Source organism: Takifugu rubripes, chromosome 13, assembly GCF_901000725.2.
Source record: "Takifugu rubripes chromosome 13, fTakRub1.2, whole genome shotgun sequence".
Lineage (NCBI taxonomy): Eukaryota > Metazoa > Chordata > Actinopteri > Tetraodontiformes > Tetraodontidae > Takifugu > Takifugu rubripes.
In genome coordinates, this window is record NC_042297.1 from 16,780,051 (window position 1) to 17,063,446 (window position 283,396).

At 45.4% G+C, this 283,396-nt stretch overlaps 14 protein-coding genes and 6 non-coding genes across 32 annotated transcripts in view; 12 read left to right on the plus strand and 8 right to left on the minus strand.

Moving 5' to 3' along the window:
* The window catches only part of rasa3 (RAS p21 protein activator 3), a 25,542-nt gene extending 16,431 nt beyond the window's left edge, over positions 1–9,111 (minus strand). For both annotated transcript variants that reach the window (XM_003969665.3, XM_029846751.1), the window contains exon 1: positions 8,857–9,111. In XM_003969665.3, the coding sequence (XP_003969714.1) occupies positions 8,857–8,911 (55 nt within the window). In that variant the 5' untranslated portion in view covers positions 8,912–9,111. The remainder of the gene's footprint in view (positions 1–8,856) is intronic.
* Positions 9,112–13,240: 4,129 nt separating this feature from the next.
* On the plus strand, positions 13,241–24,888 carry tpp2 (tripeptidyl peptidase 2). 2 transcript variants are annotated; one of them, XM_003969898.3, is made up of 30 exons: positions 13,241–13,545; positions 14,300–14,428; positions 14,939–15,034; positions 15,168–15,272; positions 15,375–15,499; positions 15,584–15,747; positions 15,936–16,090; positions 16,173–16,249; positions 16,322–16,449; positions 16,565–16,813; positions 16,939–17,054; positions 17,150–17,321; positions 17,418–17,575; positions 17,654–17,730; positions 17,826–17,932; positions 18,042–18,196; positions 18,279–18,395; positions 18,468–18,568; positions 18,675–18,771; positions 18,844–18,981; positions 19,063–19,307; positions 19,617–19,695; positions 20,548–20,586; positions 21,185–21,336; positions 21,418–21,514; positions 21,618–21,748; positions 21,856–22,108; positions 22,628–22,747; positions 22,845–22,934; positions 24,434–24,888. In XM_003969898.3, exons 1-29 carry the CDS (start codon positions 13,381–13,383, stop codon positions 22,932–22,934), a joined length of 3,837 nt encoding a protein of 1,278 aa, XP_003969947.2. In that variant the 5' UTR covers positions 13,241–13,380; the 3' UTR covers positions 24,434–24,888. The 2 variants fall into 2 exon arrangements, with proteins under 2 accessions (XP_003969947.2, XP_011608407.2); XM_011610105.2 differs by lacking the exon at positions 20,548–20,586 and having other exon boundaries at positions 22,845–24,888.
* On the minus strand, positions 24,873–28,457 carry mettl21ca (methyltransferase 21C, AARS1 lysine a). Of its 2 annotated transcripts, none has more exons than XM_029846190.1 (8): positions 28,059–28,457; positions 27,716–27,857; positions 27,495–27,643; positions 27,249–27,366; positions 26,393–27,004; positions 26,078–26,238; positions 25,883–26,000; positions 24,873–25,545 (listed from the first exon to the last, which is right to left on the minus strand). In XM_029846190.1, exons 2-8 carry the CDS (start codon positions 27,840–27,842, stop codon positions 25,160–25,162), a joined length of 1,671 nt encoding a protein of 556 aa, XP_029702050.1. In that variant the 5' UTR covers positions 27,843–27,857; positions 28,059–28,457; the 3' UTR covers positions 24,873–25,159. The 2 variants fall into 2 exon arrangements, with proteins under 2 accessions (XP_029702050.1, XP_029702049.1); XM_029846189.1 differs by having other exon boundaries at positions 28,102–28,456.
* Positions 28,458–30,121: 1,664 nt separating this feature from the next.
* mettl21e (methyltransferase like 21e) lies at positions 30,122–32,109 on the minus strand. Of its 3 annotated transcripts, none has more exons than XM_029846384.1 (5): positions 31,785–32,109; positions 31,041–31,210; positions 30,847–30,964; positions 30,667–30,764; positions 30,122–30,552 (listed from the first exon to the last, which is right to left on the minus strand). In XM_029846384.1, the coding sequence occupies exons 1-5, from the start codon at positions 31,837–31,839 to the stop codon at positions 30,226–30,228; spliced, it is 768 nt and encodes a 255-aa protein (XP_029702244.1). In that variant the 5' UTR covers positions 31,840–32,109; the 3' UTR covers positions 30,122–30,225. The 3 variants fall into 3 exon arrangements, with proteins under 3 accessions (XP_029702244.1, XP_011608408.2, XP_029702246.1); XM_011610106.2 differs by having other exon boundaries at positions 31,041–31,198; positions 31,785–32,108; XM_029846386.1 differs by having other exon boundaries at positions 31,041–31,201; positions 31,785–32,103.
* Positions 32,110–32,208: 99 nt separating this feature from the next.
* Positions 32,209–38,041, minus strand: ercc5 (excision repair cross-complementation group 5). Of its 2 annotated transcripts, XM_029846382.1 has the most exons (15): positions 37,788–38,041; positions 37,395–37,570; positions 37,203–37,318; positions 37,026–37,127; positions 36,840–36,897; positions 36,555–36,698; positions 36,257–36,467; positions 35,362–36,150; positions 34,979–35,235; positions 34,664–34,783; positions 34,189–34,402; positions 33,734–33,878; positions 33,461–33,661; positions 33,296–33,380; positions 32,209–33,103 (listed from the first exon to the last, which is right to left on the minus strand). In XM_029846382.1, the coding sequence occupies exons 1-15, from the start codon at positions 37,873–37,875 to the stop codon at positions 32,558–32,560; spliced, it is 3,252 nt and encodes a 1,083-aa protein (XP_029702242.1). In that variant the 5' UTR covers positions 37,876–38,041; the 3' UTR covers positions 32,209–32,557. The 2 variants fall into 2 exon arrangements, with proteins under 2 accessions (XP_029702242.1, XP_029702243.1); XM_029846383.1 differs by lacking the exons at positions 37,203–37,318; positions 37,395–37,570; positions 37,788–38,041 and having other exon boundaries at positions 37,013–37,127.
* Positions 38,042–38,410: 369 nt separating this feature from the next.
* blzf1 (basic leucine zipper nuclear factor 1) lies at positions 38,411–41,794 on the plus strand. Its single transcript, XM_003969902.3, has 6 exons — positions 38,411–38,890; positions 39,242–39,702; positions 39,824–40,023; positions 40,150–40,278; positions 40,607–40,829; positions 40,918–41,794. The coding sequence occupies exons 1-6, from the start codon at positions 38,872–38,874 to the stop codon at positions 41,101–41,103; spliced, it is 1,218 nt and encodes a 405-aa protein (XP_003969951.1). The 5' UTR covers positions 38,411–38,871; the 3' UTR covers positions 41,104–41,794.
* A 166-nt stretch (positions 41,795–41,960) lies between these two features.
* On the minus strand, positions 41,961–43,763 carry trmt10c (tRNA methyltransferase 10C, mitochondrial RNase P subunit). The gene has a single exon (XM_011610107.2). It carries the CDS (start codon positions 43,515–43,517, stop codon positions 42,018–42,020), a length of 1,500 nt encoding a protein of 499 aa, XP_011608409.2. The 5' UTR covers positions 43,518–43,763; the 3' UTR covers positions 41,961–42,017.
* Positions 43,764–43,913: 150 nt separating this feature from the next.
* On the plus strand, positions 43,914–45,099 carry txnl4b (thioredoxin-like 4B). The gene is made up of 3 exons (XM_003969666.3): positions 43,914–44,182; positions 44,269–44,420; positions 44,555–45,099. Exons 1-3 carry the CDS (start codon positions 44,051–44,053, stop codon positions 44,718–44,720), a joined length of 450 nt encoding a protein of 149 aa, XP_003969715.1. The 5' UTR covers positions 43,914–44,050; the 3' UTR covers positions 44,721–45,099.
* A 330-nt stretch (positions 45,100–45,429) lies between these two features.
* mrpl16 (mitochondrial ribosomal protein L16) lies at positions 45,430–47,071 on the plus strand. Its single transcript, XM_003969667.3, has 5 exons — positions 45,430–45,656; positions 45,735–45,806; positions 46,024–46,172; positions 46,347–46,640; positions 46,751–47,071. Exons 1-5 carry the CDS (start codon positions 45,590–45,592, stop codon positions 46,940–46,942), a joined length of 774 nt encoding a protein of 257 aa, XP_003969716.1. The 5' UTR covers positions 45,430–45,589; the 3' UTR covers positions 46,943–47,071.
* An 880-nt stretch (positions 47,072–47,951) lies between these two features.
* cenpq (centromere protein Q) lies at positions 47,952–50,687 on the plus strand. Its single transcript, XM_011610108.2, has 8 exons — positions 47,952–48,296; positions 48,370–48,430; positions 48,504–48,585; positions 48,671–48,739; positions 48,876–49,005; positions 49,234–49,353; positions 50,058–50,132; positions 50,428–50,687. The coding sequence occupies exons 1-8, from the start codon at positions 48,192–48,194 to the stop codon at positions 50,617–50,619; spliced, it is 834 nt and encodes a 277-aa protein (XP_011608410.2). The 5' UTR covers positions 47,952–48,191; the 3' UTR covers positions 50,620–50,687.
* Positions 50,688–50,742: 55 nt separating this feature from the next.
* LOC101078546 (C3a anaphylatoxin chemotactic receptor) lies at positions 50,743–54,834 on the minus strand. 4 transcript variants are annotated; one of them, XM_029846573.1, is made up of 4 exons: positions 53,676–53,813; positions 53,435–53,483; positions 52,290–52,444; positions 50,743–52,176 (listed from the first exon to the last, which is right to left on the minus strand). In XM_029846573.1, the coding sequence occupies exons 3-4, from the start codon at positions 52,407–52,409 to the stop codon at positions 51,223–51,225; spliced, it is 1,074 nt and encodes a 357-aa protein (XP_029702433.1). In that variant the 5' UTR covers positions 52,410–52,444; positions 53,435–53,483; positions 53,676–53,813; the 3' UTR covers positions 50,743–51,222. The 4 variants fall into 4 exon arrangements, with proteins under 4 accessions (XP_029702433.1, XP_029702432.1, XP_003969953.1 ...); XM_029846572.1 differs by lacking the exons at positions 53,435–53,483; positions 53,676–53,813 and adding an exon at positions 54,678–54,834; XM_003969904.3 differs by lacking the exon at positions 53,435–53,483.
* Positions 54,835–64,053: 9,219 nt separating this feature from the next.
* On the plus strand, positions 64,054–69,322 carry LOC101078775 (ephrin-B2a-like). 2 transcript variants are annotated; one of them, XM_003969905.3, is made up of 5 exons: positions 64,054–64,186; positions 64,749–65,032; positions 66,280–66,372; positions 67,887–67,988; positions 68,685–69,322. In XM_003969905.3, the coding sequence occupies exons 1-5, from the start codon at positions 64,080–64,082 to the stop codon at positions 69,068–69,070; spliced, it is 972 nt and encodes a 323-aa protein (XP_003969954.2). In that variant the 5' UTR covers positions 64,054–64,079; the 3' UTR covers positions 69,071–69,322. The 2 variants fall into 2 exon arrangements, with proteins under 2 accessions (XP_003969954.2, XP_029702643.1); XM_029846783.1 differs by lacking the exon at positions 66,280–66,372.
* Positions 69,323–75,294: 5,972 nt separating this feature from the next.
* Positions 75,295–75,380, plus strand: mir17-1 (microRNA mir-17-1). The gene has a single exon (NR_105290.1). It is a non-coding gene; the product is annotated as a microRNA mir-17-1 (primary transcript).
* Positions 75,381–75,428: 48 nt separating this feature from the next.
* mir18 (microRNA mir-18) lies at positions 75,429–75,504 on the plus strand. The gene has a single exon (NR_105291.1). It is a non-coding gene; the product is annotated as a microRNA mir-18 (primary transcript).
* Positions 75,505–75,566: 62 nt separating this feature from the next.
* On the plus strand, positions 75,567–75,647 carry mir19a (microRNA mir-19a). Its single transcript, NR_105292.1, has one exon. It is a non-coding gene; the product is annotated as a microRNA mir-19a (primary transcript).
* A 272-nt stretch (positions 75,648–75,919) lies between these two features.
* On the plus strand, positions 75,920–75,982 carry mir19b (microRNA mir-19b). The gene has a single exon (NR_105293.1). It is a non-coding gene; the product is annotated as a microRNA mir-19b (primary transcript).
* Positions 75,983–76,073: 91 nt separating this feature from the next.
* mir92-2 (microRNA mir-92-2) lies at positions 76,074–76,136 on the plus strand. The gene has a single exon (NR_105294.1). It is a non-coding gene; the product is annotated as a microRNA mir-92-2 (primary transcript).
* Positions 76,137–76,723: 587 nt separating this feature from the next.
* On the plus strand, positions 76,724–146,625 carry gpc5a (glypican 5a). Of its 2 annotated transcripts, none has more exons than XM_029846180.1 (9): positions 76,724–77,089; positions 78,763–78,924; positions 92,599–93,059; positions 93,161–93,394; positions 94,005–94,138; positions 94,288–94,413; positions 114,538–114,658; positions 121,111–121,273; positions 131,503–134,031. In XM_029846180.1, exons 1-9 carry the CDS (start codon positions 76,939–76,941, stop codon positions 131,868–131,870), a joined length of 1,920 nt encoding a protein of 639 aa, XP_029702040.1. In that variant the 5' UTR covers positions 76,724–76,938; the 3' UTR covers positions 131,871–134,031. The 2 variants fall into 2 exon arrangements, with proteins under 2 accessions (XP_029702040.1, XP_003969955.2); XM_003969906.3 differs by lacking the exon at positions 131,503–134,031 and adding an exon at positions 144,745–146,625 and having other exon boundaries at positions 76,731–77,089.
* Positions 146,626–151,709: 5,084 nt separating this feature from the next.
* On the minus strand, positions 151,710–236,330 carry gpc6a (glypican 6a). 2 transcript variants are annotated; one of them, XM_003969907.3, is made up of 10 exons: positions 235,757–236,330; positions 217,104–217,262; positions 191,654–192,045; positions 181,469–181,634; positions 172,826–172,956; positions 171,074–171,217; positions 170,067–170,096; positions 156,228–156,358; positions 155,242–155,417; positions 151,710–155,095 (listed from the first exon to the last, which is right to left on the minus strand). In XM_003969907.3, the coding sequence occupies exons 1-10, from the start codon at positions 235,917–235,919 to the stop codon at positions 154,875–154,877; spliced, it is 1,713 nt and encodes a 570-aa protein (XP_003969956.2). In that variant the 5' UTR covers positions 235,920–236,330; the 3' UTR covers positions 151,710–154,874. The 2 variants fall into 2 exon arrangements, with proteins under 2 accessions (XP_003969956.2, XP_029702136.1); XM_029846276.1 differs by lacking the exon at positions 170,067–170,096.
* Positions 211,389–211,474, minus strand: trnay-gua (transfer RNA tyrosine (anticodon GUA)). The gene is given in 2 exon segments: positions 211,389–211,424; positions 211,438–211,474. It is a non-coding gene; the product is annotated as a tRNA-Tyr (tRNA).
* Positions 236,331–283,396: the final 47,066 nt, after the last annotated feature.

Genomic DNA, 283,396 nt, shown 5'->3' on the forward strand with positions numbered 1-283,396 from the left:
TTACGGTAATGGTGCGCTTGTGACTTGCGCTCACATCGCCACCAATTTCCTTCAATGGCAGATGTGGTATGCACGTCTGGAGGCTGCAGCAGGCTGTGCGTGCACCGAGTTAGCGCATGCAGGAAACCAAATTAAGTTGAGCGAAGAAGATCAAACAGAAAAAGAAGTTCCTTCTTTAATGATACAGTAAAGGTAAATTTTAATGCCAAGGCCCCCTTCTGGAGCCTTCTAAAAAAGGAAACACGTGCTAACTTAGAACACGACATCGTATGATTGGACAGAATCATCTCCATCTTAACGTCTTGTCTGTAGCTCAGCATGGGGGATTAATATGAGACTGAGACACTGAGGTGAATAAGAGCCATCCGTGGGCGGCCTGTCTGCACCTCTGATGGCTCATTCATTCATTCATTCCCACACTAGCTGCACAACTCATGTTTTAGCCTCATGGCAATGAGGCCCGATCTCCTGTCTATCTCCATACTCTCACTTTTCTATCATTTATTCCTCTTGCTGTGCTGTACGGGCCCTGAATCGCCACAGATATCTCTTTTATCCTCATGTTCCCAATAAGGACCTGTTAGGCCAATTGATTGGATTCCATCACCCAGGTTGGCCCAGTAAGCACAACCTCAAGAGATTACTACAGCTTTTACACTTCAGCACAAGTGCCAGTTCTTTTAAAGACTTGAAGTGGATCCTAAAACCAAAAATAGATCTGAATACAGCAGAAAACACAAAAGATGTGTCTCACTGTTGCGTCTGATGTATAAAAAGTAAATGTTCTAAAACAATAATGATGTACTAATAGCTAAATACATTAAATACATTAAATACAGGAACCTTTAGACTATTTATTTGAATATTGTAATCAATACCACAAAGAAATGATTTTAGTGATGCAGAGTGAATAAATATATGTGTCTGTGTGCTGGATTTGGTCTCACAATTAAGGTGGTTTCCAATGGTGGTAATTGAGGAAAACTGGAAATTTTGTGAAGATACCTACCATTTAAAATGGTGTAAAAAAAAAAAACCCACTACATTTTCATCAGTCTGAAGCAGACAGATCCGTGAATGCAGAAGCTAAGCTGAATCCTCCATTCATTGCTGGTGAGATGACTTAAAGCATGGTTATATAATGTATTTTCAAATCTTTATACTGTCATCTCCATACTAACCAATCACAGTGTCCTCACAGATCCAGCACAACAACCAAAGCTCGACAGAAATCATAAATGGCCCCAAAAAGGTAGAAAAAAAATACCGTCAGCCTGATGAGAGCATCCTTCATTTCCTGAGATTTTGTTGCCAGTCACTGACAGAATTGTGTGCTGAGGCTGAACTCTACACAGGAAATAAACAGGGCAGTTACCTACCAGTATTAGTCATCTAAGGATGCTTTCACATCCCCCGCCAGACCAAAACAACCGACAGCATCACAAAGCATCTGATACTCTCTGGCTTTGGTTGAAAGCATCTGTTGGTATTTCAAATAATTTTGTATATTTCATTAGTGATTCATTAAAAGTCATATAAGGCCTCATCCTGTGACACTTTAATCCTTTTAGCTTCACGTGACCAAGAGATGAGAGGCATTCTGTCTGAGGACAGGCACCAGCAAGGAGTGTGTCACTATAAAAATGCACCTAATAGGCGAAGCAATGCATTCTATTATACATTAGGCAACAAACCAACCGAAACGTCCTAGTAAACCAAATGAATTTGATCAAAATCCAGGCTGAAAAACAAGAAAAAAAAATTCCAAAGTTATCTAATGCATCAAGTTTTGGAATATGTTGGTAGTTTGCAATCTTTACCCGATGAGCAAGAGCAAACGTACGCACACATAAAACAAAAACAAGGCGCGAAACATCAACATCAGTTTCAGATGTGGAAACACCCAAAAACTCCTCCACAAACCACATGCAAGTGCAATGATACACAGCATAAATGTCATTAACAGCGCGACGTGTTTAGATGCACAGTCAGGCTCAGTGGTTTTGAGATGTTGTTGCCTCTGTGTATTCACAATGTTTGGGTTGTGGACACGTGTAAGTACGTGCATTGGATGGGTGTTACGGAGGAAGCCTTTTCAGAGGGCCACTGCTCAGCTCCTTAGATTAAAATCTTCATAAAACCACACAGTAATCCTTATTGTCAGCCCTTCTGGCTTACATTCTTCTTTATCCCGCTGTCTTCGCCGCTGTTTCCTCCTCTGAGTCCCTACTTTCTCTTTTTTTTCCCTCCATCTGTGTGTTGGGCTGTCTTACATATTTGCTTCCAGAATTAGATTTAACATAATTCAATTTCATTCTATTTCTGGTGACTCGCCTATTTTGCATCTCGCTCTGGTTTGTTTCCTCCATGGGGATGCATTTTATCTCTTAAAGTAAGCAGAAAATAAAATAAATGACGACAACAACCACCGGAGAAACAACAACGGCAGCCACAACAGCAGCCTTCTCTTTTCATCATGCAGCTGCCCTTGGAGAATATCTCGTCCTAGTATCTGAGCGGAACACACAGCTGAAAGACACGCTTCTTGGCACGTGTGTGTGTGTGTGTGAGTGTATGCGTGTGCACAAACATGGGGACAATGAACAGATCTGCTGAGAAATAATGATGACAAAACACCCAAACGCCAGCGAGAACCAACAAAAGCGGATAAACCCATGAGAAAGGCACATGAGAAGAACAGAGCAGAAGGGAGCGAGGCAAAGTAAATTACACAGCCAATGGGCTGCTTTTGTTCCTCTTCCTTCTCTGCCGACGACTCCACAATGACCGCACTCACACGTAAAGTTAGCACGGCGCAGTTAGCTCGGCGCCGCTCCACTTATTATTCCAATCTGCTCTGACGTGAGCGCAATCGGGGGGATAAACAGGGGTGAGTGGCTCTGTGCTCAAGCAGCTAGCCTACAAAACATAGATTTTGAAAAGAGAGAGGGAGAGAGGGGGGGGGGGGTTCTGAGAGAGAGAGAGAGTCACTCAGATAGAAAACTTGAACTACAGGAAATGAGATGAGGAGAAAGGAATTTCAGCTGGATCCAAAACGTGGTTTAAAAACAGCGAACTACCCAGTTATCCCCTGAGTGTGAGTGCCATCTGAAGTCTCAAACACATGCAGCATTCAGATTTTAGTCACAGAAAATATGTCACAGCGTCTGTCTACAACGACCGGGCGCTGGGGTTTATTCTAATATGAGAAAAGCAAATTTAATTGGGATCATAAGAACTCCATTCGAGGCCCCTTTCTCACGTGACTTGTCATCGTTTCCCATGGGGTCAGGCCAATTTTTTGAATTTTTGAATACCAGATCCTAGAACATAAGCTGTAACTGCTCACACCAAACAGTTGCGTTAATCTTTTCCATCAGAGGAAAAATAAAACAGGATAATACGATGTTTTGATGTGGCTTAAGCCAGCTCCATTAGCGTGGAGGTAGGTTTTACCTCCCCACCTCGAGCCACTGGAACTACTTGTCCTACTCGTCCTTTTGCTTTTTGTTGTTCAAGCGCTTTGATTCGACAGCTAACTGGTTAACTCAGTTAAGTAACTGCAATGACATCTGCCCCAAAAATCCCTTTCTTCCGGGCTCCTGAAGAAAAGACCTCAGTACAATGAGTCACCAGGAATCCATTTAGCTAACAACCATCCAAGAGAGTTTCATCAAGAGTTACGTCTATATGCAAAACCAGCAGTGAGATGTTTCAGTAACGTAACGCTCACTCCAGCAGCTGCAGCAACACATCCCATCAACCACCCCCCCACCACCCTTCCCCCTCCCCCCAACACAGTGAAACCAGCTGAGCTGCTCCGTGCTGACGTTTCCTCGCAACCACAACAGTTGTTGGAGGGGCGCGGGGAGGGACGGCGTAGAAAAACAAGCCAGTTCCCAGTTAAAGTCTGGTTTCTCTTCACACCGCCATCCGTAATAAACCAGCGCTCTGTTACTGAACTCCGCGTGGAGCTAATGTTCAATCACATCTGTCAGCCTCGATGGAAAACTTGGGTGCGACAATGATACACAATCACAAATCACACGCACGAAGGGCTGCGGAGTCTGCATTAATATTGCAGAACGTGTTTCTTATTAAATCTATCTAATTTTTAAATAAAGAGACTGTTTTCTGATGAAATCTTCAAGGTGGCGTTTCTCTTTTTACCTGCAGGTTTAGTTTTCTCACCGTGACATTGTCAGGAGTTAGAGGTCAACTTATAGGAACAGGATCAAGTCAGCCGCTCCCATGGGGCATCTGAAGGACATCCTGAAGGAGTGGCGCTCCGCGGCCCTTTATTTACCCCTGCTGGCCCTGCATGCTGGGCCTACGGCAATACATCCTCTTTATTCCTAGTACTGTTTTCTGTTAGAGGGCGCATTAATGAGTGCAGGGAGAGTGACAGCAGCCAACCGTGATCTTTGCACCAGCCTGGAACTCAACACGGTGCGTCTAAACAGTCAACACGCATGTTTACAGCAAACTACCCCCCCTCTGCCCCAAGAGCTGCCCTTTATGGTCAAAACTATGCAGCACCTCCAGCTGAATATCAGTGTTTTTGTTTTTATATACACACTTTCACCAAATGGAAGCGTAGGAGTCCTTTTTCACGGAGTGTTCTAAACATTCCTTCCCTCCCCTCTCCCCGTCACTCCGTGTCTCGTATTCAGTCTGGACAGGAGGAAGTTTGGGAACCTCTGTTGGCCAGCTGTCAGAGGAAGGGGGGGGGGGGGGGTGCTCAGGGGCTCTCAAGACTGGAATCAACCACCCACTCCTGTTTGAAAGACCTCCAACAATTTAACTCCTCCACACAATATGTAATCTAGTATTTCTTCTAGCTCCAGCTATAGCCAATGATTAAATCCTGAAAAACCCATTTAGGTTTTGTCAACTCACTTTTCGTGGAAACAATCAAGCAGTGGCTTTAAACAAGTACTGTAATTCATACTGGCAACCAGAGATACCGTCACATTAGTCGCACATTGTTGTCTCTCGCACATTGTTATTCACTGAAAAAGAAGAATCGAGATTTATGGAAACTGTTAACAATCTTCAGAGCCACAGCTCTGAAGACGAATCAGGGAGGGAAAAGGGGAAGTCGCCTGTATACGGTTCCCATGTTTGACAGCCGTTTGGGTTATATTTCAGGGGACCTCACCCTCTGCTTGTATTTTAAGTAGCTCCCAGACCTTGCATCATTTCTGCACATTGTTAGCCTGTTCCAGTAGAGGTTCCCAGACTTAGCGGTCAGCTGATGCATCATTTAGACTTCCTAATATTGGGTCATACTTACCAAAATAGTCACAGCAGCTTGCTCTTTCGCTCTTCTCCACTCTGTTACTGCCTACTTCTGATGCCGTCAGGCACCTGTGACCTTCTACGACACCTCTGTGATTGAATTCACTGCTCTATAATCACCCTGATGGTGCGACGTTGCTATGAAATCTCAGCTTTGTATACTGAACGACCCCTGATGAGATTTAATCAGAGACCTGTTTTCTCATCTGCTTGTGTGGTGACATCCATTATGCCTCCGCGTCCATTTGCGTAACGCAAACAAAACAGGAAGTCACATAAAAACTCCTGAATATGTGGTAAATTACCGGTATTCCGCTGTGTTTTTTCTGTACTCGCCGTGACATTTTTTTTTTTTGAACACACGTTTACTGTTAATCAGCACCAGTCCCCAAACTCCTGCTGCGCCACTGAGAGTTCCCACCCGCATATTTGCCCCGGTCCCGGTCACTGACTGACAAGGCGCATGCGAGACGCTACCTCTGTCCCTCCGCTCTGTCTCTCCCTACATCTGCTTTGCATTAGCCTGTTGCCACGCAGGAAACAACACAATCCTTTTGTAGTCTAGTCCAGCCATTCAGGAAGAGAAACGAGGGTAGCTTCCTGTTTCCTGCGTTTGAACACAGTAGCCCCGTCTGATTTTTACGAAAAAATCCGACGCGTTCCTTCAGGAAACCGAGCGGAGTCATCACCAGAACAATAAGTCATCTTCCTGTCTCTTGAACAAATGTGCGTTAGGATTTCAGCTGTGAGTCATCCTCCAGTCTACACTCTCCTGACAGCCACCCAACACCACCCACCCGCATGTACAACCTTGCACAGATGGAAGACTGCGCAGAGGTTTGCGAACATATTTCACCAAATCCTGCAACAGCATTTCATTTTCTGCCACCACATTGCCCCTATTACACTTTCACATCTGTTTTTACTGTTTCTAATACTATGTAGTCCCTTAGTGGCATTTGTAGTAGAGGAAATAAATTCCACTGTACAGCCGCGGAACTATCTATTGTGCATAAGACAATAAAGGCGTTGGATTGTTGAATCAGACTGTCACAGCCCCGTGCACATGTACAACACTATGATAACAACAAGGTGATGCAAGGATTACATAGAAATTACCTAGAGAGGAGCTCTGTGGGGAACAGACTGACACGGAGAGAGACCACTGCTAGGTAACGAAACATTATCATCGCGGCTGTCGTCAGGGAGCGACGTGAAGTTCAAAAGCCGAGTTGAAAATGACGTGCGGTACATGAGCCTTCTGACTGGGCATCAGAGGTGCTAGACTCACAAGTTAAGAAGTATTTATTGTGGCTTTCATGCAATTCACAAATGACTGCAGCGAGCATCGGAGCCAATGTCAGCTTTAAAAACGGAGCATCCCACTAAATACAAGTGAAGAGATTCACATTCACATTCACACCATTCCAGGAGACCCAGTGACTCACCACCATGTGACCCAGCAGACAAAGGGGAGACACCTCAACCGAAACTAGGTGAACGACCCGACCAACGACCCTGCTAACGACTCTCAGGTGACCACCCAGATCATTAGCATGCTAATGGTCCACAGGGGCTATATTTTCAAGCTCTCTCCCCAGCGATTTCAGAACTGAAGAAGCCTTCTTGATAGAAGGCGAAACGTCTTCAAGAGAAGAAACCCAGTCCAGTTGACAGAGAAAACTACCTTGGATACAATGACCTGGATGACTGAGAATTTACACAGACAAGTGAAGAGATGTTGAGTTTTGCTCTGGAAACACTGAAATCCCAATTATACTGGAAGCGCATTTGGCAAAAGACGGGGACAAATGATTAATTAGGGCTAAAGATGTGTGTGTGTGTGTGTGAGAGATAGCCCAACACTAGAGCATATGCACGTGGTGCACACCACAGCGCACAGGATGCACAACGGGCACGGGCATATATAGTGATACCTGACGTACAGGCTCTTATATCTGGTTAGAATAAGTGGAACCCCCAAAAGGTTTTTGACCTGTATATGTTTCACACATTATTAGAGCTGTAATAACTCTATTCATAAAGTAATATGCTTATATTGTTTTCACTGGTTGTAATTTTCCCTTCATTTGACACCACTCAGCTGAATTCCTGCTACGTTTCATCTCATTAGCGTACACTTAGGTTTTGTGTGTTTTACGGCGAATTTCAGTGTTCGGTGTTGATATTTCGTCACTGAATGAAAGTGTTGGTGAATCAGTCATTCAGCTTTCAGTCAACCGGCTGAACATTCATTCACAAAGTGCAACAATCTAACCAGATCTTTGATACCGGCGTGAGTCATCCCACAGGGAACAGAATATTTGAAAATTCAAATCAGCAGAGCTCTCTCCGACTGTTCGCCGAGGACGGTGCAGCCGCTTTGAATAGCAGGTAAAGAGATTAAAGTATGCACCCTACCGATCCACATTAGCTCCACCGAGACCAAAAAAGGCCCGCTGCAGCCTTGTTGTATGCTGTGCAGGTTGGCACTGTCCGCCGGCCCCCACGGCTTGTTGGTGTGTTTGTTGTCCCCCCCTGCACAGCCCTCCTATCACATGTTTGGAAACAAAACAAACCAGATAGCACCGCCCGGATGAATAAGGTGCCAGATGTCAAAGAGAATGAGAGGAGGACGTCTCAAACTGACAAGAGTTGGGGCACAAGAAGGTAATTGAGTGGGGTTTTTTTAAGGGCAAAAGTTCAAAAACAGCCAGACAGGTGAGATTGTGTGGACAAAAAGGGCTGATAAATCGCATTAAATGGCATTAAGTCAGCTCCCAGTTAGAGGCTTTGTAGCTTGAGCCATCCCTCATCACGTAATGATTGGCTTTTGGATGATTATTGATAGAATTGAAGGCTCTTGAATGGCAGCTACACTCTTCTTCTCTGTTGAAACCTGTAATGCAAATTGCTCTAAGCCTCCTCATGGCTCCATTCACAAGAGTGCTCCACATGCTTGATACAAACCAAGTGGCCACAAGAGACCAGCTACATATCTAAATATAGAAATCTGGGCTAGCAATCAATAGCTAGACAGTTGGCATAAAGCTATTTTTCAGGGGGGTGGGGCTGAGAGGGGGGGGGGGGTATTATATGAATGGGTAGCTGCGATTCCGGTGTAATAAAGGTTTAAGTAATTAAACTCGATCCTGAAAAAGGGAAGGAGTCATCTGGATCCGTGCAGCTGTGGAGGCGTTCATACGCTCAGCCTGTTCGGATTACCCCATAATTCAAATTCTGACACTGGTTTCTTAAGCCAGCTGCCAAATTCCCACAATTTCCCCACAAGACTACCGATGTGTCGACTTTGTCCGTTTTTGGCGTTCATAATTTTACAGCTTGCGGTTCGCCGGCTTTGCGCTGAAGGGAAGAAGGGAGGGTTAAAAAACGTGTGATTTGAATTATAAACAACAGCGGTGAGAAGACGGGACGCTCTCCAACCTCCAGCCCGCACCGCCAGCCTGCCTGCTCGGCCCGTTAACACGCAGCCGTCCGTCGAAGCGCTCAGACGAGAGGGGGTTTGGGGGGGGGGGGGGTTATTTTCCTTCTTACCTATTTTTATTTTAACGCTCTGGAAAATCCGCAGACCTTCCTCTTCTACCGCCATACTTTCCCCGCGGCGCTTTCCCTTTTGACGATCAGACAAAGACAGTCCTCCAGGGTGGTCGGTTCTGGCCTCTCCAGCGCACGGATATTCCAGGGGTTTTGCACATCTATGCTCTGTGGACAGCGATCATGCCTCCGTCCGCGCTCCTCTGGGGGCTGCTGCTGCTGCGCCTGGTTGAGAGTGGAGCGGATTGAAACAGCGTCAGTCCCGCAGCGGTAGTAGCGTCACGGTGGGCGGGGCCCGGGGACAGCCACGCCCCCGCGCGGGTCCAGACTGTTTACGGCACATGAGGAGAGGCTTTCCTTCAATTAACTTCGGGGAAATAAACGTCAAAAAAAGTGATACTTTAAAGGGAATAAAATGAATAACAGTGATAGTTTCTCTTTTTCAACCTCTTCATAAAAATATTGCCAACTATCAGCCTGAATCTTTTTTTAATTAGCATTTTTCACTTATTAATATGAAACCTTTTCAGCTAGATAAGAACACTAATTCTCTAATATACAACTCATATAGTCAACACGTTAACTATCAAAATGCAATGGGCAAAATGTTTTCAAAATGAAATGTGCGATTTACTTATTGCAACAGTTGCATTATTGTTTACAGTGTTTCCTGTATCTACTTCCTGTTGCATTAATCACATGCAAGTTCTGACACATGCACGGTTTCTGCATTGTAAATTGAGAAAAACCTGAACCCGATTCGAATGGTCAAAATAAATGAATAAACGCTGCTGCAGGCAAGGTTGACTATCCATGCTTTATAATCAGAAATTTCTTTTGCACCTTCCATCTCTAAGAACCGGCTCAGGGCACACTGAATGTGACACTACTGGCATTCTCATTTCTGTCTGGCCCCTATCCTGCTTGAAATTTGCTGCTCATCCCAGCCAAAAGGCCAGAAATTATCTCCTGGTCAGATTTGACCCCAAAACTTATTCTTCATAGGTTTTAGCTCAGCTCCTAACACAATCCTCCCATGCTGATTGGTCACCAAACTGTCAGATTTAAGACTTTCACTATCCATCTGTTCCTGGATTAAAGATTTATAACACTCTCCTCACCCCCCAGTCTAACATCAACAGTCCCCCCCACCACCACCATTCTGCACGCATGACAGCACCCACACCCATTGAAGAACCACTTTGTTCATAGATGATTAAACTGTGGACGGACTTTGATCAAAAGGATGTGGTCCAGGAGTTGTATGCTGCAACCTGGTCCTGCCCAAGGCTTCTTCCTGTTAAAAGAGAGTCTTTCCTCCCAGTCTAGCCTCCTATGGGTGGCTGGGGGGCTGGGTGACCAGAGGTGGTCTCAGGCTCTGGGTATACAGCCCCAAGAGACGATCTTGAGAGTGACAGATACTTTATAATGTTTAATTAAACTGACAATAATCTGCTCCTTAGTGACGCCAGGACCAAAGACCAGATCATCAGATGCCCCTTCCCTTCACTTATTCACACTCACAGGTCCCGTGGCTTCGGAAAACAGGTGTAAACCATGCTTTATTACCCTGACACCTTGGGATCTATAGTGAGGATACCTGCTATACATGTTTGTGCAAGGATGAAATTATATTTGTTCATCAGAGGATCAAAAGAAACAGAGATAAGCAGCTCAAGCAGTTGCTACTTCCTGTTCTTTGTGCTGCACTATTTGGTCAAAGCGCTGTCCTGCACAGATGGAAATCCATTCAGGTGAAAGACGGAGTGCCACCGCCAAGCCTATGGGGCCAAGACTCTGAAATCCCGATGACCACGTTCCTGGATATAGCCAGACTCTGGTCTGGAACACAGACCCAGCTGGCCAGGCCCAACCCTGCTGACATGTGGGACCAAAGAGCAGTTGGAAACGGTCTGATCCATGAACAGTTGTTTGCTGCAGTTCTCCTGCTGCAGAGCAAAGTGTTGGGATTAGCTGCACCTCATTTAGAAAAGCCTTAAATCTAATTAGGTTATTCACCTCATCGCCATACCTTAACCTGTTAGACCCTCCCAAAGGAGCAGCCCTGCCAGGCTATATTTTAGCCCAGGTCAATAAAGGTTTTTCTTCTTTTTTTGGCTTGTAAACACCACCAAAATAGCATTAAAACTATTTGAGGTTGGATTCGAACTAGTAGATACCCATGAGATCTGGAGCTGATTAAATTTTCAACATTTTGGGCAAACAGCTGGCATTTTTCTCCCGTGTGAGGCCAATATACACAGAACAAAACCAATGAGGGAGGCCACAGTGTGTCTCCTGCTGTGCTGCCATATTTTCTCCAGCTGACAGTTTTGTGCGTAGGCCAATAACGGATTTTTTTTAGGGAATATTCACCAATAATGGAGCTAACTGTTTAAAAGTACTGGGCACCCTAAACATAAAAGCATGAAAACTGATATTTACTCCTACTGCTGCGCACGATGACACTAAAAATGTATTTCTTGTGAGAGTTTTCTTATAAGAAGGGAGAACACAAAATGTATATTAGTGTAATATTTTCTTTAACAGTGACTCAATGTATATATGTCCTGATGCATAAGAGTAAGAGCTTTATTATCATGCTTTTTAAAAAAGAATATTTTCTCCAAAACTAATACAAAAAGCATATAAAGAGTAGTAGAGTTTGTATAAAAAATAAAATAAATCAGCTCTTTAATACTAAAGGTTGACAGTTACATTGTGGATGGCTCATGTTTGGCTCATGCTGTAAAGCTGCAAGCATCAAAAAACTGCCGTATTATTCTTCAGTGCATGAGATGCTACAAATCTATCATGAAACAAAAAGAACATGCCACAGACCAGCAGTAAAGTGTAGGCATCATATCACAAAAGGAAACAGTGCATAGAGGATTAAATGTCATTTCAGTTTTGTTTAAGAGGCACACCCTTGTGGTAAACCACAAGCCTGGAAATGTACAACTGTGTGTGTGTGTGTGAGAGTGTGCGCGCGTGCGTGCACACTCACACACTAATGGTACAAACACTACAGCATAAAGAGAAAAAGTCCTTTCTGAAGTTACGTACTGTAGCTGTGCATTGAGACACGCAGAGACATTGACAAAAAGAGGAAGAGCAGACAGATGACAATTCTAAGAAGTTGTCTATCACCCCAAAACAAGCGTTATGTTTGAGTGTTGCTATACTCATACATATAATTAAAATACCTGTCTACTTCCAAACAACAGTCTCTCCTATGGTTAGTGATTCGTATGGCTCAACAACACATCAGAATTTATTGTAAGTGTACATCTGGTTAAAGAATAGATGCAGAAATGGAGGGATGAACAGATGGGCATTGGTATATGCAGAGTTAATCCTGGAATTATAAAGGAAAGGGAGGGGGAAAATCAAAACATTCCATAGAAGCTCATGGATCAAACTGTGCACAAAGTGTACAATGAAAACAGCAGGGGGATTTTAGTATCACAAATTTTGATGTGTTCCAGTGGTTGTAAATGACACATTTGCATCAAATTTCATTTTTCCCCTCAGCATTTTAAAAAAAATTGACATTACAGCATTACAATTTCGAACCCCCACAAAATTCTGAAACAATGGCATCACTCAGGAACAATAGGCAACGTATGCTATTATTCTGTCACTGTTTTAGTTAAAGAGGTTAAAAAAAGACAGAAATAAACACACTTTGGGCATGTGCCAGTATTGCTGAGAAAAAATAGCCTTTTCGCTGAATCAAGGGTTACTTGTGAACAGTTTAGATATTATCAGAAAGGAGGAGAGAAGGAAGTGAATATAGAGCAATGCATGTGCACCAAGCAGAACTTGTTGTGAAACAGGGGCGTATTTATCTAAGGATTTGAGTTGCTTAAGGAATAAATATTAATCTAAATGGCACATTGACCCTCTCAAAAATAATGTTTAATTGTTCATTAGAATTTAATTTACGCTGCTTGTGGAAATATAGCAAACATTGATATTATATCGCCCTCTAGAGGAGGTTCATTGTCATGAAAAAATAATTCACGTCAAAAACGTTAAACAACCGTTAGCATAATCTCCGCATCTGGGTTGCATTAAAAATTATTGAAAGATACGTGATGTCAACATTCGACTGAAGCTCTGTTCGATTTGTTGTCTGTTCATTATAGTTGTTTAAATCACAGATGTTGATGCTCGAATGACTCTAAGTTCTACCCGATTTATTCGAATAAATAAACAATTTATCAGGTTGGGGACAAAACACGATAATATTTCATCAGCGCCGCAACGATAGCGTTTATTCACAAATCTTGCCACTAGATGGTGCACATCAGAATTTTATAGGCATAAGCGTAGAAGAAGTCTTTTTCCTGTGGGCGGGGCCAGTCGTTAGATCCGCCCACCCAGAAGGGCGCCCGTATCATCCGCCGTTACTTTGGAGAATGTGGCCTGTGAATCAGTAATAGCTGGACCCCTTTAAACAACTCTCCTCCCCGTCTTCCCCATTTCGCCGCTTTGTTTTCATTGTCGCTCTTTTTTACCATGGCTGCCCATTGTAACGAAGAACCCTTTCCTTTCCACGGGCTGCTTCCCAAAAAAGAAACAGGTGCCACGTCCTATCTTACGAGGTTTCCCGAGTATGACGGCCGGGGGGTGCTCATCGCTATCCTTGACACCGGCGTGGATCCCGGGGCACCCGGCATGCAGGTATAGCCGGCCGACTGTCTTTCGCTAGCTACCAGCTAGCTGAACTAGGCTAGCAAAGTTAAAGGCCCAACAGATTCAAATAAATAGTACCCAGTCACCTAAGGGGCAGAAAACTAGCTTACTAGCATTGACAACTTGCTAGATCCATCATCATTATTGTTATTATCACGTCTGTATGGATCTCTTGAGGCTGTATAACATTGTAATTTAAATTTAATGGTAACCGGAATGTTGTCATGTTGAGTTTAGGTGTTTAACGATCCTTGGGGTTACCGGCTGTTTGCTAGCGGTATTTGGAAGTTATGCTAAAATGTTATTCTGGGAACTATTTTCTTTGTTATTAAGGAAATCGAGCTCCTAACGAACCTTTCATTAATTCAGTTTTACAGTTAAATTGCGGATATGTAGCCAGGCAGGACAGCTGAGAGAGAAACAAGCCTTTTAATGGTCACCTCTCATAAACTATAAATGGTATTAATTGATTGTAGAATAGAATTAAATATACTTGATACATATAAATCTGCAAAGGAAGGATCCCAACATGTTTCCTCCAGGTAAAATTCTGGTTCTATGTTGACATATTCTTAGAAACTATCTGCATTAATAACATACATATTATATATATTTTTATATATATTTTATATATATTTTATATATATTTTATATATTTATATATATATGGTGTCAGGTGCTTTCACCAGGTAATTTTGAATCAGTTGTAGCGGTTTCCTTAACCGATTCTCTCGTATTTTAGGTCACGACTGAAGGGAAGCCAAAAATCATTGATATCATCGACACTACTGGAAGTGGCGATGTGAATATGACCACCATTGCAGAGCCCAAAGATGGGACAATTACTGGCCTCTCTGGGAGAACACTTAAGGTCTGTAGACATCCTAATAACAACTCTAGCAAAGTTATACAAAAAAAAAACCCACTCTGAGAGGATGCTACTCCCAAATTCACCAAATGTGTCTTACACCCATATAACTACTATAGGCAATAGTAATAGAAGGTTACATAACATGGTAGATTGCTTTATGATTAAAACCATTTAACATTAAATCCCCTTTTCTTAATCTTTGTAAGATCAAATGTCAGCGTCCCTCCAGAATCCAGAACAGTGCCCAAATTTAATCATCTTTCCTGGCCCATCATCAGCATTTCCTGAAGATTTAATTGAAATCTTGTCATGACTTTCTGAAATATTGTGTTGGTTTTGTTTACATACGCCGACTTCCACGTAACCTCTGGCTGCCACACAAGGAAAAAAGTCAAAGCCCATAAATACTTTATTTTACTAAATCTCTGGTCAAAGTAAAACACCGCTCATAGTGCAGTATGTGCATTTACTATTCATGTTCCTCACATGGTGTCTTTTTATGTCTATCAGATCCCTCCTGCTTGGGTCAATCCATCAGGGAAGTATCGCATTGGAGTTAAAAATGGATATGAATTTTTCCCCAAGGCTCTTAAAGAAAGAATTCAGGTGGGATGACCTGACCTTATTACTCCACTTAAGAATGTATATTAATCCAAGAGTTATTATCAGAAAACATTTTGCTTGTCAGCTTTTCAGTCCCTAAAGAGCTTTTGCTGTTGTGGCATTTTCGATCCTTCAGAAAGAGCGAAAAGAGAAGATGTGGGACCCTCAGCACAGAGCCGCCGTTGCTGAGGTCTCTCGTAAGGCAGAGGAATTGGACCTCTCTCACCCAACACCCTCACAGGTCCACTAACGTTTTAAGCCTCAGCTCTCATTTTCTGCATAATACCTTTAACTGTAATGCGGAATCATCACAATCTTCCTTGGCTCCTTTATTTCTCCGTAGATGGAGAAATTACAGAAAGAAGACATGCAGAGTCAATCGGAGTTGCTGGCATTGCTAGAAAAGAAATACAGCGATCCCGGACCTGTCTATGACTGTGTTCTTTGGCATGATGGTGACACCTGGAAGTGAGCTTAGCCTTTTCCATCTAATTGCTCTTTACTTTAACTTTTCTGGTGTGTTGACGATATACCTCCCTTTCTTTTCATTAGTGCTGTGGTGGACACTTCAGAATGCGGGGAGCTTTCCCAGTGTACTGTCCTGCACTCTTACAAAGAGAAGCAAGAATATGCCACACTAGGAAATTTTGAGATGCTCAACTACTCTGTAAATATTTATGATGAGGGAAACACGCTCTGCATCGTCACAAGCGGAGGTATGATCACCTAAATCGCACCTTGGGTTGCTTTAAGTCAGATATGTGCAGGGTACACTCCAAACTCTGGTGTTAATTCATCAGCACATCGGCAGAGTGGTGTGACGTCTTCCTCCTCTGCAGGAAACACGCACCCACACACTTATTCTGGTATTATATTCTGCTCTTTAACTTGCTTATTTTAAAAGGTGCCCATGGGACACATGTTGCAAGCATCGCTGCGGGTTACTTCCCAGAGGACCCTGAGCGCAACGGCGTGGCCCCCGGTGCCCAAATCTTGGCCCTTAAGATCGGAGACACTCGTCTGAGCACCATGGAGACGGGCACAGGACTCATCCGCGCGGTATTTCACCTGGAATTTCTGCAGTGTAAACACGTCTCTGTCCTGTCATCCTTTAATCTGTTGTCTCTCCCGTCGCTCAAAGATGATAGAAGTCATCGAATACAAGTGTGATCTGGTTAACTATAGCTACGGAGAAGCTACCCACTGGCCCAATTCAGGGTGAGCCTCGCACGTTTAGGTCCTCTCTGCGGTTTTACCTGTCTTCATGTATTTTGTCAACGCGTGTTTCAGGAGGATCTGTGAAGTGATCACGGAGGCTGTGCAAAAGCACAACGTGATGTTCGTCTCAAGCGCTGGGAACAACGGTCCATGTCTCTCCACAGTTGGCTGCCCAGGGGGAACAAGCATCAGTGTCATAGGTAATCAAGGACAAAAAAAATATATATATACATCCGTTTTACGACACGATAACTACATAGCAAGCTTTATCACAAGAAAGCTGTAAAAACATGCTTCCTGTTTTCTGTTTCTCAGGAGTCGGCGCATACGTGACTCCCGACATGATGGTTGCAGAGTACTCCCTCCGGGAGAAGCTTCCTCCCAACCAGTACACCTGGTCATCTAGGGGCCCCACTGCAGACGGGGCCCTAGGGGTCAGCATCAGTGCCCCTGGTGGTGCCATTGCCTCCGTACCAAACTGGACCCTCCGTGGTACCCAGCTCATGAACGGCACATCCATGTCATCCCCTAATGCATGTGGAGGCATCGCACTAATTCTCTCAGGTTTGTTTTGGAGTGTTGGGATGAACACACACACACACACATATATAGATGCATATATAAATAACATATACTGCTTCTAATGACACAAATCTATGGTTTCCGTGTATGTGTGCTTGTGATAAAAGGACTGAAGCAGAACGGGATCACTCCCTTTGTTCCTGCTGTGAGAAGAGCTTTGGAAAACACAGCCTTGAAAGTCGATGACATAGAAGTGTTTGCTCAAGGCAACGGAATTATCCAGGTAAGATTTTTTTTTTTTCACCCCCCCCCCCCTCTTCTTTTTGCACTTGTCTCGTCCTTTTCCCACCTTCTTTCCTTCTCTTCATCTTTGACAAGGTGGACAAGGCATTAGACTACCTCATTCAACACGCCTCTTCACCCATGCAACACCTTGGCTTCTCAATAAACGTGGGCACCCACAAGGGCATCTACCTCAGGGATCCATCCCAGATTCTGTCCCCCTCGGATCACGGAGTAGGGATTGAACCCATTTTCCCAGAGAATTCAGGTACTGTTAACGAAAGAACAATCAACCTGTCTTCAACGGTCCTGTAGAGCATATTTTTAAAACACCATCTGTTTTATTATTAACTTTTTTTGGCAGGAAATGCTGAGCGCATCTCCTTGCAGCTACATTTAGCACTCACGTGTTCCGCCCCGTGGGTTCAGTGCCCCTCGTATTTGGAGCTCATGAACCAGTGCCGCCATGTGAACATCCGCATCGATCCGGTCGGCTTGAAAGAGGGAGTGCACTACACGGAGGTAGGGACGGAAAAAAAGGAGTGAGGAAATAATGGAAGGTGTGAGATTGTGCTCAGTTTAACCAAAGTTGTCGTTTAGGTCTGTGGGTTTGACACCACGTCACCAACCGCTGGTCCTCTGTTCAGAGTCCCAATCACGGTTATCATCCCAACTAAGTAAATTTCCTTTAATTAATAGCGATTTTGACTGTAATTGGCTCGGTGTGTTTCATGTGTACGACGGCTCTTTTTCTCTTTCTTTGATTTGACAGAGTTACAGAGAGTCGCGATCCCGTGGTCTTTTACAAGGATGTTTGTTTCAGACCGGGGCAGATCAGACGTCACTTCTTCAGTGTTCCTCAGGGAGCCTCGTGGGCAGGTCAGAGATTTCTTTCAGGAGCAAACAAATTATAGTGCTAAAGAGTATAGCATGCGATTTAAAATATAGATACTTTATGTTCTTTATTTTCCTGCTTTTGCTCCCACAGAGGTCACACTGACGTCTCATTCTAAAGACGTGTCTTCGAAGTTTGTTCTCCATGCAGTACACCTGGTCAAGCAGAAAGCATACAGGGCCAATGAATTCTACAAGTTTTCCTCACTTCTGGAGAAAGGGTCCCTAACTGAGGCCTTCCCTGTGCTGGTGCGTATCTGCAGCCTCTGCCACCGTTCGAAAAATTGGAATACAACAATTTTAATTCCTTTTTAAAAAAAAAAAAATCCAGTCTGGACGGGTGGTGGAGCTGTGCATCGCACGCTGGTGGGCGAGCCTGGGCGAGGTCACCGTTGACTACAGCATCTCATTCCACGGACTCAGCACTAATCCTTCACCCCTTCACATAGTAAGGAACGCACAGGCGGAAAAAAGTGTTGCGTCATGTTTTTGTATTAACGGTCATTTGCCCCCCTCCCAGCATGCTTCAGAGGGAGTGACCAGCTTTGAAGTATCGTCACCACTGGGATACGAAGAAGTGTCTCCTACCATCACCCTCAAGTCTTGGATTCAGCCCCTCAGGTGTGCCCTGACCTCATTCTTTCTGACAGCATGTCCTTCCAAACATTATTCGTGGTCAAAAAAATAACAACATCGAAGTCTCTGAATTTGAACCTCCTTATTTTAGGCCCTCAAGTTCAAAAATCAAAGCTCTGGGATTAAGAGATGTTCTGCCAAATAACCGACAACTGTACGAAAATGTCCTCACGTACAGCTTTCATCAGGTAATGCGCCACACATCACCAAATCTTTTTCAGTGGTTTCCTGAAGCATTTTGGAATCTGTTTTATCTTCAGCCAAAGAGTGGGGAGGTCACCCCCAGCTGCCCCATGCTCTGTGAGCTGCTCTACGAGTCTGAATTTGACAGTCAGCTCTGGATGCTCTTTGATCAGAACAAGAGACTAATGGGCTCAGGCGACGCCTACCCTCACCAGGTGAGCCCAGCTACGCGGAGGTTTTCTCCCTCACGTTTGGTCGGTCCCTATTTCAGCTCTCTTCCTCTCGTCCGTCCACAGTATTCTCTGAAGCTGGAAAAGGGAGACTACACGGTGCGTCTGCAGGTTCGCCACGAGCAGTCCAGTGAGCTGGAGCGCCTTAAAGACCTGCCTTTTGTGATCACCCACCGCCTGTCCTCCACGCTCAGTTTAGATATCTATGAAACCCACCGCGCTGCACTCATGGCCAAGAAGAAGGTGAACCCTCTCACCTTGTGCCCCGGTGCCACACAACCCTTCTATGTTACCGCCTTGCCTGATGATAAGTGAGTCGATTTGGAGTTTCCTGTTGTAATAACATGCAGCAATGATACCATGCTACACTGTGTGAGTGCTGCACCAGAAAACCTTTCCTAGATGCAGCAACTGGCATTACACAACACAGGCACGTTTGTTTTGATGTTGATTTTCCTGTAGGAGTCAGAAATTTTTCGGCCCTGCTGTTTATAACCAGAAAATCCAATTTTTGTGGGTGTAAAGAGTATCTTGTGTGAAAAGACTTTATGTTTCCTTTTCTTCCTCGTTATGAATTTTTTCTTTATATATATATATATATATATTTGTCTTTATATAAGGATCCCAAAGGGGACAGGTCCCGGATGTTTCCTCTCTGGTTCTCTGCTGGTTTCCAAGAGCGAGTTTGGCAAGAAAGCAGTGAGTGTTATTTTCTGATATTTTATTCTCCAGATTAGAAACTTTGTCGAACTTTTTCAGTTTGGTTCACTTTGGTTCTGTCCCTCACATTTTTCTCCAAAACACAGCAGACTAAACCGTGTCAGATGTTATCGATGGCATGGCTTTAAAACGAGAACTCCACTAATTAAACCTGTTTCTGGGCCCTGGGAGTTATGAGTGGAATCTGGTTTTCATTATGTTGTTTCTCATCGATAATTTGCCATCAGAGTTGATGGTCTGTCCTCATTCTTTGGCATAATGCATCTTCTGCCTTTGACCACTTTACCCACATCCAAAACTCATCTGTGTGGTTCCTTTAACGCTGAATTATCAGATACTAATTATGTCGTGGTCACCAGAATTAGATATATATTCTCCAATATTGAGCAGCGCGACATATCAGAATATGTTTTCCTCCTAAAACCTTTGAGTTTATTAAATAGTCTTATGAACAATAAAGGTGGTTGTCGTTTTGATTCAGACTGACCTCTGACCTCGGTGAGCGCAACCAGGTAGTTTCTCACTGGGATCTCGTTACTGTGCTTGGTCTGTTTAGGACTTCACTTCAACATTCAGCATTAGTGTCTTATTGACATTTACACATTTCTATTTTTGACACTACATACACAACAATTTCAAATGATTTTACTCCTTTTTTTGGGTTCTGGGAGAAGGTTGGAAATTTAGAGCGGGTAGACGATTTACTACTGTTTTTTTTTTTAAGAGCAAGCATGAGTTCTTGAGCTTGGAACAATCTAAAATGAAGAAAGAAGCTCCTTTTTGGTGTCCTTGTGTTGTCTCTGCCTTACTGTGTGTTATTCTGACCACCAGGGGCAGACCTGTCCAAAACGTCAAGGAAAGTTTAAAAAGGTACTGGCTGAACTAGAAACACTACAACTGACCATCCACTGCCCTCCTGCATCAGGAAGTGGTTTATACCTTCTCCTCAGATGGGTTAAAACACCACTTAACTTGTGTAAAGGAAGTACGCTTTCAAATCATAAAGCAAAATTATGTGAGAAGTGGAGGATGCGACTGTAGCAGGAAGAGGGTCGAGGTTTGGGAGGTTGTTTTGTTGTCAGGATGCCACTGGGAGGGATAATTCATCAAAAAATCAATTCATTACGGACTTGCCACCAGGGTTGGAAGAATTTCTGGAGTTTGAGAATTGTGACCTAATTAATACAGTTGAAGTTAAATGTCACCAGTACACACACACACACACACAGACACACACACACAGACACACAATGCCCTAAGATTGCTTACGTTCAGGGGCTTTTGAACTGTTTTTGGACTGTGTGCCACAGAAAAAATAAAGATAGTTTAACTACAAAGTATTATCTGGTCACAATTCACTTCTGTTGGATTTGGTTGCAGTTGGGACGCCACAGTGTTTCGGTGCTGGGTTTACTTTTTTTCTTCCCCCCCGTTTTTGACCGTCAACTGTTTTGTGTGTTTTCTATAGGATATCGTTCCTGTTTTTTACCATTTGATTCCTCCTCCAAACAAAACAAAGAATGGAGGAAAAGACAAGGACAAGGACGGAGACAAAGACAAAGACGTGAAGGAGGAATTCGCCGAAGCTCTCAGAGACCTCAAGATTCAGTGGATGACAAAGTAGGCCGTCGTTCTCCAACAGTTGCCTCCTTCGCTGGTGTTTTGTGTTGGCTTCTGTCACGCCTTCTCTTCTCTGTTAAGGTTGGATTCTAACATCATCTATGATGAACTGAGGGAAACCTTCCCAGATTACCTTCCTCTGCACGTGCAACGACTTCACCAGCTGGACTCGGAGAAGGTACAGTCGAAGCGGGTCGGGGAAAATGTGAACAGGTTACTGTTATCGTCCAAAGTATGAAGAGAGCTCTTCTCACGCCTCCTTCTGCGTTACTCCTGCTTAGGAGCGCGCAAAGCGTCTTGCGGAGGTGATCTCAGCAGCGGACATCGTCCTCTCCCACATCGACCAAACGGCTCTGGCTGTTTATTTCACCATGAAGACGGATCCACGGCCCGACGCTGCTTCCATTAAGAAGTACGCCACCATCTCGGTGGTCCGCTGACCTGTTGAACAGCTGTGTGTGGATTTTCCGTAGTTTCCTGGGGAGATTAAATCCATATTGCTCTTTGTGTTTGTTGCAGCGACATGGAGAAGCAGAAGTCTTCGCTGCTGGACGCTCTGTGCAGGAAGGGCTGCGCTCTGGCTGACCAGGTTCTCTTGCCGGTCGTGCCACACGACGGCGCCAGCGCCATAGTCAACGCACGACCAGCAGCTGAAGCGGATGCCGTCAAACAGGAAGCCAGCAGCTCTGATGACACCTTGAACAATGTGGCCAAAGCCCTGATGGACACATTTTGGGAGGTGCAGAAGTGGGCGGAGCTAACAGACTCCAAGGTAAGCATTGCGCAATTTTTATTTCTTTTTTGCCAACTAATTTCCTAAAAATGCCTACGTACTTGTCTCTATTTCTTCTCTTTTTCTTCCTCCTGAAGATACAAGTTATATCAAGTCGTTTAATTACTTCTTGACAGAAACGGCTTCTGTAATTTGAAGCAGATGTTGCATACATGTTAGAGTAAAGAGTCCAATGTTCCCTCTGTTGCATACTGATTATCAGGGGTTACTACAGAGGACAGGTGCACATGTGTTTGCAACAAGCTCAAGTGCAGGGAGGAGTCAGCGAGAGCAGGGTTTTTGGTCATCTAAGAAGGTCTGTGACACAGGAGTACCAGAGTCAACAAAATGCTGTCATTTCCTGCCTTACGCTAGTGTTGATCCCACCATTCCTCTGAAAGCTGTTTTAACAATAGCAAGGGCTCTCGAAAAGGTGAAACCTGTGAACCTGGTCTTTGCAGCACGGGTCGGCATCGGTCTCGGCATCCGTTTGGTAATTCTGCTGTACCCCTTTTTCAGATGCTGCCCTTTTCATACAAACACGCTCTGGCAAACAAGATGTACGGCCGAGCCTTAAAATACGCTTCCAAGATACTAGAGGAGAAGCCCAGTAAAGAGAACATGAGGAACTGCATCCAGGTACGAGTGGTTTGATAACATCAATTAAAAATGTATAGATCTAAAATAATCGGTGTCTCACAATAACTTACCGGAATTAACTTTTTCTGTCTGCTAGCTTATGCGACACCTGGGATGGACGCACTGTGCGGCCTTCAGTGAGAACTGGCTTCCTGTCATGTACCCTACTGAGTACACACCATTTTAGGTCCGAGCACGCACACTCGGGCAGCATGGCCATACAGCGTCCATTACACGGCAACTCATATCATATCCCTCAGGATCACATGGTCTGGCTTCAAACCTCCTTGTAGTCAAACACCAAAATGGAAGCTACCGCCGGTGCGACAGTTTCATAGATGACGGTTGATGGTTTTTTTGGGTTTTTTTAATTTTATCTTGGTGTTGTCTATACATTTGGAGACTCACACACACATCCAACCTCAGCTGTCTGGACTCAAACGAGAGTCTACTAATGGAAAGAGCCAGATACAACTCATTTCTAACCCCATTTACTTTCAAAGATGTAAACCAGAGAGAGGACGGGACAACGTAGGACAGGCAGAAATCTCATCCAAGCTTCATCAAGCAGGATTGAACGGAGTTTTTTTTTTAAAAATGCTTTTGTAATCCAGCCGTGGTGGGTTGATTAAATTAACACGAAACACTGTTGAGGTGCCTTTCTACACATACCTTCTCTGATGGGGGGGTGGGGCAAAAACGGTTCTGACCGTACAAAGCTGCAGAATCGGCGGCATCACTCACCACTCGCCGCCACTCGGCCTTCGGCATCAAATGTCTTGGCTCATGTCAGCAGCAGTAATTGGGATCCATTAACCACGGAGCCGCCAGGCACCTGTTTCCCAACGCCGCCGCCGCCGGAGTGGCGCGTTTTTCAGCCCTCTCTCAGACCTCACTCATGTAACAGATGGAGCTGGAGGACGTTCAGATTTCAGTGTACAATTTAAGACATTTCAAACTGTTTTTTTTTCCTGCAGCATTCATGTTGCATTTATAAAGTGTCATAGATATTGTACATACACACCACAAAAAGTACTAAGATGCAATAGGTATATAATATAAGTGTTATTCTAATTGATGTGTTTTCCATATATGCATGTCTAGGATGTAAGAAAATGTTTTATTTAGTTTTTAGATTGTTTACTCCCAAATAATAACCTGATTATAACTTGTTATTTTAAGTGTTTAGGAGTATATTAAGTTGTTTATCTCCCGGGACATAATTGAAGCAGTTGGAGTGCTCTGATGTTTTGTCTCAAACTTTTGTATCGTTCATCGAATGTCCTAATTGTCATTTTGGGCAGTGCATTAATTTGCTTTAGTTTGTTTACATCCATGATGGACGCAACGTCTGTAACTTGCCCTAAACTGATAATCAGATTTCGCTCACCTTTAAACATCATTATAAATGAATTCTTGTGTTTTACTTGCTGTTTTGTGTTGAACAGCTACATAACACCGATGTTGACTAGCTGCCATTTAATGATCTTTTTTGTGCATGTCAGTGGAGAGGAGGTACGAAGTACTTCTGTAACTGTACTCTTTTACTGTCTAAAGTGTAATGCAATTGACAATTGCCAGAAATTCGGATCGTTCTCACCCTGCGGTCCTCATAACACTTTAAAAAAAATTCACTGACGCAAAATCTTGAAATGTGTTTTTTTTTTGTCCGTTTTTGGTCAACAGAGCAAACAGATTTTGAAGTTTTCTCCGAGGACGTATGAAGGATCAAAAAGGAGTGAAAACTGTGTGACAAGGTTTGCGACCCCCCCCACCCCCACCCCCTGTTCTTCACTTTGGTTCCCCAAGATTCACATTATGTTTGTTGGTGTGCGCATTTGCCAACGAGAGCCTCCCAAAATGGCCTTAACTTTCACCACACTGTACCGTCCATCACTGACACCACTCCACTCGGCGGCAGGAGGAACGCTTCTTCTCTGCGTTAGAAAGACCTGATTAACCAACTGTCTTCAATGCTGATCTTTTGCATCGTTTTGAGAAAAAGTTGTTTTTATTGGCGTTGTTTTATACCCATTATTTTCAAGTAATGTGGGATGGACCTGAGCTACTGTCACACTATAGTGTGGTCATGAAATCAAAAGGAAGGCGACACTGAATAAAATGATTTGGAAGAATGTAAATCTGCCCTAGTCATCATTTTAATGACAGCGGAAACATGTTAGGACTTTAATATGTACATTCATTTACATCAGTTGATCATGTATTTTGACTGATGGCTTTCCTTCGCCAAGTTACCGGTAATATAATAATGTGTTTGTACCTGTGAATATGCGTGAACTTTAACCCCAGGAAGTGTGTAGCTACAGTCACACAGGTTTGAGCACGATTCCGCCATTATTTAAAATGTCAGTCAGTCTGGAGTCATGTGACCCATTAGAAGGCCGGTAAGTGTCACTCTCTGCCGGTTGCCATGAAGATCCTCATGTCTCCGTCTTCAGCCAGCAGGCTCGTGTGAAAAGTCTTTTGGAAGTCCTCCATGAACTTCAGGTCGCCCTCAAACCTCACCTTGTTGGCCCAGATCAGAGTCGTTCCTGGTCTGCAGAAGTGCTTCATGGTGTCCAGGAGTTCATTCAGGAAGTCGTGGTGGTAGACCACGTCAGCGGCCAGGACGTAGTCGTAGCGATACACGGATGTGGGGTAGGTGGTCTCCAGGTCGTGACCCCAGATCAGAGCTGCTACCTGGGGTGTGTGTCTGCAGCGCCCCCTGGTGTTTCTCATCACGTTTGCTTTAAGGTTGCTCAACACTTCCGGTAAGTCAGTGGCGGTGACTGAAGCGCCTGAAAAATAAAAAAAAATACAAGACAGAAGATTATAATAACGCCTTCACCATCCCGAATAAAGAGGCAGGACCCGTTTCTGTATATGAAAAAAAGACTCCACCAGTTGCATTAACAGCATTGTAAGACTCGTTCATTAATATAAATCTATAATGTCTACTATACTATAAATGTCTCTTTAAAATTGATCTTAAATATCATTATGCTGGCTCTCAGTGGGTGTGAGCCTGCTTTATTTAATTGTGTTGTTCAGTTGGGCTGTTTATTTTTATTGTGGGTAACATAGAAAAAGGCAAGGATGGTTTCTGTTGTCAGTGATAAATTGAAGCGTACACACCCAGCAGGCTGGCCACAATGGTCACTAATCCCGTTCCTGCTCCCAGCTCCAGGACCTCCTTCCCCCGCACGTCCACCATCTGTCTGTTATTGTCCAGGAAGGAGCACAGCGCCAGCGCCTGCACAGCGAGCACACACTCGCTGAGCTCAGGTTGTTACTGTCTCCAACTTAGACAATGCACATAAAGGTACTCACTCCTGGCCACATTACTGCTCCAAAATAATCTATGGACTCCTGAATAACGATGTCGTGACCTGCGTAGTGGTAGATGTCCTTCCCAAAGCTGTTCCTGGTGCTGGGCACCCAGGCTGGATCTCCGCTCGGCTGCAGGGCTGTCGGCTGACAACCTGCCTGTTCTGAGATGAAACATTAAGTCAGATCACAGCTGTAGTGATTTTCCTATCAAATTAAAAACAATTAAGGCAATAATATACTCTGGGTACAGATCTGTGAACGTCTGAAACAGAGTTTTGTTTGATGAACTGTTCAACAACAGTGATAACAGCTCACCTGTAACTTCTGGGACTTCCTGCTCGTCTTCTTTACATTCATCACATTCAGTGGTGATCTCGTCAGGCTCATTTAACCCTTCATCACCTCCTCTTTGAGCTTCTGAGATCCGAGGTTCCTCCGCTGAGTCCAGCTCTTCTTCTGTATGCTGTTTTGTCTCCTCATCCTCAGACTCTTCCTTCACTTCCTCCTCTCTCCAGAGTTCCGATTCAACAACATCCTCTTCCTCATCTTTGCAGGTTGCTATAAAGATCTTCAGCTCTCCATCTTCAACCAGCAGGCTCGTGTGAAAAGTCTTTTGGAAGTCCTCCATGAACTTCAGGTCGCCCTCAAACCTCACCTTGTTGGCCCAGATCAGAGTCGTTCCTGGTCTGCAGAAGTGCTTCATGGTGTCCAGGAGTTCGTTCAGGAAGTCGTGGTGGTAGACCACGTCAGCGGCCAGGACGTAGTCGTAGCGATACACGGATGTGGGGTAGGTGGTCTCCAGGTCGTGACCCCAAACCAGAGCTGCTACCTGGGGTGTGTGTCTGCAGCGCCCCCTGGTGTTTCTTGACACATTGGCCGTCAGGTTGTTCAGGACCACTGGGAGGTCTGTGGCCGTCACCCAGGCGCCTGAAGGGAAACAGGAAGTTCACAGAGAGTCCGACTTCTAATCTCTAACCTGTCATACTACAAACGGACACATATAGACTACATCAAGGAGCTTTGGTTGAGGCAAACACGCTATAGTGGCCAACATCACCAATGTGATTCAGAGAAACAGACTCGAAACTGCAGAGTGAATCCACCTCGACCCCGACGCCCACGGTCAGCTCCTCCACCTGCAGGACACAGGATGAAGCGAGGAGCCTCTTACCCAGGAGCGCCGCAACGACAGACACGAGGCCCGTTCCTGCCCCGAGCTCCAGGACCGCCTTGTCCACCAGATTGATCTGCTGACGGTGCGAGTCCAGGTGGTGACAGAGAGCGAGAGCCTAGGAGGAGGAGCATTTGAGATAGCTCTAAAATGACTGGTTGATTCATCAGACAGCAGAAAATAAGACTTCAGGTTTGACCGCACGGCCAAACGTGGGTCGTGTGTCAGACCTCCACATTAACTCACAGCTGGCCATATCATCCCAGCGAAGGAGTCAAGCCCCTCTTCTATGACGATCTTCTCGTCGGCATAGTAGTACACCTCTCTCTGCAGACTATTGAAGAAACCGATGTGCGGAGAAAAGCCTGTTTCCTGCTTCTGTCCGGGTGATTCAACTGAGCGATGCACAAGTCAGAGGCTTAAATCCGAGTCTCCGATAAGAAACAGCTGTGCTTGGTTCATCATACCTTTTTCTTCTTCTCTCACTTCTCCATCCTCATTTTCATCTTCTCTTTCTTTCTTCTTCTCCAGCTCTTCCTCCACACCCTCTTTTCCTATAACATTTCCTTTGTCTTCAAAGGTCGGGATATCCATTCCGACTCTTGAACGCTGTCGGCCAGAGAGAAACTCTCATAGCCCTAATTACACTTAGTAACAATATTTATTCCTGCATGACTCCATCAGTCACAATTATTAATTACCGTCTCATTACAGTTACAGCTTTACCACAAATGTGACCAGAAAACTCAACATAACAAACTATTTAACTCTGAATACATATCAAACATCCACCTTTATCTCCACACTCACAAGCAATTGATGGAAATCCTCAGGTGAGTGACCTATGACCTACCTGCCGCCTCTTTATCCTCTCATGAAAGATCTCACTGGCGATCTCCGGCTGCAAGGTTATACAGACACAGCATCCTGCTGGACACACCCATCTTCATCACAAGGACATGGGCTTATTTTTAGATTTGTGCCCAGGAGGAATAAACACAGGCAGTATACAGGAGAAGCGAGCACGTAGATGCCAACGTGGACATCTGGGCGAGGGCCAGGATGAATAAAAGTGTTACTGGTTTCTGCTTCCGTACAGGCGTCCTAGCCGTGGGTCCCTGAGATCTCCAGCCTGCGACGGAAGAGCAGGAATAAAGGAAGAGACGCCTGCCTGTGTTTGGTTCTGGGGCATCTGAAGCTGAAGCTGAGGTGCTTGTGTGCTTTGCTGGGTGTTTGTCCTTTGGCTTTCTGTGACACCAAACCTGAAACCTAAAAGGTCGGTCCGAATGAAATCATGTTTTGGTTGGTTACTTCTCCAGACCTGCTTTGCCAGAAAGGGAAGGTAACACGATCAAGCTGGCAATCAACCCAAGAAAAGAAGGGGGCTCCTGCAGTGCACTTAAAAACCAGTACCCCTCCACCCCCACCCCCGCCGCGGTTTCGGGTATCACCACCCTAAATCCCCTACCATCCCAAAACTTAATATCCCTCCAGGTCAGCCATGTGGTTTGACACATTAACCTGTGGCCGTTGATCTTAGGTCATGGCCTAAACTAGCAGTCGATGCGGCTAAAAGCTGAGAGCCTTTAAGGGGCGGCAGCTGTCCCTCAGTGAAAGACCGTTTATTACCGAGACATTGTTGAAAGAAACTTTTAACGTACACCCTGATTGTTCAGCTGTTAAAGGTTCGTCCAAGCACTGAAAAGGCCCTCAAATATTCACAAATGGTACTTTGTTATCAGCTGATGGGAGGGAGTTGGACTATAAATCTTTTAGACCTATGACAGGAGGGATCGTGAGATCTTAATTGATCGTCTAGAGTTCTGAGCAGGCTCGCATCGTTTGCAGTCACCGTAGGTAAACGTCATCCTCGGCTCTCATTCATTCAGCTTTCTTTATGTTGCATCTGTTAGAATCAAGAGCCAGGCTTTTCACGATAATCCCAGAGCCTGATCCTAAACAACCAACAGTGGCAGCAAAACCTCCCTTTTAACAGGAAGAAACCTGGAGCAGGACCAGGGTGACCTCAGAACAAACTGTGAGTGAATCCAGTAATGTCAGTCTATATTAACAATTACTGTTCTTATTACTTATTATTATGCAGAAAGCATGCCTATATTTGTTGTATGTAACACAAGGGAAGAGAAAGGATGGCTAAAACCAAAGATTTAATAAAACAATAGTTACATTATTACACATTAGGCTAACTGAGCAGCATCCAAAATGTATAAAAGACAGTGATGATTAAAACAATTAGACCACGTGATGATTTAAGAGGTTTCAGTTGTTTTTGGCAAATCGCCTATTAAATACAAGATCTTCTAACATCTGCCTATTGCCAGAGCTGCCTGGAATCTGCAGGAACACAGAAAATGGACCTCCACCCCTTCCAGCATATCTGGGGCTGCGTTATATAAATAAACCAGACAGCTCTGTTGACCATTCAAATGAAAGTCATGAAGTCATGGGTGAGCACTAATGCTGAGGTTCTGAGGAAACAAACCGACACGCTGACGCCCTGTATCTGCAGCCAAACAACCCAAATATTCAACTTAAGGCTGGATAAAAAGAGCAGGAAGCACTTGATCTGATGTTTGTTGTGTTCAGAGCAACCCCCTGCGGATTTCATGACCATTATAAGGTGAAAACATGTTTTGGAGGCTTATAGATCTATATTTTTAGCTCAGCCAGGTGTTCTTAGAATAATTTTAGCCACCGCTGTAATGTGTTCTGTGGTTTCCATGTTGCTCAGAGCATTCCATGCCAGGTGTAATATGACCACCTTAAATGAAACTCAAAAAACTGTCTGGTGGTGGATGTTGGCCCATGTTTCTCTGGGTCAAGCCCAGAGACCTCACATGGACCCCAGACCGTGTTGTCTCTAGCAACACTTTGGGATCTTCTTATTTGGAACTTCTATCGCAATCGTGTAATATTAAACAGTTAAATATTGACATGGAGCTTGAGGACAGGGAGCTCAAGCGGCCGCCTCTCCGTGGTTCTTGGTCCCTTTGTCCTTCCTCCAGGCTCTGAACAGTTTGATGCTCAGACTGGGGAGGTCGTACAGCTGCTCCAGGTGGAAGCGTTGGCGAAAACGATCCACGAAGCTGTTCTCCGGGTCCAGGCGGAAGCGCATGGCCCACAGGATCTCCGTGGTTTCCTGGCACAGGTGATCAAACGTGGCCATCAGCTCCTCCAGGTAAGGATGAGAGTAGACCACGTCGGCGGCGAGAATGTAGTCAAAACAGTGCGTGTCACGTGGGAAACGCTGCTCCACCTCCTGACCCCAGGTCAGCTCTGTCACCTGGGAACACATGAGTGGCTGATAAACCTAAATAATGACTGGGAATTTAAGATGGAAACTATATAAGCAGATAAAGTGAAATATTCGAGTATTTACGCCCCGAGTTGGACGTACCAGGGGGATATACTTGCATCGGCCTTTGGTGTTGCGTGTTACGTTGTACTGGAGGTTCCCCAACACGTCTGGTAGATCTGTGGAGGTCACTTTAGCGCCTAAAGACAGAATATAGTCTTAAAAAATGAAGGACAAATTCCAAAACCTTTGAGAAAATGGTTGGATTGCTGGAATCCGTACCTAAGAGGCTGGATACGATGGTGACCAGGCCAGTTCCGGCACCCAGTTCAATAACATTTTTGTCCCTCAAGCTGAATTTGTCCTGGTTTGTCTCTAGGAAATGACACAACACCATTGCCTGTTGGAGGTTTAAGTTTAGGGTTTGCAACAAAGACAATAAAGGCTGTGGTGATGTTGTGAAGGTCTGTGAGTACCGAAGGCCAGAGGACAGCTCCATAAAGGTCTGTGGATTCTTTGATCCGGATCTCCATGTCAGAAAACTTGTATCCTTCCCAGGACTCTGGGCCAAGGACAGAGGGATGGAACTGGTGAGCCATTACGGCTTTGGCTAACTCCGTGTCCTCCGCGGCACCTGCTATGGCATCCGCAGGAAAAAAAAAAACACAACCCAATAACATTAAACCGCTGATCATTTGTTTCCTGCAGAATTTGATTTAAAAAAGAAGGAAATTGGTTCTAAGTGCTGCAACTTCATTAAAAAACAGAACATTTCTGTAAACACATTGCTGGACCGGCCAGTCTGGATGCTTCTAAGATGACTCATCACAAGGATTTTCCATCATATCGCATTGCAGCCGATGTTTGATTCCCATAGACCCGTAATTCCCTCTGATCCGTCTGTGTTTTCAGCTCTCGTCTTCTGCCAGGCAGCAACGCGCTGCCAGTCAGTAACAGAGCATCAGACAGGCACCTTTAATTATGTCAGGAGAGCCCTCTGAGCCAAGGTCAAATCGGGACGACCTTTGATTTATAGCTTCTATGTGTCTGTCAGAGGTGTTGTTATCGGGGAAATATTTTGATGCGGTTAAGCGTCTGAAGCCTTTGTGCTCAGCTGAGGATTTAAGCGTAGCTGAACATGCTTCATCGTGAATATGAGTCCATAGAGATTTTTTATATCTATAGTTTCTTCTTTAACCGGACTGTGTGAAAGTGCTTACCTTCTTCCTTTGAGGAGGAGTCTCCCACCGCTTTAGGACATGTCTGGGTGGTCATGGTTGGAGGAGTCCAAGACAAGAACAGAGAGCCAACCTGAAAATCTTCACCAGCTTGCTGCTTTTCTTGGTTTCTGGTCCTAAATTAGGTTTTCAAGAGCTGTGGTTTTATGTTACATATAAATACAGCATTTCCCAGCTCCACATGCGACCACCCTGACCCTGGCCCCCTGCACCACCACACATTAGTGGCTCTCTGCGGGCATGCTTGAACTCCGAAGTCATTCCAGCACAGACGGACAGCAACAGATGCTGGAGTTCCTCCCCCTCCCCCACCACTGAACCGGAGCAGGTCAGGAGGAATTTGATGCAAATCGTCATAATGAGTTTGCTGAATTAGAACTGACCTAAGAAGTGGCACAATGACAGATTCATGAATGACAGATTTATTTATTTTAGTCCAAAAGAAATGGCAGTACTGGCAAGGATGGAGCACAAAACATGGTAGCTGAAACACAACCTGAAGTAAATATGAGGAGTGGGACCCGCTGGAGGTCCACACTTGTCGAGGTCACTGAACTGTCATCAATGAGGAGCTACAAAAAGCTTTCATGCAAATACCATTCTGGAAAATTCCAAACATATATTTATCAATGCAAAAATAAATATTCTGCGATACAGAACAGTCTGTTTGACATAATTCACAGCTTAAATCCTCCTGTAATTAATGCTCGTGTTCATAATGTGACAAATCAGCACAAATTTCATAGTTGTGGTTTTCACGTCGAGAAAGTCCTGTCTTTTATTTCCGACTTCTTTCCCCTTCCTCGTGCGTTTCCCCTGCCCCTTGTGCTTTTTCCTCTGCAGCCTCTTCTGCTGCTTTCAAACACCGACCGGGCCGTTACCATAGCGACCTCTCGGCCGCCGCCGCCGTTGTCATCAGAGCTGCTGCTGTCGCTGTCCTTCCCGTCCCTTTGAGAGGGAGCCGCTGCCGAATGAGGCCCTTTATCTAACTGGGACACCTGGTTGGTGCAGCTCACCTCCTTCAGAGGTTCCAAAGTCACCTCCGAGCCCAAAAATCCTCCCCCCACCACCTCCCTCTCTCCCTCTGTTGCTCCCTTAGTGTTTGAACCTTTGCTGGCCACCTTCCCCCTTTTGGATTTGGACAGGGACGAGCTTTCCTCCTCACTGCCCTCCTCCCCGTCCTCCCCACCGTTCCTCTCCTTTCTCTTCATGCAGGTGACGGCCCGACGGAGACGCTGACTGCGGATTGCGTTCTTTTCCTGCTGCGCCATGTGGAAGAACGAGTCGATCCGCATCTGAGTCTAAACAAGATGGACAAAAAGGCAGCAGTGACGGGAAACACATTTATTAATTAGCAACTACTTTTTATCAAGTTTTATAAAAACGGACACCAATTCAATCTAACGTAGCTGTTTAAATGCTGACTGACTGAATAAAATATGACTATTTCAAGCTGAAATGACTGGAATGACTAAAGGGAAATTGTGTCCTACCTGTTGAGTGCTAAGCTGCTTCATCACAGGTTGAAGAGTCTCCTCTGTCCTCCGACTGTTCCAGCCAAAACGGTTCAGACAGAATGTAAACAACGGGTTTAGGAAAAGGTCAATCACGTGCAGCAGCACAGACACACGCATATGTGAGCACATGTGAGAGGATATTCTTTGAGCATGTCCACTTGTGGGCGCCCCCAGGAGAAGCTGCTCTCCGCCTGGTCCACACAGGGCTGCAGGTAAGCCTGGGCCACGGCGGGGTTGGGGAAGCCCGGGTGCAGTTTCAGCTCCCTCAGTTTCTTCTTCACTTTGGTGTCGCGAGGATCAGCCACCAGGCGCTTCTTCTCCTGAGCCTCTACCCACCACTTACTGGAGGGAAGAATCAAAATTAACGAGCATCCTAACAAGATTCTCCTATCAAAGCCTTCCAAACTTGCATACCTGAACTGTATGAGTGGCTCCAGGCCAGGTCCGGTAAACTCATTCAGCACCTCCATGCCTGTGACATATCCAACGCCAGCCACGCCCTCCGTGTAGTCGCTCCCGAGTAGGTACGCCAGGTTTATTAGTTTAGCTCTGTCCAGACCTGAGAGACGCGAGATGTAAGAGTGGGAAAGAGAAGCCAATTCTTGTGCAGGACAACCTGTTGCTGACATTTCCACTATGAACTCATCAGATCATCGCACTAATCACTCACCATATCCTTAATATTATATTTCAGTTCGCGTGCTAACATCAGTTGCTGACGCCGGTCTATACAGATTATTTGGAAGATTTACAGCTAGGAAAGTGAGCCAGCAAGCAGTAAGAAAGGTAAAATACTGCATGTTGAGTTGGGAGAAACATCAAATGGAAACTTGTGGGAAGGTGTAGACGAAGCACGTGAGGGCACTGACCCAGGACGTTTTGCAGGTCACTGTACTGGAAATATTCAACGTATTTGTTCTGGCTGAAGAAATTCTTGTAAACGTGTCTCCCGCCGAAGAGCCACACATCGGAGTCGTCGGTGATGGTCCCGTGCGTGTGGTCGTCCCGGTCCAAAGCTGCACACTGAGCCTCGGCCTCCATCGGCGCCACCAGAAAGGGCACGCCAAAGAGCTGCAGCAGCTCCTGGTAACAAAGGAACACAGTCATCCTGCCTCTTGTTGCCTCAAAATAACCACAAACAAGTGTAACTTTCTGGAATCATCAACTTTGCTCTGACATATTTTATTAGAATTTGAGTATCACTCTACACAGCAGCAATGGTTTAAAATCAGAACAACTAATAGTCTTTTAACTGTAAGAGCAAAACCGGATAGGGAGTCTAGGGAGGATAAGAAGAAAGAGGATTAAGGATGTTTTGAATGTCTCTGTGTTTAAATTGTGTACCTGGCTCTCCAGGTACATCTGCCCCGTCACAGTGTTGGCCATCCGCTCCTGTTGCTGCTTCAGCTCCCTCAGGCTGCTCTGCTCGGCCTGCAGGGAGCTCTCCAGAGCCTCCAGCTCTTCCTGCGCACATTATCATACATTTACAGTTAAGCGCAGAGCTTTGCGGTGTGTTTTACCATAAACAAGGCATGATGAGAATAAGCAGACTGAAAATTGATCACGCCAAATGAATTACAGCTGTTTTTTGTGCTTTTGTTGCTCTGTAATTTTAAGGTCTGTGCATCAGTATTCAGAAAACGTTCCCACTGGACTCACTGCATCAAACTGTTCCCATTCGTTGACGGCAGGAGAAGAGCTGCCTCCCCTCTCTGCTCCCTCTGTCAGCCCTTCATCTCCTGTCGGACTCTTTGTGTCTTCTTCCTCTATCAATACCAAACGAGTGGGGTCTTCTTCCCAATTGTCCTCAGGCTTTCTCTCTACTTTTCGGACATCATCTGGACTTCCTTTCTCTTCAGTTTGAGGTTCAACATCTTCCTGTTTAAATTCTTCCTCTGAGACCTCAATGAAGCTCTCTAGAAGAAAAACAAACCTTTGTTTGTGCTTGTTATTATAATTATTACTTTTCACAAAATATATTTTCAACATTAATACTTGGTTTACTGTATATCCTCCCCCCTGATATAAACTCAAATAACTACCTTTGGAGTCACTCTCCTCACTGGCCTCTGAATTTACTTCAGTTTTCTCTGGAGCTTCAGTGGACCTGGGTCTTCTCTGCTCATCCTGAGGCTGTGCACATATCGGAGCAGCGAAAGTGACCTTTTCCTCCATTTCTTGTCGTATTTCCATCTCTCCGCATCTCCCGTCCACTGACAACTGTGCTTTGTTTGATTCATCATTTGACTTTGTCCCCCTCTCATGTCTCGGTGGTAACAGGGCAAGGTTTCTCTGAACAACCACTTCCTCCCCATCCTCTTCAGAACTACTCTCCAACAAACTATCTTTTTCATGTAAATGTAGCTTTGTGTTGTTCCATTTTAAGTTTAAGTTCTCTTGAGGCGAAGACTTCACAGTATCATCCTGTGGTTCGTCGTCTGAGCTGCTTAGAACCACTCGGGGAGCTGGGTGACGAACGCTAATCTGCACGTTAGCCGCTTGTTCGACAAAGGGGTTTTCCTCTTCAGCCAGTGCTTGTTGGATCGCCAACAGGGTACGTGGGGAAGCACCACTGCCATTCCTGATCTGGTCGTCCTCTTTATCTGAGCTGTCCGTCATTGCAGCCTGGATGGCCTTGAGCGTACAAGGCGAGGGTGGCGACGGCTCTGGGACCTCTGAGGACGGACCTGGCTCATTGTCCTGTTCGTCACATGCAGGACGCCATAGGGGCTCCGGTCTACCTGCTGCTCTTCTTTTACCTCCCTGGAAGCCTCCGCACCAGCGTGCAGCTGCAGGCCGGCTCTCAGCAACAATCTCACTCTTTTTGGAACCTAATGTATTTCAGAAAAGTTTAATAAATAATTACTATGCTAAACAAAAAAAATCATTTTCTTCCAAATATTTCTTGTGTTTATTAATAATTATAGCTGCGATCACCTTTAATAAGAATATAGTGGGAATGGTCCTCTGAAACAAGTCGATTTGACTCTATGCTGTGACTCTTCTGCTCGCTGTCCTGTTCGTAAACCTGAGGAGCACTGCCAGCACTCCGCTCGCACATCTCCTTCTCCACCTTCCCCAGGCGCTGATTCAGCAGGTTTCTTTGCAGCAGACCGGTCAGCTGGTACTGAGAAAAATCTCCAGAATTCTAAAAAAAAAGTTATTCAAAAGGGTTGGTGTTGGAAGAAATGGAGGGAGAGGTGATAATCTGGGTGTGAACAAGAAGAGATTGTACCTGTGGAGGCTTTTGGTACATAGTCCGGCGTCTTTTGGAAAATTCCTTCATGTCTTTGAGTATTTCATGCTTCATTTCAGGAGGCAGGCTGGCAAACTCCTCCGAGTTGATGTCCACAGAGTTGGGGTTGTCATACAACTCCCCCTTCATTTGCATCAATTTTAAGTATTTTCAAAATAACAATAAGTGAATATATATTATCATGATGATAGTTCAACCTTTGCAACTATTAGTGTACTAGCTGATTCTACAGGACTGCATCTTTTCCAGTGGTTACCGTTTTACCTGATACGTGCTATAGTTGTCGACCATCTCCTCCCACTCCTTGTCTTCTTCACCTGAACTGGAAGAAAAAAACAACATCAAAATGAATGTGGCATCTCTGTGGTTTTTGTGGCCTGCAAGCATTTGGATCGAATACCTCACTGGTTTCGAGTGAACAGTGAATTGAAGCTTACACGCAATTCTAACCTGCTTTCATTCTTCTCTTCTGCCACTGGCAGAGCTGGGAGAACATACATGTCATCCACCTCATGTCTTGTCACAGAGGAGAGGCTGGGAATAGGTTCTTTACTGTGGCAGAGAAAACAGGGATAATTGTGACAGTAAGTCAGCTTTTCTTTGACAACTGTTCACTGTCTTACTTACCTCTGATCTCCAAGTGCAGCTTTGATAGCCTGCCTCTTTAGAAAGGTCCTCAGAAGTTTCTCATTGGTTTGCTTGGACTCCCTGCTCATCTCCTCTTTCCTCTGCCTCCTCAGAGCCTGTAAAAAAATAAGATGTGTCATACATTGGAATATGTGTTAGATTTAAACTGAATGTCTGGGAATCAGTGCATACCAGAGTCTGTTTCTTCAGCAACGGTGCTTCCCCGTCAAACACAAATACTGGCTTGATACGGAAGAAGAGGAGCTTACAGATACGGTGGAAGAGAGTGAGCAGGTGAGCATTCTGAACACTGTTGCCTTCACGGTCCCTCACTCCCTTCACTGCTTGGTTTAGCCATATGCTGATATCTGGAAGTGTGTGGTTAAGGTTGATGCACTGATGCAGGTCAGTCAATTATGAAAGAGGTGAAGAGAAGATGTGTGATGTGCCACCGTCTGTTCCTGCACAGTGACAAACAATTGTGTTTAAAATGTCTGGCAAAGAGATGTAAATAAGACATAATAGTATGCGCACGGTGACATACTGGGAACATTTACAGAGCAACCCCTATAGTCACAAGGATACCAACAGCAAGTATCTTTCCTTCAAGAGTCTCGGGGTTGATGGGTTTCCCTGTACTCTCCAGTAGCCTCCAGAGCCCGTGGACTCCCATGATCAGTGTTGTGTATTGCCTATTCAATTGATATTTAAAGAAATTAAGAGTCTCTAAACGATAGAGTAGTGTGTAAAGTTTCAAGTAGCAACACTAAAATCTCCGTAGCGTATAAAGAAAAGCACAACACTGGGAGTGTTGCTCTAAACATGTCCGTGTAGAAATTCAGGTCACGAAGGGTTCCGCCGAGTCATATTTTGCTGTTGTACACTACCATAAGAAAAATAACTTTCTGTGATTTTTAGTTTTAACCTATTTTTAATTTACGCAAAGTTTTAACAAGGAATTCTCAGCACCCAGACAACGGCAAAAAATGCAATACAATAACATATTTGTTGGCAGGTCATTTTGACCGAAAGGGCGGAGTCTAGTAAGGTTCTGTGCCCATTAAGCACTATCAGCAGGCAAGAGGAAACTAGCTATTTATTACCAAATAATAGATATTGTGTAAATAATACACAAGTCAATTACCCATAAAATTAAGGATAATTATCTGTGCATCATCTCAAACATTGTTCACAATACATTTGTATAGCAACTTTCCTTAACAGGAAATTTGCCTGAAAGTTAAATTGAGGGGAAATAATTCCCACACTTAACAGGGGCAACGCCGAACTGTTTCCGACGATAAACATTTGATGACAATTTAAAGATTGATAGGACCTCTAGATGTAATGTAGGCGACATGCGGAGTTTGATATCGGGCACCACAGAAAGAATCACTCATTAGTAATGTGGCGCTCAGGTGACTTTATTTTGGGTCTTAGCTGTTCTGTTCGGGTTGAACTGCATTAGCTCAACAGCTAGCATTAGCAACTGTCGCCGTGGAACCTCGTCAGTACTTCAGCTGTGTTGAGCTTTGTGTAGTGCTCTTCATTGATACATATTACAAACCGCGAATACAAATATATAGTTGGAAAGTAAGTTGGAGAGTACGTATAGTCTTCCGCATTTTATTTCCATTACAGATTACTATCAGCAAATAACACATCCAAGATGACCGCGATTATAAGAGGTACGTGTGCATTGTTGTCACGCTTCTTTTGCTTCTTTGCTAACTATTCTAATCCTTTTACGTAACAACAATGTATTCAATACATACATCAATTCCCTTTTGTTCCCCAAGTTTTTATGTGTAACTATATACTAAAGATTTTTTATAAGATTCCATTTAAGTTGGATCAAAACAGAAAAACTCTTAGGAATACTTGATAAACGTCTGTGTACTTCTGTTCCCTGCCTTTACACAGTTCTTTGTTATTGTCTGGCCTATAACTTTTGTAATATTTGAAATTCAAATGTATACGGCCGAGCAAAGGAAACATCCCTCGCTTCCTAAGTGGTTCACTTTTTCCATTTTATGCAGGCTCGGCCACGGTGCCAGTTCGAGTTGCTGGCGATGGGATGGAAACTAACAAAACTCCAATTGTTGTGGAGGCAAATACAGACTCCACACCAAACAGCCCAAATACGCCTCCACCCGTGAAGGTTCCGAGTCCAACACGTAGCCCAAAATGTAGTCCGTCAGCTCCAAGTGCTGCCCCACAACCCCTTGGAGTTCTGCATCTGGGCAAGGTGAGTCGAGAGTCCTGCACAGAGGTGGAAGCAATGAGGATTGTTGTTCCGCGGGCTGCTATTAGCCGTAGCAGTCGCACCACTCCTGTTGAGGGAAAAGGGGAAGCTGGGCAACAAAGTGAGGGTTGGGGCTCTTCCCTACTGCCTGTGGCTGAGGACTGGAAAGGACAAATGGAAAAGCTGCAAAACTCTGAACGCAGGCTTCTCCAGGACAAAGAAGGCCTTTCCAATCAGCTCCGGGTGCAGACAGAGGTAGGACTCAAACCAAACTGATAATTGTTGGATATGATTCTATATTTTTGGGGGGTTTTTTCATGTTTTGTGTCTTGCATGAGGTCAGCTAAAGTCAAATTTAATCGTTTCTTTGACCCAGGTGAACCGTGAACTAAAGAAGCTGCTGGTAGCGTCGGTCGGGGATGACCTGCAGTATCACTTTGAGCGTCTCTCGCGGGAGAAGAACCAGCTTATTCTGGAGAACGAGGCACTGGGCAGGAATCTGGCACACACCACCGAGCAGCTCGAGCGGATGAGTATCCAGTGTGACGTTTGGAGGAGCAAGTTTTTGGCCAGCAGGTAGGAAAGAGATGAAGAAAACACATGGTGGCGTTTCAGTGCCCGGCCACCTGACATCACCAGATTTAGAACGAAATGATTTTGTTGTGTTTAATAAAGAGTTTTATATTGATGTTTGATCTTCAGGGTCATGGCAGAGGAGTTGACAACTGCCAGAGCAGCTCTCCAAAGACAGACAAGAGAGGCACAGGGAGCCATTCAAGACCTGCTTTTAGAGAGAGAGGAGTTCTCCAGGAACATGTTACTCACTCACAGGTACATGTAACCTTCGATGTATCGTCACTGAATTTGACTTATAAAGACAATGCTCCTGTGGATGCAATGCCGACTCCGGCTCCTGGTACATAATCGATGAATGCTTGAACTCTGTTGCCTCAAAAGATCAATTTGAGCCACGTTCTCTTAAATATTCACGCACAGACTTCATGTCAGAGTAAAGAACAAGTTCTTCTTTGGTGGTTAGTTTTTCTGCTGCAGCTGTAGAGCTACTCTGGGGTTTATAATAACATTTATATATTCAGCATAAATTTTATCTAGTTTACGTTACACAGGCAGTCTTTATTTTAATGTTTGCCTTTTTCAGGTCCTTGGAGCAGCTGCTGGTGTCTCTGCAGTGGGGCAGACAGCAGACTTACTACCCCAGCGCACAGCCCCTCAGCACCGGAGATCTGGCCACATCCAACCATAAGCTGGCGGAGGCCATCAATTCGCACCTGCTGGGAAAGTTCACCAGCAACAGCCCGAAGAGCAGCGGCGCAACGGCTCAGCAGCGCTGCAACACGCCGGCCGAGATGATGGCAGAGAAGGTTACTGGCTCCATTTGCCTGCACTGGTCCAACCATTGTCCAATAATGAGTAATATTCATCATTGAAACTCCTTGTTTTCTGTCACAGGTCCTGAAGATTTTGGATCCAATTACCCCCCCGGAAAACAAGGCAGAGCCTCCATTCAGTGACTCCACCCCCTCAAATTTTCTCGGCAACAAAAAGAGCATCGGCAGGTTTCACCCTTACACCCGCTATGAGAACATCACTTTTAACTGCTGTGAGCGGTGCTCTGGAGACATCCTGGTGCTGTAGAGGTCAAACGCTGGTCACCTGGCTCTGATGATGTCAGCAGTCCACACGGGACTCTGGAACTTGACGCTGCTGTGGTTACTGATTCCGACAGATAACCAGAAGCTGGCGAAAAGCCCTGATGTTGGGTCACCATCTTCACCCTGTTCAGAATAATTATTTTAAGGAGTTTAAAAACTTCAAATCATTTCTGCAGTAAGGGAAACTGCCAGTTCTAACCGATATGTGAGGTCAACATGAATCAGTGTTAAATGATTAAAACATGCTGTTATGGTGCCTACTTTGTGACGCTTGAATGTTGCAGTATTTTATTTATTCTTAAATGCATTTTTAAATACGTAAACAGAATGAATAATAGATGAGAGGACACATCTTCTCCTAATACTTGTATGGCAGCCGTGTCGCTTTTAAACCTGCTTTTTTATTCGAAAGTTTGAACCGTTTACTTAAACTACACAATTTAATGAAAACTTTGTTCCTTTCATTGATTTAAGCAGTTTGCATTGAATTCATACTTTGTATTTAAAATTGATTCTAAAAATCAATGGTTTACATTTTTTCAAGGAACATTTTTCAAAAACAAGGTGATTTATTGTAACCGGATATCATTGTTATGGCTGATGTTTTTAAATAATTTTAGTTTTACCCTGTAAATGCCATTTTATCAAAACAAATAGTAAATTAGTTGTCTTTACCAAAACTGGAGGTGTTTTAATTAATCTGTTCTGAAAACTAATTTGTCATTCAAAGAACTGGGAGATATGTGGATTTTTTTGCTCTAATGCCAGACCAAATATGAAAGGCTGTTTATATATTTATAAAATAAAGCATCTTGTATTAAACCTGCACTGGAATCAGAATACACAACAGAAACACATTTTATTTATGTTTTGACATTCCCACAGACACTTCTGAGTTTAATCGTCATCCCACAACGTCTTTTTGCCTTTTCTTCCCTCCATTAAATATGTGCGTAATCTAGTCGTAGCTGGTTTTCCTCTGTCACCAGGATTCCCCGTTATCCTTTCTTTAGCTGTAAATCCAGGCTGACTTTGACCTTCATTTTTATGTGTCTGTTTTGTAGGCTTTAACCACAAGTCTCTTTCTTTTGTCACTCCCCTTGCCTGGTTATTTACCATCTTTTTCTGTGTCTGTTGATGGTAAAAGCCATCGTGCTTTCTCTGAGGAACAAACTTCAACGCCTCCTCCCATTTCCCCGTCTCCTTGAGAGCCAGCATGATGCGAATCATCTGATCCAGTGTTAGATTTTTAGCTCCCATCTCCCAGTTTAAGAAGTGATCTAGGGGTAAACGGGCTGTGGCCAGTTTGAGGCGCTTAGCATTGGCTAATGACAGGCCTGACTGGATCGACCGGTCCACGAGAGCCCCAATGATGTAGACTTTGGAATGGTCAAAAGTACGGAGAACGTTGGGGGAATCAGCAGTGAGATACACCAGCTGTTCTCGAGGGAACACTTGGCTATGCTGCCGATCAGTGCAGGTAACGAGGAGTCGGCTCCAGGTCTCTGTGCCGTAGCGTTTCAGGAACTCCTGCATGTAAGTCCCGTCAGGCTGCAGGTTGCAGAAGTGAAGATGGAATGGCTCAGCAGCACGTCTGTTCCAACCCTCCACCTCCATCAGCTGGGACACAGTATTGTCTATCTCACGCCTGGACATGTTGGACTCGTAGCTCATGTCAAACACCAGCGGCTGATCAAACATCATGGCCTGGGCGCACCTCCAGCCCAACAGTTTGTCCAGGGAGCGGCTCCAAAACTGTAATAAGAATGTGTTTTTAGCCGCTGCTCCACTCTGATCACCGCCTTCCTCTTCACAAATGCTCTGTTTGTTGCTCTGAATTGCTGCTTCCTTTTCTTCTTTTTTCCTCTGCTGCTTCTGTTTCCGGGACTGTTTGTGGCGCTCTTTTATAGCCAGGTATTTCAGGTACTTCTTCTTGGAAGATTTGGTGTCGAGTTCTGCAAGGGCCTTAATCTCTTCATCAGTTATCTCTTGAGGTACAAGTTTCCCTGCGTAGCGCCACATCACTACCAGATCCCGAGTTGCCTCCAACAATGTATTTCCCTTTGCATCGACTTGTGCTTGAAGGTTTTCTTCGTCATCACTGCCTTCATCTCCTTGGTGGACATCTTTAGCTTTTGTCACCATTTTAGCTCTCATAACAGTCTTCCATTTATCCACGTCAACTTTCTCCGCCTCGGCGGATTCATCACTTTTTGGTTGGAGCTCATCTTTCCACAGTTGACTACCAGTCTTGTAATGGCGAGCAACGTTCTTTGGTCGGGGGTGACTTGTGATGCCAATTGGGACAACGCTTTTCGTCTTGGTAACACAATATGCCACAGTCCTATTACATTTGCAAAGTTCAGAAAAGGCTTGGGACGAAAGAAGCCTCAACATCGTAAAAGTGCAGCTTAAATTAATGCAAAAAACGGGCGAATGAACCAGGAAGAAAAAAAAAAATCAGTGGACAACCGCTTCGTCTTGATCAAGCTGAACAAATTACCTAAACGATGCGTTGTTTTCCGTCTTTAACTGTCATAAACGCTTACAAGAGACCAACATTTTGTGATGTGTTGAGTCCTCTTTTAGCCACACTGTTTTGACTGCTAGAGGCGTCCATGCTCGTTAGGGAGGTCACGTTGTTACAGTGTTACACTTAAATGTGTCGTGGTAGAAAATAACAGCATCTTCCACATGGAACATTAGACCTGTCTGCCCTTGACTCTTTAATGTGAAATGTGTCACAGTAATAAAATATACAGGTGCAATTAATTTGTGTTTAATCACATTTATAATATCAAATGTTTGTATCAATTTTGAACAACTTATAGAAGAAATTTCTTCATGGTCGGATGTTTTAGTGTTTCGGACCCCAACAATGACGTATTTCCTCCTACTAGCGAAGAACGAAAAATAGATTATTCCTCAATATGAGTTTATTTTTGCCAAAATTATCGTCCAAAAAGGATATAGATGAAGTCATTAAAGGTGTCGCAGAAAAGGTCGTAGTTTTGAGGTTCGGAAGAGATGAAGATTCAGTCTGTCTCCAGCTGGACGAAATCGTGAGTAGCACTTAGACTGATATGACTCTGGTCGAATTGTCGTCATTTAAAACATATTCATTATCTTTCTCCTTTGCCAACTTTAGCTGTCAAAAACCGCCCATGACCTGAGTAATATGGCGTCCATCTACATCGTTGATGTAGATAAAGCGCCAATTTACACGCGATACTTCGACATTAGTTACATCCCTTCCACCGTTTTCTTTTTTAACGGGCAACACATGAAAGTGGACTATGGGTAAGTCGAAGGAATTCACAAAATAAAGATTAAATGTGCCACGTAACATTCATTTCTTTTTAAGTCAGTTAAAAAGACACCAATAGATTCTGTATCACAAGGAAACATTTCCAATAAAATCACTTCCCTCCCAGCTCTCCAGATCACACCAAGTTTGTGGGCAGCTTCAAGACCAAGCAAGATTTCATGGATCTGATTGAAGTTATATACAGAGGAGCCATGCGAGGGAAGATGATTGTCCAGAGTCCCATTGATCCGCAGAATATTCCCAAATATGATCTTCTCTACCATGGTATTTAAGATCCACTTTGGAGTGTTTTCTCCTATTAAAACATACAAAACAGCCATTTCTTCTTTACAACAACCTCACAACAAGCTGAAGAACTTTAAAAAATAGTTTATCTATTATTTGGGGGGTTTTGTGGAGTTTTTGGTCATTGGTAAAACATTGTATTAAGGTTTTTTGTTTATTTTCTCACAATGCATAAAACAAATACAATACAAACTCCAAAAGCAGCTAATTAACGTTGTGTTTTTCTTTTTAGCAACAGCAATTGTTCTAACAGCAGTTGTTTATTATATTGTTTGTGAAGGCAGTGTTATTGTGATGTTTCCCATGGAAAATTAACAGTTATGTACACCATGTATATGCATTTTTTGCAATAAAGAATAAAAAAAATCATATTGTTCTAACTGTGGGATTTCAATGAGTTCATGGGCGTTTAGGGTGGAGAATACTGAGATTACATGCAATAATTGATAAGTAAATGCTTAAAAGAAATTGGAGGTTCAATTCATTTTGGCGATTATCTGTTATCAACTTGGTTGGGAGAGTTGTAAAACTGAGAGCTACCATGCGTTTAACAGTCGTGGTCTTCCTTCGCAGTTGAAGCTCCGTTTTCACTGGATCATAGTTGTAGAAAGTCTGAAGACTTAAATTTCCATTGTGCAGTCAGTAAATTCTACACGACACTCAACACCAGAGGGCAGCAGTGCGCTTCCTGTCATAATACCCAACACCGGGGAACACGCTCAAAGAAGAAAAAGAAGAAGAAGAAGAAGGATCAACATGCCCCATGTTGCTGTTTCGTGCTTAAAATGACCCTTTTGACCGAAGAGTAAATGTGACCAGATTTACACGTCTAATATTTATTGATATTTGCGACGTCATGTTTCCCTTTATTAAATCGCTCGTCGGCGGAGTGACGGGTATCTGTAGAGCTCACGCTCATCCAGGTAAGCCAAACCAGCAAACTCAACCAATATGGTTTTCATGTTGGATTAATTCGTGTTTCCTACGTGCTTCTATGACAGGTCCTTTACAAAACCACCTGAAATTACTTGCTGCTGGACTGAAGACATATGAAGTGCCCCCAGATTACAGTGGTAATCAGTCATTTTCAGTTTGTTACGTGATTAATAACTCTGTTATGTGTCTAAAGTGCAATCATGTTATTTTTGCTGTATTTTATATACATAGAAGTGGGCGAAATTCCATATTTGGGTTTTTATTTTAAACACTCTTCACTGTGACACCACCTTATTTATTTATTTAGCTTTATTCTAATTCTGTACATGATTACTCTTTTTTTTCCCCCTGAAGATGTGATTTTGCCAGAAAAACCCAAACTGAAATTTATGAATAAGGTGCCTAACCTAAAGAAGGCCAAGAAAGAAAGGAAGAGGCTTTGGGATATTCAAGGACCAGCTAGGACAGCAAACACCTTCACCACTGGAAAGTATGCTATCGTGGTGAGTCCAGTAATTTTATGTAACGTGTTGCGTTAAAGAAAATCAGAAATTTCAGTGCCATTTCATGCATTCATCTATATATACCGGTTTAATTTAATACTAGGTCATCTATTTATCATAGAATGGAGAAGAAAATGCCTTAATCTGTACATTTGCTTTGTCTCTGATGTTCAGGCCATGGGAGGAGGCTACCTTCATTGGGGCCACTTAGAGATGATTCGTCTGACCGTCAATCGCAAGATGGATTCACAGACCACATTTGCACGCTGGCGTGTAAATAGCCCATATAAACCCATCACTCGCAAAGGGCTGGGACAGCGCATGGGTGGAGGAAAAGGAGCCATTGATCATTATGCGGTACCTGTTCGCTACGGTCGTTTAATTGTGGAGGTAGGAGGCAAGGTGGAGCTGGCGGAGGTCGAACCCATCTTGACTGAAGTAGCAAAGAAGTTGCCATTCCCTGCCAAGGTCAGTTGCCTTGTATGATGTACCCACATTGGTAATTGTGGTCTTGATGTCTCTCTTTATTTTTATTTTAGTAATTTGAATGTGGCAAAAAAAAATCTCATTTATTTCAGGTAATGAGCAGGGAGAGCCTCGCCGCCTTGCAGAAGGAACAGGCTGAAAGGGAAGAGAACAACCAGAATCCCTGGACTTTCAAGGAGATAATACAAGGCAACATGCTTGGTATCAGAAAGGTTCTCAGCCCTGTTGACCTGCACACTAATGGACGATTCACAGGAAAATTTATCCTCCCAAGGAGAGTGTGACCAGCATAATGGACAAAAATGATCTGTGTCAGTACGGATGCTAACCAAACATCAGTCATATGTTTGACAGACCTGTCAGTTTATTGTAAGATAACATCAATAAAATCATTTAATACAGTTCCACATAAATATGTTTTTTGTGTGATGAATGCCAACATGAGTATGTTCTATTTTAGGTATGTTAGGCATTTTGCCAATCGCATTTGGTATCAATCAATCAATCTTTATTTATCTAGTGTCTGTTATAATCAAAATTGTTTCTAGGAGCTTTACAGAATCCCAGGGCTTGACCCCCAACAAGCAACAACGGCAAGGAAAAACTCCCCTTTAACAGGAAGAAACCTTGAGCAGGACCAGGCTCATGTAGGGGGACCCTCCTGCTGATGGGGGGCTGGGTAGAGAGAGGGGGTGGGGGAGGACAGGTTGAAGAGAGACTAGGCATAGATCATAGAAATACATTAATAATACAAGCTGCTTGTGTAAGAGTTGGGTCAGAGGTCGGCAGGCCAGAATATAGCTATAAAGGTGGCTATACCACACAAGAAATAACATCACTGATCTACGAGGAGAGGTGAGGCGAGGCAGCCATGACCCAGTGTGGTGACAGAGGCCTGTCAAGTGATCATGTTTCTGGACCCCCTTCAACTAAGATATGAACCTAATAATTAGATTATTATGTCTTTTTATGCCCTGCTTGCGGCTTTTCTCAAAACTATAGTGTGGTCATACATCAAGCCCATATGTCAGTAACTCTGAGCCAGGGAAATGTCGCCATCTGTCGTCACTGTAGTGTCACTGCAAGTTGTAAGTGCTCGTTTCGAGTTCCCTCCTGATTGACTGTCAGGTGACAGATATGTGCTGTTATGATATAAATTATTCTTTACATAAATGCTGAAACAACCAAAATCCCTTTAGCTACTGTTATGAACGCTAGCCATGTGTCAGATGTGTGTACAGTATTGTAAAGAATTTCGTCTTGGTCAACAGTTGCCTGACAACCCAAATCCCGGTTTTAGAATTCCCACGTATTTAGCGAATTATTTTAACTACAGCCCCGCGAAACAGCAGCTACGGCCCTCAGTAGTTTAGATGAGATTATGAGAAATTCAGGTCTTGACTTTTTATTGCTCTTTAATGAGGGGTAAATGTTGTTTCTACAGCCTTTAGTGGCTTTATTTTAGTGGAGCTCGCATATTTCCACGGCGTCACATTAGCATTTGCTTCACTAGTAGCTAACTAGCTAGCAGAGATGAAGGCTGTGCGCGGTTCTAACCGAGCCGCCACCAAAGCACCAAGAAAACAAAACCAGAACAAATCAAAGAGAATTTCTCGAAAACGAGCAGCATCGGACCAGGTAAAATGTCCTAGCGTCATTTTTCTGAGGCGTTATAGCCATCCTAGTGACACTGACGCTTTTCCATGTCCAGGAGTCAGAACCCAGTCAGGATGAACGGGAAACCCAGCAGAACCCAGGAAAAAAGAGGACAGGCAAGATAAGTTCTACATATGTGTTCTCTCTGTTTAGGCACACTTTGCTGTAAGATTCACTGAAATGTTTTAGGTGCCGGAGCTCAGGAAGGCTGGCAGCCAATCTCAAGAAGCTCCATAGCTGAAATGGAGAACGTTATGGATCTGGCAATACTGCAAGTGTTAAAATACATCAGTATAAATACTTTTAGATTTACTGCCAACAGAATTCAGCCTGATTTGTGCTTTTCTGTTAAGCAGAGCAGCTGTTGCTTTGAAAAAGACAGAGAAGAAGGAGATCCGGGAGCATCTGAACACCATAAAAACCCGGTAAACAGCAACAATGGCTGGAATCTCTTGGACGTATTGAAAATCTACTGCGTGTTCTGTTGGCCTCTGTTTGTCCTGAAGGATGTGTCGTCGCTCAGCTTTTGTAATTGGGTTCTTTCTTCTGATTTCTCTCAAGGTTTCTCGCTGAGTGCGCAAAACTCAAAGTACCACCTCACAAACAGAAATATGGGGAATGTTCCTCTCTGCGCCTCCAGGAGGAAACCAAGAAGTTTAATGTTGGAAAGGAGACTCTGAGCACTCTTGAGGTGGGAATCAGACTGACAGTTTTTAACCATATTAACCCCGACCATTAAAAAACACACCCACCTAGTATAAATGAAGAATTTCTTCACTGTAACAAGGTTTCTGTGCATGTTCTTGGTGTTGTGGGGCCTCAGAGAATCTATCTCCAGTGTCAGAAATATTGTCTGTGGTGCTCTGTATGAAATGGGAATGTTTTAGATGGAGGTGGATGCATGTGTGTGTGTTTGCAGGAAGACTTGAAGGCTGTACTCATTGCTTTGGAGAAGACAGAGGAGCAGGTGACGTCCTTAGAGCAAGAATGTTCCCTGCTCAGAGATCAGGTGAAGGAAGAGGAGGAGAAGGCAGAACAGGTGAAAAAAGTCCCACATGCCACCATAAATGAGGAATGATTCTTTAACAAATCTGTCCTGATAGAAGAGTTGTCCATTATTACTTTAAATTGTTTTTTTCCCCCCCTCCGAGATGTTAAAGTTGAGGCGGGTTTTATGAAGAATTCTGATGGTTTCATGTTCTATTTGCGCCACCGAAGCCTGCGATTTTGTCAGAGGCGTTTCGAAATGGTTTTAAAGCCAATGCAAATCCGGTCAGGCTGCAGCATGTTGAGCTCAAATGCAAAATCTATGTCAAACAAGCAAGTTGCTGCTTGAGTCTTGACCCACGCTAATCTGCGGCGTTTCAATACATGTGTTTTCATGCAGATGTCTTAAAAGAGTGATGTTGCGATCCAAATATGGACTAAAACTCTAGTTTCTGATAATCAAACTGTGTTACACCTGAAAACTCACCTGACAGAAGATGTCACACATGCTAGTAATAAAAATGAGATGATGTGTCTCAGTCAGGTTTTTCCCACCCGAGTCACTGCAAGCGTCGTGGTGGCGTCCCTCACTTGTGTCCTTGCACAGTTACGTCATCGTTCCTATTAAAGCTACTTTTTTTTTTCGGTTTGTAAAAGCAATACAACAACCTTTGTTTGGAAAGAATCACTATTGCAGACAACTTTGTTTGCTCAAGGTTGTGAAACACCGTCGTTCCCCATTTGCCACTTCCACAGATGTTGCAGAGAAAGGAACGTTGCGTTCTGCACATCCATTTCCAGCCTCCAGAAAAGGATGAGCCGACGTTAGAGGTGAGCGGAGCGTGTTCAGCTCATTCACAGCATGCTGCATGTATTGCACAACAGTTTTTAACCATTGAAGGATTCGCTATTTCATAATTCTTCTTTTTCCTGAGGTAACCGTCCCTGATGTCTGAATCAGCAGTTTTTAAACACTATTGCAATACCACTATACTGCTGTTAAAAAAATACAATGTGTCTTGTGCCATACTGTGTTTCTTAAACATTCTTAATAATTACAGTCATCACTGTACGCAGCACATTTACTAGATTTAACATAATGGGATTGTTTTGGGGGGTTTTTTAGGCAGAGATGAGGAAAATGTTGCAGCACAGCGACGCCGAGGCCACAGCAAGGAAGCTGGGAGAAATCCTGCAGACTTCAGAGGCCAGCCGGAACGCTCAGGAGCTGCTCCTGCAGGCCCACAGACGGGCCGATCAGATCCGGGAGGTGAACCCTGAGCTGCCCCGGGTCGGTGGGACAGCATCAGAACTTTGATTAAAGTCTGCATGTCCCGTGCTGTTGAAACCAAATCTTAATAAACAAACCTTCCTTTTTCATTAGAACTTTTTGGATGTTTTTGTCGCTCTTTTGGACCAAATCAATCCAGCTCGAGGGGAAAAAGGGCGTTTAGAGGTTAGTTTTAATTTAGAGAGAAAACAAAACACAGGTATTTGTTTAAGTGCATAAACTAGATGTGTAGAATAAAATGATTTGAAGCAAAGGTTTTTATTTTTTTAAAAGAAGATTTTGGTGGGTCACATCGTAGGAGTATCTGGAAACAGTTGCCCTGCAGGACAGGATGCTCGGTATGTTGCGTTTGGCAACCCTTGAAGCAGATGATTCAGCGTTGCGGCGTGCCACAACAGAGGCAGGAACATTTTTGTAGTGCTCCATCACACAGGCGTTGTTGATTGGTCACGTCTCTAAATCTTAAACCCGACACAAGGTTCTCGGTTTGTGCAAGCAGAATGTACCTTTTTATAACCCCCCCAAAAGAGCTGAAATCCTCCTGAAGGATCAGGTTCTGGTCTCGGAAGTGGATCCTTAAAGAGTCACGAGTCACTTCTGCAAAGTGTTAAAAAAAAAAAATGCCGTAAATTACACCTGGGAATTCTTAAGTGAGTTTTTCAGCGACTTCCTGCGGATTGACTCCAAAGATTCGTCGCTGAAAAGTCGCTCGATGGTGGAGACGAGGGAAGCCTTGATAGCGCGGCTCAGTCCTCGGGCGGCGAACACGTACATCACCGGGTTGAGGGCGCTCTTGGTGTACACCAGGAACAAGGACACGTACATTCCCTTAAGTGCCCTCCCGGTGAGCGTACCCCATCCGGAGGAGCCTTTGGCCAAGGCCAGCAGGAACCGAAACACAAAATAGGGCACCCAGCAGGTGAGGAAGAGCAGCATGGTTAAGAAGAGGACCTGGTACATCCGGGCCATCCTGCGGGAGGTTGTAGGGGTGGATGTGGGCGTGTGGGCCACAGCTTTGTGAACTGTGATCACCACAGCCAGGTTGCTTCCCACAAACACCAGCAGGGGTAGAATGAATCCGGCAACTGTTTCTGTGACGAACAGTCCCATTTTAAACTCCCCGCTCTCCAGGCACTGGTAGGTCCCGTTTACGTCCTTCAGGAAGGCGCTGTAGATGTAGGGGACCGAAAGGATGGTGGCCATCAGCCACATGATGCTGCACGTGAGTGGTACCGCCCACGTGGGGCGCCGCAGTCGAGACCACACGGGCTTCAGGAGGCACAGGCATCGCTCCAGGGCCACGGCGCACAGGAGGAAAGCATTGGCGTACAGCCCCAGGCACCGCAGGAACATGATCACGCGGCAGAAGACGCGTCCGAAGGGCCAGCTGTAGTTGTCGGCAATGTAACCCAACATCATGGGGGTCCGCATCAGGAGCAGCAGGTCAGCAAGGGCCAGGTTCAGCACATAAACACGGAAACTGTTAGCGGCCCGCGTCTCCACGCCGCTGCCTCTGCGCGCCAGGTAACGGTGACTCCGACAACCAAGGGCCCAGACCACCAGACCGTTCAGAGGGACCCCCACCTGAGAGACACGACAACGGCAGCCATCGCCGCCATTTAGTAGGAAAGACTAACAAAAATAAGTCGACGTCTAAGACGGCTGGAAAGATTTCAGAAGCAGGAATGGTTGCTCACCAGAAAGATGAGCAGGGTTATCGTTATTTGGACTCCTCTGACTGCATCGTTTTGCCACCAGCTGTTGATGCCTGCTGCACTCTGGTTGACAGCACGGGCAGAAAGCAGTGTTCCATTCATGATGGCTATTTTGGTGATATCACCCAGGAAATGAACTGAAAGAGACAGGAGACACTTTAGGGAACCCAGAGAGCAAGGACTAAGGTAACAGTGGCAGAGGGGGTGACTCCCTTTTAACAGGAAGAAACCTTAAGCAGAACTGGGCTGGGTAGATGATCTTCTCTTGCTCATGTTGCTCATCTAAAGACCTGCACTTGATGGTCTTCAGTGCTCCTCTGAGGGTGAGCTGCAAGAGCAGCCGGGGGGGCACAATGGATCTGAACGGTAGTAACCCTTCAGTAACTGAGAACTGCGTGTATCATTATATAAAATTAAATATACTGTAATGATCACTATCATTATATCAAATCTAACACTATCAGGAATGACTGTAAATCATCAGAAATAATAATCAGATTTTTTTCCAGAGAATCAGAAGTCACTGACTGTCAATTTCAGCCCACGCTTCCTTCTTTTCTGTTCTGCAGAAGACTCCTGTGAAACACACTATAATACACTATACAAAAAATGAAGAAGCGATTTCTGAGCCTGAGTTTTGTTTTCTATAATATGCTTCAGCTTTCATGTATTGTTTGTGTTTGATTCTCAGAGAAACATTCCCTTCATTACATCTATACGGCGACCTCCCAACCTATCAGTCGTCAGGGTATACATGAGTTCACAGCCATGGGTGTACTGGACAGCCATGGGTGTACTGAGCCTATTATTTGTTATTAGCAGATTCTGTAGTATTTGTTTGCCTGTTTCTGGGCAGAAATTCATTTTATTTTATTTTTTACAAAAATAATGCACGCAAAACCTGCACAATAATAAAACTTCAGTCCTCCCTAAATCAATAATTTGCAAGGTTAATCAATAATTTAAGTTCTTATACTATAAGTAAAGAACAATTTCGAAAATAATATCAATAAATAACCTACATTAATTATTAATAAGGGTTATTAATATTAATTTAAAAAGTCCTGTTATTATTATTAGTAGAGGCTGTGTGAGGCAGAAACGGAAAATAGTTGAACATATATCACCCTCTCTTTCTTTCCGGTGTGGTTGCAACACACTTCCCTTGGATATTATCTGTGAATATCATAAACATTTACCAAATTAAACAATGATAAGGTTTCCTGTCTAAGTATGCTCGTTTTGAAAATGCAAACGCTCTTAATTCCCTCTGCAAATAATTAAAAACAGGTGAACGGAAGCCTTTATTTTGATAAACCCATGTTTACTTGGGTTATTTGAATATTTATCTGCCTCTCTTATACTTGCTTTAATTTGCCCCCGCTGCTCTGTCCCCGGATCCTTCCAGGAGATGTCCTCCCTCTCCCGTGGTACGGCGTTGATTGTAAGACCGGTCAGGTTGTTGGTTCCGACAGGTTCGGACTCTTCTGGATCCTATACCTTTTTGATGTCAAAAAGTTCTGCACCGGTGGAACCGCCCCCCTGTCTATGGCCCCGCCCCGGTCCACGCCCCACCCGCCCCGCCCCCCATCGAACCAGCTCTCTAAATGCATTACAGGTCTGTCACCGATAGATGGCAGCAGCGTTAGCAATTCATTCATTTGAATACGCTCCCTGTCCTGTGACAACTTTTGCAGCTTTAAAGGACCAATCTAAAGAAATAAAGTGATGTTACATGAATGAAGGAGAGTTTACAAGCCGGAGAAGTTGTGCACTCGGACAGTTTTGTTATTAGAGTTTAAAATAGATGTAACATTTGATTTTTTTATTTTTTAAAAACCGTTTCTATTAATTTTCTGTCCACCTCTTCCACCTGTCCACCTCTTAATTAAATAACTGATTTATGCTAGAGTCAGTGATGTGATTTTACTTTTGAATTGTAAACATTTGTTACATTATTAATCTTAGTCTAATATACGACTTTTTTATGTGAGAAAGTGTAAATCTAAAATATGAGGAGAAATTCCAGAAGATGTGTGTGCTTACATTTTAAGGACACTAATGAAAGAAACAATTACAAACACATATTTGGAATACACATTAAATGCTGAAGGTTTATGTAATTTTTCTGTAGATGGTCAACATATTTTGATGGTTGACTCCAAAAGGAAGAACTCTCGAGCTCTGCTTACAACAAATGTTTATAATGCAAATATCTGTCTTTTGTTTCTTGATATTGTTATTTTAGGTCTAAACATGATCTCAGGTAATATCATTGATAGGTAACATGTATATTGATTATTGATAATATGGATTTGAGACCCTAATTTTCTTCCTAATAATCAGCATGATTGTCACATTTTCTCTCACCTTTACATGTCTTATTCATGTCCTGTAACTCCTGCAAATTACACACTGTTTCAAGTCGTTTGGAGGCTTCTAAATGTCTGTGTAAATTCTCAGTCATCCAGGTCATTGTATCCAAGGTAGTTTTCTCTGTCAACTGGACTGGGTTTCTTCTCTTGAAGACGTTTCGCCTTCTATCCAGAAGGCTTCTTCAGTTCTGAAATCGCTGGGGAGAGAGCTTGAAAATATATAGCCCCTGTGGACCATTAGCATGCTAATGATCTGGGTGGTCACCTGAGAGTCGTTAGCAGGGTCGTTGGTCGGGTCGTTCACCTAGTTTCTGTTGAGATGTCTCCCCTTTGTCTGCTGGGTCACATGGTGCTGAGTCACTGGGTCTCTTGGAATGGTGTGAATGTTTGTTTTGCTGTTGGAAGGAGTGGAGGACTGCATTGTATGTGGGTGATAGGAAGTGCCTCAGGCCACCACCTCTGTTTAAGGATGGTTTCTCCAATTTAACATGGATAGCTTCCTTGACCCCCCTTTCGAACCAGCGGTCTTCTCTGGCCAGTATCCGTACTTGGCTGTCCTGGAAGGAGTGCCCACTCTCCTTTAAGTGTAAGTGGACTGCTGAATCCTGACCCGAAGAGGTGGCACGTCTGTGTTGTGCCATTCTTCTGTGGAGAGGTTGTTTGGTTTCCCCAATGTACAGTTCCTTGCATTTCTCCTGGCACTGTACAGCATAAACAACATTACTTTGTTTGGGTCTTGGTGTCTTGTCCTTTGGGTGTACTAACCTCTGTCTGAGAGTGTTGCTGGGTTTGAAATGAACCGGTATGTCGTGTTTCTGGAGGATCCTCCTAAACTTCTCCGAGACTCCAGACAGGTAGGGGATGGAAACGCTGTGGCGTTTGTTTCTCTCCTCCTCTCCTTTGCTGAGGTCTCGCTTTCTTGAGGTTTTGGTGAAGGCCCAGTCTGGGTAGCCACATGTTTTGAGAGCTGTCTTAATGTGGTCCTGTTCCTTCTTTCTGCCTTGGGATGTGGTGGGTATTTCTCTGGCCCGGTGTTGGAGAGTTCTGATCACTCCCAACTTGTGTTCCAGTGGGTGGTGAGAGTCAAACTGGAGGTACTGGTCGGTATGTGTAGGTTTTCTGTAGACTTCGATGGTGAGATTTCTGTCCTCAGTGATCTTGACTGCTTCTAAATGTTTGAAACTTTAGAACATATTTTTGCCATTAAACTTGTATTTTTAACATTTGATAATGTAGTAATTTATAACATAATAATCACTGATGGAAAGTGAAAGTTTGACATTTTAAGAAATTGACCACTTTCATTAATAGTCACTGTGGAATATTTAGAATAAGACAGATGAAACAGATGCATTTTTGCATTAATTAATAGCTGGCATTTTACCACGAAAATGATGTTTCATTTTGAACAATAACAATGAGCAAAAAAGTCCAAAGTAACTACAAATTTCGAAGTGTTTGTTTATTCCAAGTACTGTGGAATTGAATTATGGGCAACTTTGGGTTTTCACCTTTTAAACCCTCCCACACTTCGCTTAAATTATCTATTTTTAGCTAAGGGGTTTTGAGGGGAATTCGAGCTCTGGTATGCCAGTGAAAGAGCAGGAATAAATTAAAGAAGAAAACCAAACTCTGTCCTTGTCTCAGATCAAAAACAAAACACGAATTCATGACTAAAGAGCTTCGTTAAGCTTGAAACGGATGTTGCTGTAGCTGAAATTAATCAATGTGTAAGTCATCCTGTCTGCAGCGGTGTCTGTGAACGTCTTCCGGTGTGTGTGTGTGCGCGCGCGTGTGTGTGTGAAGCCATGTGCGGTCACATGTGGCGAGATGCACACCATGCTGATGGCACCGAGAGCTGGAAAACAACGGTGGATCAAACTGATCAAATCAGTCAGGCTGCGTGTCCCACATACAACAGGAAATCAGAACCTGGGCCCACGTGGAAACTGAGCGGTGCTGTGGAAACAGAAAGAAAGGCTTCTCTGGCCTCCTGAGGACACAGAAGCACAGGTCCTACAACAGCTTCATACTTAAACTAAAGTCCTTAATATGTGTGAAGGTGACTAATCCTCCTGTCACCTCAGCTGAACTTTAAAAAAAGATTTACATGTGCTTTTCCCCGACTGACACACACATGAAATCATTATCAAGCCAGCTTTCTCTCTTAATTTCTGACAAAATAGCGCTGTGAATTTCCCATATGTAAAGTGTGTTACGAGATCTGCGCTGCGACTTCTTCCCCCACCTCCACGTGTCCTTTCAACCTTTGCGACTGTAGCGTCAGCCCCGTCTTTGTCGCTGTTTGTTTGCTGTGCAACAGCCTCATGCAATCATCTCGACACTAGTTAATCAGAAAAGGGAACCAGACACACATTAACCATCTACTAGAGCTACTAAGTGAGGGTCTTGTTTTCAGCGTACGGCCATTTTGGCGGGTCCCCACAACCTCCAAGGATTGTTTAGAGTTAGGTTTAGGAGTTAAGACATTCTTTTAAGGTTGAGGATAGAACTGGGTTTAGTTTGAGGTGGCAGGGTTAATATGGAGGATTAAAGTGGGGCACTGGGGAACATACAATGTCTATATCCCCACGTGAGTCACCACAAAGGTGCAACAAGGAGGGGGGAGGGGTGGTGGTAATGGTGGTAGTGGTTAGTAGTTTAGTGTAATGAAAATGATTGGGGTTTACACCTTTTTCAGAAACTGCAAAAACCAGCTCACCTCACGCAAACAACAGGGGTACAGCCACCCGGACAGTCATTCAACAGGAAGGGGTCTCCCCACTTGAGGCACTCCTGTAACTGTCAAATAAGCTTCCACCTCATCTCAGGACTCTGCCAAGTCATAATGTGCAATGATGTCCCCGAACAGTTATGTATTTACAGGCATAAATGTACAATTACCAGGCTGCACTCCCAACGAGGGTAGGAACGTTACTGGCTGAAAAGTCCTCAGAAGTCTCCTTTATTCTGGCTCTTGTGTCCATTATAAAACATCTGACTTGAAGTTTTTGTTAAAACCGAAAGATTGAAATGATGCAACCCGTGTCGCGCGTTTCTTTACATCATGCGTGTCGTTCACCACCATCCCTGTCACCATCGTGGATGCATCACCTGAGGTGACCCCGGGGAGGGCGGTGCTGTCTTGCATCGTATAGATTTCACTGTGTGAATATTTGAAGTTCAGTTTGTATTTGACTGGGTCTGTGATCACGTTTCCAGCAGCTCATCTGACAGTAAACAGCATGTTTACCATAAACAGATGCATTTTGGATCAAGTGCCTCAAGTGCAGATCTCACAGTGTCGGTAATACTGAGGCTAAATGACGCTCTTTGCTTTCATATTTGTGCATCACGCACAGCAGATTCGGGATCAGCAGCGTCACGCACTGATGTGTGATGCTGATCAACCGATGTTCTCATCTTGTAAAATCTCACCCCCAGCCTGGGATGTTATGTTGCTGGCTGTGGGGAAGTAATGGAGCATTGGGGCATCTGAGGTGAAGAGCAGTGGTGACCCGAGGGTAATGGTCTACCCCAGCCCAGTGGCCATCCAGCTGGGAGGATCGACCCCTATCGGGTCTTGTGGGCAGCAACATCTAAACTGGACCCATACCCCAGGGTGTGGGCAGGTATTTGTGTTGTGGTGTGTGTGTGTGAGGGTGTGTGTGTGTGAGGGTGTGTGTGTGTGTGAATCTTGTAGTGCCGCTACTCCTCCCACAGCACAGCGCGGGCAGCATGCGGCATCTCAGGTCATACAGGGTTGCTCTTGAGATGGGTCCTTGGGTTCTCCATATGGCAGTGGTCTAAGGGGGCTGGGGCTTCTCTCGGGGGGGGGGGGGGGGGCAGGTTGCTGGACAGACGGCTGCCATCTTAAACCTAGATTATGCTCCATGCAGTTGCAATGTCACACCTCCCGAATTTCAAAACTTGTTGCAAGCCACACTCGTGTTGCTCCATTCAAAATGGTGGAACTTGAGGGTTGACGGCATGTGTTGACATATAGTAAGACAGAAAATGTTCTTTTGTGGGCCTTTTATTTGGTCAAAAGATATAACTGTCACAATTCATCCGCCTGCAATTTCTGTGCCAGCATCATTTAAGGAAGATGTCGTGACAGGCTGAGGTAATCCTGAATTACATCCCACACCAGCGGTAACCGCTTTAACAAGACACCTACTGATTATCACAATCTAAACCAAGAATACATCTTATTTAAGTGTTTTCTGTATGCTTCTTATACTGATTTTCATCAGCTTTGACGACTTCCTATCATGTTTTTTGCCCCGAATGTCACAGCTCCTTTCCCCCAGTTCCCTCCTGTCCCTCTGCCTCAGTACTTTTCCACTCCACCTGCCTCTGCTCCACTCTACCTGCCAGCCACTCCCACCCCGTCAGCTCAACTCCACTCACCTGCAAGCACAGCTGCAGCTTATTCCCAATCAGCCCTGCTTATTAGCCTCCCCTGCACCCTCACTCATCGCCAGATTGTTCTTCAGCATTTCCATGCAAGCCTCTCCAGCACTTCCTACCTTCCTACCTTCCTACCTTCCTACCTTCCTACCTTCCTACCTTCCTACCTTCCTACCTGCCTGACCTGTTTACCTCTGACCTGCCTGCACCGCCTGCCTCCCGGTAAACTCACCAGCCTTCCGTCCCTGACGACGACTTCTGCCTCAGCGTTTCTGGTTCCTGTCTGCTCACCTGGTCCTGACTTCTCCGCCTGGCCCGACTTCGCTGCTGCTCATCCCCATTCTGCTCTGCTGCATCATCGGCCTCATCTCCTGTAAGCCCCTCTCCGTCACCCCTGCCTACTCTACACGGAACTGTACGGTTCCGAGGGTTCTTTTCCTCCCCCTCGGTTCCGCATTCTGGCTCAGCTCAACTCAATCCCCGAGCCTGTAAACCATAGACTTTGTGTGGGCCCCGAGCCTGAAGAACAGACTGTTTCCTAGTCTACCTGAGTTCCTGTTTGCCCGTGTTCTAATAAAGGTCCTTACCAATGGTCCCAGCTCTCCAGAGTGCTGCTTTTGGTTCCTAATTACACCCATCACACTGACTGTGTCCTGTTGAGTGGGTAACCCATGAACGGAGCCAGGTGAAGGTGTAACCAGGTCTTTATGCTCTGCGTGGACCTGGGAGGCCCATCTTCCGATGGTGTCCTGTCCTTGATCTACAGGTGTGTTCACCTTTTACTCACAGCCACACACCAGCTCTTTATCTACCCAAAAAAACCCAAACAGAAAGACAAAGTTCAGATATCCAAGGTAGTTTTCTGTGTCTAGTAGTTCCTCTCCTTTCCTCTCCTCATCAAGCAGACTAGTTATGCTGATTCTTGTGTAGTTTTTCTGCTTCTCTTCCCCCCCCCCCCCCCCCCCCCCCCATTTATTTACAGGTATCGCCGCCCTCGGAGCTGTATAATGACCTCCGGCCCCGCTGAAGTGATTGTGCATCATATTTTTTGTGTGTGTTTCTGTGCTCTGTGCCTCTCCTCCTTTTCCTCTCCTCTTTCCCCTCCTTCTCCTCTCCTCTACCTCCCCTTCACTCTACTTCTCCTCTCCTCTACCCCTCTCCTCTCCTACCTATCCTATCCTCTACCTGTCCTCCCCCTTCTCCTCTCTCTTTACCCAGCCGGCCATCAGCAGGAGGGTCCCCCTACATGAGCCTGGTCCTGCTCAAGGTTTCTTCCTGTTAAAGGGGAGTTTTTCCTTGCCACTGTTGCTTGTCTGGGGTCAGGCCCTGGGATTCTGGAAAGCGCCTTGAAACAATTTTGATTGTATAAGACGCTATATAAATAAAGATTGATTGATTGTGTCTGCTGGACTGTTTTTCTTCTCTTTTGAAGACATTTCAGCTTCTATCCAGGAGGCTTCTTCAGTTCAGATGTTTCTGATATAACAAACAGGCTGCTAATTTTCATAAATGTGATCTCTTGTTTGCTGTTTCAGCTCTGCTGACATTGATTAAAAGTTTAAGTGATGCTCCCTTATTTCCATACTTTGCAACATACTGTTTAACCCATAAAAAGAGGTTACATGTTAAAGTTGTGAAAGTGTTAAATGTGTTTAAAGTAACATTTGTTTTTTTTATATATCTTGAAATTAGCGCCTTCATTTGTTTCTGATATGGTGATTGCGCTATTTGTGAGGTCATTTCTCCTCCACACTAAGATAACTGATAAATGTCCCTCATTTAATACGTTAATGTCAAACATTAACTTTGGAAAACCTGCTTTGAATGTTTGCCATCAAACAGAAGCGTTTCTAATTTTGAACATCGTAGCACTGGGACAGAGATATTTGCAACCACTTTCAATGCATGCTGGGGAAAAAAAGATCATGACTTCGGATGTTCTTGACTGGCACCTCTGAGTCCATTTATTTTAAATCAATGACCAAAAACAATGTTTCAATATCAACAAAGAGCACAGGTGGGGGAAAAAAGGAAAATATTGAAAACCTGGAGAACAGAACTGACAACCAGAAAAAAAAGTACATCTGATTGAATATGTATGAATGTGAACATGTGGGCTCAGACTACCAACATTTGTACACCTGTCATCGTTGCTATTGTCACAGTTGCTATACATGTAAACAACCTGAAGTGAATGGGGTTTTTTTTGTCTCTCGTCTGTAGGTAGCATTTGCAGTAAAGATTAATGACATCTTGCCAAATAATTTCTGATCTTTTTGATCGTCATTCTCAACAGTGAGGGGATTTCACATGAGTCACGAGGAAATGTATAAAAGAGAAATGCACCCAGATCTTGGTTTACTGTTCATTCGGTGGGAGCAGTGAAGGGGGAGGAGGGAGGACAGACGGACGGGGAGAGTAGCGGCAGTTGCTGAAAGAGGAAACGCTGGGGCTCCCAGGAACCAGGTCGGTAACTGCTCCACTCCAGCTGCAGACACACAGGCAAAGACTTCCTGATCTAACGCAGATTACTGTCATGATTTAAACCTGCACCAGCAGCCATTTCCTACTGTAGGACGGCACAATGTTGATGGAGCTGCTTCTACCACCTTTACACCCTCAGAAACTAGATTCCCTGAGATCGAGCCTGAATCCAAAGAGGGGAGATGCAGCACGTGTGAGAGACCAGCTGCTGTAATTGCCCTCAAACGTTAACCTGAAAAGTTCCTGTTCCAGGAGTTCCGTTGACTTTCATTTCACTCATCCAAAGCCTTCGGGTGAGCCGGCATCACTGGGGCGTGGAGTGTGAGTGTGTGTATGTGTGTGAGTGTGTGTGTGTGTGTCGCCCCCTGCAGGACGCTCTCAACACGCCAGTCCGGCGCCCATGTGGATCGTGGAGCCTCTTTAATCCCGGAATGGAGTTAATGCTAATCGTGATAGGGGTTGTTGGTTACAGGCACCTAGCATGTTAGCATTAGCTTCACTCAGGGAGATCTCGCCACAGAAAGCCGGCCACGGTTGCCATGGCTACCCACAGACTGCTGGCTGCTGGCACACTGAGCAATGCGGTGAAATGTGAACCACTACACGGGAGTGTTGATACATGTTTTCCAAAGGTTCTGCTGTGGTGTTTCCAGAAGGAAAACGGTGTTTCATTAGGATCTGTAAATGAATGATAATCATTTTACAATTATATGTCTATTCTAGGGTGTAAAAAAATTGGAACGCCTATCTCTTCTTAAATACGTAAAGAAATAATCTAGCTTTTGTGTTTTCATTTAATTTATATATTCACTGATTAACACTTTCCTCGGTCACAACAAAACTGTAAGTTTTTTTTAATAACAACTACTAATAAACTAATCTATCCAAGCGACTAAAAACCTCAGTTAAGCAAACTTGTTTATCTGTAAAGGGATGCTCAATAAAGAATGACATAAGTGCAACAGCCCATTTTACTTGTGTTATTATTCTCATAATTCTCTGTCTTCGCTCCTTCTTCTATGTTGCGTCCTCCTCCGTTGCTCTCTTCCTCCTCTCCTCCTCCCCTCGGTCCTGACTCCAGCATCCATCTCCTTCAAACACACACTGCACAGACAGAGCGGGCACCCGCAAAGCCGTTCATTGGTGTTACCATGGAAACGTATACTAACCCCGCGTTTCCGTGGTATCTCGCCAATTTTAACAGTGACCTCAGACGGGAGGAGCACCATAGGACTGAAAATACTCTATGAATATACTATATTTCAATGTCCACGTTTTGCAATAGGCTAAAGTGCTTAATAATGTTGGGAATATAACTACAACTATTGCAGCGGGAATTGTGGGAAGTGTAGTTTCTGTTATGTCGAGAGAGCCCAGTTCTGATTCCTGCATGCGAAATGACAGGATTACAGTTTCCAGAAAGTCTCCGTCTCTAGATACAAACATCTGTTTTAATTTTGGGGGATTTTTCCGAGGCCATTTGATGTCTGGTGGCTTTATTCACTGGTGAAATGACAACTTTATGAATTACGCTCACGGAGGAGAAAAAAGACCTTTGATGACTGAGAGTGAGCAGTCACAGCTTTCAATCCTTCTTTTCCCTCTCAGCTCTTGTTTTGCCTCTAACCCTAAACTTTTACTTCTTTCTTGGACGTCACAAATTGACCAGAAATTGTGTGCATATTATTGTTTTGATACACATCAAAATTATTCTTCAGATGTATTCGTACTCAACATTCAGAACTTGGATGATAAAATCAGGCACTTTTAACATGGATTTGGGAATTTGTCATCTTGCATTTGGTTGAATGTGTAAGAATAAAGGGTTGAGATGAATTAACTTTGGGCACGACGATAATGTTGAATTAAAGATTCCTCATTTCGCCTACTCAGTTTTCAGTTGTTGGTCAAGGTCCTTCTGTCAGATATTATTCCTTTTAAACCACTTACCACTTATACTCCTCAATTTTTACTTCTTTATTTAACCAACCAAATACATTTCACTCGGTTTTACGAGAAATTCTGGCAAATACAAATGAGTCCACTTCTTGACATTAGTTGTCTTTAGTAATTTATCAAAAACTGGGACTTTGTTTTTTTAAATCTGTCTTTATTGAGTTATTGAGAAATTTCCGAGTAATCTGATTTAAACGTGGCAGCAGCTTATCTTAAAGAGCAGCATCGGAAACGTGCCAAAACAGCCTCGGTCCATTTACGCATGAGCGTGTTGTTGTGGGCGGTCAGTTAGTCAGCTGATGACTGAAACTACTCCACAACACATCTCAATCCACACATTCGGTCATAGAAATGTATCTCTAGTCAGATACGCATAATGTGGAACATTTCCTGCAGCTGGAGAGAGAAGATCGTCCGTCCAGGAATGTGTCCGTTACGCGCACCTGGAGACACGCAGAGGCGACCGCGTCCCAGGCGTTTCCACTCGGTTTTATGATCCTGGAGCCGGAGGGGGAGCTGCGATCTTTGCTTTTTTTGCCTCGGGATGGGGAGAATGGCGTGGAGTTGCGGTGCCACGGTCCTGCTGGCCAGCATTGGCTCGTGTCTGGCCGCCACGCTGGAGTCCATCCACTGGAGCAGCTCCAACACCAAGTGAGTAGATCCGGTGGATCCAGACCAACTTACTGCTGCTGCTCTGTCCTTTTTAGGTGACATTGGTGATTGAACCGCAAATCGTAAATAATACATTTGGATATGAGGAAAATCAGAAAGCAAAGTGACATTTTTCCAGTTTAATAACGCATCTGGCAGGTGTTCTCAATGACTATCTGTGAAAATAACCAATCAAAAACCGAACCACAAAGTTGAGATAAGAAAAAAATAATTTCCTGTGACAAAAACTCAGAAAAGCCAACAAATTTCCCATATAAAATAATTACAATCCCAAAGTGATTAGAACAAATCAATCAAGTAGTCATTAAAATTGTGATTTTCCCCGTTTTGACCATTTCTCCAAACAAAACAAACATGCTCAAGTGCTCAGTTTATGGTCTGTCAATTCAATAATAGAATAATTCTCAGAATACATTATTAATTAGCTGATGTAAGCGGGAAGATTTAATGTAATTTCCTCTTTGCTTGTTCGTTGATTTCAAACAGGAAATGAAGTGAGTCCCGCTTCATTTTCACCCTCTCATCTTTCATTTAATTGCAGATTTAATCCAGACCAGGGTCTGGTACTGTACCCTCAGATTGGAGACAAGGTGGACATCGTGTGTCCCCGCTCGGACGGTTCCCCCGGGACTAAGGAGGAGTACCACCGAGTCTACATGGTCTCCAAGAGTCAGATGGAGAGCTGCACCGTGGACAAGACGGACATGCTCCTGCTGAACTGCAACAAACCCCACCAGGACGTGAAGTACACGCTCAAGTTCCAGGAGTTCAGTCCCAACCTGTGGGGTCTGGAGTTCCTCAGAGGGAGGGACTATTATATTACCTGTGAGTGCCAGTCTGTAAATCCCCCTCTCGTTCCCCGTGGTGGCCTCTGTGTGAAGGCGGAACCGCCGCCTGTCACAGTGCAGCATCACAGACAGGTGTTGCTGCTTCCTACAGGTGGACCCAGCGTCTGAATCGCCATGGCTCCTGATTTCTTTTGCCCTCTAGGGACGAAGAGGAAGCCGCCGTCGTCATCGAATCCTCCTGAATTTGTCAGTGTGCATGAGAGTCAAAAGAAAAAGGGGGGAATGTGGCCCAGTTTTGGGGCGGCTGTCACTTAGAAAAGCATCTTAGTGGCAAGTGATGCATGAGATAGAGACCAAGTCTGACCATGTAGCCTCATCCATGTCGGCGCGCTCTGACGGCACACTTGGCGTTAGCAGGCCAGTGTGACGCAAATGGCTTACACGCCCCAAATCACACAAGGCTTTTACAGCATCCGGCAGATTTGACGGGAGCTTTCACGGCGACATGACTTGTGGTCTGCGAGATGCTGTTATCTGACCTAAATGGTGCTCACAAGTGTGTGTGTGTGTATGTGTTTGTGTGTGTGCTCGAGTGTCAGTGCAATGCTTGTTTTTGATGTTAAATAATTGGTTGTTATTTGTGGCATATTAGGGTACGGGTCAGGTCCAGAGTTATGATGAGTTGTGATGGCTAAGGTTCAGATAAAGGACGGGAGGATGAACCATTTCAGTGAATGTTGTCAGTTAAGAGAGATGTTTTGTGTGTGTGCATGCGGCTGACTGGAAAGCGCCAGTGGCACTGAATGTGGGCACTGAGTTGATCCACCACCCATTTCTCCGTATTCACATTTAATTGTAATTTCCCAACATCATCTATTAACCACGTCTGAAAATTGCGTTTATAGAGGATATCCACTGTTGTGTGGTGAGTCCCTGATGTGACTCCTGGCAGGATGCATCATGGTTTAGACCCCCCCCTCCCCCTCCCTCCATACCCTACTGGGTCCTGGCAACTTCACGAGGATTTGCCGCTTTCGATTGTCTCCTATGGTTTCTGCTCTGGCACAAAACGAGCAACAAAAAGGCCTATTTTCGCGTTAAAACCGCGTTCGGCATTAGAGTCCACCCTATATGCGTTATCCTTCTCTTACATGTGATGCAACATTAGGCAAGTGGATACATTTTATGCAAAGGCTTCATAATAGAGCTGTGTGTGTGCGTGTGTGTGTGTGTGTGTGTATGACCTGTTTTGTGTGTGTGTGTGTGTGTGTGTGTGTGCATCAGCCACTTCCACAGGCTTCCTCCAAGGCCTGGACAACACTAAAGGAGGCGCGTGTAGGACCAAATCGATGAAGCTGGTGCTGAGAATCGGTCAGAGTGAGTGCTTTGTGTTTGCGTGCCGACCCGTTGAATGACGCGCAGCCTGCGGAACAGCACAGCCCGGTCACGTTCATTCAGATTGTTATCAGCACGGTGTAATAATCTCACCCTAGCTCTGGAATTAAGTGGTCAAACACTGTAATCCTAATCATATTCTGGCTCCGAATGATCACAAATCCCTAATTCTGCCCCGCCGGCAGCTTAAGAACATCTGCTTTATCTTGCATGCGATTTTCCAGCCTGGCTGCTGTCGATGCTCTTTCCTGCTGTGCTTCTATCAGAAAAATCTATCCTGCTTTGTTTATCATTTCTCTTCTAACGCGCTTTAAAATTTAATGAGGTCGATTTTCAAATATTTGCTGACTAAATACCCCAAGAGTAAATGACCCCGGCAACACAAACACATAAACATTTTTTTTTTGAAAAATTAAACTATGGATGTGATGTTAGGATGATGTTAACGTCCATTTTAATCGGGAAGCGTGCAAAACCTTCTTTATGCATGCGTTGGATCACATGTGCTGTAGAGCTGCAGAAAAATTAAAGAGATGCCGCATAAAACTTTAAAGTTAAATCAGCAAAAGCCCCCTAAATATAAATTTTTGACCTCAGAAATGTGAAGTGTTATTCCCATAAATTATTCAGGAAGTTTAGAGAGTTAGAGATGAAAAACTCAGCATCTTGTGTGTTCTATCCAGCCATCATGGCTGAAAGGATGCGGCTGATTTCTGCCGCACTCACAAACACAAACACCACAGAAGTAAACAAGCCCCGTGGACAGCATCAGAGAACAGCCACTACCCAGATTCAGCTGTAATGCTACGTGCTTTACGACGCACGTCAGTCAACCCCAGACTCGTTTCAGTTCTCAGGCTTGTGTTTGAATGTACATATGTGGAATTTAGTCCCTGGGATTAAATTAGCAGCTCTCAGAGATGATTTTTGAAAAGATAAGGGGGAATGAACAGTCTGCTGACGGGAAGGCTTGAAAATTGTCTTACAAATGTGTACATTCTTGTGTGTGTGGTGACAGAAAAAAAGGATTATTCTTATTTTATCTTTAGATTAGATAATAACAATATATTAAAAATGTCTGAACTTTATTGATAATGATAAATAATGCATATAATTTTATGAATTAGTGTTATACATAAGTGGATTGACAAAGCAGAGATGTGGGGCATTTAAGGATCCTGTACGTCAAGGAAAATTACAAATAAACTGCAGTGAAAGTAGGTGCAGTAAAAAACTTCACATAGAAGTTTGAAATATCAGATCAGGGTGTTTGTTTTCTTTTTTAAAAGGCTCTTGAACAATTTCTATAAAACGATTGTGTGCTACGCAACATTTTTTGCTAAAAAGTCAAAAAATGCTTCATTTCCATCCATCTCTCCCTCTGTGTTTTGTGTGTTAATCACACATCTTGTCCTCCCCTCCTCTTCAGGAATGATTGTAACACCACTACATGCTACACTGCTACAGCTAATAATTCATACTGCTCTAAATTTCAGGCCCTTCAGATCCACTTTCAACTCTGCAGGAGTCCCCCACCAGATTCCCACCCACAAGAACCAAGTCAAAGGACCCTTCTGCGAAAGAAAAGGATCTAAAAGGTAAAACTAGAGAAGAAAAATGTCTCACATGTAGACATAAAGGGTGCGCTATCCTTACACTGCTAAGTGAAGTATGTTTTTCTATTGAGAAATTATAGATTCTAAGTCTGGAGCATTTGTGTTAACAAAAAAGTGGTATATTGGAATTTCAGGGCTGGGAAGCAGTATACCAATGCAGCTTCTCAGAGTAACATTATAATTTGAAAATGTGCCTCCGTCTCATTCAGACTCGATTATCAACGCTGTGTTTACATTAAATGGCACCAGCGTTAGGCTGTAGTGGGACACCAGGGACCATGAGTGTTGGACAGCTGCAGACAGCTGTTTAAGATCTTTAACACTCGGTTCTTCAGTACGGTTCTTCCTCCAGAAATCTGCTCCGATGATGATGGAGTTAGGTGCTGTCATATTGAACTGCTTTTTCGTGTTAGATATATTATGGAAGTTTACGATTGACTTTAAGTGGTCAATGATTTATCTTTAATTTTGTGTTTGTGTAATTAGTTTTACTGCCACAAGGGGGAGATAAGTGTTCAACCTTGCAGGTTCGACTGGCTTGAGAAGTGGCCTGTGCAGGGCCACAGAAGGTCTTCTCCTAACTGAGGTTCTCCATGCACCAAAGGCTCAACTAAGCCAGAAACTCCATGTTCTTCACTCTATGGTTTTCTAACTTTGATCTTTTGTTTCCTGTGACAGATAGGGGCTTAGGAGCAGGACATCCGGGCGGCACCGAGGGCCCCGTGTCGGGCACGTTGGTGTGGGTCATCTCCGGCTGCGTGGTCCTGCTTTTGGTCATCGTAGTCGTGGCGGTGGCGCTCTGGAGGTACCACAGGCGTCACTGTGTCCCAGAAACCCAGCAGTCTGCTCCTATTTCCCTCAACACTCTGGCTGCGCCCAAGCGGGACAGCATCAGCAGCGACAACAACGGCTCAGACCGCAGCGATGTTGTCTTCCCTCTGCGGGCTTCCGACAGCATGATCTGCCGCCATTACGAGCGCGTCAGCTGTGACTACGGGCCCCCGGTTTACATAGTTCAAGAAATAGCACCGCAGAACCCCACCAACGTTTACTACAAAGTCTAATGTTTGCTGATCAAACGTCAGAAGACCTCGGGCTTCAGGTGGAGCGGAAGATCTCCGTCACAGTCAGATGCTTCCATTGTTTGTTTGTGGTTTATCTGAAGCCTCATGAGAATCACCCTTAGGGCACAAGATGGATCGGATCATCCCGCAAATGTGTGTGGCCATTTTATTTCATTGTAAGCTGCTACTTTGATTCTTTAGAGGAAATAAAAGTGATGTTTGATGTTTTCAGAAGCTAAATACGGATGTCAATTTGCAATTTGCAGAATCATTGGATTCTGTCACGGCTCTTTTCAGTGTATCAGTAAGATCGTTTCTCGAAAACGAAACCCCACATTTTGAATGGTGTCGAACATTCGGGGCCGTGTTGGACACATGGAGCAGCTCAGCAGGTATAATCTGATGTTTCCGGGCATCTCTCTTCCGACTCCTCTACAAGTGTCCAAGTCTGGGATGAAAGGGACGGACGGGCAACACCGGGAATCAATGAAATAAGTAAAGTTTGGAAGCAGATTTGCGTGTAGCCGGAGCTTTATAATAACATGTTTACTGACTCTTGTGCTGCAGAAACACCTGTTGGGACAGAAACTTTGTTGCATCGTGTTCAACCCCCCACCCCCCCAAACTAACCACATTTGTCTCGTCACAGAAGATCTCAGAAGTCTGAGCTTGATTTCGTTTTCTGGATCAGGATGTACTCTGCGCTTTTACAAATATTTGCAGATGTGCGGGGTTTTTTTTTTTTTGCATTTGGAGAACAAAAACTCTGACGTAGATCGGATTGATGTCAGTGTTTGAGTGTAAAGTGCACAACAACAAGCTGGGAGAGGCTGAGAGTAGATATTAAAGTTCAAAACTGGTGGATGAAATCTGGGCACTTTTAGCTTTACTTATAAAATTACAGATTTTTTTTTTTTGGGGGGGGGTTGATGCAGCTCAGAGAAGCGTGACTGTGCGTTACTTAATGGCGCTCATGGGATGCTGACTGTTGCTCTGCAGCGAACAGAATCGTGATGAACGTTTCACCATGTCTGCCGTGATGAGGACGGATGGACAAACGTGTGTTTTACAAGTCAAACCTCTGAAGCCTTGAATGTAAACCGACTAACCCTGACTGGGATTTAAAGAGAAAGGTGTTACTTGCCCTCACTAAAGTCCAACAACCTGCCTGGAACGATGACAGTAATGAAACTCTGTTGCTCCATGTCGTCATGTGACCGCTTCTCCCGTGGCGCCGTGCACTGCGTCCGTGAGGAGACATGTTTCATGCTCTTTCAGCCACATCATGCCGCACATTTTCAACCTGTCAGCTTCCGTGAGCTCCCTCTCCAAAGGGGACGGATCTGCCTATGGAAGCAAGGAGAGGAACCGGTGGGAGTCTTTGGTGAATGCACACAAGTAAAATGAAAATAGAACATGTTTGGGAAGGAAAGCGTGGCCTTGCGCAGCTTCCAATCTCCAAGAACCGACTTAGAAATGGGAAATACGCAACACTTCAAGATATTTTTGGTTTCTTCTGCTCATATCCATCTTGTTTTAATAGGCCTTTACAGCTGGGCTTGTTGGAACCACTCGCTGGGTTCCTTCTAGGATTGTTCTTCTCATCGTGCTGTTCTCGACCATCCATTCATGCTTTTTAGGGTACAAAACGCTGCAGCACAAATTAATTTGTAACTCTGAAACGCTGCTGAGAGCGGCTGCCGCCTGCGCGCATGTGCCCGGCTTTCCACCCCCTCGTTCAGAGTGAACCTTGTCCTTTCGAGATGTTTTCCGTACAATGTGGAGCTTCACAGATGAATGGGCCATGGTCAGGCGAGGTGAGTTCGGTTGACCCCTGGGTCACGCGGACACAATGGTGGCCAGGCTCCTATAGGAAGGACAAAAACAGAGACCCCAGGGCTCATGGCCCCAGTAGTGGGAGGGGCATGGACATGGCAGGCCATTTTAATGGAGATAAGAAAGAAAGAAAGAAAGAAAGAAAGAAAGAAAGAAAGAAAGTGGTTCTACATCTGAGGGGATGTTTTGGATTTAAAGTGCAGGCTTCTGTTTCACACGTGCAGCCTCTTTTATCTCTTATCTATCTCTCTTTTATCGCTTTTACCTGAGGACTCCTGAAATATAAACAGCATCCGCCCAGAGTCCACTTGGTTTTTATTTGCCTTTTCCCATCTCAAACATGGAGAACATGGCTCCCTGAGATGATGTTTGCACCTGTCCCGATAGCAGATCTTTGATCAGCGTTTGCGCTGAGAGCACAGAGCTTGTCCGAGAGAGGGAAGGGGGGGGGGGCTTCTAAATAAGAATCGCGGGCTTTTATCTGACCCCATGGGACGACGTGAAGTCCACACCCTCCCCTTATCCACTCACCCACCCCCCAGCAAGCTTCCATATGCAAGGGGAACTGGCCCAATCTTTTGGCTTTGTGTGGGGGGTTGGGGGTCATGACTGAGTGCTTCCACTCCCACAGTGAGCCCACAGGAGTGGAGAACAACAGATATTCTGGTACTGGTGGATAAAACCTTTGGGAGTCACTCGTCAGCTACAGGGGGAAACGCATCACGCCGCAAAATGGATGGAGAAATTAAAAACCAAACCCAAACAGGGAGCGAACGCCAGCATTCAAACACTGACTGATATCAGGGCGGCATAGTCCCCATCTGAAACTCGCAGGTTACATAAAGCTCTCTCTCTCTTTGTCTGTTTTAAGGAACAGAAACTGTGGTGATGAGGAAACTCCAGCCTTGCTTCCGCAAGAGGGGCCTCGTCAGCGGATCATATGGTTACAGTATCCAGTTTGCTGCTTCCCTCTGCTGGCCAGCTCTTACACTGTACTCACAGGTCTGCTGCAGCATGTTTGCAACAGGCGAGCAGCCAGATGTGGAGGACCACAGAGGACTGGGCCTTCAGCCTCAGCACATCTGGCCCGGAGCAACACACCCCCAAGGTTTAACAGCAAACATGTGTCCGTCGCCGATAAAGGCAATTACACACCTCTGATTTACATTTCTTCAGTATTGGTAGAATTGTAAGGGGGGAAATGTGAATTCATCAGCTAATCAATTATAATGAACTGCAACTTTCATTGTTGAAAACACCGCTGATTTATTAGAAAACTCATTCCTGGTTATTCATTATGGAATTAAATAGACTAAAAAAAAGAAATTACTTAGAAGATAAAGCACAAAAAAGGGCCAAGGGAATTTGTATCTATTAGGAGCTATTTTTAAAGGAAATAAAAGATTCTGTTGAGGGCAAACAGAAAAAATTACAGCCGTCCACTTCTTGTTCTTGTTGAGCTAATATCAGATCATTAATTTATTCTTTATCAAAGAATTATGCAAGTTTTCCTTAAAAAGATCTATAAAATAAAGTGACTGTCAAGGTTTAAAGGTTATATATTTCTTAAACAAAACCTAATCAAGTTTTCTTAAAATGCTTTGCTAGTTTTTGAATTTCAGTGTTTACTAAGATGCTCAAAGGTATTTTAAATGTTTCTTTGCAGCAAAACAAATGAATTAAGTTGGTTTTCAATGGCTTAATACAGCTTTCAGGGCCCAAATTTTGAGCTGCGTTTTGATAGAAAGATTTTTTGTGATGAAAAAATAAAGTTTTAAAATAGTTTTTGTAATTAATTTGATATATGTGTAAGCATAAAATGTTCAGATTAGAAACTTATTTATTTATTTGGAGCTGGCAAAGTTGATTAAAAGGGAAATCAAAGAATTATAACCGAAAATTGTAAGTCGAAATTATAACATGAACCCAAAACCTGTGCAAACTGAGTTTTATATTTTTTTTTTATCACTGATTTGGTTCCACATATTTTATGTTGCACTTTTTTGGGTTAAGGTCCTTTACAAATTTACACTAAATCTAATTGACTTTTTATTTTCATTAAAGCTTTAATGCAAATATGCACTGAGGCTTCTGTCATTTCTATTTAGAAAACCTTTAGAAACATTTATAGTTCTGAGCAAATCTGATAAAAATTCCTGATTAACAGGCAATTCATTTACAAAAAATCTATCTAAGTTCTTTTAGAATAAAAACAGCTACGAAAGATGTTTTACTATCGCAACACGATGTAAATAAACTTGACTATAATCAGCCTGTTTTATTTTTCTCTAATGTTCATATAGTGGAAAACAAACCAAGAACAAACAATAGAAAAACACGCTTCTTGGAGCAGCAACAGGTTTGACAGCGCCAGCATAAATCGATTAAACCTTCCAACTCCTAATAGAAATCGCTGCTTTATTCCTCCCTGCAAAACCAGGGTCGGGGAACATGGCAGCAAACTTCACCGGATATTCTAGAGACTTTATGCAGGCTGGCTGCTCCCTACGCCCGAATCTGTGCTCTTCCTTCTGCATGAGCCTCAATTACGGTGGAAAGAAAAGGATCGGAGGAGGCTCCCCCTGCTTCCCCAGAGGCTGGTTGGAGATGGGAATCGGAAGTCCCGTAGGTTCTGTAGCCTATGCTAATGGGAGAGTTGGGGGTTGTAGCTAGATATTTACGTTCAGTGGGAGCCGCCCTTCATTCACCCACATGGTTACAAACTGGTCGCCTTCGCGCCACTTTCCCAACCCCGCAATCATCTCCACCGACGCGCGGAGGCTGCCAAACGGCCACCCGGAGCCCACTTTTCGCCTCGGTTTCGTCTTCTAGCAGTTAAGTTTTGGGATTAGTTGTGTATTTATTTCTCTCTTTTGTCGGTAGGAGACTACACGGCAGCCCGAGCAAGTGAGCGAAGATGGTGGATTTCGGCTGGTGAGTGTCTGCCGAGCGCATGTTTATCGGCGAGGGACTCCGCTTGTTTTGGTTCTTTTCTCGGCTTCGCTCGGCCCGGCGGCAGCGGGAACCGTGCGTTTGCGCCTCTTTTACGGCTGCGGGCGTCGTCTTCGGTGCGGGTAGATCCGAACGCGGACGCAAAAACGATGTGCTTGCGATGAAAACAGTGTAACGTGAGGCGCATGGCAGCCCCCTCTGCTCCACCATTGAGGGAATGAGGGAGATTTGAAAAGCTGTCCGGAGCCTTTCTAGCTGCGCTTATACAACTAGTTGGAAATATTTGGCCCCTCGCTATCAAGTGCCGACTTTGTACCAACGGCTGAATCGGATGCCTTCAAATAAACTCGGGATCGCGGTTAATTTATCGCTCGCTCGCGAGTGCAGTGGTGTGTGAGTTAAAGTGCCTCCCAGAACAAAGCAGCAGCACATGGGGCAGCTGTAGGCCGCGCGTTTTAGCTTAGCCACTTTAGCCTAGCCGCTAAGGCTAAGTAGCGTTATTGGCAATTTAAAGGCAAACGGAAAATCCCTTTGTTTCCACGATAGGTGTAGGGTAATAAATACAATATATACTACATAATGAATAGCCCTTGCGTTAAATCCCATGACATTTTCTCGTTTGTTGTGGGCTAATGGCTAGTTAGCCGTAGCTTAGCGAAACTTAAATTTATTGGTTTGCCAACCACGCGCAGCGGAGGTGCCTCTTTCTTCCAAAAAGCAGCCTGAACTGCGGTACTACCCCCTGTGGGAGCTGGTGGTCTGTTGTAGGCACAACACATTTTGCCATGTTTTACTTGGCTAACACCAGCACGCAGCGGCTAAAGCTACCTGCCTAAAACCAATGCAGCTGCCGTCTGCTGCTAGCCCTTGTGCGAGCGCTTGCCACGGACTGTTGCCTTGTTTTCTTAAAAGTTCACAACCGCAACCCGTCACATTTTGTTTGAGAGAACTCGCACCGCGGGTGACCGCGGCGTGCGATCGCACGCTGGCGCCCGACTGGATTGTTTTTAAAGTTATTTATGCTAAGGTTGGCGCACTTCGAGGCGCCATGTTAACGGCGGTGGGGGAGGGGTAAACAACAGCCGCCCGTGCGCACGCGCTGCCGTGTCGCGGGGAGCGCGGGCCCACGAGCAGCCGCCGCTCATTCATGTTTTCGGTGACCTCGTGCCATAAATCACAACAGCGCGCGGACCAAAACCCCAAACTAGTGTAATTAGCGAGTAATCCACGAGGGGGAGGCCGTTCCCGCGGAACGAGACTAGTTAATCGCTAGGCCGAGTTTTTAATGAACTTGTTGTTGCCCTACAATGCTAATTACCTGCCCTAATAAAGCCCCTTGCTTGTTCACAGGTCCATCATATGATCAGCAGGACCAGAACACCTGCCCAGAACATCTGCCGCCGTCCTGCCCCTGGAGGGGGGCAGAATTGTAACTGGTCTGTGTATTGCCAAAGTGCTTACAGTGCAGGTAGTTCTATGTGACACCTACTGCAATGGAGGCACTTACAGCAGTACTCTTGACACTGGTGAGCGGAGGCACGGATCCTATCGGCTATGTGGCGTTCCGTCTTTGTGCTAAGGTGCATCTAGTGCAGATAGTGAAATAGACTAGCACCTACTGCCCTAAGTGCTCCTTCTGGCATAAGGGGCTGTGATATGCACCACCAGACCATTTTTACAAAATTATCTAATTTGGCTCAAATATCTTGCAGTTCTCTGCTAGTTTTGCATAGTTGCACTACAAGAATAGAGGAGTTGTGCAAATCTATGCAAAACTGATGGTGGCCTGCTTGCTCTCCACCTGGTAAGATTTTTTTTTTTTGTGGTTTTTGGGGGTGTCACATCAATATCCTGAATGCACGCTGCCTGTAACCCGGTTTACCCCAGGAGCGCTGCCCATTTCTCACCCAGTGACGGTTTCAGCAATACTAAAGTGCTTATAGTGCAGGTAGTGTTTCCTATCTACTGCAATGTGAGCACTTGAAGTATTTCTAACTTACTCCATCTCTGAGGCTCAGGTGCTGCGAGTGGTCTCGGACTCTTTAGTTCAATCGTCGTTTGGTCAGTTTTGCTGGTTTGCATCCAGCTTTGTTACCGCGCTGTGCAAATCCATGCAAAACTGACCAAGAGATGAGCTGCGCGCTGTCGGAGGACTGGAGCTTTGCTACGCGTGAAGTGTCGGAGCTGCTGTGGCGATCGGATGTCCCTTCCCGTGCAGGTGGGGATCAGTAGCAATGCTGTGCACTGGAAGGTATTGCACTTGTCCCGGCCTGTGTAGGAATGAGGAGATGAAGATGCACAATACTCAAGTGAAATATGCACATATTGTTGATGCTGATCCCTTCGCTGTGTTATTGTAATGATTTTAAGCCATTAAAGTATTGTTTTACACACCTATTTGTGCACATTTTTATTCATTTTGAGTTTAATTAATTCTCTCCGTAGAATATATTATGAGCTAGTTGGTCATTTTATATTTTAAGGTCCATAAATGGCAAAAACAACTAAAAATAAAGCTAGGTTTAACTTCGGGCTGGCAAGATATCTTGAGTTGGTAAAGTTCTGTAAACATTAATAGACACTGATCATTTCGTCCCCTTACAAGTTAAATTTCAGAGATTTAAATTCTATTAAAATCCATTTTTGTATAATGTTTAGGCCTTCTCAGGACTCAAGCATTTTCTAGTGACTGTCATATCAAACCGTAAAGGCTTAATCTCTGTTTATATTTATTTATACCGGTATATATTTTTTTACATTAAAAAGTTAACTACCGCACTTCGAGAGCCGTCCGCCAGGTGGCGCCCCCGCTCTTCTCGGCGGCAGCGTCTCCAGCAGCGGTGCAGGTAACGCTCCGGTTCCGCCTCTGTAACACTCGGTCCAATCAACTGGGCCAACATGCCGTTTTCTGACAGTCACTCTGCAGCCTCTTGCGTGTCAACGTGCGTGTCGGCGTGCGTGTACTCGAATGACTCCTGGATCATTTTCACTTGAGGAAACGCGCACAAACCGCTGAAGGTCGCCCGGGCTCACCTGAGCGCACTACCGGTCAACTTTCCCCGATCGCCGCCGTCTCCGAGATGCCTCTGCTGTGGATTACTTACTTTTTCTTCCTGTTGTGCCGCCCGGGTTCGGGCTCGGGAAGCCCGAACAAATGCGACGAAGTGCGCAAACTTTTCCAACTCACGCAAATCGGAGCGGGTCAATCATTGCCCGTCAGCCCCAGAGCAGGTACGGAGTATACAGAGATGTGTGTCTTATTCCTGCTGCAGATAGTTGGACTCTTTTAGACACGTTTATTGCTTAACTAGAACCAACGCTGATTCTAAAAAGAAATAAATCGCTTTGCGCAATCTCTACCCCCCCCCCCCCCCTCCCCAAAATTGCCCAGAAGCTGTTGGCCTGTCATTTAAAGGCTTTTTGAAGCATCCCCTGTACTTTTAAAAACACACGCCTCTTTAAACTCATTTGAGAGGCATGTGCGCATTTATGATAATAATACAGGCTGCAGCAGAGCGCAGCATGGAACGGCTGAAATGATAACCTTTATGTGGCTTTGATTCGGGGTATCCATGGAAACCGTGTGTGTTTATGCTGCAGGTTAACGTGTTGGGTTTAAACATTCGCGCACGAGTTAAGGATCAGCAGGTTCGTGCAGAAACGTGATCTTTGGGAACAGTTTCTGAGTCAACAGCCCACATTCCTGTTTACCTCTCTGGGAAATATGCTGCCTTAATCCACTGGCAAGTTCTGGGGAGATTTAAAGAAAAGTAAAAAAATAAATAACAGCCAAACTCTGCTCCATCCAGCGGACTAATGCAGATAAGTGGCTTTCAGGGATTAACGGGAATTATTTGTGTAAAGTTAGGCAAACCACACTTAAGTTTCCAAACGTCACCCCAAAAAGTAATCCCTCATGGTGCTTCATGGGGTTTAAGAGGAAATTTTGGATTCTTGCTCCTGTTGCTCTTTTTTGTATGGGAGTAAAGCTAAATGCTGCCACAAAATACCTCTATAAACCCCCCCAACCCCTGCTGCGAGGAAAACCAATTTGAGTGTCAGAAAACCCTCAAATTGCACCTAACTCTCTAAATAGCCGTCGTACGGCAGTCGCAGCTCCTGTCACCGGCACGTGGCTTCTGCGGGGTCCTTCTCAGATGGCTTCGGTCAGATTTTGTGTAATTCCGCATCCCAAACCTTTGTTTACACCCGCCCCTCTGCTGACCTCCGTGGCAGTTGGAAGGACTTGCCGAGTCTTGTGGGGTGACGCTGCGTGTTGTAGGTCAGCGATTCCAGAGGTGAATGGGTCGAGAACCCTTCATTTAAAGAAATAACCTCCAGAAGTGTCAGGAATCCAGGAGGTACAGTTTGTTCAGGGTCAGAAGACGCTTGGAAAGCTTTTGGTTTCAGTCAGAACTGCGCTGCCCTTTTAAGTCCTCTTATCTCGGACTTTGAATTCCTGCCGATGTGCCATCACCTGCTCTGCTCGGCGCTCACGCAGGGAGCTGATAATGTCTCTGGCTCCGGTCCTGTGTTGCTCTGTCGGCGTGGGGTTTCTTTCTCCAGGGTTTAGGTCATGTTGAAGATGTCTGGATTGTCCTGAGTACAGGCAGACTGCTCAGATTTGCTCCCATTGAGCGCTTGTGCTCACAACCATGTTTTGGCCACTTTGAAAACTTAAAAAAATAAATCACCTTCCTCTTGGAGACTCATGTCCGATCAGAAAAGATACATTAACCAGTCAGGGGGTACGACAGGTGACAGGGCGGGAAGGCTTCAGCTGTTGGATGAGGGCAGAGGGGGGCTGGGGGAAACACGCTACAACTGTTTGAGTGACTTTTATGAACTGTTTTAAGTGGACAAATTCACCGCGATTGATAACATTTGATGTCATTGACTGTCAGAGTCCGACCTCCAGGTGTGTGCGTCCAAGCACCTGACGTGCTGCACCAAAAAGATGGAGGAGAAATACCAGCTGGCGGCCAGGAGGGACATCCAGAACCTTCTCCAGACGTCCAGCTCCAGCCTAAAGTTCCTCATCTCGCGCAATGTCGCCGCACTCCAAGGTAAGCAGCCGCTGTAGGCGTTTGCCTGCCTTCCTGCTGCCAGGCGCTATCGGGGCTTGTTGTGGCGCTATCTTTGAGGCCTGCGGCGAGGCCACACATGGGGGCAAGGAGAGCGGGGTCTGTCCTTCCACCGCGCTCTGATCTGGTGATCATCTAGGATAAGGATAAGGATAAAAGACTTTATTGATCCCACATCGGGGAAATTGCACGTTACAGCGGTAGCCCGTGGTGTACAATACAGAAAAAGTACTAAAAGAAAAATAAATGGCGTATCTAGGCCGTTTGCCGTGAAAGCGCACGTATACGTATCAGATGTTGGTGCCGGGAACCTGCGTTCCCACTTTAATTTCTCCCAGATTTCGCGGTTGATGTGCAGCTAGCCCTTGGAACGGGTGACAAACACAGTGATTATGGAGCCGCGTCATCACGCCGGTTTACTTTAACAGCGTCTCCGGCTTGTTGTCCTCCTCCCAAAGTTATGATTTGTCACACGATCACAGTGATTTTGCTGCGGTTTGCAGAGGCAAAGCTTTAACTTAAGCTAAGATAACAGGCATTTCTGTCAATATTTAGGTAACGCAGCCCACAGCTGGGTGAAAAACCTGGTTAAATCTATTCTCAATGCTGAAATGGTTTTTCTGGAGACAGTGCCTCTGATTGACCGGTTAGTATTTGTAGGTAAGAGCAGAGACTTAAAGGAAGGCAGGTGTTGCTAAGGACAGTTTTGTAAACCAAGATAAGTACGCTAAATCAGGGAAAATGAGGATCCTTCAGCGAAGGAGGGGAGGGCGACGCAGAGAAATGCAACGGAAATGAGTTGTAAACACGTTTGAGGCTCTAGTTGAATAAAATCCCGGAGGACACGTTTTGAGACCTGAAACAGAGGACAAGTCCAGGCATATGAGGACGTCTGGTCACCGCAGCTAAATCATAGTCTGGCCACCTGAATATCATTATAATAAATCAACCTTTTCCCCCCAGCGGGAAATAACCTTATCCCAAAGTTACTTCCTGGTGGTTTTAGGAATGTAAAAAAAAAAAACATATCAGGAAGATCTGGTTTAAAAAGTCCCCGAATGAGCGACGCTCTCGCGTTTGTATCCTTGGCGCGGCGGCTGCTGCTCGCCTGTGCCAACACAAACAGTCTTCCCTGTCAACAGCATCAGTCAGCAAACACGGCGGCGGCTTCCAGCTTCCAACTTCCAGCAACAGACGCTCAGCAATTTAAGGGTCACACAACAACACTGTGGTGCATCATATATAAAGCCATAAATTATGCTCCTGGAGCTGTTTTTATTGATTTTTTTGAACTACATCATCAAGATACCTGCAGCAACATGGGATTTTTCGATTTTCCTGCATCTTCTACCCTTTGTTTAACCTGTATTTTATGCACGGGAGTCTAAATGTACTGAGTTCTGACAGGTTATTGAATATTCTCTAAGTCTGATGACTGTGTCGCATTAAAAGTCTTCCCCTTTGTCTTCTCCTCTTTAAACCCTGCGCTGTGAGCTACAGTTCTCTTGCGTTGCTCCGTAAATGGAGAATATGGAAGAGAAACAAGAGTTCTCAAAAGTGCGCAGCAACTTCAAATTGACAGATTTTTATTACCTCGCATTTGCAATAAACGCAGATCTACAATTAGCACTTACATACGCAGACCTGTTGGCTTTCACCTGTTAGCAAAAGAGGGTGAACATCCTCTTCTGCCTTGGAGGTTTGGGCCAAACCGGTCATTCAAACAGCTTCAAACGGAACCTTTGATGACACACTTCCGTAGTAAATATCTGAAAATGCAGCGTTCTTTATGAAGGCTGATGCTGGTCAAAAGGGTTTCTTTGTGCAGACATTTTGACTCCATCTCTCTTTTGCACACACACACACACACACACACACACACACACACACACACACACACACACACACACACACACACACACACAGAAAGAGCCACCCATGTGGAATTGTGTAGAGGTTTTAAGAGCCTTTGTCACACTGGGAAGCACCATAAGTATGGGAAGCACGGAGGGACAAAAGACACTGGCTGTTTCCTACTACCAGAACAGGGGAAGAGGGACTATTGCTGTTCCTGTTGGTGTGTTCAAGGTGCTGTGGTTGGCACTAAAAGAGTTTGCATATCACCAAACATTTGGATGTCACAATTTTGTTGTTGTACCTCACTGTAATGAGGTAGGTGGGCCGCGCCAGGCTGAAAAACAACCTCTGGGTCTTCAAAAGTCTGTCAGCCAACATTGTAATTTGAGTCAAGTCAACAGAGTGGACAAGCACTACAAGCGGGCCAGATGAGTCAAAAGGGGGCAATGTAATACGCTCGTTTGTTTTGTGCGAGACCTTCAATTAGATGTCTCAACGTGAAGCAGCTCAAGGGAGCAAAATAGAGGTACGTAGGTGGACAAACATCTTAAACCCCCAGGAAAAAATGAGATCACTCCTCCAAGGAAGCGTTAGACTTTAAACTCATTTCATCTTGTGAAGGCAGATTTGCTCCATTTTATCTCGCTCTTCTTTTGGATCACTGGAAGAGCTGGAGGGGGGGGTAAAAATGTACGAATCATGACCCAGCTAATCGCAGAAACTGGCAGTTTTCCAGAACAGTGTCTTTCTATCCTCTCATACCTTCAGTGGGTCCGTGAGTCTCTGAGGGCTCCATGTTTTCATTCACCGGCTGTGGGGTCTCTGCACGTCGTCGGCACAGCGCACAAATATGCAGCCCGCTGTGCACGGCTCCAGGCAGGGGAGGGGGTTCTTTTTTGCACCCGCACAGGTTGTCTCACATCCATAGCAACCAGCCTGTGCAATCTCACAGCGCCCTGTGAGGCCGTGGTTAAATAACAGTCAGCAACAGGACCCACTTTAATCAGCTGTTAAGATGCCTGAGAGGGTTTGTGAAGAAGAAAACTCCAGCGTCCATCCTCTTGTGCTGTGATGATGTTAAAAGATCCTTCAGGAATTCATTTCATGCATAGAAAATTCGGCTTTTATATGCAGCCACTGAGAAGATGCTCTATGAACAGTGGGCACATCAATCGGACTCGCTGCCCACTTACTCACGGCTGAAATCCATCTGGGATGTAAGGATGAGAAAGTTCCCGGATTATTAATGAGTCTCCTGCAGGTTTTCAGTGGCACCTCTCATGTCTTGTGACGCTGTATAAACATTTGCTCCACAGCATCGAGTGCTCTTGCTATCACATTTATTGTGCAGTATTTATTTTATTTAGCTGTTCCAACTAGGCAGCTAAAGTGCCCCCCTCACATCATAAGGGCAAAGATGCTACAGAGGGAAACGCTTTGAAAACAAGCACTGTTTACACGGGAACCTTGAAAACGCTGTAGTTTCTATGCCAGGCCACTAGTTGGCGAAGTGCTTTGCATTTCTACAGTATGTAAAGGCTGACAGTGAAAACTTGGCAGTAGTTTTCAACACAGGCTGATGCAGCCACCAGAGCATTGTACAGATATTGTACAGCATCGTCAGATATTTGGGCACGAAAGCGAAATTAGCAAATCAAATGTAAAAATAGCATTTTTAGAATGAAAGGGTACTCGGCAGGCATATTTTTGTGTCAGCACAAGAAGGTTCCTCCCCAGTGTCTGTCTGGGTTTTCTCCAGTTTTCAGTTAAAACCATGTCTGTTAACTGAGAGTGTGTGTCTTGTAGTGGACTGGTGACCTGGTCAGAAAAGCTGGGATAATTCACCGTGATGAAGGTTGAGTTAGCTGTTGACGATGTTCGTCCGGAGACAAACGTCTCACTCTGCTGTCAGCGCAGATGCTTCGTTTTGATATCTTCGTATTTTTGCCCTATCGCTATTCACGCTACAAAAATGTGTTTTAACGCTTAATTTTGCTCCATCCTTGAATTTAACGTGGCTGTTCGAGCACTCCCAGAGCAGATGGTGTTTATATAATGCCACTCTTGCTTGAATATCTGTGGTATGAAGCTCCGGTGGTGCTTGAGGCTCGGCAGTTTGTGGTCTTCTTTCCCGACATTGCTGATTTTGGTTTCCAGTCTTTGGGAAAACAGCAGTTTTACACAACATGTGACACAGACATGGGCAGCCTTTCTCTTTTTTTTTTTTTTTTTTTCTGAAATTCATTCAGCGTCTGGTTGTGAGCTACTGTTTTGTCAGGGAGTCAAATGGCTCAGACAAATCTAAGATCAGTCACGCCTCTGGAAATGCACTTTGAAAGCACCGATGCCGGTTTACCAGGACACGTCACCCTTCAGTCCCTCTCGATCATAATAGGATCCTTTTAGCGTAACCTGTGTTCGTACGCTGTAACTGTGAGGAAAAAGACGCCTCACTGTTGGCCAGCAGAGTCCCTAGCTTAGAGCAACACTTCCCTGCATTAAGTATCCCGCTAAGTAGGCGACTGTTTGGGTTTGTGGTTTTCTTTTGACAGTCCTGTCATGTTTGATTTTGTTCTCTGACTCTTTCATGTTCTGTTCAACTACTAACCGCCAAAGTAGTACAAGCACGCCGTCCCACAGCAAATTCATCCTGGGTTGAGACGGAACACTTGGGATGTTCTGCCTAAACTGTCCGATTCTTTAATCCAACCAGGCTGCTTGGCTCCGGCCCTTTTTTTTCTAAAAACAGGCCGCACCAGCCTACCCTACCCACATCCAACCGTCCCATCCAAACTTCTCCACCAAGAATTCCTCTGTCCGCCCTAACCAGTACGTTGTTCATACCGAGGCCATTGTGCTGCAGCGGCGTTCTTTTCTGGTAAACTTTTGAGGTCGGTCACGAATTGGCTGCTCATGTCAGTCGGAGAAACTATGTAACTTTTTTTTTTTTTAGGGGCTTTTGGGAGTTCTTTTTGCTTGAAAGGAAACATTCCTTGTTTCACAGTCGAGGCCACTTTTAAGAGAACGTGATTTGAGAAAAGTGCTCAGCTAAACTGGCTGTTCCCGCTATGAAATGTAGAACGAAAATAAATGTGTGCTAAACAGTGGCCCGAGGTGCTGACTTTTAGCTGGATTAGTATCAATATTTAAATGTTGTCCTCTCTCTATTGGCCTAAAATCATTCCTAACCAGCTTACTGCTCTTTTGAGCGTCATTTATCAGCCCTGTCCACCGGCTCCACGGCTGCGGCTTCTTTGTTGTCACTTCTACAAGTGTGTGTGTGTGTGTGTGTGTGTGTGTGTGTGTGTACGGGGGCCTCTTTGAGTTTCCCGCAGAATTCAGGCCCGGCTTTGTGATTCGAGGCTGGACAGTTGATCCAGGGGAGGACAGAGAGGGAGAAAGAATGTAAAGGAGAAGAAGAATGAGGAGCGGAGGGGAAAAAAAAGGTTGGGAGGATGCCAGACTCTCAGCACTCGGAGTCAGAAGTTGAGGATTTAGAGGGGAGAGGGATTACCCGGAGTCATTGCCACGCAACAAGCCAGGAGTTGTGGCTGACGCAAAGAAACAACTTTCCTGGTTCCTGCTTTTGTACGTTAAAGGGGTATTGTTTTCCTGGTTTAGATTAATCCGGCCGCGCCCCCAAATCCCACCATAACTTTACCAACTCCGTTATCTCGCTGACACATGACGGCAGAGGTTGGCGTCGGTCCATCCAAGTCTCAAGCGTGTCTCTCCACAGTGTCATGATCACAGAAATAAGGTTTAACAGCCACCGTCCTTGTGAAGCTTTCCATGAGAGGCCCTCCACCACTAACTGCTGACTTATATGCTGTGTGTTGGGTTTAGAACCACTGCGATGCACACCAGTGTGAACACCCACACACACACCCACACACACGTCTTTGTACCCAATTCTAACCTCAACCTTAAAACAATGTCTTAACCCTCAAACAGCCCCTTGAAGTTTTGAGGCCCAGCCAAAATGTCCTCACTGCTAGAAGAATGCAGATTTTGATACTCAGTGGCAGTACAAGAACGCACGCACACACAACCACACACACACACTGATACATGCACTCTTCAAACCAGTCAGCACTTTACACTGTTTGTCTCCCGTGTGCGCGTTTGAAATGGAGATTTATGACCGCTGGCTGTTGTCTTAGGGCCAATTTTCAAATGAGATGATGCAGCATGCTGTTAAACAGGAACTTTATCTTTGAAACAGATTTACACTGCTGATTTTTACATTTTTTATTTATTATTTAGGGCGCGATGTGACGTTGGGCTGCGTGGACTTGGTGTTTCACTGTGATGTTTGTGTAATGGAGCTGAGAAATGTGCAACTCTTCACACTGTACTGTTAAAACCGAGCGGATGCTGACAAACCATCTCTTTGATTCAGAGGAGTGGCGACGGGTTGCTTTAAGGCCATGCTGGAGCCTTTTCTTGTGAGGGAAGCTTTAAAGAAATCAGATATCTAAATGGCAAAGGAGACTCCAGCAGGGTTCTGAAGTTAAACTCTCAGTTCTGGTAATTGAGGGAAGAAGAATCTCTTCTGTCACTCTGAAAGAAGGAAGTATTTCCTGGGTAGGGAAGGAGTCTCCAGGGATTAGCATGTAATCATCTGGGCACTGAAATCCCAAACATGGCAACACACACAGCCCCCCACTCTTCTCCCGTTTCCTCATCCTGTCCGACATGGCTGTCGTAATGACAAAATTGCCTCGCTCGGAGCAGTAGTGACTCGGCAGAAGTTTTTAAAAAAAACACCCTTTTACTGGTGCTGCTCCAGTACGGCTGTTGGATCCAGACTGGCCTCTTTGATTTTCCCGGGATTACCGAAACAATTGGAGAGTCTTGCTCGTCTTTGCACAACCACGCTGTAAACTAATGTAAAATAATGCTGCCGTTGCTCCCATTCTGGATCAGGAGGAAACCGGTTCAAGGAAAACAGGACTCAAAAAGACTAGTGGACTTACAATAAATGTCATTTAAACAGACATGGTCTTATAACACCCTTTTTTTTTTTACATTTTAAAGTAAGATATTTACAGAAATATTGATGTTGGCCATGTTAATTTCAGAATCTATCTACAGTATCTTGATTGGGTATGTTTGTTATTAACAATAAGAAGCAACGTTGACCTTTTATGGTGACCTTAGCTTAAAAATGCTCTGATTTAATATTTACTGCGTTACAGTTTTCTTAATCCCTACAAATCCTTATGAAAACAAGCTTTGCGTGTGTGCGTAAATGCTGAAAGAGGCTTGACTTTATAAATCAGGACCATTCATTCATCACATTTATGAGTGTTCTGCTGTTCAGGCTAATGACAGTCGTCCTGTTGGCTCTTTCGCTGGCTTCAGACCAGCCGCAGGAAACTCCCAACAGCCTCGCACAGACCCGCCTTTGACAGCTTAATGAAAGCTTTATTGTGATAACATTATTTTCCTCCCATCACCTAAAAGTGGCCGAGCGCTCGCCTGCTGAGTTTCTGCGTGCTTCCTGACATCTTTATGAGTCGGCGCGTCCTAAACTTGACCTGCCGGACTAGCGTGTTTGACTCTCCTTTGCGGAACTCCGCAGGCTCCTACCATCCCGACCACTAGATTTAAATGCCCGACCTCATCCTAAACCTTGACCCACCATCGTAAATTAACACCAGAAGCTCTGTTTTACATATAAAGAGCTGCAAAATGCCCTCATTTACTCTAAATACCCTCCACACAGCACGTATGTCTGCATACTTCTGCACAAAAAGTGCCTGTGCCCCACATTACTGACCTCTCTGCATCTTTCCCCGAGTGGTGCATTAAAGGCTGCGTTCACAGCCAGACTCTATGCTCTTTGAAGTGTTCAAGAGCTGCAACAGATCCACAAATATTGACTTTTAAGCCTTCTGGAGGAAAGAGCAAGCAGCAGGAGGGAGAGATAGGGATGGGGAAAGGGGGAGTGAAAAAGCGGGTGCAGGCCTGGGCAGAGAGATGGATGGAGGGCAAAATGTCCTCAGGTGGGTGTTGTCAGATTTCTGACTGAGGCGGTAAATTTGTTCTGGCTAAACACCTGCGCGCCATCAGGAGTATTTATTGATGTGCATGAGGAAGTGCACAGAGATAAGGGCTGGAGCTCCATGGGAAATCCCAGCATCCTCTTGTAACCAGAAGTCTTTCTCTGTCTCCGTCTCTCTGCCATCAGGGGGTCGGCCCACGTCGCCGAAAGGATCTAAACTGGAGTGTCGGAGAACCCTGCGATGTCGTTCCCTCTCCGTGCATTTATGCTCTCCCTCATGCAAACGTGCTGGCACCTGCCCGAACACACAAACGCACACGCGCGCGTAGGTGAGAGGGCTGGTGGCTTGTTTGCAGATCAGATCAGGCGCCGAGCCCCTTCGCACAATAACGTCGGCTTTCTTCAAATCTCCTGATGGTGCGAGGCGGCCCACCGGCTCCTGTGCGCGCGTGGGTTCTTGTTTTCAGCGACACTGACTCATTCCTGCATCTGTTTGGGCCATCGTTTGTATTCATTCCTACTCCACCTTTGACAATCTGATACACCAGCGCAGCAAAACAGGATAAGTTTCCTAAATTCTCGAACAAGAAGCAGCTTAAACGTGTGTGTTCACCTCACACAGACATCACAGGCAGGTTGATTTCACACCACAGGTTTAAGTAACTTCAAAAACTGTCACAAGCGACCATAATATAGCTGTATTTTTAGCAAGATAAAGACCCTTAACACACACACACCATTCGCACTCACACTAAGGGGTAATTCAGAGTCTCCTATATACCTATTGAGCAACTTTTTGGAGCATGGGAGGAAGCCAGAGTGCCCAGAAAGAACAGAGAGAACATACAAAAACAGTCCCATGCCTGGACATGACTCAAACCAAGAACCTTCTTGTTATGGCTACCCCACCACACTGCCCCTGAAATATAAGTTGTTTTTTCAAAAAGATCTCATCTTACAGTCCCGTCCGCCTTTTTTTGTTTTGTTTCGACCTTGGCACAAATACGCAAAAATCACCGACAATAGACCTGAAACGCAGGAACACAGGTGGGTTCTTTTTCGTCCTTTAATGTGGACATAGTCCTGTGTTGACTTTACTCTCTGAGCATCGCTGCAGGTCGCTGGCTTCCATTGTGTCTCCTTTTCTCCTGGATGAGTCGAACCCGCAGCGTCACCGGCTCACACAGAGAATGGCCTTTTCTTCAGCCTATCGCATGTCACCAGGCCCTTCTGTTGTGGTTACAGCTATTCAGAGAGCCTGAATCACATTAATGAAAACCATCTTTGCTGAGGTCAAACGGTGGCATTTCATCGCTCCGTAGCCGGGAGCTCAGCGAGGGCCGTTGAAGTGGTCTGGTCACGGCCTACGCTGTCACGCTCCTTTCCATTAGTGCCTGCGCCGTGCTCCTGTTTGTTCTGTGGGTGTTGTCTGTTTAAAAAGGTCATTAAACCACAGAGATTCATCTGACTTCTCATCTAATTGACTGATTTTTCTCCCCTCCTTGCTCGATGAACATAAAAAGACACAGAAATCACCCTGTTTTATGTCTCTCAGCAGGTGGTTCGAAACTGCGGCTCTTTTTTTTTGATAGCGGTGAATCATGAATTATGATTTGGAAACCAGTCAGTTTGAATTCACGTATTCGGGAGGGTTTATTTGACACCATGAACGAATCAAATTGGTAAATTTAAAAGGTTGAGTGTATCTGAACATAAAAATGAATATGGGATATTGTGCAAAACTGCCACATTACGTTTATGAACGATTATTATACAAAGTGGTCTGTGTGGCAAAAAGGTTTTGATGTTTTTTATTTTTTTTTAAGGAAAAGATTGCTCCAAGGTCTGAGGGGTGAGATGTTAGCGTGAAGAATGTCTCCCTCTAGTGGGGACAGACCTGCTTGACATCCTCCTCATTCTGTTTGTTTTACTTTGGATTAAAAGAAAATCAAACGGAATTTTTTTAAAACTGCACATCTGCACCAAATGTCTGATCTGTCATTTGTACAGCCAGAAACACATCTGGGAATCCTCTCCTGCTTCCATGCCAGCTGCCATAGGCCCTGACCTCAAGCCTACCCCATCTCTGGGTCGTCTGTCACAGCTAACAAGATCATCCTACATTAAAGAAAACGAGAAACGCAGCAATTACGGGAAAATGGAAGGAAAAAGGGGGGGATCAAATCCAAAAACCTTTTAGACACGGAGACGTTCGCAGCTGTGTGAGAAATCCAAGCAAACGAGTGCTGTCATTGGCATGTAATAGCTTATTGATCTGCATTATAGTCCAATTAAACATTGCTCATGTGTCACATGCAGTGTGTTTCTAGCAGCTCCTTACACTAAATGGTTGAAATCCACCATTCATGCTTTGAGTTCTCCATCTTGCACATTTTAACTAAAAAGAATGCGCTTTAGCAGGGAAAAGACCCAGATTTTATTTACAAAATAGGCAGAATTAATCGGAAATAATAACATATCCTTATTTTATCAATTTGATTTCAAGGAATTTCCCAGCTCAAGTTGTTTCATTATCTGTGTCTCCATTTTTTTTTTGTTTCTTGTCCTCATTATATTCAGCTGCAGGACATCGAGTGTTTTTTGTACCAAGCTGAGCGTTATTATGCTCTACTGTTTCTTTCCTGTGTAAAATTTGGTAATAATTTCAGTTTGCAGCAATTATCTTTGTCACACACACACACACACACACACACACACACACACACACACACACACACACACACACACACACACACGTATCGTGCTGCTACTTAATTAAAGTAGACCAGACGCTCAGTAACGCTGTAAGAAACCACTCAGCTGCAGCCTGAGTGGTTTCTGTCACACTGACTTTCTTCCCGCAGTCAGAAATGAAAACACGTCCGCTCCCTTCTTATCAGCTGGGTCACTGACACACGCACACACACACACACACACACACACGTGCAAACTGTGCCATCTTCTTAAAGCTGCAGAGAAACACCGTCCAAATGTGCCTAAAAAGTGGGGTTAAAAGAAAAGAAGGTTTTCCTGGTTCCATCGGTGCTGCAGCCACTCTGACTGCAGCTTCAGTTCAGGGTCAGCTGACCTCTGACTGGTCGGCCTGCCCGGGCTCTGTCGCAGGTTTACTCCGAAGGGCTGCTTGTTAACTTTTGGAGCGCGTAGCATCGATGCCGCCTCTCTGAGAAGACACATTTTTGGCTGCTCTTCATGCAAATCCCATCTGACCGGCGTCTCCTGGCATGCAGGCGCTGTGTTTTTGCAGTCGTGCTATTCTGGGAAATATGCAGTCTCTGGACGCTGGAGTTGCTGTTTGAAAATCTGCACTCTGAGGCTCCTCTCACTGTTCCGTATCCGCCATCTTCTGATGTGTCAGTCAGGTGCTGAATACTGTCACCACTGATTCACAGGCTTATCCTGAACTCTTTGACGGATGACTTTGTGCTCATCTACATGTCGCTTGTCAGGACTTGAGGCCTCGGACCGACTGTGTGTTTATGCTCTGCATATTTTACACAAGGAGACTTTTTAAAGAGTATTATAGAGGATTTTTCCTCCCGCTCCTCCTCCTCCTCCAACTCTTCTACTTTTAATCTCAGTTCTCTCCTTCTGTTCTCTGCATCCCGAGGCGAGCCTAGAGGCCTGCCCGGATGGCAGAGAGGCTGAAAAATAATGTCATTAAAACTGCCAGAGCCAGCCAACAACTTCTGAGTGGGTGTTCTTCTGCTGCAGCGGCATTATCGATCCCCTTATTAAGTCTGCCTCTCTGCCCGTCATAGACGCCGTGATTTATGTCGCAGATTTAAGTGGGGGGAGGCACAACACAGAGATAAAGCGCAACACTTTTATTTACTCTACAAATATTCTTCATGCGCTTTGACAGGTGGGATTCATTACCTCCACAGTCTGACCCCCCCTCCCAGCATGCAGGATAATCCCTGTGGGGCTGTTGGGATTCTGCAGGATGTAACAGTGTTACTGTAGCCCGCCGTCGCTCCTGTCTCTGCCTGTCGGTGTCACTGACCTGGGGTCTGCTGCGGGGACGTGCACAAATCCTCGAGGGCCAGAGCACCTTTTCGGTCTTTCTTCCTGCATTCCTGCAGCAGCAGACCATCACCCCGGCCCCCTCCGGCCCCCTCCGGCCCCCCCTCTGGGCACCCACCCAGACTGTTGCCTCTCAACTCCTGACAAGCACATGATGCAGAAATGGCTCAGATATGAACCCAGACGGGGAAAGAAAGGCACAGGGATCAACCCAGGCCTCTCCAGAATGACCTGACCTGTATTTCTGTGGGGGAAAAGTCCAGCACGCGACCTTATAACGAGACTATAGAATTAGGATTCTCCTTTTAAAGCTACTTATTTAGAGTCGCCTCTCTTTTTGCCGGTCCTTAAAATATCCCTGATTCTGCATGTTGGAAACACGGGCGGCCCAACGCGCAGCACAGGAGGCAGCCGCCCGAACACGCCGACAAGAGGCCTCGCGTTCACTTCCATTTAACAACAACACTCCTGATGTCAGCGGCCGCCAGAGTGTCTTCTGGCGTATCCGGATGTCAGCTCTCCCGTCGGGATTCCCAGTGTTCGGTGAATGACAGGAACAAGATGAAGCGTGTGATACGGTGTCGGCGTGTTTACACGTGGGCTCCGCGTTTCCGCTTGATGCGCGGTGGCACACGGGTGTTTATTTATTCACCAATGACTGCGACAGAACTTGCAAAGCGGGCTAACGCCACTCCTGAAGACAGGCGAGCATCCCGGCTGTAGGTCACTGCGGAGACGGACTGTTGAGCAGCCAGTAAACCGGAACCAGCGTGTACCGACCTTCATCAGTGCTCAGGCGAGCCCGCTAAATCACCATCTGGGCTCATTTCTGGGCAATGTTCGGGCACATTCTGGAGGAGACAGTAGTTCCTGGTTTGTCTGCTGTCTGTGGGCGGTAATTTGGTCAATAAAGACTGTAATCACGGGGCTGACGTGTGTGTACCGCTGTAAACACAGCACAATCAATGTGTTTCTGCCGGTGGTCACAGCGGACCGCTGCCAAGTGTCTTTCATTCCTGTCCTCCAGCTAGGTTTTGACCATCCTGGGCACCCCCCACCCCCCACCTCGATGATGTCGCATTATCTGGATACTTCCTGTAACGACTGTGACCGAGAAACCGTGCCGTGAGCTAAAACGCGGTTTGTCACAGCGGATCAGCTCGTGTGACGGCGCGCACGCCGCTGTCTGCGTCCTGACACAGCAGCCTGCCCGTCAGAATCACAGCCGTGTTCTCAGGAGCGGAGCTGCGCCTTGTTTTGCTCACGTGGCCTTTTTCTGCAATGAGAAACGAATGAGTTGGGGAGAATTGCGTTGGGATCACTGAGAGCAGCATTGGCATTGTTGTTGCCTTTATTATATTAAACCATCAAAGCCCCTCCGCCTGCCTCACCTCCCTCCATCAGGTCCGTCCTCCAGCGGCGCCTCACGTCCGTCTCTGCTTTTTCCACTCGTTTCTGCTCTTGCAGAACTCCCCTGACACCTGGAGAATTTCTCTCCTCCGCTTCTTAGTTACACAACTCAAGCGAGTGTGGAGGAAGTGGTTGATTTACACGAGATCCTCTGTCCAAGAGTTCTGTTAGCTGTTGGTGACGGCGGCAGACTGGGCGAGTTTAAAAATGTTTCATTTGGGAATGAGCTCTGCAGCATGTGCCTGTGGTGTTTCCGGCCTTTGGAAGTTGACAGCTGCGGTGGTGCCGGGTGTGTTGTGATCGTGTCTTTGCATCTCCTGCCGTCCATCCCACAGACACCTTCGAGGTCCTGGTGAAGCAGGCGGAGAACCACACCAACGTCTTCCTCCGCCAGTCGTACCGCAGCCTGGCCGACGAGGCCGCCGGCCCCGTGCGCGAGCTCTTCACCGCCATCGGTCTCTTCCTGATGGGGTCCGAGTTCAACATCGACGAGTCGGTGCAGCGGTTCTTCGACGCCCTCTTCCCGCTCGTCTACGGCCGCCTCGTCGACCCGGCTCTCGGCGACCTGTCCATGGGCTTCGCCGAGTGCGTGAGGTCGTCACGCCGCGACATGAGGCCGTTCGGCGCGACGCCCGCCGTCCTGACGGAGCAGATCGTTCAGTCCGGGGTCACCGGCAAGCTCTTCCTTCAGGCGCTGCACCTCGGCATCGAGGTCATCAACACCACCGACCACTTACAGATGAGCCGCGAATGCAAGCGCGCCCTGCTCAAAATGCAGTACTGCCCCCTCTGTCAGGTCGTAACCGACATTCCAGGGTCGACATTATCAATCTTAACGGATTAATGGAAGCTTTTACCATCCTCAATAAATACAGAATCTTTTCCTTCTCTTTCCAGGGCTTAACCCAGTCGAAACCCTGCATGGGCTACTGCCTCAATGTGATGCGGGGTTGTCTGGCGAGCATGGCGGAGATTGACATCCACTGGAGGGAGTTCGTGCACTCGCTGGAGGGCCTGTCAGCACGGATGCATGGGCCGCAGGATTTAGAGCAAGTGCTCCTGGGAGCTCACACGCTGCTCCGTGATGCTATCGGACATGCCCAGAAAAATGCGGCGCGGCTCTCAGCCCAGGTCAGACCATCACTGAGGAGGGATTTAAGGTAGTCTTGCAACTGAAATGAGGCTCTCTTGGAGGTAATAAACTGGGATTTCCTGGGAATCCTGGAGAATGGTACAAGATAAAGCATTGCTGGAGAGATTTTAGGAGGAGAGCTGCTGCTGTTGCTGTTTTTTTTCCCCATGTCCAATGGGCCTGTGGTGTGGAAAACCACAGATAAGTGGGCTGGAACAGCCTCGCACCACACATTAGTCAGAAAGTGAGGACAAACCTCTCCGGAAATACATTCTTGCGGGCAGAACAGGCATAGAAGAATTCCGAGCTGTGTCACCGACCATTCCACTGGTTTCACACACAATATATGGTACGAGTTAGATAAATATCACATATTTTGAGAAAATAGTGCCATAAAAATAATAAATTCATATCATTGGAGTTTAGAAAGAATTCAGGACGTTTATCTTCATAGAAGAAACTTCATCTCCATCTAGTGGCAGTCTCGCGTAACTGCAGTAATACGTAAAACGCAATATTAATTTCTCTCTTCGCTTCTCTGCCTTGCATTTGAACTTTACTGAACTATAAAGTGCACGATCGCCTGCTGATTTTTGTGTCTCTTCTCAGGTCCACAGAATGTGCGGCCCCCCGAGCAGGAAGTCGGCTGAGTCGGTCAGCGCTCAGCAAGGCAGCAGCAGAGAATCCATCCCTCTTAAAACTCCAGTCAGAGGGACGGGGGACTCTCTTGCTGTCAAAAGAAGGTACGTGGGTGAAAGATGATATGTGTCAAAAGCAATAATTGCATTTCTAATGAAAAAATAAATAAAAATCTGCATCAGATATAAAAAGCAGGTGGTTAAATTGATATCATATTATGTGTGCGTGGGTGTGTATTTGGCCTCTTTGACAGGGACTTTCTGAATAACCTGCGGATGTACCGAACCCACTACGGCGGCCTGGCTGATCAGCTGTGCGTGAGTGAGCTGGCTTCAGGTGATGGGCTCTCCTGCTGGAATGGAATCGACGCGGTGAAAAGGTATTTAAAGAGAGAAAAACAAGATTGGTGACAGCTCGATAAAACCTTGCGTTATTATTAGCAGGGGAAAATAAGCACAAAGGCTATTTTAGATTTTAAGGGTTTATTGATTCCTCTCCGTCCCTGAAAACATCTTATCAGGATATGGAATTAAATGTCAGTCTCCATTAGCCTAATGGTTATTGCTGTTCACCAAAGACTGATGTGGCAAACAAACCCCCGTTCCTGTGGCTCGAGACTGCATCGGCATGCTGTTCACCTCACCTTGAAGAATTTGGAATTTTTGTGTGTGTTGAAGGAAAAAACAAGGTGAAAGAAAAATCCTTAGCAGAGCGGTGAGAACCCTCTCTGAAACACGTAGTCGCAGATGAATGTAAATAATGCAGCAGCACAGGTTCAAATCTGCAGACAGATGAGTGCGTTTTCAACCCAAAGAGCTGTTTCATCACGGACTCTCGCAGCTTCTCTGAAGCACCGCAGGAGTTGTCGAGAAGTTTCCTCACAGATTTTTTTCAATCAGTGTTTAAACGCTTTGGTCGGAGCCGAAGGGATGTTTAAGTAACCCTCGTAGAAACCAGAGAGATAACAAACAAAACAACAACAACCAAATCAGTTAAAACAACATAAAAACACACACCTGTAATCAGCTGTCAGTGCTTTGGGGTCCTCGGTCTTATGTATAGTTGTGTAGCAGAGCAGACAATCTGGCCTGTTTCCTGGTATCAGTCTGCGGCCTCGTCTCCATTAGATCACAGCTCTCCATCCACCCCCCCCCCCTCCTCCTCTGCCGTGCTGTCATCACTCAAGGACCTCTTCATACATCCTCAGTATGTGGTTGTTCCTCTTAACTGTCAGCCGCTGTCAGCGCTGTAAAAATGGCAAGCGGGTCCATATTTCAAACCGGCGTTGAGGTTGCAGTTGCCAGTTCGGGCTGGACGCTCGGCGGTGATGGATGACAGCCGCGTCCAGACTCACGGCAGCCCACAGGAGGTAAGAAGGAAGGATTTTGGGTGGGGGAAGGGGGGCGAGCGGAGGGCTGTTCCTCTGTCTCTTAGCTCCTCAAGGTTAAGTTCTTCCTGACAGTGGCGATTTAGTTGTTTCATCTTTTGCTGGTTCCCGTTATCGCAGCCATCTCCACGGCAGCCATCCTTCAGAAACAGAGATGTTGTGTGGCAGACAAAGAAGCAGAGTGCCGGCCGTCTCCAGGAGATGTTTACGGGCTGCGGGGCTTCTCTAAGCCCATAATTTCCCTTTTAACTCATTCAGCGGTTATCGAGGAGGACTCATTCACCTGGGCTTCTCTCCGCGCGTCTTCATTTTGATTGGAGCATCATTCAGGAACAATAGAGGAGGGAAAGCTTTGGAGCCGGGAGACATCAAGACTCGGCCCTGATCAGAGTCGGAGGATTGTTGAAGTCCACCCCTGCAGTTTCCTCCTGATATACTATCCTGCGCTGCTTCCTCTCAGCCCAGAATCCAAGATGAGCATCTGAAAGTCAAGACAGGCTGAGACAGTAACAATAAATAAACCCCTGCCAATAGGTCGTAACCCAGCATCCAGGGGGGGGGGGGGATAAAACCTGCTGCTGGATGGCGGCTGATTTACAGAAGCTTCTGGAGGCCTCAGAGACCTAAAATGATTGGTTCTGTTGGTGCCCGTGCATGCCCACACACGCTCCTCCTCTTGTGCACCGCCAACAGTTTGGACCCCCCACCCCCACCCCCACCCCTTCCCATTTTGATAAAATGGGGCAGATTAGGAAAAATAAAAATAAGAGGATGGGGTTTAAGAAAGATTTATTGCACTTCCTCATCCTGGTGGCTGGTAAACAAAAAGATAAAGAGCAATCAAATAAGACCAGAGAGGGAGAGCACGAGCAGCTTTCCTCTGAAGACGATGGCTCCAGGTGCACGTTTTCCTTTGCTTCCTTGTTTACCGACAATATAGAAACATGGATGGATTTTTCAGCACTCATTTTTTGGTTTCTTTTAATGCTAATAGCATTAAATTTGCCAGTGTGTTTCAATGCAACAGGAACACAGGAAGACGGTTCTGCAGAACACCTGTCATCGGACACGTTTAGCGCCCCCTGCTGTCTGTAAAGCGACATCAAAGGCAGCTTTGTCATCAACGCTGGTCGAATTAACCGTAAAGATAATAATCATCCGGCTTTAACAAAAGTTAATCTGCCTTCTTCAGCTTCAGGTTTCTATTTTTGACTAGATTGTTAATCCAGGACCTGAACCAGGCAGATGAGACGAAGACTCCGGTCCTGAACACAACATTGGGATCCTGCTTGTTGATTTGCTCCCTGCCTCCCACCCTGCAGCCGTGAAGTTGCACCGTTGTTATTGAAAGCTTTTATGTGTGTAACAGCCGTCTGCTGAGCCCACCAGTAACAATATTTCAAGTGGCGAGAAGCCTCCCGGCCTTTAGACCAATTAGCTCTCGGATGCTAAAAGGTTTGCAGGAGCTGAGGCTTGTGCAGAGGTGGGAAACACTTGCACACTTGAAAAGCCACGCAGGAGGTGTTAATTCCAGCCACAGACTTGTGCTGCGCGAGAGAAAAACTGAAGGAGGGTGTGAAGAAGGTCGTGGCTGTTGTGGCTGTGTCACAGCTGGCGTGCAGGGGCCACAGCCGTCCAGGTCAGGCTGTGACTGTGTTTGAACCTTTTGCTGCGATACTTCCCTTCTCTTTTCTTTTTTTCTCGCCCTTCTAAAAGGAATTTCCAGGATTTTTCCATCTAAACTCTGTTGTGATGGATTCATTGGCCCTGATTCGCCTGATACGTAAGGCGACTGATATAAAGGTGTTATTACCTTTAAAAAAAAAAAAAAATCTGTGCAATTGATGTAAAACTTGATTGATGCGCTGCTGATAGATGATATGTGAGCAGACAACAAAAGACTGGGAATGACAGCAGTGTTGGGTGAGATGGCCCCGTCTGAGAAAGGTTAACTCATCTCACATGTTCTTTCTATCTGTCATGGACACACACGCACACACACACACACACACACACACGCTGGTCTTCAGACAGACACGAACCGTTTAATTCAGACATCGATGATTCTGTGTTATCATAAAACCTCCGTGCAGATTCAGCCTGTCTCATGGTCGCCGGGAGGGTATTGTGATGTGTTCATACCAACAAAGACATGATGTCTGTCCGTGTGTCGCTCCTCCGTGATGGTTTTGTCCATCAGCTGTTTGAGATGCTGAGCTGTAACTCAGAGGTACCGGCAGAGATGAATGATCCCAAAGATGCTTAGTGACAGGCGGGCGGACACGACTGTAGCCTTTCTTGTAACAGGCCGCCCTCTGTGCTGGAAAGGGCGCACGGGTTGCGACCTCTGACCTTTTCTTCCCTCACTGCTGCAAGGTTAATGATGAAACGGGCAATGCGCTGTAACGAGAGCTAATCTGCCTCCTTCGGCTTCTAAATGTCCGCTCAGCACATTTTTGCCTGCAGATGGTTCCTTTGGCTTCACTAAAACCACAGATTTTACAGCCACATAAGCAAAAGCCCTCGTCAGCAAATGCATGTTGGGAAAATTTCAGAGAAGAGATCCTTGAATTTTTCAGCTTTGTTGCCTTTCTGCTCGAGAGCTCTGACTCCACGTGTCCTTTACATCCGAGATCCTTTCATTGCTTCCACTTGATGCTATAAAAGAGCAGGTGACATTTAATATCACATCGCTGACTGGTTGTCTTTTAACCCAGATAATGATGTTAATAGATCAGATAATGAGTTGCGAAACACAGCAGCTGCAGCTGAATGTAAAAGCAGCAAATATGACCTCGTCCTGACAGGCATCGCTATGACGCTCATTTTCAGTGCGACCTTTTAAAATTCAGACAGGAGTGGAACGAACCTGCGCACGTTAAAAACATGCAAAGCTCTGCCTGAAGCAATGGTGGGTGGAAACACTCACGTCTGGCCGTTAATAAAGCTGCTGGGAGAAGCTGCGACCTTCTGTCTGTGGAGCCATTCCTCCTTGTGATGCAGCACGAATGGCAGCGCTTCGGGCCTCTTTTCAAGCCCTCGCTTTTGTTCTTTCTGACCAGTAGGTGGAGCTCTGCACTTTTATCTCCCCCTCACACGCGCGCGCACGCACGCACGCTCAGCAGACACATGCCAGATCGCTCAGTCCTCTGTCTTCCTGTATCACTTGTGAAGACTGCACGCACGGACTGTTGGATCTTGTGCACAGCCTCCCTGACAGCGACAGTGACAGACAGGAAACCTCATTTTAGCGATAAACACACACGTTTCTGGAAGGCCGAGTCCCCGCGCCGCGCGTCTGCAGCCACGAGGCGACCTCATTTTAAATGAAAAGGGGTAACCTTTTAAATATGCGCTGTCAAATATATTATGCAGGGCTGGTCTCCGAGTCACTATAGTGCGGGAAAGATTTCCCTCAACATCATGCGTGTGTGTGTGTGTGTGTGTGTGTGTGGGGGGGGGGGTTTGTATGGAGTCATCAGAGCCTTCAAGATCAAGACGAGTGCAGATGAGGGTTTTCATTCCAGGAAACCAGCGAGTTAGTGTCTTGTATGAATCAGCCGCCATGACAATCGTGCTGGATTCATTTCTGGTTCTGATCCTTTAATCTGTCATTGAAGATGGCAGCAAACTTCACATGGAGGGGAGGAGGAGAGGAGGAGAGTGGAGGAGAGGAGAGGAGGAGGAGAGGAGGAGAATGAGGAGAGAGCAGAGTGAGGAGAGGAGAGTGAGGAGAGGAGGAGAGGAGGAGAGTGAGGAGAGGAGGAGAGGAGGAGAGTGAGGAGAGAGGAGGAGAGAGGAGGAGAGTGGAGGAGAGGAGAGGAGGAGGAGAGGAGGAGAGAGGAGAGGAGGAGAGTGGAGGAGAGTGGAGGAGAGAGGAGAGGAGGAGAGTGGAGGAGAGTGGAGGAGAGTGAGGAGAGAGGAGAGGAGGAGAGTGAGGAGAGAGGAGGAGAGAGGAGAGGAGGAGAGTGGAGGAGAGTGGAGGAGAGTGAGGAGAGAGGAGAGGAGGAGAGTGAGGAGAGTGAGGAGAGAGGAGGAGAGTGAGGAGAGAGGAGAGGAGGAGAGTGAGGAGAGAGGAGGAGAGAGAGGAGAGTGAGGAGAGTGAGGGGAGAGGAGAGTGGAGAGTGGAGGAGAGAGGAGAGGAGGAGAGTGGAGGAGAGTGGAGGAGAGTGAGGAGAGAGGAGAGGAGGAGAGTGAGGAGAGAGGAGGAGAGTGGAGGAGAGAGGAGAGGAGGAGAGAGGAGGAGAGTGGAGGAGAGAGGAGAGGAGGAGAGTGGAGGAGAGTGGAGGAGAGTGAGGAGAGAGGAGAGGAGGAGAGTGAGGAGAGTGAGGAGAGAGGAGGAGAGTGAGGAGAGAGGAGAGGAGGAGAGTGAGGAGAGAGGAGGAGAGAGAGGAGAGTGAGGAGAGAGGAGGAGAGTGAGGAGAGTGAGGAGAGTGAGGGGAGAGGAGAGTGGAGAGTGAGGGGAGAGGAGAGTCGAGGAGAGAGAGGAGAGGAGGGAGAGGAGAGGAGGGATGCTCTTGAAGAGCTCCTGCATGTTGCGACAGCTGCCCACTGCAGATAACCGCAAAACCACTGGAGCACTTGAGGTCTGGGTGCTGCTCGTCTCCAGTTGCTCGCCGACATGACCTCACATCCTGGCAGGGTTTAGACACCCGGCTCGGTCAGAGCGCCGCATCCTGACCACTATCCCGAGTGGCCGAATCAAGAACTCTTTCTGGCTGACAAAATGGAGTTCATACGTCCCTCTCATGTGTGTCTTCTTTACCCCCCATCTCATTTGGGAATTGAGCGTGATTGTTCTGAACAGACGCCGTTATGACCGTTATTTTTCAGAAAATTTAGCAAATTTCCTATTGCTTCAGGGACACCCCCACCAATCGCCACCTTGATCTCTTCGTTTCCTCAAAATCGGCCATTTTGAAGGACGACAGTATTGTTTTCCTGTAAACACCACGAGGCTGCTGCAGAACACTCGACGGTCCCATCGAGCTATTTCAGTCGCGGACATCTACAATAAAGCGGGAGCTAGCGTCCCTCTGCGAGCGGAGGCTCTGCGGTGCGATCTCAGGGGTATTTGTCTCCTTTATTGAGCCGCTCATCGCGTTTGAATGAACACGGAATAAAAGCCCAGCGTCTCATATTGAATTCTGCGCCTTTTCCTGTGGCAGCTCCGAGGATGTCGCCCCACCTCGTGCCACCTTATCAAGGATGCCCTGCTTCGCATTAACTTCGTGACGCGTGCGCCGTATCCATGTCGAGTTCTGCTCCAGAAGACGCCTAATTCCTCTCAGGCAGATGTTTGGCCGGGACCAAACGCTCTTTCATATCTGCGCATCGCGGCTGGGGTTTATCTCCCCGGCTCCAGGCTTCCCCACAGTTAGCGCGCTACCTTCTGTTCTTTTAATTTTCCACTCATTTGTTAACTAAACATGCCTCCCGTTTACTGCCACAAAGTGAAAAATGTCGTCGTCATTAAGTATTCATCACCTGTGCAATTTGTTTCTGCTTCATGCACATTTGGCCCGGAGAATATTCCGGATGTGTAGGTAGTTTGAATATTGACAGTTTGAGGAGGGGAAGTGTTTAATTATTCATCGCCCTGCTGCAAAGTTAAAGCCACTTAAATCTAAAATATTAACTGCAGCTCTGCCTTTATCAAAAAGCCAGAAAAAAGAAGTTATCTGAGTTTAAACCCACAAAAGGCCCAGCGCCTCATCAGAAGCAGAAACCCACCTTTTAGCTCCTGACCGGCGATGAAAGCGAGGTGTGAATATGCTCTCATTAATCTCAGCTCCCACGGTGAAAGGGCCCGGGTCCGGAGGCTCCCTGAGAATTCATCTCTTTTAGTTCTCTGACGCGAAACACAAATGTTCCCAGCAACAACCTGCCACGCTGTGGGACGCCCCGAGACCACAATCTGCTCTCCTGTCATTAGCCCTCTAATGTTGTCTCCCCGTTTCTATGGAAACTGAAATGGCCTTATTTAAAAGAAGAAAAAAGGAAAGTTTCACCTTCTCCGAGCCTGCCCTTTACCTGACAGCTGAGATAAACGAGCGGGGGTCCTCGGCGGAAGGCAACGCAAACATGCATCTCTTCTCAGTGGCCCCTGCTCATTGGTCCTCAGCTGGGAGCCCTTATTTACCTTAACACTGGGAGGATTTGGAAGGTGTGTGTGTGTTTGGGAGGGTATTTTTTACACACCCGTCAACAACCTTGAATGGTGTCGCAATAAAAAGGGAGGAAAACGTGAAGCGGCGGCTCCTTTCGGGCGGGGCGGCTGATGTCATATGTCACCTTCAGCTAATGAAGGTGATGATGACATGCATGAGCTGCGCATACGTTCCACCATCTGCTCCGTTCCAGCACTCTGGAGCCGAGGGAAGCCGAGGCGTGTCTGCGTGGGGGCCCCTCGGCGAGCGTTGGAGTCCCGCGGCGTTCGTCCCGATGACTCACGGTTTAATCATAGATTTCAACCTGAACCTGAGCTGAACTCAAACGACGCCCCAAGACCTGCTCAAATTTTTAGTTACATTAAAAATACAATCTTTATATGGCTGTACGAGCTCTTTTTGAAGACCGTCTCCTAAAAAAGTCCCTTCCGTTTCTCCGAGAAGCATTTTTTGCTCTAAAAAGTCTCTTCATTGTAATAGTTTTTGTCGCTGGATCCATCTTCCAGCAGCCTTCCTGGTGGAGCCCAGAGCGGTGGCGCCGCACCGTGCCGCGGTGTTATTTTCTCCTTTCCATCACAAATAAATATCAGCAGTTTCTTTGCCCCCCTTGATCCATCAGACAAAAAATGATATATTTGAGAGACTCTAGCAGGTGATATTGGGTTTGGAGTTTTTCCCCCTTCTCCAGACCCAGCGCAGGTCTCTGGGGTTGATTATATTGGGGGAAAGGGAGTCTCTGTGTTGTAAGTATAGGTGATGAAAGCCGTGACTGACAGGCGTTTGACAGTGTAGCGTTAAAGGGGAGCACCGGCGACTGGAGATGATCTTTAGATAACATCAGATGACCTTTGAGAGCAGCTGAAACGGGGGTCTCGGCGAGGCAGTCCTCCTCCTCTAATGTGTTGACACTCTGTTTTTTCCCTTCTCGCTCCGTTCTTTGCTCTCTCTTGTGTCCGTTGAGTGGAGTTTCTGCTGGTTGGCAGGCTGGATCTGATCCTGAAGTAATTTACCGCTGCAGATAAGGAAGTCTTGCAGCCGGTCTTTCGTTAAAGTTGCGTCTGACAGGGCAGGCTGGGAGCAGAAAACTCTAAATTGGAAGAATATTTTCGACCCTGGGGAGAGAGGAAACCTGCAGGATTGTTATTAAACTACAAATCTGCAGGAAAATGATGACCGATGAGTCGTGGGACCTGACCGCCACCGCTGTGGTTTCGTCTTATTCCGCTTTTTATTTAAAAAAACAACAATTCAATTGATCACCAATTCAGGCTGGCTAGTATCAAGGAGTATGAAACAACTGTTATTGTCACAGCACAAACTTCACCTGTTCTCGGGGGTATTTGGCAAAACTGGAAGTTTTGAACTGGCGATTCGGAATTTCCTCAAATCTTGTTTGACGGTGCTGTTAAAACGTAGCAATAACGGGAGAGACTCCAGTCAAGCTATTGCTTTTAGCCAACAGTGCTAACAACAGGCTAAACGACTGCTGATCCAAAAAGACAAACTTTTAAGCTAGTCTTGGTCTGAATAATGCCTGCTAATGCTCTGGTCTGGTTATCTAACCACTCATTAGGGCAGGGGAAATGCAGAACAGCCTGTTTATTTGCTGCTGAAGGCTCACTTTAGAATATCAAGAGAGTGCAGAATGGAGTGACTCAGGCCCACTGAAGCGTTCAGTCCAGACGGCCATTGTGGCGAAGCTCAAGGCTCTCCGTCTGAAAGTGTCTGAAAGAGCTTTTCCTTCTCCAGACCTTTTTCTCGTTTCGATCGTTTAACCTTCTGATATTTCTAATGCATTTCTGCACGTGGATTATCTGAACTCAATTCACATCCGCGGAGGTCAGAGCTTATTTTTTTCTTTTAACCCAAAAGCATCACAAATACAAAATATACAATTCTGGGTGTTACTTAAGAAAGGGTTAAAGGATGATTTACAATATGGAAGACACTTAAAACGCTAACAGCTAAAAGATAAAAGAAAGAAAGTGTGACTGCGTGTGTCCATTTTTGCCCTGTCAAGCTGTTCTCTTGGTGTGTCTCTGGCAGGCAGCAGGCCAGGCAGACCTGGGTTGCTGCCTCAGGGATATCTCAGAGAAATGCTTCTGTACCGCTGGCAAGAAGAAATATGAAAGGGACCCTAAATCAAGACACAGAGCTCCATGAATCATGTCAGCAGCTGAGCTGAAGAGGAGGGATGGGACCATCTGTAGCAGCATATGAATGGCTAACTGACTGGCGCTGCCTTTGACACGAGCTGCAGAAGTGTGAAGAGGTTGTGAAGATTAGCGCCGCTCCTCGCCACGCGTCCCGGAATCCTGCCTCAAAGATAAGCAAACCCAAATGCACTTTGTGCCCCATTCGTCACTCTGACATTCTACAAAATTGCACGCAGGGATGCTTTTTTGTTGTTGTTTTTGTAAAATAAGATAAATTATTACCCCGCCTCTGGAACGCCCAAAACCATGCATTCAGGATTCCCACTGGCTCCTTTCTCTGAGTATCTGTATCACGGAGAGATTTGCACAAAAAAGTTTATTGGAGTTGCATTTTTTAGCACGTTATTTCATACAAGGGAATGGAGAAGTGTTTATCCGCAGCATTAGCACCACTTGCTGTTTTATTTTATTGTAATTACGTGGTTTCCTGGCTGAATCGGAGAACCGGTTGCCCTTTCAGTGCCAAATCCTGGCTTTGTCTCAACATGCAGGTCAGCCAGTTGAATTCAGTGCCTCGCAATCCTGACCTAATCCAGTATTCAAGGAATTCCTTTGTCCTGCCCCGCGATCGGCCGGTGGCAGATCCAATTCCGAGGAGTCGTGGCTGCGTCAGAGCAACCAAATCAGTGTTGGATTTATGGATTTAATGTTGTGGCTAATCAGATTTATCCGCCATGCTCTTTATGTAGGCGCCAATGCTGGTGTATTTAGCTTTAGTTTCTCCTGTGTGTAATCGCCTGCTCGTCCGTCTGTGCCAGAACCCATCGTAATCAAGCCTCTAGCGTTTGTTATCCCTCGTGTAACCTGGCGTTTTTGACCTTTTGGAACCAGCTTTTTGAGCTAAAATCGGCGGCTTTTGTGACTCGTCTGCATATCTGCGCTGGAATAGGAGCAGTGAAGCAAGCGACCGTGGCTTCCATCATTTGTGAACAGTTAAGCCACAGTTTAAATGTATTTGCTCCTGAGGAGGCTCGTGACAGACTTAAATTGGCTTCTTCGAGGAAAGGCCCTGCAGCGCTTCGCCCAGAGGTGAGGGCAAAACGGGGGTAACGGTGGAAGGAGATGATGAAAAAAGCTCGACGGATTTCCTCTTGACGGTTTGTATTTAAATAAATAAAAAGAATGAACCCACCTGCTGACTTCCACTCCAGGCGCAGGCTGCGTTTATGGACCTGCCAAGCTCGTAAACCAGAGGAACTGTTCGCTGCTTAAAGTAAACTCGATCTGGCTCAGATCAATTATGATAATCTTCTCTGACTGCACAGACAAAGCTGACAGCGGGAAGATGAATCACTCCACGGCTCCAGTCTAATGGGGGATCAGGCCCGTTTCTCTGCGCTAAAGAACAAATAATATTTTCTTGGTGAGCTGGTAGGAATGTTTTTGTTGAAAGCGATGATTCCTGCATGATTACCTCCCTCTCGTTTTCATATCTCCTCGTACCTCGTGCTAAATGAACAAACCGATGCCTAACTCACTCTTTACTGAGAACAAACACGTGAGAGCGGCCCTCATTCGCCGCCTGTTTAATTTCAAATCGGAACACTTTCACTGCTGGAAGGGATATTTAGGATTTGGCCTCAAAAAGGTGTGATTGGGGTGGAGCTGGGGAGGGGGAGGTTGTTGCTGTTTGAGAGATTCCCCCGGGATTTGACATATAGACAGAGGTGTGGTAAGATACGGCGAGGAAACATAAACACAGATAAGCCTATCAGGGAATGGAGGCAGGCGCTCTGCCGCCTGTGATCAGTCAGCTGTAAAATTGACTCGGCCGAGACGATTTTACTGTCTCTCAAGAAAGATTGGCGCGATGACATGCAAGAAGCAGCCCGGCTGCGCTTTATCTCCTCCTATCTCGGCCGTGCGGCTTTGTTGTTCTAGTCTACAGTGCTTGAGATAAATCAGGAAGTTATGCTCCAGCCCGTGGAATAAATCCTTTATTATAAGGGCTGTTTTGCTAAATAAAACACACTTCAGCTGTTCACACTGTTCCTAACGCTGATGGTGGCTGAGTCGCTGTATTAGACATCAGTGTTGCTGAGACTGACCTTGCCCGTCACCTAATGAGACTTAATGAGAGGAGAAAATCACGCTTGTTGTGGGGTCCTGGGGTAAAAGGGCCATTTGCTCATTTGTTGCAGGTCTTAGTTTATTCTTTTGGTCAGCGGGGTTGACCTTTAACCCTTAAATGCGTCCCCGTATCTTGTCAGAGATCAGACAGCTGATTTTGTGAGTTCAAGCGACCAAGGAGATCTTTGATGGACAATTGTGCAATTTATTCCCAGTTCCCACCTCTACACGTTTCACCATTGAGAGTGTAAAACCAGTGTTGTGTGCTACAGCCACTATTATTAATTATCGATAATATCTATGTTTTGTCGCCATTTCCATCTTTCCGAACCAATTAGAAAACTACTTTCTATGCGACACTACGCGGATATTTACAGCCGCTGTCCTCCTGCGCTGTCTTTTCTCCGCCACCTCGTTTGTCACCTGTCTGCCTTCGAGTGATGATTGTCGGTCCAAAGATTTAGTCGATACGCGATTTAAGTCCCTCTACATTTGCGGCTGTTATTCACACATTCACATTTTTGGAGATCTCTTCTGTCAGCAGTAGCTTTCTTTTCTTTTTCCTTGTTTGATTCTTCCTTTTTTTTTGTTGTTGCTTTGGCCCATTAAGTTCCCGCTGCCCCGAGTGAAAAGAAAAATGGCGCCGAGAGCAAATATCCTCCAACACCCTCACCAGGGTGATTAGACTGTTGGTAGTGTGGTCCCTTCTGTCACGGTGTTGTTTACTGCTGCAGAGCCGCAGAGCCGCCTCACCTGAGAGAACCTCGCTGCAGAGCAACAGCTGTGGCTCCGCCTTCCTTTCAGCTGTGTTACAAACAGGCGTGAGGATAAAAGCTCGGGCCCGTTCTCGTCTAAAACCGGAGCGATGAAAAAACGGGCTCCAGGGTGGAGGGTTTCGCAAGCGCCGCCGCTGTGTAAACGCAACGCTATTCGGAGCGCGTGTGATGCGGCTGCGCTCGCACGAGTCGTCGTAGCCTACGTAGGTGTGGAAGAAGAACCACGTGACTCCCGATCCACGTCCAAGTTTTGCAGTTCTCCACTCGCTCGTAGAAGCAGCTCCACCTCGTCATTGCTGCTGCTCGCCGTTACCATGGTTGTCATCACGTGCTTCTTTTTATACGTGTTTCTTTCTTCGCCAGCTACAGGCCTGACATGTGTCACATTGGTGGTCTGTGTACACGGAGATGGTCGTCCATACGTGGCGAGCTGCACGGGGAGCTGTTCCACAACATAATGTGAAAACGTTCACGTGTGAACGGCGTCCGAGTCGCCTGTGGAGCATCTTTTATTACAGCGATAAATCATATCATTGATTCACTTTTGCTCGGGAAACCTCCCCAAGACTGAGGCCTCCTACCCTAAAGTTCTGCCGGACACGTGACCCTGCTCAGATTTACTCCGTGGCGCCGGGCCTCGGATCACCGGCAGCTGCAGAGCGCCTCTGGAACTCTCATGTATTTTTAATGGGAAGTTGGCACAACTTATGTTTGCTGTTTTCTTTCTCTGTGCTTTAATAGTTTTTAAAATTTGCCTCTGCGGAGCAACGCTGATCCCCAAAAAACACCACGTCGAATAAATGACCTGCAAATCGGGTGTTTTGATCAAATCTGGCGTTTTTATCTACGGTGGTCGCTGTTGTCATCAACGACGGAGCCACGCCAACAACCAGCTTGTTCTTTTCTGAGGGGCCGAGGTTCAGTTCTCTTTAATCCAGATCCGAACAGAGGTGTAAAGATCTCTCAGGGCTCAGACTGATGGCTTTTAAATGACTGCGGCGGCCGCCTGTTTCTGCTGGCTGTAGTTTTGCAAGTCACGTGTTTGTAAGGGGAGGGGGTCGTGCAGCGCTGCTGAATTACATGCTAATATCCCGCTTTAAATGTCAAGAGTGTGTGCATAGCAGCATTCTTCTTCAAGGTTCATTACAGCCTATTTGCACTCGCTGTGAGAGGAAGTCAAGTCAGGACTTAAGTGGTTGACACCCTCCCAACGAAGGCTGAGAGCAGCCTGACAATTAAAGAAGGCTCCTTATTCTCTTGGCGGATTTACATAACCACAACAATGTTCCTCTTCTTCTCCGGATTTCATGAATCAGGCGTTAAAATTTCAGACGGTCTGTGAACGTACCAGGATGCAAGGATGAGTAAGCCTCTTAAGTTTTTGCCACAGGAGGAAAAAAAAAATGTTTTAATCATTGGGAGGGTTTTGATAATCTGCCTTGGATTCAGACCAAGAACTGAAGAGCTGATATTAATTTGTTCTCTGCAATTCAATCCCACTTTCAGATGGATGAAAAGATACAGTGTTCTTGTGCTAAAAAAAAAAAAGCATGGAGCTTTGGTGTGATATCGTTCAGCGCAGATGAGACTTTTATGGTCTCCTCTGCTCCTAACACATCTGTTTAATCCAGGAAGTTATTGCCATTATGTGACATTAACTTCTTTTTAAAAAGTCCCTCTTTTGGTGACCATCTGCCTTTATGAGGACATCTTTTTTTTGCTTTTGTTCTTATTACAGTCCATAAAACTGAAATATTGAAGAGGTGTTATAAAAATCTCATCGCTGTTTCAGGAATTCTGATCTATTTGACATTAACAGGCAGCATCTTGCAGACGCGGCGCAGTTTAACATGTTTTTATAACCCCGCTAATGCATGTGTGTGATTGGCAAATAGGTGTCATTCTGGTCATCATTGCTAACGGAGGCCAGCTGCCATATGCTGCCAGCTTTTTTATAAAAACCTAATGTCACCGTGTTGAGAGCACGCTTTGATTCGGATTCATCTGCGTTTCGCTGCCGCCATCACGTCGAGTCTGAGGCCGCAGTTATCCCTGTGATCTGCTGCAGTTAGAGCTTATTCAACATGAAGGTTGGTACCGTCCTCCCCGCCACCCTCGCACCATTTGAAATGCAATTATTCAAGCCCGTCAGCCGATTTTCATATCACCACCTGTTAGCGGCGGTGTTGCCAGTGGCACTCCGCTGCTCATAATAACCTTAACGGTGAAACAAACAGATTCTGAATCTGCCTCCTGCAGTCTAAACTTACCGTCTGCAGCTCCCGTTCGGCTCCTGTTGTGCAGGCAAAGCTTTGGGCCCTGTGAAAATTAAAGAACGTGTCTCCTGAAGCAACCACAGTTACAAAGTAGATGAATAAGTAAACACAATTACTGTCCTATTTAAGACGTCAAGACTTTACTAACAACGCTGAGCAGAATCCTAAAGAAGCCACATGAAGCAATAAAGATCCAGTTTGAAGGATTTAACCTGAGAACATATGGTGGCTGTAACCACTCAGCACTGGAATCTGAAAAACCATATGGACATACAGTAAGTATTTGGACACCTGACCTTTCTACCGGGGATTGTGGTGGAGTTGGTCGCCCTTTTCGCAACTTCCACTGTTCTTGAAAGATGTTCCACAACATTCTGGAGAGAAATCCTGCTGCTCCAGTTCATCCTGAAGGTGCTCGATGGGATTGAGGTTGCAGGTTCTAGCACAGATGCCATCAAACCACAGTAGAACAGAGAAGGGCCCTCCCCAAACGGTGGCCACAAAATTGGCAGCACAGGATTGTCCCAAATGTCGTTACTCCAGTTATTTCCAGCGACACACTTTAGCCGTTGCTTTGGCATTGGACTTGACGATGTAACGCTAGTGCACAGCTGCTCGACCATGAAAACCCATTCCATGAAGCTCCCGCTGCAGAGTTTGCCCCCACATTAATGCCAGTGGAAGTTTTGAACTCTTCAGCCGTGGAATCAGCAGAGCGGTGGCCATTTGAAGGCACCGTGCCCCTCAGCAGTCGGTGACCTCGCTCTGTGCTTTTTCGTGGTCTTCTTCTCTGTGGCTCTTGTTCCTAAACGCTTCCACGGGCTAAGAATATCACACCGTGGAATTCATCACAAACTATTTTATTGCAGAGGTGGCATTCACCCAGCATAGAGAGCTCATTCTGCAGAAGTGCTAGCGAGGCTCGGCTGAATATTTGAGCTTGCTAATGCTATTATGCGCTAAAGAAAGCTGGTTTACGTAATTTACCCTCTGACTTAGATGTCAAAACCTCATCAAAAAGTGTGAAAAACACGGCACAAAGAAGTCCTGTGATGACCAACATTGCGCATCGTGGAAGGCGGATTAATTCCCAGCCCGCAGAAGTCTGAGCCGCGATGGTACGAACCCTGGAGGCTGCCACTGACTCCAGCCACCTGAAAGTTTCACCCCCTGAATTCTGACACACAAGAACAGCCAGAGAACGAGTTACCGGCTGCCGCCACCGTGCTCTGACAGCTCTGTCTGGCTAGTTCTGCTGCTTTTCCCCAGCGTGAGTCAATAGAGCTTGAAGACACTGGTTTTAATGGGAACAAATACCCCTGTCATGCTGTTTGGGGCTGAGTCTTTGCCACAGGCACCAGTGTCCTCTTGTTCTTTTCCACAGCCCCCAGTAAAGGCACACCAGCGAACCTTTTAATCCTCATTATAATAATCCTTTGTGGAAATAACAAAACTAGGCTATGTTCTCCTTGTTATTTTCTCTGATTTGGAATTTTCCCTCTAATAAAATTGGAAGCGCTAAAGGCATCTATTGAACGCATGCGTTCTGTCCATCTCATGTATTATTTAATTGGGTTGCAGCAGATTTCGCTCCATCGTGTCTCTGCCTTAAACAAATGTTTGTTTAAAGGCAGCTCTCTCTGTTTATTTCACACATTAAACTGCACATGTTTTACTGCCCCGCCTGAGGTATTTTCTGTCCTTTTTCTGAGACATTAGCTCATTTCTGAGCCAAGAGGACTTTCTGTTGCCTCGGCGACAACTTGATGTGTTTAGTTTTTGGCCTGAAAACTGCAGATTCACTTTGTTTCTTACTCCGTGACAGTGCAGCGTCCAACTAGTTCCCCTGGAAAGCCTCTGGAAAATGTGTGTGTCTTCATTTAATCGGCATTCTTGCCTTTTACACCTTCTCACGTCGTCTTTATATCCTTAAAAATGCTCAGGGTGTCACCCGTAAATAACTAAATGCACAATACTGCTGTTAATGGCTGCAGTGAGGCAGAAAGACACTTAAAAAACATCACTTCATCACTTCAATTACACACATGAATTCAGTGTTGAAAGACAGATGGCAGCCTAGTAATTAGAACGCTGCAGGTTGTGATTATCATCTCAAACGCAGGAGATGCACCGACAACCTTCGGGGAACCTTTGTGGACTTCATAATTTAGGTTTCAAAACGCTTCATTTGTGCTCTTGTGTTGACACCAGAGTTCCGTCTTTGAATTTTAATTGATAGTAATTATTTTGTTAATAATTATTTTGTTAATTACTCAGCAGATGACTGTGGTTTAAATACCAAATCTGCATTTTTCCCTGTCAAAAAGGGTTTTGAGGCCTGACTGAACGCTGGTATCTGCTGCAGCTCCTGCTTTTTCTGGCCTCTGTAACACGATGTGGTTTGATTTAAACACCAGAAAAATTGCACCACAAAGATCTTGCGGATGAAGATTGTGTGATTTCGGGTTCAGTACCCACACCTGTCCCGTACCCGACCGCGCCGATGCTCCTTTCATTACATTGTTTTGGCAGCTAATCCATTTAGCAAGCAGCGACTTGGGAGACGTTCCCAAGTTTCTGAGCTTCAATTAAAAGCTCATTTTGGCACAGCTTTGCAGCATCCTGCGTTTATCCGTGTCTGTGGTCGCATCACATGGTTGGTAAAAACCTCTCATGAGGTGCAGAGAGCTGTACCACATTCAAAGTTCTGCCTATTTTTGCCCGCCGCTCTCTGTTTCCAGGCCCAGATGAAAGACAAATGAAACAAAGATGCATCAGACAAAGATCTTTGAAACAGAAGGCATCAGAAGCATCACAGTCTGTTTTTATTTTTTATTTTTTTTTGCACGAGCGTAGACTGGAAGGGAGGCGTCTCCAGGGGGGAGGCGCAGCAGCGTGGATTACTTTGACACCAGTCGTCCTCTGTCCCTTTTCATGGGAGGAAGGAAGAGAAGGCCTCTGAATCCCGTGCGCCACGTGTGAGGGGCTCACACTCAGACACAAATATAGCCGAATGAGATACCACGAGGAGGAGGAGGCAAGAATAAAATGATTGAACTTTTCAATCTGGGGGCTGAAAAGCAGCCCGAGCAGAGATGAGATGCAAACCAAGCATCCCTCTGGTGAGAGGGATATGGATGATGAGATCCTGCCGCTGGTCGGCAGAGACAGAAGCAATCCTTCAGCGGCGTGATACCCTCCTTTTTCTGGATGCTTTTTACTTTCAGTATATGTCAAAATATTGTTTGCTTCTCTTTGTCAGCGCTGCCTTTTAAGCAGCAGATTTAGCGTTTCTTTGCATCCCATTTCAGGCCCTAAAGCACGTTATAAAATTGTATATGTTTTCGGTTTTAGACTCCAACAGTCCAGTGAAACACACTGTTTTTCTCCTGTGTGTGTGTGTGTGTGTGTGTGTGTGGTTCCCAGTCAGATTACACAACAAATTTCCCACAGGATCCCGCTAAATTCTTGCATGTCTGTCTGCTTTAATGTGATAACCTGTTCTGTTTTACACACACGTAATCATCCATATTTTTATGGGGATGAGCCCAGATGGTTCTGATGTAATCTCTTCAATCTGCTCTTAATCATACGGCGCAGAAAGAGGGAAATGGAAAGGATTATAAATCACTATAGCCTCCCTTAATCTGCTCTTTACATTATAGTTTTGAGGGGGTGTGTTTATGTATCTCCCTCAGAGCCCCTTATCTCCATCTTGGTGGGTATGTTTGGCCCCTGGACCAGTGGCAGCGGGGTCACGGTCCAGGATTACGGTCAGATGAGATGTAACACCTACACATTAGCCCGTGGCTGCCGTGGCTTCACAGCAGGGAGCCCAGGAACCTGCCGACATGCTTTACTGGTGTCTTCATTAAAGGGGAAGGTGAAATAATTAATTTCATGCAGGAGCTCACTCGCGCTGCCCTTGGTTAAAGGATGCACTCGGTGTCTTAATCTAGCGGGAGCTACACATCTGTTTACCTCACGGCAGCTGGAGCCGATTCATGACAATGTGGTATTGTAATTTGTTAGCAAAGGGATGAGTGAAAGTGTGATTATGCCGCTGAGCACCAGTGTAATATGACCACTTTGGCCCCATTGAGCAGTTGTGGTGGGGGGGGGGGCAGGCTGCCTCCTGCCACGGCTGCTCACCTCACAGGGTTTTAATGGCCCTGTGCTGCTGCAGAACACTTCCACAGCTGCACAAATGAACCAGTTCAGCCTCATTCGTATGTTTACGGGCTGCTAGGGGAAAACAGCACGGGGAGAAGGTGCAGTCGGGCCATGCAGCTTTTCCTTGATTTCAAAAAGCTTAATCAGCAGCGGCAAATACCCGAGTCACTGGACGCGCACCCAGCCGCCGTCATCTGTACCGCCGGCGTGCTTCTTACATATCAGTGCTGGCAGATCGTACAGCTCATAAAACAATTAGGAAAATGGTCCGTTTCAGTCCGATGAAGCCGTCTAAACAGACATTCCTGGTGATCACATCTCGTCTCCCATAAATTAGACCTTTGAGGCAGCAGACAGTTAATGTTGTTTTCAGAGCTGCAGAATGGCCCAGCAGGCATTTTGTAGATATTTCAACAATGACTTACTTCACCTTGATCCTGTTTAATAAACGACGTGTTAGCGATTGAGCTGTTAGCGAAATGTATTCGGTCGGCGCCGCCACGGTCGGAGTCATTACGGCTGACGGACTGCAGCGAAACCAAGGACCCAGGAGTCCTTGAGGTGAGCTGCCGCCTGTTACCCAGCTGCTGTACAACAGCAGCAAATTGCTTTAAAACATCGATTAATGCCACGCGTTGAAATATTAAGCCAGAAATCATAACTGAAGCCACCGGCCGCTTTTATTTAAGACCCCGTAATAAAAGTATGGAGCTTATTTAAGCTTGCGGCCTCAGCAGCGCCGCCCGGTTCGAGGGAGTCGAACAGGTGACGCATGTTTCCTCGCAGACCCCAGTTTAACCCCGGGGTGTGTCTGCAAATGGAGTGTGCATTCACCTTTGTGTGAGTTCAGCATGTTGATCATTTTTAGTGTTCTTGGTCCAGAGGACGGGGGATAAAAGATGAGAGCGTGTTCAGCGGGAGAGCAAAGTTTGCTTTTTACGACGCGACAAATATTTCTCGGATCCTCGCGCTCTTTTTTCACCCGAGGACGCTCAAATTTAGGGTAACGCTGAGGTAAAATGACAGGAATGCTGTATGTGGATGACACAACATTACCACTGCCTGTTGTTTCCTCATGGTTTGCTGCGTTGTTGTTGTTTAAAATGTTGTAAAAATTTTTTTTTTTGAGTGGTGTGTATGAGAAGATGCAGGAAATTACTTCAATTCTCTGTATTTTATCTCTAATTCAGAGACAGGAAGTCTGATGCGCCGCTAAATTGCTGATAAAGTGCTGGATGGGGATGATTAATTATGGATGCGATTGTGTGGAAAGAGGAACGTCTCTATATGCGTATCTTGTGCTGTAAACACACTGCTTTCAGAGAATATAGCCTGTGGGAGAGTGAACCAGACCTCAGTAGAAGCAGGAGTGTGTTTAATGGCAAAATAAAGTAACCATGAGTGATGAACCCTGTCGTCCTCCTTCTGACCACAGCTACACGCTTCGTGTGGTGGGCAGCGGCATCAAAGCCCAGAGCACCAACCCGGAGGTCAAAGTGAAGGGCGTGGATCCAGTGGTGAACCAGATCATCGACAAGCTTAAGCACATCAACCAGGTGAGCGCCTGCATCTTAACCCGTCTCTCTCTCTCTCATCCCTCTTTCCATCACCTTTCCACATGGCCAGTAAACACTTGCTGATAGAAAACTAGTCTCAAATGCAGAAACACCTCACGCAGCGAGGGGATGAAAATCAATCATCACACATTTGGGGGCACGTTTGATCCGGCTGGCATCTCCTCACATTTACAATCATCTCTTTCTCTGCTTTGTCGAGATCAGTGAAGCTTTTCTATCACCCACAATGCCTTTATGCACCTTTGTGCCGCTCCGACTCCTTTCAGAGCTGTTTGTGTCTCAGGATGATGAGATTAAAGCTGTTTACGGGGCTTTTTTCGCTCGTATAACAGCTGCGACGGCAGCCTGTGGGCTGCTGCGCTCCGGTGCTGCAGCCGCTTCGCATGTGAGTCCCGCTGGTGTCCCCGGTGCAAGGCTGAAGGCCAGGTCGCCCCTCTTGACCTCATGCTGGCACCCCTTCCCTGACTAATTCACACCATCTGTGGGTTGTCAGAACACATAAATCTGCTGGGTAACAGTTTCAGAGCTCAGTCATCACCTCCTTTTACATCTGACACTTTGCTATTTGGTTCTACTTTTGTTCTTTGCTGGATTAAAGTTCTGTTTCATGGCACTTGTGATGTTGAGACACCAACCCCCTGAGAATCAAAGTCAAAAGGTGTGAGATGAATCACACGAGTGTGAGGAGAGAGAAATAGTCGTGCTTTTAAAAATAAACATAGTGTTTTGTGAAGGGAAGATGTGCTTCTTTTTATTTATTATTACTTTCTTTTACTTACTTAAATCTCTGATTTCGGAAAAACAAAAAGAATCTTCTCGAATATCTCTTCCATCACTGGATCCAGCATTTGACTGGGATCTTAGAGCTTTTATTAAATGTCACATTTTTCTTCGCTCTCTTCCTCCTTTTCCACTGCAGGAACTCTAGATTTTTACCAGAAATTTAAAAAAAAATGTTCACACAGGATTTAGTCTTCCCTTAACCCCAAAGTTTCCCTAAAAAAGTGTCCAGTTGAGGTCTAGGATTGTTGGAATTCCACAGAAATCAGGGAAATCAGCGTTCACCTGCCATGTTGTGGGGAGGAGCAGGAGCAGGAGGAGCAACACTCAGATCACCAGGATTTGTTTTAGCCTTGGAAATAAATTCCTGCTAATGAAGGTTCCAGGAAATGTTGGTGGAAAAGGCTCCATGGTGTCTTTTCAATTTCCTTCACTTCCTGTTCTGCCAGATAAAGACGCTCGAGCAGGACTGCGAACAGAGATGAAACGGGACGCAGGCACTTGTGATTTAGACCGCAGTTCATTATCAGTTTTCTTGAACCATCAGAGGCAAATCTGTCGCGCGAAAAACCAACCGAGTCTGGCGGAGCAGGGAAAGGAGAGACGGCGAGGAACTTTCCTTCATTTTATCAATACATGCTGTTAACCAGGATCTCTTGCCAGTTTCCCAGGAATTTTAATGTCATTCCAAAATTTCCTCAGCCCGAATAGATTTAAACAAATTCAGTAGCGCTTGGAAGGGATCCTGAGACGGGTGCAAGAGTTGCTGGGAGGATTATTGGGATTCAATCAGCAAAACCTCTGCAGTGTTGTGGAGTTAAATGATGCCCCACTGTGCCATGGAACTGTTGAGCCTTGTTTTGCTGTTTCATTTGCATCGTGCATCCTCCCAGATTCATCTATCGTGGTCATTTCCACTTGAGGACGCAAAAGAGATTTGGAAAGTGTAACGAAGTCTGAATCCATCCAGGCGATCAGGTTCACCGTCGCGTACGCGTCTCTCCAGAGGACGCTACGGTAAAGTGGTTACGGGCAAAAGGAAAAATGCTTAGGAGGAATTTTGTTCAGAAAGGCCTCAGTGTTTGTGGAGAAAAGTATTATTTTAATCATCTTCCCCTCGATAAGGAGCTGCATCATCCTGTCAGGTGTTCAACCTCCTGATGGTTTCACTGTGCGGCTGTTGTGAGCAAAACCTACATTTAAAAGTGATGATTGCAAACCGCTACAGCGTTAATGTTCTGTTAGGATGTGTGTGTGTGTGCGTGTGTGTGTGTGTGTGTGAGTGAGAGGGTTTCTGATTTGCGTTTCCTCAGAGCTGCATTCATTGCATTGTTTAGTTCTTGTGTCCACCACACGATGCGACAGTTCCTGTTTCCACCCCACGATGCTACAGTTCTTGTGTCCACCCCACGATGCTACAGTTCCTGTGTCCACCCCACGATGCTACAGTTCCTGTGTCCACCACACGATGCTACAGTTCCTGTGTCCACCACACGATGCTACAGTTCCTGTTTCCACCCCACGATGCTACAGTTCCTGTGTCCACCCCACGATGCGACAGTTCCTGTGTCCACCCCACGATGCTACAGTTCCTGTGTCCACCACACGATGCTACAGTTCCTGTGTCCACCCCACGATGCTACAGTTCCTGTGTCCACCCCACGATGCTACAGTTCCTGTGTCCACCACACGATGCGACAGTTCCTGTGTCCACCCCACGATGCTACAGTTCCTGTGTCCACCACACGATGCGACAGTTCCTGTTTCCACCCCACGATGCTACAGTTCTTGTGTCCACCACACGATGCGACAGTTCCTGTTTCCACCCCACGATGCTACAGTTCTTGTGTCCACCACACGATGCGACAGTTCCTGTTTCCACCCCACGATGCTACAGTTCTTGTGTCCACCCCACGATGCTACAGTTCCTGTGTCCACCCCACGATGCTACAGTTCCTGTGTCCACCCCACGATGCGACAGTTCCTGTGTCCACCACACGATGCGACAGTTCCTGTGTCCACCCCACGATGCTACAGTTCCTGTGTCCACCACACGATGCTACAGTTCCTGTGTCCACCCCACAATGCTACAGTTCCTGTGTCCACCACACGATGCTACAGTTCCTGTGTCCACCTCTTCACCACTTCAAGGCATTTTGTGCTCCATAAATCCGGTGTTTACATTAATTCAGCTGCGACCTTGATCAACAACGCCGTGCAAAACGCTCCCGTTTCCCTAGGATGGGATATAAAGACATCATCGCTGTCCCGCCTGGAAGCGTAGCGCAGCAGCGCGGCTGTTGACAAACTCATCGTGCAATCCGAGCGCACAGAGTGGAGATTTCATCGTGGTGCTCTTCATCAGCAGTTCCAATGAATTATTTGTCGGCTGCTCTCCACCTCTGCCTGTCCTCTCATCTCGATGTGGTTAAGAATCTATAAGTAGGCCCCGTCCCCGTGTCTCTCAATCAAAACCCCGGAGCGCCCGGCTCCTCCCCCGGTCTGCCGCCTGAATTATTTACCAGCCATCGACGTGTTCGTTGACCTGCACTTTTTTTTTTTTACATGGTGAATTATTCATGCTCTGACTCCACTTAGCCCAATAGATTAACGCGAAAATATATTCTGTTTCTGCGACTCCTAAATGTGAATAACATATGCGTAACATTCAAATAGCACCCCGGCGGAGAAGCAGAGGCAGCTCGGCTCTCTGGAGACGTTAAACACAGCAACTCTCATGAGTTTGACATACAAATTGAGCTGCTTGCATTAATTCGAAAAATCAGACGCTCTGTGCCTGCGAAAGGACGACTTCATCGTTAATTGGAAGACAACGGCAAAAAAATGGTCATTTCTTCACGAAATTTCCTTTTCAGCCAATAACTCTTTTGCATATTGGGCACACGAGGCTTCAAGTTGCCAAAAGTTTTGTGTGTAATTGCTTAAAAAAGGATCAGAAACAAGCAAACATGCCCCCAATGTTCACAGTTCAAATACCAACATCCACACATGAGGATATTTGCCAAAGTCTGGCTGGATTTAAGTAGTTAAAACGACTTAAGCATTAGAAAAGAGGAAACAAGGCTGCAATATATAATTTAATGAATTATTATTCAAATGGCCGAGCCGTGACCGATGCTCCGCTGGAGCTAACTCATGGCCACTCTCCTCACCAGCGGCGGTGCTGCAGCAACTTTTCCCGCCCCCGAGAAGCAGGTCGAGGTTGTGAATCTATATTTGATGGCAGCCGATCTGCACTGGGCGGAGTGGACCAGACGGAAAATTCCAAATCAAATTTCAGACGAGAACTAAAGAAATACAACAGAACTGCTTTTGGCCTCTTTATGAGGTTTTCTGGCAATAAATAAAAAAACCGTCCACCTCAGGGGGCAGCGGTCAGATTTTGTTTTCAAATTTAAATTCTATTCTAATTTCTCTGCTGACCTCTTGCTCTCGGACTCGGTCCTGGATAAACACCCTGTCAGCGCTCCGGGGAGTGAGATGGGAGAGGAGTGTGTCAGCCTGACACTTCCCTCCTCTGACTGGCTAAAGCGATACGTCCTTCACGTAGAAGACAAACATTGAAATCTTCAGAAATACAGTATCTAAATGCCCGCGTGTGCCTGTTTGTGTGAATGAATTCATCATTCCGACGACCTGTGGGACGCAGCCGTCCCTGAAACGGGCTAGCGCTTGTGATGGAATGAACGTTTTCCAGAAGGCAGCGGTGAGAACGGTGCGTGGGCTGGACAGCTGGCGTCCTTGACGACGCTTTGGGCTTCCCTCACGCCGACGGTGATGAAGATACCACAGAGCCGTAGGAGTTCTGCTGACGTCTGAGGCTAGCGCTGCCAGGGTTCTTTCTCCCCGTCTTGGTATAGCGTCCGTTAAGCTAGTATAGGTCATAGTGTTGTAAAGTATAGCCAGACCTTGGTTCCCTTGGCAACGCTTATTGTCTCCTTGAGGAAGCTTATTTTCATCTATGAGACAAAGAACTCCTGCTGCTCCTCTGCCCAGTGACATCACGCCAGTTGATGTAATTATTAGTTTGGTTCTTAATGATTTCACCCCCCCCCCCCCCTCATTATAATGTGGATTTGCATGACCTGCTGGATCGACGGTTATCTGTGGCGCCTGCGGGTGTAAACGTGCCTCCTCGTGTCATACAGGGAATTTATGGCCCATTTCCCCTCGCGCTGGTGATGCTTAAGCTCTGAATTGTAATTATTTCAGTAACACGGCGAATGTGGAATAGCAAGAGTCCTTGAATGGTGTTTATGTTGGAACAATAAGGCATGAAAAGAAAATGATTTTAATACGAGAGTGACTGGAGTAAAGGGCTAAACAGTAGTGATGCGACCAATGTTTTCTTTATTTCTTCGACTAATTGCTTCCAATAAAGTCAAATTAAGAAAACGGACAAAGCAAATGGGTTTAGATACCGATAAAGAGCACATAACAGTCAGCTAATTGGACTAAATCAAGCAGAGGAAATCTGATTTGCCGGCTTGTTGATAATAGCTGTATTAGTGTGACGTGACTGATGCCTGTAAGATTTCAGTGAATATGTTAAATCCAATTTTCTCCTTTTGTGATTTGGTGTTTAAGCTAAGCTAGCTCCCTACACGTGGGCTCCTAATTGGCGCGCCAGTCTGAGAGGATTAGATTATGGCTGTTGTGAGCGCGTGTGCTGGGGTTTCTCCTGCTAACTATGCAGCCGTGCAGTCTTGGCCTATAAGACGTCCTCTCAGAGGCCCCCCCAAAGGTGCCTCCCCTGGCTGGTTTTTAATCTGGACTCGTCCTGAATGAAGCAGGGAGGTCAGTGTGGATAACAACAGGCGGGTTTTCAGTCATTTTCACCGCAGTTCTTTCTGGTATCGACAGATCCTCTGATGGAATGTTTGCCCTCAGCATGTCTCCTCCTGCGAATAGACTAAATATAGCTAAATGTGCATGTTTAACAATATCCCTTAACAAGGTTCTGTGCCTGGAACTGAAAGTTCTGGAACGCTTTTCTAATTTTAAAGCTCAAATATCAGCTCGAGCTACCTGAGCCGGCTAATCTCAGGTGTGGCAGAAACTCATTATTCCACACGATTCATTAAACATTTGGTTAGGTTTTCTGACTAAACGGCAGTTAATTATGGTAATCACACACACACACACACGCATAAAAAAACATTCCTCAGTTCTCTCCGTCTTCTGAGCTGTCGTCACTGAGGAGCACAAACTCCAGACAGGCTAATTAGCGGTGCGGATCTGTCCCGGCTCAGCCATGGCAGCAACCCTGACACTTTTGCTCCCATGCGCTGAACCACAACAGTAACTAATTAACATAGACACTGCCTTTCTGATCAACACAAAGCAGCCTCTCTTGTTTCCAGCGATGCATCGTGAATTTCAATGAGCCAATTAGCGTAACCGTTCCCCTCAGTATCGAGTCTTTAAGATTCTGCTGCACAGCAACGCAGCAGGAAGTTGAGCTGCACAATGAGCCACTGCAGATCTCCGCAGCCACGATTTTATTTCTGTAGTGTTTGGTTTACAGGTGTCGGGGCTGCTGTCGATGTTTACTGTCAGTTTTCAGATTAAATCGACACGCTTATCTCTGCGCGTGATGGAAAACTAATTTCCCTGTCTTTCACCGCTAGCTGTTGCAGGGCAAATCCATTCCCAAACTGGGATCTTTGGACCAGATCGAAACAGGAAGTGGGGACGCGGAGGGGCAGTACAGCGGCGACTGCGACGACGAGGACGGCTGCGGCAGCTCGGGCGGAGGAGAGAGCAGGAGGAAGAACTCCAGGGTGGTCAAGCGTGAGTGCCGCTAAAATGGAGGCTTTTTAAACACCGCACCAGCAAAATCCACTCAGATCACCACAGATGGCGACGGATTTAAACGCCTTGCAACCTGTTTTGCTCTGGTTGCTATGGTGACATAATTGTCCGGTTATTGATTCATTTTTAAGTTATCCGATTGAATTCATTTGAATGTCCCGCTCCTCCCTTTCTTCTTTCGTCTCTCCTCTTCCCATCTTCAAACATTCTAAGAACCTGATAAATCACTGCTCTCATTCTGAACACTGGGAGACGAGTGTGTGCGTGTGTGTGTGTGTGTGTGTGGGGGGGGGGGGGGGGGGGGGGGGTCATCAAACAAGCTGCTTTATCCCTGTAAATGTTTCCTTTCCTACTCATCGGTCTGTCTTCTGGCACCGTGCAGCTGCTAAACAGAGGCTCCTCTGAGGTGTGTGTGTGTGTGTGTGGGGGGGGGGGGGGGGGGGGGCTATGACCTTTAACACCCATTACAGTAGGACCGCCCCGACCCTGTCACACAGCCCACGTCAGCCCGCCTCCTGTATTTATGAACCCCCCCACGGCTGCTGCCACCTCTGTCAAGCAGGTCCGCCACTGCTGATGCAACATGGGGCCTGAGGCGACACGTCTGGTTCCTTAACCATGAAAATGCCGTACGAGTGGTCACCTTCCTCACTACATCCACGTTTTAAGACTTTTCCCCTCAGATTTGATGAGAAAACCTCTTTTGTTGGTCTTCCAAGAACTTTCCGAGCGTTTCCAACTGTCTCACATGTTTACCGAATATGTTGGGTCTCTGAAAGCGGAGCTCCCGTCACACAATAATCCTCGAGGTTATGTCACCCCCTTTATAAGGATGGATTATTATTTCAATTTACGGAGCTGCACGACGGTGATTCGGTGCTCGAGCTCACCAGACGCCGCGAGGATCCAGGAAGCTTGGCGCAGCCAGGAATGCTGGGAGAGCGGTGATAACTTCGCCCTCGGGGGAAACATAAGCCTCTGTTTCAGAAGTGTTTGTTTGGAATTGCTTGTGAAAGCCCCCACCCCCCCAATCATCCTCCCGGATGTGAGATTTCAGCGTGCCGTATCTGACAGTTCTGTTTTCCGAAACTGACAGTCGGACATTTAGGCCATCTTAATAAGCCGGCTACACACAAGTCGGAGAGTAAACACTGAAACAGTGGGGCTGCTTAGAACAGGAGATCCTCGCTGCAGCACACGTCAAACTGAGTGTCTATTTCTGAACCCCCCCCCCCCATAACTCAACCGTGGCGTGGCAATTCTGTTTTCCTTTAGTTACACATCGCTTGTGCCCCTTTTTCTCATGTACAACCGAGCGTACAGTGACAAAAGGAGCAGCAAAGGGCATCAGGTTTTCTTCTGTCTTCCCAGACAGCCTGGATATGGACCGGGTGATTAAGGTTACCAAACTGCTGTGATCCCTTAAAATAAAGCCGAGGCCAAAGCTAACAAGATCTCACCTCGGCAACAGGGCTAACAAATCAGCTACCGCGAGGATTACCCACAGCGCAGGTCGTAGACTATTAATGAGCATCGTTGCTTTTTTATTTCTGTCTCTGCGTGAAACCCGGAGCCGATGAGACTGAAATGCAATATTAAAATTCAACCGCAGAGCTTAATTTTTATTAAATAAAAAGGCTGCTGGTAAAAAGGGTGAAACGTAAGAGAGCGCCACAGAAAATGACATAATTGTCAGTGGGATTATCCTTGGGAATAATTACTTGCGTAATCAAAGCAGAAGTGAGAGGTGAGGGTCGGGAAAACAAAGGGAGGGAAATGCAGTTCGATGCTGCTTTGATCTCTCTTTGAGCACCTTTGAATTGCGCAGCGTTGACGTCTGCGACTGTGTGTTTTATCTCCTGACGTTCTGACAGAGCCGCCAATCACCTGAGCACCTGGCTGCTAAAGACTTAAAACTCCGCCTGCTTTAATTTGATTCCTCACTCAATTATGCATTTATCTATAATCCCTCTCCTTTGTGCCTTTGATGTTTATCGGCAGAAAGCGTTAGCTGCAGATTGAGATAAGAAAATGAACGGGGTTTCTGACAATAGGAGCCCGATTTAAGGGATTATCCTCATTAGGTGGAGTTGTGTGAAAATGCTTTGTCTTTGTGTGACAAGAAACAACAATGTGCTTTATCTTTGAAAAGATCTATCTTTAGTTTTCTATTTAACAAGAGCTGATTGGGAATGTTTATGGCGGCCTGCTCGAAGATGCGCCTGACTCGGGCGGATTTTCTCTTTCTTTGTGTACTTGTTTGTCTGCGTGTAGTCCTAAATAATTTCTGAAAACACTGATTACAGTCTGGTGCTTTGTTGAATATTAATAGGCAATTAGCCGACATGCTAAAGTCAGCATTTCAGCTCCCGCCAGAATGACCTTTTTTGTCTCTACCAGGCTGCAACAAAAGTACGCTAAATTAAATCACCGCTTAAAGGCAAACCCAGAAAAAAGTATACCGTTTTACAAGATCTCTCACAATAATTACACCCTAAAAACAAATACTTACGCCAATGAAAGCGAATTTTGATGTCCTAAATCTGCTGTACAGCTGCTGTAGTGTTCAAAGCACAATCACAGTTGTGGTGAAAAGGGGACATTAAAGGAGGAACTATAATACTGCCCTACCGGAGCTAATTAAATCTGGCATAAAAACCCAGATGCTAACATTAGCATGGTAACCAGGACATTCTATTGGCGGTTTTGTTCTTGAACCTTTGCAGGCCGATGTTGCGTCTTACACGCCTTCACAGTAGCTTCTCAAGTTCAGCGCCAACGCCGCGATCACCTGATTTCCACTTTCCACTCCTTGCTCTGCAAACGTTCCGTCGATGCGTTCAGAGGAGCTACGTCGGAACATTATTTCAAGACCAACGTGCACTTTAAAAACATGCAAAACCAGCTTGAAATCCTCAGATTGCCAGAAGTCGGGCTGTTGTTCAAGCGTTGAGCCTGCACAAATCTTACATGAGCAAACGGCAGCTCGCCACCGCCACAGCGCATCACAAACACCCGGCGTTCTGCTATTAAAAAGACTGTGGCGAGGAAACATTAGCGGTGGAGTCTGATGTTTTATATGCCAGGCAGTCTGCGCTGTGTGAACCAAAGACTAACAGCGAGCTGACTCATCTCCCTCCCTCGTTAGGTGGATCTCCTGTTTATTCTGCCCAGCTCCCTCTGGGAACCCCTGTTGTCTGCTAACGTTTGTTAGCATTTCTTTATTTCAAGTATGTTAAGCATTGCTCGCTGCTTTAAATCTACGATGCAGGTCTGTTACCAGCCCCCCACCTCCTTATAGCCCAGCGGTGGACCAGTGGGGTGGAACAGGCCGCTCAGGCTAATGTAACAGCTCGCAGGGTGAGCTAAGCAGAAAGGCCCCCGTCAGGTTCGGTGGCAACTCGCGGGTAAAAATCGATTCCTGGTGTGCAAACATAGAAGGGGGGGTGGCTCTTATTAATTGGCTGAGTTTCAGCAGGAGAGGATTTGATATTTGAGCTGCTGTTTTGCAGGCTAAATGTACCTGAGAGGGGGCTGCGCGGAAGGCAAATTTATGTCCTGATTTGTAAGAGATCATGGGGGAAATTATGCTACACAGATGCTACTTGGCTGGACACATGTGCAACACACAGGCCTGTCACTGGGAGCCATTTCCTGTATTCCTAACAGGCTCCGTTCTCCTTTGCAGGGCCCATTAGGGCAGCCTTTATCCTCATTACAGTGTGAGATCAAATTAGGTCACCTGCTGTGACTCTTGCCCTCGTCTGTGTCAGTAATAATGGGATCAGAATCATTCCCAGCACTTTGCCTTTGAAGCTTTTGACCATTAAGACTAACTGCATGGACTCCAGTAGCCTTCTGGTTTGTCCCTCAATTAAATTAACCCCCGAACTAATTTACCATAAAGGATTCTGAAAGACTCTCCTGTAACAGTTATTAAGAGATGGTAGGTCTATTCTACATGAATACTGAAGCAAGTCTTGTTTAAGTTACATGAGTGAAGTCTAGACCAGAGAAAATGTCCACAGTTTACTTCAGGACATGAGGACGTGCACTAAATGGGGACGTCTCGCTCATTTTCAACAGCAAGCTGTGACTTTGGTGCCTCAAATTTAGGGTTTCCTGTTTGTTACTGATAAGAAATCATTGATTATTGTTGTGTTGCAAAGTGATTAACAATAATTTCTTTCTTGTTTTCGTTGCTTTTACTTTAATTGTGCTTCATCAGTGATATATTTTCATATCCTGATGAACTTCACTCGGGCCAGCTGCTGCAGGGCCAAGAGTGTCGCTGCACGAGCGACTCCCAGCAGGGGGTCCAACACGCTCCTGTAACCGATAACATGATAAAGACAGACTTGCTTTTTCTAATCCAGACTAACCTCAGTCCTCCGTAATAATCTGTGTTTGTTGGCTTTGGGATGGAAACATTTCCATAAATATTGACTCCCTCACGAAGCTCCGCCGTGTTTTCTATTATGTTAATATTGATCAGCAATATAAGCAGCAATAATCACATCATGCAGGAGAAGAAAAAACCAAAAACAAACTCCGGATCCATATTTTCAACCGGGGTGGAGCAGAGAACAGGGCTCATCAATCCAGTCCCACGAGGACCACAATCCTCCCGGGTTTCTGTCCTACCCAGTTTTTTGTAGGTCTGGGTTGAGACCACCGCTCTAAAGGAAGGAAATCCTCCGCTTGAGAACCTTCGGGGGGACTTTTCTTAATCTGCTAATGCCATCATGTAAAGCAGGTCAGAAGTCTCGCTGCAGCACCACCATCATCATAATCATCATCATCATCATCACTGGCGCCGTCCGGCAAGAAAAAACATTGCTCTGCTGTGATACGGATGAATGGAGCTAAAGAGGAGAGCGCAGCACTTGTGGATCCTCGGAGAACATCTGCCAGTGAAGGTCAACGAGGCACTCGGAGACACCCGCAGATGCTCGGAGCGTTCCTGAGGGTGGGGGCGGCGGCTGAGAGCTGCTCCCATCCAGCCGCACAAGCTGCTGCTCCGCATTAACCTGCTCCGACTTTTTATTCTGATGAGCAGGAGGGCAGAAAAAGGTTCATCAGGAGGGCTCCCATCAGTCACAGCGGCCGCTGCACGCGCACGTCATTACCGTGAGCGAGCGAAGGATCTCTGCGATCTTTGGGAGGAACGGTGTCCCCGGGCGGACGCCGATGGCGTTAGAGTCCTTTTAATGCGTGGTTAATCACCGAGAGGCCACACGTTGAACAGCCTGGATGGAATTCATGACCCGTGGCGCCGCTCGGCCTCTTCCTCTGGGTTCGGTTATTGTTTCCGGAAGAGGTGGAGGGAAATGAAGAGACGGCTGGGAAACCTAAAGGAGCCGCGTCCGGACGAAGGACTCCGATCCATCACCTCGGGTTTGCCTCTGGAGACGGAGGAGGAGCGCGCCAAGGACACTGGATGAAACACGAAGCAGTCATGAGTGCATTAGTAAAATGGCTGCTGTCACCCGCAGACAGATGAGGCGGCTGCCAGAGATCGCCATAAAAAGACACCATCTGCCGCCAGGACCCAGGGAGGGTGCGTTTTTAAAAAAAAGATGTGGAATAAATACAGAAATGACTGCGAAGTAAAACCAAATTCAAATCACCAAATTCTCCAGTATTCCATCAGTGTGCGACCTTGATCGGCGAGTGTGTTGTTGTCACCGAGCGTGTGTGTGTGACACTTCCTGTACGCTGCTCTGCGGTTGGGCAGGAAAGGGTGTAATGGAGGCCACGTCTCTGCCAGAGAAGCTGTCTGTCACGCCGCCGTCGGGGGACTTGGCCGTGTCCCCGTCAGCGCCGCAGCCGACTCCCGGGCCGCGGCGCTGGCTGTCACTTCCGTTTGTCCTGCCTCAGCCACGCTATAGGTTCAAACTTCATCTTTTTTGCGCGTGGAACCTTCGTTTTTTTCTCTCCACCACCTGCTGAATTTGAGCACAACTGATCTGCAAACTGCCAGATTTATTATTTATTCATCCGTCCGTTTATTTAGAGGCAAAAACACCCCCAGGTCCTGTGGGTAAACACTGGTTTATAGCCCGATAAATTCCTCAAAGCTTCTTAGTCCCGTGGGAACATCCCACTATTGAACATATCATCTGCTAATGTTGCCTTCTCCCATTGAATTTACCTTGACACGTCCTAGATACTAAACTATCTTAAAGAGCATATTAACCCCCGCCGCCTCCCACTCACGGGTGGATTGTTTGAGGTTTTAGCTCCACCGTGGGATTAGTTTATGTAATCAGTCCCTTGTGACTCATCTGCAAATGCCTCCCCCGTTTGTTGTGGGCTTATCTAACCCACGAGGATAATCAGGCACCTTTCTTTAACTCCGTCTGCTTTGAACTGTTGGAAATGACAAATTTGAGTGACTTATCTTCTCTTATATTTATTTATTTTCTTCAACAAGCTGCGCGCTCTGATATGATTCTTCCCTTTAAAACACCTAAATGTGAAACGGCACTAGACCGGGCCAAAGCGCGGCGTGGCGGTGGATCCGTGTGCACGTGCTTAGCGAGCTGGAGCGTCGAGGTGAATCATCGCTGATGCGGAGCTCCGCGTTTGCTTTCATGCTTCCGCTGCCGCCTGTTGACGACCGGGACCTTCTCTGCCCTTCCACATAAGTGAGGCGCGGAGCCGAGGGATGAAAGCATGTAGATTAGTATCTGCTGCGTATTAACATATGGTCACGGCCCAGAAACGCACACCTTGTGCCGGTGCTTTGAACAATATTGCCAAGCGTAACTGCAGCCACGCTTGGATGGATATGAAAGGCAATCACTTTCTGATATGCAACATAAAAATAATGACTTTTTCTTCCCCGACGACAAAACAGACCTCGTATTTCCGTAACCCCCCCCCCCACCCCCGTTGTTGTTTTGGGTTTTAAGCAAAGCTTTTTAAACCATTATCTTTCATGGCACATTCTTGTTTATCGGTCGGAGCCTGTGCTATTTGAGTGTTGGCTTAATGAGCTGCGGCGGCGCACGTGGAAGGATATTGCGTTGCACTAATGAACCATGAAAAGGGCAGGCACACATCACAGTGTGAACAGTTTAATGATCAGCTCGTTGCTGGTCCATCCGACTAACGCCGCTCCATCAGTAAGCACCGATACAGGGCGCTTTATTAGACAACTCATTCTGCCGCGGCCTGGCAACGCGCTGGCGGAGCCTCGCGGCGCTCTAGTAGCGCCCACTCGCTGTCTGTGGACGACTTTGGACGCTTTCACGATATTTCCAAAAGTGGAGTCCATACGTAGATGTGGAGCTCCCAGCCTGTGTTCATATTAAAGATCTTAACAATTGTGTGCAGGTTTTGGAGATGTCAAAGAGTCGTCTACCTAAGCTAATACGCTTTAGCTCAGTCTTAGATTCTCAATATGAGCCATAAAATAGTAGAAAAAATAGTTAAAGGAGAAAAAGCTGCTGTAAATACCAGAAATATCTCTGTAAAACAACAACCTGAAGATACCGTTATACGACCCACACACTTAGCAGCCTTCATGACATTTGACGGGCAGGTTTTTGGTCTCCTTTCCCTCCATCGCCTCTGCAAATATCGCCTGTCCTCCCGTTTCTAAGGTCGCACTCAGCAGTTCGTCAGCAAGCCTACGCACCGCTTCCATCCCGCCTGGTCTTTGTAAGCCCCGCGCTCGCAGCCGCTCATCAGGCACACACGGACAAACACACACTCGCACAGGAACACATGAGGTACAGGTCGAACAGGTGTATCGGAGCCATTTAGATTGATATTCTGTGTTGACCTTCAGTGCTAATGGAAAAGGCCAGACAGGAGACCCTCCATGTTTGTCAGGCCACAAGCGAAGGAGACGGGCTGGAATGTTGCATTTTTGTGTTTGCTTCACAGATTGTTGGTTCTTTTAAGTGAAGCATCGTCTTATGTCAGTCGTGGGTCTTCGTGTTCCAGGGCGACATCAGAGGTTACGCTGGGTTCAGTTCATCCCACAACCCTCTCAGTCTTTCCTCCCGGCCGTTTCACATTTAGCTGTTAGCATACTGATTCACAAAACGCATCAAGCCGTCATGCAAACTGTCGCAGACATCAATGTTTGGATATTCCTGCCACTTCCTGTTGTTTTCTTCACCCTTTCTTTCCATTGGCTGTGGCGGAGGTCTGTTCTGTTCCCCTCGCACACCTGCAGATCCACGTCGTCACCTCTCACATGCTAACAGAGTTTTCCTGACTTCGCCCAACTAGGAATTGTGGGTAAAATCTGGGAATAATTGGTACAGCTACTCTGCAGTTTGTCTTCATTGGCTTCTGCTTTCTTAGACGTGAACTGATTTCATTGCGCCATCTTCATTGGTACTGGCAGCGGTGTTATTGTTGCCGCTGAAATAAATCTGACCAAATTTCAACCACCATTGAAGTGTTGACCCACAGTTTACAGACATGCAGATAGAAGACCCATCACTCCAGATGTCTCCAGAATGTGACAGATAGCTCAATGTCTTGATATAATGGAAGCAGTGAGTCCGTGAACCTGCTCAAACTCTAATTTCTTTTTTAAAAAGGACTGAAACGTGGCTGTGGACAAGGCTCACGGTCAGTCGCTTTTAACTGATTCCCAGCTGCCGTGGTGCGACTTTGAAACTGGCTGCCACGGCTTGTCCTCTGACACGGTTCACGCCGCGCTTTCACCACAACTTCGCTTCAGTCAATACTCAGAGTTCTGAAGTAACAAATAAAACTTTCCTATCTTACATCAGGGAGGTTTAGTAGATGTGGGCCCTCTGTAGCCTTTAGCTCAGAGCCCTCAAAGCTTCCGGGGCCCTCGGTTGCTCCAGCCCACTCATTTCCAAGGTTTGAGGTCAACACGTTCTTCTACGTGCATTTTTATTTACTCTGCAACCCGCTACTTTTTCCTGACCCGTCTCACCGATTTTAACATTTTGTGAGGAATCAAGCAGCTACCAGACGTTCTTTCTCTGCTGTTTGCTTAAACCGCTTCCACCTCTTGACCTTCGGTGCATCCTGTCTACCCGCAGCCCCAGAGAGAAAAAGCCGAAGCGTCTCTTGCGCTTTTCCTCCGCAGTGACCTTCTTCTCTGGCGACAGCATCTGCTGGAGAAACGCCTGACGGACTTCCTGCGCCGTCATACAGCGCGTCCATAATTTATCAGGTGGCTGTCGTCCGCCAGCCTTCGTTCATCCTGGAAGTTTCTCCACCCGACACACAAAAACAAGCTGCACTCACACTGTCCCGATAAAGCAATCGCACACATGTATTTTATTTTTAGACGTGTTTATCCAAGAAATTCGGAAACCTCTACCAATATTTCAGTCCCAACTTATAATTATCTCACACCTTTATGTGAGCGAGTACTAAACTATTAATAGGAGGAAATGAAAATGAATAACAGCCCACTTCTTCATATACACCAGAGAAACAGCAGAATCCACGCTGACTGAGATGCAGCGTGTTGTGTGAGAGTCACAACCAGCCGGAGGAAGCATGTCGGCAACGACCACATGATGGTATCAGTGGGGTTTATCCCACAGCTGATACCTGTCTTCTGTGGGAATCAGCTTTTCCTCCTCAAGACCCACAAATCCCAATTTTCCGTATCAGAGCGATTGGATGTCACAACACAGGAGCAGTCTGACACTCTGGGCACAAATCACAGCGGCGTGATGCTCAACACACACACACAAACACACAAACACACAAACGCACGGCGTCGCCGACAGTAAGCAGCCTCATCCACGTGGTCCAACGCGGGTTTTACAAACCAAATTACTGCTGCTGTGTCTTCCCTCAGACTGATAATGTTTATGAAGCACGACTTTGATCTGATTCAAAACCAATTGAAATGTGCAAATTCGGCACATCCCATTTGCAGCACAACACTGAATCTGATTTGGCCTAATTTAATTTACATCCGCGTTGCCAGCTAGCGCTATCATTTGTGACTGGACTCACCAAGTTTCCTCACAGTTACAGCACAGATTTCTTCTAAATATGACGCCTGAATGGCAAAAAACATCAGCGCTAGCAGCATATGGCAGCTGTCACTTCACCTCCGGCTGAGACTGTGTCACAGTTCAAGTGTTAAATTTCTCGCCAGCAAATGAATTCACCATCTTGATTCTTTTTTAATCTGTCACCTTCTCTGAATGCAGCATCAGTTATTTATACAGCCTCATCTTTGTCTCCAGGCACCTCTTGGGAACTCATTGCCAAGGTCACCACACCAGCACTGAGAAGAAAACTTCCTTTTAGAAACAGCTATTCTGATCAGGAAGGAGAGACTCCAGCAATGCTGAGACCATCTTCCAAATGGGGGCATCTTGTGGCAATTAGAGTGACTACGTCCCTCAGAGTTATTAATTCCACTCCTGTGACAAAATCCAAAGTTGAAATATATTGGCGATGTATTGTTGCACCTCGCCGGCCGGGTGATGTCATGAGAAAAGGGCAGAAAACCGATGGCTTGGCAGGAGTTTTGCTCCTTACACGGAAACAAACGGGTGGGATGAATCAGAGGTTTGCCGGAAGGCGTCGGGAATATTTCCAGATTTGGTAGCAAAGCGAGTCTACCCAGCTTGCGTCGTGGTTTGGTTTCTTGGAGCCTGTTTACAACTGCGCAAATGCAAACAATCCCGCACAAACGTGCATATGTGAACCAGGTCAAACTCGGGAGTCTCCTGCCTTTCGTGTGCCGGAGCTGTTCTTTCATTTAGCGTCGGATCCTCAGAGGTTTTCCTCTTCTCCCACAAACGCATCCGCCTCAGTTCAGGATCATCCTTTTCTCTTTATTCTCTAACTTTTTGCTTTGATCCAGGTGGATTTATTGTTGTCGTGTGTTCATGTGTGCATTGAAGGGCATCAAAGCAACAGGTGTGCAGTTCTAATCTGATATCTATGAGGCGCAGTGGAACAGACGTGTTGTCTCACCCCTGAAGTGAACGTCGCACCTCCTCGGCTCCAGAATAATTGTTGTTAACGGTAACGGGAGCGTGACTGAGGACGAGATGTGCCTGCAGCCGGTTCTCACCTGCATGCAGCGTGCAGGAGCTGGGCAGAACAACCCCCGAGAGACGAGCCGCAGCCTTGTTCACTGGAGTCCAGAGTGGTTCCTGCCCTCCTCTCGGCCCCCGGAGGATGTTCTTCTGCCCTTTTACATTCGATTGCCCCAGATGATTGAATGTCTGATTGTACCACAAAGGCCAAATCTGGAATGGTTTGGACAAAGAGCTGCTGTTTCCTTTAGAGGAGGGGAAAGAAAAGGAGTGAAACAAGTGATCTGAGAGCTTCTACGTGCTCGGCCTTTCTGATGAGCTTAATTGTGTCGGTTTGTTTTGATGATCAGTTACTGTTTAGAGATGAGGTCAGAGGAGAGGAACAAAATCTCTATTTTGCTGCCTGAACCCACTTTATTATTATTATTATTATTATTATTGGTATTTAGAGATGAGGTCAGAGGAGAGGAACAAAATCTCTATTTTGCTGCCTGAACCCTCTTTATTATTATTATTATTGGTAAACATAGTGATGCATTGCAGTTTTCTGATTACTTTTATGGCTTTTCTTTTAGAAACTCTGAATCCAACTTATGAAGCTAAGCTCTTTTACGGTTTTAAAGATGTCTTTTAAGAAATTAAACTCTCCATTGAGACTCCGTTGCTCCAAGCAGAGTGAGTTAATTGTGTCAGAGCTTTTGAGAAAAGTGTTCTGCCGTCTTCCTGGAACCGTTGCAAGAAAATCTGCACACGTCTCTGTAAATTCCGGCTTGGCGAGCTAATGCAAATCACAATCAAAGCTTAAGGCTTTATTCTCTTGACAGCTTCATGTTTTCCAGGACTTTAATGCCAGCGAGCAAAGCTGCAGGGTGGAGCTGGATGGTTTAAAACAACTCATACAAAGAAATATTAATGATTTTTACTAGAGATTTCTTTACATCCTGGTCGCTCCGTTGTTTGCACTGTAGAAAATGATGTTAGACTAAAATCAGTCATCTCCCAGTCCAACCAGTCCAACCAGTCTGACAGGCTGCAGCTCTCTGGCTCCCACTACTCTCTCTCCTCTTCCAGTGAGTCCTCCTCCAGGATCTAACAGGCTGCTTTAGCACTGAATAGAGATTTTACTCATCATTTGTAGGGATTTTGTGTTGTTCTTTGGTTGTTGTTGCCATGAACCAGTCCGTAGCCTGAGATTTTCAGGTCAGGGAACGTTCCAGGAGGAGGCTGAAGTCTAAAGAAGGTCAGGGAACATCCTGCCTTAGCAGAGAAGACAGCCAAGGTCACTTCTCTCTCTTTAAACTCCCTTTTACAGACAGGCTTTTATGTGATCTAATCCTTTTTTACTGTCCCTTAAACCTGTTTGTTTTTTGCACTTGTTATCAAAGAACGCCCCAGAGGTTCATAAGACTGTGCTCGGAAACCTTTTTAATAGATTTATTTTGATGTATAATGTACCTTCAGAGAAGGAAGTAACATTAAATGGGAGGATTTGTGTTTGATTTAAGAATGTTACAGTATAACGCCAATGTTATTATCATTAAATAAGACGGCTAACTGGCAGGACTTGGGTTGTTTCCTCCTGCGTGCTCTGGCTCTTGGTAATACAGTTTTGTTTGTTTCTCAGCTGGATTTTAACTTCAGCTCTTTATCATAAAACCAAGCAATTTTCTGACGTCTAAAATGAACCAGCCGCATCAATAAAAAGAAATGTTTAGATTAATAGCAACCAGCAGGAGCTTGCTTACTTCCTTACTTACTTTTTTGACACATTTCTTTTGCCAAATCATATTTCTGGATGTTTGTTCTGCACCTGGGCGCCATGGCCAGCACACGGCTCAGCCCGAGCCGCCGCTTCCTGTTGGGGGGAGAAAACAAACTACAGCTGTTTGGTTCAACAGATGGTTGGAAGCATTTGGTGATATTTGTAATTTCCAACACAGTACATGTGGTCAATCTGGCTGGAGGAGACTCTTTTAAAATGGCCTCCAGAATCAACATTCACCAGACGAGGATCTTTTTCTTTTTTTTTCTTCGTCTTCTTCTGAGGATTACTGTCAAGACATGATGTATGAGGGCTGCTGCACTGCATGTAAGGAAGTCCCGCCGGTCTCCCTCCGAGCTGGAGTGGCACACACACTTCAATGCAGAGCCGCTTGCATGAAAATTAAACTTGTTGACATTATTATCCAGGGCCGGGCCTGATTCAGCAGGATTTAAAGGATGAGATTGACGTGTCGGCCCCTGGACTACAAGATAATCTGGCCTGACCTTCTCTCACTTTGAGCTCGCTCGGGCTCTGCGACGGAGTTCCCAAGAGCGGCGGTCGACGGTGATCATAAAAATAAAGATTCACCCTTTCTTTAAGCTTTGGAAAATAAAAAACTCCTCAGTTGGGCTCAAATCGCCGCGGTAACAGAAGCGGTTTTGTCCTTTTCCCGCCGGAGCAGGCTGTTTCCTGTCTGGGCCGAATCGGGGGTGGGCACTGGACATCCATTATCTCTGGTGCCGTCGAGGTGAGGAGAGGATTATCTGACTCCTGCAGGTTTAGCCGTCATCCTACAGCTCGCAGACGCCGAGATCCATCTCCCGGCTGTCGATCAGGGTCTGCTGTATGTCTCCATTAGCGCTCCGTGACTGATGCTTCCCATCCACCGTTCATCGGAAGTGTCACACACACTTAATTGGGCATGGTAATCACCCAATCACACGATATTAAGTGTCCTATTTGTGGAAATGTGGCCGGTGAAAATGAATAGTTATTGATTAGCAACACTGACATTCAGCTTACTCCTTTTCACACATTAGCCTAGCATTGATTGCTGGCAGCGTTTCCTGCGTGCAATACTGAGAATCGACCAGGTCCTTAATGTGCGGTCCAGGCTTGACCATTATAACCATCCATTATCACCCTCGCCATCTGAAGCCTTGTCACTACAGCCTGGTGGGGAATTGGCAGGCAGACACGATTGTGACCGAGGCAGGAGCAGGCTCAAGCTCTCCAGTTTCTGTCGGCAAACTATTGCATAATGAATCGATTACAGCCTCTACTGGAAGGGTTCCCTTCTTGCGTGCACGCCTGTGGCCGTGTGTGTTGTGTGTCGGCCACGGAACACACACACCATCAAAGCTGTGACCTGGGATGGTGACTGCCGCTGTGTGTTCTGCCTAATGCTCCTTACGCTAAGGCTTTACAAATGAATTGGAACATTGATCTTTACCTGATATTGAATATTTATGTCTCCTGGTGGGTCGTGGTTGCATTAACCTCTCAGGCACCCTTGGGCTAAAGAATCTTTAAGGGCCTAACTGAATCACTCTTCACCCTCTGAACATTGCAGACCTCACGTGACAGCTCTATTGTGCCTCCGGTAACCTGGCAGCTTTGAGGCATTAATGATAATATGAATAGTAATGTTCATCATTTCTTAATTCTGGATTCTACAGGTCAGTACAGGGATTTTGGTCCATGTGGAGTTAGCATGTGCTCCCTGTGCACATAAGTAGTTATTGGAGAACCTTAAATTTTCTCTAGATGTGATTGTGTGTGTGTGTGTTTGTGTGTGCGTGCATGCCGTATAAAGGACTGGTGATCTGTCCAGGGTGCTTTTCTGCCTCCCAGCCAGTGGCTGCTGGGACTGACTCCAGCACCTCCAGTGACTTTAATTAGGAGCAAGTGGCGACAGATGGATAGATGCTTTTTCTCCCTCAGTAAAGTCCAGACTAAACTATGGTTCTTTCCAAAGGTTTCAGCGATATCAGGATGGAGCTGGAGCGTTGTAGAAATTTCTAATTAGCCGAACGCAATTAGCATCTCAAATGAGTCGCAGCTTGCCTCCATTTTTGATTTTTTCACGACCAGTTGTGCGGTTGGTTATCGTGGAGCAGGCTGTGTCGTGTCGGGTCCGCTTGCAGTAAAGAGAAGCTGCATTTTCAGCGGATGGCGGTTTGGATCTTTTTGCCGTCTTTGTCAGGCAGCAATGGAGAGCGGCTGATGGGCGGTACAGAAACAAATTTATTTAAGAACAGGCTGAAGGCAGCGAGTCCACCAGGCTCCGAAATAGGAGAGTGTGGCCAACTTTACTCTGCAAGTCCTTGTGTTCCACAGCTGCCGCGTGTTCTCCACTCAGCTGTGCTGGACCTGATTTCACTCCTCATACCGGTTGTCCGTGAAAGCGATCTCTTCATGTTCTGCATTTATGGCGAGGCCGGGCCCGCCGGAGGTCCGCATCTATCATTGTAACACAGGTAGGCAGTTTAATAACGTGGCTGTGGACTCCTGAGAAAAGCCGGGCATTTATTTAATGTAACATGGGTAATGTCGGAGGGCTGACAGATGGCCCGGCCTGGAAAACTAATGTTCTCTCCTTTCTTGCTGCTGGATCATATAGAACCCGAGAAGGGATGTTCTGCCGGAAACTGTACGTAGGCAGAAATGTGTCGAGGCAAACAGCCACTTCAGAGGTCCTTCATTTCTTTGAGTAAACACGTGGAAATAGAGACGATGTCGGGTTTATCATATCTCCAAATTTTGCTGCTCATGGCCTTTACGTTCCCCTGCCTAATGACGCCTGTCGTCATTCAAGCAGCGGATCTTATCAGCTCCACATTACCCCGGTGCCAGAATATATCTTCATATTCTCGGAACGGGAATTTATTTCTTTACCTCTAATAAGCTTTTTAAAAAGCACTTGTGAAGCTCATCAAGTGTAAAGCACAGACGTTTGTCTCTTTATTAAACGTTCTCATAAACGAGGAACCCGAAGACGCTGTTCGTGCTTTGATTTTAGCGGGGGCGGCTAACGTGAGGAGACAAACGGCGAGATTAACAGCCGTTCCTGCAGGTGTGGAGCTGATGAGACACTCCAGCCTGCAGACAGGAAATAGGTGACATCAGCAGAGTGGCGCTCACCTTTACGGAGCACCTTCATTAAATAAACAGGAGGGTCTAAAAAATAAAGAGAAAGGTGTCCCAGGACTCTCAGACCAGCGCAGATGGCAGCGCCAATAAGCACTTCAAAGATGTGTTTTCCGTCTTTTGCATGAAATATAGGGCGTGTCGGCACATTTCTCATGGAATATGTGAAGGTTTACAGCGTTCCTGCCAAGCGCTTTGCTTCCTCTGCGCTTCTCATCGCGTGAAAATGTTGCCGTGGCGAGTAAATCATGCATATTGGATGAGACAGGGAGCAGATGAGCCCGGGCCCTCCAGCCAGGCCAGACATTAATTAAATATCAATTTGGCCTGCTTCCGTACCTCATTTCATGCCACATTCACACCTTGCTGAGGGAAAAGTTGCGGCCTCGCTGCAGCTCAGCTTGAGGTCCATCGCCATGACGATGAGTTCTGGATTCACTTCTGGCGGGAAGGGGGGGGCGTGGATGCAGGAAAATTAGCATTGATTTAAATCCTTAAATGCTGAGAAAAAGATAAGAATGAATGTTGGACTGAAAGACTGTTTTTATCATTTGAAACACATAGTAGAACATAGTTTTTCTATTGACGGCAGCCAACAGATGATGGAGAAGAGTCTTACAACAGGGCTATTTAATAAAGTTTTATCTGATTTGCTTCCCTGTTATCACCCCGTTGTAGGTGAGAAAACTTCAAACAGACCTCACACCAAGCAGAGCTGGAGTCCAATCCCCTGATACCTTAAGCACTTTAGGATTTTTCAAAGCTCAGATTTTCTAAATGCAGCTACAAAAGAAAAGAGGCAACTTTTCTTTTTTTTGCAAATATAGGCTGTGCAAATTTATGCTGCAAGGATGGAGCGGTTAAAGTCACATTCCATTACATCCCTGACAGATGTCTCGTGCAAAGATCTGACACCTCCAGTGTTTTATTATCAGAAAAATCTGTGGTTCCCCCCCCCCATATTCCAAATGTGTGATGGGGCTCCGGGAGGCGGAACAGGAACCGTCTGAGCTGTTCAGGAGAGCTGCTGCCTTCTCTGCCGGCGCTTCATAGAAAGTCAGTGCGGCTCCTCACCTCGGAGCCCCTTTGATGATGTCTGAGGGATTCCCCTAATCCTCGGAGGGTAGAGTGGAGGGCACCATCTCCCTGCTGAGGGGATGAAGCCACTTAATGGATCACAAAGTTAATCAACCGCAGGGAGAGCCCGACTGAAGTGAGGAGATCGGTTGAGCCATTAGGATTCAGTGCTTTTGGCCCTCTGTCACACACACACACACACACACTCACACACACAGGTCCAACTTAGCTGTCACACTGAACTTACTTTGCTGTGATTGACATTATTTATTGTAGTTATTAAACTGCTTTTTATCCAAATACCATCTCACTGTGACAGCAGTTATCTAAAAAAACATGATTAGCTAAAGACGTGACACCGAACCCAACAGAAGAGGAGCGTTAGCCTCGCAGATGCACCTCTCCTCCCGTTCATAGCATCCTCTTCCATAAACACACAAGCCAGAACCAATGCAACTGCATTGTGTTTTGCTGTTTCTAAGTACCACAACACAACACATGTGCCATTCCCATATTCATCAACAGACTGATGTGTGCACACATGATAGAATGTAACAAAATGTGGCCAACGTGGGCAAAGCTCTGTAGATGTACACTTCACGGACCTGTAGGAAATCACATTCTCGTCTGTAGCCCCTTTTATGTTCATCTTCCTCGTTTCGCGGTGATTAAGGGGCAGTTAATCATGTCGTCTTGGAGGGGTCCTACCCCACAGTGGGGGGGCCAAGCGAGACAAACACTTCCTGTCAAGTTCCTGCCACCAGTATTTAGTAGGACCTCCTGCAGTGGAAACACACCTCATTTTAGCCGAGGTCGATCCAGGTACAAATATGGGTGCACCGGTTAGCAGTTAAAATGCTTCAAGTTCTTAATCGCTAGCCTTTAGCCACAGTCCAGCCTGGTTCACTATAAACAGATGTACACTGATGCTCTTGTTGTTCTGGGTGAGATACTTCTGGACTGCTCCCAGAGTAAAAAATGCAGGGGGAAACAAACCAGGCATTTGTCGATACACCCGTTCAGCTCATAACTCATCTGTCTGGACCAACATTTCAGGGGGAAAAAACCTCCTGCAAATGTTCGCTTTTGTTTACGGTCCAGTGTTGTTGCTCAATATTGTGGGGAAGAGGGAGGGGAGCCATTAGCGACACGGTGCACAGTCAGAGTTGTCCTGGGCTGTTTGTTGATTTGGGCCAACGAGCTCTCGCAGCGCTGAAGTGTGCTGAGCATCAGACAATTACAAACGGGACAAAAATGTGGTCAACAGAAACACAAAGGGAGGGTTGTTTGTGTAACCAGAGTCGGTTTGTTTGAACCATCACATGATTGAATGCTGAGCTGGACGGAGCAGCTTCAACTCCACATACCGGAGGCAGCTAGGGATGCTAATGCTTTACATTCATCAAAAAGGTCGCTGGACACATCTTCGTTGCTAAGTCACATTTCTAGCTTGCTAACACTTTGTGGTCGTAGGTCGTTGGAGCAGAAGAAACAAATCCTCAGTCTTCATGAGAGAGTCTGTGACATTCTCGCTAAACAAATCCAAAGCTGGACCAGAGAGGAGGAAACCACATCAAACCAGTAGAAGAAACTCACAGATGATTTTATTAATAAAGGAATGAGGAGCTTCCCCCTGTGTTAAAACCGGCCACCAGGGGGCAACAAAGAGTCTTTGTCCCAATATTGGGGTCTGCAAACTGCTCCTGTGATAGTCTGAGGTCCACGTGCAGCCTTTTGAAGACACGCCAAGTCAAACCAAAGCTCCGACCGTTTCATCGTCTCCTCAGCCTTCAAGGTTCTGCAAGGTTTCATGTTCAGTAAGCTGAGGAGCCATCACCAGCCTAATCAGCCATGAGCGGCTCCCCGGGAAATGGGATGGATCCTCTGCAGTGCGATTGCGGGGAATAACACGCACAGCTGTCTGTTTGTTAAAGGTTAATTGAAGGTTAATAACAGGAGGGTCTCTGATATGCAGAGTGTTTCCTGAAGAGTAATCTCTGGTTTTGATGTAGTTGTTCTAATTAGCAGATCACAAGCACGTTCAGGAAAGAGTCCATCGTGATCTTTGTTTAAAACTTCGGTTCCGCGCGAGCTGATTACTCAAACTGTGACATCGTCCCCGCCACAGGTGTTTCATTAGAACCTGTTTCATTAGAGCCCATACAGTCTGCATCCATCTTTGGAGGAGCTCCGCATTGAACTTGTAACGGAGAGTCCAATTTGATGCTAACTGCAAAAGGTGCTAATTAAACTTTGAAGCGGACAGAAATAGATGGGAAACAATAGAAAACAGCCAAGAGCAATGTGGGTAAAATTTTTATATCATTAAAATCAATAGCGTAGGTAACAATGTGTCAAAATGGGTGCATTAGAATGGGTATACCACAGGGTCCTACCCTGGGCCCACTGAGGCTTTGGGTAGATGGATGGATAGGTTGGATGGATGGATAGATATATGGATATATGGATGGAGTAGCTTGTCGCAATCTGCAGAAATATAGCATTATAAAGGGAAGTAAAAACTTTGATAACTGCGTCCATGTGGGACTCAGAAGAGGAAGGTGACTGGAGAAGAGAACAAGAGGGGAATTTAGATTTTCAGCCCTTTAATGCTTCCGTCCACCGTTGGATCTCATACCGAAGCCCGAGATAAAACACGTGGACGACCTTGTCCTGTTTATGCGGCACAAGAGGTGGTTCATTTTGCAGTCGCGGGAAGTTGACTTCAGCGAGAGTTAGCTCAGCCGACGGGAGCCGGCGCTGTTAACGACAACAAAAAAGAAAAGAAAAGCCAGGCAGAAGGGCAGCGCGTGTCAATCTGATCAGGCCTGTGTGTTTTGTTTCCTCTGTGGGAGAGGAAGCACGCATGAAAAATTGAACACATCCCCTCCTTTCGTTAGCGCGCCCTGCCTCTGCCTGATACAGTATTAATGAGGTTGTTTTCAACCTGCCTTTCATCACTTGCCAGGAACCAAGACCAGAATTTAGTTGTCTTTCGCTGCCAGTTGAGTCACGTCTCCAGGAATAATTACAATCTGTGTATGATTAAAGATCATATAACATGCTGTGTGTGAATAAAGCAACTTCCTTCAGCGGCAGCAACCCAGTGTGTTTGCGAACTCTGCAACATTGGAACTTTATTTTAATGTGCATCGGTGTGTTTTAGCACGTGATGAGCAGAAACGTCGAGCACAGAGCAGCTTTGAGTTTCCCAAGCTAATCTGTAGTCTGCCTGTGCGCGCAGCCTGGGTGAGTGACTGGCAGCCAGGGCCCGGTATTGACTGCTTTTAGGATGTAATAGAGGCTGGGGCGATGGGATCCAGGACACGAGCAGCCAAACCAGAGCACTTTATCATCCCGCTGGTTTCACGCAGGGATGCACGGTTGGAAAAACCAGGCCTTTGTCTTAAATTCTGCTCCATTGATCCCATTATTGTGCAACGGAGGCTCTTCAGATGTGGTCAGAACAGGTGTTTGGGAGGCCTCGGTGGTAAATAGAGGCCGTCTGACCTGATTGAGGAGGTCGCTCCATCGTTGATGCAGAGCTCTGTGGAACCACCTGGAGACTGGCGGTCCTCATTGGGGGGTGGGAGGGGATAGCGTTTGTCCTCAGTTCCATTCTGCATTTTTTTTTTTGGGGGTGGGGGGGGACAACTGGAAATTCTACCTCTCCACATTCATCCTGCTCGTCATGCTCCGTGTGACTACGCGCTGGTCATTAAAATTCATTTGCAGGGGCTGAGCCGCCTGCTCCACTCTGGGGCAGGTGCAGCGGTGTGTGCACAAGTGAGAATGAAGCCATCTGTATTTCCAGGCGCTCTGTATCATCACCTACGCAGCCGCAGACTCTTAAAAGCATCCCAAGTGATAAACGATGAAGAGACATCAGTTCAATACACATTTGAGGTCTGTGGAGGACTCGAGGAACGTTTTACTGTAGAAGACCTTGAGACAGAATTTACATTAGCTATCGCTGCGGCGATATTTTTGATATAAAAGGTTCCAAATGATGCTACTCAATGTGCACGAAAAGGCTCAAAACAGCAAAAAGAGGCTTTTAGTTGCCACCAGTCAGGGTGACTGCTGAACTTTTGTTGCTGTGTTTGAAGATGACACCTCTCATCTGAGGCGAGAGGCGAAACAAATACGAGACGAGAGGCACAGCGACCCTGGACCCAAATACTCAGCACCTCAGTGTTTATCGGGACGGATGAAGGAGGATTGATTACGCTCTCGTTGAATTTATTATGTAGTGGCTGCTGAGGTCCAAATGCCATTCGTTTCATGTGTTCTGGTTCTGGCTGGCAGATCAGTCACATCAGGAAGTTGTTCACGGCTTTATTGCCCGATGTGTCGGATCAGAAACGGAGCGCAGGTATGTGATTCAGATCCTCTGCTGCTCGGTTCCTGCTCTTGACCCACTGAAGCAACATCTCAACACACCAAAACTTCCAATTTGTTTTTCCTCAAATGAGCCTGGAGAGATGGGCTGATCCCGGGCCTCCGGGATGCTGCGAGCGGCTCAATGTGACCAAAGGTCCACATCAAAGCACCCACGGAGACTCTCAGGGAGCCGAAATCAAAGTTCTCTACAGAGATTTCAGCCCGTTAAAGCGCTGCTCAACGCCGCCGCCCTCGTTCCTCCGGTCCGTTTTGTTCCGTTTCCCTTTAACATCCTTCTGAAAACTCTAAACTGGAGCCGCTGAAGCGGCAGACCTTCGTGTCTGAACGCTGACCTTCTGGTAATGACATGAAATGCACTATTCATCGCCGTCGCCGCTCTCCCGCCGTGCTTTCTTTTCCCGGGTGCACTTAGTGTGATATTGATCACCGTCGGCCCTCAGACATCAGCGGCCATCGATTGGGTCTGAGTGGCGAGTTTCTGATCCGGTCCTGCTCGCAACACGCAGCTCGGCAAACATCTGAAGCTCAACCAGAAGCAAATGTCTCGCAACTTTTGGGGGTTTGTTTTGGCGTTAAAGATAACACAAGAAAACTGGTGTAAAGACCAGCTAAGTTGTCTTTTTTCAGAGATTAGTAGCATTTCCTGTTTGTGACTGTTGAATCATTAATAACTAGAGGATCTCATGCTCATGCTCTCGGTTCTGGACCGTCTTGATTCAGATGCGATGGTGGTTATTAATGGCTGAATTATTAAATAGAATGTGCAGATCTGTGTGCGGCCTTAATGAAGAGACTTTGCTATTTATAGAATTTGGTGTTAAATGAAGGCGGAGGGCGGCTAATCCGGTTTTTCCACCTTTTACGTGCCAGATTTCCTGCACGGGTGTTCAAGCCCGGTTTCCGTCCGTTTCTGTCGCTCTGGCTGCAGTTCTCTGGCGGACACGGGTCCAAGGGGGTCATCGGTGAAGAACCAGTCGGAAGTTGGTTTTGGGTCACGCTCAGATGCATCACACTGACGCATTCCAAAAATAATATAAGCAAATCACTGCCAAGAACGACCCGCACATTTATTACTTCCTTTATATGGAAATAGATCACTAGCTAGTCCAACCAGGTTTTTCATCCCAGTACAACCACACCAACTATCCTTTCTTCCCCAGTAAAACCATTATTTCTATCCATCTGTCCAAGTATGCAGTTGCAGCTCCCTCATGTTGCCCCTGATGTTGCCCCTGATGTTGCCGTCACGTCGTACCGTTGGGAAAAATCAGCTGCTAGTTAAGGCAGCGTCTTGCTAGCCAACCATAGCTAGTTGTTCCTTAGATGCTGACAGATTCAATGAAACTGAGTTTTAGAGCAGTGAGCAGTTTTTGGTGTAAATTATAATCATCTTTTGCCTCACATCACGTCCCAATGCTATTGTTAGCATAGTCAGGTACAGCTCTGCGATGTATTTTTGTTTCGTGTTTTTGATCCCGTTCTTCCTCCTGTTGTCTTCAGAAACCCCTGTTTCATTTCAACAGCCAGGATTAACAAGTAATCTTGTGTTCTCCTCTTTTGATGCTAGTCAACGTCTGCAGCCCCCACCCCTTCACCCCCCCACGCCTGCCACCTCCATCAGTCAGCACGTAATAATGAGCACCACGGAGAAAAAGCTAACACTCAGCCCGAGACGTGACCCCGGTTTCCAAAGTCAAGATGTCAAAGAGAAACGTTAGCGATTAGCATCATTAAGGGCTAAATATACTGCAAAAAACATCCTTCAGTAAACGAACGGCTGTAATGAGTAATTCCCATTAGTCCGGCTCCCCTCCCCAAACACTGGGAGAGGGGACACCGATGATGAGGTTTCTTCTGCTTTTCTTTCAAGTTTTGAATTAATGCACACACACACACGCACGCACGCACGCACGCACGCACGCACGCACACACACACACACACACACACACACACACACACACATACACACACACTCACACACTCACACACTCGCTCTCTCTCTCCTAACAGGCTGTCTCTTCTCTCTCTGCTCTCTCATCAGTGAGTCCAGATGTGGCTGCTGATCAGAACCATCATCATCATCATCGTCGTCGTCCACCTGTGGAGGAGCGGGAGCTAAAGGGCAGATCCGGGAGCCTGGGACTGACTGCGGCCCTCTGGGGCTTCGTGCTGCCGTGGTTACACACTCTACGGGCCTTGTAACAGCTGCTCTTCCTTTCTCTTCTGTTCTTTTTGCGTCGTGGAACTTTAAAGACTCAATTTCAGGCTTCATTTTAATGGGAGCAGCAAAGACTAATCATTTCTCTTCACTTACCAGGCAAAAAGAAAAGAAAACAGACATTGTCGAGCTATTCATAATGATTTTATTTTATGCTGGTATTAATTTAAATGTTGTTTCCATAGATGTATATAATCATCCACCTGATTCTGCGTAACTGCACCAAAGGGGTCCAAACAGCGAGTTTCAATCCTCCTCTGAGCAAAGATGAACTTTAATTTATGCTACAATCTGTAACTTTAACAACACATTTAATAACACACTTGCCTGATCGTACACTTGATAATTAGGAATGAGAAGAAAAAAAAGATTTGTGCTGTAAAAGCTGCCCAGAGTGCATTTACAGTTAGTTTTTTCCATGGCAACAATGACCTGTAACGTTACTGCTGTTGAAAGGAGAGAGGTGAGTAGGTGGATGTGAAGTAGCAACAGAGAGTTGATGGTCTTTTTTTTTATTTTCCTGGAGAAATAGATTAGTTTCCCCCAGAGTCTATTATGGTCTTTCTGACTCAATCACTTTTGTGAAGGTCTGGATTGCAGCTAACAGCTGCCTGACTTACTGGCGCGGAAGAGGCGAGCTAGGCTGCTACCGCGCCGGCTAACGGCTAACAGACAAGCATATCTGGTTGGTTTCACCGGATGAGAGCATTTAAACCGGCTCTTTGGTTGTCAGCTCAGCTATTTCGCAACAGTTTTTACTGTTTTGATGAGGTTTTAAGTTAAATTTAGGAACACAAGAGTCTAAAACTACAACAACCTTGATTATTCGCTCTCTTGGATGATGGAAGCGTTTCAGTCTCTCTCTGTGCAGGAATTTGACTTTTAAGAAAAATTGGACTTTTAATTTATTTAAACAACAAATAGCAGCATGAAAGTCATCTGCAGCCTGCATACGCTGCTATGCTAGCCTAGCCCAGCAATTAGCTGGTGGACACTGGTGAAATGTTGTGAGAGGGCAGTAAAGATTATTTCCATTTAATTTTTCAACTGCTAATGAGGAGGTTTGCTCCATCTACTACATGGAGGGACACAACTACCTATTTATTGTATTTACCTGTTACATGATGACCCAATTGACCTTAGCTACTGATTTTAAAACTGTACGAACAAACAAAACTCTTGAACAAAGCCAATGAAAGCTGAATGAAATGAATATGTCTCCGCTCTTCAGTTCTTACACCAAAGGTACAGTCTATTCTTGGTTTTACCACTTGACAGACTGTTTTTATCTACATTCATGGTTAATTTGAACACCTGGGATGCTTTGCTATCTGCAGGTAACTCCAGGTGTGACATTAGCACGCTCCCGGCTTATTATTTCACAGTTTTTTGGCACTGCGCTGTGATTTAGAAAGTGTTTAACAACGTTAACGGTTGTCTGAGTTGCTATGACGACTACAGTGTGCAACACTGTCTCACTACGACGCTGAGGCGTCCTGGTTCTGGTTGATGACAGGCAGCCAGCTCAAGGTAAAATCCGCCGTGTGGTTCGCCGTCACGGCAACTTTGGTGTGTTTTTGGGACTGGGATGGTGTGTAGATGCCCGACTGTGTCAGTGATTCCATCAACAACCAGTAAATGGATGCACTCTCTATCAGGTTTGTGTGTATTTTTCAATAAAAATGCCTTTAAACTGAATTGATTCTTCTCTTTCTATGAAAACTTTAAGGGAAAACGGACTTTTAACACATTTGGGCAGGTCGCTCAAACTTACCTGACTTGTTTCCTTGGAAACCTTCAATCCAAGCTAGTAGCGCTAGTTGTGGCTACTCTAATACATGTACAGTATCACTTCGGGGTTCAGGGTTCCAGTCCTGTTTCATCCCGTTTCCTCCTACATGCACATTCATTGACCGGAGCCTCCCAACAGTCCTGGTACCAGTGTGTGACCGGTGACCCGGTCCAGGCAGAGCCTCGCTTCCTGGAGACGTTTTCTAGATAACCGTTAGTCACTTTAATCTTTCCCAAAGGTCGCGTGAAGGGAGGAATGGCGCTCATCTGTGGATGTAATATTATCGCTAACGTATGATTGCTAATTCTATTTGAGCTTTATTTGCTAATCTTGGGCAGCGTGCTGAGTTTTAAGTGTTTTAAACCCTCAACATTCGCCATAACAAATGACGTTTCAGCGTGTTGTAATGGAGGCGCCTGTTGTTCTGGTGATTGTGCGTCTCTTCGGAAGCCTCCAGTGAAACCAGCAGCATGAAATGATGGTTCATGAGTCATTTAAACTTCCCTGAAATGGCGTAAACGCTTGAAATGTCTCATCCGTACGGGTTCCCCTGTTGTCTACAGAGGTGAAACCGTGGGTAGTGCCGAGCCTCTCTGGACTCTTTTATCTGCTGCACACTGACGGAGGTTCACGGGACCTTCTGCCGAGAAGGACGCCGAGTTCCGCTTCAGCTTGGACGCAGATAAATTTTGCGTTTCCACCGAGGCTCCTGTTTCGCTCAAAGCGATTAGAGTGACCTTGGCGGCGGCTAACGTTTAGCCGTAACATAGCTTTAATCACCAGTGAGGTTCTTCATGGTTGATTTCATTTCATATCTCTTTTTTCCCCCAGGAGCTCATTTTGGAAGCAGCACGTCTTTCACCGTGTCAAGGCGTTAGACCCCGAACAAAGGGAATGTTTAAACAATTGGAGGCCTGTTGCCATAGTGACAGAAGAAGTTTGAGTGTTTTGTGGCGTGTTTATTTCTTTGTTTCTCCTCAGTCTGACCAAAATATTCAAGGTCCAAAGGTAGAAAAGTGGTGATCTTCTGACTTCGCAGGTCCATCAGCAGGATTTCAGGTTTCTTTGCCTTTGAAACGCTCAAAACCGTCGTTTTCCTTTGATGTGATCTTTAATTTCGCCGCACGCTTCAAAGGAATCAATGGAAATTGTAAAGAAAACTGCATTGATTCATTCTCACCGGTGGACATTTGTTATTTGCTTTGTTTTTATTTTGACTATTTACAACTGCCACCCACCCACACGCGCGCACACACACACACCCACCCACCCACACACACACACACACACACACACACACACACACACACACACACACACACACACACACACACACACACAGTGTGGCCTCTGAATTGAATACCACTGGGATTTAATAGAATGAGGCATCTACTTGAAGATTTACCTCCTTAAAGACTGCCGGCATGGATTCCTTTTGAAATCTCAGCTCTCCGCTTCCCCACAGGTGCCTTTTCTAAAGTGCCCCCAACCCCCCCAGGTTTTTGTTTTGAGCCAAACTAGAGTAAAACGCTCAATATTCTCATCAGTGCGGTCTTCTCCTGCTGTGTCCCTCACAGTCAGGTCCACAGCTCAGGCTTCACAGGAAGTTCTCTCATCCGTCTGTTCTTTCCTCTTCACTCATTTTTAGCTTTTTTTTTATCACTCCTCATGACGTGACGTCTAAGAAATGATACATTTCACTCATGTGACAGCAGCGTGCTAATGCAGGTTGCTCTTCTGTTGGTAGCTCCAGTCCAAAACTGGATCTGCTAACTGGTTTTTACATGAAACATCCAGTAAATATGCAGGGGTCTGATTGGCCCCACTGGCTGATGGGAAATAAGAGCGATGCAGGACTGATGTGGAACACCTGGAAACATCGCAGAGCAACGATAAAGATAATAGAAAATGTGAAATTAACTGATACAAACGTGCCGACTCGCTCTCTATTCTCCCAACCTTATCAGCGCCGGCTTCACCCTGTTCATTTTTTTGGAGAACGGCTCCTCCCCCCCCCCCCCCCCCCTGAAAGTGACCCACTTATCGCAGCTCCCACATGTGCGGGCGTCGTTAACCGAGGCCGTCTCCGTGACCCATTTGCCAGAAGAGCTAACCTTCAAAATTTCAAATTTTCAGATCAAATGAGTCACGCGCGAGTCTTCCTGCTAATATTCCTTCTGTGGTGCTCACAGGCCCCAGATTCCACCCTGTCCAAACTATATTCACTGATATATTCAGCTACTTTCTCCCACGTAGCATCAACAACTTCAACATCCAGGACGGACGTGCTGTCAGTTCCATCTGTGACACACAAACACTTTAGTTGTGCGTCTTCAGCAGGGAAGAGAAGCAGCAGCTTTTACTGGTTCACACTTTGCAGATCAGGGTCCTGGCTGCCACTTCCGGGTCCAGAGGACAGAACGCCTTCCGCCTCTAAAGGATCAGACAGGATGGTTCTTCTGTTCATCAGACATGATGGTTCTTCTGTTCCTCTCAGCACTTTATTTCCCTGATCTGTCGCTCAGCTTTTTTGTGCGGAGCTCGATGCAGAAAACACTGCCAACTAGTGGCCTGGCCTGGAAACGCACTTTCTTTGCTCCTCTGTAAATGGAGCACGAAACATGTTTCCAAAAACATTTCCTGAACTATATGAAAATAAAAAGAAGGAAAATAAATCCTCCCTTTGTCTGGCTTGAAGTACTTTTTTTTCCAAGGTGAAGCCTCCCTCCCGGAACAGTTTTGCCCATGTTTGTTGTTCAGATCCGTGCGGCGACAGGCCTCACCCACGTGGATTCCTAAGATTCTCCCCCTTGCTTTCGCCAATGGGTTATGAGGGATAAAACTGTTTCCTGTCGCCGCTCTGCTCCATGCTAATGCGTAAGCCATCAGCAGCGAGGTGGCTGAGCTCCCCCCGGGAGGATTCTGCTCCGTGCGGTCCCTTGTCTGGAGAAAGATCAGCCAGCGTAATGTCTGCCTCTGCTATCCAGGAGTGCTCTGCTGCGTAATTCGCCCTTTATCCTAAATCCAGAGAGAGAAACGCCTGCACATCCTCTCAGAAAACGCTCCACGGCTGACAAGCGGAGAAGAATTATGTTAAGAATTAGCTGTAAAGAGGCGAGAACACCTGCGCGGAGCCAGTATGTGTTGTTTCAAAGAGATTAGCTTCTTCTTTCAGGTATTGACGCTCTCCTACGGTTGTCGGCGGCGGCGGTTGAATAGGAGCATTGAAAACGCGACAGGTTAAGGGCAAACCGATATCAGAGGAAGGAGGGATGCGTCTCGCCGCACTTAACACGTGTTAGCGAGCATAAAGAGAGCGTAAACATGTGGAGCGTGGGCAGAGATCGAGAGCGTCTGCTCCCACCTGGGGGACGGAGCATACCACCCGAAGGAAAGTCCTGATAAAAGAAAGAATCTGGGAACCGCTCTGGAGCTTATTTATGTCTTATTATACAATAGTGGGTTACATCCGTTTAATTGCTTAAGTCTGGTGGGACGGGAAATTGAAAAGCGAGCTTTAATTTCATAGGTCTGTACTTCCAGGGGATTTTTCCCTCCCTGTGTCTCCAAAGCCCTCGCACTATTACTTGTCATGTAATAAGCAATTACAATCAGTGCTGGGATGAAATGTGTCATCAGAGAATCCATTAGCGGCGTCCTCAGACCGTCATATTTACAGCCACCAGCCTACTTTCAGAGGCAACGCTCGTTTTTACGGGTTCTGAAGGGCGATTAAAAGGCACCAACCTTGTTGTTCTGGTGGGCCGAGGGCTCGTTTGAGGTGCGATTGTGTTCTTTTATTTAATTATTTACAGTGTTTGAGTCTCTCGCATGGAAAAGCCGAATGGGAAACGATACTATAACCACTGCTAATCCCATTTAGGTGCTTTTACAGTCGACTGTGGACGTTTTCACGGTTCCCATTTTCTAGCCGCTCAATTGTTGAGATGATTCTTTATTAATAAAATCCATTTTACCGTAGGTTTCCATGCTTATTTTGTTTAGTTTACATAAAATTCAGCCGTTGGCTTTGAACGCTGCTGCAAAAAAGACTTTCGGCTACAATTGTCCAGCTTTGTGCCGGTTAAGGAAATTATCTCGGTGCGGAGATAAAGGGCAGGGTGTTTTTATTTGAATTCAATTATTATTTAAAGAAGACGCTCTCGTGGGTCAGCCCGGTTCTCTGGCCCCACAGTATAACACAATTATTTCCTTTCTGCCTGTGAAATGCATAAAAATGTTGTTTTAGTTTTGAATTTCATGTTGAGTTTGACCTTTTCACACTGTTTTGTATAATTCTATAATTGTGGAACGTAATAAAAAGTCCTGCTTGAAAAGTCAACTCTCTTTGCATCCCCACTTATCTGAATGTCTGATCACTTTATTTCACCCGGTTTTGGTCAGAAGGATTATTCCATGTGTAATTGATGCCTGAAGTATCCAGTTTTCAATTTTATTATTTAATTTATTTTTTATTATAACCTAAATTACACGTTAATTTAAAAGAGAATGAGAGGAACAAAAGCTGTTAACAGATAACACATGTTCCCATTATGTAGCTAATTATAATGGACACACTGTTGATATGAGGTCAATGATGTTCACTCTTGACAAATAAATGAACATATTTATTTAAAAATGTGATCCAATGCTGTAAAGAAATGTTCAGTCACATCTGTGCTGCTGAGTCGACAGATTCTTCAAATTCTACGTTCATTTCCAACCTCAACGGGGAGAATGTGAAGTCACGGAATTCTCCTCACATAAACAGACAAAAACGCAGAAAAATGCTTATTTTCTTAATAAAATGTTTATTATTACCTTTGTATTATTCTCCATATACAAGAATGTGTAACAAAAGCCAAATAAGCAGTCCTTTTAAAAATGGTAAGGCAAGTCTGCAACCATCGATTTCAGTTTCCCCCAGAACATTCCCGACAACGTGCTACCGACAGATTCAAAATAATCACAAGAAGAAAAAGAAAAATCTCCTCAGTTTTCTGTTTCTGCGATTCACGACGGTAACACAGCCAGCAAAAGTGCAGCAAACAACATCAACACGGAGAACTTGCATAACAGCACATCTCACCCTCTTACAAAATATCTCCCGGCCGCCATTTCGCTCATTTTTGTTTCTTAAAAATGAATTAAAGAAACAAAAAAAGAGGCTTTGGGGCAAAAGCCACGTGTCTCGGGGGCGGGGCGTCGCTCAGCAGGAGTGAAATATATTTGTTACAACGGGGGCTCTTTGGAAAACGGCAACATCCGAATTTCCCGTCCAAAGCGAACGCAGATATCGTCGATCATTAAAAAAGGAGAAAAGTCATTAAGTCTGAGTAAAGAGGCAGCAGCCTTTAATTAATCAGTGTCATTCTGTATGTCTGTGACGCTAACCGCCTGCCTTATTACTGAACATGCTGCCCCCGTCGCTTATGCTAGCTCCAAAACATCATCGTGGATGCTCGAAAAACACCTTTTGTGTGTGACCACCGAGAAATATCAGAGCCCAACGACCGCCAGTGCTACTGATGCTAATGTCACTATAAACATTTGACTCTGTAATTGCGAGTTTCAGATACATCAAGATGGTAGAAGCAGTTAACAGTACCCCTGCCGCATCACTTTTTAACATAAGGACTCCACATTAAAGACATTTTCAACACAGGATAATGTGTGCATACAGACTAGCCAAAGTACAGGGTAGCGTTAGCATTTGGGCGTAGAAATCCCTGGAATCACAGAGCCAGGCTGCCTAACTTTACTGTGGAATTGGGTCAATGCTCGTGTGGTGTGACCGCTATCAAACACACATTGCTGCGAACCTCCAGGAGAAAGGTTTTCGACACTAAAAAGGGACGCGACAGGGGTTCCTTTAGCGCCACTTATCTAGGCCCATGAGCAAAAGAGCTGCGGATCGACAGATTATGATCCTGTCGCTGCAGTATTTTCCGATCTAAACCTTGTTTCCTGGATAAGGAGCTGTCAGGGAATCATTCCCACATGTCACGTCAGAGCTACCTACGGGACATTCCTATATTTTACCACCAGTAAACACCAGTCTCAGCCAGTTGCTGCTGACTGGTTTCGAGGTGAGTTCAGATCAGCAGCGGTTCCTGGTCTGACGATGGATGAGAAAAGTCAAATGATTTAAGCAAAAATGGCGACCCAGTGGAACTATCCAGCGCCTGCAGGTGAGTATATAAATGCACGCAGCGCTACCTGTCCTGTTTGGCCAATCACAACAGCCCTCTGAAACGTCCACGTCCAAACGAGGACGTTTCCCTCGCTCCTCGTCTTTATCTCTTCCTCCAGCCTCTCGGGCTGTCACGAGGTTTCTGATGCTCAGCATTGGCATTCTAAATATGCGCCGTTCGTCCCTGCATTGATTTTCTGCACTCGTCCTGATGAGTTTGTTGAGTCGGAGCTGGAATAATTAAGCGCCACGCATGAGTTATTCCATTGTGTCATAGCAGTTTCTGCTCCGAGGCCTCCGCTCAATCACCTCCCCGAGCGCTGCTGCGGACGCATCGAACGCGGCCCCGTGCCCGCGTGATGTCGGGCAACGGCGCTCGTCTGCTCATCTGAAGAAAAGGCGCTCTCCACGTGTCACCGGAGTGCCTGATGTTGGTGCAGATGTTGGGGAGGGGCCAGCTTTCCTCTCATCTCCACTTCGGGAGGATCAGCAGCTGTTTGTTTGTTTCAGAAACCAGATCTTCTGAAACGAGGCAGCTTATTGGCTGTGATCAATTATGCTGCATGTATGTGTTCTTCTCCCCCTCTACTGGGACGGCCCTCAGCAGGAGCCCCCCCCCCGGCCCACATGGTCCTGGCCCTGCTCGAGGTTACTTCCTGTTAAGAGGAAGCGTTTCCTGGCAGTGTTGTTTGTAGGAGGGTCATATAGAGACAATCTCGACTGTAACTAAAGTTGAATCCAACTGAACATTTTGGCTGAGCACATCGGGTCAAATGTCGGTTCTGATTGGCCAAACGAGTCTCCAAATATCTGCGCGTGAGGTCCTGCAGCTAGAGGAGCAGTTATATCGTTAGCTTCTGTATGGAATATATATATATAATGTCATATAACATAAAGAAAAACATACAATTACAAAATAATCCTTAAGCATGAATAATTAAAGCATTATTAGAGCTAGCCAAGAAAATAGAGGAAGATGCCATTAAGGTACTGATCATTAATGGGTCTCGCATCCTTGGGTCCTCTGAGAAATGAAAAGAACAAGGATGAAAGAAACATCAATGAAATAAATGACTTGTTAGCAGATGCGTGACGGAGAACGTCTCACTGAACTGCTGAAACAAATTTCTAGGTGGTCGACGAACTTGTAAAAGCAAGAATTACATTTATTCACCAGGAACTTTCCAGTGAGATACATACTGCAGCGGCTTATAAGTACAATACAATCATTGGTATGATCTGAAAATATAACTTTTTTATTCCTCTATGGAGCAGATGTAGCTGTATAAACTTATGAGGCGAACAAAAATAATCTGTGCAAAGTAGTTCTCGAAGTGCATGAGGTTAGCACTTTTGTAGGGATAATCGTATGTGCAACTATAGTGGCTGTCAGAGCTGGCCGTTTCCATGGAGATCCGACCAAACAGGAAACTGCTAGCGCTGTACGATCCCGATCCGAAGCTGTTTAGCCTGCATTTGAAAATGAACTCTAGAATATGCTGCTGTTAGTTTACAGTATTTCCAATGCATGCACCACACAAAGACTCTCTCTTTTTCGTCTGGGGGCGGAGCTAAAAGGATAAAATGGGCATTGCGTAATTTTTTCCACTTCCGTCGTCAAAAAATTTGAATCCCGCCTTAAACCTGAAGAAACAGATTTGTTTGCTTTTGCCACCGAGCGGAGCGTCGGGCCGCCCCGGACACCTTTGAAAATAATTTCTAAAAATCGACGTGTTTTTTTTTTGTTTTGTTTCAGAGATATGAAAGCCGGTTCAGTGGCGGTACCGAGCATTCTTTGGGGGAGGAGCAGGATGCAGCTCTGCACTCGCTTCCAGTTCTACCGTAAAGCACTGTTAGCCATTCTCTGGGACGTTCTACATGTCCAGGGTGGTAGCAGCAGCGGACCCCGCTGTCGAAGCGTACTGCACGCAACAGTGTAAACGTCAGTGATCAGGCCACACGTGTGTATTATCTCCGCTGGTTCTGCATGGCCACGTGCGGGAGCAGGAGCACCGCCATCACCAGCAGCAGGGAGGGTGCGGGGGAAAGCGATTTGCCCGTGGCCACCGCCGTCCGCTCGTCGCTTCTGTCGGCTCCGATGACGGGGGCCTCCGTCCCGACATAGACGAACTCCGTGGTGCAGCCATCGGAACAGCCGCTGCCGCTGCCGGAGGTGCTGCCCTCGTCACCTGCAGACACATTTCAGCCCCACGTCAAGATCGTCTCGCTCCAGATAAGCGTTAGCATTAGCTCCAGTATAGCGAAGCGGCCTCTAGAACAGCGGGAACAAACCCGCGTTTTATCTGGAACACCAGAGACGAGCCAGAGCACTTACTGGAGTCCCCGAAGTTGATGTCGTTCCCGTTGTAGGCGTTCTTCAGCTTGTTGGTCATGACACGCAGGGCCATGATCTGCTGTCTGATGAAGGTGTCCGGCCTGGTGATGTCCACATTCACCTCAGGGTTGTTCAGCTGGTTGGTGAGACCCTCTTTCACCACCTCAGGGAAATACCTGGACACAGTGGAGACAGCGGAGACATCAGCACACCAGCTCAGTTTAGTGCTAATTACTTGGTGTGTGACATTATAACGGGGTCATAGGGTCAATGATGGGGTCTACAGTTGGCACACACCACACCTCCTCACCCACCATGAAGACTAAATAGTACAAAACCAACCTGAAACCGCATGGTGGCCCAGACGAGATAATTAAAATCAATGTTTTAATTACCGCGGGCTAGAAGGAAGGCAGCCGAACGAATCAAATGGTTTTGCCAGAAGTTCTAAATAGGAAGAAAACTTGAGTCCGAAAAACAGACCATTAAGGATACTTAATGTTTAAACGGGTCCTGGTGTTCACAACCTGGAAAACTACCCGCAGCCTCGAGAAGAAAGAGATCAAAAATCACTTTACTTTAAAGGTTTCAATTGATGCTTCCAACTGATACGACCTCCAGCCCGAGAACAAACGGGTCTTAACTCGGCAATAACTCGGAGAGGAAAACACGTAAGGGGAGGGAGCCAGGGAGGGAGGGGGAGGTCATACAATTCCTCCATCGGACAAAAAAACCCCCCCTCGCTGTCCAATCAAGCGCACGGCTCAGTGGTACATTCTACCCGCTGCAGCAGCGATAAGAGGTGTTGGAAACTCCACAATCCTCTGGGCGAGCGCAGCCTCTCAGCTTATGTGGGAGCTCAGCACAGAAGCAGCCGCTATTGTCCAGAGACAGGAAGTGCTAATCTGCAAACACGGTGGGGTTATTTTAATCCCTGGCAGGCAGGAGGCGATAAGTGGGCCCGCTGGAGGTGGCGCGGTCCTCACCTGCCCTGGATGTGGCTGTTCCAGCACTGCTCCTCGTCAGGCTCGGCCAGCTTGACCGTGGTGCAGATGTCGTCAGGCAGGTTGGACCAGAACCGCTTTGATTCCTTGAGCTTCCCTTTGATGTCGACCACCTGCGACAGGAACCGGAAGGAACAGACATGTGATCTCCGTGATGCCATGTTTGAAAAGAGGCTGCACACAAACGGCTCGACGGGAAGATGGAATAAAAACCGCCAGGAGAACGTGAAAGGCGTCCCTCACTCAGGGCGTCCCTCACTAAGGGCGTCCCTCACTCAGGGCGTCCCTCACTCAGGGCGTCCCTCACTCAGGTTGTCCCTCATTCAGGGCGTCCCTCATTCAGGGCGTCCCTCACTCAGGGCGTCCCTCATTCAGGGCGTCCCTCATTCAGGGCGTCCCTCACTCAGGGCGTCCCTCATTCAGGGCGTCCCTCATTCAGGTTGTCCCTCACTCAGGGTGTCCCTCATTCAGGGCGTCCCTCACTCAGGTTGTCCCTCACTCAGGGCGTCCCTCATTCAGGGCGTCCCTCATTCAGGGCGTCCCTCACTAAGGTTGTCCCTCCCTCAGGTTGTCCCTCCCTCAGGTTGTCCCTCACTCAGGGCGTCCCTCATTCAGGGCGTCCCTCACTCAGGTTGTCCCTCACTAAGGTTGTCCCTCACTCATGGCGTCCCTCACTCTGGTTGTCCCTCACTCAGATTGTCCCTCACTCAGGGCGTCCCTCACTCTGGTTGTCCCTCCCTCAGGTTGTCCCTCACTCAGGTTGTCCCTCACTCAGGGTGTCCCTCCCTCAGGGTGTCCCTCCCTCAGGTCGTCCCTCACTCAGGGCGTCCCCACAGATTTGAACCATGTCAAAAACCAACTCTGTAACAGGACTTTGATCAACTTCCATCCATATTGTGTTCATCTGACTCACTGAAGACAGAGTTGGGGTTCTTGGCTCGGCTGCTGCCCCCAACTGATTCCATCTGGGCTCAGCAAGATATTTGTGTGGGTGACCAACGAGAGCCAAGAACTCCAGTCTGACTGGACCAGAGTATGAAGCACACACAAGAACACCCTGGAAACAGGACTGTGTGTCATCAGCACAGAAAAAACCAACACATATATAGAGGAAATCTTCTTTATTGATCAATGTTGAGGAACGGGCATGATGGATGCTTTTAACGGTCCTGTCTTTATATTACGCTAAGCTAATTAGCTGCAGCTTAGCAATAGGCACAGGAGTGTTTCCCCCGGTAGAACAAAGCAAAGGCAGAAAATGAGGCCGCGTTTGATTTAGTAAGTGACGCATTTAGTGACTGTTAGGATCAGTTTTGCCAAGAAACTGTAATGCTCAGTGTTGCAACTGTTCTCTGTGAATTGTTCTACACTTGAAACACATTTGGCTGCCGTCTTTGGAGCGCTGATTTAAAAAACAAAACAAAGCAAAAAAAAAAAAAAACCTCTCCAACTCAACAAACCGCAAAATGTGTCCCATGCACACGAACAGCGTCTGGTACCAATGCCTTCATATCTTTACGGTTGTGTCTCTGCTGAGCTGCTGAGGAGAAAGGTTGGATGGAAGTGTTCGACCTTAGCTTGAGAGCTGAGAGGTGCTAATGTTGATAACTCTGTGTTGGTGGAGGTACCTGCCCTGCTTTAAAGCCTCTTACTTCCGGAGGAGTTTTGAAAGAAACATCTAAACCCAGACAGTGCACACCAAGAGGCACTCCAGCGCATGCCTAATATGCTGAAATGTGGCCAATACACCTGAGCTGAATCTGTCTGGGGATGCAGCTGTGCATCAGATTCAGATAGCAAAGAAGAGAAGATAACGTATAGATCTTAATGCTGAAGGTGAAGGCCAAGAGGCCCCCGTGTGGAGAGGATTGCATCATCAGCGTGCAGGTAGAACATCCTTATAAAATATTCAACCCTCCGACCGTTCCATGAGCCCAGAGAGGAGCGATACGATAAACATAAACTCGCTAATGAACTACATCAAATTCAGTCCAGAATGTGGGCGGATCATGAAGCATGATGGTTTTAGGAGCTCGTCGGGACGCCTCGAACTATCGGAGCAGCTTTCCAGGGCTCCCAGCCAGCAGTGTCGCTGCCTTCCTTCCTTCCTTCCAGTAAAGCTCAGTAGAAATTGAACGCATTTCTTCACGGTGCCGTGAGCTCAATAAGTTATAGCACTTCTAATTACGCTAAATATTTAAAAGCGTTATACATCTGCCCGTGCCAGCTGTTGTTCTGAAAATGAGCCCTCGCTGTTATTCAAGGGTGAATTTATGAAGATGTAGAAAATGGAGAGGTCAATCTCGCGCGGCTAATTAAAAACGCTTAGGCATTCGCTTGAAGGCACCACGCACTCTTTCCCCTCCATTCATCAGCCCTACTTGTTCCTATCTCACCTGCTCGCCGTTGTGGAACCACAAGGCATCAGTTGAAAACTCCTTTCAGTTAATTTACAGATTTTAATAGATTCATTCATCTCTGCGTCCTCGTCTTTGACAGCCTGTTTTACTGTAGCGCTCCTTGGATTTCCTGCATCATTATTGGATCTCTTCTAATCCCGCTGTAAAACTGTAATCCCGGTGGTGTATTTCTACTAAACGTTACCACTTACAGTACAATTATTTCAGCTTTCCCACCTACAGCTGGTGCTACACTCCCCACCGTTGCCATCCACCAAAAAAAGTTCCATCAAAGCGTCCCCCCAATTAAATCCCGAGGTTGGGAGGATTTTCCCTTTGCTTTAATAAAGATTTACAATGGGTCAGGAACTATTGCTGTTTGTGTGCCTTGAACGCCTCCTGAGAGGGCGCACTTGAACACAACAAACAAACAAACCTTGCTTTAATACAAGCTACACCGTGGTACACTGGCTCCTCTAATTTGATCCGGGCGGCTGGAGATTTTGCTGTAAATGCAGAGCCTCGGCCAGCCGGGCACGCTTGCTTTTTAATTGGCCCTCCTTTTTTTCTGAAATGTGCGAAAGTTCACAGCAGCGTCTCCTTTCATGCTAAACAGATTTCTGTGTTTTCTGTTTGTAAGCAGCTAAAGTTACATTAAATCACTTCCCCCCCAATAGGATTCAGGCCACTTTCTAATGTGGCTCCTAATTGGCCACAGATGAACCTTTTTTTGAGACCTGACCTCGGACAGGGTTAGGGTTAGCGTTTATGACCTGCGTCAAACGCACCATTGTCTGCCTCCGATGTCTGGTCAATAAAACTGGAAACATAAAAAGATGCAGGTCTGCGTGCAAAGTTAGTTTTTGGCTTAGATATGAACGATTGTGTTTTCACAGCCGGTCCGACCTACTGCTGTATGCTTTAATTGGAACCTCTGTCAGAACTTCTAGCACCCATGAAGCGATCAGCATGCATCAAAGAGCATCGGCGTCTCATGAACACACGCTGGCGGTCGCAGTTTCAGGCCGGCGTTCAGCAGAAGTCGGCTAAATTTAGAGCAGGTGATAATGAGAACAGGGCTGGAAAGTGTTTAGCAATGGCCGTTTGTGGAGCACACAGGTGTGTGTGTGTGTGTGTGTGTGTGGATGCAGAACCAAGAGCGCTGGGATTATGAAGGGAATTTCATCCATAATTTAAGGATGTTCAGCAATCCTTTAGGACTCTCGTGGCGAGGCACTCATCTGAGGCAACATAAAAGTCGGAGGAACCGTAACGCGGCCGCTCAGACGGAGATCTCCGAACAAAACAGCCGACCTGTTTTCCATTTGGGACCGCCGGTCCCGGGCCTGAAACATTTGATACCATGCATAGTTACTGAGCAGTTCAGACTGCCATAAAAAATGGATTCCAGGTCCACTTCAGAGCATCTTCGGAGTGTGTTTCCTCGTTAACAGGGCACTGCTGCTCAGCCTTCCATGATGTGTTCCCTTCTGAACGAGCGAGTCGTCATAAAAACATTGTTTCCCCTCTTATACGAACCGCTGACTGGAGCAGCTCATGCAGGACTGGTCTGGGTCATAAATACGTCTTCTGATAACAGATCGCCACATATTCAGACAGCAAGAGTGAGCCACTTCTGGGACCACACGGATGCTGATGCTGTAAACAGACTTTGATTAGAGTGGCCCCAGATTAGCCACAGCACAGCTGTCATTACAAAAAAAAAGTCTCCCGCTGAAATGTGGGGTAAATACAAACAGGCAGACGTGCATTTACAGCACTGTGAGGAGGAATTTAGGGCTGAAAGCCGCCCAGTGTTATGATTCAATCAGAATCAAGCTTCTGCTAAGACTTCTCTCCAGTCTCAGGGACACCACCGACGTACACGCAACAAAGATTGCTCTGTGGTGCCCGATGTCGGCTGAACGCGGCCCCTCAGCGGCTGCAAAAATGAAAACTGCATTTCAATTTTCTGTGTTCAGAGAAGCAAAACGGAACTGATGAAATCTGTGGGTCAAACGGCGCCAGGTTACCCTAAACTGATGACTTTTTAATGGACGCCTACGTCGCGTGTGCGCACGCCAGCAAAATCGAATGCAAATGAAACGTCTCACGCGGCACATTTGTTAATGGAAGCGATGGCGCTCTTGTTTACACACTGGCCCGGTCACGCCTGGGCTTCCCGGGGACCCGAGCGCGCGCGCACGCACGCACGCTGAAGCCTCGGGTGTTAAGAGGACTTGAAAGGGTCCTCGCCGCCACTGTGTCACCGCAGGAGGCTGCCCTCACATTTGATGTGGTAATCCTGTCACGGAGACACCAAAGCTGGCTTAGTGCACACTGGTGTGGCTCTGATGGCCCTCGGCACCCCGCACTGGCAAGGAAAAAAAAAAACACGGACACGATCAGAACACGCCGATCAGACTTGTCCGTGCACAAGAATCCTTCAGCAGAGATGGAGGAAACGTTTCTGGACGCCTAAATCAAACCAGAAACACATATACAATTACGAGCAGGAGTCTGAAAAGCAAGAACCGTTGATGCTTTTCCCACAACCGCGCGGCTGCAGCCACGGGATTAGACTGCTCCTCCGTCTTTCCGTCTCCGCCGAAGCAGCCGTAAACTTCGGCTCTAAATAACTCAGAACAGCTACGGGTTCATGGGTAATGAAAAAGAGAAGAGGTCTGAACAGAATCCTGTAGTTGGCGGTAGCTGCATTAAAGATAGCTTCAATAGCACTAGCGTGACGTTAACTTGCAGAGCTTTATGCTTGGCCGGTGTGTTTATAGCAAGATAAGGTGATTTATCTAGTAAGATAGCAGCACATTTAAGGCTGCATGATAAGCCAACTCGCATATGTTCATTTCCTGTATTTTGCTTTCAAGTATGATCACTCAAATGCCAGATATGCATCAAATACACCAACCGGTGCCCCCGAAGTTGATGTATTCAGTTGTGATTGTTAAACAAGAAACCACTTTATTTAAATGCAAATTAAGGGGGAAACAGCCCAGGATTTGCAGGGCCGGGCCAGGCTGAAATTCAATATCTGCTCCGTTTGAAGCTGCGCTTGTCACTTTTATGTGCCTGAGAACTGTAATGTGAGAGAGATAAATTAAATTTGTACATGTATAATTTGAATTTCCTGTTAATTACATAATTAAATAGCTAAACAATTACATGCTTGCGAATGCCTATTATGAGCTGAGAGAAATATTTACTGCTTTTTTTAATTATCTATATTATTATGTGTATCGCACAACCGCGGTATGAAATTAGAGCCTTGTAACAACACAAGTGCCTTCATTCGGAATGTGAGTAGACTGAATTAGTGCCTGTTGTCCTTCCACTAATTCCAACTGCGTGTTATGCTTCCCGACAACGCCCACAGTGGGTCGCTCCGCAGCGATCCGACCACATTAGACGGAGAAAAGTTCAAAAATGCCAGCAAGAACTAACTTTTATTCAGCTCAGACTGGAGTTTATCACCCCGGAGCAAGAAAGCAACTCTATGATGTCTCTGTTGACAACAGTAATTGTCTCCCCAAGAGCGCCCAGGGGCCGTTAGCACAGCCCGTCTTAATCAATGTGATCCGCCCTGACTCACCGCGTTTCAGCAGGAAATATGAATTTGCAGTCGCCGCACACAGAGGTCAGTTCAGGAATAGCAGTTCAAAAAATAGCAAAAAATGATAAAGTTGGGTTTTTTTTCTCAAAAAAACACGTCAGTACGCATAGCAGCTGCATTTGGTGAATCGCGTTGGAAAACACAACGTTCCAACTTCAACCAATAAGGTGAAAATGATTTAATAAGAATCAGTCCATAACTGTGCAGCGGTTACCACAGCAACCGTACAGGATCATAGTTGGGAGGTTCACATCACTCTTTCCTGCCTGCTCTCTGGGGTCCACATGGGTTTGCACCAGACACTCCAGTTTCCCCCCACATTAAGGTCTCCAAATTGGCCCTCGGCCACCTGAGCGTGTGACCCGTTGGTTTGTCTTGAGAAGTAGAGTCAGAAAAGAGGGGTGGAATCTAGAAGCGTCACCTCAGACATCCGCAAAAACAAATGCTATATTCAAAAATCCATCAGTTTCTTGAAGAAATGAACTTCATGAGCGCCACATGAGCATTAAATCCACATCATCACTGGATAATGGGCTGTAAAGTTAACGGCCATTTTCACAGCACAAGTCTTTTTTTTACTCCCAACAGGTGAAGCCGTTAATTTAATGTTTGGCCCGCTTTTCTAAATGAGGGTGACGGCAAATTATACAATTAGAGCGGAATCTGTTACAATAATTTGTCCCACTCATCTGTCACTCACAACAGGCAGCGGGTACATTTGGTGTGCAGTTCACAGCCCATCCCCATGACAACTGGTTTACCAACGACCTTCAAGAGTCTAACAAGTCGGCACTCGTTTACCAGCTTTTGTGCGTTACATCTCTAAATAGACTGATGGAAGAGTCACAAATATGCTATGCAGGACATTCTTCTGTATTTCTCACTAGTAAAAGGAAATTTTAAACGGACGCATCATTTTTCTTGTTTGTCCTTGGCTAACAGATCCAGGCATGTATGAAAGTTTTCCAAACGCAGCACTGAGCATTGTGGTTTACGCATTTTTGTCTTTTTGCTGGTAAAAAGGTCGTCTTTTATCAGGCTCAACCCAACAAGGAGACTAAGAATGTCACAGGTATGTCAGAAAAAGGAAAAATACAGCAAAAATGAAAAAAAACCACCATAAATAAAACATATAACCGCTTATTACTTTTTACAGAGTAGGATTAGCATAATGTGCCGCTACTGTATGGTGGAGCCGCTAACCAGGCACCCGACACCAAACGTATTTAGACAAATCTTAAATTATACTTAGATTTAAGGCTCAGTCTCAGTTTATTTCAGGTGGCAGCTTGATGAACCTCATGGCTGATGCCTCCAATCCCAGTTTATGAACCATCCACGTTCCTTTTCCCCCCCTCGCAGCTGCAGGAGCCTCTGCTGCCGTGAACAAATAGACAAAGTAAATTGGAGAATTGCTGCGTTGTCGGCTGCCCAGACCAGCACAAATCATCGAATCACACTATGGCCTCGGAGGACACAAGAGCAGATCAACTTTATTGGCGGTGTTCCTAACAGGCGGCTCCCAGACACCATCCGCCTGTGGCAGAACTGCAGCCAGGAGGAAAAACTACGGCAAGTAATTACGATATAATTATCCCGACTTCTTCCTCGGAGGTTAGACATCATCAGATAGATGTTTACTGCCCTACAGATTAATGTGTGATGTTCTAGGAACAATTCCTTCTTAAACCTAGAGTTCTCCTGGACGGCTTTATCGACATTTATGTAATATTAACCGTTATGTTTAGGTGGGGTTTACAGGTTGTGACGGCTTTCGCGTTTTTAATTTCATCCCTTTTCCTCCCCTCTTAAATACTCAACCTGGCGTTCCAGACATGGCGGAGCAGCGTCGGCCACAACACGAATCCCCAAAGTCATAAAGAGAGGATGCTCGGCAACGACGACGGACTCTAACGTCTGGAAGTTTAATAAGCTCCTGTTGAGGGAGCGAATGGGAGGATTCTCAGGTCATCCATCTTTATAAACAGACAGCGCTGGAAGAGCCGCGCCTCACCAAATGGAACGTCCAGGCTGTGGGCTCTCGGATGTTCTCACATGGCCTCCGTCGAGTTTGGCTGAAGCTAACCCCGGTACGACTGGCCTGTACGTAATCAGGGAGGAAACGCGAGAACAAAAAAATAAACTGCTGTCGGATTTTTGATGAAGACCCCGAATGCTTTTGCTTTTAACGAGCTCGCGGACTGCTGAGGGGCTCATCGCCGGCCAATTAGATTTGCAATTGTTATTTTTGCGCATTGCCTGTAAACAGCGTAGAGCGGTAGTTGGTATCGAACGGCACTGAAATTCGTTGGCATCCTGATAATTTTTCGATTACTAGAAGTATAATTGTTGGAAGTCAGGAAGAAAAATATCAAGTTACTGAAGGAGATGCTAACATTCGAGGAGTGTTTCCTCTCCACCAGAAAAGAAAATGACCTCTAAAGCTAAATTTAACCTATTAGGCTCTAAAAGCCAAGAATCTACAGCAGCAACCCAGATCCCACAATCTCCACAATCCAGCTGGGCTTTCAGTCCTACTGGAAACTGGTGTCCAACTCTCAGCTAAAGGCCTAATTAATGACAACTTCAGTGGAAAAATCACTGAAATGCTAATTTATTTAAAAGTTAATCTCATTGATTATTATTATTTTATGTACATATTTGCTCCCTGACCTGCTGTCCAGCTCCGATGACTAGCTTAGTTATTCTTTATGATAATAAATTACTGGTGTGTATAATATGTGTCCACTGCTCTTTAGGCCTCTTTATGTTCCCCTTTCTCCTCCCCCTTCACCCACCTGGCCATGCGGGTCCCCCATAGAAACTGGACCTCAGGTGATTGCGAGCAGTTCTCCTACAGCATGTTCATGCTAAACAAAGCGTGACCCAACTAATGAACGCACAGATGGAAGTTTCATACACAGCTGGGTTTGTGTCCCATCCCGGCGGTAAACACATCGTCTGGTTGACGGTGCAAACAGATGCTTGACAAAGTTACCGCAGCAACTTTAAAAGTTGCTGTCTGGTTCCGCAGAGCATTAAAGCTAATGCCTGGCTGGTAGGTGAGAAGAATAAATCCGTAATTAGTCTAATGTTTAGTATTCTGGAATTACAACATCTCACAAATATATGAATTAAAACCCCTGAGATGATTAAAAAAAACCTACACAAATACGACTAAAATACTAATGTGTACGTATGTAAAGCTGTGAATTAAGATGAGAAATATCCAATCTAAACTGAGAGACACTCTCTCACCCTTTCATTATTACAACAGTAATAAGCAGGGACAGGAATTAATGAATAATTTATGCAGCGTTGGCATCACTATGGATTGACCTTGGGCAAGTTCCAGGCGTGAAAACAGACCGGCGTGTAATCTTTTTCCGTCCCTCATCTGTTGTTCGGCCTGAGCATCGTTCAGTGACACCAAGCGGCAGAAACCAAAGAAAAAAGGAAAAAAAAGAGGAAACATTGTTTTTATCTTCTCTCACATTTACACACAATATAAACATACTCAATAAAGCAAAATAGACCTCGCCAGCATCGGAGATGCAGCGCTATCAGCACATTTAGCAAAGTGAGCATCACTCATGGTGCCAAAAACATTCCGGATCAAAGCACAAACATCGGAGAAGTGCTGCAGAGGATATTGCTGCATTCATGAAAAGAGGGTTATCTTAATTCTGATAAATAGGCAGGGATGGAACGTGGAACCAATAAAGAGCCACCATTTCCTTTATTTAGGGCACAGAGACCAACAGAAACCTGTGAGTTGAGCCATTTTCTGGCCACTGGGGGGATCTAAATGATATCAAGTGTGTCGAGGATATATTTTAAAATGTAGGAAAACATCCATAGGGGAACACAAAATAACCACTTCTGTGTTGCGTTCAAAGCCCTACGTTCTTTTGTAGACCCAGCGACCTGCATTTCCTGATTCAGTGTTTTTAATAATGCACCAAACAGGATTTCTCCTGACACGCTGTGGTTTATTTCAGCTCGCCTGTCTTAACCACACACAGGATTTCGGCTCCGGGGGCTCGGGTTTACTGAGGTAAAACACCCTCGACCTCCGGGCAGGTGTGTAAACCAAAACCCTGTCCCGGGAAACGGCGGTGGGCTAAAACCACGAAAGGACGCGGGAAAGGCGACAGATCCCTGTGTGCGTTGTGGCTTTTTGGCAAAGGCTGGCTTTTATTTTGGAGCGGTCAAGGCCCAGAAAAGCAGGCCGGGTGGGCAATTTCCCTCAAACGCTCTGCCAGCGATGATATCGTGGGGCGACAACAACGGACCAATCAAACAGGAGACAGCTTAGTGTCGCCAACCAGTGTGTAGCAGGTAAAGAAGAAAATGGATGGAAATATTTACGGTATCAGGAAAAAGAAGAACTTTACATAAATTTAAGGCTTAAATGAATGTTCTGCAACCGTGAAATTGGTGTTAAATCCCTGGTTTATCTGTTACACAACAGTTATTTTGGTGTGGACAACTGGAGCATCTGGCCGGGGGGTGGGACTGCAGGGGTTGAAACCACCACCCTGATTCTGCCTTCCATCGGTAACGGCGTGCGGCACAGCCCACGCTGCGCACGTCTTCCAAAACAGATCTCACACCCTCCAAGAGCTCTCAGCAACATTTGTGCTCGATCACAGATTTTTTTGCGAGACACGAGGGGATGAAACGCCCCATGAAAGCACCCGTGGAGCCGTTTCGCAGCTGGACGCCGTTGCCAGGGGCGCGCACAAATAAAGCCGGGCGTGAGCGCGCCGGCTCGAACCAAAGAGGCCAGGCGCGTAACAGACAACCCGCTCCATAAAAACAGAGAGAGTGGAAAAAAGGGCGAGGTTTCGCTTTAATAATGTGCCATAAATCCAGCTGCGATAAAACACAGAAATTTGCTCTGCTGGTGACATGAAGGTTGATGGTTCGATTCCCAAAAAAACACATCTTAGTTTCCTCAAGCAGAACCCGTCTTGGGTGCATGAATGAGTGATTGAGTGGCTCATTTCGAGTTCGGACTCCTCTGCGCACTTGTAATATAAAATATAGAAAGCCGAACTGCAGTTTAACATCGTAACTGCTGCCAAAAGTCCAAACTCGGCACGCCGGTGCTCTAAATTATCTTCCAGGTGTGAATAACTTCTTGTGTGCCTGCTGATCTGAACAGAATATACTATAAAGGGGTTTATTAACCACCTGCACGACACACCAGCAGGTCATTGGAGCTCTGCCTGCTTCCATTTTTACGGCATGACTAGTGAATTTTTACCAATTTGGCGGCGTCACCGTTGCCATAATTGAGATTGTGTCTGCCATCATGCTTGGTGGAGTGCTTTCCCAGTGACTGATTGCCCTGGCAGGGGAAAGCTTTCACACAGGAACTGTGATTTCTCGGCCTATTCCAAAATGTGAAGGATGCTCAACGCTGCCTTTCCGCCCCCCCCCAGCATACATTCATATCCACAGAATACTCCTCTAAATCTCAGTAAAATGTTGCTGGTGCAGCTCCCATCAACACTGGAATCAACAAAACACTCTACTTTTTTTCCCTTCTTTGTCAGATCATTTACTGGCACTAGCTCTCCGCTGAAATGTCAAATGGAGCGTGAAGAAAGGCCTGACCGCAACTAATGACTAAATCGCTTTTTTTTCCGACGGCATTCTCGTTTCAACTGTGCTCAAAAACAAACAAGCCATTAGGGTGGCCGAAAATATTTAGGAATTGGTCAAATGAATCAATAATGTGTTCCCCCTGGACGCGTTTTTACTCAAACATTTGCATAATAGAGAAATTCAATGTGTGTGTAGCAGTTTTGCTTTAAGTGCATGATGGGGGGGGTCGGGGGGGGGGGGGGGGGGGGGGGGGGGGGACGACAACGACATACCAACACACATTTGTTTATGGGTATAAATGAAGATTGTTGCTCCGTGTGTTTATTGCATCGCTGAATTTAAGAAATGTTCCACAAAGGAATCTTCCCAATACGGATTTAACTGTTTTCTCCTGTTTCCACTGGTAAAACGTGTGTTTCCAGGCACTGGTGCGGACTGGGTCATGTGGTTTTCCTTTGACTCACTCGCTTTATGACTCATCACAGCAAAACAAAATGTCCCTCAAAGAGTTCTTCCTGATTCGCAGCGCTCCTCCACATTTTTGATGATGATCCAGCGTCATTTCTCCCCAAAAAAGACTGTTTTTGTGTGATTCACTGATGGAAAAGCTTGTACCAAAATGGAACCGGCTCTAGATACTCGAAGGTTGGGACTAATGGTACGTCAAGGAAAAAGCAAATTGTAAAGAGTCGAAACATAAACTTCTGCACCAGCTGATTTAGACTTTCACGTTTTTTTCTTTGGCAAAAAGTAATTTTTCTCAGCTAAATGCGAACCACCTTTGGCTGAAAAAGAGGATTTAAAAAGATTCAAATGAGTCTGTAGCTAGTGCCAGCACAGCTGTAAAAACTACAAACAAATAAATAAACAAACAGAGGAGTTTTCATTTTAATTTCAATTACTAGAAGTTTGTCTCCCCTCCGTCATGACTCAGCACAACACAGAGACAGATTTTTGTGTGAGGCCATACCATTAATATAAATTACACAGTAATGAAATGTAAATTAGGCTTCTGCTTTGTTAGAAAACCCACTCTGGTGCTAAATGAGGAGTCGCCTTAAATTAAATACGCCAGGGCAATCATGAATTGAAACATGTGAAACGATTCCAAACATTAAAAACAAAATGAAAAACAAAACACTCAGGACACTAGGACTAGGACTCAAATCTGCTAAAGGCCCCCATGATGGAAGTCATTGTGCAGCAGGAGAACCAAGATCAGACATGAAGCGTGCATGAAATTCATTGCTACCCACACGAAGAAGCCGGAAACAGTTCCGATACAAGCGGCTAAGAATGCTAGCTGAAAGGAGTTAATCGCAACTTTCATCAGAAAAATATACCTTAAATAAACCTTCATCTCCGTGTTTCAATCACTGCTGCTGTGAAGGGTTTGACCTTTTCCTCACCCACAGAAACATTCCACTCATTGACGACACAATTAGCTGTTGCTGGGTTAGCGATGCAGAACGGAGGGCTGAACCCAAATGAATCATGCCGTTTGGGTCTTCAGGGTTTGAGTTTAAGGGGAAAAAAACACCAAAACACTTAATTTATCTGTCATATTAACTTGTAGATGTGCAAAAGACGCTGATTTCCAAAACAAAAGGCCTGGCCATACGCTAACCAAACACATCCAGTCATTTCGTATGGAATAGATTGCAGATGTTCGGCCTGTTGTTTATCAGTTCGTCATTCCGCTTTTTCACTATTTGGTGTGATTTATGGCCGTAACGATCGATGGATTAAACAAAGCTTGAAGCTTGTTTCCATTGCGAAAAGGGCCTGGAATCTTCATGGGGTCAAGGCGAGGTTGCCGCGCTAACACATGCCCATCACATCCCAGCGCACATCATTAAGCGACACCGATAACGTCAGCTGTATGGAGAGCAACCTCGGGGAAAATGCCAAATTCAATCAGGAGGTGATTTAAACTCAAAACCTTCTGTCTGTAAAGTGTTAACAGAACCTAATCACCCACTCGTTGGGCTGCCTGAGTGAGAGAGAAAAGCAGTATGAGCACTGAACTCAACACCTTCGATCAAGGAATCCAAATCATTCAGCCAGTGAAACAAAGAGCCCCAACACACTTATACAACGTGCAAGAACTTCAACGACGAAGGGGGAAAAAGGACCACGAGACCGATGAGCTTGGTGAAAAAGGTTTGAAAGGCTTACACTGTGTTGCATTGTCCTCCACACAACCCTCTGGGAGCAGCGGAGAAATGAAGAAGAAGAAAGAGATTTAATTGGACATCAGAGAAATATGGACACTGAGAGAGGAGAGAGGAAAAAGAATGTCTATTAGTCAGCGAAGCAAAAAGTTAAGTGATAAATGGTGTCGCTGAACTATTCCGTCGACCGGCCTCGGCTCAGTGAGAGATTCAGCACGTCTGGATGGATCCTCCCGACATAAAATCTGATGGAATCGTGCTGCTATTGAAACTGATCAATCCCAGTTTAAAACAAAAGTGGACAAAGAAGAGTTGGCACGAATGTTTCGGTAAATACAGGAGAACTGTGGAGCTGTCAGGGAACAAAATCGCAGTAATGCTGAATTATCTGATGGGTAATATTACCAAATACACATATTTAAGCCTTTGTGTCCATTCTGAGCTACTGTAGAAACACGACTAAAACCTCAGGTAAACATATGAGATGGACACACTGCAGGCTTTAAACAACTTCTGCTTATTTTCCATTTTAATCCTATGGGACAACTTACATAGCGCTCTCTTAAACGTGCCCCTTATTTAAAATACCATAACATATTTAGCCAAAGGATTTGCTAATTGGACAGGGGATTACAGAAGCATTTGCTGAAGTATTGAGCCGGAAATCAAACAGAAAGCAGAGAAATTACGGTCTAATAGCTAAGTGTAACGTACTTATGTTGAGAATACCTTTTTTTCCTTCAGGCTCATGTTCACATGCATGACCTGAGTGTTTTGGGATCTGTTTTAACAGACTGGATAACAACTGTTCAGGTCTCGTTTAGCAAACAATGCATTTCTAACATCACGTGATTGAACTTTACACATATTTACGGAGTAAACGAGACGCTTTAGCATTAGCCGTTATGAATCTGTCTGTCACCCAGAACGTTGGATGTTTGAGGGCAGAAAATCGACTGTGGTCAGCAACCTCACGATTCGGTCAAGATCGACTTGAACTCTGGGATTTACCAGTCTATCCAAGCTGGTGCCAGCTGCTGTCGTCGGCCTCTCCTCGGGGGGGTATGGCCTGAAGCGAGCGTTGAAGACGTCTGCGATGCCACGTGCGGATCGGCCCACTCCTAACGGCTTTGGTTGTCCACAGCCTTGAAAGACCTGAAAATAAGCAGAGGGGGACGCGGTGAGCTGCATCTTAAAGGGCAGTTTTCAAACCCTAGTGAGCTTTTCTTTTTCCATGGTAACCACCTACCTGGTGCCAAACCCTGCTCAAGCCACAGCTGAAGTCACCTACAAAAACTTTGAGGCACTTTTCCCTTGAAGCCCCAAGACAGTTTGTTCATGGCGGAGCCGGTGGCGTCCACCATCCTGCGGGTCTTCACTGCCATATTGGTTACAAAAACCTTCAGTCACCCTTTATTCCACAGCTCTTCGTCAGAATGCAACCCTGTCCTCAAATTGAAAATTAGGTGCGTTTGACCAGTGTTGCCAGGGCAACCCATTTGTGCCCAATGCTGCAATACAATTAATAGGACTTCCTGTCTGGATCTCTGCAGGTTTAAAGGCCTCGGCAGCACACCTGCAGGCAGTGTGGCTGATCAGCATTCCTCTGTGTACGCGCTGCTGTAGACAACAGACTGTCTTCTCTCCAGTATTTATCAATTCCTCTTCCATGATTACAATCCCGTGGCCCTGACTGTCAACAGGTGGGAATGAAAGGCCACCGCATCGTCGCCTGACACGTTCCGCACAGTCTGATGATTGGAAAAGTTTTATATGCGTTTAAGATGCGGACGCGGGGAAAGATTGTAATCTCAGGGCAATCTGTCAGACAGGTATGAGATTGCAGGTTCGCAGCCTGAAGCACATAGACAACAGGCAACAATTCGCAACTCCTCTATTCTGAAAAGTATGTGACATCTAATTCCCACTGACCTTTGTGGCTCTGGCATAGAGACAGATCAGGATCCAGGGCCGGATCAGAGAAGAAAGCCCCACTGATTAATCTGCCCTTTAACCAGGAAGACAGTAGAGTGAAACCACCCTCAGTGTCCTCCTTCAAAATGAGAACTGTTTCTAGGACTCTACGAAAATTCATCTCCTGCACATAAAAAGATGACCTTCAGGTCTGCTTCCCAGGTGCGGTTTAATGGTTTAATTAAAACTTCCCAACATGTCTTTTCAAAATAAAAATGAGTTTTAGATGTGCGGGAGCATTTTAAGCTCCCGACTGGTCGGATAAGATTGTTTAAACATCTACATTTTATGTTTCCTTTTTAAAATATAAAGAGCTTCACAGAAGGATGTCAATGGTCTGTCGTGATCTGATGGAAGGATGGAGAGGGCTCTCATCCACAGAGCTCCTTCAATATTTTAGAAATGCTGTGTGAATAAGCAACAGAGGGATTTTATTAAAAATGTCAATGGTATATATAGGTCAGAGATGGAGGAGTAGAAGAAGAGTTTTTTTTTCTTTTCAAATTTCTACACTACTTTTAACTGGAGCAAATGGCATCATGCAACAAAAATGAGGGTGATGAGACTAAAGACGACTGAGTTATCAATGACAACAGAAGAAAAAGATGGGACCAAGAAAGGAGCCCTGAGGCACACCACATAGAGTAACAGCTTAGGAGCTACGTACCCTATAGCAATAAGAAAAAGAAACTTAAACTCTCATGTTTAACATGGAAGCTGATCATTTTGCACTTGTCTGATCAAGATAACTCTTTTGTGACGACGTGAAGACGTGAAGTCCCACAGTACCTTGGCTGACACTTGCATGCTGTTGTCCTGCATGATCATGATCGCCTCCGAGATCTTGATGTCGATGGGTTCGATCACCGCTTCGATGTTGAAGGGTCCCTGCAGCCTGTCTGCCACCAGCAACATCGCGTCTGCCAACAGAGATTCACAGATTCTGTAAATGCTCCTGAGCTAGCATCAGGACGTGAGAGAACCAAATGAGAGCTACAAAGATGGAATCTCCTGTGAAGGCGGCTAATAATCACAAACAGAACAGAGAGGAAACCTGCCAGAATGATCCTTCAAACAAACCAACACGGTGTTAGACACAGATATGGAGATGTGATGTTTGTCAGAGGACCCGCGGCATCAGATACCAATTAAATTTCAATGCGCTGAGTTTATAAATAGCTGACATTTTCGATAAAATATTGATTAACCTACATGTTTATCACTCGAGTCAGTCAGAGACAAGTCTTCTGATTAATTCATTTTTTCTCTGTTGGGGTAAAATGCCCCACTTTATCAATAAATGTATGAATGTGTGCAGTTAAAGTTGCAAATGCTTTTAATTAAAAAAAACAAAAAAACAAAAAGCCCAAAGAAAAGCCGCTCTAGCCATCGATTCTGTCAAAATGAAATTCAAATTAACTCTGGAAGAGACAGAATGTGTTTTGTTTTTTAAGAATAAGCCAGCTTGTTGCCCCATACTCGAATTTATCACATCTAATAATGTCCTGAGGAATCAACAAAATTTATACCAGAAATTAAAAGACAGAAAGGAAAACCCAATAAAACCGGTGCCTGCGTGATGCTATTACTCCATATCGGGCCTGGCATGAATCAATACCCAACAAAGATTACCAACAGAGCTGCCATGTTTTATTTTCATTAAAATCCTGCGATAATATGCTCATACAAAGGGAAGGCGCTATTGATCCAGTCTGACTGGGAGTTGTCCCGGCTGGAGCAAATAACGTTGCCGATATTTCCATGAAACATTTCCAACAGCAGTCCACAAGATCGGCGGAGGGCTCTAGCGCTGGTAAACTGCCACTCTGCTCTGACATTTCCAGGGGTGATGATCACAGAGGGCCCCTGGAATGACCCCCGCTGGAGCGGAGGGGAACGCGCTGTTCATCGTACCCTGTGTTCGTCGCTGCGGTCGGTCGTCACACGGCAGGTGATCCGAGCCGACACCAGGAGAGATCACCAACCCCCCTAATCTGGGTTTAAGGCAAGGCTGAAAATGACGCACCCCGCTGGGTCGCTGGCAGGGGGCAGGATTTCCATCATCCCAGCCAATGAAAAAAATACAACGTTGTCAGTAGTTAAAAAAAAACAAAAAACACAGCTGTAAATAAACGAGAAGTGGAGCGGATCAGGTTTGGAAAAAGCTGAAATGTGGTCGATGTTACTCTTCTGTTTATTATGATTACGGACGGAAACTTTGACCTCCGCTTCAGCCACATCAGACCACGTCGTTACTGCTGATGGTAGTTGGGGGAAATCCATTTGAGCCTCGGGAACGGAATACAAATCTGCTCATTTCCCACAATTACAGTAGCCTTTGCAGGTCTGTCTGTCCCAGAAAAGTCTTTACAGAGGTTCCCCGCAGATAAAAATGGCTGTCATGATGATTACATATCAGAGAGGGAGCCGATGAGACTGAGGCGGTTTACATGACCATAATGGTTCGATTGTGATCCGATTTCAGGAGCGATTATTTTACGGACCTCGTTTGCAGCCTGTTTTGAGGGTCTTCTAGCGCCCACATCGGGACAGCTGATACTAAGATCGTTGGTGTCGCCATGTTCAACAAGACAAGATGGGATGAGCGGAAGATAAAGACGCTCCAAACGTTCAAATCAAGTTGGATCTGAATAAATGTAATTGGATTATTCATGTAAACAGGATCATGGACAAATGAAACCTTCAGTAGCTAAGATTTCCAACCCTAAACTACAGAAGACGCTCGTCCTCGGGCACAGGGAAGGATATTAAACTCTCAGGCTGCAGACAAGTAAGGACAGAAGACAGAGCTGCAGCTGCTTTCCTGAGAGAATCCAAAGCAAGATCGATACCAAAGATCAGATTAAATATTGAATCTCAGCATTCCGTCCTGGCGCGGTATTCCGTGGAATAAAAATGTATTGATTCACTTACATGTGCAGCATTTTTGACAAATCCTGACCTCAAAAGGTTTAAGATCACCCTTTCGGTTTCAGTGCAGGTGACGTCAACATGACGTGGACTGATCTTTTCCTGATATTCATACAGGAGCTGGATGGACCGGCCTGATGTGTAAAGGTGTCGTCGCTGCAGGAAACCTCTCCTGTCTGTTTACACCAGGTGGTCGCTGCTGCTTCTCTCAGGGGTCAGAGGTCAGTGCACGCCAGCAGCCCGAGAAGTACCCCGGTCTCTGTACTAAAAGCCTCAGAGAGATGAAGAGTGCTGGGAACCTCTGACAGCAGAGCCTTTCTTTTGAGTAAATACCTTTGTTTGTTATTTATTTAAATGTTAATCTGGAGCTAAATTCACCCTGCTGGAAAATGAGTAGGTATTTGATCAACTTTCATCCCGTACGATCAGTCCCTCGCGCGTTCTAATGAATAAAAGTTATTTAGTTCCTCTGTTTCACACGGTCGTACCAGTGGAGTTGTTGCTGGGGTTGGCTTTTTCCTCCTCCTTCAGTCTGCACTCATTTATTTTCCCATTGAAATCTCCCCCGTTAGCCTCACCCAGAAGGGGCTGGAAGCAGTCCAACACCCCCCTGCAGAGACCCCTGGGAAAACAGTCAAACCTTCCTCCATAAATCTGGGACAGATCAGCACCTTTAATGTGGAATCATGAGAGAAACAATAAAGGGAACTCCACTTAAAACCCCCCAGTTCCTTTTAATTCACTGCAGTGCGACTGATAATTAGACCATTTCCTTTGTGTGCTTGGGATCACAGCCGCAGATCAAAGAGGCTGCTTTCATTTTTGGTAAATACTTCTGCTTTACAGCGACGTCCTGAAGCCAAACGCCAGGCTGGATGCAGCCTTTACCGACTGTTGACCCTTTAAAACTGTTTTAAAGTGAGCGTTGGCCTGAGGATGAATACGGAATCAAAGCATCAACCTTCAAAACGAGAACCGTCTTTTAAAGGTTGCTGAACTCACATCAAATGGTATTTGAATGAATTTTTCGTTATTTATTTTTATTTTTTTGCAATCAATCGTGTTTACGTCGAACCGGTTCAGGACGCCTCATCAGTCCGACTCCGTTTACTGATCTAAGGTGGTTCTGAGCTCCGTCAGGAGGACGTCGGTGCACGGCGACACCACAGCGGCTTTGTTGTGTGAGGGAATCTGTCGCCTAAACATGCCGCTTTGATGTTTTCTTCTTCGTGTTTGCCAGAACATGCGAACACGTGAAGAGTTCCTGACCCGATTACAGGCAGTTTAAACTCTGTGTGGAATATAAACGGCGATAAATATATGGCAGAAGAAACAAAGCACCTCATGATAATCTTTAATAGCTTAAAGAAATGATGAAGTAACAGATAAAGTGTCGTTTAGAGTGTTTTAAGTTCAGTTTACTATGTTTGTGGAGACTTTGGGTTCAATTTAATCAAGGTTCCTGTTGAGTTCTACACAAATGACTTCATTTTCTGTCACTATTGTCAAAATACTTTTGATATGTTGCTTAATTCACAGATAACGATGATGAGAGTGAAAACCGGGAGTCAAAATATTTTAAAAACCCAAATCATTTTTTTTAGTCTCTCTCCAAACTTCCATCTTCTAGATTTTCAATCAGAGTAAACCGTTTGTGCAACATCAGTAAAAGGATCCACCACCCCTCCCGTGACCTTTGCCCCCTCTTCCCAGTTCCCACCAGTCTGCAGCTGGAAGAGGGGGCTGCATCGCAGCGCCCGTTTTAACGTGGAAAGTCCAGGAGTCTCCCCTTTATTGCTCGCGCTGCTGGAACGCAAATTAAAAAGCAGCTATGACTTGAATTTGTGAGCGCTAAAGGCTGTTTCTGGATGACTTGAGCTCACCCGGCGACTCAGATACCACAGCTGTAATTCTTCGCATGTAGGTTGTCACGTCTCGTTTCTGTGACCCGGCGGCTGCGTTTGGCAGCTGCTGCTGTTAGCTGTTTATTTGAACTGTGCTGTCTTTTGGCTGTTTTGCTTCCCCCTTTGCTTTTGCTGTTGTTTTTGTCTCTTTTTTTAACAATTAGCTCAAAGATTGAGAGTAAATGTGATAATCCCAGCCATGTTCTCAAATGATGCGCGTCTTAAATACCAATGACAGATGATATGTTTGATTAGCAACCAGCCAGATGCTAGGACCTCTGCGGCAAAGCTAAATATGCTAGCAAGTTGCCCGTTTACACGAGGCAGGTAGATGTTGGATGTTCTTAAAAAAATCAGCATTAAGGAGACAGCCAGCAGCGAATACAGAGGTACTTTAATGTCCCCCGTTATGCACGGCCCCGTTTCTCGGCTCCCTCCTCCCACTCTGTGAATGCACACCGGTAGGGGGAGCAGTATTTAGAGGGGGAGGTGCACAGCTCTCTCTCACGTACGCACACTGACTCCCAGCCGTTTCGTTCGCCGTTTTTACAGCGTTATTGGGTGCATCCAAGCACTGTAGCTGGTTTTTCCATTTGTCCCATGTCTTCTGGCTTTGTTGTTCTGCTTGGGGAGTAGGTGGCCCGTGGTCCCATTTTTGGTTTTTGTTCTCTTTGGCTTTGAGGCCGTTTCTTGGTTAGGCAGCCTTAGTGGGCGTAGGAGAAAGATCCTACGGCCCATTGTCAGGTGGGTCTCTGTCCTCCATACTCTTTTGTTTTGTTTATCTGGCACCTACATAACTTTTAATATAAGTTTAAACCTGTGTTGTCAACCTCTTTGTGTTTGAGCCTTTTTGCTTTGGAGCTGCAACAATCCCAGAGATATGAAGATTAGTTTCGCTAGGCTTTTAAAAAAAAAAAAAAGCTAGCTTATTTGTTCCTGCCAAGTCCATTACCAGTAGCAGCAGCTGAGCTAACGTCAGCCAGGGTCTTTGTCGTTTACCTCAAAGATGCAGCACTTTTATGTCTCATGTCTGCAAAAACAAGAAAACCTTTTGAAGCATGAAGAGTGTGCAGGGTGTTAATGACCGTGCACACGCCACAGGAAGGTCTCCCCGAAGGACAAGACAGGAGATAAATAACCTGCAGAAACCAAAAAGGTGGGGGGTTTCTTGAAGGGGAGGTCCTGTTACACTTGGACACATTCCATGTAATTAAAAAGAAATGAGCAAATGAAATCAATGTGGATCTCTAACACAGCGGTGTCAAAGGCCTCTGCAGAGGAAAAGGTGAAAGTTTATGATCCAACCCAGTGATGAGCTGAAACACAACATTTGCATCACTTTGTGACGCCATGAAGGTCAGCGAGCTGACCTTAACCCCGTCCCTCCAACAGGGGGACAAACCATGATGCAGTCTTTCAAATGTGGATTCATTTTTGACATGCTAATGCTACAAATAGCATTGGGGCTCATATGTGAAGCTTTTGGCTGTGACCGGGAAGCCTCGCTGAATGTGTTTGACAGACGCTGTGAGCCTGCGCACGCGCGCGCGCGCGCACACACACACACACACACACACTGTGCGTCCTTTCTCCCTCGGCTCTCAGTATTTATTTAATAATGTCATCTATCATTCACTTGGAAGCTTCATGCATACATGGGTGCATAAGTACATCCTAGCCGGAGTTGCCTCGTGTTTGAGCAGCACAGCTCTGAACTGATGCTTTAATGAGTGGTGTCGTTTGGCTTTAACTGAGGCATGTGATTGGTGAAAGGTGTTGAGCATTTTTCCTGTTACGCGTTTCCCGGGGAACTGTGGATTTATTGTTTATTTAAATTCAACCACAATAAAAGAACCTTAGGTGGTCAAAGAAAAATGCAATGAAAGTCATCATGGTGACTAATGGGAGGGGAGGAAAAGGTTTGATTGGTTGTCAAAAAATGTATTCCTAACAATAGATGCCCATTTTTGTAAACATTAATTTCTTTTGCACCTTGGGAGGCCGACGGCCCAGCAAAAATCAATCACAGCAAACAGAGCTGACCCAACTATACCTGAATGTATTCAGCTTTAAAAGCGACGGCAACCACAGGCAGCATCTGATAAGAGCGCCATTATTTGACTACTTGTGGCGAGAAGGAATCATTTGAGGGCACCATGCTCCAAAAAAAAGCTGGGGAGGTTGTGAGTCAGGAACTGGCATCAAGGGGCTCAGACCAAACTGTCGCTTTTTGAATCCCAAAAACATGGACACAAACGGCCTTGTTTGTGGAAGGAGCCTAAAAAATCTGAGTCCTTGTTCCCTTTTTAGGCTATTTTAACAAGGAGCTGACAAGAAAAATGATAATGATGTGTCTGTCGCGATGCAACGCGCAAGAAATTTGTCATAATGGCAGCAGACTGATGGTGTTGTATCCTCAACTGGCAAGAACCATGCAGCCCCCCCCACCCCATGAATACACACACACACACACACACACGCGCGCTTTCAACTCTCGGTGACTGAAATACCTCGGCACAGCTTCCAGCAGGTAAGTCGTGCCCTCCTCCAGTAACATGCTCGCTTTTTAAATGACACCGATGATCCATTTTCAGTGTGGAAGTAATGGTTGTTATGGTAACCTTCCCAAACTGTCACCGTTACTAAGGAATGACGGACCCCGGCAGTGAACCCGCTGCAGTTCTTTCTTCTGCACGCGGCAGCGACTCTTCCTGGGCGTCAGCGGATCACCATCCGATTCACGTTGCAGCTCTAAACACGTATTTATTTCCCGGGACTGGTGATTTCCTCTGCTTCAGTTAAATGATGTACTGACTTGGTGCTGCATTTAGGGCACCCAAGTAAACTACGTTCTTGTATTTATTCCTTTTCACCCCACTTAAGGCCACTTTTCTTCTGTTTAAAGGCATAAAATCAAAATAAATGTAGACTTCAGAGATGGAGAGTAAAGAAACACAATGTTCTGACTGCGGCAAAGGGACGAATCTGAAGCCACCGGTTCTGCTGCACATTGTGCATTAAATTCCTAAACTGTTCCAGTAATGAGGAACGCTCTATAATCTGCTCTCTGGCATCGGGACAGACGTATTTAAAAGAAACAAAACAACAACTAGGGTTGAAAGCTGTTCCCTCTTTATCCGAGGAAAGGCGGCCATGTGAGAGAAATTCCATGTGTGAATCCGATGAAGCGCGCTCCATTTATTGTTCTGCGCTCGCCAGAAATTGCTGTCAAGCAGCACTTGATGTCATGCGTTTTGGGAACGGGGGAACACGGAGGAGCATGAATGTTTAACAGGAAGCAGCTGTAGGCCGATAGCGGGCTCAACAGATTACACAACCTTGCCTCGACTTCTTCGGCGCGGCTTCAGAAGCCAGCGAACCATCTCCTCTCTCATCACTGCCACCGATCGGGACATTTCAGCATGTGTAAATAGCGCCGAGGGCTTAAAATGAGCCGTGCGCAAATGCGACAATGACGGAGATAAAGTGACTGCTGACACGCTGGTCTTTAAAGTCAAATCAATATTGTGAGCCGACTGGTGGAGCGGAACCAAAGGTCTTTAGCAAAGACCAGTAAATTTCAGCAGAGCTCAAAAACATCATCATGGGTTGCACGTTTTAGTCCCGCGTGCCACTGTGTCTTGTCTTTCCAACTATATACACATGCATATTATTATTACTGCTGTTACCAGGGTTGGCTACCGTCATGCGGGGATGCAGCTGTTTTGTTCCCTACAGCAGGAACAATATGGGGGATGCACAGATTCTCTTAAAAGCCCAACTAATCCACATTTGGTAAACCTCCAGAGCATTTCCGTTACACCAGATCCATCACAGCGGCTAACAGACGGCAGCGGATTTGCTTCATGACATCTAAAGTGAGACGGTAACTTTTTGACACCAAATGAAGATGCGAGATTTTTTTTTTGTTTGTTTGTTGTTTTTTTGTGGCTTCAAAAGGCGCCGCGGGAGGGAGGAAGTGGTTTTTGATGGGATGAGTTTTGGAAAAAAAACAAAGAGTCTGTCACAAAACAGCTGAAGGCTGAGGCCCAGCTCACCTGGCCAGGGAAGAGAAATCAGTCTAGGGTGGGATCAAGGTCCATAACAAATAAAGGAATGCCCTTTGCATCTCCTTGGGATCCATTTAACAGGGAGGGCAGCTTACCGCAGCCAGCTGCTTATGCTGTAACTCGAGTGTTATATTACCGAGCTCGGCTGGAAACACTATAGAAATTGTTTTAGCCTTGGATCTGCTCTCCTTTATCAATCCCAAACAGCAGGGACCGGCACTTAAACCATTACGCCAGGGTTCCAGCAACGTCAAACAACATTTCAGACAGAGAAGAAGGGGGAAAAAAAGAGAGAGAGGGAATAGGAGCGCAAACAAGATTTCAGTTTTGTCTCCGTAAATCCTTTAAGGCTGAAGCTAACGCGGCACATCCCTCCGAATTCCCACAGAGACCATTCAAGGCTGCCTTGGAAAAGTAATGCAGGACTTTGAAGCATGAGCGCACCCAGCAGACGGAGAGACAGACCTCGGAAGGTGTTAAAAGGAAAAAGAGAAAGAAGTGAAAGGGCGCTGGGAATGACTTCTTACCGATGAAGAGGTTCCACTCGGTGTCCAGGTCGGCCTGGTTGGCCAGGCAGCCCCTCATCACGTTGCGGCAGTAGTTCTGGCAGGGTCTCAGGCCAGGCAGCCCGCGGCAGTAGGGACAGTACATCATCCTGGTCAAGGCCACGCGGCATCCTGGGAACACGTTCACCTGAAAGGCAAAGAAGTTCTGCTGTTAGCTTTTCATTAATGCTTCATGTCAATGTTCATTAGTCCAACGGTGACGGAGTCAGAGCACGCGTATGGGTTTCCCCAGAAACGGCTGCAGAGCGCCGCCAGCCCACACGAAACATCGGTGAGGAACGCGAGCACCATTCCCGCTGGAATTCCTGACAAGCATCCCTGCGCCGCGTCACATCTTTAAAGTATTACATGCGAACCCCCCCCCCTCCGGATGAACCCCGACATGACGCGGGTCACAAATCTGTCCTGGTCGATTGCTCGTAAGGGCCTTTTGTTGTTGTGTCATGACGTTGAACCGGGCTGACACGCCGCTCACGTGTGCTTTCCTCCCGAGGTGGGGGTGCGGAGAATAAAGTGAGCTTTTATAATTGGCTTGTCAGCCCATGTATTCATGCTTGACTTTAGAATGTGTCCAGCGCTCACCCTGGAGACGGCCCGGAGGCTGCACGAACGGTCAGAGGAGGCGCCGCCGCGCGCCAGAGACGCTCATATTTGTTTTTCTGCTCGACCCAGTGACCGTTAACAAAATTTAATTTGGCTAAAATGTTGGCGTTTGCTCAGTCAAAACACAGTTAATCAGCACATCCTTAAAGGGCGCGTCAACGCCGGATCGTTCGGTGTTGTGACACGTTGTTTGTGGGAGGAGTTAGCGGGAAAAAGCTGGTCTGTGCCAATGTTGGCCTAAAACCCAGCGACACCAACAACACAGGAAAACAGCCGATGGCGGCGGTCTCCCAACACTGCGGGAACATGCGTGCAGGCGTGACTCAAAGAGAGGAGACAGAGATGTACAGTTTTAGCACCGCCTTCTGCTCGGCGGCTGGTTGCGAGGATCAAATGAGCCGTTCCTGACATTTGCAATTTGCCGCTGACATCAGACGGCGTCCCGTACGAAGGCCATTAAACGAGGAGCTTGGCTGTCGTTTCCAATGCTGTCCGTCATCCGTTGGGTTACTGTCAGCGGCTGGTGTCGCCTCCGGAGCGCCGGGAGCGCCAGGAATTCTCAAAAACATTTGTTTTCTATATGAAAAGTGCTGCCGAGCAGGTAATCCACAGCACACAAAAGTATGTTTAAAACAGACTTTTATCTCTTTTGTTGGAAATATGAGAGCTTAAACGCAAATTAAATTGGAGGCTTTTTCCTTATTGTGAGCGAGGAGGGAGGAAAGAAGGAGGGAAATAAAGTGAAGTGGACAAACTTGGCCAGAGGAAGAAACTCGACTCCCAAACAGAAGAAAAGAGGAGAGAAGTGAGAGACGTATTGAGATGAAACAGACGGAGAGAAAACAGGACAAGACACCATCAGAACCAACAGACGGGGGAGGCAGGTGGGTCTGCCAGATCTGGACACAAGTCCAGAACAAAGAAGATGCCAATCACAGCATGCTGGCGAGGAAAACTTACTTCCCAACTTCAGAGCTTTTACTTAAGAGGAGGCGTTTTACCAAATTATTATTATTTTTAATTACTAGAGCATAAAAAATGTAAAGGATCTTGTTGATCCAATACATTGAGCTCATCCGCAGCACATCATAATATTACATTTTCCTACAAACCTGAAACATTTCATTGAACACAAAGGACATTGGGTCCAATTCAAAGAGGAAAACTTGGGTTTGCAGGACACTTTACACATTTTAACATGAAAGATCGAGTTCAGAGAGGACATAAACTGTGTAGAACATCTGAGAATAAGATGCTGTGTCATCAGACACCAGCAAAACATTGCAAAATTATTTTTTTAAAAGCCCTCGTATTTTCTGTCTGAGACAGTGAGAGAGAGACAGAGACAGAGACAGAGGGAGAGAGAGACAGAGACAGAGGGAGAGAGAGAGAGAGAGAGAGAGAGAGAGAGAGAGAGGGTGTATGTGTCTTGCATCAATTGCTGCATCTTTATGTGATTCCTCTCACGGGGTTTCTGTTCCATCACGGCAGCTCCGGCGCCCAGCAGTCAGCGGACGTCTTGGATAAAGGCTAATCTGATAATCTTGTTAGCATTTATTTACAGTCGAGTGGCTGGAATATTTCACAGCACGCCGACAGCAGGACCGTGAAGAGAGGTCTCTCTTATTCAGGGGGAGATTACAGAACTAATCTAGTCCACAGATGTTTAAGTGCTGTGATGTGAGCAACACGTGTGTGGCTTGAACCGGAAGAGCAGCGAATTATTCCAAAGGAAACTGGACTACATCTTGAAAAAGATTAAAGCTTTGTACACTACGGACACAGGTTTTAACCCCTTGGAACATGAGGTCAGATAAGACCAGATCCTTATCAGCTACCAGGTTTAAGGGCAGCTAATGTTAGTGGATAAATCAAGCTGCTGCTAAAATGAGCCGTTCTAACCAGGAAGAGAAGAAGGAGGAGGAAAAGCTGAAGGTAAAGAAGACAGACATGAATTAAAATGTTGGAGCTAATAATGAATTGTTTTTTAACAGTTTGGTCCACTGCGTTTTCATTTCTCTTGTACATCAGCTGTGAAGGTAATTAAAACATACCTTCAGACAGACCTGAGATATGTTTTAATTACCTACGCGTCAGGAAAATGAAAAAAGCTATTGAAGAAATAGAAACAATGAACATTGTTGGATTCGTTTGGTTGATGGAACTCTGGACTCGTTTAGCTTAAAAACAAAGAAATATTTCAACTCTCCTCCAAATGAATTTACCTTCTGAAACACGAACTCGCCTCTCTGCCCTCCTCTTCCCAAGGTGTTCAAGCAAAAGCCTTCCCCAGAGGCTCAGACACTTTTTTTGGTTCCAGGTAGAAGACTTTAGCAGGTGTTGACAAAGGGGAGGGTTTTTCTTGTAAAATAATGTTATATGAAAAGTCTAATTATTTATTCACCTGAGCTTTGAGCTAAGGCAATAACGGTGTATAAAGGAGTCACTCTGGCTTTGAGTGAGCCACACAAACCGGGCTTTGTATATCAGTTTAATTAAGATGAGGCAATATCATTTATTTCTTTTGGTACACCTGTGGTACTTAAACAACTCATTTAAAAAATGCAAATGACAAAACCAAGAGGGTGAGACCTCTTAACACATTAATTCAGAAGAAGACATGAATGCAGCCTCAGTAAAAGAAAAAAAACACCTCATTTCTAATTACGAACCATAAATGCATCATACAGTAAGGAGCCACCTGAATTCCGACGGGGTGATGTCGCGCACATATGGCACCAACTCCCCGAAGGGCTGACAGAATGTGAGCGGCAAAGACGCCGAAAATTGCTTTGTGCCTCAAAGCGAAGAAGTTGTGAGAAATGACAATGACTTTTTAAGCAACCAAGGCCAATCAAGGAGAAGACTGGTGGGACGTCGGCGCCGCTGCCAAAAATGTGTCTCAGTACTTCTGTCATAATTATTGTGACAGGATGTGTGTTGCCTCGCGCTGATTGGACATGGATGTAAGACTGGATTACTGCCCCAGTGTCCCCACTCAATTCCACAGCCATTACTGTCAATGGCGGCGTGAGTGATCTGTCACTTTGCAAATCAGACGACCATCTGCCACCGAGAAAAAGCATGTGCCCGCTCCCCAATAACAGACGTAAAATCTTCACTCAGCGTCTCGCTTACGTCTGGCCAAGAACAGGGTTGACTTTAAAGCCTTAACTAAGACAGGAAATGCTATTTTAAATGATGTTATTGCCTAAAATCAAAGCAAAGATTGATCTTTTCACATTAACTTTCAGCGAAGTTGTCCTTCACCCATGGTTCTATCACACTTTTGAAGGTTCCAGCTCTGCTTTTTGGAGCAGCCGCTATAGTTTCACCATCAGCTAAAGTGTTTGGGTCCCAAACTGCTCCTCAGGGTTGAGAGGAACCAGCTGAGTTGGTCAGGTTGCCTCCAAGCAGGACACACTGGACCCAGAACACACATCTCTCCTCAGGTCCTGGAGCCCCTGGATGTTCTCAAAGAGGGATGTTCTCATAGCTGTATGCTGACTTGCTGACCTACTGACCTCCGACCCCGCTGACTCCACTCAACTATAACAGCAGTTTGTTATAATTAATGTATTTCCATGATCTATGCTTATTCTCTCCTCTACCTGTCCCCCTCCTCCTCCTCCCTCTCCACCCAGCCGGCCATCAGCAGGAGGGTCCCCCTACATGAGCCTGGTCCTGCTCAAGGTTTCTTCCTGTTAAAGGGGAGTTTTTCCTTGCCACTGTTGCTTGTTGGGGGTCAGGCCCTGGGATTCTGGAAAGCGCCTAGAGACAACTTTCATTGTGACAGATGCTATATAAATAAAGATTGATTTAATGATTGAGGGAGGCTGGAGAAAAGAATGTCTGGACCTGTCGCCGGCCTATCAGGAAGTGTTGTTCACACCTGAGAAATCTTATTTTCACAGTAAGCTTCCTCAGACATGTTATGAAGCTCAATCTGAGCTGCTGTTTATTAAACTAACACGTGGGTGCTCACTCATTGAACGAAAACACTTGAATCTCTCACCTTCACCTCCTCCTCCACCTCCACCTCCACATCTCCCTACTGTGAGTTTTTACTCGTACCACGCCTCGAGGAGCTCATCTGACCCAAACTTAAACTCACACTTGAACGCAGCACCAGGAACTGTTGGAGGTGGTGCAGAGGGACAGTTGACTGCTGAGCAGATGGAAGAAGAACAATAAAAAGGTGAGGAGTGAATATAAACATGGTAATGGGAACAAAATCAAGATCTACTGGGTCCGAGTGCTGATAACAAAATGTCAGATGGATCCAGATTCTGCTGTTAGATCCTCAAGAGCACCATGTGAATGCTGGTGGCCCTGGTCTGACCCTCTCATCTTTAATCTGATGAGGATTCAAGTTGTGTTTAAGCAGGAGGACTAAAAGATTCACTGTCATAACCTTCAAAATCGAGGTGGAACTACCTGTAATACTGCAAACAGCAAGAAGCCTTAGAGAGAAAAAGTGGATAAAACACCAAACACCAGCACATGTAGTCATTCTGAGCATCCCCGAGGAGTCGTTTCTGACATATAAACTTTTAAAAAGGTTTTTTTTATCATAAACGCTCTCCTAAATTCTTACTTTGATGTCAAATCACCACTTTAGATAATTACACCTTCACAGATAAAATAAAGTCAAATTTACCAGTGATGTACTGGAAAAATTACTTCTGGGTAAAGGGAAAATGGGTGCCGGGAAGCATGACGGCCATTATGTGATGAAAAGACTTACCTCCGACAAAGTCCGACAAAGCTATCAAGACGGAAGCCGTAGCTTATTATTTGCCGACTTGGTGTGACATCGTGCTCCCAAGCTCTGCGGATGCAGCTATTTTTATAACGTGAGAATATATATAAATATAAATACAAATGATGTTAACAATCGGAGACAGAGAGGAGAGTTGGGATGAGCCGAAATGAAGCTGTAAAGCAGATGATTAATTAAAAACCAGTGGCTAGAATTTGCCCAGGATGTGACAATATATGCAGTGAAGTTGTCATTGATGATAAAACACGGTCGGCAGCACTTTGCACTCTCGCTAATCCCGCCCACTTCCTGGGAACTCCAGAGTCCCCCCTCCTCGGCATGTTAAGTCGGGGGACAATTCCGGGGAGGCTGCGCTAAAATCATTCGCTGTCAGATCGATGAATGTCAGAGAGCGACGGAATATCCACGTGTCTGCACAAAAGAGGGCGGCGCTGCGCCGGCGGCCCCCGGTGGGTAGTGATCCAGCTCGGGCGTGTGTCTGTAAGGAGGCACCGCAGCATCCTTTGATCCACGCTGACGTGCACCGTGTTATGTGGCATGTCGTGAGCGGCGGTCGGGGCTGTTTCTGTAATTTACCGAGACAAAGTGCAAACGTGCTAAAAGCCAAACCCGCTCTGATGTGTCACCGCGAACTGTGTGCTGGGGAAGAAGGGGGGGGGGGGGGGGGGGGGTTCCAGACCTGCATGTACTATATTCTTACCCATCTGTCAAAGAGCATCCGCCATCAAAGCGAGGCTCCTACTTGCGCCTGACACCGCGGATCTGGATGTCGGGGTCAAACAAGCCTCGTGTGGCTGCCAGGAAACCTCTGGACAAATGTCACAACTCCAGGGCTGACAGTCGCCTCCGACAGGTCGTTAAATAAAGATGCGGTGCAGGATATTAGTTCAAGGCCGGTGTGTTCATCAACCCTGGCGACTGAACCAACTTGGTTCCGTTCTGGCTTTCAAAAGTTTCTTTTTCCACCTCAGAATCAGCCCAGGGTGCCGACGTCTCTGCTAAGCAAACGTGCGCTGCAGAGAGGGCGGCGTTATTCTCTCATATGGTGCCCTTGTATTTCAGACCACATGCCAGCTCTCGTCCCCCCCCCTCCAACTTTCTGCAGTTCGCTGCAGATCAAAATCTTTTAATTAAAAAGGACATCTTTGGTGCAGCACATTTCCCGATGACGTGCCAACCTTTCTGAGCCAGTTGCCATCTGTCGTCACAGCACTGTGGCTGAGACCTCATCCCCGGCAAGCTGTGTGAGCCCAACGCCAGCGAGCTTGGGCGTGCATCTGGAGAAGTAGGCTTTGGCTGTGAAACACAAATGAAGCTCGCTCTGTTAGAGACGAGGTCACTTAATCGGTGGGCCTGCTGTCATTGTTAATTGGCTAATACAGCACATACAGCTAATCGTCTCGAATGAATGTACACATTTAACCTTTTTTACCTCTTCAAAGGTAAATGTATTTTTACTATAATTATATTATTAGCCTTAAACTAGCTGGTTTCCAACTATGATAGTTAAGCATTTCAATTAATGAATCACTAGTTTATTTTCTAGGTATTTTTTTCGTCTGTTTTTGCCATTAAAACTGGAAGTGGAAAAAAAACATTTAAAAATAATATTCAGAACCAACAAACCAGCAAGTTTATGACGGACATAGAAGGAAGAAAAAGGTGAGCAGCCGAGCAGCGATGCATTATTGTCACGGTTCAATATCGAGAAAATCTGCTCATCTAATACAAATTGCTCCTTAAGTTCACATTTAGTTTCTGAGAAAAGGTTTTAAATGCTGTCCGGAAACTGTTCTCAGAATTTCCGAGCATGGAAGAGGCGAACGGCAATCAGGCAGCGTTTCATTACTGAACATTCATTAAATACACATAAGACTAAGTTATTTAACTTGATGAATGACCTGTCTCGCCAGTACAGTGCGTTGTAAATGCAACAGTTCATTCAAGCTCTTAAACTGTTTGATAATCCAACGAGTCACCAAAAGAAACTGTGACTCACATTAGTCCCTCGGACGTTTAATTGATTACTTGTTGTTTCCTATTCAAGGAACATTAATGTTGACACATACGTAAGCCAGTTTCTGAGTTTGTAACTGTGGCGTGGCCTCTCGTGCACAAGGCGTTCCTACTAATGTATGAACACTCGGGCTGATGGAGCGTTGTCCCCGAGCGCCCTATCGTTTTCAATCCTCGCGATAAGCTTTGACATTTTATGAGGAACGTCTGCCACACATAGACCAGCCGCTGGTTGGGGGGGAGCTTCAAAACGGGAGACGGGATATGTGGGCGCCAGAATGCTGCCCGGCCCTGTTTCTACAGTGGCCTGAAAGGGTCAAACAGACTAGAATATTGCCTTCTGTAGCATTTTAAAGCAGAAATGCTCTGAACTGACCGAGGTGCTCGGACCTACAGGTGACACACGCCTGCACACAAGGGATCCATGGCTGTGTTCGCTGGATTTTAACCCCGGGATTTAAACCCCCTGCTGTTTCCTTCCATGACAGAGATTACCCACAAAAAACCTCTTGATTAAACAATTGTGGGGGTGGGAATCTCTCTTCTCTTTCATAAGAAGTAGGTTAATTGTATTTGGATCAAAAGCTTGATGCCATTTCTGCACATCCTTCGCCCGTTGCGGCCATCGCTGCGTGATGTGCCGCGCAGACCCGAGCGGCCTGGCAGCAGGAAGCCGAGGCTCCCAGAATGACCCCCCGCAGCTCACGACACTCAAAGGTAACCGTTTTGTGAGGGGCGGCAAATGTTCCGAGGCTTAGCGTTAAACATTTCCTGGCTGGAAATGAGTCCATAATGAGATCAACATCAGGAACTAAATCCCTCACTGCAAAATAACATCTCTGCCTCCATCGTGACTCAACGGGCTTCCTGTGCCTACGTAGAGCGAGTGATAAGTGCTCTAAATGCGCCTTGAACCTTTCAAAATGTCCTAATCTCTGCAATTTTCTCTGAGCAGGTCCTAATGTGCTTGTGCTGTGTTTTAAGCACCCCGAGGATAAAACTCTTAATGGTCATCATAAACTGTAATCCAAAGAGATTCCGCTCTTAATCCATGATCCCGCGTCTGGGAAACTGCTCAGAGCAAGTCCGCCCCAATCCCATTTCAATCCCAAGTTTCATCCCCGACCGCGTGCGCAGAGCAGCGGTAATTATGGATGGGCGTCCGTGCGTTCATGGGATCGGAAATCTGAAACGACAGATGGTTGTTCTGTAAACACAACCCCTCGCCGTCGCTTCAAAACTTCAGATTTTAGATGTTTCATAACCCATTTGGTTGCACAAGTCAGCAGTTTAACGGTAGAATGAGAGAGCCACTCGCTAGGGACGGTGTGTACAAGCTAAGCCATCGTGCACTCTCACTCCAGATGGATTATGGAACTGCACATTGCAGTATGTATGGTTAGCGGTGGTCCAGCTGTGATGAGTCACGTCTGATTACTTCGGTGACATCATCATCTTTCAAATCTCCATCGCAAAGACCAATAAATTTGGTCTCTTAGGTATAAAATTGCACATGTAAGATGGTTCACGGACTCACAGGGACGCTGGGAATGTTCCATCAGGTGACCCCCCTGTCGGCCCGGAACTTCCAGTTCTCCGGACTGGCTCTTCTGGGGCCTTCCTGCTTCCCGGGGACTCTTGATCATTGATTTAAAAGCTAAGCGCGTTCCATTGTATTCATCTGCTCAGCCGGAACGGGTGGAGCGGTTACAGCTGGCAGAGGAACGCCACCTCGGTGGGCAAAGGAGACAAACAAATGAAGCTGACTGATTCCTCGGCAATGATATGTGACGGCAAGAAAGACCCAGTGTTCCACGCCGCACACGCAACGTCATGGAGTCTATTCGCACCATGTCCCTTATCCGTGTGAAGAAGACTGAGGATACGGGTGCTCTGCGCACATCCACGCGTCAGCACCTGACGCCTGTCTGTCCACCCTCCACAGGCGTGCGGCAGCTGGGTCCTGGACGCTTCACCAGTTTACCGCACATCTGTAACCGCCTACAAGCCACACGGCGAGAGAATTTAGAGACACGTCACCAAACTAGTGAAGCTTCTGCAGCTGTGATGTCATCGCTGCTGCAGCTTTGGTTGCGTAATCTTTATAGTTTCAGATCTCCGTGAAGAGTTGTTGCATAACTTTCTGTAGTTAATATGGAATTAGTAAACATATCCAATAAGCCTTTACAAACACATTTTTAATCTCCCCTATCCGAGGATGCTCTAAAAACAGCATTTTTCAGAATCTAATTAGCTTTTTTTCTTTACCCCCTCAAGCACAGCAACAAACAACAGCAGAAGAGCAAAACTTTATTAATATCAAATTAAAATGTGGGTGGAAGATGTGGCCTGTTTTCTAAAGCTGGGAGTGCGGAATACTGAAGGAAAACTCTCGGGGGGGGGGGGGGGGGGCAGTTTCTTAATCCACCTCCTCCTCTAAACCTCCACGTGGGTCACTCGGCTTCATGTGAAGCCCAACATGTAGAAAAAACTACCCCTGACCTCACACCCAGGGTCAAATGTGTCTAACACTCTTAATTAACCAGCCTTTAATTAATCATTCAGATAAGGTGGATAATTGTTACACGGGGGATAAATGGGGGATTAACTTTTGTTTCATCAATTCTCTTCATATATTAGAATAATCATGACCTCTTCCGGCTGCAGGCGGCTGAAATCCTTCCCGACTTCCCGATCATATTCTGTAACAGCGACAGCAGCTGCAGGGAGACACTCAGACTAACCTTGGCGACCCTGTTGGCGACCTCCCGTCCGACCGTCAGCCCCTGAACAAAGGTCCGCGCGGCGATGAAGGCCCTGTTGACCTGGGCCTTCAGCTTCCTGGGCACATCGCCGAAGGGTTTCAGCTGCTCCGTGTGCTTGCTGATGCACTCCAGGTAGTCTTCGCTGAAGTGGTACTGCGAGTTGAGCAGCTGGAACATGTGCTCCAGCAGCCGGGACCAGAAGTCGTTCAGCATCTCCTCCAGGTTGACGTTGCCGCCCGTGTAGTAGCGCTTCAGCTCGGTGAAGAGGTCCTGGAACACGCCCGAGTTCTGCATGTAGAGCTTCCCGTAAGTGCGCGTGAACATGCTGTTCAGAGACTTCTCCGAGTTGTCCAGCAGCTCCAGGAAAAACTCTGGGAAGAGGGGAGAGGCGGAATGAAAACAGCTTAATCAGCACGCAGGCGTTTATGAAACCGAACTGACGATTTTATGACTCTATCTGCGAGATGTAGGATTATATAAAGGAAAGGAGGACCTGGGCATTCATAATTCAGCTGCGGAGGGAAGAAAATGGGGCACAATGACTATGAATGATTAATGCAAAGGTTCTGATTGCATCGTGTAATAAAATCTTGGTTAGCTTGGCAGACGCTGGTGCAGCCTCCGTTGCCCCCTCGCTGCATCCTCTGCTCCGTCGGCTGGTCATTAAAAAAACCTCACATTTAATGAAGAAAACTCTGTTTTCCTGGAATCCTGTTTTACATTCAACGACGCTTCTCCTGCCATGAATCGGCCTTCTGCTTTTATTGAGCAGTCAAAACAGGATTTTTTTGGGGGGGAGGGAGGAGGCTCAATGCGCTGATGTGACGGATCTGCAGCGAGACTCAAACACATTCGTGCTCGGCAAAGACAGCAGCCAGGAGGTGCTCGCTGGTGTCACTGCGAAGGAAAACAATCTAGGGTGGACTTTCCCAGGCGGACTCTAATATCGGGAAAGGGAAAATAAAAAAATGCTGTTATTTTTTTTACATTTGATTGATTGCGCCAACAGAAATGATCCGTAGGAGGGATTTGGAATATTAGCGTATGCTACATTTGCTTGTGTGGTTCTTTTTTTATCCTTCTGCAGTCAGAATAGAAAGCACCTCCAGGATTTTGTTGTTTTGGGTTTTATTTTGTGATTGTTGAGGCCAAAAATAACTGAATTTGCATCTTTTTGCAAGGTTGCTGTCAAAGCTCAGTGACAGTAACACAGATAAAGTGAATAAATAAAGCAAAAAAGAAAGCACAGACAATCAAATTCAGACACATTTTCAAAAACTAGTGGGAGATTCTGGTCACCAGACCAGAGACTGGTCAGCAGTGCTCTCAGCTAACAGGCCAGATAACACATCTGGATGGTGTGGATAGGCTGACCTCTGGGTCAGAGGGGCAGAATGAAGCTGCTGCACCACAGTAGCTAAAACATACGATAGCTGAAACGTTCGAATACATGGGGTTTTGTTTTTCAAGAGTTCAAAAATAGCAGGATTTGAACTGCAGTAAATCCACTCGGGTTACACCCCGACGTCTGGTTCATGTGCACGACACAGCACATCTGCACATCAATGTCTTTCATGCCCAAAAAGAAGTCAACAAAGATAAGAAGACGTTCAAGAGCAGCATTCCAGTTTAACGTCAACTGGGATGTTTTTTCCCCCTTTCTCATCATCCGGCTTCCTTCTGTGAGACCACCTGATTCCTCAAGCATAAACTGAGCCAGCGAGGACAAAGAGGAAGCAAAGGGGCACCGTGTGGAGAGTCTCCCCGAAGCCTTGTTAATAGGATCCCACGTGCATGCGCATAATTGTTAGGAAGATCATCACGCGTGAACAAATGTCAAATATTTCCCCTCCTTTCTTCTGCAAACAAGCAGGCGGGGGACGCTTCACTTGTCACACATACTAATCCCCCTGCAGGAGCTCAGCTCTGACATTTCCGTGTTTATTTGATGCAGCAGTCAGATTTGGCTGCACGGTGATGAGACCCACATCTCACAACACGCCACCCCCCCCCCCCCCCTCCAGTGTACAGCCGCAACAAAAAGCAGTGATCAATCCGCTCACAGCGGCGGCGAGACCCTTCACTGTTTTTACTGTTATTGTTTTCCACAAAGAAAGCCTCCTGCCACGCGCCCGTGATGAGACATTAAAAGAATTCAGACTATCAAGGGCTCATTCCTAATCTCTCCATGTTTGGACAGAGTCACATGACCTGCTACTACGTGTCTAAGACACAGATTACATGCGTTTGCAGATGAAGCGGCGCTGCAGAACTCCCAAAAGTCACCTCCTCTAATTTCTTCCGCGCGTGTGACCTGCCTTTACACCTACTCTGCTTTAAATATGAGGAGCCTGCAGGGCCTTTTTCATTCCAATTCCACCAATTAGACCTGTATCAAGGACAGCAAAGCCCCAGTGTATTCCATTTGCCTCACTGTATCTGCACAACCATCTAATTAGCTCTCAGAATAGGTGACACGTTCTATCACAAAAGTGACTTAATAGTCCCCGTTTTCATCACACAGCCTCTAAAATGCCTAAACTCCAGGCTACATTTTGCCGAGACTGCTGGGTGTTTTCTTCTGTTCTTGGCTGGTAAAACAAAGTCTTAACGTTTGATCAGTAGATATTATGTATAAGAATCTGTTATATGAATGCCATTGAGGCACCTTGAGCTTAATATTTGATGAAAGAAGTTATTGATTTCCTTAATCCCAATGATGATATGCTCCACTTTAACGGACAGGGCTCTTGTTTAACCCTTTGTGGATGTCAGGTGTCGCTGATTCCGCTGATTCCGCTTGTCTACGATGAGTGGGTCTGTTCTTCTCCTCCTCCTTTCACGGGTGGAGGGCCTCATTCCTCCTTCCTCAATGAAACCATTTAAGCAAATGACAAAACTGAGCCAAAGTAATGAGATTCTGAGAGGAGGCCTGTCTGTTCTGTTGTTTTTAGCTACAGTTTAATGAAGTTTCCTACCGACAGAAGAAGAGCAAATCGGTGGCCAAACTATTATTTCACTCTGATAACATGCAGCTGTCTGGCCTGGAGCGTCCGTGCACTTGGAAACAGAGAAGCATTCTCTCGCGTTCCCCCACAAATCTAAATGTCACAGGGTCGAGCCATTTACCGAACAAAGGTGCAGCTTTGGAGCTGGTTGCAGGTCAAGTTGTTGACCTTTTTTATGGATTAGGCTGATGAATCCGTCGAGACGGACTAGACTTTCCAGGAGCAACGTTAATCTGGCTGAAAAGATGTTTGTGCATCACAAATTCGGTGGAACCGTTTAAAAGCAGATTCCAGAAATATCTCCACCCACACCCAACCTCACAGCGATGTGCACTTTTTCCATTGTGCGAAATTCCCGCGGGAGCTGACCGTTCCCGACAATTTCCAGGAAAACACCGTCATGGCTCGCGCACAAATATGCAGCCCGGCCCCCGACAGACACACCTCGGCGGCTCTGGGGCCAAAAACATCTGTTACAGGATCAGGGGACAGTCGCCTGCTGAGGGGGCAGCGGGAGCGTCGGAACGCCCGGAAGTGCGACGGGATTCAGGGGGTGCACCGTCGGTGTAACGTCATCCTTTCAAATTGTAATAATGTGTGGGATGGAACCCCCCCTCTGCCATCACCCAGGCTGGCCTCTGTGGTTGTGATGTGGCGTGAAAATCCGTAGTTTGTAACCTTGAAATAATTCCAAGTGTGGAGAATGAATTTCCTGCAGAGGGGCGAGCAGAGCGCTCCTCTGATAACTGGCCTAATTACTGTAAATAATTTCTATAATTAATAAAGGTGACCTTTATTGTCTTAGCCCAACAAAGAAAAGCTGACAACCACACACAACAGAATGTGAAACACCTGCTATTAAGCTAAAAATATGGAAGCGCCGGGCTGCTAATCGAATCGGAAAACGTCGGTTTTTCTTCCCACAAATTGGAATTTATTCAATTCTCTGTATGGGCAACAGCTGTCAGGTCTTTACATTCTGATCCTTTCAGGAAGCAGAATCATCTAAATGGTGTAACAAAATTAGCAGTGAGAGAGTCACTGAAAAGGTCCAATTTGGGAACATTTTAGAGCTCTCAGACAGGACACGTATCTATTTTTCATGCTTTCCACTTAGCGAAGCATAATTTCTCCACTCATTATTCACCAAAGCAATCTGTTTTATTATATTTTCATATATTACAATCATTAAAGTGTACTTAATTACAAGAAGAATAAAAATTAAAATGGAAAAGTGTACTTTTCCTTTCCTAAAGAAGCTCACCTCTATGGACAGAGACAAATAAATAATTCATCTGCCACACAGACGAGGTTGTCTTCAGCTCATAAGTGATTGAGTCAAAATGCCAAAGACCAGAGGAAGAAAAAGCCCCCCAGAAGTAACGTAGAACAACTCTTGCTGCCAGCTCGTCCTTTAACGCCGCAAGAAAACTCATCCAGGTTTTTACGATAAATTCCTGATTTAATTTTCTGATCCATTTCAAGTTTCGGCTGAACTGAAATGTCACCACGTCTGTGTCCCCGTTTGCCTCTGAAGTCAAAATCTGCTGCCAGACACCCCCCCCCCCCCCCCCCCACACACACACACACTCTTATAATCACATTGCATTTGGACCAAAACAGTCCTTCATTATCTGTAATCACGTTCCAGGCGCTCCCTTTTCGCCGATCTTTAACCGTCGGCTTCATGTGAGGAGGAATAAAAGACTGTTGGTGCGTCTGTCAGAGAAAAAATGGCTCCAGAAAAAAGCACTTTCTCTTCTCTTTCATTCTGAGGGACGGCGACCCTTTGATGTTTGAGATGGTTGAGAATCCCCATGCACAAAGGTAGATGGCTGTGTGTGTGTGCATGTGTGTGTGTGTGGTGGTTGTCAGTCCTGCTCCATATCTGTATCTTCTCTGCTCTGTCAGTCCTGATAAATGTTTTGTCCCTGCGTCTCTCCTCGTTCCTGCTACGATGTCACCGTCAGTCGTATTTAGCCGTGCAGACAGTTAGCGAGAGGAAAGGGGAAAAAACAAAAGCATCATTGTCATTCATTTCCCCACAGCTTCCAGCTCTAAATGGGTAATTATGGCATCAGAGATCAAACATGTTTAACATAATTAAAGCCGGGGGAGATGTTGAACTTTTTATTCCTCATCATTTACGGACCCATCGGATTGTCAATGAGCCTGATAACAGCTGATTCAAGCTGGTTAGGAGGACTGAAGCTGCGCCGCTTCGACAGGTGACGACTTTTCTGCTCCAGTTTGTGAGAAAAACACAGAACAAAACACCAGTTCTCTCTCACATGTTGACATAATCCAATCAACGCCACCCACTAATGCAATATGGCAACAGGAGCTTAATTAGCATGAATTAGCAAATGCTAATGCGGCAAGATGAAAAAAAACCAAACAACTTCTTTTGATTTGTTGTCCAGAGGCAACAATTAAAATCACAAGCAATTTTCCGCGTCTTAGCTCTGCCTCCCTGAGGTGCAGCCACTCGCCTTCTCCGTCCTCGAGAGGCCCTTCGGGAATGGCAACATTCCGTCTCATTTGCTGCCCTGACGTTCAGGTGAGGTGTGAGACAGGCAGCAGAGTGGAGGAGACCCGTCTAACCTCGCAGCATCCACACGTGCCATAAAGACAGGCAACGCTCGCTGTGTTTCCATGCACAACCTGGTCCAGCTGAGGTCCAGTCGGACTTTGCCCCGGTGTACTGTACGTGCACAGGAGGGTGTTCCCGTTAGCGTCGAAATCATGACAACTTTGCTATATTTGGCAGCAATTTGAAGCCTTTCAGCTCGTTAGCGTTAAACGCGTCTTTTCAGAGCTGTTCCATTTCCGGGTCAGCTGTCGCTGGAGAACATCTCGTCTCCTTCCTGTCCCACAAGTCCAGTTTCAGTCGGACTGCCTCGGTCATCTACGGAAAGACTGAAAGCGGGTGTAGACGCTCCGGCTCATCTCCACCAGCCTCATGTCCGCAGACTTCACTAAATTTACAAATGAATCAGCAAAAATCACCACAGTTGGCGTCTCCAGCGAACATCTGCCTTTTCCCCACCATAAATCATCAATTCATCAAGAAAACATGAAGCTCCCAACCATTAAAATCCAGATGGAACATTTTATTCCAACTCACTCACCTTGTCACTTCGAAATCTCAGTATTAAGAATTTCCTTATTTTTCTTCTCTAAATTATATCCTCCCTCTGAAATCTGTATAAACTGTGAGTGATGGTTAAGGAGTTTAAAAAAAAGCCTGTTTGGGATCAGAGAAGCCCTGTGGGAGTCATTATTTGAAATTCGAATTTTATTCCGCCCTAATGAAATCAAATTAACAACTGTCGTGAGACTGTGACATAATAAAGTTTTGTCAGAGGTTTTTGCATCTCGTTTAAATAAATCTGGCGTAATGGAGCATTGTGGCGGAGCACAGACGCAAATCAATTACTTGTTTGTAGCGAAATTAAATCTTTTCCCTGTGATTAATATATGGGATTTATCAATTTAGCGGCTAAACTCCAGAACTAACAAAGGTTTCCCAACGCCCGTGAACCAACGCGCCCGTGTTTGTGCGTTTGTACACGCAGCTCCCGCCGAGGTTCAGGTGAGAACGTGCAGCCGAACCGACCGTCCATTAAACAAACAATAAAAGTCGGGATTTGTGCGGTGTTGAGACGTGATCCAGAGAAAACGTCACCCCCTCGGGCTGATGGATGACCCTCTCCAGGTGAGCTCAAGTGCGTCGCGGCTGCGGCGCTGCAGACACGCCGGCCATTAAAACCAGCGAGGTGTCGACCACAGGCGGGGGCTCGGAGAGGAAGCCCTGCCCAGCCGGGGAGAATTTCATGGATGTGCACCAACATTTAATGGGTTTTCTCCTGGCCGATTCTCCATCCTCCCAACAAGCCACGAGTTTTTGTGTGAAAACAACCCAAAGAGCAGCTGGATGAAAACAAGTTCAACTTTAACACGTTTACTAAAATGTATTCCATGTCTTCCATAAAAGTAAGGAGAGACGATTAGATCCACTCCTTTTTTCGATTCCATAGGAAAATTGGGGGTTTGTAATGAAATATTTCCAGAGGAAAGAATTCAACATTGTAATAGGTAGATATATTATTTAAACTATTTTTTCTATTGACCCGATGGAGTCAAAATATTTTATGCAGGAAATCTTCTGTTCTTTCTTTTGTCACTCCAGAAATGAGGAATTACTGTCAACAGCCATAAAAACCCATGTACTATGCTTTCAACATCAGTACGTGGATGAATGTCTATGAAAGTATAAAGTTTGGTGTTTGTAAGTGCTGGAAAGTGTTGTCTCAGTGGTCGCTTCTTTAAAATTCCTTTAATTTTTTATTGGAAACCACTATTTACCCACAGCAAATCATCAAATTTATAGCAACATCATTAAAATGCATCTCAAATCAGAGCAAATGGAGGTTTTAGCCGAGAGGTTCCAGGTGGAAGTGACACGGAAAAATGTATAACACGACCCGCTGCATGAACGCCTCGTTTTAATGGATTTAGAAGAGGTTTCCTGATCTATATAATTATTTCAAACATTCTCACTCGTATGTGCATCTAATGTTTCTCCTCATTAATCTGTAATGTCATGTTACACTGGCCTTGAAGGCTCACGTTAGCTTCTTCAATGCTAAAAGCTGCTTTTGTTTAGGTCTCTATACACAAAACGTCGGCGCGTACATGGTGGCAGATATGGATTAAACGAAGGGTCAGTTCGAGCGCGATTGTTCATCAATCAACGTCAAATTCACTTCGCACCATTAAAGAGAGTAAGCGGATCAGTGAATACATGAATGCTAAAAGCTTTCATGCCGAGGCACTTTGTTGACAAAGCGGTTTCATGCGTTGGCGCCACGACGAGCAGCTTCCAGCCAGGTGTATAAAATCCAAGCTGCCGACATACGTGACACCCGTCACACCGGGGCAGACGCATCGATACGAGGGGAGTGTAATTAAAGGGCTCTGGTGTCTGCTTTCACATGGCCAATCAATCACTCACTGGCAGCTCATTTACTGTTTTATATCTACAGAGGAATGTTGAAAAACTGGACTGAGGAGGAGCAGAAATCTGTCAGAAATAATCACAAAACTCAAAGCAAATATGAAGCAAATACCTTCACAGGGAATGATGAACCTCAGTCCTCATGAACAAAAACAGGCAAAAATCCATTTTATAGCAACATGATAAATAAGCAAGCTGAATAAATGTGGTTGATTTAATTAACCCGCTTTATTATTTCTGTTTAAAAGTCATTCAGACATTAAATTGATGGATTTCTGCACACAAGATGATTCAGCCCTTGGTATTCAGGAAACGCTGCAGAGTCTGATGCTAAATGCATGAATTTACTTCCATGTTAATGCTTCCGTGCACGAGCTTCTATTCTACTGGTAAACCCTTAGAAAAGTAGCAGGAGGAAAAAGAAAAACTAGCAACAAACTTGCATTTAGAAATGTTTTCTGAGCTCTATTTTTCCTGTATGCGGCAACACAGAGAGACAAAAATAACCTCAATAACTTTTGCCTTTGCACTACTTATATATCAGAACGAACTCCATATTTAATGCCGTTGAACAAAACAAGATCTGACTTTCCCGTAAGCCGGCCATTTCTGACCATATTTGTCAGCAACATGATCGCCGTGGTCGTCAATAGTGAGCGTGTGATAAGAATCGGGATGTATTTGTGGTAGCTAGCTGTGGCGGTTTGACAGGGCGACAGATGACATGGGACAGAATCGAATCAATTGTCATTCTGTTTATTGATTTCAGTCCTTGTTTCATCATTTCCACATTATAGGGGTAGAATAAAAGTCTTTAACTAAAGTCTAAACATGCTGCTTTGATCCTTGGGTAACTATGAGAAGTCGATATTATACAAGTTACTCATACGTCAAGACTTTAGATGTTGCTGCAGGAATTCTCAGCTAAAAAACACAAAAATCGATAATTTCTCCCCGTATGTTTGATGGAGCGGAATCTTTGCAGCTGCTGAAAAGGAAGAAGCAGCATTAGTGAGCCGATCCGATGTAGAGCTGCGGGTGGCAGACCCGAAGTCTCAGCGAGGTTGCATCTCCATTCACTGCTCCTGCTGTTCGCAGGTTCGTGGAGCATAAAATCCGATCGCAGCAGACTGAATGGTGAAAGGTGAAAAAATAAAAAGTGCCTCCATGCTGCTGAAAGTGTTACTAAAAGAGTGGACTGAAATCCATCAGCGCTTGCTTGCACTCAGCAGCAAGGGCGTTCTGCTCTACGCTGCCCCCTATAGTCCAGGAAGGACATAACAAGTACATCCAGTGATAACCCTGAGTTTGAACATGGAGAGCAAACAAAAATCTGAGAGTATATTCAACTTTATTTCTACTTCTGTAACCAGCAGCAGAACTGTGCAACAGGCCAGCCGAGCGAACAGTGCTGTGGTCAGGTATCATTATCAGTGTGAGTATTTTAGAGGAAAAACACGTACACGGTGTTTTTGCCACCGCAATTCAATTAGAGCAAAGACGGGCTGTTGATGATAGTGGAGGTTTAAGAGGGGCGGCACCGCGCTCGCTCGCTCAAGTGTTTGTTCGAGTCCACAAACGATGTGACGTGAGGACAAAAGCAGCAGCTGGCGTCGTGATAAAGGATGAGCCTGGTGAGGAAACGTCGTTGCAATGATAGTGTGAGACTTGCTGAACGGTGGCGTGACGAGGCGGCGAACTGCCTTTTGAATAAAAGATGCCGTTAAATCATTTGAGAGGGGAGCAGAGCCTAAAGTGAGGCCCGATAATGAAACATGAGAAAGAGAAAGAAGATGGAAATAGCCTTTGATCTTTCATTAACAGCCAACCAATACAGACCTTCTCTTTGATTTACTACATTAAAAAAAGGCAATATTCATTATAATTTGTGTGTCTAATAGCCGCTACATCGCCGGTTAGCTGTACGGCTGATAGCTGCGCCGAGGCAAAAGAGGAAGGCGAAGGAACAGAATTCCCCTTCCACATTCATCATCCTGCCGCCCGTCAGTGGGCTGTACGACAGGTTCAGGAGCAGAAGAGTGCCCACTTCATGGGCATTTCATTGCAAGCCGCAGGAGATTTACAGTCTGTCACATGGACACAGGAAGTCAGAGAAAGAGAAATACAACTAAAAATGGTTTTCATCATCACGGGGACAATATTTAATCAACAAAACATGCATTGCTTTTTTTTTCTTTACATAAACATGCTCCTGAGGCTGTAAGGCACAAAAAACAGCTCCCATCTTTAGAGATCAGGGGTTCTACAGAAGCGCGAGGCTGTTTGCCCTTGGCAGGAAACCCGACGCTCCATAGATTCACGCCTCACGACATCCATGCAAGGACATCTGTTTTCTCCTGGGAGGAGGCAGTTCGGAGTCTATTCTCCATTGTGGAAGTGACAAAACATTGTGTGAGTGAGCGATAGAGAGAGCGGTGCAGGGCAGGAAGTGGTCTGAAAGACAGTGATTGATGCTGGGCCCAACGTGCCGACCAAAACGGTCTTAATTCAGGCTCCAACCTGCGCTTCCCCGACAGGAAGAAGACCTGGAACGTGCGTCTGTGCGCCACTCAGCTGCTCATGACAGCGATGTTTTGGGTCACAGGAAGCGTTACAGCCTATTCAGAAAAGTTTTTTTTTTCCTTTTCTTTTTTTAAATGGCCTCAAAACTGGAAAAAGGCCGTTTAAAAGATAGATTCGAATCATTTGAAACCCGAAACACATTCTGCCCACAGGAGCATCTGCCACAGGTCGATAAGGCTCCTTTTAATATGGCGTCACCGTGTGATGCAGGAGAATTTAGAGACTGGCAGTGGGGAGGGCTACAAATATGGCGAATGAACCTGAAATCCACGTGACACGCAGCTCCTTTCAGTGCAGCCGTCCGTCGACCACGACCGACAACACAGGCGACTGGTGGGAGGCCACAGACGGCCAATGTAGAGGAGAGTCCAACACTTTGATAGAGAAATTGGTGTGAGGGAACATTTTCCTTCTGAGGCATTACGGCGGAGCTTCAGTCATTATCTAAAAGCACTGAAACGCTCGTCCTTGAGGAAATTAATTACATCTGTGCACTGTTGCACTCTGCCGAAAGTGTTTCAAAGTTAATGAAAGCTGAAGTACTGTCATCTCTTCCACCGTCCCTCATTTTTCAGCTTTAGAAAGTCCCTGCGAGGGGGCGGGTCGGCCTGCTAAGCAATCTGTTGCCTTGAATAATCTCGGCCATCCACACCTTTGTGGCTAATATGCTAAAATGTTTTTTGCCGTGAGGCCGACCGGTGATTGATTGATAGATCATCTCACACTGAGGATGTGCAGATCAGGTCGACTCCATCCAGCTAAAACACCAGGAGATGTTCCCTCGCTTACAGAACAGGCTTTAAGACGTGACTCCTCCCTCGGCGCCGCGCCCAGAGCAGCCGCCCTTTCCTCATCTATAGTGAAGGGAGCCCACCGGCCTTCATTTCAGATGGCGAAGGGGTGAAATCCTCCACTTTGGCAGCTGTCGTGTAAGTATCTGACGCGAGGGACGGCCAAGGTGGCCGCAGGCTCGCGACCGGCGCCGTGCGTGAGCTAATTAGCATGAAATGAGCTGAATAGATGATGAAGAATGCGGCAGGAGTTGGTAAAGGCTACAGCACTGAGACCTGCATGAGTGTCTTAATATACGCACTGTTTTAATCTGGCTACCTAATCCAGAGAGATGAGTCCAGATGAGTGAGAAGATTTCCTCTTTTTCAGCTGAAGCAGAAGTCCATGTGGTCCTCGTCGGCAGACGGACACACTTTGGACAGAGACGCCAGCGGGACTGACGGACGATATCCATAAAACATGTCTGCAAGCTACACATGCTCAGCTCCAACTGGAAAAACAAAAGCTCCTGAAGCACATTGTGCGAAAAGTTGTGTTTGAACATAAACTTAGTCCCACGCTTCCTCGCTAATGAGTCGACAAAGCGATGCAACTGTTTTTGTACCTCCTCCAGCTGATTGAGCCATTTGTATTTGGAAATAATTGCCTCCTTCTTGGAATGTGGCGTTCTGCTGCACCCATTAGACGCTAACAGCATGAGGGAGAGTCTACAGGAAAAAAGGCCTCATGTCATTAAGAAGCAAAATGAAAGAATGATAAAGGTGAGAAATAAAAGGGGAGTAACTGCTGTTAAAAAGGAGAGGGGGAGGAGGAGTGGTGCAGCTCTGTTCCAGGGAGAAGGAAGGAAGAAAATCATACCTGGAGGGGCAGATGGAACGCACATCACCTTGAATAACTCCTGCCTGTCACATCCTCCCCACACATGCTGCAACCCTTCCCCTCTGGATGAACTTTGACCTCATTTCAGTCGTTTAAATCTGTTCGAGTCGGCTCAGAGCTGCCACTTTGATGTAAATGTGCAATAATATTTAAATCTGCTGGTAAATGTCCCTATTTCTCATTAGGGAAGGACGTGACTGCAGAGAGCAGCAGGTTGCAGCCCAGTCCCACATAATCAGTCGCCCTTCCATCGGTTATACCGGCTGCACGAGCACCTCTAGCGCTCCACATCTGCAATTCATTAAGAGTTGACCAGATATACAAAGTGAGGCCAATATAATAAAATGTTCCGAGGTTTTAGTGTTTTATTGGCAACAGGTGATTGAAACCGCTGAAGAACGTGTCTGAGCGCGATGAGCACTACGGATCTGGAGCGACCTTTTCAGGGAACGGCGCCGCCTCCTTTTCACTCAAATTCAAGTCACACTGCCGGCACAAAGTTTGACGCAACGGAATAATCCAAAAGGCCATAGCGTGTTTAAGTGGCATTTTGATGACATTTCTTTGGCCTGGTTAACCTTTGGTGGCTTTCTGTTTTTTTCTCTATTACATCCCATCCATGCAAAAGATGTTTTAAAAAAATGAGTCACACTCCCACCATCGGAAGAGATATCTGCACCAGGAAACAGCGTCACATTCATAAATACCCCACAGCACAGGCGGGCCGGGTGTAAATTCACCTGAGCTGTTGATTAAAGCAGTCTGGAGACATAAATAACTGGGATTACTGCCTCCCACACAGTCGAGTTTGAATCAATCTCTTAAACTGGTAATATGTGTCCTGAGTGATGGAGCGTCTGGTCACAACAACATCAACACAACAAATTTCCAAAACCGGACCGGGCTCTTTAGGAAGGGTGCAAAGAAGCTCCAAGTGTTCCAACACAGCAGCACAGACGACCTCTCCGAGCAGCGCAAATGACGCAACAATAGTATAGTTTGATTCGCACCAGCGTCGAGTTTTCATCCGCAACCGAAAAATTCCCATGCGATGATCCTGGAACCTGGAGTTTGGTGCCTCCGGCAGCAGATCTCAGCGGCGCCGCGGCACACTCTGCACTTTACACAACGTTGAAATAAGTCGATTTTCTCTGGCTGTACGTGAACACTGGAAAATGCGATACAACGCGCAGAGACGATCTGGACCACCTGATAGTTACCTTCAATTTAAGGAATTCTTTGTGGGACGCAGATTTCTGTCCATGAAGGTTTATTTGAAACGTTTACCTTGAAGCGTCGACCCATTTGTGCTCCCATAGTTTACACCATCAGCTCCTGGTGAGCCGGAGATGCTAAATGCTTCCTGCATCGAGAGCGTTTGCAGGTTCAGGGCCAGGACGATCTAATGAGAAAGACGGTTGGTTCCGGCACCGAGGCGTTCATGAAACCTTTTGAATCCATAATGGTAACTGAGCTACAGTGACAAAAGCCGTAATGAACCCAGTCTAATTCATCCATAGAACCGGTGGTATCTCCCAGCTGCAGACGCTCGCCGACCCCGCAGGTATTGTTGCAGGATTCCCACATTTAGCGCTGCCAAGGGGGAGATTACAAAGACCAGGTAACGGTTAGAAATAAGGTCACCAGTGGAAGGATTTCATGAGGTTAATAAACGCATCACTACAGAACCCTGCAATAGTGTTCTGTGATGACGGCTCGGTGGACCCCTCCTGCCTACGATAGCTGATCTTAAGGTTCCCTATATTTGATTTAAATGAGACATTCAGTGACCATTGGAGAGATGCATGATGGACTCTACCGGCTCATTTAGAGAGAGTTTATCTTGCACAACGAACCGGTTAATTGCGGTTCAAACCCAGAGTTGTGTCTCTACTCCATATCTGCCGGTTTATGCTGCTTGGTTGTCATGGAAACATAAAGGTGTCTTTTAGGCTAGAACATTACAAAAAGGAGGGGGGTCAGAGGCCAAGGTTGGTAGCAAAAATAGACATGACAGATAGCTGAACAACCATAAAAGGGTCTTTACTGCCCCCTGGTGACCGGCTGCAGGAAGGAACGTGCCCTCTGTCTTTAAAGTCTATACTACTGTTTAATGTTTGTTTCATTTTGTGGTTTGATTTAATTATTAAAGGATTTATTTAATGTTCTGCGAACATTACAGAGCATCTTCCATAAAATGTACATCAGTTAATTTTAATGTAATTCCTTAGTTTTGGCCAGAATGACCATGAAAAATCTCACTGTTCTATGATTATTCATAAACTTGAAGTATTTGTCATAAATCATTCATGTCAAAACCCCTCTGAAGGTAATCACTTCTCCTTCAGCACTGAAAACAGAGAGAAGAAATATGACAAAATCCAGATGGAGTTCAGCCTTCCAGCCTTTTATTGTTAGCATTTCTGCATGCTGATGCTGAGAGGTCTTTGAAGCGCTGCTTTAAAGTCACCAGGGAGCGCAACTGGAACCTCAGCCTTATTTTTGTTGACCAGGAATAAAATGACTCCTTGACTTTAGAAAGCATTATTTAATCCCATGAAAATCTCAGGCCAGAACCAGACAGAAAACAGGCCGTATCATTTCACCCACACTTCAGAGAACCGAGCCTCACCTCTGAGCACTTTCAACATGAAAAAGTGTTGCCTTTATGGTCCGGCTCGCTGATTGCCCGCTCCGGCAGGGACCCGTGTGTTTTCACCAGCCAAGAAATGACTCACAAAACATTCACAGCAGCTAGTTGGCTCACTTTCATAGTTAATGAGGCTCAAAGTGGTTCGGGGATCGGGAAAGTGTGGCCCAACATCACACCTCCTCAAAATGAGAGCGAGATGGACATGGAGCTGCTTCTGGCTGCATTTGCTCCCGATTGTTCAGATCTGAGGTACAATAAATCGTATGGGGAGAAAAGAAGGATTTACAATCTAAATAATGTGTCCGACCTCCCGCGTGAGGAATGTTGGAAGGTCTTTTTTCCGCACATTCCTCAACAGGAAAATAATGGACGATAATCAGCTCCAGAAGTGAGTCATCCCTGTTTACTATTATTTTGCAAAGAAATTGCTTTAATTGAGTTGGAGCAACTCAAACTAGGAATGAAATTAAATGAAATTTTGTTCTGTTTAAATTAGTGTAAATTTGTTCCCTTCAGGATAGTTTAACACGCATTTATCCTTAAATATAAAGGGTGTTTGCTGTCCCATCTCAGCTGAATCTATAGCCGCGTGGCCTTTTGTAATTCCTGGACACCCAAAGCAGCCTAACACTGACTCCTGTGACCTGTTACAGCACTCCACTTCTTCCACACCATTATTCAGCCCCTCACTCCATTCAGCTTCTTCTTCCTTTGTCAACCAGTCTGATGGATTCCGTCTGTGTCTCTCAGCACAGACAACACTTCCCTTTCAACTGCATCTGCCCTCCTGACCCTCAGCCCTCCACACTTCAGTCAACATCAGGCTCAGGTATGCCCTTGGTCTGTTTTCCTTTCCCTGGCTGATCAAAATAAAGACAGAAAGGGGAAAAGACACGAGTGTGCAGACAAAGCTCGGATTGTGGCAGCTAGCATATGCGCTACCAAAGCTCTTAGAGTGGCAGGGAGGTTTTAATCTCAATGTCGGGGAAGTGTTGCTGGAAGAGCAGGTAACAGGGTTGGAGGAAACCCGAACGAGAAGAGATGAAGTCGGCCGTCGGACGAGACTGGAATCTTACAGGTTCGTGATCCACTGCTGAGCACCAGTGTGATGTCCCAGAACAGTAAAACAAGCTAACAGCCCAGAAATAAATTCGATAAAACCGTGTACAAGAATCCAGTTGCGGTTGAGAAATAAGCACAGAGGCCGGCAGATCCAGATTTAATATTTTATATATGTATTGCAAATGTTTCTAAGCTGGTCCATGTCAAGGTCTAATAAATATCCCATAAAAACAAGCATCACATTTCCCTCCTTTGGAGCTCCAATTGGTAGACCAGACAAATGCACCTCCACTAGAACTAGAAAACAAACCCTCTTTCCCTTCCTGATGGAACTGGTAAGGTTTTTGTTTCATACTGGGACAGCTCTCTCACTCCTTTTATACCCTTTCTTTGGAAGACTTCAAATGGAAGGCTAACTGGGCAATTAGCACTCGGGGGTTACCGTGACCTGTGTGTTAAAAGAAAGACTGGCTGAGCTGTGCCTCAGCTCTTCGGCTGGCTAACATCTCACTTTCCACTGCTCTGCCATCTACCTGCACATCCTTTGATCGATGTCCGTGGCACCTTCTCCTATACGAGCACAATAGCGCATCATTATTCAAGATCTTGGTGGTTTAAAAGTTTTACATTTCAAATGTGCTATCCAGTATTGGCCTGTTTTATTATTATCTCAGGTTTAAAAGGAACAAAATAAAAGCATTATATAGAACATAATCTGGATATCAAAATGGTGATTTATAATTCAAAAGCATTCAACTACAGCTCACAAGTTGCCTCTTTCACTGGCAGATTCACCATTTTGAAGACTGTTTATTGACGATATCTTAGCGTTGTTAGACCTGCAGGGAGTGGTTGTTGGGACATTATCGACCCGATGTGAGGACAGCCTTGAATTACCTGTATGAAATGTGATTTTCTTATTTTGCTTTTGCTTAAAGCCTCTACCTGACCTATTACTCATTCTCAGTTGCAGCTCCTCTCCTTTCAGACGTGGCCCTGCTCCAAAAGAGGAGGGCAGAGCCGAGGGTCCGCGGGTCATCTCGGTTAATTACATCGACAAAGGCCACCTTTGTGGAGGGCAGCGCCGGGTGCCGGAAGATCTGACGGACTATAGCGTCGAGCGGCACCGGAGAAGTCAATTAGGCTCAGAGAATCAAAGTGATTTTCTCGCACAGATGAAATTCACACCCAGCGAACGGCAAGAGGGAACCGGCGGCAGGAGCCGCTGCACTGCTGCGACCCTCCGGATAAGCAGCTTTGTCTCGGCCTGGCTGCTGGAGTGCCTCTCCTCGTGAAAGCTTTGTCACACTAATCCATCCTGCAGAGTGCTTCTTGTGCCTGAGCGGGGACACCAAGGTCCTGGGAGGAAGGAAAAACACACCGGGCTTATTGTTTATTTCCTTCCTTCCCATTCTGCCGTTAGTAAACAGGGCTGGCGCTTGTCAGTGTGGGTTGGTTCTTTGGACTGACCGCGGTTCTTTGAAGTTAGACAAGTACGTGAAAGTGAATGATTCCCTACATTGTCACTTTGAAAAAAAAAAGATTTTGGTAAAAAGAAAGTCAGCGGTTGGTGGTTCTGCCCGTCGGTGGAGCCGCTTCGCTGCATTGAGCTGGAAATGAGCTGAACAGAGTCACGTGGGCTGTGAACATGAACACCTTTTGTACTTGTCATGTTGTCCCTTTTTTTCCACCAATAATTATTGGAAATTACCGCTTGTCCTGGTAAATTACACAGCCAATTACACCATTTTTTTCTCCACATGAACTCTTCTATGGGTAATTAGCCTTTTCTCAACAACAGCTACCTTGTTGATTACTTCTGACCTTTAATGCACGGTAACCAAGCCACACAGCCCCCTACATCCCATAATTTGATCAAAACCTTTACATGTGTACACATCTTGACTCACTACAGGGAAACTTATGTGGGTATATTAAAACAACACTGTTCAAGGTCATGTCTTAAAATGCAAATTACAGCTATTTATTAGATATGTTAATCAGGATATTAATGATGTGAAAAGCCCCAAATTCTATAAATATTTAAAACACAGAGTTTTATTTAGTGCTATGGGGATAATTGAACAAGAGTTTGAGGAAAGGCCTAATTTTGAAGAGTTGTAGTGTTAAATTCCATATACTTTCATTAGAAACCCAAAGTAACCAACAGCAAATCATCAACTTCCTGCCAACAGCAATAAAGCCCATCTAAATCTCACCAAATAAGGGGAAAACACAGCATTAACGGCCTCTAAAAGAGATGCCCCATGCTCTTCACCCATGAGGTTTCTGGTAGCCGTGAGACAAGGAAATCAATCATGTGACACAACAAAACAAACCCATTGTTAGAAATAGACGCCAGCCAACGCGCTTTATTATTCAATTGAATTATTATGAATTATTATTCATTGAATCTTCTTTTTCTTTCAGTTTAGTAACAGGGGAAGTTGTCAGGAATATTTGGACGTGATAACAGATAGTCTGATAGCACTAGTCTGAGAGGACATATTATGAAAGCAATAGACGATGACGTGAGTATAAATTCATAAAAAAGTAAAATTATTGATGCCTCTATCCGTATGGATCTGATTTTATGACTGCTGCCTCTGTACAAATCTGGCTTTGACGCTCACACATAAATCACAAGCCTAAAAGACTTTAAAAATGTGCAAGCGTCAACTTTTTAATATCTACATTTAATCCATTTTAATTGACCTGCGACGGAGGCTTATCAGCACCGTTGCAGGAGATGGGGAGACATTTTTCATCTGTCTCAATGGACGGCGTGAACTCAGCTGGAGCGGGGGCAAACTCAATATCCTGAGGAAAGAACTGGCTGTGAGGGAGTTTCACAGCGTATGTGTTTCAATATCTGACAGCAGCTTTAATTTAATAAATTTGTTGGGCAGAAGACTCAGACTACGGAGCGCTGTGAATACCGTTCTTGTTTTTCTAACAGCAGCAGGTGAAAGATGCACCTCTTATAGTCTCTCCTTGAAGCTCGCTGGGGAACAGAGTTAACCGTGTCCGGGTCGAGCACAGCCATCCATCCTGAAGTACAGAAAGTGACACCGGAGTGCGAGGCGTGCCGTCTGATGGAGGCTGCCACCGAGAATGTACCCCATTCCTGGGGTCCTCTGAGCATTGTGGCCGTCCTGACACCCACTTCGGAGGGACATCAAAACAGATTTTATTTATTCATGACTACTTCCAGGAAATGCATGTCTGCTCGGTTTTAGATTTCATTAAAAATGAAGGTGGGGCTGTCACAGAGGCTTCATCGACAGACTGAAGGAATTTAATTCATGTATGCGACATTCTGGTGTCCTGCTGTCTTGTCATCCACTGTCCAAAGAGGGGAAATGCTGGACATGTGCCTACATGTAGAGGGAACATTAGTGTTGGCCTAAAAAACACACCCAAACACAGAATGGATGGTCTGGTGACATGCTGTTGTTGAACTCATTGTCACTGAGGCTGGTGCTAGCCAACTGTGGAATCATATATCAGAAATTCTCTTCTTACTCACTGCTTATGCTCTACTCACTTCACTTCTGTTTAGATAAGTTACTAACCTGAGTTTCTAGATGAACGCCACTGTAGCCAGTTCTTTCCTCTTTCCTCACGCACTTGCTATCAATGTGTGAATTGTCAAGCCTTGACTAAGATTCAGATTTCCTTTATTTGTCCCACACGGAGAGATTTACAAAATGGAAGTCCTTCGAGCCGGATTTGAACCAGCGACCTAAGGATGTCTGCTACTCCGCTACAGTCCTCCACTCTACCAACTGAGTTATCGAAGGATATTTTTTTCAATTTTTTTCATTTTCTTTTTTTAATAAGTGGCTCTTTTGAGCAGAACTTGTTAACACTGAATATAATAAATTATGGTAGAGGTATAGGCAACAACCATTGCAATGTCCTGACAACAGGAGATGTTTCAGCACCCTTGGCGTCTTCCTTCCAGGGCCCTTGGTGTAAACACACAAATAAGAGGTTCTACCTTTTCATGAGGACAGTTTCTGTCACTCTCCTGGAGCAAAAGAGCATATTTTCACATGTTCCAATTAGGACAATAAGCAGCAGATGGGTTCTGGCGATAAAGATGGACAATGGCATGATGTGCTTTAGGAAGGCTATTAAACGGGGCACTGTTAAAAAACTATAGTTTAGAAACATTTTCAAGAGATAGCACTGAATGCTGAGATGGCCTGTGCATCATTGCTTAGTACACCCACAGGACAAGATAAAGCTTTCCATTTTCTAAACGGGGACAAATTTCATTCAAATCTTAACCTCTTCAGTCGTTTTATTCATGGTATAAATTAAAAATATCAACCGTTTTAATATGCACAAAAGTATAATAGGAATAACAAATCAGTCCACAAACTCAAATGGTGACTTTGCTGGAATAGCATGTTTGAACGGCCTAATTAAACAGCTCCAGCATTCAAGTTTGCAGATGCTAACAAACAAGTTTCTACACTAGGGACACGAGGAGTGACCCATCCAAAAATCACTATAATCATTGTAATGACAAAATGGGTGATTACAAAGCGAGCTCGTGCCATCTGAGCTGAACCAGGGAAAATAAAGTTTAATGAGGGCCTTTAAGATGCTGTTTTGATGTAACCACTACGAATTGTGGGCTTTTTTAAAGAAAAGAAAAAAAAAACTTGGTAAGTACTTCAATGACTGCCAGACATGAAAAATGCATGTAAAGACTCTGAGGTTGTGCATTTGTGATGTCTGGGGGAGTTATCAAATCACCAAAGGAAGATTCCACAGAAGTAGCTTTGTATGCAGAGAATCTCTGAATCAATATTTTTGAAGTCAAAAAATTCCAGATTCTATATTTACTGAGCTGGAACTCTGGTGGACGAAGAGCAAAGAAAATATGTCTGAATCACATTAACATGTGATTATGAGACAGCAGAGAGCCGTAGACCTGCTGGGAGAGCTGATCTGTTATTAATTATTGACCACTACTATTGATCGTTTGTCTAAGGTTGTCAAAGCAGCACATTCCTGGGAATTCCCTCTTATTTTCTAATCGATGTTAAAACTACAATTCAAATTAAGGTTTTCACATTAAATAGGTACAACAGGAATGACTGTTCAAAAAAAGAAGAATGTTTTATTCAAAAAACCTCTGAAATATAGAAAGTCAAAAGTAGTCGGGTTAGTTATGGGTATTCCACAAGGTTCTGAACTAGGACCAATTCTTTTCACTTTGTGCATTCTTCCATTGGAAAATATTATTTGGCAGCATGGAATACATTTTCATTGCTACGCCGATGACACTCAGCTTTATTTATTAGTGAAGGCAGATGAGATTGAGCAGTTACTTCTTTTCATCTTATTGTGGACAAAACTGAGGGCGCTGGATTTGGTGGCTTCACTTCCATCCTTTCAATCACATCTCAGAATGATCTGTAGAAGTGCCTTTATTCATTTGGAATATGCTGACCCAGCATGATACTAAAAATATTTTTACTTCCAGGCTAGACTATTGTAATTTATTATTTTCAGGATGTCCAAATAATTCTCCGAGAAGCCTCTACCTCATCAAAATGCTGCAGCTAGAGTTCTGACAGGTATTGACAAAAGAGATCAGATTACTCCTGTGCTGGCTTCCCTTCATATGCTGCCCATTAAATCAAGAATAGTTTTCAACATTCTTCTTCTGACTTACGAGGTCATCAGATACCAAACTCCATCCCACCCGGAGGAGCTACCAGCACCTTATCACCACAAAAGACAGCTCCGCTCTCAAAATTCTGGTTTACTTGTAGTCCACAGAATCTCTACAAGTAGAATAGGTGGACGAGCATTTAGCCATCAGCCTTCCCTGCTGTGGAACCAGCTCGTTATCCTGGTACGGAAGACCGATTGCCTCTTTGATTGACCTTCCTAACCTTCTTCTTTAGGAAAGCTTATAGGCTGTCAGTCTGTAATTACAGTCACACTAATTATCATATTTAGGCAGGAGTGGAATCATCAAGGCCGATGACCAGTAAAAGGAGGCGTTTGTGTGGTAACCAGATCTGTGAATTCATAGCAAAAGCCTGAAAATTAGAGCACGTGACAGATAATCCAGAAAGGATGATCCATAATTTAACACTAAGGCTGTAACACTTGTTCTACATGTCCATGGTTTATGCCTTTTTTAACACCTTTTTTTTTTTTACAATTCCCTGGTCACGCTGTAAAACAAAAGTGAACCACATAAAGAGTGAATCCGTGAAATTATCAAACTGGAGTCATCTTTACTCTCCGCCTGGTTGTCGGCTTACGCAGTTAAAAGGGAGCCTGTGAATTAGTCAAAAGGAGGGATTAGAGAGAATAGAGTTCCGCGTTCCGGTCTATCCTGGTTTCAGTCGGCTGTGAATGGGGGGAATCGTCGGAGTGAACGAGGTGTGGCGCAGCCCTCAGCCTCAAGTGGAGAAGCTCCGCTGGGGCCGGATCAAAGGAACCAGTCAACCGCGGCTTCTGCTCAAACCAGACTCTGAAAGAGCTCAACGCGCTAATCTGCTGCAGAGGTCTCAGCAGAAAGCCGTCAACCAAACTGAATCTAATGAGCATCTACTGTACGACTGTACAACAAAATGGCAAACAGAAGTGGGCGACGCTCCTCTCTCTGGTAGCCTCCAACCCCCGACTCCCAACAGCCAGTAAACACTAAATATCTGACGCAATGGCGGTGATATTAATCTCTGATTATTTATTCGTTCATGTATTATTCAGCATTTGATCTACATGCTGACGGAAACTCCACCAAGGCTTCTCTTCAAAAAAGTTCCTGCAGCTTTTAGAACAGATCTGGACTCGCTTTATCGGTAAATATTGGAATATATATCTGTCCACAACCTCCCTAACGCCTTTATTTTTCATTAACAATAGTGAGAGTCGCCCTGATTTTGGTGTCTCTCTGAGCCGGGGAAATAGGACCAATAATCAGAGATGGAAAAGACAGCTGAAGTGTCCAATCTCGGATCGCGAGGCACCTCTTGTCACGGTTCATCCACCGCAATTAATCTTTCACCGTGCTGATGCAACATTGTCCCCCTCGTGCCTCTTTCATATATCCGGTGTCACTCCATCTTTATCTCCGTCTCCTTCGCTCCAGCTTTTCTCGCACAGGCATAAATATTTCAACGTTCGTCTCATTTCTTGTCCTTAATTCGAATTTCCTCGGGGCACCTACTGGGCCACAGCAGAGAACACTAATGCGTTCCCAGACTAATAAAACAGACCTGTCGGGAATGGAATGGAGTCGCACCAAGGCAGAAAAAGTCGCAAATAAGTTGCCTATAAGTTCCTCAACTCTGTGCACACTTCGTCCTCTCTGGGAAAACGTAAAGCAGATTCAGACTGAGGCGAAAACATTCCTGGATCAGACACAGAATACCAAAAGTCATTAGTGGCTTTAAGGGCTGCTTAATAATGTATAAAATCCCACAGATATCCAGGGAATGCTGCCGGTAATCAAAAAGTAAGTTATGGTTTTGGTAATAGGGCCCTAAAAATAACTGGAGACAGAAATAAGGGCGTGTAAAATTGATGAGGGGTGATTCAAATCGCACAAAGTGGAGATATAATCAAGTCAGAGTGATCAGCCAGTATGGACATGGAGAAAATTGAGCTGTACCAGTGTTAATATACAGTGTGAGGATGTTAGCTATGCTGTAATTCTAAAGTATTTTCATGGAATGTGTATTTAAAATGGTTTTTAGTTAGGATCTCAGCAGCCCTTGCTGTGCGCCGATCATGTGTGACTGTTTTTCTCCACCACCTCCAGATTTTATACCTATGCCTTAAAAAAAGGGGGCTTTGAACTGTGGGGACTTTTGAAGAAGAGTGAGATGCAAGAAAACAGTAAGAAAATATAAATAAATATGACTTAAAACTTCACGAATGTGGGTTACAATGCACATCCAAGGCAAAAACTCCCACGCGTTCTCTTAGAAATGCAAACGATTGTGTGCGAGCGCCTTCGTGTTTGCGAGACGATCCAGAGTTTTTCAGCGTACCTCCAATGTCCCGGTGTGAAAAGGTACAGCTGGCCCTGTGAATCAACCTTTAAAGTAACTTCTTTCCCCTGGAGTCCAAACTGACAACATCCAGAAATTCTACAGTCTGCGGTCAGATAAAGATCACGTTTTATCGGCTGCGGAAAGTCCTGTTCTTATATTCGGATAAAAAGCACGTAAAGGCTCTTATTCGCTCTGCTAACTGTTCCTCAGAATTATCCATTGTTGTTAAATTTATGTCTTGACAGAAAAGATAGAATTTACGCTTCTCTGCATTAACATAACCTTCTACTAATGGTCACCAATTATTGTTCCAGGCGTAAATAAGCAAATATGCTCCTTTTTCCAGATGCTCCGCCCACTTTATCAAATGTGACTTGTGTGGATTTGGGACAGCTAGGTATCCCAGAAAAGCACTGGGTACAGATGTCAACGTTATTTTGAACCAAAAGGACGGATCAACAAAGCGGAGGTAAAAAATAATTAGTGTTGAGTTTGTTTTCGACAGGGTAGCTTGTAAATGAAATTATCCACATTCAAGTATCTAAGCAAGCATTGATCAGCATCCTAAACCTAAGATTCCTCTATAAACCGCTCTCGCCAATTCAACAAAAACAGGGACATAAAGGCAGCTTCCCCATTTCAGTGCCAACATGACAGATGGGCTATTTAACGCTCAGCAGTGCAAATTGAAAAGACACCATTCTCGACGGTTTGAGCCAGGTGAAGCATCAATCCGTGTTCTATTCCAGCATCTCCATCATTCCGGTGTGTTTACAGCCATGCAAAAGCATCTAACGAATCTCCCTGATGTGATTTGCCAAAGAAAAACCCCAGAAAAGATCACATTTAAGAATCCTGCACAGCGGCCTGATCCCAATTAATTTTACAGCATTAAATCACTTTGGGATTTTACTCTTTCAAACATTTCAATTCATTCTTCCGATGCTACCCAGTGACAAACACCTCGGTGTTCCAACAATGTGAATAACCCGGTCCACCACAAATGTGACTTTGTGCTGGCTCTACAGACAGGAATGTGTTCAAGCATAAAGAATGTCACCATTTTCTTCCCCCGCCGTGAAACTGCATTAGTGCCGTCTTGTTCGGTCGGCGTGCGAGTAAATTCGGCCGCACAAAGCTCCGACACGCTGAGGATTGCTCGCTCAGTCGATAAGGGGAGCACTTGGTCCGTTACCGTGAGTGTTGAGCAACAAAAATGGCAGCGTGTCAGACAGATGTGTGAGTAGGTGTCATTAAAGAGCTGGTGTGAGCCAGCAGAGAGCAGAAAAGCCTTCAGAGATGCACATCTGGGGGGGAAACGTCCGGAAAAGGTCCGGTATCGCTGTACAGGTGTGTCACAGGTGGAGCACGATGAACAGAAAGGATTTGAGCTTACCGTCAAACTTCTTGTGCCTGGTGACGAACGTGGTCCTCATACTCTGGCTGCTGTTTTCCACCAAGTTCTCAAAGTCCAGTTTGCTCTGCTGGTTGAGGTTCTCCTCCATTTCCAGCGTGCAGCAGGTGTATCCCTGAGGACAGAAGCGCAGGTGCTCACCTGCAGGGAGGAGGGGGATAGACAGCATCAGTTTTACTGCTGGAGCACCGGCGTATCTAACAGCTGAGTCGAGCCTTTGATCCAAACGCTGTGATTGGGCGACTTTCATCACCGAACCTATCAAAGAGCACCGGGCTGGAACAAATGGGAAAGGATAATATTTGTCAGTAACCCGCCATCTCGCGGAAGGTGGAGTGGCTTTGATACGCCAGAGCATGTCACTCCTTCTGGATGTCTTTTTTTCGCGGCCCAAAAACCGTTCTTTTTCAACGTGCAGCTGCGCTCGTGCATATTATTTAAACCTGCTGAAAAATAGCGAAAGACGCCAGATAATCTCTAGAAGTGTTGGGAAAATGTCGAGAACTGATATGTTACCATAGTAGAAAACAATTACTGTTACTAATACTCACGGTAACTAAACATCATTCAGATTCCACCATTCTTTGTGCTTGTTTGTCCCTTTTGTCCTGATTTAGCTGTTTCGCTGCTAATTGCTCCATTATGTCCATTAAAGTTATACCTTCCATTACTTTCAAGGTTGAATACCTGAATGCCAGAGGACAGATTACGTAATGTCTTGTGTTCTAAAAGTTTGCCTTTTCTTTAAGTTCTTTAGCTGTTCTCCGCTTTGATGTCTGAGTGCTCAGATTAGCTTTGATGTTGTCAGCTACCGTCAAGCATGCCATACAAAAACACAGTCTATATAAGTTCTGATGGTAGCAGTAGTCTTTAATGACCTAATGCACAGACAATCTACTGACATTATTATTTATTCTGAAAAAACAACCAACGTTTAGTTTAGAGAGTAACAGCAGCTTATGTTTGCGCGAGTTAACGCATAGCTAAGTCAAGATACCTCCAGGATCAGTTCCAGGACTTTTTTGAGTGGATGTGAGTGTAGGGTTCCTCTGGCTGTTGTGTTTTTCTACCGCGGTTGAAGAGTGACTTTATGAGCGGAGGTAAACAGCAGAAACCAGCAGACCAGCGACTCTGCAGCAGAACGTGTCTGAAGCTCCGCTGCTGCAAAGCAAACAACAGCACTGCCTCTGTTCGCCTGGAAGCACGAGTGAACCCCCTCGTTTGGCTGCTCTCTCTCAGACGTTTTCAATGAGGTGAAACGTAGACTGGCAGCAGTGTTTTAAATACAAGGCTTCAGATTAAAGTTAGCATCCCAAGGCTGCAGGAAGTGGCATCGAGGCCCTGATCGGTGTTACACTGGAGGATCTTTTATCACATAAACGATGAGACGCGGGCTGCCGCCATTCCTGCCGGTAGATTAGCGGGTAAAAAATTTGGATGTTTGATGGCTTCTGTTGCAGACTGCTCGCAACGGCAGCGCCGCTGCTCTTGAGATGGGATGTACAATACACGCTCCAGATGGGAGAGAGCAGCATTGATAACGGAGGAAGAAATATGCGGCGTGTACGTGCTGGCACTCTGCTTAATCCCTAATCAGTCCTCAGAGAGGCAGCAGGCTGCAGTAATGAGGAGCACCATCAACAGAAGCCCGTCGTCTCCAGAGTAATGCAGCAGCCTCCTGGCCTGAGAGCAAACTCTAAAACAAAGTCGAGTTCTTTTAAAAATTCTTTAAAACTCTTAAAAACTCTTAGCCCCTCTCTTCTAAGGAGCGCTTTAGCATTCTTTTTGACACGTAAGGTCCTCCGGAGTCAGACTTTGCAGGTGTAACATGTGTCAGAAGGTCGGAGCTGAATGCTAAACCAAACAGGACGCCGTCCTCACGGAGTGGTGCTGCTTTTTAAAGTATTTTGTTCAAGAACTGGTGTGTAAAATGAACTATTTATCCAGTGAATATAGCATTCAAAGCCATGCTCTACCTGCTCATTTATTTAATAGGCCTTAACGGAGCTAATCTTAATTAATCTAAGACAGCTACTCTAATTAATCTCAGTCATCTAAAAAAATTTGTCCTCAAGGCAGCAGCGTATAGAAGGAACATAAGCAGCAGTAGATAGTTTTATTTTTTTAACTTTTGAAGTTAAGACTAGGCTTGATTCTGGGTTTTGTTTTCTTCTCGTTTATGTTTACGTGTTATGTTACCACATGCACCTACCACCCCTGACCCCTCAGGTTTTAATCTATCTTCTGCTTTTCTTCTCCTTTCCATCAGCGGGGCTGTCCTCCCACACGAGCCCGGTCCTGCTCCGGGTTTCTCCCTGTTCAGCAGGCAGTGCTCCTGCCGCTGTCATTTGTTCGGGTGTCAAGCTGAAGACGATCTTGACTGTGGCGATATTAAGAAAGTGAAACGTGCTCATTGCATCTTGGCCTCTCGTACCCTCAGGTGCCAACAAAGGGAGGAAAAGACCATATGTTCTCATGTGACCTGAGGCTACGAGAGGCCAAGATGCAATGAGCACTTTTTCAATATACCAGAGTTGGCCACCGTGCTGGATGGTTTTATGGTATATTGGTTATGGATGGGACTCCCTCCATGCGTGATCCAATGCTTCTATAGTGGCTCAGAAAGGACAAACAGGCTCAGTGAAATCCATCTATTTTCCAGTAGAAAACCTAAAGTGCTGCTGATTTAAAAATCTATTTGGTCCCCCAGCTGCCACCGAAGGCTCCCTGACTTCAAATGGCATCATTGACGCTGGTTGAGACCAGACGCAGTAGCTCTTCCTGTTGTGTCAGCTCCTCTGTGAAGCTCCCCTTGGAGGCCACGTCCACAACATTAAGGCTGATGATCAACGTGGGCCTGAATTTTTACTCGCTGATTTCATATAGCCATAAACTGCATCGAGGCTTCCTGTTGTCTGGGAAACATCATGTGACTGGCGGACATGTGGTTTATAATTATTACTATTATCAAGTTAGACAATTTAAATTGGAGTGTTAGCAGGGAAACAAATAAATAAATCTATTTTGGATCATGTTGCGTGAGTGTAAACGTGCACAGCTTGAAACAAATTCCAGTTATTCTTTTGGCACAGCAGCGTCACCGTAATGGATAAATGTTTGTGTCACTGTGTTAGCAAAGCCACAAAAAAAAAATCATGAAACTACCTACTTTTCAGTTTGAAAATGACAACAGCTGGCCGCCAAAGCCCGGTAGGAAGAAAGAGATCAATACAGACCGTCCTCAAGTACAAATAAAAGCTGAAAGGAAATTAGATTTTTTTTCCAGTGGTGCGTTTCATCTTTCATTCTGGTCTTTTTATAAACACAGTTAACGCAGCCGGCTACAAAACAGTGATGCTGCAGCATAAAATAGGCCACGAATCAGCAGGCAGGAGTCTGAGCTGCACGTTTCTGGTTCCGCCGTTGCTCTGAGGTTGTCATTTGCTTTGCCTTTGCCCCCCCCCCCCCTTCCCCACACACACCTCTCCCTCCCCCCCACGTCTGTCTGTCTAGCCACTTTTTTGTAATGCAGACGTTCAAACAGACAGCAGAAGGGAAGAGGCAGCGGTTCAGAAATAGCACATTTTTACATTTAATAAAACATAAAATCCAAAACTTTTCCCACTGTGTTTACAGAGGGAGCTGAGCTTTTAAACAGCCGGAAGAAACTTTACCATCCCGTCGTAACATTGTGTTATTCAAACTCCAATAAATACGGTACAGAAAATGCAGATCGACAGTGTGGGATTTATGGAGACTTGCTAACGTTTGCTAACCTGAGTATCGGAAATGTAATGTTCGGCTCTAATTAATGGGCTTCATCACCCTTTAGGTTGGATTTGAGGCCTGTTGCATTGCATATTCATCAATAAGGTTATTTTATCGCACCGGCTCGAGTCCAGGCCGACTGAACCGTAATCGTAAATATCAAACATGTTTGCTATTTATGGCTCCAAGTCGTAAATATCAGCCAGGGGGCAGCCTGATGTGGAATCTCAAGTATCTCGTAAATATCTTCGTATTTACGACGGCCAGATCGTGCCTCGTGCTAATGTGTAGTTTCCAGCAGAAGTGACTTCATATACGGGCCTCGCAGGTTTACTCTGTCAACACTTGAAAATTACTCGCTCATTAACCTTAGCTAAAGCTGTTCTGACATTAGCTTGAGTAAACTTTAAAAACGGAATCCATAACATTCCACACACGAAAGTCCGTAATGGCAGAGACTAAAAATCTCTCGGTAGAATCTAGTTACCCACAGGAGTCGCCTTGCCAGAGGGTGTTCTCTTCATTGGAATGATATTTCAGAGACATTTACACCCGTGGAATAAAGCTCAGAACAAAACCATCTCCTTGACTACAACAAATGACCTTGCGAAGATGCTGGAAGCGACGACGCGAAATTATGTGAAAGAAAACCATCAGACAAAAGTTTGGTCAAGTTTCTTCCAAGTGGAAAATGTACGTCCAGAATTGAAGCCAAATGGCTTCGGACCAACCAACGTGAACCACATAAACCCGGACTATTCCAGCGTGTGCGAGATGAGCAAACAGCCTATTTGTTCTTGCTAAATCTGGACTACAACCAGTTTTTTCAAGGATCTGCTAATTACTGTACGACCAACGCATCCCGTATCCCAGGATTTCCTGGAACTGATTCAGGGTCAGGGTGAACAAAGCAGTCCAGCAGATAGACGCATCCCTCCTTAGACTGGCCAATAAAGCAGCGTGCTGACTCATTAGCATCTGATGGAAATTTGGTGTAAGCGAGCGTGCAGAGGCAACCTCGTCCTAATGCTCCGAAGACAAACATGTCACACCAGGCCCTCGCTTCCATTTAGCCGTGAAACAGCGCGGGTAGATCTGAGGCGCTAGCTGGCACATCCCTCCCGCATTCATGATTCATTAAACTCCAAACTGATCACAAATTCGGGGATCAGCATGTGCAAAGACGGGCGGGCGTACGCGCATGCATAATGCATTATTTACTTTAACTAAGACTTATGAGCAAACGGCGCCGGGATGGCTGTAAACGTGTCGGGGAAAGTCTTCCCGTACGGCGGTGTGGCGGCTGTCTCCATGTTGATGCTCAACGTTCCCTGTTTGCAACCTGCTGATTTAATGTATATCATTACAGAAGGCGGGGTAATTAAAGACAAGTATAACCTTTGGGAATTTCACAGCTTCAGCTCAGCTGTTTCCAAATCAGACAGGAAGTGCGACGTTGGGAATAATGTCAAAGATTTTTGTGCGGTGGCGTCTCTGGCTCACAAGTCCTCGTCAGCTGTGGATATGATTCAAGCAGAGCGGCGGAATTAGGCGGAATTGTTGAATGTGGTCTCGGAGCACGCTCACAGCGGGCCGTTTCTGCTCTGACACTAATGATGACGGCTGGAGGAGAGACGGTAAAACAATGGCTGTTTGACACGCTTGATCAGACACAAACGCAATTAGACACAACGCGTACACACAACACAACACCTGAATACTGGGATTACTGCCTGCACAGCTGAAGGGAGTCGCCGAGCAGGCTGTTTGATTAGCTGAGCAGTCATCCCGGGGAGGAAGCGGAAAGACCCGGAGCTGTGAGCACGTCGAGATTAGCTTGTATTTTGCTATATTTCAGACATGTTAGATCTCCCTTCCCCCTGACCTCGCAGCTCTTGATCAGCCCTCTGCACGTCTGAGGGTTCAAACATCAGTTGCAGGTGAGTTTCAGCGTATGAGCGCCTCATTTCTTATCATCACGTCACTCATTAAAACAGGCAGCGTTAACCCTCCAACCATATTCTGCTCATCAGGGTCGTATCCCAGCAGCCACCTGGTGACAGGCAGCAATACGCACACACTCCTCACTCACACACACCTCACGCTTAACCTTCTTGCTAGGCTAACCACGCCAGCGCCTGCCTGAGGCTTCAGGAGCCCCCATTTGTTCCACTAATTGTGGAAAAATCTCAAACACTCAGTTCCACATGTTGTCACACTGCAATAAACTATCACCCAGTAGCAACAATTGGGAGGCAGCAAAGAGGAGAGGCTGCTTTTGCATTTTAACATATTTCCCCCCCGGCTGGATCCGAACTCCTCGGACAGTCGGAAAACTCATCACGCGTGAGCTCTGGCAGCGTGTCGTCCCAGCACTCGATGCCGTTCGCGTTCTCGGTGGAGAGGAAACACACGAGTACAGATTTTAAACCATCTCAAACAAAGTCCAAAGCGCTAAAAGCTAAATAGGCCATTTTTCAATTTCATCCCCATGACTATAAACATATGCTGCGGGGAAACGGTTCCAGAATCATTCAGGGCAGCTGTGGGGAAAGGAATGAGTTCAATGCCCATGGAGACTGTCATGCCAGGCAGTGTGATTAATTCCCAAAAGGATTCATTAGTCTACCTGGCCAAAGGGCAAACTGCATATGGGCTGTGCCATCTGGTCCAGCCCATTGACCGCTCCGGTTCACATTTGTAAAACGGGGGTGTGCTCGAAGACAATGAGAAGAAAACGTGGAGGGGATCAGATCAGGAAGACAGGGAAAAATAAAAGTCCAAGCCATGGATGCTGAACATTCACAAAAAGGTGTAGTGATGCGGGAAATGTAATTAATTTCTGATGAGCAGAGCAGCATTTATTTTACCGAGTCGGTACGTTTTATAGCACGTACCATCTAATGAATGACCGAGCAGAGTTTAACGGTGGTGTGTGTGTGTGTGTGTGTGTGTGTGTGTGTGTGTGTGTGTGTGTGTGCAGTTATGTTACCTGCACTGTGGCTAAAATGCAGGATTTGGCCCTAACTGGACCCACTATATCTGAGGCTGCTGTGTCATTTCCCAGCCGAGCCAACGGGAACGCTCCATCTCGACCCATCAATCACATTTACTACCAATAAACTAGTAAGACAGTCCAGCAGCAGCTTCATTCAGAAGGATTCTGGGATAATGGCTCGGGTCTACTCTCCCAGTCCAGCATCTCACAGAAGCTCCCCTCAAGTACCAGCTAATCTCCACTCTTGACATTTAAATCCATCCATCAAGGTTACCTGTGCAGGTGCTCCTGTAATAATAAACCAGATTGTGGTATTTTGAAGCTAAGTCCATGGTTTAGTTATTGATTTCAAATTTTTCCCCACACCGTTAGTGGACAAAATATTTAGACGCTGTAAACAGCTCAAGTGTCAGATATTAGAGTTATTCAAGTGGATCAACATAAACCTACGTTGACGGACTGTTTTCTGCCATATAATCCACTTATAGAGAGAGAATCTCAACAGAAGAAGTGGCCAAAAAACTGACATTGTCGCTGAACAGTTGGATGGAATGAAAATGATTCAAAAACAGAGCGCGACGCATCTGACTGCCAAACAAAGGCGCCGAGTTCGGAACTCCTCTGTTGGGATGGCTGATTCTTGACGACAGTATCGACAATCATCCCCCTCCTAGCTCGTCTTGGAGCTGCACGAGTTCAACCCACTGGAAATGAAAGCTAAAAGTAGCCGCCTCTGTCTACGACAGCCATTGACTCAGGTGCTGAGGCCTGACTGCTCTTGGTTATTTGGGGCTGCAGCACATTCAAAGGGTCCTTTATTCAGCTGACACGGCCCAGATTAGAGGGTAAAGGGGACCTCCATCTTGCTCTAATCGAATTAAAGGCTGTTGAATGACAGGACACTGCATGAAATCCTTGCAATGTTCCATGAAAGGTGAAAAATAGCAGCAGATACACTAGCGTGTGCTGCTTGTGGGTGTGGTTTGAATGCGGAGAGCAAATTCCATTTATCTCCAGGATGTATATGTGGAAAAGAAAGGCTTTCCCCCCTCGGAAGTAAATCACTCCAGATCGTAACTTCATAATGTCCTAATGAGCTACATTTAAATATTTAAATGTTTTATCTGGACGTTTAAAACGTTGATTTCAGTCGAGCAGACATGTTTACCTCCACAAAACTCTGGTTTTAGTCGAACTAACGTTCTAATTTGGCTTTTTAGGCATGAGGTGAACCACCTGTCAGAGCAGATGTTAAAGAAGTTTTAAAGACGTATTACATAAAATACTTCCCAGATCACAAAAAGCTAAAAGATCCCACTCTGTCCCAGACTTTTAGTTTAAAAAAATGACATATTCAGTATCTTGAATGTGTAATGAGGATTTCACGGTGCGTTATAGCAGATATTTTTCCATTACCTTGAACACGTTAATCCAACAGCCCACTGAAAGTCTGACATACAGAATATTAACGGCTGTGTAAAAAGACATCAAATAATTGCCTCAGAGTTGTTTGAAGCGCGTCTCCATGTTTTATTGGTGGTAATTCTTGTCAAAAGGAATCCACATAACTGAGATAAACCAAATTACCGAACTAAATCACATCTGTTTGCATGCTGAAGTAGGGGGAAAAAATGCATCGTGCTCGATTGATCTCGCCGCTGCTCTGCCATCTGGATCCCCCCCCATCACCCAAATCACCCTCTTTCAACTATTTCCACTGGGGGCCCGAGACCCAAATCGAATATGTCCAAAGAAGATGACACAGATAATTCCCACAATCGCTCCAGCCATATGTTACCACACTTGGAGGGCGCTCACATGTTTCCAGCTTTCAAATAACTTCCAGAGTTGGGGGGGGGGGGATGAGGGGCATGAGTGGCAGTAATGAAAAGATAAATATATGTTTCACTGGGAGGCATCAGAGCGTGAGGGAGGATTTGATGCCCTGAACGATGTCAGATGTTTCTGGTTTGTGATTTCTTGGCACACTTGCCAATCTGATGTCATCTGTGCCCCCGTCTGGGTGTGAAGAGGAGCCTGCGTGTCCGCCGCGTGATGGCTGAGGTGTAAACAAGAGCACGAGCGACACGCCGGTGTGTTCCTCTGATGATGAAATGAAACGTCCGTCACTGCGCATTGACAGCGCAGACCGCTAATTTAGGAGCTAAACATGCGCGATATCACTTGTCCTCACATAAAGGAAGGATTTCTCTAAGCCCACATTTATTCAGCAGAGGATGCACAAAGATGCTGAAATCCCAAAGTGCAAAAAAAAATTTGCCTTTAGTGCCTCTTTGCTGAATTTCCCCAAAGATGGCAGCTGCTAGCGGCATCCCATTGTGCACAATGAGAGAACTGGGTTCTGTTCGTAACAACCTGTTGGGTTAAAGGAAAAGCTATTACCGGGCTGAAAGGATGATATCTCACACCGGGCAGGTAACCCTCTGCCAATCAATCCAAGCAAGTAGAGGAGAAAACATATTTCTGTGTGGTAAATGTGGTTCTAGAAGAACATGTGTAATAGGTACAACAAATTAACCCCCGTGCACCACTCGTGTCACACTTCACATCCACATCTTCCAGCACTCGGAAAGCTGATAAGAGCTCACAACCACCTGAGGCCCAATACTGAGTCTGAGGACTCATAATAACTCTGCACAGAGGAGGTGCAGAGAGGTGGACGAGTTCTGTTAGAAGAATTCACATTTAATTAATCATTAATCTAAAGACCTGGAACACAGAAGAAACATTGTAATGTGGCCTTTAACTTCCATTGTTACATCAGTTCATTCTCATGTCTGACTACACCTTTCTGCTCAAAGTCTTGTGCGTTCTAAAGATCCTAAAAGTTGTGATCAGGTGATACTTTGACCCCACGGTGACCTCACATGGGAGCCTAACATCAGATATTGTTATCTATAAAGTTGTGTTCAAGGTGAAACCTACTTATGTCAATAAAATTAGAGAAATTTGTGTTTTCACAGGTTTGTGTGTGTACTTTAGCAACAAAGCTAAAAAAATAGCCAATTTGGGGTTTATTTTTGTCCAGATGTGACCCAAAGAAGCACGATCCAGATGTGGATCAGACACTTTTTTGGGATATGGCGTGTATCAGTTTGGGCTCATCACCATCCCAGTTTCCAGCAACATTTCCAAGAACTTTAATTAATTACCAGGAATCTATTTACCTGGAGAACACAAAGCCTTGTAATCTGCCTGTTTGTGTTTCCATGGCACCTCCAACGACCTGATATCAATATTAATGCTTTTCAATCAGTCCGATGATGTGTTGGGACGGATACGGCTGTCCGACCTACTGCAGCTGGTGTGGTCATAGTTTCACTTAAGGTTAATTTAACATGGAACAATTCAGCGGAGTGAAGTCTGCAAGGCTGTTCCACCAATCATTGTTCTTCGGCTCACAGCCCCGCCCCTCAAAGGTTCCAGGGAGGAGTCCCGACACGGTACAATTTTTGGAGAAATTGTAAAGGTGCGAGCGAACGGGGATTTTTTTTTCTGGTCATTTTGGTCGAAAGAGGTTCTCATAAATTCTGCATAAAGGATAAAAGGTGAAAAAGCAGCTCATTTGTAGATCCAGGGAGGGAACCTTCATGACGAAATAAGCGAGTGCACAACACACTCTTGATCTTCCTAACCCCACTCAAATTTCGAGAGGTGTTATCCAACAAATGGAAGAGTTCGCAACGTGAGCACGTCTGTCTAAAGGCAAATAAAAGTGAAATGCAGATATCTATGTGCTGAAATCATTATAAGACACAGAATGTGAGAAAAATACTGAGAAAACTGTTTATTTCTACAATACATTCGAGGACATTGATACTTGTTCTCTATTCGTGCGTAGACTTCAATAAGCATTCCAAATGTTTGAGGTCAGGAATCCAGATAGTAGATAAGGAAACACATGGAGGGGTTAACTGGTGCCTGAACACAACAGCTGGTGGTCTGAAGGCCCTGAGGTAGAGCCCCCGGGTGTGAGATGACCAGCCCACTCATTCACCGGCAGACTCCGACTGGGGACAGAAACCAGCGGGATTCTAGGAAGCCGGAGACGAGCCTGGTTCCCTTTTCAGACTCCGAGAAAAACCTGGGGGAGGCAGAGGAAAAGCGGGGACGCGCCAGCGGCCGTCACAATAGCAGATGCTCCGCTGGAGACGCCAAGGAATTCAAGGGTTGAAAAGATGTAAACGTGGGCTGTAAAGCCTGCGAACCCAACGATTTTTACGAGTCGCTTTCGAAAATGCCCGCAGAAGCTGAGTGAATGCAACGGAAACGGCAGCACGTAGAGATTTTCCTTCAAGCGTCCAGGTTATGTTATGTGATCTGGTTACATTGTGATGACAGCGAGGCCCCCCGGGGACACACTCTGTGGCACCACTCATTCCAGCGGTGCGGGCCCGGGTATCTTTTCATGCTAGGATGCTCTACAATCTCATTAGCAGCGAGGGGGCGGTCCATTTGGATGATGTGTTGGTTCTTCCCTGCTGTTCTTCTCAAGTTCCACATGAGATCAGACGCCGCGCTGAACCTTTTCGCCGTAGCGCTCGCAAGCGCCACTGCAGGCCAGTTTAATGGGGCAAACACCCCACGGAGCTCCGCCACAAACATGAAAATCGGCCACTCGAGCAGCACACAGCCGAGCGCGGCCTTCTCGTTTCGAAGTTAGCGGAATCAGCCGGAGTTTCAATGTATGTTTTATCATTTTTTTATGAATCAGGGATCAGTATAATTTCAGCGTTCTTGGGTCCCTGAGCAACGACGAGTACGGCGAGGAGATGAGGCAGCGTCACTGCGCGGACAGCGAGCCGCGGGGGAATGTTGCTGGATACTCTCTGCTATTTTTGCACAGAGTCAATTAAAGCCGGAAAATGTCATTCAAGTTCACAAACAGCTGGCTGACATCTGCAATTAGTTCCTTCACCTCCACCAGGATGAAACTGAAGCAGGTCACGAATTTGTGTACTGGTTACAAATTTGTCACAGCCTGTTTTCCTCTGATCGTGTCATTTTAGAACATTATGATATTGATGCGGTGCATCTTCTTGACTGGTGAGCTGAATGCTGGAAGACTAAATAGACCAAATTTGCCCAATTCGCCCCCGTTAAATTCCATGCACACTCATTTCCACGCAATGAGCCAGAGAATTAAAGAGAGTTGGGTCATCAATAATGAATAAATAAAATCAAATGAAAACAGATCACGGTCCAGGGTGTCTGTAGGGCATCCAGGAGGGGTGCGACCTTTCTTTATACATGCTTTAGTCTGGAGGACAGATTTAACACTATAAAACACCAGTTGTTCACTTTAGTCTGCAACAGTCAACAACAATAAGAAGCACTTGGTCCCATCCTTACTGTTGTGTTACAGGAAAAGAGGGCTGGACACACGGTGATCTACTGATTAGATAACCAGAGATTAGACCCCCCCCCTCCTCCTCTTTTTGTGGTATCCTGTAGATCAGGGTGTCACAATGATTTTCAGCCAGGGCCTCATCCACATGATGGACGCTTTCAAAGGAACAGTGGTGATTGTAATCAATCCTTAAGGTGTGGAAGAACAATTTCTCTGCCTGATTATTATTTAATCAACCAAGAAATACTCTACTTGTGTTAGTGTATAATTCAAGATTTGAGCCTATATCTGCTTCAAAAATACACCCTCGGAAAAACTATTCAAGCTCAGAACAATCGCACTTTAACATGTCGCGTTGTAGCAATTCTTGTACTTCTGCACTCTGTCAGCCACGAGATTCTAAAACCCCCCAATGCCATTCAATCTCCATACTAAGTGTTCTTCAGTGTTAAATGGGAAAATTACAGCTCCTTCTACTATTTCCCTGGAACTTTCTGATAGTATCACATTGGTACTCCGGCAAAGCCGACCTGCGGCAGGTACAAAAGCATCTACATCAATAGGTGACAAGCGAGCTTTAAAGATTCTTCAGACAAAAAGACTGTTTTCATGTGTTTTAGATGATGGGCGCCATTCCTGGACAAGTTATCTGTTGGCATTTCTGCATCACTCATCATCATCAGTCACTTCACTGAAAACAACCACGGATGCTTTAAAAAGCGCCCGCATGTCGTTATGTCAGCAGCACGTCGACGATGTCACCGGCACGCCGGTATCGGCGAAGCTGCTGCATCTGTTGACAGCGCGCAACGTTACCGTGACGGTTTTGCCACACTTTGTTTATCAGTCTGTAATGCTTGTTTACTTCAAGGTCCCAGGGGGGCGTTTTATTTAGCAAATCACCTAGCTGCGTGTGCCCAGGCGAATCCGAAAAACAAAAATAAAAAGTCCCCGGCGTGGGGCGTATTTGTGTCTTTGACACCTCAATATGGTGCAGGATTTCCCAAAGCTCTGCACGGCTCACATGTCTCTGAGCGCCAGCGTTGGTGTCAGGCTTGGGACGTCTATTCTGAGGCTGGCCCCGAGAGGAAAACTGAGACCACAGCCATAAAAACAACAGAAAAAATAATAATGAATAAGAAAACAGCAACTGGACGAGAAGCTGAAGACAGGAAAGGTGATTTGCGTCTTCCGTGCAGTAAACAATATTCTTTCGGCCCCTCCTAGAGGGTCTCCACAGACGCTGTTAGAGAGGTTGTCCTGTAATCATTCACGGCGGTGGCTAATTCCTCTGTGGCGACGCACAATCCACAAAAGCATTCTGGCAGCTGACAGCAGCTCCTGGGAAAACACGTTTCCCGCTGGACGGATGTCACATTTGGCTTTCTGCTCTGCTCCCTTCTGGAGCCATGTTTTCTTTAATCTACTGAGGACAGAAGACATGCAGCAAACACACGGCGCGTTTAGGCCGTGTCTAAAATCGCACACGCGTTCCCTATATCCTACTCTCTCAGGAGCGGGGTCGAGCGGACTACTGAACCCACAGAAAATCCTTTTGTGGACTAAGCCGCTGCTTTAAACACATCACAGCAGCACACTACGAAGACCAGATTGACATTAGTGCTGGTAATTTAATTTTTTTTAAACAATTATTAAATGTATTACACTCAGTGGTTGTTTGTAGTTGTGCTAACGTACCCTTAATTATTAACTTAATTATTAATGAATAATTAACATCCTGTCTAGTTTCTCAAGTGTGACCACAAAGCATGATGGGATATATCTTACTTACTCAGGGAGCATCGGTTGCACTGTACTTCTCATGGTGCATTATGGGATGCTGTGAGTGAACTAAATAGGATGCAGTGGTCCTCACCTAACATTTAGACAGTCCTATAAACTGGTGACTGCACTAGTTAGTGCACTATGTAGGGAAAAGGATTGAGTTTTGGACACGGTATTAAGGAACTTGTCTGCTCATGTCCCAGAATTCCTTTCACCTCATGTAGAGGAATCAGCATTATTAGTGGAGCTCAATGCTGATCATGTAAACAGCGACTCATCCAGGGGTCAACCCTGCCTTCGCCCATATGTGACCCCGACAGGGATAAAGCGGTCAAGGAAACGAAGAAGACAAAGATATGACTTTGAATTCTGCTTCCTTTACTAAATTAGGCCAAGAGAAACATTGTTGCTATGGAACGCCTGCTGACAATAAATATTTTAGGCAACAATTCCTACATCATTGTGTGTGTGTTTGTGTTTGTGTTTGTGTGTGTGTGTGTTGACAGTCTGCAGAAACCAGTTCAGAGAAAACTCTCATTCACCAAATCAGTGGAAAAGGTGCAGAATCCGAGCTAAACTGTTCCTGATGAAACCCATCTGACAGGACGATGCCCACGATCTGCATCGAGCAGTGAAAAACAAAACACTCGTGTCTCAGAATATCACAGTAAAGATGCAGAGACACTAACACACACACACACACACACACACACACACACACACACACACACACACACACACACACGCAGAGCCCAAACACTCTCACATCTCATTAACCGTTTTCTCTGAAGATGTATAGAAGCTGGCAGGAGTCTTATCTCCAATTTGGCAGCGCCGGGAGCATCTTAATGGTTGGAGAAAAACATGCCCTGAAGATTTTTTTGGTTTTATGAATCTTTGCGAGGCTTGTGCTGCTGAGCTGTCGTCCCGCGTGGTTTAATGTCACTCCTTTATTTAGCGATTAGACATCTGGCTGCTATCACACCTGAGATGACTCGTTCCTCATCCGTCCTACAAAATAAATGTCGGACGACTGAATGATCGACACCTGCAGGTATGATTGGGGACGATTCAGGCAGAATAGGACCATAATTAGTCGCTGATTGCAACATGATGCGATGTATGGTAAAAAAAAGTCAGCCTAGGATAAAAGAGAAGGAGTCATTCAGTGAACTGAGCTGTGTGCCCCCCATCGGGTGGACCTGAACTTCACTATTGGCTGCCCTGGAGGAGGATGATATATGTGTTGGCAGGTTTCATCACCTACCAACCGTCCGTGACCCGCCCTCTCAATCCCCAGACACATACACCTGGTGGCAGCCGCTCCGTCTTTGTTCCAGCAGCAGCGCCGGCACAACGCATTAACTTGAACAAAGAGCCACTATTGTTTTTTCTGACTGTCAGCGCTCATGCAGCCTTCCATTCTCCCGCCGTTCTCCAGCGGCAAACACTAGGAGGAACCCTGGATGTTCGGAGAGTCTCGAGATTGTTAGCGCTACTGGCGGCCTTAGCGGCTGTTTAGCCAAATATTCGGATTTGAAAGTGTGAATGCACGGCACGGAGTGGCGGAGCATCCGTGGCCCATCCAGGATGATACACTTTGTGTATGACATCATCTCCTTGAGTTATTTTAAGGCCACGTCACGTTTCTGCCTCAAAGTGTTTCTTGGAGGATTACCAAAACCACAATCTTTGGTAGCCTTATTTAAATGCAGCATTGCGTGTTGGAAGCAACGCTGATGCTTTTGTCGAGAAGGCTAATATGCACTTAGCTTCATTATTCTGATGGCTGATACGGTATCTGGGATTCAAGCATTAACAATGATGTCACCGAGTTTTGTTTAATGGACTGGGGGGGGGGGCATCCAAGCGTTGAAGCTACCACAAATCAACATTAAAGGTAACCGATATTCTGAAGAAGGTTAATATAAGACTCGTGAAGTGCGTTCCGATCAATTGCCATTGAGCCATTTTGTTTAAGAGCAGACAGAGAGAGTCCCCCCCACCCCACACACACACGCACACACACATCCAGACCAGGACGTGTAAGAATATATTGATATTAACAGAGAGTCCTCGGAGAGAGGTCACTGGCAAGGCTTGTCTGAAGCTGTCCCCTTTAAAAACAATAAGCTGACCATCAGGCAGCGATGTGACACAATAACTAATGTCCGACGTGTGATCCCCACTGGCAGGCTGTCGTGTTGTCCACGCTAGCTGCTCCGTGTCACGGCAGGAAAAGCGACACGAGCAGGAGGACACAGAGCTACACCCAGAGGAGTTTAATAAAGCTGTCCGCCACTTTCAGACACTTTGGAGATCCATGTCAAGCCTTTCAGAGGATGCTGGTGCTTGTCTGAGACCTCAGTGTATGAAAACTCATTTAAAGCAAGAAAGCTTCTCCTCAACCTCCTACTGCTTCCACAGCGAGCCAGCACAGGCCTTCGAAAGTCCTGAGGCAGAGCGAGAAAGTAGAAGGCTTTCATCGATAAACTAACACTGCTGACCTGATCTGAAACCAACTTCGTGTGCACTGATGCTGCTGATTTAGGTCTGACAATTACATCATGCAGATGTTTGCCAAGCATAGCTGTGAAGCAGACCTGGAGAACTGGAGAATTTGGAGAATAAATAAGCTTTTATTTATTCAGTTTCACCAATAAAGGATACAAACAAGGTCTGTTTAAATAAAGAGTTCCATTTATTAAATGAAGGCGTGTGTATCCAGTAACTTTAAAGTACCAAAGCATCTGCACAAACACATCTCTGTTTACCCCTCTTAAACAATGTAGCTCGGCTCATCAGCTGCGGAGGGCTGTCAAAATAATTAGCTTATGCAAATCAGGGGCTTTACGACCAAAAGTAGCCACCTCCGCATTAGTATTAAACCACGGTGTTTCAGCTATCGAGGCAGAGCAGCACCATGACAGAGCAAATGATGGAGGGATGAGCACTAATGCTGCCCATACAGCTTACCGCACATTTGTATTAGCATAGGTAATTAGCCATAATTGAGTGCTTTCTACAATCCCATCTCCTGAGGCCTATAGCTAACTTCTGTTGTATTTATGCAAAGGTTATTTGTAGACAAGGAGATCCAATTACACAGAGCGAACAGGCTGTACATCACTGTGAATGACTCGTAATTAAGATACGATTAGAATTCAAAACAAAAAAAATGTTGCTTTGTTAAACATCTCAGTCCAGTCAAAGTTACAGGGAGATCAAAGAAAAACTCGAGCTAATTCATCAAAGCGTCGATGTATCTATCTTTGCATGTAGGATTTCTTCCTAAAAAAAAAGAACAACTTATCTTGATCTTTTTATTTTTGTGATTAATCGATAAGCACTACTGAAGGCAGAAACAGAGGAGGCAGCAGGAGCCGTCCTGCCTCTCCCTGTCTGATCGGAGCCATCCGAGGAGATGAGGACGATGGAGAAGCAGCACGTTGAAAGGTGCTGAAGAACATTTATTCCTTCTCTCTTTAATGTGCCTAAAGGTCTCTCAGATGTGCATACAAACAAATCTGAGGATTCCAAAAAAAGATGTGAAATCGCAGAGCACCAACTTTTCCAAATTTCAGGCACCACTGGAAGGATCACCCTGCAAGGAGCCCTCACACAGCCTCCAGACTCAACCCACACATTTAGTCAGCAACAAAGCAATCAAATTCACATCCAACTGAAAGCGTGTTAAATTCAAATAAAGCAGCTCTATGATCATTACTGCCTGGCACTGCCAATTACCAATACAGGCTCTTTATTTTGTCTGAAAAAGGCAATAGAGGATTAACGTCGAGCTCTGCTCCATCTCTCTTGGAGCAGACTTATTTACTGACTAATCTCCACTCCTGCTTTGACCAGAAATGTGATTAGCACCACACAAGAGATAATAAAAGCCCATATCTTCTCTGTATCAAAGAGCATGAATTAAAAAAGCCTAAGCCGTAGCCTTGAGGAAGACCGAAATGGAGGGAAAACCGGCCAAGAGCGGCGGTTCACGCTGAGCGCACAGAGCCCCCTGCTGGTGAGACGCGCCCTCACCGGCCGACGTGGACGTCGAGCTCCGGGATGTGCTGTTGAATGCCGGCAACAGGTAAACGTGTAGACACCCGCAGCGCATTAACTGAGACTCCGGCTGCGAAAGTGCGCCTTGCTTTGAGATCATTGTCGAGATGAGCTCAAGCGACGCGCCTCTCAGAGCTCTCAGCACTCAGGCTGGTCCTCCCGGAGATCTATCAGCAGATACTGGATCCTGGAGGTGAACCATCACAGGCTTTTCTCCCCACCCCGTCCGCTCAACGATGAAGTGAATGTATCCTCTAAAACTCCAAAACATAAAGCTCACCTTGACTAAGTGGGCACCTGCACCTTTCCTGCTTAATATTTTCTATTTCTGACGAGCCTCAAATCAATTATCGTTCATTTAGTTGCATTTAAATGTAATTATGAAGCAATTTCCCGTGATTTATAACACACGTGATGACAAATTCTGACCCTGCCACTTTTGGAAAAGAGTTTAAAATCTCGTAGTAGTTGTACCAACAACAACAACTAATAATGACAATAATAATAATCTCGCACGCATCACATTGTAACTGACTTTTGCAATCAAAGGCCATCACATTTACCATGAATTGCAACAGAGGGTCTGTCAGGGCACATGGACTATTGCGCGCAAGGTGCGTCCGACGCGCGTGATTCTTCTCCTACCTGATATCTCCTGATGAGGCACATCGACGAGGCTGAATCCTTTGGCGCTGTACGCCTGCCTCACCTCGCTACAGCTCCGCGCTTTGCTCTCAGCAGCAGATGACAGGGACAGCAGCACCGACGCGATACAGAAGGCGACCTGCAGCCTCCACATCGCACACATCGGTGGTACACGGGGAGAATCAGCTGCGCGGGCTCCGTCACCGATCAAGAAATCCGGATTGAGGGGGGCTTCTTTTTCCTCCAGTGAGCAGGATTTCGCAACAAAACGAGGAGAGCAAAACTCCTCACTTTAGGTTCTGGTACGTCCACCTCATTGCAATAGTAACAATTAAAAAAAGACCTCCTGGCTTTTTTCCACCTCTCCTCGATAAGAAAATAGAGAACAACCCGGCGGGTCCCGATTCCTCCCAGCACGACCAGATCCTTTTAAAGGTGGGCAGCTTTGTAGCCGGAGCTCAACAACTTGTCCCGCACACGCAGCGGTGCTCCCGTCAGTGAGAGGAAGGACGAAATGCGCCGGAGACAGACGCGCAGAGAGCGGAGCGCACAAGGGCAGGGCAAGAACAGGCTGCGACTTCAGCTGCCTGCATCCAGGGGCGCGCACTGTCCTGTGCCTTCACGCATCCGCGGTAATGAGCAACCCAGCACATTAGCGCGCAGACACGTGTTTGGAGGAGGGTCTGGAGTCGGCGTGGGCGGAAGAAAAAAGCTTTTTCTTTGCTTAAACGCACGCTGAGCTTTTGAAAGAAAAACGCTTATGTAACAGTGATACTAGAGTCACCAAAAACAGTTTTATTTGACACACCAGTGGCTCCTGATATCTGTTACACCATTCCCGCATGTATCTAGTTAAATCATTCATGAAGCCGGAATGACCCGTGCGTCACCTGATTCGTGATCTTTGTTCAGTTTGCTGCCACTCAAAAATAAAAGAAGAATGTTCCAATTTGCATACAGAAAGTAAACTGGCATTGACGTTAGCCTCTAGGATGAGCGAACCCACATCGGTACTGCACCAACATTAAAGATAGCTCTAAGAACACTACGGTGGTAACAGAATTATAATGAGGACACACAGTTGATTCAAAACTCTGCAGCATTAACAAGAGTGTAGAATCATCAAACCACTCGTGCACATGTGGGGGACTTAGGCTGTTTACATGGAGACAAACTTTTTTTTTAAGTGCCTTTTCCCTGTAAACGCATAACCGAAGCGAGGCAGGAATTTAGTGTTACCGCCTGAATTTGTGAATTCTGTGAATTTGTATGGGTTGAATGTGATCCCCGGTAATATCTGTGACTTGCAGATTGTTGTTTTTCCAGACAAATTGCAGTATAACAGGAAAATGGAGTAAATGGAACCTTTGGGACCGGACCTGTTGCTGGCCGAGCCGTCGCAGGTGTGGCCTTCCGCCACTCTCCAGGCGCGCGACGGCACGTGCATCACTCCTTGTCCTCATTTTTATCCCGCTGTACGTTTTCAAAGGACCGTATTCAACGTAGCTTAATGGTCATAAGTTGTTTATGCTTCTGTTTTTGAGTACATATGCTAAGAGCGAGTTTCGTGGTCATTTGCGTCAGTGTATCGATGTTTAAGAAGGTTTAAAATCCACAACGTCGCTAACAATATATCAGGTGTGTTCGCCCCTGCCTTTGTCTGGCAGGCAGTCAAGTGCGCTTCACAGGGTAAACAATAAACTCCCACATAGTCCTACACTTGCAAATAAGAAACACAACCAGTATTTTTCACAATTTATTTAACAGATCTTTAATAATAACACATACACACAAATATATATTTATATATGTGTATATCTTTGTGTGTGTTTCATCGTTGGGATACAGTGTAAAGGTGTATTCCTGAACTGATCTGAATGTGTTTTGGTTATTGAATGAATTTGATCTTTGAAGATGTATCTCATTTACCTGGAAAGGATGAGAACATGACATTTGGAGAATGAATACTATATTTGGCATTTAACCCGGACTTGGACCGCACATGCATCATTGTGTCTTCACTGTTAATCCACTCTCTGCATTTTCCCAGACAATTTTATTTGTCATGAGGCTCCATGTAGCGGTAGCACGGGTAGTGGTTGGGCAGGGGTGAGTGTTTTAGATCATGCTAATCTACTGGGATTTGTATCCCGTCTACTGGGAGTATCCAGTCATCGGCAAAAAGTGACGACATAGCTCGGAGGACAAAGGCCTGCTCAAGCTAATATAAAGATGACAGCAAATCAGATCTTTTCTTACAATAGTGTGGAAGACCATCCCAGAACCGAAGACATCAAACACTGAAGCAGATGGGCAGCAGCAGAACAGGTGTTCAGTGAGCATCTGAACACAGGGACTCGTCCTGCCTCGTAACAGCAGTTCAGGCTGCAAAATCATCCCTGCAAGATTCGGGCATCTTGTCCTCCTGCCTGGCATTACGCTGCAATTTTCAGTGGAATAACCCCTTCAAAATCTCTAATTATGTCAAAATGGTTTATTCTTCCCGAAGATGACGAACTCACTTTACCCAGATGGCTGTGACCCAAGGCCGTCAGTATTGATGGAATCGACCATCAACACTTATAGCTGACCTCTGCTTCACACCGGCCATGTGTCTGACCTCAATTATGCCTTTGAATATTTTGCTTATTGCTTTCAATACGCTTTAATTAAAGCCCTAAAGAGATACGGTATATTGTCCAGCTGCTAATTTGGCTTTCTCATTCCTACTTATTGCCTGTTGCTGGCCATCCTGCATGTTACAATGCAAGCATACATCACTTTCAGTCCTGCAGAGGAGCTTTAATACATTATCTGGTAGGTAGCTGACAGGATGTGCAATAAAGTGGAACAGACTTATCACACTTACAATATCAGAGGGCGTCGTTATAACCAGGCCTCTTAGTTGGAAGAGGGAGGGAATATTTCTTCATTCTAGTAAAGTCTTATCAAATTAAAGTCTTATCAAATCAAAGCCTCGAGGAGACAAAAATGGAGTAATGAAGTTCAAGGATCTAATTGTGTTAACAGGTTTGTTAAACACCATCTTTGTTCAAACACATGTGTTCGCTTACATTTCAGTTCAACCTTGGAATGTTTCAGAATAGACTCAAGGTTTGTTATCTGTTACTGTCTGTTACTGTTCGCTGATGTGACGGGAAAATGGAAAATGCTTGTGAATTTGTTTTGCTCATTTTACAAGAGCCCGAAGGTCATTTTTCCACAACACCAACATTAATTAGCGCCATCTGCTAATGGTCAGAGCGACAAATTGACCCCGTGCCAACGAGCGACTCTGGAACAAGCGTCTGGAATGAATTAGTAAAACAGTTAAGTTAAGGAGTCCAAGTCGTGGACGTGTTGGTGGTCGAGGTGACCTTGGAAAGGAACAAAAAAGAAATCATCAGGGTAATTTGGAGTTCAGCGCGATGCCCAAGGGCATTCAGAGTCTGCAGTCAAATCAACTTTTGATGGAGCGTTCCACCTCCCAGGCCATGCTGGTAATTGCTGGTGGGATTAATTACCTCACCCACACAGCACCATCAAGGCTGTAGTAAAGAAAACCTGGCTACAGCCTCAAAGGAGTAGATGTGGCTGGTACGCAACAAGTGTTGGTGACCAAAAAACTGAATAATTATCACCTTTGTGAGCCCTTTGCATCACCGAATTGTGTAACAACCATTCGGCTACTGTGTTAAATTGACTGAAACAGCCCCGTTGCTCTTAAACAGATGGCAAAATTGAAGAATATCACAGTAATTCATAAAAACACTGACGGCGCAACAAGCTAGCATATCAGCTCCACAAGGACCGGAGGTTTCCCAAGAGAAATTAAAAGTACAGTTTACTCAAAAAGACGGCTTTTATTGAATAAATAACACGGAAAGTTAAAGGCTGAAACTTACATACACCAAGTGAAATGGCAAGAGATGTTATTAAACTGCCTTTTCCTCTCAGCTAGCGTGATAAAAAATGATTTATTATGAGGACCGGCTGAAAACAAAAAAAGGTTTGGGATTTTTCTTTCTGGCAAATGCTGCTGATTCATAATCAGGATAATGGAGCTGCTGGAGCCTGCCCAACTGGTCAGCAGGTGAGAGGCAGGAACACACTCTGGACAGGTCTCCAGCCCATCACAGCACAAACACACACACACACGGCTCACTCACACGCTTGCACTGAGGGCCAATTTAAAGCCTGAGCCTAATGTGCATGTTTTTGGATTGTGGGAGGAAACTGGAGTACCTGGAGAAAACCCACACAGGCACCATAAGACTGCACAACCTGGAATCAAAACAGCTTGAAAATGATGCTGGAGACAGTTAGACAAGCACCGTCCCATCACAGCAACATGATCTTTCTCCACGGAGATGTGAGGGGCAAAGGTCAGACCAGATCAAGGCTCAGCATAACAACAAAGACAGTAGCTGTATGAGGAAAATGTTGGCTACTCTGGATATTCAGTGTTCCTTCCTTCGGTAGGTTTTTTAAGCACTATTTTTATGGCTCAGTTTGACACAAAGGGGAACATCTTTAATTGAAATTATGCATGAGGAAGTATCCAAATGGAAGGATCAAAGAGGGATGAGCACCTTAAATGTAGCATCAGACTCTTCTGATTGTGTTTTATCTGGCAACCCTTCACTTTTTATTAAAACTCATGAACTAATAAGGACGCCTCTTTAAATTTACAGTTCCAGATTTCAGGACTCTTGTGTCGGAGCCAGGTCTTTTACCAACCCCTCTGGATCAGCTGGTTTATGTGAATGAAGCATAAACACGCGTTGACAGATCTTACAAACTAAACATGTCAATACTCTCAATACACGATCCCCGAGTGTCGGAATCAGTCTGACGATGCAGCTCCTCTGTGACAGCTGTAGACATGATTGGCGGAAAACACCCTCTGTCAAACAGGCGGCGTGAATGACATGGGAAATGTCATTAATTTGGCTTCTCGCTCCTTTTTGCACGGCCTTGGTTCAGCAACTCCATGAGGAAAATCATTCATTTTACCTTTAGAGGATTTCAAACAGCAACTGACTGAAAATAATACATTTGCTGACTTGTTTACAGATGGCTGTGCAGCCCATTCTTTCCCTATTTCAGACAATTATGGCATAATTACATTTGTCTACTCCACTGGAAAAGATGCTGGCTGGTGCCGGCGCTCCGCAAATGTCACACGAAGAAAGGCAATTTAAAGAGTCTTCATTATAATCGATGAATCATAGTTTAAAATGCCGCCGAGTTTGGACCTCGAGGTCTTTGTCAGATCTCGGAGTGGGCGTGGCCTCACAGATGTATCGTCAGCGAGTCCTGACAGGCACAGAGAGAAAGAAAAGCTACAGACACAACCTGTGACCCCCTGGGACAAATAAGACTATGTATCATTAAGAAACAAGTTAAATTGAAAGCTTCATTAAGATTGCAAATCTGAATTTAAAAAGCTTTTCTTTGCTTTCATTTTTGTGGTTTTTGTGAGTTTTGTCCCAGCGAAAGGTCAATTATGGGGTCCGAGTTATTAAGGCATACCATGAACGTTGGTCATCGGGGGAAAGTATGACATATAATGGCATATGGTGTAGAATGCTCATTCCTGGTCCACCTTTTCATCCCTTTCACTATCTTTAAGCAGTTTGATAACTGTTACACCAATTTATAAACCCATTTAGATTATCCGCATTGCCAGATTTACTCGTTTTCTACATTATCTACCTCACAATATTAAAGAGGCCACTGAAGAAACAAGTGACCTCACGGCTGGAAGATGAAGAGCTAGCTCATAATTTAGCCACTGTTGTCACCGATGCTCCCTACACTCCCTTCAGCTGTAAAGGTGTGGCGTTGAGGCTCATGCTTACTGGTTGCATCAGAAAATATGCAACATGTTGAAAGGAAACAGGATTGATTAATGTCTCACTTTTTGCTTCCACTTGAAGCTCTGAGAATCATTTTGGCACATGATCAGTCTATTGTATGTTGTGTTTTATGCCACCAAAGCACCAACACTGGTTCTGAAGCACCCTGTCCCAACGGAGATGATCGTCGCATTCTGCTTGTTTTCTTTAAATGATATACTGTGTGTCCACGTCATGTGGACAGTGATTGGTTTTGGTGATCGTAGATCAAATTCAGGAAACGTGCACTCTGGCATTCTGGATATAAAAATATTCACGAGCATGTTTGTTTTGTTTTACCGCCATGTATCAAAGCATCAAAGGCATCTTGTTCTATTCTTGGGGATTGTTTAATTCCAGTCAGGCTTCCAAGACCTGGGATCCAGCATGTTTCAGCCACTCACGGTCGGCTCCACGTGCACACCGCTGTTATAGCTCTGCTCAGCTAATAAGCTCTTGCTAATGAGGCCGAGAGACGTCGGCCAGAAGGTGATCCCAGTGGTGGATCGATAACTCACCACAAGGAGTCAGCACAGGGCTCATCATGACTCATACCCAGTTCACCGCAGGGAAAACTGAGCTCACGCTCCCCTCGCCTGCCGCTCCACAGCCCAGTGCTAATTGTCAGAAATCTCTCTCACCTTTCTATATGATATTTATGCCCCCTGAGGTTCATTTCAACTTTAAATAGCCACATGAAGACAGACGGTTTGACATAAAGATTGACTGACCCAAAGATCGGAATCAATAGGTGATGGATCTACGACAGGAGCTGCAAACAGCTGACTGGCATCTGTTCTCCTGACCCAGGCTGGACGGTTGAACAGACGCATGGGGACCAGTCAGTGATGGATCTCTGGGATTTCACAGCAAAACAGGCATTGGGATCATGCTCTTGAAACAACTGAACAGTGCAGAGAAAACCTCAAACAGAAAGGAAAAGATCTCCATCTGTGAGGCAGCAAAAGGCTTCAGCGGTGCAGCGCAAATCCGAGTCCTAAACAGAAGGAAGTGCTGGAATGACAGTATCCCCAACTGGATCGGTCATTATGCGCCTTGCTTACGTGTGAATCGGAATGTAACCAGATGAAAAATAAGGTCACTTTGTTCACAGTGGCCCAGCGAGCAGGGCCATGAATAATTAATCATATACTTATAATTCATGGATGTTTAAGACAGATCTGTGCAATTATAGCGGGCAGGACTCCGGCCGGAGGTCTGCACGGAATGAAGTATGAAATATGTTTTCCACAGGGAGCAACACGCTTAAAGGAGCTCTAGAGCCATCAGTCGAACACATTAAAATCAAATTAGCGAGGAAGAAACAGCAGCACCGTCTCCTTATTTTGCTATAGTTATCGAATGTGATGGTAAACATCATTAGTTTTGAATCGGTTTCATCTGTTTTCTCAGGCTTTGAGGTTGATTCTGCACCTCAGCGTTTTCTTATTTGTTCAGCTCCGCATTGATGAATCACTGCGACATCCCCATCATATTAGAACAAGTACAAGCCCATGCAGCATTTCTGCTCCTTCATTTTCTCTTTAATAATTTAAAAAAAGCCAGACAAAGACTTTAATCTGTGAAGACACGACCCCAAAGTTGCAACAGCTTTATTAAGACAAAAAAAACCCACACAAAGTGTGATAAATGTAATGCAAATGGGCCTTTCTTCATTATCCTGGTGGCAGTTGTCTAGATATTACCAGAAAAGAATTTGTGTTTTCTCAAATAGAGTGCAAATAAAACCGGTGCGGATTAAAAATCCATCTCAATAAGTCAACAACAGCCTCTGTTATTGATCGAGGATGAGGGGAAGGATGACAGAATCAGGCAAAAGAATTCCAAATGAGAAATTAGGCCGGGAACAACCATAGTCATCCTAATAGGAATCGAGTATTTGGCAAACACTGAGGAAAAGAGGAAGAAAACAGGTTGAACTTTGTTGTGTAAATGAAAAGAGATCACGCAAACTTCTCCAAACACCACAGAGATATAACACCATCCTGACATTAAAGGGTGCAATACCCCCACTGGGCTATTCTGGGCACATTATGGAGGAAAAACTACGAGATGTTGAAGTAAAAAGGGAAGGTGAGGAGGCAACCTTTTAGGCAACATCTCACATTTACAACTATCACCCTTGTCTCCCAGAAGCACTGACGTTCATGACGACGGTGGCGCCATTTTGTAGCATTTTTAATCATCGACGGTCTGACGGTGAATATTAGGCAGCAAACAAAGGACCAGAGTAAGTCCAACACCCGGCTGATTCCGATCAGACAGAGCTTCGTTCCTGAGAACAGTCGGATTCCAAACCCATCTCATGCTAACAGAGAACCAGCCTGTAAAAACTAGACAACCCAGCGCAGAAGGGGAACTGGGTTTAAATGCCTGAGGGGAGGGGCGGAAACAATTAGACAGGTGCAACACATGATGGTCAACACTGACAAGGACAAGAGAAAAACAGACGTAACACACTCAGACAGACAGCAACGCATCATCACATAATCAAAATGTGTTCCTCCTTCTAGACGATGCTGCATCTCGCTGATTGGAACTATAATTCACTGCATGCATCGTTGTACTGGGACACAAACCAAAAACCTCCGTCTCCCTCTGAAGGTAGCTGAACCAGAGACTCAACTCCAGATTGAACGAAGCTGTGATTCATCCAAGACGAACGCGACGACACTGTAGGAGGCATCCAAGAGCGCCACCTTCATGGAGCAGATCAGACGTGCGGCAGATGTTTCACAGGTAAAAAAAACACTAACGAACAACAGGCCCGCTAACACTCGACACGAGAACGTAAGTTATGATGGCACGTTGTTATTAAAAAATAAGATGACGTTCACCACTGAGAGGCAACCTTGGTTTATTAAGGGATCTATTCAGGTTAATTAAACCTTTCGTACATTTCAGTGCACCTTTCCTATGACGTTTAAAGCATAACTAAACTGTCATTTATTTATTTATCCCTCCATTCATTGCACAGTTACTAATCAAATTAAATAATTACACTGCTCAAGCTTTAGTAATTTAAATACATCATCAATCCCTGTAAATCAAAGCTTTAGAAAATACCAGCTGGACAAAAACACACTTTATTGTTTTTTTAATCTTCCTTAATTTATGAAATCATGTCACAAATTTGCACAATATCAAATACTTTTATGTTTTCTGGCTGTACTGTGTTTAATTAAAATATTTTATCTGAACCACCAGGCCAAACAAAGAAAGGAGTTTAAGTCTTACGTAAGGTCGCCTTTTCCCTCAATAATTACTGTCAAAAGTGGACGGGCAGCAGGCCGACGTGACCTTTTCCATGTTGTGTGAGAATGATTAAGGCACGAGCATACTGTGATTTAACATTTGTGCCAGCATGGCATGTATTGATTCTCTGCACGTGTGAGATCATTAGCCAGTGTGAGTTGGTGCACGCTACTTTACTGGATTTCCTGTAGATAATAAATGTCCTGCTGCTACTACATGCTATCGATTTGAAGCTAAATGCTGCAGTTAGAATTAATGGAAACTCAAGCAAAGTTACTTTCATATCTGCAACAGTGAGGATACAGAAACGCTGAAGGTTTTCAGCTTCAAGGATGAATTCATCTACATCAGAAATTCAATATGTAATACTGACATACAAGAACAACAGCTGTATATTATTAGAAGTGCTGTGTTTACAGGCTCCATAGTAACATATATTGAAGCAGGTCGAACTGACTTAAACACAGTGCAAAGTCCTTTGTTTTCCCTCCTTTTACACCGTTTTACAGTATAAAAATAAAACTACAAATTCATCTGTTGCATTTAAGTAAAGGTAACAACGAGCACCGTCACTGTAAAAGATAAACCCCCTGAATTGGGAGGCTTTCCGGGTTAGAGGTGACTGATCTAGACTGCTTATTTACCCTGGAACGATTTTCCTTCCGATGCGACATTTTCCAGTCAGCGAGGAAGAAGAAGTGATATATCCATATCCATCGCTCCAGCACTCGTGGTGATGAATACTATCATGACTGTTTTTGCATCGACAAACCTCCGCTCATTAAAGGTGCGCTGGGGTGACACTGATAAAGTTGCGCCCTCGGAATAAATGAAAAGCCGGTGAGACATCGCTCCGTGGAACAGACAGACTGAGAGAAATCCTTCAACTCCGGTTCTAGTCGGAGGCGTCTGGGAATGTGGGAGGCAACTGCCGGTGACATCTTGACAATAGAGATCTGTAATACACCTGAAACCCTGAATATGTTCCACTTTATAAGGGAAGGAAGAGTCAGATGGCAGCATCCAAACAACAGAAGATACATTTGGGAGGTGGGTCTGTGTAGCGAAGAGAGCAGAAGTGACCACGGTTGCTGTGGTGGGAAGTCTGGACTTCACTCTCAGCAGCCGTGTTGGATTTGGACTTCCATCTGGAGCTTTTTTACCAGCAGGAGGAGAGTTCAGCGTTGACTCTAAAGCACACTCGCCCGTGTGCTCAGGCCGTACACATAGCCGACTGTCTGTTGGAGTGTGGAATAGAGCGGAACTGTGCTTTCATTCCCAGACGAGAAGAGGGAACGTCGGTCTCCGCTGAGCATTGTCTCCGGGCAGCAGCTGAGCAGATGTGCAGGCAGACAGGCGCCTGAATCCACCACTGATGAGGATACGCTGGCTGTAAGCTACATGACGTACAGTTAAAGTGAAGATATCTAAGGAGTAAAGGTTTCCCTAATGAGGACCAGGCAACCTACTAAGAACAGCTAAACCTGCCCAGAAATGAAAGATATAAGTTACTTTAGAACTGTTTAGCCGAGACAGTTTAAGTAAATATAGACATTAATGTACGTCTGTTTCTCCATCTGATTTAAATCTTCACTCCACGGGAGACTTTGAGATTTAGAGGTCGATGTTGCATTTTATACTCCCTTGTTTTGTTTAATTTATACATTTAAATAGCTTATTATGTCGAGATCTGACCAATCAGAGGGCTCCAAACCTCAGAGCCAAAGCATTTAGTATCCATCCCATCCAATCATGCTGTGATCAATCCCAACAAGGCCTGGAGCCTGTGATGATTGACACATATGCTGATAACAAGCATCATTTCATTCCTCACTCCTTTATTTTGTCACACATGAAAGACTTAGGACTCCATTTCTGCTGATACATTTGGCCTCTTCTTAGTAAAAAAACAAAAAAACAACCAAAAAACAAAAATTGAATGCATTAGATCAGCATCAGAGCTCAGGAGATTTAACTGACCTTTACAGAATCAACAGAGAAGCTCAGAACCCAGCGGTGAACTTCAAATGCCTCCTTTTGAGTTGTAGAGCGCGCAGCTACCGGTTCGCGGCAGATAACGCCTGATTATCAGAACGCTAAAGTCATGTAAGATGAGCCGAAACAGCAGCAGAAAATTAAGGCCACTTTTTCAAAAACGAAATATTTGGGCTCAGAACACATGCCAGCTGTCCAAATTTAAATCAAACTGCCCAAAATGACAAAAGCTAACAGCCACAGCAGCCAACGGCCTGTCATATTATGGCGTTTGAATACCCTGACCTTTCACAAGAGGTAATTGAGTTAGCCTTGTTCATAAGAGAAAAGGGGATTTTCTTCATGGGAGGTGTAATGCCAATGTGTGACAAAGAAGAGGAGAAAATTGCCTGTTCTGAGGGAATACTGAGCCTTTCATCACGTCAGAGTCTGGGCCACAACTGCAAAGGCTCATTTTTGGAGGCCAAAATTATGCTGAGGATATTAAAGCAAAGGTTGATGATCCGGGCGATTAAAATAGGCTTTAAACAAAGCAAACAAAACTGACTTAACATGTGTTGAGCATTACCAGTAGGTGATGCAACAGAACTCCAGTAAAATCTTTACTGTAGAGGGCAAAAAAAATGGGGGGGGGGGGGGGGGGGGGGGGGGGTGTAAACTAACCGTCTAAAATAGAAAAAAATGGCCAGCTAAAACTCCCAAGTGTGTTTGAGTTCGTCAGGATCGTGTTACAGGACATCAGCGCAGGACCGCAGCCTCATAAATCTACCGGAACGTCAGCAGGAAGGCTCATTCGCCAGACAGCTAATTCAATTACTTTGGCTCTTAATGTTTTGTGTGTCACCGCGGTTATTGGAAAGAAACAGCTAAAGTTTTCTCTCATTTCCCCCCAATTTCTGTTTTTGTCTCCAAAAATACCGGCCATAGAAAAGGTTCAAATGAAAAGATATCAATCACTAGGTCGTACATTTTCTCTCATACCCTCCTCTTACTCTTTAACATGATTCCATCTATTAAAAAGTTCTTGCTGTTTCAGGTGGTTCATGACATGGCCACCAGATCCACTTTAAACAGGGAAGTCCACAAATCCCATCCAAATATTTGATTTGAAACATTCTTGGTGTTTGTGAAAATTGGCCTCCGAAATCCACGTTTCATGTCGGAGGAGACAGAGTCTTCTGAAGACACCTCTCAGTTAATGGGGTGTGTTCAGGAAATGGAGAAAAGTCTTCATTAACTCCCTTTTCATCACAGGATGAAACTCTCTGCAGAAATAATCAGAGGCGGTCTCATCTGAGCTAATCTCCCATCGTTTTAGTGTCACGGCAACGCGCAGTCAAACAGCCGATCCTGTAAAATCCAAGGTCATCGGTGAGAGTTCCATTAATATCTCAAGATCTGGAGACTGAGTGGAGGGAAATAATTCAAATGTCAAATGAAATACAGTTGTTGGATTGTCATGCAGCGTGTGACTGTACAGAGAGCCACCAGTGCTTTTTTTTCCAATTTAAAAAAAAAATAAAAAGGCAGCCATGGCACTTTTCTATTCACGACAGCACCAGAATAACTTAATAATTCATTGTCATTCACCTCAGGATTGGGTTTCTCATGGCTCGCTTCAATACTCATGTTGAAATTAATGCATTGATTTAAACAATTAGCAAATATTGGTGTACTTCTTGTTCTACAATATTGTTTTTCGATGAATTTGTGAATCCCATAACGGGATTAAATAATGAAAATTCAAACCCAAATTGAAGCTAAACACAAATGTGTCAGATCAGTGATCAGAACTATGACCATAAGTGGATCGTTAACCAGCCACGTGTAATTAAATGAGTTGGGAGCAGCTAAACTTCCAAAACTCTTTGCCTTCCATTAAATCCCGCCGCTGCCTCAGAAAGCGCTTTTCCCGTCCAGTGATGAGCGAGTGATTCCCGTTGCTGTCATAAATAACACTCATCTCTCTGGATGACACCCATGTCGACTTCACATCCGCAGTAATTCCAGAAACCGCCCGTCTCGGCGCGCAGCCGTGCCAGATTCATCATTTTCCGCAGCTCCTTCCCCGCATCCTGTAGTTTCCCTTTTTCCCCCCCTGCTTCACCCCATTAGCCTCTGTCAGAGCGCGCATTTAGTCCAACGATTATAAATCAGCCAAACAATCTGCACCCCGCTGCTGTGTTTTCTTGCGAGATGACTGAAAATTCAAACGTCGGATGGCGTGAGTTCTACACATGCATTAGTAAAACCGATCCTGCACGTACTGGAAACGTCAGTGCACAGTTTTTAATGCCTTTTTTTGCCGCTCCAGTCAACAGTGAGCCGCACTGATGCACTGTAAAGGGAGAAACAGCCTCTGAGAAGCTAACAGGCATCTGCGTTATTCCAGCTAATGGAAAGTAATTACAACACTGCTGCCGAGGAGCACGCAGGGAAGATGGGAAGGGAGACAGGGAAGGTTCCAATGTTAATTGCGGAGTGGGAAATTTAATTGCTTCTTTTCTAAGGAATCCTTCAAAAGGAGCCGGATCTGCTCGGTGGAACGGTCAATGTAGATTCGCTCGGGACTGGTGGTTAAATGACGCACGTAAAGACCGCCAAAAGAAAACACATCATCTTTTTGCGCTCAACGATGGTCGCACACCGTCTACGCACGAATATAAGAGCTGACCTGTCTAAAACGTAGCAGGCCTGGTTTATTCACTGATTACCCTGGTTATTAATGATCTAAAGGACAATTGAGGCTGGAATCCTGCCCCCCATCCAATAGGGCTCGTCTGAAACAGGCTCCGGATGATAACAAAGGCTACTCGCCTGTGTGTAAAGGCTTCATCAGGTCGCTCCCGTTCCAGTTGTTGAGCTCGTCGACAGTTTCTCTCCAGAGAGGCGGCCTGTGTGTGTGAGGCACTGCTGAGGGATCAGAGAGGAGCCTGAAATTAACTGGATATTGATTCAGTACAGAGCGGCCCTCAAGACACCTATTTGAGGGTGCGGCACACAAATGGTCTGTTGGCAGGATGCTCTGAATTCAGAACGCTGTGTGACTTCAGATCCCTTTAACTGGCGTCTTCTTTCACTCAGAGGTCACTTAAATGCAGGAACAGATTTTGAGGTCTATCTTAATGGTTCTCCTTGATCTAAGATATATTTATGGTGCCACCAAACGCAGTGTGTGAGCTTTGAGTTTCTTTGTCCTGTGATTCCCTTCAGTTATTACCTCCTCACGCTAATTAACGTGCTCCAAGTGCCTCTTACGGCAGTGGTTTTCAAAGTGGGGGGCAGCAGGGGTCGCTAGCGGCATCGGAAAATTGGAGGAAGAATGAGAAGAATTCAGAAATAACAAACTAGAGTCTGGCTGGTTTGGTTGAAGCCCCGCTGCCCAGCTGGGGCTGTGTAAATCACTTGCTTGTGCTCATCTCCAAGAAAGTTTGTTGCTGCAGATAAACCAGCAAACTCACATAATGGGGCCGTTTTTGCCTCCACTTGAATAGAACGGATCAATTATCCTGAACTTCATTTCAAAAGGATTCTGACCTTCTTCATCGTCAGAAAATGAGTTCATCTTCCGACTCCAATCGATCTTGTCAATGCAGAACTGAATTCCGATTAACTGCACTGCCAGTGGCTAAACCCTTCCTTTAAAATAGTGTTGTGGCGACATTTTTACCTGAAGTACCATATTCAAACACAATCCCAAACACTTAGGTTGTAGATGTAAAATAATGGTTTCCAATGTTTTAACTGCAAACATAATCAGAACTTGAGGAAGTGGTTTCAGACAGGGTTCCATTTTCCTGTGTGCTGCAGAGTTACAACCACATTTCCAATTTCGTAACTTCTTGATGATGAACAACAGCATTAGTACTGAAGCACCAGACTGAAGGTTAACCAGAACAATAAAAATAATTTGCCTTTGCATAAAAGGTGACCTAGCTTTGTTCTCTTCTTGTTCCCATCGACTCAGCTTTGTCAGTCCCAGACAGGGACAGGTATATAACAGTGAAAAGAAAATGTGGCAAACAAGCCATGTTTTTCCATCTCTCAGGGCCGTGCTTGGTCACTTGTGCCTGAATACCAGAGAACAACCAAACAAAAACTAGAGTAGAGTATCTCACTGAGTTTTATGGTCAGAAAATTGTACCTTAAGCTGTCTGGTGAGGAGTAGACTGTCAAAAACGGCGTCCCCCAGGGCAGTGCGTTCGGCCCACTCCCCTTCCTCTCCAACAGTCACATTTGCACATCATTCCTGGCACATTTTTCAAACCATTGCCTGTTTTTATAAAAATAGTGATTCATCCAGTTATCCAGCATATCTCCTCCCACCTGACTAGCTCAGTCCAACCAGCTATGGAATTTGTGCATATAGGGTCAGCGTCTATGATGGTGCAAGTCATGATCTTTAAATGCTCGAGTGTCTTGTTCTTTGACATGTATGCATATATCAGCAGGTAACATATAGCGTGTTATTTCACTTCTCATAGTATAAGATTGTATTCAGCCTGAGACTCAACAACAGCGTTCGGCCTGATTGTCCATTTCAGAATGTTTTTCATCATTTACCAGAGGAAGGTAGAAAATGCCAACAACGTGTAAGAGTACAATCTAACATGTATATCAAAAGTGTCTCTGGAAAACTGGTAATTGGGATGCTGCTGAGCGGGCCATCATGGATGAGTTGTGCAGTGACAGCAACCATTAAGTTGTGTACAGAGAGCAGCGGGCTGGCTGTGGGGGCCTCCGGGGAGATATGTCAGAGCCTTTTAGTGGAAGGAGGAGAGGAGTGATGGAGCACCCCACCCACATGGATCTCCCACTCAATGAGCAGCCAGACCACTTTAAGAATTTCAATGATTGGCAGTGTGAAATATGCCAACTGCTTATTGTGTTGCTAAAAAGGATGAATAATACATGAATGGCAAAGGGGACGCCGGCGTCGGCAATGGCTGCTGCACGCCTTTGAGGTTCGTCATCCAGTTTTTATAAATATATATAAATCTGTTCATATCAGCTTTCTTATTTAATGGCAGGTGCAACAAGGTCAAAAGGTACTGGTTCTGAATGGAAGAATTTCCAGAACAGCTCATTTACCACTTAATGACACATGCAGGACTGTAATAAGATCAATTGTAATTTTTTTACAAACAAAGCTGCTCAGTGCTGAGTCGCTTTATGGGAACAAATTGTTGTGATTTATGGGTTGTGCAGGAAAAAGGAAGCCATTACTAAAATAAATAGAGAATTTTCTCCCAAGTGCTGCAAAAGGCAATAATATGCTGTATGTGCTGCCACGAGTCGCTTATTTTCCCGCCTACAATATATAAACGACGCACACTCAATTTAATCACTGCAAATAAATTAAATGGCATTCTCTCACTCACAATCACATTAGCTTTAGCTCAGAGAGACACACCGTGGTGACATTTTCCCACAGATTTCACGTTTCATTAAAACGGGCAAAGGTGAGTCCTGATAAGGCAATAAAGGCAAACGACATCACCTTGATGTACGCCACGCCACCATATTTGAATGCAAAACAGTAGCGCATGCAGGAGATTAGCATGCTGGTAATATCCCTGCTCTTAAGGTCATTAGAACAGATAAACATATGCGGCACATTTGCAGAATTCTTATCGCTGAACTGTGGGCTTCCTTTCAGGGCAGGACAGCTGTGAGATGTTCCTCAATAGGCCCAGGTCTCATATTATTACCATTTAAAAGGACAGGAGAAAAGCAAACAGCAGCGTGATGCAGAAAAAGGAGCAGGCTCCAGGCGGACGAGATTACTTTCTTTATCCTTTGCCTCCTACTTCACTCTCCATGTCGTAAATAAGTCTTCCCTCCAGGGTTTTTCTCTACAGAATAAACTGCGGATCTTGCTCGGCGCCCGGAGGGGGCCGTATCGGAGACTTCCAGTCGCCCCCACTTCTGTGACATCACACAACTTTAACCATTTCTGCAGCATCAGTCAGCAACATTTATCTTAAACTGAGGTTGCCGCAAAGAGGATGTGACCCTTTTTTTCTCTAGTTAAAGTGAAATATCCAGTTGCATTCAAATTTTTTTAGTCATTTATATAATGATCATATTTCTCCAATACTTGGTTCTGTCCATTAGTTGCTCATAAAATCCAGGACAGATTTCATTATTTCTTTTTGGCCTACAAGGTCCTGGAGGCCAAGCTCCATCATAACAGAAGCTGATAGCATCATATTAACCCAGTGATGCCACAATCTTTAAAAGTGGAAATGGAGGCTGCACCTTTATCTATTCTTTATCTTTACTGTGTAAGCAGCTGCTTCTGATCCAGGTGTGGGGGGATGACACCATCTCTGCCTTCCTGTTAAAAGGAAGTTTTTCCTGCCACAGCTGCTTGGTCAGGCTCTCCCTTCAATGCACCTAGAGACATCAGCTTGGGCTATCTAAATGAAATTTACCCAAATTGGCCTGTATAAAATTTGCAAGACAAATCATGACAGCACAGTCAGCAGCTAAGTCAGCTTAGGAGGAACATTAGTGTTTAATAACAACATATTATGTGTACAGTAGGTTTTACAACTCTTTTCTACTGTCCAAAAACCACACTAAAGAAACATTCCACTAGCAGACATGCACCCCAGCAACTAACTGTCTATACAGTCTCAGACAGCTGACGTTGCCTTGGACAGTTCTAAAAAGATTATAATGGCGCAGAGCAGCTGACAAGACAGGCGGAATCAATAAAGCTCCTGGTGGGACATGCAGTGGATGAAATGTCCTCATTTTCTTTGACTCTTGTCTCGCTCTTAAACACTGCAGATGACCTGAATTTCACATTTCACTGCGATCCTGTAACGGAGCTGAAGTCTTAAACAAGCACATGCAGGTCAGTAACTTCAGGATATATGACCACATTATCAACTGACACGGAGCCACGTGAAGCCACGTGTGTGCTCTTTAAGTGCACATCGTGGCCAGGACCCCGGGAACGGCAAAGATGACCTGTTGTAATTGTCTGAACCACCAGTTCAGATCTTTAACTCAGTTCCACACCTTTGAAAATGCCTTCTACACTGTACAAATATTCAGGTAAAAAAAGTCTGGCTAAGTATTGACTTCCTCTGCAAGCCAACAAATAATAAAGGAGACTCAGCTCACATACGAGCAAGATGTCAAACTGAATAAAGCCCAAACCGAGGGTCGACTGAATACATGATCAGCTTTTTGCTTCTTCATTGGAGATATGTTCACGGAGTGATGGGGTGCCAGGCTGCAGTGCAACATGGGCTATGTTTCCATCAGAGTGCAGTGATTACAAAGCCGTGGATTGTATTTATTGAGCACATCTTTGGTCTTTGACATGAAAGCCTGATACGCTACATACCCATCGCCACGACGGGATCGTCGATGACTGACAGAAACTCAGCTATGCAATCTCTCAATAACACCTCGGGGATTCAACTTGAAAGGAATGGAAAAGAAAGAGGACCTAAAAAAATACAGCATTTTGCATTTGTAGTGCTGAGTGCACTGTTTGACTGACAGGTAGACAATATAATGGTATGATAATGAAAGCTGTTTTCTTTTAATATTGCTCATTATTAAATGGGGTGCTGATGGACCAAAATTACCTCAACCCTGAAGTTTTCCTGGAAAAAGGACCTGGTTGCGATGTAGGACTTCAGTTTCCCAAGAATTCTTCAGGGGGCGAGGCAACGGCCAGAATGCTGAGTGGCGGAATGCCGTTGCAGCAACATGTTTGTGTTTCATTTAGTTGGAAAATGGAGCAAAAGAAAAGATACCAAGAAAAGTTCCAGGCTCATTTGAGCTCATTTGCTTCCAAGAAATTCAGCAGAACTTCGGGTCGGCATGTCAAAACAACAGCGTATACGGAAGACTAGCCCAGAAGCCTGCGCAGCTAAAAATTCACATGGAATCCCAAACAAGATTAAAAGAAGCTGAAAGACCACAACACTTACTGTGGGTGTGACCTCCGCATCATCCAGCCGTGTGTCACAGATTTCCCAGAATTATTTTGCTCCGGCAAATAAATTCCTGGTGATCCTGGAGAAGAGGCAGGGTCCGTTCCTAAGAACATTATAAGCACAATTTCACATGAACAACACTTGCAACACCCATCAACCCACGTCCATCTGAATGTGCTTTAATACTTTTTATTAGAATTTGAATCTCATCCCTCATTATCGTCTCTCCTTACAGCTCCTCGTGTAAAATGAGTCCCAGCTCATCGCTAATACATCAGGTGACTTCGGGCGCACTTCTTCATGAATTTATCAACCGTATGCATCAGCAGGAGCCGCGGCTCTGCAGTGACTTTTGACAAATGCGGATCTGCAAGTGCCTCAGAGTTCTTCTTCTGGGAATGTGGATTGTTCAATACAGAGACAAAGGAAACGAGGGAAATCAAATATTGATCAACGTTCAAAGGATCAAATGTCGGGACTGCCACAGAGATGCCGTCTGGTGGACCAGCTTCACTGAAGCTTCACTGAAGTTGTGTTCTCTCTACAAGAGGCGCAGACACGTGTGCCCTGGAGACTGCTTCACCCTCACTGTTCAATCTATTAGCTGTTAGCTTTATGTCTTCCCACGGACTCACATAGAAAAAGCAGATTTTGCACGCCGTACGGCTGCGAAACAACAAGTCCATGAAGGTAAGGTGAATGAAAATGCTTTTGCAGCTCAACATCGTTTGCTAACTTCCATTTATCTGGTCTGATTAACACATCGTTCAATATCACAGGAGCGAAACATGCTGAACACATGTTAGCACTTAGCACTATGATTGTGGTGGTATTTCGCCCGTGCGCAGATTGGATGTTGTACAAGCAGACAATTAGTGAAATGTATGTTTGAATAAACAAACATGATAAAATGCAATTTACCCGAGTTGCTGCAGCCGGCACTGCTGTAAGGAATACATCTTAATGATGTGTTTACATCCCAGTTCCACTCGGTAACACAACAGTTAGCTATCAGCTGACAGCATGCCCTCCCAAGGGCAAACGCCGTTTTGTTCTCGGTGACACTCAGCTTGATGAGCAGAATTATGCTCTGCAGATTCCTCACAGATTGCACACTCCTCCAACATAATCTCCTTAAAACGGATGACCTGAGCTCTCTGGGTTGGTGTCCTGGGGTGGCAGGCTGTTGTTGCAGATGAATTACTTTGCAGTGTTCACGCTGAGTGGTTGCCCCCCTGCACCAGGAGCTCCGTCCGGCTCTCGCATGAATCTCATCTGTGAATGGGAGTTTTGGTCGCGTGCCCAGGAAGTGCTCGGCTGCAGATGGCCAAAAACTTACGTTGCGAGTGCTCCAATTATCCCATCAAAAATGAACAAAAAGCGAAGTGTTTTGAAGCTTTACTAATGTCAACAGCATTTCAAGTTTAGAGATAAAAATGAGCATAAAAAACTTGGCCAACGTGCTGTTGATTTGAAGATCAGCATTGTCTTAAAACAACAAAGTTGCTTTACAGTTTTGGCCCGCCGTGGAAACAGGTCTGCAGATTAAAGACTCCACAATCAATTGATTTGTTGAACTCAATGTTCTGGCTGAGGTGAGACGATGCCCCGACTCGGACAGGTGAGATGGCACTGAGAGATAACTGAAATTAGGGCTGCTGCCTATCGAGGCGTTCCATAGCAAGAAAATTCCCTGTGAAACTTCAGACAGACAAAAGCAATAACCACATTCATTTAAGAGCCGTGGATTTAATTTGATCCTTGGATAAGGGCAGAGTGGAATATTCTAATCTACCACACAGAGGGCAATAGGAAACCATTGAAAAAGCCAAAAATAATTCAAATATACACAAGTGCAACGACACTTCAGACACACTGAACACAAGCAGCATTATGCTACAATATAAATATCCATTTTCTAACCTTTTCTTACGGGGTCGTGGGGGGGTTGGAGCCTACCCTTGCTGCCTTCAGGGAACACCCTGAACATGGGTCTCATCACAGGGACGACACACAATGACCGATCAAATCACACCCATGGTGAATTTAGACCAATTTGCCAGGAGAACATGAGAACTCAGGAAAGCAGCTTCAATCCCCTGGACCCAGAACTTGCTGTGAGGAACAGCTCTAACCACTGCGCCACCCGCTACAACCAATCATTTCCAGTAATCACACAGGAAGAAACTGCCTCTTTAAAATCAGTCCCCTCTTTTCTGTCATTGTTAACCAACTCGAGTGGTTCATCTGTAATCACTTTCCCCATCCTGCATCAATTCCCATTTTCATCAGCCCGCGTTGAAGGCAAACATTCTGAGAATGGAACATTCAACAAATTCATAGCAGCACTAAAAACAACCCGTGTGTCGTACGACCGATCCACCTCGGCGCGGATCCTGGATTCAAATAAGTAAGAATCAGTTCAACAAGAACAACGCAAACAACATATCTGCATTAAAATTTATACAGAAGTACTTCAGTTATTCTCATTCCAGCCCCCAAATACCACCGACAAGACAATCCACTTAGACTTTTTTAAAAAGGGGACTCATACGGGATCATACTGGACATCCCTTTAAAACTTTCCATTATTCCTTGTTTTCCAATCAAACAGTAAAAAGACAATTGGATTTCTGAAGGAAGTCACTGGCTGACACCTTCCCTTTAAATCGTTGTCTCGTTCAAGGACCACAGACGGACAGACACGCATTCTTTTGGCGCTGGTAAATCTGCGGCTGCACATGAGGACGACAGCGAGGTTCAGGGAGGAGATGAGGATTCCGTCTGAGCTGTTCGAAGTCTTCAAGGTCCACTGTTTTATTGCAGGCCCTTGAATAAACCTCACAGAACTGTCGAAATAAGATGGCGGAATCCTTCATCATCCCCTGGATCTGTTGGACTTATTTGGCGCCGAAGCTCTGCCATCTTCACGTCTCGGCTATTGCGAAATCGCTCGTTTCTCTTCACTTCTGCGTGCTGGGTTGTTTCAGGACGCTCGTCCCACTCGTCCTGGGCAGGATCCTGCGGTGGGAAAGCAGCTGAAGGGAAGTGAACAGATGGTTGGAATGTAAAAATATTTATTTGTTTTTCATTTGTGCTTTGTGATTTTTTTAAATACATATCTGTAATAAAGAAAAATAACGGGATTAAAAAGAGCAGATCACTTCTTAGTAATTGCTCCAACAAAAGCCTACAAGTGCTTCCACACAGTCGGCAGCATCGTGTTAATTAAAAATTCTATCTGCACAGAAGAGTGTGAGGGAAAACCGTCCCTGTGTATTATGGTCTGTGCAGACTCACAATGGAAACAAGGACGAGGCTCCATCAGTTTAACTCATGAATTGCTGTCAGAAGGGTGATAAACTGTTTAATGTAGCTTTTTTTCTCACATTACCTGGTCCTCAAGGGCAGCCTCCTGCGGCTGAAAGTGTTTGCTGGATTTGTAATTTACATGTGTATGAAATGAAAACATCCAAAATGTCCCCAGCCATAATAGCACTGGATTCCATGGCAACGTCCAAAACTGAATACATGCATAGTATAAACACAGTCGGGGGAGAGAGTTTGCATCTATTGATAACATTTAGGTTCCTTTTCAATATTTTCATGTCTGAGTGTGCTCCTTGGGACCTGCCGCAGGATAATCTCGAGCCACGTTTCTCAACAGATTGTAGACATTTTATATGGGTCAATAAGAGCATCTCTGTCGCCCCCTGGTGTAAGGTTGCAGCACTCTAAACACCTAAAAGTGTGTGATCCTTGCAAAGCAAATGGCTTTCAGATTTGCCTAAAATGGCACCGAGAAAAATTATATCACAATGTCCTGCATGTTAAGAGGGTGAGGTGAGGACGCTTGGTCAAGGCATCCAAGAGGTGGAACATCAGGAGGTCAAAGACAAGCACAACCCAAAGATCTTTAGCTTGAAGTTCATGGACAATCAAAACACCAGGAAGGGTCCAGATGAGAGAGAGAGAAAGAGAGACGGTGTGTGTGTGTGTGTGTGTGTGTGTGTGTGTGTGTGTGTGTGTGTGTGTGCTTTGTTCACAGCTGCTGTCTCCAGGACAGATGTTATAGATTTTTCAGGAACAAATAAATAAAACCTCTTCGGGGAAAAGCATCTGTTACATAATGGTTCAGTGCAATGTGCGGATGAATATTCATGAAGATTTAATTTAACTCATCAAAGTGTAGTCTCTACAGTTAAAGGTGAAATTTGATAGCAGACTGTTTTCTGGGGTACCACAGATCCATTTTTGTTTGGCTTTGAGCCTCCTGAACAACAGCAAAGGTCAAATATGGATGATAGAGGGTGATTGAGCTGGAGGACCGATGGATGCAGATAAAAACACATTTAACACAGAGCGGGATGTTGATTTCATCTGCCCAACACCTAAGGTTGACCTTTCATAAACCGAAGCACGTGCAGCCAATAATCTGACGTGCAGAGAAAAGGCCCGGTCAGCATTTTCTGCAGCTGTTATGGATTTAAAGCAAAAAAAGGCGATGGTATCCGCGCGCCATCCACACTTTTCAGATCTTCTCGTTTAACCTCGTCTTTGTAAAGATCTGCCTCGTCTCAGCTGACAGAATCCTGGTCGTTGTTGAGTGTAAATAGGGACAAATGACAGAGGGAGTTAATAAATAACGTCTCATCAATCAGAGAGGCTTCACAGCACAGCACAGCAGGGTGACGGCGCTCCTCCATCAGCACTTTGCCGATACAGCATCAAATAGATTCATATAAATTCAATTCTGAGTCGACTAAACATGAATATTTTTGAGCAAAAATCAAGTGGAATCTAATCAGGGTCGATTTATGGCTGACTGTCCATATTAGAAATCCTTTGTTGAACAATCTAATAGAATTAAAATCAAATGCAGCAGGTAATTAAATTTAATTTTAAAAAATGAGAAATTCATCAGTCAAATGTAATAAAAATGAGAACAGAGAGAAAGAATTTAAACTTGAAGATCTGGGTGTTATTCTGGATGTTCCCAATTTTCCCTTAATATTTGGACTTTCTCCCTTCAAAATTGACACTAAACAGACCCAGGTCTTTACATTTTTTCCTCACCCCCTGCCCTGACTCACCCAGACATCCCATATTTGCACAGGTGCCACATATAGTGGTGAGGCCAGGGGCCCTGGGACTGTAGATCCATGGGAGGAGTGCAGCAGTGTGTATAACGTGGCTGCCTGAGCCAGCTGACGAGTTACACACCACTCAAACGGCCCAACCCTGGTGTATGATGTTAAGTGGAGCGCCCGCTGAAGGCTCTGTAAATAACACACACATACACACATGCACACGCGCACACAAGAACAAGACGATTCAGGGAGAACTCAGACAGTGAACGCAGCTTTAATCAGAGACTGTTGCTCGTTCCTTTGTCCCCTGGGCGGTTCTGTCATCAGAGATCGAGATTATTGACGGTAACAAGTCAGCGCCTCAACCAACCACAAAAAAGGTGTAAATAATACATCTGAAACCTGCTTATTATGGTTGAGTCTCTTCTGTTTCGTTCTGTGTCCATCTGATGCTGCACAGGTGATAAACTAGTGCAGCCCTGGCGGTCAGAAGCTTCATCCTTTCCTGTTTTCGTTCCTTGGCTTAATTTAAACTATGCAGACTCTGCACTCCTTCAATAGTTGTTTATTTCATTGTAATTTATGATAATTGGACCAACTTGAATTGCTGCTAGCCACCAGGGATTTTAATCCATTTACAAAAGCATTATTGAATAGTTGTGATTGGCATTGATGTTTATTGAATCGTCCGTTCCTGGATAAATGGAGGCAGAAAGTCACTGAGAGCATCACTGTGTGAAGCCTGAGGCAGCATCTGACCGAGCTTCATTATTTATAGAGTTGAGAGAGAAGCCATTGAAACATATATGTATGTGTCACAACGTAGTTCAGGATCTGGGTTTTGGTTAAACACTTAGAGAAACTCTCCACTCAAACAGCCGCCAAAGTCGAAACATCACACAACAAGAACGCAGTCGAACATCAGAATATTGTGAATATGGGAGGTTTGACTCAGACTGTCGGGGAAATGACGTGCAGAGTAGACCGCCAGGAGGGAGGGGGACAACAAATCTCCTGATCTCCTTAAGCCTCTTCCTGCACACACGTCGATAATTGAGGAAAATCACTGATAACTGATAAACTGGGATGAGGTTAAAATGATCTGTTACTCATCTGATTATCGGATGTTGTGCCCCAGATGCACTTCTGTCTTCTCTGTCTCTCATCGGGACTCAGAAGAAGTGACCAGAGAGGCTAAACGTTACTGCATCCTGATGAATGAGGGGGTCAGCAGCAGCCCGGCAGAGGTCGCGCATTACGACCGGCTTGACGGGCTGATCGCCAGCGTGAAATTGCTGTTACAGATCAATGAGCAACTAATCTGGAAAAGGAATGGATCAAGTAGCCTCTAATCAATGCTGATTAATCTTCAGTGACTCACATTTCCTGAGTAAACCCCTCGTTTGTGTACAGTGGCGTGGTTGCTGATTTCCAGGCCCCGAAGTCACAAAAGGAGATGATTAAACGCATGAGTGCCCGACGCTAAATGGTCAGTGAGCCTCAGTGGACCAGAGCACCGTAAACCCTGGAGACCCCTGAGGAGAGTAAGTCATCAGAGCCTCAGCCTGACCCACTGGGTCACTTGCAGGAATCGTCTTAATGCACATGCAGGACTTATTGAGTGGTTCATAATTGCTGCCTTCCATCTCAATTATTGAAAACTGCTGCAATTAGATGACAAACAGATCCCAACGTGAGCCTTCGGCCGCCTTCCGTCTTCTGTCAGGGAGCCCACGGAAACTGAACTCAAGGCTGGATCAAAGCTTCAGGAACGTTGACATAAAAGGGGTCTTTTACAGCACGTTGGGGGGTTTGTGGGTGCCACATTGGGGCATCGTCAGGGCAACGCTGTCACCTCGCAGCAAGACGGCCTTTTCTGTGTATCACTACCTTCCTCCAAAGACCTTGGCCTCTTTCACCCCTCCTCTGAAGAGGCTTCAGCCCATGTTCTGGGAGAAGATGAATGGATGGTTTGATTCCCTGTTGTTAAGGACCCGTTGGCCTCACTGAGAATTGCACTTTACAGTTTTAAAGAGTTACTTCTTTCTCCAATCATTCCGAAGCAACACACGCGTGTGTGCACGTGCGCACGCACAAATACAGCAGAGCAGTAATAAACAAGGTCAGCAGTGGTATTAAAGCGAAGAATACAAAGTGAAAATACAGCAGATTAAAGATTCTAGAGCAGCGCTGTAAGGAAAAACTCATCAGATGGGTCTATAGCTCCCTCTCAGCTTCTGCATTAGCCGCAGTGCTCTGTAGATTTGTGTTTTAACTAACCACCCCCCCAAAAAAGGCATTCCCAATTTAGTTTGAAATATTTCCTGGAGCTCACGATGAACCAGATGATGATTCAATTTTAGCCACTACAGCGTCACAGGCTGCAGGACACGCAGCATTCAGCAGGTGCTCTATTTAAAAGGACTGAAAGCATAAGAAAAAGGCAAAAACTACTGTGACTTCATGAGGATGACCCTTTATACACACAGAGAACTGATTAAGAACAGAAGACAGCAGAGACACTTGCTTACAGTTAGATGCTTTTCTTTAAAATGAATGATGCTCTTGATGCGATTCAATCCCTCATTTATCAGGATCGATCTGTCTTTTGTCCATAGATTCGATATCTAACGGATTTTTCCGTGATAACAGGAAGGTGTATCACTCCGTCGTCGTTTAAATTCCAGCGCGTTGCTCCTGCTGTTCGATAACGACACACTGGAACAGCAGTGAACACACCCTGAGCAGAGCAGTGTGTGTTCCTGACACAGCAAATGGTTCAAGAGCTACCTAAAAAACTCTCAAAGCAGAAGAAAAGACGGATGTGATGAAGTGCACTCTGGGGCATCTCCTCTATTTGAGAACCCTCTTCAGTTTAATGGCTGTCTTTAGCTCTCCTCACTATACAGCTATTTTCTCAATCTAGCAAATGTGATCAGCTACTGCTCTCAATCGCTCCTCTCATCCGGACAGAAGTACCACACTATAGACCGGGCCCATCCTACCGGCCGTCCGTGGACCGCAGTTATTCTATTTTTAACTACCTAACTATACCTAGTACAGTTTCTTCTGGCGGTAACTACAGAAATCATTCAAAACTCAAATTACCAGTCATAGATGAACGCACCACGTGCAAAGACTTGTCTTCATTTCAATCGTGCTGCTCTGCTCCACTAAGTTTTTGCAACTAAGAATAAAAGGTGCCATAGCGGACTAGTGTGAGCGGACAAGAAAAGAAAAAATAAATAAAACAGGAATCGGCAATTTAACACTGACTAGACTTGTCCTGAGTAGGCCGATGTGTTTGTTGTGCCGTGAATGCATCTCCATTGTCACGGAATATAATCTGGCACCTCAGCAGCCATGACAACTTTCTACTGGGATTGGATGGTCGCCAGCAAAAAGTTAAAACTTTAACAGCGGAATTCGAGCACAGCAGAGTGGTGTTCAGACACTCGTGCTCCGCTCAGAGCGACAGCGGCATCGTCTGAGTGATCGTTGCGCCGCTAAAAGACGGGCAGTTTACTGATGCCAAAACAGGAAATGAGTGCATGCTAGCTGCTGTTGAGGAGGTGGTAACAGACAATCAAGAGAGACCGGGTGAAGTCATGTATAAAGCCAATACCCATGGATGCAAATATGTCTATTATTAACTTTATCAGATCGAGCTTCCAACGATGTTTGGATCAACATGAATCCATGTCCAAAAGTCCAGCTCCCGGGATCTGAGCTTTTTGCGGCCCCTTTAACAACACAGTTGCACGGCCCTGCTATAGACCTGCATTGTGTCCACACGCTGAGCTTTGGTTGGGTTTTTTGCTGAGCCTGTGTGCTACAGTACCTCTGCATCCTAATGTTTATGAGCACAAACCTCCAGTAATCGCGTTACGCATTAGCTTCCTGAACCTTTCATGAGGAGTCGGTGGAAGAGTTATCGTGCCAGGAACCGGAGGAGATCTTATCTGTCTGCTGACAATGAAAGTATTCCTTAGGTGGAGGAATTTAGGTGTCAAACACAGGTGTAATTACAACTGATCCCAACCATTCACCCAGTGACGTGTAATTGACCTTTTCATGATTAATTAATGGCAGTGTGTTCTGCTGCGTGCACACGCGAGCTCATTTATTCTGTCTGGGAAGTGTTGTTTTAAGGACGGGTGGAGGTGCATACATGCAATTATCCACCTTCAAAGGCAAAAAAAAAGACATTTCAAAGATTATCTGTGTGCGTCTGTGTGCTTGTGCACACGTACAACATAAATGCTCGATGGTGATTGAAGGCAGAGCCAGGTGGTTGGATTATGATGGAAACACCTGAATCTGGCTGTTCTGCAAAGTAACTGCGACAGTCTGTAAGTCGGTTAGTATAGTATAATAAAAAAAACAATCATTTCCAATCTTTTTCCTTTAAATCTCAAATATTTTGACCTTCACGGTGGTTTTCAAAATGGCAAAATACAGAGAAACGCTCCTATGAACCCACAACATCCAAATAACAGCAATAATTTCTTATTTGGTACAATAGTACCTATAATAATGGTACAATAGTACCTATAATAATGGTTATAATAATAATCTATAATCTGTTGAAAAACTGTCAGGATTTGAGAAGAAAAAGGCTGGTCAGTATAAAGCAAGTGGGCCGATGACACAGAGCCAGTTAAAAAGGCTGCGACACTGTTCATTTAGCAAAGACAGTAAAGTTTGAAGAGAATCTGAACTAATTAGCCAGGTGAAAGAGCAAGTGAGCGCCACAGAACCACAGTCGTACGGACCAGACCGAGCTTTCCTGTTCAAAGGAGGAGATGTGGAACACTATAATACGCTTCAACAATTGCCCCTGCGCCACAAATCCAGTGAGTATTCCTACATTTATATTAAGAGAGGACAAAAATATGTCCCCAAGCAGCGTGGCTCATTGAAGGTAATAAAATGAAAGAAGGAAATAGCTGTGGATGTTTTTACTCTACGGACGCAACAAAAGCCCCCCCCCCCCCCCATCCTTAAAGTGCCGTTGCTGCGTGGTAATTTCCACGTCGGGTTTAATGAATTGTGAGTCATTTGGTGACCTTTGACCTCTGCTCTGCTGATCAGGAAGCTTGATGGGTTTCAGTACATCAGATTTTTAAGATAATCCCTCAATGACTTGCACAAAACATGTTGTTTGGTCTTGTTTCCTGTCTCCAGGCAGCTCATTAAACAATTAACCACGTGTATCGGGTGCAAGCAAGCGTATTTAAAAAAACGGTGACACACATGGCGGCCTTCTGATGGCCATATAATAGGCAAAAGCTTCCGGCTCGGCTGTCATTATGAACAGTAACAGAGGGCAAATGGCTCATCAAACGATACTAATGATAAGGAAAAGGATGTCATTCTAATGTTGCATAGTCTGCTGTTACTGTTACGCACACCACCGGGCAGAGGTGTGTGGTGCACAAGAGCTCCCTCGGATATCATTAGCTGCCGCACTGTGATGAAGAAGCAAAAATCAGATCATGTAATTCTCTCCTGAGACACTATTAATTAATAAGGGCTTTGCAAAAGAGGCTTAGGCTCTCTGTGCTTTCTTTCAGGGAATCGATTTGTGTCTCTCCTGCTGCCAATGTGTCTGGCGGACATCTTTTGCAGAACAATACTCACACCGCCAGCAGTCTGTGCGTCTGCAACTGAAGCACGCAGGGCCAGATGACACCGTCAAAGGCAGGGATTGCGTTTTCCCACACGGTTCCCAATTCCTGCTGGACGTGGGGTGCTGGTTATCTCTGGCAAGCACAAGGTGCTCTCAGCTCCGTGGTCGGCTGTCAGCTAGCGGAGGTTTTGGAAAAGGAAAAAAAAAAGAGGAATGAGTAGACAGGCATCAGCAGAAATTGGGGAGGGACGCACAGAGCAAGAAAGAATCGAATCGTGGTGGTAATTTGGATCATATCCCGGATGCAGAGAGGTTGCTCGGTGTGGTCATGGGTTGGATGTGGAAGATTTGGCAGCATCTAGTGGTGAGACTACAAATAGCAAGAATAAAATTACATTTTCTCAACTGCACCCATGAGTATTTCCAGTTCTCTGGTGAGCATGTGTTAAGAAATTAGCACCGGAATGTGAGATTTAGTTATCGATTATAGGTGAGTAATGTTAGCAAATGCTAAAAATTTCCCTTCTAGACTTTTCAGCAACATTCCTGCATTCAAAGAGAGGCTCCGCATCAATATTTACAGAAATATTTCACTTATAAGTGAAACAAAAGGAAGAAAAATGCAATAACACCACCGAATGATTTTCCTTTATAAACTGCTCTTTTTCATCTTTTTCTTTTATATTTTCATCGAAATAAAAAAGGCTCATCTTTGCAAAACAAACACACACCATTTACCAGTAAGAAGTTTATTGCCTCTGTCACACTTGTGCATTTATGACCATCATCGTTCTCGACGTCTGCAGTAAAACACCAACTGTGTGAACAACAGCTGCTGCTGCATTAATCGCATTAAATCTACATTTACATGTCAGCCTCTTTAAATATCGGCACTTGATAGCCTGGCAAATGTTTGTCTTACATGAAAAAGCAGCACATTAGCCTGGATATCCCCATTAGCACCGATGTGGTGGCACAACAGGTGGTTGGACGTCATTTAGGGGAACCAGCAGTGAGCCGCTGTCCTACGGTGATGTTTGACTCAACAGAGTGATGCGAGAGGCTGTTTGAGTCCTGTCCTGTATCTGACGATCTTGGAGAGACAGGAACAGATGCACCTGGCCTCTCCTCACCGCACCTCGCTGCGTTTCATCCCTTCAAACCTGCTCATCCGGATCCCAGTGAAGACCAGTCAGAGGATCTTTGGAGCTCCGCACTCGCTCAGGCAGCAGTGAAGTTTTGTCCACGTCCACGTTTGCTTTCAGATCTTTAATGTGCCTGTTTGGACAGTGAAATTGTATGCAGAGAGAGGATCGGCCAAACGCTGGGGATGATATTAGGATGTAAAAACAGAGAATATTGGACTTAATTATAACCAGATCAAACAGCAAAGGTGAGGTGACAGTACCGTTGTCCTCTGCTCAGCACTCAATACTTTACCGCTCCGCAAATATTTGACTCAATTAAAATGTCAACCTGTGCAGGTACTTCAGATTATGGGTCTAAATTATCTCCTGTCTCTGTCAATAGAGATTAACAGAGAAAACCAGAGCGCAGGGCTGCTCATGGTGGCTTCACGTTCAGAATTGTTCCGCATCATTGAATAATTTGTAATTTCCGATGACCAAAAGTGTTAAAGGTTGACTATTTTTTGCAGACTGGTTCAGAAAATTAAAATAAAGCCTCAATATGGTTCACCATCAAGAGGACTGGAGAAAACCCACAGAACCTGTGGGCAAACAGAAAATCCAATCTGTAACAGAAGCAGAACCTTGTTGTATCAGCCTCCACTGTGCCGTTACCCGGTCAAAATGTCAACTTTGAAAATGCTTTGACTACATAAAGGCCGAATAAAGTAAAATAAATCCACGCTCAGACTCACCGGTGATGGAAGGTTCTGCTCCTTTCAGCCATCTAATCTTAATGGGTGCGTTCTTTTTATCAAGTGAGACATTTGGAGTGTTTTATTTTTGGCAAATCCTCTCTTCAACTCAATTACCAGCGCCCCAATATCGCCCTTCAACTTTTCCAAATATGAAATACGAACTCGGCTCAGTACCTAAAATATTAAATATCAGTAATAATGAGCCATTGCGTCCACTCCTTATGAAACTATAATGATTCTCTGAGGATTTCATTTAATATTAATAATTAACCAAGCAGTCACAATCCATTATGTCTCCTTGGTAAATGAATATACACTTTTAATGCAGATGTCCCATTAGCTCTTTTATTTTTAATACACACAGCTCATCGCCAAGGAGACCTGAAGAAAATTGCTGCACACTTTTAAAGAAAAGGCTTTTTTCTCCCCCTTCAAAACATTCAACCTACAGAGGCAACGTGAAGGAAAGGAGATATGGTGGTCTCTGGGGAGGTTCTGCTGAATGAAGTCATCTAAATGCATCTCTGCTTTGACATAGCACAATTTTAGCCTGGCTTTTATTTTGGTCTATAGAAACGTTGCTGTTGCCAGAATGATCAATAACCCCATTAATGCAACTCAAGGAAAACATATTTTCCCTCCGCCATTAGGGGACTTTTATACAAACCTTAATATGAGAATTTAAATGGATAACTGTACCGACTTTAATGTTTGTGGTTCATAATGTGTGAGCATCCGTCTTTGAATTCCCTCGCAGTTGCAGGCGACATTAGGAGACATGGAAGAAGCCCCCGCTATGTTAAAACACTTTATATGATTGTGTACTTAACAAATCAGGGACGGCGCCATCATCTCGTCGGGTTTGCTGCTGCGGCCGGATTACGCTTGTTAAAGCGTCTGTGTTGGTGTTAAACACAACACAAACAGATATTAATTCCATCCCTGCGAGCTCATGATGAAACTCAGGAACCGTGGGGACGCTGGCGTCCCTCAGGGACCGCATGCTGTCATCTGCAAGAACACTGAGGTCCTGGTGCCAAGTCAACGCCAGCAAAACTATGGAGGTGATAGTGAGTTACAGGAAGCAGCAGGGTGGAGGACACGCCGCCATCGATGGGATGGTGGTGGGAAGAGTCAGCAGCACCGGGGCACGTCGCACCAGCATCATCACTACAACGGCTCCTCTTCCTCCACAGACTGAGGAGAAGCTCCAGACTGAAGGAAGCTCCAGACTGAAGGAAGCTCCACAGAGGCACCGATCGGAGCGCCCCGGCCGGCTGCATCACCGCCTGGTGCAGCAGCTTCCCAGAACCTCACCAGAACGGAGCTGGGGAATCTCTGCGTCCAACGCTGCAGGAAGAAAGCCAGTTGGACTATGAGACCCCCACCACCCCAGTAACAGCCTGCTTCCCCTCCCCTCAACTGCTCGACGGTACTGAGGCACGGGAGCCAAACTGGGGACCAGTTTTATTCCACAGGCCATATGACTGTTGAACCCTCACACCAACAGTCTGACAGCCAGAATCCCATCACGACTTGCAAATATCTTGTTCATTGTTTAACTTCTTTCTCCTGCTACTCCTGTTGTATTGGGGTCGGAGCTTGGGACCGAAGGAGTTCACTGCTGCAGCAGAATGCCAGAGTGAACGCTAATGCTAAAGTCTGGGAGGCTAAAGTAGCATTGGCACTAATTCTGTTTTAATGGTAAGTAGATGGAGGCCGACCGTCACTTTAATGGCTGCATAAATCCGCAGAACATCACAGTGGGTGCAGATTCATTTACAGGTTGATCAATAATGAAAAAAGCAGCGTGAGAAACAGATGCGCCGCTCAGCCAGGAGATAACGTGCAAATATCCCAAACAGGAAGCTCACTGAACCCAAATGAAACAAAAATATTATGGAGACGCGCGGCAGGGACGACTAATGGATTCCCCCCAGATTGACACTTTAAAGGAACGAAGCTGTTGGGCCACAGCTGATTAGAACTGGCCCGATCCATCTACAGGGATGCTTATTAAAATATGAAAGTCAAATGAACGCGTCGTCCCAGCTTTGAGTAACATCCGCCTGTAATTTGTTGCCACAGAAGCTTTTAGACAGGCGTACGTATCTGCGGGGCCGGAGCGAGAGGTAAAAATAAGTCAAAGACATGACATGGAAGGCAAAGAGAGCCGTTCTTTTCCAAATGACTATAATGGATTTGTTACCCTTCTGATTTACATTTAAATGAAAACCTTTTATCTGCTGGTCCTCCCAGTAATGAGTGAACTTTGCTTTGACAGATGGGATTCCTCTTCCCATCAAGTGAAGCAACAGTATTGTATAATTCTTCAAAATTGTGGGGAATAAACTTCCAAGAATCAGAAGTCCATAGGTGTATTGATGGAGGATGATGGAGGGCAATGGAAAAGCTAAAGCTAAAATGATGATCATCGCTCGAACAAATCGGTCCTTAACTAACGAGGCACAACCCAGGGGAAAGGGCCTCGCAACAGCGCCCCCCGATGGTTAGGGTATAAATGGTGGTGCGCCATCAGCGCATGCTTTTATTCACATGATACAACATCTGGATTACTTCCCAAACAACTCTAGATTCAAGGGAGCCAACAAAAAATGTTGTAATAATACTACAAATACTGCAGAAAGAAAGGAATTGACAAAAGCTAGCTAACAATTCATATCGTATTGATTGAATTAGCTTAAACATTAGCTATTGCAAAAAACAAAAATATGCAAAAATCCAGGATTATTGTTCCCACTGTTCTCAAAAAAAGGGGTCTTGACATTAGTTTGTCAAGGTGAGGGAGGAGGAAGTATGCAGGGTGAAAGCAACACAAGGACAAGCAGAGAGGAGACGAAAACAGCCTAAACACCAAACTGACTATTAAAACTAAAACCAGTGACTTAACAGAGACTCACGGTTCCAGAGCACAGAAACACATTATTACCCATGTTACCCAGTTTCCTAACTGGCCAGTATAGAAAATGTCACAGAACATTTGTGATTCTATATTTTCATAGTGGTTGTTACAGGAGGGACAATAAGCGTCATGTCAAAATTACCGTGTATAGAGGAACGTTTAGCCTAGCCTGTAATAATGGCAATTTCTATCCTTTCCACCTCTTTAAGGCGCCAGGCGCACGTGCCTCGTGGTGTGCTGGAGAGTGTGTGCGCACGAGAGGAATCTGGTGAAAAATCCGTCATTTGCGCGGATCTCCAGAGAAGCCGGCGATAAAAAGCCAGCAGCCCTGACGCAGGACAGAAATAGCACACTGTGTTTGCTGATTCCGTGGGTATTCATCACCATGAGTGTCTGTCACTTACAGATGTTTCTGAAGCCGCGGCTACTGTTCCGGGCTTTGCAATCGATTTGTTTTTCCTGCCATGGCAAGATTTCAGCTTTCTCCTTCAGATGAATTCTATACGTTTGATTCATTTCGAGCGGACTCTCTCTGTGGCTCGTTTTGAGCCTGTAAATTCTCTATATTGGTAAATATCTTTCAAATGCTAATGCATCTCCTGTGAGTGCAAGACTGTGCAAATGTATCATTAAGGATGCAAATAATGGAATGTTTTTTAATCGGTTTAATCAGAGGGAGCTTTTCTCAGCTTACACCCAAATATGAAACACCGCTTTTATCTTTTATACTTTATTTTATTGCTTGTGTGCTTCATTGGCTGTTAATCTGGACCCTGAGTGGTTCAGCTGAATGTGGGCTGGCTTGATAATAAAAATCCTTAAATCCTGAAGATAATTGACAGAAAGCGGGCAGCGGAAATTCTTAAATGTTGTTCTGAACAGATTGGCTTGTAATAGAGAACTAAATCACTCTAAAAAAATAATGCAAAAGGATTAATCTTTTTTCTGACCAAACACTAAATAAACAACACAAACCAAACACTGAATAAATTATTAGGAATGAATTTGATTTCAACAAGCCGTACAACAGAGACACCGATGCTCTTTCTGTACTTCGGTTCCTCTTTCTTCACCTCCATTCCAGTTCTCGCATCTTTTCCCTCTACTTCTCTTCTTTTGACTCCTTGGTGACGTTGTTGATGAAAAATAGAATACAAGAAAAATAGAATCATCTCAGTGGTTGTTGGCTGGTTTCGATTAGCTTGTGCTTTCGGGTCACCGGGGTTTCACTCGTCCAGGCGTCACATTGACCACGCAGCCCTGCATTAAGACGGTACTTCAAGCTCTGAGTACTTCACTTAAATGAAAAGACCTTCCTGTGTGCAAATCACTATGGCTGAAGAAAATGTCCTCCCTTTTTTGAGCTCAAAACCATCGAACGAGCCACCAGATTGATGCTTTAAATGCAGAAAAATGATCAAAAAGTGGTGATTTTGACAGGTGCAGTCAGAAGAGCTGGAGAAGTCGAGGGAAAGGCTGGCTGCTCGTGCCGAGGCGTTTTGTGAGAAGATTTTTAAGAACTAACTGAAATTACAGCCAGTCGAAATTGAAATGAATGCGGTGCTCATGGGTAATCAAGGTCATTAACCAGTGGCAGCGACCATAAGGATAAGTAGACAAAAGACTAATTAAAATTTACACCCAAGAGAAAACCATGTTGTTGACAGGACCTGCATGCCTAACACTAAATATACAAAAACATCACACAGGAAACAGATCTAGACGGAGCATTAACACGTTTCAATTGCGTTCTTTTCATTCCCTTCTTCGTTGAAGCTGCCTCCACAAATGCTGGATTGCAGCATTTAGCATTTGCTTAATCAGGTTATTTTAGAACCAGATTTCTGTCCAATGTTTGATGTGCAACCTGCTTTACATATTATCACACAAAACAAACCTGCACGGGCTATCTGTGATAAAGGAGGACTTAACAGCACAGAACTTAAACAATACGTGACAGCCTGATCCGACATCGGTGCTGCTTGTGTGTTAGCGTTCTGTTGCAGCTCTCTTTCAATTAATTCCTTTAGAGCTCAGGAAATGTCATATTCTACTTTTTAAGGCGCTTTGTTGGGTGGGTGAAGCTTCGTGGGTAAAAATAACATCAGCAGCCACAGACAGCGCAAACATTTCCTGTAAAACATCCAGATCCCACTGGAAATGTGGGAATCACTGGGTCACATTAGCGGGTCAGACCTGACTGTCGGACCTCAGTAGCGAGAGAATACTGACAGGAAATGATTAATAAGGTGCAGCGCTGTTAATGGCTGCTTTTAATCAAACACTCAGGCCCTCCTTCAGACCAGGTGATGAGTTCAGCGCCGGTTGCCGTGGCGACCTTCCCATCCAGCAACTCCTGCTCTGGCCACAAATGCATCTTGCTCACCGTGGATTATTATTCTTCCAAGATCACCGACAAATAGTTTATTTTTAATTCAGAGTTTGGTGATGCTGAGAACCATCAATAGCTGTTAGCTACTTTGTGTTTATCGATTCGGTCTGATGTGAAGGTTTTTGTTCTGTCTGGCGGAGCTCTGCACTGCAGGTATAAACGAAGGTATGGAGCTGTGCACATCAAAGTAGCAAGACGGCAGCATCACAGATACAGAGAGAAAAAGAGTTCGCTGGAGCCTTAAAGGTATTATTATAACAATCTGTTACATAAGATGACTTGCAGTCGTTTGATTTTCACATTAACTTACGATATCAATCAAAACCCCTGATGCTAATAGGAAATAATGACTTTGCTGAGGGGCCTCGGTGAAGCAGAAAATAATATTACACTGTGGTTGAGTTCAAGGTAGGTGCTCCGCCACACAGTGAACCATGTAGGTGGATGAACAGAAATTAATTGAATTACCAAATTTGTATCACTTCGACTTTATTTCTCTGAAGGAAAATCACAGAATGAAACTTTGTTAGCGACCTTCTGGCCAACACGAGTGCATTGTTAAGTGACTGAAGTACAGAGCATGCTCACAGAAGTTTTTTGACAGGTTATTTTTTCAGGGCTGTTTATCCCCCCACCCCCACCCCCACACACACACTTGTGTGACCCAGAAGGCGTTGAAGTGGGATCTTCAATTAGCTATACATAAAAACACAACTGTTTTCTATTTTACCTCAACCCACTAAAATGACCTGAACGTGAGTTTGTTACATAATGTCAATGGTGAGTTCAGGGCCCTCCGTATTTTGAGGTTTTAGCTTGACTGGGTCTTGGCTTGGTAGGTTTTTCCTAGATTTTTTTGGGGTCAGACACAAATCAAGGTTGCGTGAGAGTTTAGCTGGATGTACACGAATTAACTCAAGTCATCACAATGTTCTTGTAGACCTGCTGCGCAACATCTGTGCGTGTGTGCGTGTGTGTGTGTGTGTGTGTGTGTGTGTGTGTGTGTGTGTGTGTGTGTGTGTGTGTGTGTGTGTGTGTGTGTGTGTGCACAATATGTGCTTTGCACAGCCTTTTTGCAACACTGAGAAGGTCGCTCCTGAATTGAAACTGTGAGTCTTGAGACGTTCCAGAAAGAAAAGCCAAGTTGTGCAGACACAACAGATGTTCTCACATCAAACAGTAAGCTGTTAACAGGAAGTTAAAAAGTTATAGTCCCAAATGTAAAGCCGAGAAAACAAAAAAAAAACCTTCAATAAAACCTGCATCTGTGGTGTCGTCATACAGAAAAAAGGTTCTTCTCCACATTAATGCTGTTTAATCCAAATTAAATCATTATAATTTAATTAAAAAACAAGGAGAAGTCCTAGAAAAATGTTCTTTAAGACCCTTTACCTTCCTACCCCCCCCCCCCCCCCCCCTCAGTAAAAAAAAACCTAATTCCATCATTTGAGATGCCTGACTGAGCAGAGCTCCTACATTTCTGTCCCCATGCTGCCAAAAAACTGCTGCGGTTTCACTGCATATGGCGGCACGCTGCTTTGATTAATGATCTTATTGGAATTTGGGATATGATCGATCAGTCACTGTCACATGCTCAGCTGAGCTCTGATGGCCGCCTGTTTTCTCTTAAGATCTGCTCAGCTCCCGGGCGACAGCGCAAACAAACACTTCCGCTGTGTGACAGCGCCTCTGCTGTTGCTCCCGTTTGGCCGTTGGAAAATGAACAGAAGTAATCAATCAATCCATCAATCAACTTTATTTGCACAGCAGCTTTCATGCAACAAGCAGCACAAAGGGATTTACAGAGATGAAACAAGAGATAAATCAACACAAAGCAACAAAAATGTGACGCTGTAATTAACACGACGGCCTAAATTTATGAAAGCATCCCAATTATTTTTAAAATGGCTTCATTACTCAAACCAATTTGGCAGCTGCTCTGGCAAATCTTTCTTTCTGCAGACATGATGCTCCTGAAGTCGATTGAGGTTCTGAATTAACCCATTAGAACCCAGAGGGAAAACCACTGGGAATAGCCTAAACTTGACCTTACCCGGTTCTTTAGGCTACTTCTTGTTGTACTATCAGGTGATGGTCATGTGACTTTGGGCTTGGAGTCCAAAATGGTGGCGTCACCCGTATACAAGTGTGCTCACGTACGTCACAATAATCAGACGCTTCTGATTGTGGCGCTGTCCCGCTGCCTTATTTATCTGGAAAATCATCATGACAGAATGTTTATGGAAAAACGAATATTTGTTGTTGCTCAGCAAGGATTCAGGACAAATTTGGGAGCACTGCCAAGGTGCCAGCGAGCTAGGTAACAAACCCCCAAGTGCTCAGAGAGCTTTTTGAAGGCATTTCGCTCAATCTAACCCCTACAATGATTGCATGCGCACGTGTTCTAATAAAACATCTTTCTGTTTCTTCCTTAACACACTGAATTTAGTGAACACTAAATCTAGTATCCTGTTAATAATTTTAGTGGTAAATGGTGCGTTTTGAGATCCAGACACACAATAATGCAGCTCGTACGTCCGCTCCGTGCTGTTCTGACCTCTTGTAACAGTTGTGAACAGCTCATTTACCTCCTGACTGGATCTCGTGCACGTCCTCACTGATGACTCCCGTTCATTAAGAACACAACGCACATTTTTACCTGGTTTTAGCTGCTCACTGTTCTGCCATGTTGTCTTTTATCCAGAGCAGCTTGTGTTTCTAGTGATTCCTCGTCTGGCGCATCCTCCGCGTATAAAAATAAGAAAAAAAATCTGTTGACGGTTCTCAGTAATTGGGGTAAATTATCCACAATGTGATGACACAGATGATGAGACTCAAGGTGAGAAAACCTCAAAACCCGAACCTAGAATCTTGTTCCTCAAACAGCTGCACCACTCTGAACTTTTCACCTTGTCAGAAAACAGAGCGTGATTGTGTTTTTGGATAAAACAAACCCGTTGTGTTTTACAGGCGGGCGAGGAGACGCGGACGCTTTCTGCCGCAGTCATCATTCCGCGGACGCCGCAGGTGGCGTTCCGTTGACATTGTTGATTCTAACTTGAGTTCTTACTGGACTCGGGGGGTGAAAGCGGTGCCAGCAACAGAGACGCGGGACCTGCGTGGTGGCAACCGTGATGGAGAGCCGTGTTCTGTGTTCATCCATGTGTGTGTGTGTGTGTGGGTCGGTGTGTGTGTGTGGGTCGGTGTGTGTAAGAGAAAGAGAGACTGAAAATAAAGGAGAGAGAGAGAGAACTCTGGGAATACTCATTATAGCTGTGAGCAGAGGTGATGCTGCTACAATATATCACTGTTTGCACTTTGCTCAGCGACCATCAGAAGTATAACAGATGGACAGTTTCCAGAGTTTGGACACAGGACGGGGGGGCAGGGGGGGGGCAGGGGGGTTGATGCTGAGCTGCTGATGAGACCACAGGACCTTGATACATGCATACAGGACAGCTCCCCTAAAGTGCTGGCTGCCAGACAACCACCCCCTCCTCCTCGTGTTATTTTAACCAGCTCTCGGCCCAAAGTGAAAATAAAAATAGCTTGTTGAGACGACTTCTGTCCGCTGATTGCTCAGGGCGCTCTGTCACTTTCTGGATGTCCGTACTTTGAACCCCCAAACGCTCACGCAGGGCCCAGTGAGCTGGCGGCTCGTTCACAAATAACAAAATAAAATAGAACTCTTTCCTTGTGGTGGTTTTAGTGCCGGTTCTTTTTGTCCAGACCTGTTTATTTTAGTTGGAATGTTTCTTTTTTTGTTTGTCTCTGATGATCACTACCTGGGTAGATAGGAGTGTGTCCGTGCGTGTGTGTGTGTGTCTTGTATTTATCTGGAAATCCTAAGCAGATTCTCCCCTGCAGCAGCTGACCAGTCTCTCAGTCTCTTCCATGGGTCAGGCTGCCCACCACTTCCCAGGATTCCACTCATTCACTCCAAAGATCCAAAAACTCAGTCTGCACACAGAACAACAAATAAAATTACTCTTTATTGAAAATATTATCATAAATAACATCTGAGTCATCATTTATTGCAATTTTAGGAGTATTTAGACAGTAATTTCCTCACCGTGAATTTAAATCATTTTTAGATAACATTAAAATCAGGATTTCAGCATTTACAGCATTTCTACCAGCAGCAGGATCATTTCACAACACTAAGTGGTTGAGCTGACACCAGCATGATAACAAGTGATGTATTTTGTTGTTTTTATCACATATAATTCAGACAATATTTTTGGGAATCACTTACAAATAGACCTTTTCACTGAAATCATTGGAAACCATTCAGTCACATGTTGCGTGCGCTCCTGCCGCCGGCTGTGTGGGAGTTAATAAAAAGGTGAATGCATGTGTCTTTATAATGGATCCGGCAAATATAAAGCCTTTCATTGGACATGTCAGACTGCTCTTAATTCAGGGAAGCTGGTAATTTTCCTGATCTCTGCTCTATATTTTTAATGTGAACTGAGGAGGAGAAGAAAAAAGAGTTTATGGCATCTTTTACTTTAAAACTGTCATTTCTTGTAATCACTGATGCACTTTCTGATGTTCTGGTCGGGGATCCTCATCTTGTGTCACAGTATGAAGCCAAAAATGGATTTCTAGAGCAAACTTAACCTGCTGTATCTCCGGATTTGGTCCATTTTTTTTTTTTTTACGTTTCATGAAGTAAGTCGATACTTACACTGCTCATCTGCTCCGGCTTGAGAGTTATCGATATTTGGAGCAACAAAAACACAGACAATAATAATCAATTAGGCTGATGGGAGAGCATAGATTCATTTTTCCCTTCGTCTTTTGCTCAAGTGTCTGACAGCATGTGTTCCTAAACAGAAAAATTGAAGAGTGCTTCCTTTAAATGCCAATACATTACAGCAAAAGTGCATACCGACGTGATGAGAGCCAAAAACACAGTGGAATGCAGTGAAAATGCCACGTTCACTGCAGGTATTCAGTCGTCTTAGCAACCAGCCTGCTGTGTGCCACACAGAGCTTAATTATTGATGCATTACAGCACATATGGCAATCTGTGAAATTATAACAAACTCACCTCCCAGCGGTGCATATTTGACCAATGAAGCGTGTTTGTCATCAAAGTTTCACCATGTGGCACCTAAAGATGCAGTAGCTGCCAGGCTAGCTGCCAGGCTAGCTGCCAGGATACTCATACATTCTCCTACACTGCTGCCGTGACAGTCCAGGCTCTCCAGGTCAAAGTGTTGGAGAACTGAAATTTCCTCAAAAATGGAATTTTAGGTCAAAGACAAGAAGCTCTCCAGTGTATAATAGTGTGTTTATATAATGTTGTAGATCGTTATGTCCTGTCTTCATTATCTCTGCCAGAGGTTATGTGGCAGCGAACGTTTGAGTTTGACCAAAAATGGCATTTATGTGTCTGTGAATTAAATAAATCAAAAAGCTTTAAATGGATTTGAATGAAATTTTTTGGGCCAAGTAACAGATGTTTAAATGTCAAATAGGTTCTCCATTCCAGAGTGACTTTGACCATTAAGCCAAGATGCTTTGGATATGTGTGTGCAAGTTATTTTCTATTTCCTTACTGACAAAGGAAATCATATTAAAATAAATAATAATGATAACAAAATACTGTTGTTAGGTTAGGTTAAAAGTTCAGTCTGGGAAGGCAGACACACTTTTACTCATCAGTATTGATCTGTAACAGAACAAGTTTGAATTACAGCGAGTTCATTTCAAAACTTTTGGCACCAGAATAGTAAAAACCAGGTGTCAATAACTCAGCTGAACCCCAGCAGAACGTTAGCCTAGTGGCTAACCATGCCTCAAACACACCAATGTATGTACACGTGTCCCAAACGTCACTCGTCTGCCCTGTTGACGTTACATGACCAGGAGTGTGGGCACACAGGGCACCTGCTGCTGCACGTGACTTGCTGGGGTCGTGCCCATCGGCGTTTGCCTTCACTGCTTCATTAGTGTCATTTCTTCTGAATAGCCACTCCTGTCTCTCTCTGTCTAAGAAGGCCGGTCATTACCGTTTCATTATAGCGTCCGCCTCCTTCCATTCCGTCAGTGAGTGTTTTCTTCAACAGTATGTTTTCAGATTTTGGAGACTTGGAGTCTTGTCACTTTTACTGAAATTATTTTTAGAGTCCGTCTTGACTGACGCAGCAGTGCAAATGGCATCTTGGGACGACTGTATGTGAAGTCCTTCCTCTGTAATAAGAGTCGACGTCGCAGCTTCATAGAGTAAATCTTCCTTGGGAACATGAAGAGCTTTCAGTGAAGTACCCCTCTGGGAATATTCAGAAAAGGAACCTGCGATACTTTTACATTTGTGTGCGGGAATCATTATGAAAGGAACCAAATGTGATTGTTCGTACTGTTGCTGCTGTTGACAAATGGTACAACTAGGTATGAGTCGAGGAATTACTAAGTTGTTTTGAATGTTAAGCTGAATAAATGGACTATGTAGGTTCCACATCAAGATCTGAGCCAAGAAATTAAGCAGTTGCACCAGGAACTTTAAAAAGAGCAGCAAATCAGGCAGAGCATAAAGAGGGAGAGCTGAGACATGTTAGGCCGATGGGGTGTGGTCAGGAGGGAGAAAGGGGGGGGCAGTAGTGAGCCTGTTGAGATGACCATAAATATCCAGTGACTGGCACTCCAGAAACCCTGGTTTACATGTTTCAGTGGAATTCCGAGACTTCTTCGTATATATAGAGTAGCGTAATACTCAATACTCTGGAATACTCCAGGAATACTCTGAGTGTCCTATCCCATTGTGAGACGTGTGCAGGAGTAAAACAACAACATAATTCAGATTATTAGGGAGACATTCATGCAGACATCAGAGTATTGGGAAGAAATCTGGGCGATGCATATCATATTAAGCATTTTCGTAAACTGATAACTGATGATGTTGGAAATTCTGGGGTCAAGTCAACAGGCTCAGTGATGGGAGAAGAAATCCAGCCTAGATAAGATCACAGAGACCAACTGAGCTCTTTGACTGCCAGGAAGTTGCAGCCACAATCCGGCGCCTTGTGGAGAAGATGTGTCAAGACGATGCCGACGTAATAAAGCATAAATGCTCAACAAAGGAAGGTTGCAAACACCATCAAGGATTAAACGTGCAGCGATCGGCGGCTCAAAGGAGGAAACTGTGGGCAGGATGTGTCAGCAGTTTGTCAGGATTTAAATGAGTTGAAGGAACGTCCGTCTCAGAGGGATTACTTCTGCGAGGAGGTGCTGGTGACGGGTTTTTTTTGGACTGTCGCTGCTTCAACAGTCGCTCTGATAGAACATTTACTTACTGCCTCCGACTCTGCTTTTTTAATCTGGACTATTGGGAACGTTGCGATAAATCTCCGAACCATCGGCGAGCAAAAATGACCCGAGAATGTGGGGGACCGGGTAAAAACACAGGTGAGACCGCTGGCAGGGGACAGCCGTCTGGAGTCAAACTGGACCCTCGGCTGCAGTTTCAGGTGCCATTAAAACGAGACCCTCAAAACATTTCTGCTCATTTGTTCCAATAATTTAATGAGGCCTTGTAAGAAGGAATCCACCAGAGACAGGAACGTCTGACTAATTAGATAGTTGACTCAGTAACCCCAAAAATATTCAAATTTCTATTAATTAAATCAGGAATACTGTACACACTCACCCGACTGTCATCAATCATTTATCGCACGACTGGAATGCAGGCCGTGTTTCAGCTTCTATGAAATGTTGGAAATCACACTTGTTTCCTGAGATTTATCTGATTTTTTATTTATTAGCTGCATTTTTCTTTAATCTCTGGGGGAAAAATGTTCCTTATACTCTCCAGCAGAGCATTATCAGATGGGATGTAACAGCCCGCTGAACAGCCACAGAGGTGGAAATAATTCTCTATCTCACATTTGTCTGTCTTTTTCCTGGTTCTCACACCAGCGGCCACCGTGTCAGCGCCAGTAGGTTCCAATGCAAGATCTCCCTCATCCCAGATCCAACATGAATTTCAGTCTTCTGCCCGCATCTCAGGTTAGCCGGAATCTTGCATGTTTGCAGTGCTTTTCGGGGAGCCGCCTGGACAATTTAACATCTGCACGCTCATCGCTTTTCTGCGATTAGCTGAGCCTGAGATTCGAAAGCTTCCTGTAGGAGCCATTAACTCTCTCGCTCATAGAAAGCTTTATCCTAGAAAGTTCTTTGGCGGTAAGCAAACAAAAGGCGGTCGAATCCCAGGATGAGCGATTGTCCTCACACGTGCGGGATCCTCCCGACACATCCGAATGCTGAGAAGCTAAAACTGCCAGAAAAGGCCCCAGTCTGAGGCAGCAGACGCCCCCCTGCTGTGGTAGATCACAGAGCTGATAGCTTCAACCCCAGACAGGTTCTAACTCCCAGTTCTTCAAGCGCTCTGAGCCCTCAGAGGCATGTGAAAAATGAGAACAGCCACATATCTACTCTTCATTTTATTTTCAATTATAACTTGGACAAGTCTGAAAACTTTGCTGCAGATTAGATTGCAGCAAAGGCTCCTGTTTACTGCCATCCTACGTTTGGGCTTTTAAATACGCGGCTTCTGCATGGGCCCTTTATTGCCCTCGATGCCACCGCATCAATAAGATCGCTAATTAGGATTTACACCACCGACGTTTTCCCCCGTCGGCTGTTTTGTCACCACAGTGTAACTGATCCACACTGATTTAATTTCTCTTTTCTCCTTTAATTGAACGGCTGGGGTCCGAGACCACCCGGAGTAGATACCACAAAGCCTTTTTATTACACTGGATGGATGGATGGATGGATGGATGGTTGGGTGGGTGGGTGGGTGGGTGGATGGATGGATGGATGGATGGATGGATGGGTGGGTGGGTATGTGGGTGGATGGATGGATGGATGGATGGATGGATGGATGGATGGATGGATGGATGGTTTTTTTACTGACACCTTTCACCTCAGTTTATTTTAAAATACCTCCCACATCTCTGTCGCAGCTGTGAGACGTCACCTTTAAGAAGGAGAGCTGAATCCTGGGTAATCTTTTGCTCCGTTTCAGTGTGAGCGGTGATGAAGTTCCTCGTAGAGCGAGTGCTTGAGAGGAGCCCTGTTCATTACCCAGGAACTGTGCAGGGACCTGCCTTCTAAATGGCTTTATAATAGCTCTTTGCTCCCGCTGAGATCCCCCCGCTTATTCCTCTGAATAGCTCTTGATGCAGAGAGTCACATGACTTAAAACCACCATTTGGACCAAGAGGGAAAAGCTCTTAAATGTCACGTTCATGAACATTTTTGCAAAGCATCTCAAGTCACCTGGAAGAGACGATCTATGAATTTAGATATAATAGGAATGTATAACGAAAGAGTAACAATAAGGTAATCGGTGGCCTGACGCTTCACTTTAGGATTGATGGAACTGAAGCGGTCTTGGCCCACACCCCCTCCAGCAGAGGGTTGCTGAGACCCTCACTGTGTGGTGTGTCAACAGCCGACAACAGGGTTCCTCTGAAATGGTGGAGAGAAGCGACTCTGCTTCGGCTGCTCTTGCTGTCAGGTAGTTATATTTGGAAAAGTTTGGGTACTCTCCCTCTCTCTCTCTCTCCCTCTCTCTCTCTCTCTCTCTCTCTGTGTGTCTCTCTCTCCCTGTCTGTCTCACTATCTCTCTGTCTCTCTCTCTGTGCCATCTGTGTCGTACAGTCAGGCACAGGCACAGGGGAGAATGAGGGGGTTGTGTTGTTGATTCATTCAACCTGCTGACAGTCAGGAGAGTGTGGGAAACTTTCCTCCTGTGTTCTGATGAAGATGAAGAAGATGAGGAGTGAGGGGAATCATCATGTTAGCATCTACGTCTACAGTCCAACTCTTCGATTGTGCAGTTATTTTGAGCCCTGATATTATACATTTGATTTCTGATTGAGCATTGACTGACTGCTCCAGGCAACTCCAATGGGTGTGTGTGTACACACATGTGGATTAATTCAGAGTCAAATCAAGTTCAGAGTGAGGCTGCAGCAGAAAAGTAGCTTTACCTTTATCCTCCACACTAGTTTTAACCTCTGTAACACTTTCTGTCAGATCAGGTCCCTCAGAACCAGATCAAACCAGTTTTTGGCTGTCAGAAGTGTATTTTTTTGAGTATTTTTTTTTTATCTACAAGCATGAAGATTTTAACACACTGCTGATGTGACCCTTTCATGTTGCGTTCAAAAGTTGGCACTCCAAGCCCCAGCAGAAAGGCTCCGCCCACTCCCCGCTGTTTAAACGCGTTCACTTCAACACGTTGTTGAGGAGAGAAAACCCAAAACTTCAGCTTTGTGACTCAAACCGCCATGTTTAGCTTGAATAAAGCTCTAAATAAGAGAAAGAAATGGCCCTGAGATGCAGAACCTGAAATTTAGGCTGAGTAACTGCTGAGCAACAACCTGCACACCCACTCAGCTCAACCATTCCTTTACCATCGAAGAAGCCCCATTAAGACTTGGCACGTTGATCTTTTTGCACTAGTGAGCTTGAACTCCCACATGAGATCACCCACTCATGCTCACTAGAGATAAAAAGTTTTTTAAGCTGGCAAAAGGCTACAATCCCTCAACAAGTCCTACCCTTTT

Excerpts from the sequence above, each read along its gene's own strand:
- tpp2 (XM_003969898.3), top strand. The coding sequence starts at position 13,381 with ATGGCTGCCCATTGTAACGAAGAACCCTTTCCTTTCCACGGGCTGCTT. Across the intron at positions 15,035-15,167 it reads CTCTTAAAGAAAGAATTCAG|AAAGAGCGAAAAGAGAAGAT; the intron begins GTGGGATGACCT and ends TCGATCCTTCAG. Across the intron at positions 17,055-17,149 it reads AAGGCAACGGAATTATCCAG|GTGGACAAGGCATTAGACTA; the intron begins GTAAGATTTTTT and ends ATCTTTGACAAG.
- mettl21ca (XM_029846190.1), bottom strand. The coding sequence starts at position 27,842 with ATGGATATCCCGACCTTTGAAGACAAAGGAAATGTTATAGGAAAAGAG. Across the intron at positions 27,644-27,715 it reads AGTGAGAGAAGAAGAAAAAG|TTGAATCACCCGGACAGAAG; the intron begins GTATGATGAACC and ends TGCATCGCTCAG. Across the intron at positions 27,367-27,494 it reads CTGGGATGATATGGCCAGCT|GCTCTCGCTCTCTGTCACCA; the intron begins GTGAGTTAATGT and ends TCCTCCTCCTAG.
- mettl21e (XM_029846384.1), bottom strand. The coding sequence starts at position 31,839 with ATGACCACCCAGACATGTCCTAAAGCGGTGGGAGACTCCTCCTCAAAG. Across the intron at positions 30,765-30,846 it reads CATCGTATCCAGCCTCTTAG|GCGCTAAAGTGACCTCCACA; the intron begins GTACGGATTCCA and ends TTCTGTCTTTAG. Across the intron at positions 30,553-30,666 it reads GATGCAAGTATATCCCCCTG|GTGACAGAGCTGACCTGGGG; the intron begins GTACGTCCAACT and ends ATGTGTTCCCAG.
- ercc5 (XM_029846382.1), bottom strand. The coding sequence starts at position 37,875 with ATGGGAGTCCACGGGCTCTGGAGGCTACTGGAGAGTACAGGGAAACCC. Across the intron at positions 36,468-36,554 it reads TGTACCAAAAGCCTCCACAG|AATTCTGGAGATTTTTCTCA; the intron begins GTACAATCTCTT and ends CTTTTTTTTTAG. Across the intron at positions 36,151-36,256 it reads CCACTATATTCTTATTAAAG|GTTCCAAAAAGAGTGAGATT; the intron begins GTGATCGCAGCT and ends GAAATACATTAG.
- blzf1 (XM_003969902.3), top strand. Across the intron at positions 40,024-40,149 it reads AGCAAGTTTTTGGCCAGCAG|GGTCATGGCAGAGGAGTTGA; the intron begins GTAGGAAAGAGA and ends TTTGATCTTCAG. Across the intron at positions 40,830-40,917 it reads CCGAGATGATGGCAGAGAAG|GTCCTGAAGATTTTGGATCC; the intron begins GTTACTGGCTCC and ends TTTCTGTCACAG.
- trmt10c (XM_011610107.2), bottom strand. The coding sequence starts at position 43,517 with ATGTTGAGGCTTCTTTCGTCCCAAGCCTTTTCTGAACTTTGCAAATGT.
- txnl4b (XM_003969666.3), top strand. The coding sequence starts at position 44,051 with ATGAGTTTATTTTTGCCAAAATTATCGTCCAAAAAGGATATAGATGAA. Across the intron at positions 44,183-44,268 it reads GTCTCCAGCTGGACGAAATC|CTGTCAAAAACCGCCCATGA; the intron begins GTGAGTAGCACT and ends TGCCAACTTTAG. Across the intron at positions 44,421-44,554 it reads CACATGAAAGTGGACTATGG|CTCTCCAGATCACACCAAGT; the intron begins GTAAGTCGAAGG and ends CTTCCCTCCCAG.
- mrpl16 (XM_003969667.3), top strand. The coding sequence starts at position 45,590 with ATGTTTCCCTTTATTAAATCGCTCGTCGGCGGAGTGACGGGTATCTGT. Across the intron at positions 45,657-45,734 it reads TAGAGCTCACGCTCATCCAG|GTCCTTTACAAAACCACCTG; the intron begins GTAAGCCAAACC and ends CTTCTATGACAG. Across the intron at positions 46,641-46,750 it reads AGTTGCCATTCCCTGCCAAG|GTAATGAGCAGGGAGAGCCT; the intron begins GTCAGTTGCCTT and ends CATTTATTTCAG.
- cenpq (XM_011610108.2), top strand. The coding sequence starts at position 48,192 with ATGAAGGCTGTGCGCGGTTCTAACCGAGCCGCCACCAAAGCACCAAGA. Across the intron at positions 48,297-48,369 it reads AACGAGCAGCATCGGACCAG|GAGTCAGAACCCAGTCAGGA; the intron begins GTAAAATGTCCT and ends TTCCATGTCCAG. Across the intron at positions 50,133-50,427 it reads AGGATGAGCCGACGTTAGAG|GCAGAGATGAGGAAAATGTT; the intron begins GTGAGCGGAGCG and ends GGGGTTTTTTAG.
- LOC101078546 (XM_029846572.1), bottom strand. The coding sequence starts at position 54,783 with ATGACCTGGATGACTGAGAATTTACACAGACATTTAGAAGCCTCCAAA. Across the intron at positions 52,445-54,677 it reads CATGAATAAGACATGTAAAG|TTCATTTCCTGGGTGATATC; the intron begins GTGAGAGAAAAT and ends TGTCTCTTTCAG. Across the intron at positions 52,177-52,289 it reads TAACCCTGCTCATCTTTCTG|GTGGGGGTCCCTCTGAACGG; the intron begins GTGAGCAACCAT and ends CGTGTCTCTCAG.
- LOC101078775 (XM_003969905.3), top strand. The coding sequence starts at position 64,080 with ATGGGGAGAATGGCGTGGAGTTGCGGTGCCACGGTCCTGCTGGCCAGC. Across the intron at positions 64,187-64,748 it reads TGGAGCAGCTCCAACACCAA|ATTTAATCCAGACCAGGGTC; the intron begins GTGAGTAGATCC and ends ATTTAATTGCAG. Across the intron at positions 66,373-67,886 it reads GGTGCTGAGAATCGGTCAGA|GCCCTTCAGATCCACTTTCA; the intron begins GTGAGTGCTTTG and ends TCTAAATTTCAG.
- gpc5a (XM_029846180.1), top strand. The coding sequence starts at position 76,939 with ATGCCTCTGCTGTGGATTACTTACTTTTTCTTCCTGTTGTGCCGCCCG. Across the intron at positions 94,139-94,287 it reads TCTCTTGCTGTCAAAAGAAG|GGACTTTCTGAATAACCTGC; the intron begins GTACGTGGGTGA and ends CCTCTTTGACAG. Across the intron at positions 94,414-114,537 it reads GGAATCGACGCGGTGAAAAG|CTACACGCTTCGTGTGGTGG; the intron begins GTATTTAAAGAG and ends TTCTGACCACAG.
- gpc6a (XM_003969907.3), bottom strand. The coding sequence starts at position 235,919 with ATGTGTGCGATGTGGAGGCTGCAGGTCGCCTTCTGTATCGCGTCGGTG. Across the intron at positions 156,359-170,066 it reads GGAGGACAATGCAACACAGT|GTGGTCGACATCAAAGGGAA; the intron begins GTAAGCCTTTCA and ends TTCCTGTCGCAG. Across the intron at positions 155,096-155,241 it reads CATCAACTTCGGGGACTCCA|GTGACGAGGGCAGCACCTCC; the intron begins GTAAGTGCTCTG and ends ATGTGTCTGCAG.